The sequence below is a fragment of the Cydia pomonella genome, chromosome 22 (genome assembly GCF_033807575.1).
Source record: "Cydia pomonella isolate Wapato2018A chromosome 22, ilCydPomo1, whole genome shotgun sequence".
Classification (NCBI taxonomy): Eukaryota; Metazoa; Arthropoda; class Insecta; order Lepidoptera; family Tortricidae; genus Cydia; species Cydia pomonella.
In genome coordinates, this window is record NC_084724.1 from 6,289,701 (window position 1) to 6,535,070 (window position 245,370).

The following is a 245,370-nucleotide window of genomic DNA, read 5'->3' on the forward strand; positions in this document are numbered from 1 at the left end:
CCTTAAATTGTACGAGTAAGGGCGGTATGTTGCTAAAAATATATCGCAAGAATTCCATTCAACAAGGTATTCAGTGTCAACAATATTTCTCCGATTTAATATCAGATTTAACCAATTTCTCCGATTTAATTCTCGACGATTGGAGTATCAGGAATGAAAAGATAATCAAGCATTGCTACGTCTTGTAGTAAAGAGCATTTATAATATTCACTAATCATTAAGAGCATCAACGGTGTACATTATTATAGTCTTGTTGACTGGGGTAAATGAATCAATACAACCTATTGATAGAATCGTAACTTGTCTCTCAACATTGCCATCGGTTGTAACTTTGCCCAGAAAAGTTAATGGCCAATTATTTTTTTGTTGGGAAAGTTACCACAGAAAGCCCGAATTGGAGATTTACATAATACTATAAAATGTTAAGCTCGACACAAAATATGGATTTTTACGTTTAAATAAAAATATAATTCATCTAATTAAAGATTTCTATGACCCTAAGAATTCATAACTGCTTTAAATATTACGAGGTCGACTCTAAATGCTATAGATTTAGTTCAGCCGTGTTTTTGAAAACATGTATCTTTGCCCAAAATGTACATTTTTATTCAAATTTTTAATTCCGTATATTGGGACCATGGTCATTGTAAGTAAGCAATCGTCTTTCGTGAACCTTACTGCTTGGACATAAGGATTACAAATGATTGAACTGTACCCAGCAGTGCAAAAATAATTTAAACTTCTTCCTGCAAACGTATAACTTTTTGAGCCCCTGAATACTAATATTATTCCTAATATCTACTATTCATGAAAAAAATGTTATTGGGCAAAGATGAAATGTTTCGCAGTTACCCCCAAAGACTTTACAAAAGCACGTTTACGAAGCAATATACGCTTTATTACCTGAACGCTAAACACTTTTTCGACTGTCTCGTTTTATTTACAATTTGTAGACATTAAAAAACCAAAACATCATTCGTAAATTATCTAAACAGACGTCAAATCACGAAGATTCGTACAAAATGTTTGTTCAGCGAACCATACTTACCATTTGCGAAATATACATAATGAATATCTATTAGCCAATATTGCCTCACTTTGACAGTATGTTTCGTTATAAAGCTGTTCACGGATGCCTTGTCATTTGATATTGAATTCAATATAGATACGCAGAAAGTCTTTGTTTAAAGTTTGGCTTAAAATATTAATAGTTTAGGGACATAAAATATAACGACATATATATAGGGACATATAACGTGCTACTTCTTATTGTATGTATAAATTATCACATTGGCTTAAATCAACAATACTTTCAATATTCTAATGAGAACATAAAAAGTCGCAATTTTCCTTCTCTTGATCGAAAATCAGTTGATTTTGTTATTGACAAGTTACACTGGGCAAAGTTAAAACATTAGTAAAAAAACGCGCAGGCAAAGCAACAGTGAACAGCGCTTCACGGTTTGATCCGACTAAAAGACAGACTGCGGGACATAAGACCTGTCTAATTTATTCATATTTGTTACTCTTGCCTTCTTTATGCGATACTCTAGGACTTACTTAAATAGCTACCAAATAGTTTTATTTTTAATTTTAAAGATACATATACAATAAGTTTAAGATGCCATGTTTTTTTACACGATGGCGCTAAGGTGGTTGATTTGTGCGGAAGGAAGGTCGCCCGTTCTGCCGTGATCCCGAAAGCGCATCTTTTAAATTACGGACACGTCTTTTCAGTCCAGCAGGAGCGTTTTTGCGAGTTTAACTACTTATGACACAAGACTAAGTCTAGTGGGACGCGAGCTTAGTTGCTAAACGAAAAACGCCACTGAAACTTCAGATAAAGAGGTAGGTTTTTCTAAAAATCGGTAGAAAATATGGACGACCCCTGGCGCGGCATAAAACCGATCCTACTCCCAAGAAAATAAATGAGAAAAAGAAAAAAAATACAATTTCGGAAGTTATATATTTAAAAAAAAAATAACGATAAGTGTTTAGAAAAGCAAAATAGCATTGTTACTTTACACGACAGAGGAAGTTTAGCTTGCTTTTTATGACTCGATTTTTTTAAATATGGTAACATTTGATGGTATTCCGTTAACCGGGTATGGCACATTGATCAATCCTCGCCCGAAACATTTTTATATTAAGGACCATATTGAATCGGCTAAACAATTAATATACAACGATATCAACAACAGACGCAGTTTTTCGTTAAACTTAACAAGTATAGGTAAGTTTAACGGAAAACAACGACAAATAAAATTTTAGATTTTATAGATTCACGAGTGAAATAACATTAAGAATAGATTTGTTTACGTAAATTTACTACAGTAGCTTAAAGGGTAAGTACATGAACCAATTATTATTTTTTTCATATAAATAAAGATAATGCTATTAATTAATAGTTGTTAGGGCAAAATTGTTAGTAACATTTTGTACTTACGGCTAAACGTGTCCATCTTAAAAACAACGAAAAAACGTTTACAACTATACCGAATAATATGAAATATTGTTTTAAATCAAATACTGCTAATAATAAGAATTATTTCCTTCCACATCACATGCGGGGTGTATCTTTGGACCTTACTAGTCTAAAAGCTCAATAGGTATATTAAAAAATATATTAAGCTAACGTAAAACTAAGCCAAGCTCATGCTAGTGTTACGATTTAGTCAAACAATTGTGCTACAGGTAAACGTATATTCTAAAGATGCTAGTGGGCTCAGGTACTCATATGGCATTCTCACGTACTACAACTCCCACGCCGTACTCTATAATGCCGGTTTACACATTGATTAGTGTTTAGTGGGAGTTCATACATTACCCAATCTAACGCTAATCAATGCGTAATCAGACCCTGGGGCCACTAGCGCCAGCCGCAATAAGCTGACTGATCAACGTCACGTCTTTAACGATGACAAATGGTTCAGTGCAACCGACCCCTAATATTTTCATCCGCGCTGAAAACTTTTCCCATTGGTATTCTTAGATGACCTTCGAAAAATTGACTTAAGTGTTGTGACTAACATACAGGATGAGAGACGTCCATTTTCTTGTGTATGTACTTAACTTTTTGAACGCTTTATGCCATAACCATAAACATCAGTCAAAGGCCAAGGTTCCGGGCGCAAGGGAGCTAATGTAAACCTTACTCGAAAGTGTGAAGGTTACTTTGACAGCGTCCGTCGTAACACCTATAGTTGGCCTTGGCGCTGTGGGCACGACTAGAAACGACGACTATAGGTGTTCTTGGCGTTTAAAAGGTTAAATAATGTGGGAATTAGTTGTGATAAGGAATATTTATCATCATCATCATAATTTTTTGGTATTTCGTTTTGTGAAATGTAGCACATGAGAGTGACATTTAGAATACCCGAAAATTACCACGCGTTAAACAATAGTTAAGAGAAAACTATACGATAATATTGGAAGACGTACAATTCATAAAAACTTAAAAAATAATTTGTAATCCTAACGAAAACTTCGTTAAACAGAAAATAATATTAATATAATCGAAAATAAAACAATAACGAATAATTATTGAGAAATAATAAACTAGGTATATACCGAAAAATATCTTTGTAGACAAAAATATACAGACATAACAATTCATTTGTTTATAATAGAAATTATATTTACGTAAAGGTTCATCGTGCTAAAAAAAATCTATACACTTGTATATATTTGACTATAATTACCATCTGATATACTCATAGATGCCGGAAAAAGAAAACATTTGCATACAATATAAGTTATTGCAATATTCCCAAATTGTATAAATAACTAAATCATTTAATAATATCCTAAAATAATAGCAATTAGATAAATAATTTCACTATAAACCAAGCTTGGATATGTATTTTAAGACACATTTATTTCAGTAAACATTTCTAAAGCTTATTGCATTGATAAAACCCTAAATAATAATAATATAATGTGCCATTTGATTTATATTTGTCGACAACCTCACACAAAAGTATACCAAGAATTAAACGTACGTATAAGTCGTACGAAGCGTATAAATATGCAAATATTTTCTTTTACCAGTCTCACCATACTGATCTTTGACCGCCGTTACGTGTGCAAAGCAATCTGAACGTATTGCGTACAAGATTCGAATTCAGACGTTACAAGCGGTCCTAGAGTTAACTATTTTATAGCCGTTTCGCTTACTAAAGACTTTTTAAATGTATATGTACCATCAGGTTCAAATTTGCGTGGACAATTTATGAAAGCTTCCTACTCTATCTAGTCAGTTTTGCTTGATGGACAATTCAAATAATAAACTAAGTATAATATATGGAGTTCAAAGACGTGATAACATATTTTTGAGTACAAGCGCGCAGTATCAAATAGGTAATAAATGGGCAAAGTTAGAAAAAATGTTTGGTCTAACTTTGCCCATTGAAAAAGAACCGTATTTGCCTGAATTAAAAGTATACAAGGCAAAATGGGCAATAAAAGAGTTAACATCAGGTAATACCAGTGTTAGAACCATTCGGTTCAAAAGTAATGTGCGATGCATAATGCTCTCATAAGATCGGGTATATTTCATTAAAAACCGTCTAAACAAATATGTATTGGCCTAACATTGAGCATACAGCGTGTACGCTTAACATCGACAATAATTCACCATAATATAATCATTTGCTCAGTAAAAGGAATTCTAGCCTCGAGAAAACACCACTTTACATTGATGATCCTTAATATAAATAATGGTTTTAACAGACAGTCGTAGAGAACGTGCAGACGTTTGACTCTATATAAGCGTTTTAAATTGACTAATAGGGTAAATTGTCAATTACTGGCCATCTTATACTAAAAATTAATTTTATTCACCTATAAACATAATTTTAGAATAAGATGGCTAGTTACTGAAGGGTGGCCAGTAATTGACGAGTTACCCTAATAGTTTTTTTTTTATTTTTATAATCTTGAACATTGAAAAATTCTTCAACGTTTTTAATGTCAAAAAACTATATATTTTTTAAATGGGCAATCTTGTAAATATATTTTTGTGCGGGTTCCAACTTGTATGTAGTCAAACGTCTAACATTTTCTGTGACCTTATAGATACCACGCTTTGGCTCTGAAGCCCAAACAACATTCTAAATATTCATTATGTACGCATTTTACCAGAATAGCGTAGAATATTCACGAACATGGCCATTTTTCATCGCCATACATAATCGTTTCTATAATTTTCAAGACTTATTAAATCTGTTTAATTAATATGGCGACTAAATTAAGCCAAAAACTCACATTCAACCGTTTAGACATATGTCAAAAAATTATAAATTTACGTATCCATGAAATTACACTCGATGGTGTATTTGACATGTGCCTTTCAGTTGCTAGCGATAGACAGGTCGCGTTTGGCACTCGAAATACCGGTTAAGGAAACGGAAACGCCACAATCTCAATAAATAGAGGACTCTTAACATCTTTATCGCACGCGTGTGATTATACATATTGCTGTCTCACCCATGATGCCGAATGCCAGTCACTGTGCGAGCGAGACAGCTCGTGTGATAGAGATGACAACGGGCGGGTTATTGTAAGAAATTCCTTGTGGTAAACGTTTCTTTAGAAAACGTATTATACTTGCTTCAAAAGTAAGTAGTCCGTCAGGTCGTCATGGGAACCATAGCCTATTATAGCAACAGTAGTGCAGGTAGTATTACACATTTTTCTTTTCTTTAGGTAATAAATGTAATTATGCATGTTTTCTTTTCTTTACGCTCTCAAATGTTTAGTTTTGGGTAACATTTAAAATTGTAATCTTAAAGAAAAAAAAAAAAAAAACAGACTGATTTTATGTAAAAAATGAAACTCTAGGTCTAAACTTAAGCAATTTTGTATATGTACTGTTTGTAAACGACTGTATGTTTCTAAAATATAATAAATAAATATAAATATACACATAAAAGGTACGGTACCTGACTTTTATTGATCGACTCGCCACTTGGTACTGCGGCAAGTATAATTGAATATCTCACTACCGTGCTGCAATTTTTTTTTTTATCCTGGCACAATGGAACTGAAGCCTAACAATTCTTTTGCTATTTCGTATATTTGTCACTCTATCGCTCGAATATGCAAGTGATAGAAAAACAGATAATGAAATTCGACGTTCAGGGTGTTATTTTTAAATTTTTTTTTTAACTTGGCTTCTGAACGCACCCAATAAAGATCTAATAATTCTTGTTGTCTGATATTAAAAAAATTGTGACGTTTCGTTTCACATCAAATAAAGCGTTAGGAAACACCACGTGAACGACTTGTCTGAAAGCACTAGCATACGGTAAACTATAGCATTTTATTATAAAATATAATTATTTAAGTATATTTTAAGATTAATACGACCTTTGCATTTCTTTAATTTACCGCGTTGATCAGGCCTGTCTTTGGAACTTTTTTTTAAAGCACATGCACTGACATATTTGTGTTTCGTTCAAAGTGCAGTCGTTTTTATGTACGCCAAAACTTCAGATCTATAAGAAAAAATAAAATTCGAGAATTTTGGACATTTTTTTCGACAATAAACTGCTATAGTTTGACAAATGGTTAGGTCAGAGGGAAATCACAGTGACACAGGTCGACGACCTCACATCTACACCGCGGTCCGAATTGAACTACTGTTATACTTTACACTGTGGCAGAAACAAAAATCTGCAAAGGTTTTTTATTAGTGCATCAACCCAATGTACCAGTAAAAAGTGAAAGTTAAATAGAAAAATATATTGGTAGTCACTTTCATACATGTTTAAAACTATATAAAAAAACGTTATCAAACGTTAGTTAATTACGAAAAATAAATATTTAAAAAAAGATGTTGCATTTTCACTTATATTACATATTCTTCTTACGAGGCAGAATCTAACTCGATTTTAAATAGGTAGAAAGAAACAGCGTTATTCTAACGTGAATTTTAAGCTACTAAATAATCAAATATAAAAGAAGTGTGTGATTGTTTATGCAATTTACTTTTCATTTTGTGCGAACTTGATCACGTTTTGTCGTCTTTTACTAGAAATGTTATTCCAAATAATACACGACTAATGTTTGTGTCACTTTACGTATTAAACGTGTTTTTACTTGTGCTTGTTTGGTATTTGCTGTAACGAAATTTCATTAATAAAAAAAGACATCACATTATTGGTTTTGAATCAGTACGAGTGACCCCTTTAAGCACATTTAAAAGTGAATTTGGGAGATATTGAGATATTTAAAATGCCGTCCGTCGTATCATTTGGGTCCATTACGCGGTAATATTTAGACTTTAATAAACCAATTTAAATATTTCAATATGTCGGAGTTTCACGGGAGTTCTAAAGTGGGTAGTTCAATAGGGACTTGGGTAATAATACGTGTATACAATAGTAATACAAATGTAAATATTGCTGTGCCCGACGGCATTGGTGTCATACGGTCCGCGCTTCACTGCCACGCAGCATGGTTTTGTCTGAAATTAAAATAAATAAATATTTAGAATAATTTGGTTTCTGAGAACGCTACGGCTATGAAATGAGCTCCCTGCCTAGTTTTTTTAAAGTTCCTTATATAGTGTACTTGTATTTTGTTCGGGTTTTGTGACAAGTCATCTCAGAATAATTTGATGAGTAAAATTGTAACAGAGTGAGTAACCGAACCTTTAAAAGCTGAAAACATCTTACATACAGTATGGGCTTATTCCAAAAATTTATCCGTAGTCCAATCTAACGGTCGTCAGCATGAAACCTAACGGTGACAAACGGATATATACAACTCTTCTTTCTTTCTCAAGTTTCTCTATTGACACTCGCCTGTGTGATGTATCAGTTAGAGCAGCTCGTTCTGTCACAGGTGCATGCGCTGGATGATGACGCGGCAGAACTGTGCTTCATGATTCACGTGGCAAATACACTATGAGTAACTCCAATCTAACGGTGCCAAGAATAAAACCTAACGGGGACAAATGGGTATGTATAAAACTCTTCTGTCTTTCTCTATTGACACTCGCCTGTGTGATGTATCAGTTAGAGCAGCTCGTACTGCGCGGGGTCATGCGCTGAATGATGTCGCGGCAGCCATTGCACACGCGCTTGATGTTCTCGGTGTCGACGGCGCACGTTAAGTGCGGAGCAGCAGTAGTCTTCGTTTGTACCCTAACGGTGACAAATGGATGTATACAAGAGTTCCTCTATTGACACTCGCCTGTGTAATGTATCAGTTAGAGCAGCTCGTACTGCCGCAGGTGCATGCGCTGGATGATGTCGCGGCAGTCGTTAAACACGCGCTTGATGTTCTCGGTGTCGGCGGCGCACGTTAAGTGCGGAGCAGCAGTAGTCTTCTTTTGTAACCTAACGGTGACAAATGGATGTATACAAGAGTTCCTCTATTGACACTCGCCTGTGTAATGTATCAGTTAGAGCAGCTCGTACTGCCGCAGGTGCATGCGCTGGATGATGTCGCGGCAGTCGTTAAACACGCGCTTGATGTTCTCGGTGTCGACGGCGCACGTGAAGTGCGGGTAGCAGTAGTGCTTGCCGTCGCCTGACGCCGTGCTGATGCGCTGCGAAATCATATCATCACTATTAAAAAATGCAGGCGTCTATAACTCTATAGTCCGCGGTAAATAAATAACGGAATCCTTGGCAGGGTCACCATATAAGGAGACGATATACGAGAAATGGGACAGCAGTATAATAAGTGAATAGTGATTTTTTGAAATAGTCTATATTTTGAAATCTATAATTTGAAATGCTGGTGGCCTAGCGGTAAGAGTGTGCAACTTGCAATCCGGAGGTCACGGGTTCAAACCCCGGCTCGTACCAATTAGTTTTTCGTAACTTATGAAATATCATTTGATATTTAATAGTTGCTTTTTAGTGAAGGAAAACATCGTGAGGAAACCGGATTAATCCCAATAAGGACTAGTTTACCCTCTGGGTAAATCTCTCCTATTCCAGATCACATGGCAGTCGCTTTCTTAAGAACTAGAACCTACGCCAATTCTTGGGATTAGTTGCCAAGCGAACCCCAGGCTCCCATGAGCAAAAATGCCGGGACAACACGAGGAAGATGATGATTTTGATATCTTATTATTACAACAACGATCCGTTGTTTTTGCGTTCACGCATTCCTGTCCACTATTCGTCTTTCTTTATCTAGAGCGGGATTATGCCAAGTTTTCATGTCAAGTATGAAGAAGGATATTCATGCATTGTTACTGCCATGTTAGCGTGGTCAAAGTTTGTTTATTACCCTTTTCGGATGAAAACATATAGTAAAGTCATACTCACAAGGAACTCGTCCCGTATGAAGTACTTGGCTCGCGCTACTTCCGGGTGCTCGCGCGAGTCCGGCGACGCGTCCGGGGGAACCTGAGATAAGAATATCATATTAAATATTATGTATCATATTAAAAATACATCTCATATAAATACCAAGGTCGTTATTGGTTTTGCTAATAAAAGAAGTGATCTATCTGGAAACCAGGATCTTACAAAACTCCTTATACCACAACTTCCGTCGTGCATAATGTTCTTCAATTACTTAAAACGATTTGTTGTGATTTGCTACTCAATAATGCCAAGTTATTACCTACTGATTTTACCTAAGCAAAGGAATTTGAAATAAAAAGAGAAACCTTCCCAAGTCACACTTAGATATTATACGATAAAAATCCTGCCAAACTGCAAATTTTTTGGAGTTTGATGAGGCGATGAGATGTTCGTTAAAAGGTTTAGCGTAAGCGTCATTCCAGACCTGATAACGCGTGAACTCCGAGAAGTAATCCTCAATCCTCGACTTGCCGGCGAGAACCTTCTCTGCCAGGAGATCCTGCTTGTTCAGGAACAGGATAACGGATATCGTGCGCAGCCATCTGTCGACAAACATTTTTGTTAATACATTTATCCACCCGATTTTTTTTTGTCACCGTTAGGGTAAATGTGTTCAGTAGGTTGGCCATGCAACCTGAACCAAACCAAACGTACCTATTGTTCCATATGCTCTTAAAGAGATCGAGGGACTCCCTCAGGCGGTTCTGCGTGGGGTCCTCGCGCAGCACCATGTTGTAGGAGGAGCAGGCGGTGACGAAGATGATGGCCGTCACGTCGTTGAAGCACTGGATCCACTTGCGCCGCTCGTCGCGCTGCCCGCCCACGTCGAACATACTGGAATTCAAATTCAAGTGTTACCCGACTGTCATCTTGGGCCGGGGAAAAAATGTAAAATAAATCCTAAACGTAGTCAACCCTAACGTTGTTTCGCCGGCGTATGCGGTCAATTGTAATGATCAGGGTTCGTGCAATGTATACCAAGGAAACTATTGACAGCGTTGCTAGTAACATATAATTGAAGTTCACAAAACAAATAAGTATGAGTAAAATTAAAACTAAGTAAACAAAGGTTGGACCGAAGTAAGGAAAAACTTAAAAATAAAGCGTAAAAATAAATTTATGCTAATCGGAAAAATTTATCTAAATAAATATACTAGCAGAGGAAACAAAACACTTTAAATGAAAGAAAATAAAATAAAAAGTATTAACAATAAAAACAAAAAAATAAATAAAAGAGAAACAGTATATTGGTCCTGCCGGGGATCGAACTTGCAACCTCTTGCACCGTTCTCCACCAACGTTGCCGCTGGGCCAAGTTAGCGATGATTTTAACGGCGAATTATACACCCGTATCCTTCAACGGTTGAGTGTCAATTTGTTATTATCTAACATTTATTTCGTATGGCCCAATTCCGTACATCAAAAAAAGGGCGTTCCCATATGCCCGTGACTTGTACACACCAACGAACTTCACATATTCATGTTTCGGAACTATGCGCACACAATGACCGTATAATGTCTTAAAATATTAATTTATTGCGTCTGCCATTGCAGTAACAAACGCCTGCAGCGACTCTCACCGCGTTTATTTCTTCGTAGGGTCGGCCCGTTTTCTACCGCTACCCTAAACTTCCCAATCGTAAACTCATCTTAGAGATGTACCCTAGTGACGATTGCTTCTCATAATTAGTCATAGATGGCGTTAGAATGTACTTGTGTATGTTCTGAACGGAGTAAGAACATTACACAATGTCGGAGAAAATTATATAAATTACACTTACCGACCTAGCCCCAAACTATAACTCTGTATCTTTAGGTAGGTAAATAAATGTAAACAATGTGTTTTTACATTTTTGGGTACTTCAACATTTCAGTTAACCAACTACATAAATAGAAAGCTGCCTGGATCTGCTCCTTCTTCATCGTTCTGGCTTTAACCTATTTCACTTACTCGTGTAAATATTCGATCTCGTTTTAGGTTCTTTACTGGGGTGAAATAATAGGGAGCGTGCATGAACTGTAGGAGGCAGCACAGGAGCCGTCAGATTTTTGGCGCGAGGTGTAAATGTGATGTTTATTGTTCCGATGTAGCCCACAAGATGGCAGAACCTACTATTCACAAGAAAACACGTGACGTGTAAATGTACATGTTTATGGTTCCGATTCAGGCCACAAGATGGCAGACCCTCCAACGCGCCTATAGCTAATATTACAACACGAAATTACTATTGATTAATCAAATCATCCCGATATATTCCTCTTAACAAAGTAGCACGATTACAGCAGCTTCGTTGAGTAAGTAATGTATTGTAGTAAAACTTCTGTAAGTTTTGGCACATGGGGTAAATTTAATTGACTTAAAGAATTTTCTTGCCCAATAGAATACCTAATTGTGGTTTGTTTACATTCTTTTAAATACCTGAAGATACATACAATACAATACAAATACACTTTATTGCACACCTCAATACAGAAACAGTACAAATAATACAACACATAAAGAATAGGTAAACAACAGGCGGTCTAGTCGCTAACAAAAAAAAGCGCGGTTTAAGCAAAGCTTCTACTATGAGCACTAAGCAACTCCACCTTTATTGGGTGAATAGTGTATAATACTCGGCCAAGTGTGATTAATATGGACTCACTGGAAATTGACTTTGTCGACGACAAACTGCGTCTCGAAGATGCCCGAGGTGAGCACTCGGCAGCGCAGGATGTCCTGCTCCGAGGGCGTGTACGAGGGCTGCTTTATTGTGTGCACCTGGTCCAGGAAGCTGGAACAAGGGTCATGTTGAGTCAACCGAAAATCGTTTATGAGTAATGTAATAGTACATTACAATAGAGGCCGGGAAACGAAAGGTTGCGTTTCTCGCCGAGATTTGTAACGTGCTTTTCTCAAACTTGTAATGGAATAAAAGTTGTAGTCCATTTGTTTCGTAGGTTTACACAGCTAAAAACAAATGACGAATCTACTACTATTTGATGGTTGAATGCCAAGACGTCATGTGTCACAATTTGACGTTTAAAAACAAAAGAAGGTTGTTTTACAGACCTAGGTGTGTAAGGCTGTTTGTAATTCCTTTGCATACCATCTTCATTCATCGCACCTGATACGTAGTATTTCCGGACCTAATTTGAAGTCATGTCAACATTTCATTTCAAGTTTGAGAAAATTGTATTTATGGTGAATATTCAGAGTAAAGTTAGGAGGGTCGTGGCCGAACGCTTCGCTATACAAACAATAAATAAATTGATTTGAGTACCATATAAGTATCGAAAATATCTTTGATTACAAAAAAGTCAAAAAAAAAAGTTAATTTTTGAAAGCTTTTCTAAAATGATGTAATATTTCCACCTATTTTACCTTCAAATGAACCTTTTATATGGAATTCGTTTTTTGCTTCTAACTTATGTAATAATAAAAAAAACAATCGAAAAATGTCGTACAGAGAAACACAGGGACATAGCTATGCTTAACATGCATAAATGTGTAAAATATTTGCCAGAAAAATAGGGACTACGTTTGTATGGAGGAAGCGGTCTTTCACTATCCTCCAGTAAACTAAATATAATCTTAGTATGAAACTCACTACTTAACGCAGTCGATAAGCTGGTACTCCTGATGAGCCGCTCTCATCCATCGGCTCCCCGCGGTTTACATCGATTTTTGACTAGTTTTGAGTCGTTACTCCTACATTTGCACTATAGATAGAATTATAAGACAAAAGGCTATCGGTTCTTTAATCTTTTATCTCCATTCTGTTCTGCCAGATTTTGAAAGCAACAAACACTTATTTTTTCATATATTTTTTAAACGTTGTCTAAAAAAACACATTGTTCGTTACTCGATTGCTGTTAAGGATTTTACATGTACAAAACCTACACATTTGGATTCGTCTTCGACGTCTCTAAAAATTGGTCAGAGATTTTAATTTTAAACTAATTAATACAAAAGTTATGGCCAGGAAACCAGTTTTTTGGCCTAATTGTTCAACTTTGATGCCAAATATCTTGAAGACAGTGAACTTTGAAGTAAATATGTGACTCTTGGCGCAGTCGAAGAGCTGGTGTTGCTGTAGAACTGCATCGGGCAGTCGAAGTCTGGCTGGGGCCACAGTAAAGCTAAATAAGCATAGAAACAGTTTTAAGGTCACTCACTACTTGGCGCAGTCGATGAGCTGGTACTCGTTGCTGCGCTCGTACGTGCGCTGCACGCCCTGGTCCTTCCACAGAGCCTCCGTGTGCTCGTAGAACTCCATCGGGTAGTCGAAGTCTGGCTGGGAGGCTACATCCTGGAAACGAGAATAACCAGTTTGCATTATGTCAACAGATATAAATATGAGTTCAAATAAGTTTTCTGTCAATTTCTGTCAAATGATTCTCTGTGGCGTGAAGTAATTTTTCCATCAACGGCATGAAATGTACGGGCCCTGTATATCAGTAAAAGATCATGCATCAAATAGCCTATGCCATTCTAAGAGTTTTAGTCCTGTGTCGAGAGATGGCAGTAAATTTAGTTGACTACAAAATTTACTTCAACAAGACGCCTCTATACTCAATTCTTTTTGGTATAACGATGTCTTCGACTTGCCTGTATATAGTCGACGCGATGCTTATTCTCAGGTTTCTCCAGCGGTATTGGCGGCGTCAGGGTGCTCATAGCACCCGTGATTGTCTGCAAGGAAAACATGCCAAATTAGAGGTAATATTAACAAGATTCTTTGTTATTCCTATTTTATAGTGTATTTGTTTTCTAATTCTTCTTCTATACACGGAACAGTATTATCCCGTGGGTGTTCGCCTTCTAAATTACTGCGGACATTTAGAAGGCGAGCGCCGCGTAGAGAACCTTTCCATAAAATAATGAAATGAAAGGTACACCAAGCGATGTCTAGAGCATCGCTCATTGCGTGCGAGGAGTATAACGCTATGAAAAGTAAATGGATCGAATATTATTTTTTTAAATGAACAACTCTCATCGCATATTTGTTGGAATGTAATGAATGGATCTAAAAGAACGGTTATAACACATTCACACATGCTTTCATGGTACCTAGATCGTATTTTTCAGGGAATACTATTTATATATTTACAGAACTATTTACATACAAGTATCGCATCACGTATATTTTTATTGATGTCCTCTGACTTCTCGTGCCGCTCTTCGTCCGAGAAGCTAATTACGTGGAGGATGCCCAGATGCTTCACCATCAGGGACTCGCTATAATGATGGCAGGACGACCAAACTGACGATGGCGAGGTCGCCATGTGATGCCCAGAATACTTTTCTTACAAGTATCGCATCACGTATATTTATTTGTTTGATGTCCTCGATCTTCTTTGGATAATTATAAGTGCAGTCAGAGCCGAACGAGGTCACGATGTGTGATCGCCATGTGATAATAGAACGTTTTCGTTTATTTCCTGATAGTGATATAATGTTTTACTTACAAGTATCGCATCACGTATATTTTTCTTGATGTCCTCGATCTTCTCGCGCCGCTCCTTGTCCGAGAAGCCGTTGACGTGGAGGATGCGCATTTGCTTCACTATCGTGGACTTGCCGGACTCGCCGGCGCCTAATAGCAGTAACCGGTGTGTGGCGCGGTAAAGCTGAAAAAGATAATGAAACAGCTTTAAGTCTGCACGATAATATAGTCACTGTCATCTGAGGGACTAGCAATAAGATCAATTGTAAATATGAAGGGAGGATCAAGTTTAAACCTTGATGCCCTGTTATAAGGTCGAGGTTTACATGGGTCTGCAGATGTTCTTCCCTGATACGGCAAAACAGAGTAAGATGCGCTGTTTACCGTAACAGGACAGGTTGTGTCTTGACTCGTGACTCCGCTCCGCATTGCTATAAGCTAACCTGCAATTTTCGTGTAATGACAATGACATAGCTCCTCTTTCTGCGTCCTGCCTCTCTTACATATGTGCGAAATAACGTAAAACTTTACCACGATGTAATAGAATCCATAATTAACTGATTTATCCGCGCATGGCGACCCTGCCATCGCACAGCGGATTAGACTGGGCTTTAATTCGGTGTTATAAGATCGATGATATCCTTCTGTCGTGTGATGGCATCGCTGCGACGGTTCTCTCTCTGGGCTCAGCTTTTGCCGCCGGAAAACCTTAAGCACCCCGCAAGTTAACGGCTCAGAAAAGATCAATATGTACTTCGTCAGACCTAAACAAAAAGGGGCAAAACTGAAAACCAGCGCTGGACGCTAGTCTAGCATATGCTGAGCTTAGTACCCACGGCCAACATGTCTTGCTAAATTTGATTAAATTTGAAATTTGAAAGTCAACATCACCTGCTTATCTTTCTGCAGTTGTATGATAGCATCGCTCTTCCAGTCACTTTACATGGCGATCCAGCCATGTCACGACGCCGTCGTGACGACGGACTAAGTTTGAACCTTAACTCGTTGTCATAAGATGGATAATCACCTGCTTATCCTTCTGCAGTTGTCGTGTGATGGCATCGCTGCGCCGTTTCTGCTCTCTAGGGTCGCCGCCGTCGGCTCCGCTTTTGCCGCTGGGCGACCCGAAGCACCCCATGGCAGACCAAGCTGCCCACCTGAAGGCAAAGAGAGGACGTTCTTAAGAAACATGGTTACGTTTTGATTATATTGTATGTTAAATATTGCAACACACCTTTGCTAGCATAGCTAGATATATTTGACGCTGATTGTAATATTAAATAATTTAATTAGTTCCTTAAGTTGTAAATTAAATTCCATGTCTTTTCAATAAAGCAATATCGCCGAAATAGTTAGGGCTAGCTAGTTACATAGCCTGTACGAGTATTTGTTCAGAGTAATGCAACGAATATGCTAATCAGGCATTATGCCGACGGCCTTTGTCGCCGTGAACACATGCTAAACGATCTTTAACTAATTTGATCTCACATGTTTCGGTTCTAGAATTTTTATTTATCCTAAATTAAGGCTTGTGGAAGAAATTGACAAAGTATATGGTGCTCAAAATAAGGTTACAAATTGTCGAAAATTTAAATGCTTCATCATGAAACTTGAATAAATATGTACCAGTTAAAGTTTTGAGACTTATACGTTTTATTTGGAAAACATTAGTGATTAAAAAAAGACTAACAAATTAATAATAATGAAAAAAAAAGTTCTTTTTTTAAATCTTAATGGCAAACTTTGAGATTTTAATATCGTGGCGATAAGCACGTAAACAATAAAAAAAAACAGAAACATTCCAGGCTCACTCTTAGAAAAAATACAAATATTGGAACTAAAATAAGTACCGGCTTTAAATATTTTTGAAATTTTTCATAAATAATTCAATTTTCCTGTATTTATTTTAAAAATTATTTCTATAAGCATTAATATATGATCATTTAAATTTGAAATTTGATTAATTAAAATAAAATAAAAAATCCCAACAACTCAAAAACGACGAATGCCACTTGGAGAGATAATGATAAAATGTCGTAAACCACGATTTACCTAAATTACAAACCAAAAGCAAATAAATGTATTGCCGGATGCCAACCCTTAACTAGAATAGAAGAGATTACCCACAACATTTCTAGGAACTTCGTAAGTATTTGAGTAGGATTGTAATCTCTATTTGATAAATGCGTTAAGCAATTGCTACGCGATTTTCCCAGAATATTGTGCTCTCATGATAGTCATGATTATAACTGATTAGCGAAAATGTTTATAGAGAAAATTGGTGAAACATGTCCGGGAAACATTAAGGTACAAGTTGGAACCCAGCGACGTGAGGCGACCGTAAACGACACGTCGCCGCGTCACAACTGGGGTCTATGGATTTCTATGAAACCCCATTCGAACTCAGCGACACGTAGCCGAGCCCGACCGCAGATCAGTAGTGCCGCTGACGTCAGAGCGAAGTAAGTGGTAAGGTTTTAAACTAAGACAGCGAGATAACTCGGCAACGCGTCGCACCAATACGAAGTCTGCGGTGGTACGTTTAATGTTTCCCCTGTAGGCCAAATATTATATAATAAAATTTACTAATTAATAGTTTTCAGATACAGTCCCATTTTTATTTGTTTGAAGAGTAGTGAGATTTATCATCCAAGACAAAAATGGACGATTTGACATGGACCGCCACAAGCCCTTGCCACTTATTGAATCCACCCCGAAGAGGAACGATGGGAACATGCTTTTTTTCTGTAGGCATGATTCCCGTAACTTCGTTGGAGCCGGGTCGCATCTTGCCAGAGTCATTAGAAGCTTCTAATATGTTAAATTAAACTAAAAATATATTTGGCATTACAGGAGAAGCAGTACATTGATCCCCACACTAGGCTCAGCCTGTAACGGGGGTATCTCAGAGAAGTATCCAAATTGCGCGGTTCTTATTTTAACAGAATATATTATTGTTAAAGCTACTAAATGTAGAAGTCAAATATGAGTAGCAGCGCAATAGACGCGAAAAGCCGCGGATGCGTTACTGCCGCTAATATAAAATTTAACAACTGTACAGAAGGTTCACGATCCGTTGACGCTAGTAAGGTGCGCTCCGGCACCTGTCTGTCGATGTGAATCGTAAGATTATTCTATTGAACAGATTGATTGGCAAAAACAATACAATGGCGTGGGATTCTATTGCCTCAAGAGATCTATATATAGCTCTAATTATTATGTAGGTAATTATACCAGCTGTTATACATCTATGCTAGGTACCTAATTTTATCTTTAATCGAAGATGGATTCTTCGATCAAAATACTCAATCAGTGATTCTTAACCGCTGGTCTGCGGACTAACTGGTAGTCTCTGGGAGCAACGCGAATTTATAAACAGAACATAATAATATACCTATACGGTGTAACATGAGGAATCCGAAAGATTTTAACAGTGTATTCCTGATGGAATTTAAATACTAAAATGTCATATATTTTTTTCTGGAATTCGCCTAGTTTCAGAGTTAATACGAATAAAAAAAACATTTTTTGTATTGTTACTTAGTGCAAAACGCCTTTTTGATGGCGATGATGCCATTATGGGGCTTAGTCCAAATAACCTCATAGATAGATGTCAAAAAGTGACAAGCTCTTTGCAACAACTAGGTGTTACGAAAAAAACCATAAATTCATTTTACAGTACATATGGGGCTACTTTATAGCACTAGTGCGAGAAGTAGCATATTACGTTACTGTGTCGAACATTTAAAGGGCCATATGTACTGTAAAACGTTGTACGATACATGTGCGAATAGGTAATTCGCAACTCGTGTCGATTTAAAACACTCCCTTCGGTCGTGTTTTAATTTATCGCCACTCGTTTCCAATTTCCTATTTTTCGCACTTGTATCGTAATGTACTATTAAGTGCCAGTTTTACCAATAACATTTACTTTTTACGTACAAATACATTCAATAATTGAAAATAAAAACATTTTTTTTTTTTATTAAATTTACATAAACTCATTAAACTCATATTATATAACATTATTTCCTTCTTTTGGCTTCAGAAATGCATGGTTAAAATCTTTCGGGTTCCTTGTGTGTATTTCTTGAATTTATTGGATATATATTATGTACGTATTAACTTCCAAACTGTTGATGAAAACCTGGCAAAAATATGTTTGTCGACTAGTCAATTTATCATATTCTCTCCTTTGTTGCATTTTAAAACGATATTTCTTCACATTAGAAACACGACTAAATCAAGGGTTTCTGAGACTCGTGCCTACAATTTCAAAGAGTGCCCGTGTTACGCATAATGTATTTCGTTACGCTTTCGAGAAAATTCGTTAATAAAAGAATACATATTCTGTATTTTTTTTTTAGGAAAGGAAAGTCCCGACTCATTTGCCGAGTCCGCATCGCAAAGATGTTCGTACAAATATCGTTAATGCAATATCTATTTATAGAGATATATTATGTATATCAGCCACAAGTATTGTATGTGCAAGGCTGTGGTCTGTCAAGGTCTAAACCTTGCACTCACGGGCTTACATGAGCAGGAGGTAGCTACCCGGTAGAATGAGAAAGTTATATAGGTATGTTACCCCAAGGCTTGGAACCGATTTATTTCGGTTTTACTCCGAACTTTTATAAGAACGCGAACTGTACGGTAGCCCCTTCACTTTAAAAAATATTTTCTTGTTTTTATTAGGATTCTGTACCCAAAACTACTTACTTAGACCCTCAGCACACGGCGCATAAGCGAAAAGGACGCGTAAGCGTATTGTAATACGCGCGTAGAACGAGAGCGCTGCGAGCACGTATAAGTTCAAAAAGTCCGCACACGAAGCGTCGTCGCGTAGCGTAGCGTATGAGATTTCTGTCGTCATTACGACAGGCGTAGCGTAATACACGCGTAAAAAACAAAACATCTGTCATAATCAAACAATAAAAAAAATCTTCATCTGACAAGAAAGTAACATCGTTGATACATCTGCCGAAGACATCTGACGTCGCGACTACATGATATCAACTAATAACTAATTAGATTTCACTTAACAAAAGCTACGCTTACGCTCCGTGTGCTGAGGGCCTAAGACTGCTGTCCGTCCGTCCGTCTGTCACCAGGCTGTATCTCATGAACCGTGATACTTAGACAGTTGAAAGTTTCACAGATGATGTATTTTTGTTGCCGCTATAACAAATACTAAACAGTACGGAACCCTCGGTGAACGAATCCGACTCGTACTTGGGCGGTTTTTAGTATTTGTTGTTATAGCGGCAACAGAAATACATCATTTGTAAAAATTTCAACTGTCTAAAATTTTAGCTATCACGGTTCGTGAGATAAAGCCTGGTGACAGACAGACAGACGGACAGTGGAGTCTTAGGTCTTAGTAATAGGGTCCCGTTTTTACCCTTTGCGTACGGAACCCTAAAGTGGTTTACAAACCCAGTTCTATTATCAGAAGCATAACGATTCTAACTTCCTATCGTGATTCATTTTTGGTTTTCCCAGTGTTGTTGATAATTTAAATATGTTTTATGATGGTGAAATCGCATTCAGCAATTGTAAGTGAAATTCTGGATACGAGGGAATTAAAGCCCCGAGTTTGCAATAATTCTTACCCCCGGAGTTACACACAATATTTTTCATCACACTTAAGAAAAAAAAAATTAAGCGAAATAATTCTTAATTACGGTGACATATGAAACATTCGTCCGCCATATTGTAATTTCTTGACAGGTTAGGTATCAAAGGCACAGACCTATTCGGCATTCAGCCATGATTGAAAATTATGTAAAAATATTTTAAACGTCTATTAAATTAATCATTAAACATAAGCAAAAATATTAAATTGAAAACGTCAGTATTTTAAAAGTAAAATTCATTTCCGCTACTTGGATTTGTATGAATTAGTGACATAATAAAAAAAAGAAAAAGCTATAATTCCCTACAGTTTTTTTTTTTAAATTAACTCCCGCGGAAACAATATAGATCTTTGTTCTTCAGTACACCTGCATGAAATAAGATTTTTTTCGAGCAAGTGTGATGAAAATGACTTAAAATATTACGACTTTATAAAACTATACAAACTTCGTAAAATTTTGTCCCTTTCTATCAAACGCAAATGTCAAAATGACGGTTAGACAAACGATTATCAACGGCTCGTTACATTTGACAGACGTTTAGGAATAATACGAATAACATCATTAGTATAACAGGTGTAGTAAACCAACAACTGAACGTCTATATACACCGTGTTTTTATTTAATTCCGTTAACTTCGGGGAATGGATAACTACGTTTAAGGAAACAAAATTGGCATAATTAAAAAAAATATTGCCAAAATACAGAAAAAATAAAGTATTTACTGGGAAAAAATAGGACACCGATTTGAGGCGAATTGCAGCGTTTGAAAATCCAAATCGTACGATGGTATGTCGGTGACATATGTATTCCCATTTCTTTAGTGATAAAAATATAGTATTTATCATACTATATTGTTTTTGTGTAATATATAGTACAATTTACTAAATTATAGTACGATACTATATATTATAGTATGGGTGGGAACCCTAATTATCAACGACTATATATCGTTGTTGTAACACGGGCATTATTATTTGAACATGACATACCAGTGTCATTTCGAAGTGTTTCGAACATCGTTCGTGCGAGATAATACTTACGTTTAGTAGCAAATGTATAAACTCCTACTGAATACTAATTAATATTTAATATGTAAAGGCAAGTGTACACGCTCGTAGGGGCTTCATCAGATAAAAATACATTATTCATTATCTCCGAAATGGAGTTAATTAGAAAACCAATGATTTTGAGAAAGTAACTTAATTTAAGCTCAGGAATGCACCCTTAAAATTAAGGAAAAAAAAACACGGTGTATATTTATTTATTTAAATGAACATGGTACAACTGACTTTTTTCCTGGGGCCTAGCCAAGGTGAGATGACAACGTTGATAGAAAACGCCAATTGTAAATATCGTAATGTAAATAATGCACCTATGGAAACGTCACGTGACTTTTGGTAGCATCCGTCAACCTAAAGCCCGTTATAGACGGAGCGATAATATACTAAAAGATATCTTATATCAAGGCATCTTACGATATATTTTGCGTATCATTTGACAGAGTCCACACACGAAGCTATAATATATATTTTGGTATCTTACGATATCTTATAGCAAGGCCTCTTACGATATATTTTGCGTATCATTTGACAGAGTCCACACACGAAGCTATAATATATATTTTGGTATCTTACGATATCTTATAGCAAGGCCTCTTACGATATATTTTGCGTATCATTTGACAGAGTCCACACACGAAGCTATAATATATATTTTGGTATCTTACGATATCTTATAGCAAGGCATCTTACGATATATTTTGCGTATCATTTGACAGAGTCCACACACGAAGCTATAATATATATTTTGGTATCTTACGATATCTTATAGCAAGGCATCTTACGATATATTTTGCGTATCATTTGACAGAGTCGACACACGAAGCTATAATATATATTTTGGTATCTTACGATATCTTATAGCAAGGCACCTTAAGATACCTTGCGATATATAGGTCGGTATATTACGATATATTTTGGTATATTTCGTTTCTCTCGCAATGTAGGTGCTAGACAGACAGCGATATATATTTTGGTATTGTTGGCGTGTGTGGTGCTTAGCTATACTATATATCTGTCGGTATATTAATATATATTATCGCTCCGTCTGTGACGGGCTTAATGCATTTTTTTCTTTTCATTTGACGTTTGTCGATACACAGATGTCGATGCCAGTACACAGGTAATCAATATACGGCAGAAATGTAAATATTTTTTAGTTTTTTTATTGTGGAACGTACCGCATTACAATCTATAAATTGTATAGGTATACAGATGACAATCACAATTTAAAAAAATAACGATGATCAACTCTGGCCAACTGGACTCGAAAGTCTCGAAACCACATCTTTGGATTGCCGGTGCAACGCGTTACCAATTGCGCCAGCTGACCAACCGTCATTCAACGCGAATTCAGCAATTGCAACTGTGACGTCACTAGCGACATCCGCACTTTAAGGTTTACAACCTTAACCAAATAAACGGTTAATTAATATACGGCAGTCGTAATCAGGGAAATGAACTGTGATTTGTAATGTTTGTCTTCTGAATGAGTGGGTAAATGTATGTTAATTTTAAAACTAGTCATTTATTTATTTATTTATTTAATCTTTATTGCACAAAAGAAAACAATCTTATAGTACAAAACATTATCATTACATTTACATTATCATGAGTCAGAGGTTTTTTTTATTAATTCATAAAAACACTTGATTCATATCGCAGTTTTGTTTGTAAACAACACGCACGTATTTATGTCACTATTTACATGTCACGCCGGCTACACACATGGCCGTATTTGCCCGCCGTGTTGCATGTCATTCTTTCAGAAAATAAACGAGGTATTATCGATATCCATGATACATATCCGTACTTTTATATTTCATTAATTAAAATATATGAATTAATATAAAATCCTTTAAAATTTTATTTTTCATAAAAAATATTGATGACAAATTTTGTTCCCCATATTATGTCTCCTACCCTAGCCATATTTTAAATTTAAAAATACTGTGTTTTTGTTTTTTATTATTGCTATTTTAATCCTAAAAACAATGCCCGCCTAATAGATTATTTTTCGTCGATTCAGTTTTCAGAAATTTTTAAAAATGGCGGAGCCTTGGGAATCGCCACAGGTCTAAAGCTCACAGAGCCACTAGGCAGGTAGTTAAATTAGTTATTTACAATCTTACGCATAAAACTTTAAGGCCTCAATTAGTTTATTTATGTTTTATCCTTTCATACAGGATAAGCGACAAGCCACTTATCTGACGAATAAAGTCATCGTTGGCGTTTCACAATCTTCAAATAAGTTTAACTGGTAGATAAATATATTTACAACTTAAGGTAGGTTTTATCTGGCAGTTAATTTATTTGTTAATTAGCTATCCAATACTTGGACATTGTGAAACAGGGCTTAGTATATTAGTTTTATCAAACAGGGTGGCCCATTTGGTGAGATCTCGCATTACTTATGGGGGTGAAATGGACTTGAACATTTTTATGTATGCTTGTTGTGTGTCTTCTAAGGTTCTTTACAACCTAACCGCTTTTTGTAATTCTAACGACTTTATTAATAAGGAAAACTAGGCCCAGCCCTACGTCATTAAAACGTCATACGTATAGGTTATCGTAAAGGTTTTTTCATTGACCATTTTCCCGATACGTCATTAATACACTACGAGTATCATCGTAAATTACCAGATGTCATGTCATAGCTGATAGTAACGTGGGGGTGTAGACATAAAAGATACGATTTTTATTTGCATTGATAACAAATTCGAATTTGTTGCGTCCAAAAAATATTGGCGCCATTTTGATGTGTAATTTCGGATGATTTTTGGTTGAATCAACATGTAATTTCTTTCCGTGTGGTAGTTGGTAGTCGTCTACTATCATATTTCGTACAATGAAGCTAGTTGGACATACATGGAAACTCATTACTTTTCCGTATTTTACGTCTTGGTGAGCTTCCAAGTGGGAGAGGGTCAAGCTCAAGCCTTACATATATCACCAAATATCACTTGGATAAGGGGGTCTCGGCAAATATCACGTTATTATTTTTCTGGCAAATAATAGTGTTAAAATTCGAGAAAATATGATAAAAAAAAACAATTAAATTAATTAATCCATAGCATTAATACTCAATACACAAACTTTAAAAGATCTCAAGTGATATTAGGGGTGAGGGGAGGGGAGCGAGGCAAATCTTACGACATTTCACCAGAAGGGGAGGATGATCAATCCTCAAAAACACCTCACGCAATGGACGTCCACTTATTTTGCGACTAGTTGGGCCGTATTCTATAAGAATTTCATTAAATTAGGCCAGAGAAAAAAGATTTTTTAAATGTAATTGGCCAACTGCAGTGCAGTGGAATGAAAAATTTAGATATAAATAAAATACATTTTTGGGACCAATCTTACACAGATCGACTCTAGCCCCAAACCAAAAACAATTTAAAATAGAGATGGATTGTCAAAGAAAATGTTGTAGCCACAGCGATGCGGCCATACCTTTGGCCTTTGATCTATTACATGGCGTCACTTTTAGATATTTAACAAATTTAACACATATTAGTGAAAGAATAAGGAGCGTCAAATGGCGTTCTAAAAGTTTTACGGTGGCTACAAAATTTTCTTTGACAATCCACCTCTATTTTTTCCTAATTCTCTTTGCCCCAGGGAAAGCTTTGTACTATGGGTACTACGTGATATTGTTTAATCTGTAGCACTAGCGTTGTATGCCGTTAATTTTTAGCAACAATGATAACAATAAAGATATAAAAGCGGTTTACGAAAACGGACTGTTCTTAAATATAGACATACTCGTAATGATAAGACTGGGTCTAGACTCCGTTCTTAGCACGGCGCTCCGGTGTGTGACCGGGAGAGAGCATTAAGGTACGAGTTGGAACTCGGCGACGTGTCGCGACTGCAGACGACACATCTATCGACTGGTTTCTGTGTATTTCTATGAAATATCATTCGTAGCCAGCGACGCGTCGCCGAGTGACGTGTCGCCCGACCGCAGATCATTATTGCCCTCTCACTCTCACTCGGAACCTGGCGCTACCGTTCTGCAGTCGGGGTCGAAAATGTCGAAATGATATACAGCTACACGTCGCCGGGTTCCAACTCGTATACCTTTATGCATCTACACACGGTGCTCACGAGGAACCCGAAAGATTTTAACCAACCTAAATGTGACAGTGATGAAACAACGCGCCAAGTGTCTGATACTTCGGATAACTTCTTCAAATATAGATAGATCTCTTGAATTCACGTTCAAAAGTATATCTTTTACAGTCTTAGCTGTTCTACATATAGAACTATCACTTATTGTTAAGCTATTACAGAATGGTGGATACTTATGATGCATTGTTTGATCCGCTACTTTTGATGCTGACTGTACATGTTAAAGATATAGGAAAAAGCGTAACAAGGTAGGGGGGTTCCAAAAACTCAAAATTTAATGTGACATAATGGATGACGCCTTATCACGTCGACAACTGTGACCATCATAATCATAGGTATACTATTATTTTCCGATTATCTACATAAATATACTCGTAGCCATGTTGTATATGGCAGTGGTTCTGAGATCTGTAGATCTCGTGAAAACCCCTGGACTCCGCCATTTGAAACGACATCTATTGTCAAGTAGCAGTACTGATAAAATCCACTACTTGACGCTAGATGTCGACTACGAAAATAATAAGTATTTTGGTAAGAAAACTGATGGATGGAGTGAGCACTCTACGCTTACTTATTTCTCTATGGTTGTGATCATCATCTGCAAGGCTCGGAAAAACGCCCGTCGTTTTGAAAACATGACCATAATTTAATCAAATTAAATCAAAAACAATTTATTTCGAACAGTGTCCGTATCGTGTTAGTAACATACAAATACTTAAATCTAGGATTAGTATGACATGACATTAATACAAATTCCTACATAAAGGGGCATGTAGCTGCACCCAGTGCTTTGCCACGGTGAGTCCCACCAGTCGGCCAACGTGCACAAGATTTATTATTTTTTAGGATTTATTTGTACAGGAGGATGGATTTAGGACCCAGTTAGTTATGCTGAGCATTTTCCGCAAATCGACAACCATTGTGCCTATTTTGCGTGAAAACGAGGTAGCACTACTCTAGCCACCCCAGCGCCTCCACGAAACCTAGCAGTGTCTTCAGGTTGCTAACTGCCTCCTTGAGGGTGCACGGAGTCTCTAGGTATTTGTTCCTGTATACATCTACCTGTTTACAATCTAGGAGAATGTTTCGCTGTTTCCTCTTCTTCCATGCACGCTCTGCACATGGGGCTGTTCGTTTTACCCATATTATGTAGGTGTTTGTTTAATGTGTTATGTCCAGTAATTAATCCTACTACTTTTCGTAGTTTGTGTCTGGGTATTTCCAGTCGTATTTTGGTGAGCTTGTGGTTTTATTCCGGTAGAATTTCTTTGGTCTGCTTACATGTGTTCATTTCAGCCCAGTACTTATTGTGCAGTTGTTTGTGATGTTGGTCTAGCTGGTTTTGTATGTAGGATACGGCTTCGGGTCCATGTACCGGCGTTTCTGAAACTTTTCTGGCCAGTTCATCTTATCATTCAGGACCCAATTATGAGTCGAAAATGTTTTCAGTCTACGGACGTCATTGGAGCATATTTAATCGTTGACATCGGTAAAAGGAAGTCTCTGTTGTACGGAACAGGGTTGTTTTCAAAATGACGGGCGTTTTTCCGAGCCTTGATCATCAGTCAAGAACAGAACGTAATAGAAGATGTTTTGAGTTAACCCTTTGACCGTCAAAGACGTTAACTATCTCGCTCGGCTATTCTAATATGTAATATCAACCTACGTACGTTCCAGCAAGGTTCACGATAGACGTGGCGATGATAGGCGTCGCGTACAATGGGTTAATAAAGTTTAACTGGACAATGATGCAATATTTAGTCTAAATTTATTATTAGGTTTGGCTATCTTATCAATGATAAAAAAATATATTTTAAAGGAAATTGACTCATTTATTATATGACATGTAGGTATGTAAAAGCAAAATTGATTGTAATAGAGAGGCAGTCTAAGAAAAAACGTGCCCCTTAGTTTGACATTCAAAACAGATGGCGCCGTCAACTTTTGACGATCAAGAGTTATCGCAAAATGTATGGAGCTGTATAACACCATCTCGTTTAACTGTCAAATTATATTTTAAAAAACTGGACAAGTGCGAGTCGGATTCGCCCACCGAGGGTTCCGTGCTTTTTAGTATTTGTTGTTATAGCGGCAACAGAAATACATCACCTATGAAAATTTAAACTGTCTTAACACGGTTCAGAATCAGAATCAGAATCAGAATTAATTTATTTGCCAGAATACTTAAAAAACAACATACAGTACAGGGTGTTAAGGTACATTAGGTAATAGAGTATTCAGTCGGTGAACGACATGCAAAAATTATACAAACTAATATGAAAATGTTATCAATGAGGTAACATTTTCTTAACTATAATACTTAAATTAAAATTAATACAATAATCACGAATAAATTACAATGCAAATAAAATAAATTCAAATCAGTCAATAATTATGTAAATAGTAATGTTAGTTATTAGCTAGTTGTACAATTGAAAGTTCATAAATTCTTGGATACTATAAAAACAATTTTCATTTAGCCATTTAGTGATCACTAATGCAAATTTTTTATATTCCATTTGCCTCATGTCTTGAGGAAGGTTGTTGTACAGTACAATGCACATATTATATGCATTTTTACGATAGATCGCAGTACGACAAGGAGGTTGGTACAATAGTCCCATGTATTGAGCTCTTTGGTTACCTGCAAAAACATCAGACCTACATCTAAAGAGTTCAGGATGTTTTTTGACAAACAGGCATGCTTTTTTTATGTACATACATGTTAGCGGTAAAATATTTAGTTTTTTAAAGATGGAGCGCTCTCGGTGATTGAAATATTAGCTATAGCACGAATGCATTTTTTTTGTCTAATAAAAGCCCTAATTCATGAGATACAGCCTGGTGACAGACGGTCGGACGGACGGACGGCGGAGTCTTAGTAATAGGGTTTTACCCTTTGGGTACGGAACCCTAAAAACGATGATATATTATATATACGTGTTAAAAAGTGGCAGTTAAGTAGTAAAAGTAGTAGTTTGTTCATTTGTATGAACCTACTTTATAAGAGCGTAATTTCGTCACCTGCATTTAGTTCTCTTATATACAAGAGTGACAAGTCTGTACATCAGCAACCAAAAAGTACTATAATATATAGGACAGCTAATACCCGGAATTTGGACCCGGGTATGTCCTTAAACTACGTCCAATAGAGAAGTATGGGCATTGTGAATGTCATCTCGCTTTCTGTGGTAGGGCACAGCACAGCTGATGTTATTCCAGATCTAGAACAGAGCCTAACTGGGGAAGTACCTCCATCTTACAGAAAATCGCAGCCAAATAACACTAGACCCTACTCATAGTGTTATGTTCCTGTCGATGAGTAAGGGTGCCAGAGCTGAACGCCAGCAACGCGCATGTAACTCCTCTGCAGTTGCAAACGTCCATAAGCTGCGGAGACTGCTTACCATCAGGCGGGCCGTATGTTTGTTTGCCACCGAAGTAGTATTAAAAAAAACCTTCAAACCGGTAGGGAACCGATCTCCTAATACAGTAAGTAACACTGTGTAGGTACTGAACAGTGATGTCAGATTAAGAAATTGGCTTCCTACCCTCATTTTCTTGGATAAACAATGAAGTGTGGGATTACTGGTTACCTGTTGGTCACAGGTGCAACTATATTAAGTAATTCAGCATTAAATAAGCTTTCAAACCATATTGTCGACCGGTCTGGCCTCCTGGCCTCGTGGGTAGTGACCCTGCCTATGAAGCTGATGGTCCCGGGTTCAAATCCTGGTAAGGGCATTTATTCGTGTGATGAACATGGATATTTGTTCCTGAGTCATGGGTGTTTTCTATGTATTTAAGTATTTATAAATATTTATATATTATATATATCGTTGTCTAAGTACCCTCAACACAAGCCTTACGAGCTTACTGTGGGACTTAGTCAATTTGTGTAATAATGTCCTATAATATTTATTATTTTATTTATTTATATTATATGAATAATAAGGAATCTGTACCTGTAACTTCTTTATGAGTAAAAATATTTGTGACAGAACTCTTCTTCAGAACTTCTTGACTAAGTAGAGTTGTCAGTTGAGTGATGTGTCAGTTTTTTTAGTTTTATTATTGCAGTTTCTACAAGCTAGTCAATGTTTGGGATGGTAGAGTCAGACCAAGATAAGTTGGCAGCGGTTTTAGCAGCCCAGGCAGTGGAAGTGTTATTTTAAACATAAAACTTCAAGAAATTATGATGTTTACTTAACACTTGCACAGGCTGGGCTATCAAAATTGCTGCCAACTTAGCTTGGTCTGACTCAAGACAATGTTGAGCAACTTAACGGTAGGTACTGCACTTGTTTTTAATATGGCTTAATTATTGACTAGTGACTTATAACTGACTCAGTTTTTATTGACACTCCTTCCATGTTTTCCTTCATAGACCATGACTAGTCATTTTGTGCATAATATGATATTGCTAGGTATCTTAAAAATACCTGGTCAAAATATTGGTAACTTAATTGAATAGTAATTGGTTGAAAGTGTGTTTTTGACATTGTTACTATTGTTCCTGATAAGTTTTTTTTTATCAAAAATTTCACTTTTGAGACAAGCTTTTATTGCTGACTGTACTTTTCTTTCAACAGGCGACTAGTACTCGTTGAGACAATTTGTCTGTTAGATTAGTTTTTTATTTATTTTATTTCATATTTAACTTGTATGTTTTGTGTATATGGACAGTTGTGTCTGAAATAAACATATTGAATTGAATTCTAATAAACCCAGGTTGCATTTTTTAATTACAGAGTACATATGGCCACATCCTATGTCCATCATCAGATCATGAAGTTTCAGCTCAATCAAATAATACATACATAAGTTTTTAATTATGATTTGAAGTGGTATTATTCTCATATTAAGTTTGTTTATTATTACAACATAAATTGGCCCCAGTTTTTCTTTTATTTGTTAGAAGAAAAAAATATATATGAAAGTGGACAGAAACAAAGTTGATGTGAATATAGAATAATTGTAGACTGAGAATGTTTTATTCAAGTTAAATATGTCATTAGAAAATCGAAAAAGACAGACGACAGGACAATTACTGATTTAAGCTCATGATTTTTACTCATTATTTTTCACTACGACTAAAACTTAATTTTACGCAGGTAAGTCCCAACTAGGGAAAGTTTCTTAAAATTGTGGCATTATGAAAGGTTAATTTATGCAATTACTTTTTTTACAAGACTTTTTATATATACATGGTGTTCATGAGGAACCCGATTTTTTTTAATACAGTATAATCTCACTAATCCGGCACTTCGATAGATCGGCACGTCCAATAATCCGGCACCCTCCGCCCACGCCTCCCTCGCCCCTCTACACCTGTGCGCTTTGGTTGCTGAATGCTTTATTTTATTCATTACCTATGACTATGTAATCCGAACATTCCAATAATCCGGCACCCTCCGGTTTTTAATAGTGCTGATTAGTGAGATTACACTGTAATGACTTGTATTCCTGATCATATTTAAAGACTAAAATGTCCTATAATCTTTTCTGGAATTCACCTAGTTTCAGAGTTCAATTTAATACCAATTGAAAAAAAAGTGACAAATAGTTTTAATGAGTTATATTAAGAGTAATGCTGTTTCGAATTTAACAACCATTGCATTTTAAGTTAAGTGTGTAAAGATTTGTTTTTATAAATATAGTTTATTATTCAAGTTGGCATATTACAATGCACTTATGAACATCAAATAAAGCCACCCACTCTATTCCTACCTCTGCCTTGAGAAGATTAAAATAGTAATGTAAACTATTGAATTTGATAACAATCAAAAATCTAACATCACTCTCAAATATTTTGATTCTCTGTATTCTGATCTCTCTGATCTCAAATATTCTGATCTCAGCGATTTTGATAGCCCAGCCTGTGCAAGTGTTAAGTAAACATCATAATTACATAGAAGTTTGACATTTAAAATAACACCTGCACTGTCTGGGATGTCAAAATTGCTGCCGACTTATCTTGGTCTGACTCAAGTCTTTCTTCCAACCATGACAGTTACATTTACATCATACAGGTCTCTGAACTACACTCTGGCCCCACAGAAAGGAAAAAGGAGCCACTAGGGTAAAACCTAGTTTCGGCCTTAATTAATGTATCTTAACTTCCTAATCTCCTTATTAAAGGACAAAATCAAACCGAATTTTGATCTGTAATGGAATAAAAGAATGTATAGCATGTCCGATTTCTAAGATCAAGTTCACTATACATTTACTATGGCATACTTGAACCTAGAAAAACCGACAGATCATACCAAGTTGGGTGATTTTGAGGTGGTGATCTTGAATATTAAAAATGTATTAAGAAAGTCATACCGAACAAGGTTTTCCATGGGACCAATATGAAAATCGTGAAAAAATATACCCCTGGGCTTATGTCTTTCGTCTAGTTTGGGCCCATAAGGTGTCCAGATTTTGGTTAATTTATAAATTGGACCCCTGAAGAAACTAATTGGTGACCTCTGTTTTAGGGAGTGAAATGTCAAGTGACATTATATGGAGTATACACTGTGTTATTAGCTGGGTGCACACTGACCGAGCATATTTGCGAGGCAATTTCCTCATGCACAATATGGCCAGTGAAGACGTGCCTTTGCCGAGGCGGTGCACTGGCCGTATTGTGCTTGAGGAAATTGCCTTGTGAATATGCTTGGTCAGTGTGGACCCGTCTAGTATTTAACAACCAACACGCTGGTCAGGTTAATTTACCAAAGCTGATGTAAATTGAATCATTTATCAATGTATCAGTTGACTATTGGATTAACCTGTACATATAATCATTAGGTGGTCTAAAAATATAAAGTTATGAAAATTCCTTTTCCAATTTTTGATCCCAATTTATGTAAAAAGTATCCATAGCAAAATTTTGAACAATAAAACATCATTTAGCGGCCGCTATAAATGAAACAATTCTGCCATACAAAATTGTGTGCAATAAAATTGACCCATCAATAATTCTGCTTTAGAAATATCTTTAAGGGCTCTTTATACGATTTATCTATTAGTTATAAGTATGTTAAAAATATGGCAGTCAATTTTTTTACATTTAGGTTATTATGCATTTGTTTTATTTGTATGAGGATATTGCAAATCACAAAATCATAGCAACCACTAAATCATTAGCAAATGAGTTCAAATTTGGCACACAGATTACTATTCCATAATATAATAAAGGGAGCCTTGTGATGATAAACTATTCCACTTTTTTTTTCTCCATATGAAATTGGACCACCCTAACATTATAGGACAATCTTACAGAAGATAACCCAGTCCCACCATATGCTCAATAAGGCTTGTGCTACTTTAATACTAGATAACTATATATGCAGGTATAACAAATTGATAAATTCTTCATTACATGGAACAGAAATCACACAAATGCATGTCCCTGTTCCATGATACTGGGATTTGAACCCTGGTTCACCAGTTTCATAGGCAATTTTACAACCAACAAGGCTAAAGAGGTTGATAAAATGCAATTAGATATAGTCTTAATACTTTCTGTCATTTAGTTCATTGACATCAGGTTTGATGAATGACTAGGCACCTGCACCAGGCTAACAGAAACATGTAAGAGCACTCACCAGCAGGTGGGGGTGGCGTTATCCACGGTGTCTTGGTTGGCCTGCGAAGGAGACTCCGCTCCCCGCGCTCCGCCCGTCACTGACGAAGCCGTGGTGTCGTGCCCGCTCAGTGGGCCATCTTCACACGCACAACCACACAGATATTACCTCCACAAATACGATACTACTCGCATCGCTACCTGAAACCACCATTTATCACATCAGACCACTCAAAAACTTAGGTAAACTTTTCGTGCACTTTCAGGACGGTCTCGCGATGTTTCCACTCTAGGGAAACCACTGGCTTGACACTTCCGACAACCGAGCGTGAAAACGCGCTATAGCGTGCTCCTGAGCTTCTCCGCGCGACCGCGAGCTCCAAGAGACATGATCACGCCCAATAACACTGATCTACAATATCTACCACGAAAAAATGGCAACCTTCATAAATTTTGTACGGACACATCACACACTTGCACTGTGTTAAACTTCAATATTTAAACTTTCACAGGTTAATTATAGACCAGACGTTACTATTAACGCTTGAACATAAGTAAAAGCTGAGAAAATAATATTTATAAATAGCTTCAGATTATTTTGATACAAATCTAATTCGGTCTAGTCTAGCATCACTGCATACACACCCTCGATTCGGGCGGAGTGGATCCTCTTCTTTCTTTTTACAATACGTTCAACATATGAAAATTAGCACGGATTAGTTAATAAGAATACAATTAAATGACCTACACCCTGATAACTACAAAGACATTTTGTAGCAATGACAGCAATCCGTATCGGCTTCACAGAACCTGTGAAAAAATCAACATGTCGCCAAAAGGTGTTTTATCGTTGATATTTCAGTGCAATCGAGATAAAGGGGCGTGGTCAAATACAATCGAGATAATTTATTTCTGTCAAAAAGTTTCAATGACTTTAATCTCTAGATTATATTTATAATATAAGTAAGGATCATAAAAACAAAAAATAATAACTTTTCTAACCGACATAGGGGACTTAAAAGCCTATATAAAAATTATTAATCCTATTTTAATGAACAATACATTAAAAAATAAAATTATAAGGTTTAAATGTCTTAAGTAAAGTAAACACAAATTCAGAACGATCATTTTTTGGAATTCTGCAAATATATATACGAAATTTTGTTAAACAAGTTTACTTGGAGCTTGGCTCATATATGTGATGCTTGGCAAAGTCATTTTGATGAATGGTAAGCCTTAAGCCATAGACAATAGACTAAAAGCTGTCAAAAATATTTTACTGGCAACACAGAAAATAACCGTCAACTGAATGTCAATGTCAAAATTGTCAAACCATACGCCGCGCAGCGCGCGTTTTTTGTTATCTTAATTATTTTTATTTTTAAGTAATTTAGGTAGGAAAATCTGTAATATACTTAAACAATGGCTTCTTATAACAAGACTTTACAATTACTAGCTTCTAAATTGGGTTTAAGTGAGCAGGAAAAGGTTTTGAGGTAAGTTTAGCATGTATCGTATTTTAAAAGTATATTTAGCCATAACTGAATTAATATCTGCTTAAATTCATTTTTTTCTCTTTAATAATACTCTGAAACCAGATTTATTTCAATAACAGAGTCTGAATAAAGGCATAAATATAGATAAAACACGTGTTAACCTTAGTAGTGTTGAGCTAACGTTGCATTTTGTTTTCCGCGATGCCAGCAAAGCGGCGGAGTTTGAACGGCTACTGCAGACCAAAACCGTCGCCGGGACCAACTTGACCGACACCAGCAAGCTTGTGATCTGCCTGGATCTGGCTGCAAGCATCTGTGGAGCAGATCTGGATGTGGTGAGCGTTATTCATTTAAATTTGAACACCAGGAGTAACTTACAGGGATATTTAGGCAGGTTCTGTTTAAGTGGGATTTATTGTTTGCTAAAAGATCTTTACTCTTACATATTTTTTTTTAAACTCTTTATAAGTTTATTATTTAATATTTTTAATTTAACCTTGTTAGGTCCATGTGAGCATTACAATATACACTTTGTTTCAATCTAATTAGAACTTTTAATAAACCTTATAAAGTAGCATATTTTTCATCTGGTATTTAACTGATTACCAGATAGATAAATGTAACATCAAAAAAACCATTTTTATTGCCAAAAATAGTAAAAGATCACTTAAATTAAAACTGCTATTTGTTTTTATTTCAAAATTAAAAAGATAATCAAATTTCTTACATTTTGCTATCTTATTAAAGCAAATGACACCAAATTAATCATTGTTAACCCAAAAATAGTAAATAATCACTAAAATTAAAACTCCATTTTAATGTAAAATTATAACCAAAATGTTTTACACCTTGCTATCATATTGAAGCAAATAACTCCAAACCATTGTTAACCCAAAATAAAGGCCGCGCCGTAAAGGCGGGGTTTCCAGCACATAGCTGAGACTGTCCAATTGTCACATAGGCAGATGTAATTGGATCTTAATTTTATACATATAATTTCTAGGTCAAGGATAAGTAACTTAAGTGTGTAAAAATAATTGTAATTTAACCATGTTGTGGCATTAAATTATTTATCTATCTAAAATAGAATAGAATAATTTTTATTCGTAAACACAAACAAGACACATTAAATTACATGATATAAGACCATAGAAAATAGTCTGTGACTGGGCCCTACCAAAAACCAGTGCTGGCTTCATCATTATGCTGACTTGGGTCCATTTCGTAATTAATATTCTGTTCTTCTGTTTTTGTTGCCTGTACATGTGACTGTCACATATAAATGTCTTTCACTTTATCTTTATCAATTCTCATGTCACTTTTTTATTTACAGAAAACTGCAATAAAATACTCCGGCCTGAAGCCTATAGCATACTCAAGTAACCGGAAGACGGTAGAGAACCTTCTAGAAATAAACAGCAGTAAGCTAACAGTGGCTCAAATGTGTGTGACATTGCAGTGCACTGGTATACAGGAGGTGGCTGAGAAGATTCTAGAGGAGTACCAGAGACATTCTAAAGTGGTGTGTTTTATTTTCGGCTAGCTATTGCCTGCTTCTTTGTTGACACAGAATTTGTTAATCTTACCAGGGGGGCGAAACTGATCCTTTCGGGCATTCTCGGCTCCGTTCGGCTATTGATCTGAACAATTATTAGGGTTGGCACAACTTGACGTCCCTTTGCATGCACAACCACAGATAAATCTTGAATTTTGACAACCCTAAATAGCCGAAACGGATAGTGCCATGCATAACAAAGGAACAACATGATTTGTCCCTGAATTGCTGTTAAACTTCGGTTTTGTAGGAAGTTTATTTTCACCACACCAACTGGTAAAGGCCCTCTTGATTGTTCAAAAACTAATGAGAAAGTTGCATTTTATCCACATGTGGGGCAAAGTAATCAGATGCAAATTTTGAATCGTTTCCTTATGTTAGCTGGTAGAATTGACTTTTCAATGATGATTTTGGATGGTACATTTTTAATTAACTTCATTTGGATTTGATTTGGTTTGATTTTTTTTGGTATTTCATAGCTAGTATTTTCCTCACGTTGGTGTGGTGAAAAATGTTGTGTTTCACTCGGAGGCAAAGTTTATTTAACCCTCGTGCCTTGAAACCCTCGCAACGCTCAAGATTCCACTTCTCGAATCAATTTTGGAATCTTTCGCTTGCTTGGGTATCAATATTAGCACGAGCGGTTAAACAACAACTTTGCCCCCTTGTAAAACAAATAACTTTTTCTGTACGATAGTACTATTATTTACTCTGTGATCTTATTCTCATTTTGACGGACTCCTCACATTGGGGAAAAAGGCCATAAATACAGGATGGTTTTGCAACTCTTCGGGCCCTGGCACACCGCGTCAAACGCGCCGTCGACACGCGTTCTCTAAACGGCGCGTTTTTCATTCGTAGCAGTTTGTTTGCGTTTGTCGCGAGTTTGAATTCATCGATGCACGCGCCGTCGACGCGCGCTTGAATCTTATAGCATTTAGACAGAATCTCCTTTAAGAGCTTATCCCACTGCCAAAAACCTTGCACAATTGTGCATAATTTTGTATTGACTGACGATTATCTGACATTGCTATTTTTATGTTACGTACCTCCCCCGCAAAAATCGGCAGATATGGCGTCTCCAGTTAAAATGTTCTAAGGCTTGTATCGATATAAACGCGCGTTGACAGCGCATGTTGTTTTGACTGCTGGGGTTTCCTAGAGTCTCTACTGAAAAAAACGTATTTGGCTAGCGCGTATGTGTCGATACAAACGAGCGTTACAAGCGCGTTAGCATCGCGTTTTAGCTACAAACGCGCGTCGATGTAGGTGTGCAAAGGTCTACAAGCTGCGTCTGACTTGCGTGCGAATGCGAATCGCGTTGATGACGCGTTAAAAACGCGGTGTGTATTCAATAGTATAATATAAATAAATTGTGTATAATAGTAATTATTTGTGGTCTGATTTCTAATTATGATTTTTAATTTAATTTTATTTTATTTTATTGGTGGTTTTAATTTTAAGATGTATACTGTATATGGACTCTGTCTGAAATAAAAGAATTTTATTTATTTATTTTTATTAAAGGCTTATAGGCCTTTAGCCATATTTTGTAAGATAATCGTCCATACAAAAAGAGAAAACGTTTTTCCACTTCTAAATATTTTCCATTCTCCATGATTTTTAGGATGCTATTGAAATGATGAAAAACTAGGCGTATAGGTTTCCTTTTTTTTCAAAATTTGCAAAACAAAAATATTTCAAAAACGCGAAACTTATAAACTTAGAATATATTATGCTGAAGCGATCGACATCAAAATCGAAGTGATTTGTTAAGATTGAGTTAGTGGAAACTGTTTTTTCCCCGAAATGGAATTACATACAAAAATTACTGTAACTTCGGTAGATTCAAAAAGCCATTCTTCCCTCTTAAAGGGTTGTGTGTTGTATTTTATTTATTTATGATTAAACAATTACCGTTTTCATTCTAGGAGTTGGATATGAGTCTACCACAGTATGTCTGCATGGCTGTCTATCAAGCTGGAAGGTAAGTTCTTATAATAGTTTTTTATAATATAATAGTACATTACGATACAAGTGCGAAAAATAGGAAATTCGAAACGAGTGGCGATAAATTAAAACACGACCGAAGGGAGTGTTTTAAATCGACACGAGTTGCGAATTACCTATTCGCACATGTATCGTACAACGTTTTACAGTACATATGGCCCTTTAAATGTTCGACACAGTAACGTAATATGCTACTTCTCGCACTAGTGCTATAAAGTAGCCCCATATGTACTGTAAAATATATGATATACTTCTCCAGAAGATGACACCTGGAAAAAATACCTATCTTATATTCTAATTCAGTTTTTAATCTATTTCAACCATTGACATATATCTAAGGACGGGCCTTACGGGCACTAAGAATGATGCTAGTTCAACGGTGTCACTCATGAACGACCAATCGCGCGCGTGACGCGAACTCGTCAACCAATCGCGTTATGGAGCAAGCTATGATCTCAACATAAAATTTTACCCAAATCTGCTTTTTGGCAAACTAATCCCAAGAACGGACTGGTTTTTATGAGAGCCATCGCCATCTGACCTTCCATTCCTAAGGGAAAACTAGACTATTTGTAAAAATAGGTCTGCTTCAATGAAAATATTGTACATACGTTACAGGAAACTGATTTGTATGTGTCAGGAATCGAATCTGCGCGTCTTGGAAGATCCGGGGGTCCTTCCGGGTTGGAAGAGAGACAGATGCTCAACCCTAAACTTAATATTTCGTATATGTGTGGTGGTCTAAACATGATTTTAGTTTTAAGCTTAAACCGTTGCGTTTGTTGTTCCATCTGAAGCCGAAAACATCGCATTAAAAAAAACCAACGGGTTGCACTCCGGGAGACCCGGGAGTGCCGGCAGAAGTGAAAACTTGAATATTAACGTTATGCATTTTTGATATTTTGGAATGGTTAGGGAATAATTTTGCACGAATTGCTTTAATTATCAGTATAAAAGTACTATCATTTATGTGGTAAAATACAATATTCATTTATTGCGCTATCGTACACAAACATGACAATTTATTAAAAAACTAACGCTTCAAAACGATTAATTATTTAACATTAAAAAGTTTATCTCTCAGAAAAATCAACTTCCATCCATAATTTCAACGACTCTTACACTGAGTCATGGAGTTTTCCGATCAGGTCACGTGTCCGTCTTACGAATTTTCAATCTGTCGGTCACGTGACCTGTCGCGAGTTTAACATTTTATCCCCATCACAAAAAGTGCACAGCGCCGCTAAAGAAGTTTTCACTTCAAAAAAGACAAATGGAATTTTTGCCTAAAACGTTTATAGGTTATTAAAAAAGTTTTTGGCCTGTCTCCGTCATCAGATCAGCTCCATGTCATCATGATATTGCATTGTCACCCGATATACATATGCGTGCAACATTTCAGCTAATCGTAAGCCGGAATTTCACTTATAAAACGATTATACTTCCGCGACGCTTGGTGTCCTGAACTCTACGCGTCTCGTACTCGTAATGTTTTTACGATACGCTTACTCGACGCTTACGTTTTGTGTGCTTGTAAAATTCGGCCAAGACTGTCATTCAACCTGTCTTTCAATTCCAGAATAAACAAAGTGAAAGTGTCCAAAGTGAAGATAAACGAGAAGTGTCGCCTAAAACCCGCCCAGTGGGCGATGCTCGAAGCGCACTGGACGAAATTCGTGAACGAGAAATTTGCGAGTGCCCCTAAGAAGAGAGGACGGCCTGCCAAATCTGCAGTGATAGCTGGTATGAATGTTTGTTCAAACTTTTTTTAAACAAAGATTAATAGTTATCTGCGTTCTAGCGCTTTCCTAGTTGCATAATGCACTTTTACAACTGAATCGTAAGAATTTGCGCAAGCACTGGTTTTTGCGAAATTATTTGACTTTCCCACCCACACAGGAAATTAGGATTTGGTCAAGCCGGCTTCCTCAAATAATCACTTCCTACACAAATAAAATAATATTGCTTCACAAGTTCCTAGAAAAAAATTACAATACAAATCCTCTTTATTGCACAACCTCTGAAAAAAAAGTACATGGAAACACATAAAAAACATGAAGATAGAGGTAAACAACAGGCGGCCTTATCGCTACAGAGCGATCTCTTCCAGACAACCTCTAGGTAGTGGAGAACTGAAACTTAAATTAACTAATTAGGAGGTGCAAAAAAACTAAATAGCAAACTAAATTACCCTTAAAATTTACTAAAATATTTAAATATCACGGTTACACTCACTTGACTTTTTTCGACGCTATTTCTATTAAGCTACACTATTAGTATGTTTAGGTAGGTTAAAAATTTAGCTTTATGTAATTTTCAGATGAAAACCAAGAAATGGAAATTGACACGAAAGAAGAAACATCAACAGAGACAGATACAGAGCCATACGAAGACTGGAGACGGCGAATGCTAGAATCCGCCTACAAAGAACTAGAAATGAGAGAGAAAGAAAATAAGAAATCACCCAAAAAGACTCCTTTAAAAGAGTTACGTATCGTTTTACAAAAAGAATTTTACCCGCAAATGGAAAGCGATACACCTCAGAGAGAATTACGCGGTACCCCTAGAAAAGATAATGGTACCCAAAAAGATGGTACCCCGAAAAAAGACACAGGTACCTTGGCAAAAGGCGGTAGTGTACAGAAAGAAAGTGTACCAGAAGAAATAACTCCTAGAAAGTCGCCAAGGAAGACCCCAATGAAATACACCCCTTATAAGACCCCCACTAAAGGAGGTGGGGTTAGACTGCTGTTCCCTAATTATATGTGATGTAGTGTTACCAAAGATAGGATAAACAGCATTTTTAAGGTCTAATACTAAATTCAGACTGGTAGAAAGTTATTGCGGTTGACTATGTTTCCTTCTACGAAAAAACGCATAACCCCTGTTTAAGTACTCTTGAGTTAAGTCAAAGAGAATTTGAAATATAGGTGGATTATCAAAGAAAATTTTGTAGCCACAGTAAATTTACTGCCATCTAGCGACACATTTTTAAAACGCCATTTGACTTTGATCCTTATTCTTTCACTGATATGTGCTAAATTTGTTAAATATAAAAAAAATGGCGCCATCTTAGCGGGCATCGGCTAAAGGTTGTGGCGCCATCGCTCGAAACGATGCCGCTATACCTTTGGATTTGATCTATTAGACGGCGCCACTATTTGATATTTAACAAATTTAACACATATCAGTGAAAGAATAAGGACCAAAGTCAAATGGCGTTCTAAAATTAATCATGTGTCGAAAGATGGCAGTAAATTTACTGTGGCTACAAAGTTGTCTTTGACAATCCAACTCAATTTCAAATTCTCTTTGGTTAAGTGTAAAGACATGTACGCGAGGTATAAATACTACTCATGAAATTCCTAATTTATTTTCTTGAATGAGATAAAATTTGATAATACTTGTTTGTCACTTTGACGTTTTGTGTTTATTAGAAAGGGAAGTATGTATTTTTTAGTTAGTTGTTTAAATAAAAAGAGGTTGATTTTTTAAAATGTGAGTCTATTGGTTGTGGATGGGCGCACCTTGGTATCTAATCTGTGGCGCTGGGACCTCTATTCATGCATTTTGACATTTCGGGTTTCTGATACGTATTTTGACATTGAATTTTAATACTACACTGATATTTACGTCTGTTTTATAGTCAGACCATCTGCGTCGATTTTGATAGCACAGACAAGCAAGTGGTATTTCAATTATTTTTTCAATTTATTTTTGCGCAAGATTTATTATAAATGTCATAATTTCATAAAACTTTTTAGATTCATCTAAATTTTATCATAGAAATTGACTTTTAAAATAATAGTAAGTAGTATAATTAGCTTGGACTGACTACTATATTTTAATATAATGATAATATTGACTGATAATTTGTAAACATTTTAAATAAGTAATTAAAAAAAAGTAAGGTACAACGTATTATTTTTGATTTTATTTTTAGTTGTAATGTAATTAATTGTTAATTTATTATAATTATAGTTACTGAATGCCTAAAAACTATGCTTTTGATTATTTTATCCCTATAGTTTTTAATCGAGTAAATTTCAAAGATTGACATAGATTAGTCGCGAGTTAGAATCTCAATCGATGAATTATGTTTTTCCATAGGTAATATCCCCTTCATTAACTTCGCCTTTTGTACAATTTTGTGCATGAAATTAAATATATAAATAACAATAATATTTTTAGCATCAACCATTTTAAAGACTTTATAAACCATTAATTTGCCCTAAATATACCTGTCAATAATCTAGTTGGCCTCAACAAAATGGCACTAACACTATTTTTTATAATTCTAATACAATTATGTGACGCGCAAGAAAATATAACCCAAAATGTGACAATTCTAAGCGAACCGCCGTCAGCCTACCCCATTGCTACATCCTTCTTATTCATCTTCGTGATTCTGCTTTTCGGCGTCGTAGTAAGAGCGCTCATGTTATGGACAAGCATGTGTTTACCTTATAGGGTCGTCATGTTTGCTATTGGCGCTATACTCGGCTATTTAGCACATCGATACCCCAACTTTAAACCTATAGTATCTGTCTGTTTCATAGATGTTGACTATATACTATTAACTTTCTTACCCATTATACTTTTTAACATATCTTATTCTGTCGACGCGCATTCTTTCTGGAAAAGCTTTCCGCAGATAGTTCTAGTGTCTGTCCCGGGTGTGTTGTTAACTAGCACAATGGCCGCTTTCATGGCGTTTTATGTTATTGAAGTGAATTGGTCTTTCGGTACAGCTATGCTTTTTGGAGTTATATGTTCTCCTATATATCCAATGGAGGTAGTGAGGCTTTTGAAAGAGGCGTCTAGATGCAAATTTATAAGTGTTTTGCTACTTGGGGAAGGAGTTTTAGGCGATGCTACAGTAATGATTTTGTACACTGTTATATTTGGCTATTTAGCTCAAGCTGTGAGTAATCCAGCTCAAATATCGCTTATGCTACTTCGTTTCGCTGGGGGCGGTATTTTACTAGGCATAGTGATGGGAAACGTCGTCGGTACTCTAGTATCTTTGACGTATTACGATTTGCTCTGCGCTGTGACCGTTACTTGCGCTGGCGCGTATTTAACTTACTATCTTGGTGAGAAATTTCTATATGTCTCTGGGTTACTGGGTACTGTCATAGCTGGGGTGCTAATAAGTAATCGCAAAGCGACGATAGCTGGCGATGTCGAGTCGATAGTGACGAATTTCTGGATTATTCTGTCGCACGCAGCGAATACATTAATTTTTACGATGATTGGTGTCGTTATATTTGAAGCTATGGCTGCTTCTTTGACTTTACGCGAGATTTCGCTAGTGTTTGTGACTTACACGACCGTGTATGTGTCGAGGATGTTGGCGTACGCGATTATGACGCCTGTTCTGAGGTGTTTAGGGTTTGTTATAACCTGGCAGCAGAGCCTGGCGTGTGTGTGGGGCGGGCTGAGGGGTCCGTTGTCGCTGTGCCTCGCCCTGCTTGTGAGAGAGACTCCTGAGGTTGCTGAAGTTGGAAATGTAAGTAAACATTAATATTTTATCATGTAATTGACAGAGATAAGATTGGCTGTTTCCCGTTTCAAAATTAATTGCACCAAAGTGATGATGATGTCCGTGTTATTGACAACGGGACCTACACATAGGCGTACTCTCTGGGATCTAGGGGCTATTGAGACTATAAGGAGGGTTATTAGGGTCATTATTATATTATCCCGTTCGGACTACATATTTTTTTGCTTTTTTCACTTTAATACGTTTAAAACATCTAAGGTTTCACATTTTAGTAGAACTCCTTCCACCCCTACATCTGAGCGCCACACAGTTGCATCCAAAAGGACTCTGGATCCGATTTTTGTCAACCTAATACCAAGAATTTGCGCAGGCATTAGGTTTTACGAGAGCGAATTTCACCTAACCTTCCTACCCAGAGAGTAAGGTCTTGGGATTAGTCTAGTTCAGTGGTGAGAAAACTTTCTTCATGGGGGCCAAAAAGTTTAAGAGATTTAAGAGGAGGGCCAGAATTGCAGCAAAAATGTATTTTGATTTGAGATTACTAACTTTTTTATTGGACTGGCGATGGGCCGGATAAAATCCTTTCGCGGGCCGAACGTTGCCCACCACTGGTCTAGTTCATTCACGATGTTTTTTTCTTACTGAGTAATTGACACAAGAGGCTGTGCGTGTTCGAGTCTGCCATGATCTGAATCGAAAGCGGAGACAATATACGCCTCTAAGCAGGCCCCCTACACTAAACCCTGGCTCTATAGTAGGATCTGCCATCTAGTGTCTTAAATCTAAAAATATAAACTCGACATAATGCTTTGCGCCAATGAATAGGCGACTTCTGTCTTCTGTGCAGCCATCTACAAGTTCATGCACGCTCCCTATTTATTTATTTCTCCAGGTTATGATCATCCAAACCACGGGCCTGGTCATACTATCCCTGATCATCAACGCCACAACCATGCAAAAGGTCCTAAAAGTCCTGGGTCTGTCCCAGATATCCTTGGCCAAGAAAGCTAATATGACGAACTGCGTCAAGCGAATCATGATGACGAGGGATCGGTGCATTTCGATGCTGAAAATGGATAAGTTTTTAGCTGACGCTAATTGGGATTTGGTACAAGATAGTAAGTTCAATTAACCTTTTTATTTTGACATTTCAAATACATGTTGACTTACACCACCCACTGAAAAGCTTGCCTAGAAAACTTTAATGGCGTTACTCATAAAAGTATGTTAAACCTTAACCGTTAATAATTGTTTGTCCTTGTCCTTATCCGGTAAATTAACATTACACACATTTTTTTTTTAAAGAAGAAAATTTACACATGTTTGCTAAGTTGTATGAATAAGCCCCCTTTTGCCCTATTATTTTGAGAGATCGAACGAAGAATAAGCCACACATGTTGAAGTAGTTATTTCTATGCCTATGGGGATTTAAAAAACTATGTGTTTTTGATTATAATAATACTTATATACATTGTAAATCTACGGGAAACCTTAGATAGTGCGATGCAGCACCATGCACAAGAAATCTAGCGGTAAATGTTTAAGCTGAATTAATGTACAAAATCGTACGCTAGATGGCACTGACGCGTGTGTACCACAATTCAGAACACAATATTACTATTTTTCTTGCAATTAAAAGCCTTTATAATAATTGACTTCATACCATGTATGAAATAAAGCACCAGAACATTAATTGAGAAACAAAGACTGAAATTATTTATAGACACAATTTTTATTTTATAAATCGTGTAGAACTTTATAGAGTAACTTACCGTCATTGTTCATTGTGTAATGTTTCGTATAAATTTCATAATGGCAAATCGTTTTAAAAGTTCGAAAGACAAATCAGTATTAGTAGGGTATTTAACTACATATGTTATAGGGTATTTGACTATTGTATCCAGTTTGAGTTTTAACCTCGTTGTTTATTACAAATTTATTATACAGGCACGACAATAAAGCATCCATACCAGACCCAGATTGTCTCTGGCCGCGAAGAAGAGAGCGATGATGACACGTACATGGGCTATCGGTACACCACGTGCCCAGACTGTGAGAGGGAGATACCTAATGAGCCTACGAAGAAAGAATTCGCCGAGATGATGAGGTATCTAGTGTACCTATCTACAATCACGGTTTACAGTAGGTATAAAAATAGTTTATCTTTCAAGCACACATATTACAATGCGCTAATATACCAAAAAAATATCTTATAGGAAGGCATCTTTAGGATATATTTTTGTACCATTTGACAGAGTTCATACACCCAATGGAGTAAAATGCTCTCCCTCTGCCTATCAGATAAGCTCAGAGCAAGCTTACATTCAAAAGCAAGTTGCATAAGCACTTATTTGAAAACATTCGTGACTAAATGTTTGCGTGATACCTCACACTAATAGGTACATAATTATTATATATATGTATGTTTATTTATATATATTGAATATGTATATATGTAGATATATTTAAAGTATATATTTGCGTAAGTATAATATCATAGTAGTCTTGAGTTGTGTCTATTTCCATATCAACTCTTTACAATCCTGCACCAAACTAACTATTTTATTCAACAATTACAGTCGTCGAGTAGAAAAGAAGTATTGTATACAATAGTGATATAATCAAGCTTTTCAATTCGTTACCTTACTTAGGCAACTCAGCAAGCTTCGTTGCCTAAACATGGTAGTGGCAAGCTTACGGCCCGTGAGACAATCTACACCATATTTAAAAGATTTGTAGTTGGGCCACAGAAATACTAAATTCTACTCTATTGATAATAGGCCACCTCTAATGTAGTTTTAGCCTGTAGGTATACAGGTCGTAAGCAATTGTTTATTTACATTCGAGAACAGAAAAATGGGAAAATATATTTCGTATCATCCACGACGACGCGCTGATTTGTCAAATCTAACCTTTATTGACATGGCAATACGAGTCCAGGCATGCGTCGTCGTGAATGACACGATCTATTCAAATTACACGCAAATACATTCTCTATTACAGAGAAGCTAACCAGCGGGTGCTAAAGTCTCTAAAGATATCGTTCTGGCGTCAGTATGAATACGGGAAGATCAGTAAAGACAGCGTAAGAATATTGGTGCAAGCGGTCGAAGTGGCAGCAGATTCTGATGATGGGTGGATCAACCTCGACCAGCTCGGGACGCTGTGGAAACCAAAGGTAAGATGTAATCCCATTTATACCCCGCCCACGTGACCGCCGCCATTCATGAGGGACAGATGCCTGGAGATATTCCTATCTAAGACCGCCGAAGACTGAAAGTAAGTGCTATCGGCGCCACAGAATGGAAAACAGCATTAAGTACAGAATTCTCACGCAGGACTTCGTTCGACATTGGGGCACCGTAGGCGTCCAGTATAGAAATGCGTGTAGCGCAATTTTATGAAGATATCGAACTGATCTGATGAAGGAACCAATTTGCCATAGGACTGCGATTATACAACGCACCCTCTTTGAGTTTGGGTTTGTTACAATCGTCTATACTAGTGGATCTATGAGCTGTAGAGCTAACGAACCTTTACGTTACCTGGGTGCCAATAGGAACCCTTATAGTTTCGCTATGTCCGTCCGTCTGTCCTTCCGCGGGGAGCCAACATTAGAGAACATCCGTACATTCCGTACAGACATACGAAAGGATTTTTGTTTAACCTGAAACAGATACCTTAGTTTCGCTCGGTTAATTATAGATGACTGATGAAAGAGTAGTAATAAAAGCTTGTAGATGTCTGTCTAAAATGAAATGTTTTAAACGGGTTACTCATAGTCACGTACTGTTAAGTCGAATAAACGTTTGATATGTTTCGATCCAATTTTACACAGGGTATTTAAATGTAATTTAATTTTAAATTTAGATTATACACGTTTGGCGCTCGGTCACTCGGTGCTCCTAGAAGAAAATCTTCGAAAATTGAAGCGATGTATCGCACGTTTATTCGACTTAACTAGCGGCCCGCCCCGGCCTCGCACGGATTTACACAAAACCTTAACAAGTAATACACCTAAACCTTTCTCAATTCATAGGTGAAAAACGGAAAAACCGTTCTGTCGTTTTTGAGTTTATCTCGAACATACAGACGCGGCGGGGGACTTTGTTTTAATATAAGTTGTAGTTGAGTAACCCGTTTATGTTCGAGTGTTACTCAGTCATAAAATAGTTAGAATTTAGAATCTAAATTGAAAAATTAAAAAATCATCTTTCAAGGCCCACGCAGTATGGCTCCGTCGCCGGCTAGTTCACATGATAACGCCCGAAGTCGCCAACGCACGCATTCCGCGCGCGTCGTGGCGCCAGCGCTGCTACCGCTTCGTTAGCAACATCCGCTTCGATATTTTCATTTATATAATGATTCTTTGCAACACGCCCGTTATACTTACCGAGGTTGCGATGACGGAACCGCCAATTGTAGCCATCAACGTGATCAAGGGGCTTAATGTGTAAGTACTATTATCACGTTTTATACAATTTACAGACCGTGCGCCAGGAACAGAGGGCCTACCGCGAACCACGCTCTCTGTCGCACTTGTAAATTCGTACGTGACAGGGAGGGAACGTGGTTCGCGGTAGGCCCTCAGTTTTTCATGACCAATCGCCTCCCGGGCGAAAACTCGTATAGTGGTTAACGGCTATGTATGATGAACCTTTGTGGACGTCAGCTGCTGCCCCGTTTTCTAAGGGGACCTAGCATTTTTGAGACAAAGCAAACCGCTTGGAACAAGTGTTCCTGGGGGTGATCTGAGCTGATTTAGGTTCCCCCCCGCAGGTGGGCAGGAGGGGGGGGGGGCGCCTCACTCTTATATATCTGCATACATCTAGCAACTATATCATATCAAGCTTATCTCAGTAGACATAAATGTAGTACAAAAGACATAAACGTTTAGTATTTTCTATGGGAGCGCGAAGGCACGTAATTGGTAATTTTTTTATAGTTAACTACAGCATATCGGAATTAATCTTATAGTTGAGTTGGGAGCCCATACAGGAAAAGTACGCAATTATAGTTTGGTATTAAAAATCTTTATTTAACCATTACAGTCGACGAGTAGAAAAATGTTATTACATGTTGTTGAAATAATTCGTCTCGTTCCAGGTTTTTCTTTGCTATCTACTTCTTCGAGATGGTGATTAAGATGTGCGCCCTCGGAGTGCGCGGCTACTTCTCCTCGCACTGGAACAAGCTAGACTTCTTCATAGTTGTCATGGCAACAGGAGGTTCGTAACATTTATTATCACACTGGAAAAACTACGGACGAACTGCGCAAAAAACAATGAAAAGTCGGTGGAGTTAGAACATGTTAAAAGGTCCCACCCATTACCAGCCCGCCTGCAGTCTCTGGTCCTATCGGGCGATCTGCCGTACCAAGCCAATAATGTCTACAGCTATTACAACCTTAAGGGATTAATGCCTGCCGGCAATGGCGTGCATCCTGCCAGGGCCGGCTTTCCGCCTAGACCCACAAGGCCCGGGCCTATTATGTGCTCAGGAAACCTAGCAATGTTTTGAGATGGAGAAGGAAATAGTGCCTAGGGGCTCTAGGTGTCTAAATACGGGCCTGCCCCCTGCCCCCTCTTGGCGACGTCCATGTTAGGCCTGTTCCTATTAGGTGTGGTTAATTCTAAAGTTAAAACCTTAGTGGTAAGAGGTAGTAGAAGGTGTTGCGTAACTTCTATCATCTCACACCTCCGTTTTAGATTTCATCCTGGACATGTTGGACACCATCATAAAGGACTTTAATAAGTACACGTCAAAGTCCAGTATCCTGACCGCGACTAAGCTGCTACGAATGCTCCGATTCCTGCGGCTATGCAAGTTAGCCAGGTACATACAGTCGAGTTCATAAATATGTATATGTCGGCGGCCGATCATAATATCCGCCAGATCATGAAATTCCTAGGCTTATCGTGAAACGTGACCATCAATGTCTTGTTGCGGGGCTCCTATTTCTGGACAGTTTGCCCTTCGGGCATCTGAAGCAACCTAATTAACCTATTCTACCTATTTGTTTTAATGTAACTACCGTCAAAATATTACACAGAAACTTTACGATATGCCGCTGACATATATTTCTTCACCTTAATCTATTGCAATAAGGCAAAAAATTGTATACATATTTATGATCTCGACTGTACTTTTCTTGTAACTGACTCACTTATCGATCATCAAAATTTTAGAGTACTTCTAGTAGACATAAAAGCTTCAAATTTTGAATATAATTAGTGTACAACCTATAAAGCAAAGAAAAATGTAAATTTACCGTATTTTTGGTTCAATCATAGAGAAAGAAGGAGTAAGCATAGAGTGCTCACTCCTTATAGGGTGCGTGCATGAATTGTAGGAGGCAGCACAGGAGCCGTCAAATTTTTGACGCCAGGCGTAAAGGTGATGTTTATTGTTCCGATGTAGCCCACAAGATGGCAGAACCTCCAACGCGCATGGTCCTTAAATCAGTTTAGGTACCAATACGCTTTTTATTTTCGTAGTCGACATCTAGCATCGAGTAGCGGAATTATCAGTACTGCTACTTGACAATATATGTTGCGACGAACGAAAACCGGAACTCTATTTTCAACTCCTGCTCATAATATTAGTTTTAAATTGTTGAGAAATACTTTTTTTTTTATGTATATCGTTGTCTGGGTACCCACAACACAAGCTTCCTTGAGCTTACTGTGGGGCTTAGTGAATTTGTGAAAGAATGTCCAACATTTATTTATTTAAATAGAAATGCCCAGAAATCAGTTCTAACGAGCTTACCTTTCCAGAGTGACTGTCCCGAAAATCATGGGGTACATGGATCGTATGATCGATAAACAGCTGGCGTTCGGTTATGACGTTGGGAAGGTACGTTATATTCAGCGTATGGGTAAAAGCGTGTCGAGGAGGCAAAAATGTAAGTTCATTATTTGTCTCGTCATGGAATGATAATTCCAACTAGGTAAACTGTTATCCCCTTATTCATAAAACTTTACGGGCCTGATTTAGTTATGTTTTATCCCTTTCTTACAAATATATAAGTCGAAATGACAGATAAAGCTATATCAGGCCAGTAACGCGTTTATGAATAACGCCATTAGTAACTATCCTCGCACCATAATTTTTAGGCTTCCGTCAACTAGGAACCCTAAAGGTCTTAGCACACTATTACAACTCAACAGCCACTCGACTCAAAATTAAATATTGAAATTAAAGCCTTATCTTGTATGTCCTACAGTACAATTTTAACATTTAGGTAACTGTCGGGTGGTCTACGCGTCGTCCACTCGTCGACCACTAAGCTGAACCAAAAGTGAGTTGAGTTGGTGTGGAATTGATATAGTGTGCGAAGACCTTTATAGTTTTGCCATGTCCGTCTGTCTGTCCGTCCGTTTTGCACCGTGATCGTTAGTGCTAGAAAGCTGCACTTTGGTATGGATATATAAGTCAAAAATGCCGACAAAGTAGTAAAATAAAAACTAGAAAAAAAAACTGGTACCTTCCCTAGACGTAAAGTTGAGATGAATAATTTTTTTCACTTTACCCATATTGTGTGGGGTGTCGTTGGATAGACATTTCAAAAGGAATAGGGGTTGTTAGAAAATCATTTTTGATAAAGTGAATATTTTCGTGTGTTTTCGTTGTGCACAATAAAGAATATTATTATTATTATTATGTCTGTCTTTTACAAATTCTCGGGACCATGGGGTCCCGGACATTTGGAAGGCGTGCGTGGGGCCGAAGTCAACACGTAGAGTCCCCTTGTAATAAGACAATTTACTCTAAATGTATATTATTATATTCGCTAATAATCGTTGCGAAAAAAATGTGTTTCCCTTTTCTAACTTTTGAACCGTGGTGAGTCCAAAAAATATGAAAGTAAAGCGTACTAAATATTTGCAACGAAAATTATAGCGATTGTGTTATGGCATAAAGTTTTCTCTTCCCATTAAAAAAGCGTTGCCAAGGTACTCCCTTATGCCTGTAATATACGAGTACATGATACTCATTAATAGCCCCCGTCCAGCCTATTGTGTTGTGACAGAAGGGTAAGTACGGAATCCCACACTGAGCATGGCCCGACATGTTCTTGGACGGTTTTTATTTTTGCATTTTGGCGTCGCCCTGGCGGGTATGGGACAAAAGTTGTGTTGTGTGTGTTGAAGACGTTATACCCCACAAAGGGTTATCGCTTGTATTTCCCTACCACCTACTTTGCACATAGGAAGCCAATAACAAAAGTTACTAATATAATATTGTGACAAAATATTAACAGTACACAAAAACGCAGGGTTTCGTGACAGCGGAGCAAGAGGTATGTAACCTGCTACCACAGTTGGTTGACAACAAGATAATTCAAGAAGCTCTTACCGCCAGGCTAGAGGAAGATAGGTAAATTAGATACCTTTCTTTCATCGACTATAAAGAGAAAGCGTATAAATTATAAAGCATCAGAATTCGCTCTGAAGATCCTTGGAAGTATACCTACCCTTTGTAGTCGAGGGAAATCTTCAAATTTTACATGCACACAGTAATTTGTGAAGTGGAACTGCTGATGGAGACGGTAAAATTGACCCTGCCCTCCCTGCCTGTGAAGCCGATGGTCCTGGGCTCGAATCCCGGTAAAGGCATTTATTTGTGTGATGAGCACAGATATTTGTTTCTGAGTCATGGATGTTTTTATGTATTTCAGTATTTATAGATATCGTTGTCTGGGTACCTACAACACAAGCCTTCTTGAGCTTACTTATTCAATGTGTGTAAGAATCTCCAATATTTATTTATTATTATTGTTTATTATAAAATGACTATTTATATTTTTTTATTTTTAACTGTTTTGAGGGTACGAGGTACGACACATGGGTACATGATAAAGTGGTACGGTACGGGACGTTCAATATTAAGGTACAGTTCGATTTAGGTCAAAATGTCACCTTCCAAACACACAATCCCTATAAAGCAGTCAAAAGCAAGTCACAGCTAATACCAATGGCGGATTTGCAGTGTTGGCTGCCCTAGGCCCCGGGCCCTGTCGTAACTACCAGCCGGCCCTTTCTCAGCACCCATCATATAAACTGCGGCCTTGCTGTCACCCCTAATGCCTACTTGGCCTTAGGACAAATCCACCACTGACTCATACCGGATAATCTCCAATATTATTCCTCTTACTGTTGATATTTCTAGGTTGAAAGTGACCCGACAGCTCGGGTTGCTGCAGCGCGACAGACCCTGGACAGCCATCACCGTGAAAACTCGACAGGCCACGACTTCCACCCTCAATAACATGCTTATCGATGCTGCACAATTGAAGGAAGAAGGTTTTGTACTTTAGTCTAGTTTATTCTGCAGTCAAACAAGCATACGGGCCGCCTGATGGTAAGCAGTCCCCGTAGCCTATGGACGCCTGCAACTCCAGAGGTGTTACGTGCGCATCGTTCTGGCAACCTTTCTCACCGGCAGCAAGACAACACTATGAGTAGGGTCTAATGTTAGTGTTGGATGACCGAGGTGCCAAGCCTTTCAAGATTGCATATTCTTAAAAAAATTGATAAGGGTGCTGCCGTATCCTGGTAGCCTAGAAGCTATGGTGTTAACCATAGCCGTGAATGCTGAAATGTTGGTTCAAATCCGGCTTAAGAAGGAAGGTATTCAGTACATTCGTTGTAGGCCGTTGACAATGTTAGACGTGACACTGCCAGGCGCGATAGGATGCGATTTCGCTAATTTAGCATATGACTTTAATAATATTATGACAAAAAAAAACTTTGCATAACGATTTAAATTAAACTATACCATTTTATAGTCTTCATCAGAAGTTACACTTTACCAAAATTTGCACGAGTTATTATTAAAATTACCCAAAACTCTAGTCAACGTGCCAATCGTTTACGCTCCGTATCAATTGAAACGCAACTGACGCACTAGAAGAGTGATAGAGAGATAAAGATACTTTATTTTCCAATTTGTCATATTACAATGCGCTTATGAACGTCAAATCAAGCTACGCCGCTTCTAACCCTACATCTCTGAACCGAGAAGATTTAAATCCCCTCTCAATTGTACAGAGATGACTACCTACGCTACGCTACAGAGCGTTAACGATTGGCACGTTAGTGAAGCACCCTGGTATGCCTGGCCTGGAGTAATTGAGAGCCATCCTAAGTATTTTGTTTAATCCATTTGTTTATATATTTGTATTCCAGGATTTTTGGATGAAGTGGAATACCGTTTGCTAGTGATGGCCATACAGGAGAAAGTGCAATATGTCCGCCACAAAGCCAGCCTTGTCGCCCCATCGTCCCCAGAGGTAATTTTCTTGAAGACTTAGGAATAGTTGACGCCCATTTTATTGGAACGATTGGTCTGGCCTAGTGGGTAGTGACCCAGCCTATGAAGACGATAGTTCCGGGTTTGAATCCCGGTAAGGGCATTTATTTGTGTGATGAACACAGATATTTGTTCCCGAGTCATTGGTGTTTTATATATATAGATCTATATCGTCGCCTAGTTACCGATATTACAAGCTTTGCATTGTTTGGGGCTAGGTCGATTCGAGTAAGATTGTCCCCAAATCTTTATTTATTATTTATTGAAAGTTTATCGAAAAGTACCTTATTGTTGTACCTATGTATTATTTTTCAGACCCAGTTGCGAGCCATTTCCTGGCTGCAAGGAAATGAGAGAGTTGCCGATTATTTTATAGAAAACTCCGAAATAATCAACTACAATATTAATGAGATTCTTATTTCTAGAGGTTAGTATACATCATTTTTAGGGTTGCGTACCATGCAGGTACAAAAGGAACCCTTATTTAGTACTGTGTTGACTCTCTGTCTTTATAAATAGATCTCTGAGGTCGTTGTTTAACTATTCGTGAAAACGTGATACTTCGTTAGCTAGGTTGCAACTGGTTTGGCGCCGCGTTTGCGAAGAAACTTACAAAGCGCTTTTTACAAGCTGCCCTATTACTATGTAATGTACAGTGAGCTGCGAAATTACATGGAGAAATTATTAATGAATTCATTGTTAATGCCATGCACTTTTACGGCTGATGGTACTTATCAGTAGCAGCGTGTCAAAAATGTTCATTATGTAATCCGAAGTTTATTTTGCTATGAGAACTTTATTCAATCAATCCCAAAATATTTCTTTGGGATTTATTGAATAAAGTTCTCACATGTCTCTTAATGCGTAAGCCAGTGGGAATCGAGTTCTATAGACGCTCCGCCACTGGTACCCATATATGTTAGTTAGTGTGGGTGAAATTTTGAAGCTAAATTTGACCCACTTCCCGATCGAGCTGAAATTTAGCATACATATGTAAATCCAGTGACAATGTAATGATAACATGGAGCTGATCTGATCATGGAGACAGGAGGTGGCTATCGGGACTCTGTGATCAAACAACGCATTCTTTTTGTATTTGGGGTTATAATTGTCTCGATGAGTATTAGTTGGAAAGAAAAGTACAGTTAGCGTTAAAACTTGTAACAATTTTTTTTGCCAACAAATTATTAACTCTTAACTTTACACAAAAAAGGGGAAGTCTTTAGTTCAATATTCCTTGGCGCTCAGTAGTCATAATGATTCTGAGGGTAAAAGATTATGTCTAGTATTTGGAACTTCGAATTAAGGACTTAGATAAGGAGGAGAGATTAATTTTGTTTTTCATAGGCGACGAGCCCAAAGGCCTCTACATCCTGGTCTCCGGCCTTCTGGAGGCCTCTTACATACCTCCGGACGATGACATCGACGAGGCCATACCCAACTACGAGTTTCTGACTGATTTGAAGTTTGGGGAGCCGAGCAAGGACTATATCGTTTCTGGGAATGCTGTTGGAGTTCTTGGGGTGAGCATAAATATAAAGATAGTTTATTATTCAAGTAGGCATATTACAATGCGCTTATGAACGTCAAATAAAGCTACACCGGCTCTAACCCGAGAAGATTCAATTCCCCCCTCAATTGGAGGAGTGTCCCAATATGGACCGGCAATAAACTCCGACACGGCGGGACACATCTTTTCTTTTCAAAACATTATATACATATTTAATACTAGTGGCTCTTGGAGCTGTAGAGCTCGCGTTAAGCTTAGAACATGTAAAAGTGAAAAATACTTAGTTCGTTAAATCGTTATCACAGTGAACTCACATAAACCCTTTTGATGCTTAGTCCTTTATGCCAATTTCCGCATTTTGAAAAAATCAAAGAAATTAATCATAGTAACTGGTCACAAAATTTCACAAGAATCTGTCAAGAATTGCGACCTGTAGAGGAGAACATCCGGACATACGAAAGCAAATTGCCCGAGTTACAACGGAGACCTTCACTATCGCTTCGGTCAATTATGAAAGTATCTCTGTCGTTAAACTTTTATCCTTATATCTTGATGACCGGTCTGGCCTAGTGGGTAGGGACCCTGCCTATGAAGCCGATGGTCCCGGGTTCAAATCCTGGTAAGGGCATTTATTCGTGTGATGAGCACAGATATTTGTTCCTGAGTCATGGGTGTTTTCTATATATTTATTTAAACTTTATTGCACTAAGGCATTCTCCATCCAGTCAACCATGAGCCAAACCGAGAGATCTTAGTTGGTGCCGGGTCAGAATACAGAGTAAAATGACAAAAAAATATCACAAAATTATACATACATAAATATGTATACATACATAAATATATACCCATTGTGAAACATCATGAGGACGACCTTTGAACCTTGTCAAACAGATGCTTGCGCAACATGCGCTTGAAGGAGAATTTGTTCTGGGCTTGTCTCATAGAAGAGAAGAAGATCATTACACAGCCGGATTGCCTGAATGGTGAAGGAATTCGACATATTATATATATCGTTGTCTAAGTAATCCACAACACAAGCTATATTGAGCTTACTGAGGGTCTTTAGTCAATTTGTGTAATAATGTCCTATTATATTTCTTTATTTATTTATCTAACTTACAGGTTCTGACCAACCGGCCATACAGCTACACGGTGCGTTGCGACTCTGCCGTACAAGCGTACTACATCACGCTGTCCGTCGTCCGAGAGGCCTTTAATCTCGCACCCAATCCTATTATAGGGTAACCATTATACCTACTTTTTTATAGTACGTCGGCATACGGCCCGGCTGATGGTAAGCAGCCTCCGTAAGCAATGAACGCCTGCAGCTCGGTGTTACATGCGCGTTGCTGACGCTAACACTCTGCACCCTCGTTGAGTTCTGGCAACCTTAACCCTTATGACGATGCACCGCGAGTTCGCCGTACAAGCGTACTTAATGTCAGTCTAATTCTACTAAATTGCTCAGATGGCACGGTGATTTTTGTAATTGAAAATTTAGTAAGTTATTTTTATAGTACGCCGTTGGTAAACAAGCATACGGCCCGCCTGATGGTAAGCAGTCTCCGTAGCCTATGTACGCCTGTAACTCCGGAGGAGTTACATGCGCGTTGCCGACCCTAATACTTCGCACCCTCGTAGAGCTCCGGCAACCTTATGAGTAGGGTCTAGTGTTAAGGTGGAGGTACTTCCCCAGTTGGCTCTGCTCTAGATCTGGAGTGACATCCACTTGCTGTGCCCTACCACACAAAGCGAAGCGAGACGACTTTCACAATGCCCATACCTCTATTTTGGACGTAGTTTCAGGATGTACCCGGGTCCGGGTAAAATTTCAACAACGATCTTAATAATTTCTCACCATCCGAGATAAATGGTAGACCTAACTGTATTGCATTTACTGCTTATTCTCTAGTTTAGAAGCAGCGATGTGGCGTGAGATCGGCATAAAACTCTCCATGATGGTACTGCCGACGGTTCCCGCGTACCACAACTGGTCTGTGGAGAAGATCAGCATGAGACTGGAGCACGCTTTTGTACCCTGTCTCAAGGTCATCAAAGTAAGTATGAGTTACTGTTCTAATCTAGTCTACAGGTAAATTGGTGGACATACTGGACATGTTGGGACGACTAAATCCGTTATTTCGTACCAAAAGGGGATTCAAAGATCTAAAGATTTTATTTGCACAGAATACACGTATATACATGCAGAGGTACAAAAAAAAACAAAAGTCCAGTGTATTCAGTCTGTATGCAGACATGCAGAGCTTCATCTATCAAAATTAAATAATGAAAGCATGTTATTTATATAGAGTTTACCATAAAGAATACTAAATTAATACTATATTGTTCTAAAAACATGAGATTATTTTTTTATTTCAAAATGAAAATTCTAGTTTGTATATCACGTGACCGAAATCCATTTATTTCTCGTGAGTGACGTCACTATAACAGAAACTAGTGTTAAATTTAAATTATGTTTAAATTTGTAACAACGGCGATAAATTTGCACCGTTTATTTGTTACTGCACTCCTAGTATGACGTCACAAAAATGCCGGCTGCCTTTTTGGTGCAAATATTTTTCGTTTAAGTTTTAAATAATTTTTCTTAGCATATAGCGGTATTATTTTCAGGAAATAAAAATACCAGTTGGCTATCGAAGCTATACGAACGTTTATGAATATGTTACAAAAAAAAAGAAAAATGGACTATTGTCTACCATCCCATAGCCAGTTTACAATTAGTCTCTATATCGGCATCAATCTCTATTACTACAACTAGTCGGGGTTCCACAAAAACTACCCACATCAAAATATACTTTTATAATTATATTAAAATATTTAATATTTGTTGAGAGATTAGGGCCACGTTGTATGTCAGTCAGTTTGTTTTATAGGTGTTCGTGGTGAACGAGCTGATGGAGGACATAGTGCTGCTCGACGGTATCTGCCAGGACGCGGCCACCAGGGAGGTGTTCCAACCGCCTTGCTACATACCGAGGTAATATACTGTTATTTACTGTTTCAATATTCACTCCCTAAATAGGCGCTTGGTACGCGAAGGAGCTTGGTCGGTGGAGACGTGCTTCGCCCGAGGCAATGCGGCCGTGAGTGCGTTTACTTAGCCCGAGGCACGTCTACATAAACCGAGCTATTTCGCGCGGCAATTTCTTCGCCAGGCCTACAAACGAACTCGTCATTTTCAAAAGTTTTTATTTAGTTTCATCTGTCCCGTTGTCTATAATCAAATATGGCAAGCTTAATTAGACCCATTTTCCATTATGCCATTGAGTTGAAATTGATGTAAGTTCGACTATTCAGTATTATGGTACCATTGAGATGATCTGATGATGGAGACAGGAGGTGGCCATAGGAAGTGTGATAACACAATGCGACCTCATTGTGTTTATTAAAATTGTCTTGATGAGTATAAGCTGACTGAAAGAAAAAGTACAATCAGTGATGAAAGCTTTTATCAAAAATTAAGTTATTGGCAAAAGGCTTATTTCAACTTTCCTTTGCAAATAATGGTTGTCTGAAGTTACCCTAAATCTGAATTTCACAGGACGGTCCATCGTCTGATATTTCCGAAGTCGTCCCAGCTGGTGGTGACCAGCGCATGTCCAGAAACCAAGCTGCTGCTAGTGCCAGCTAAGGACACAGACGAGTTAGAGATCATGGAGGACGAACTGGACGATTTGCAGTGCGAGTTGGTCAGTACCAATTTGTTAAATCTGCTTAATTAACCATTTTTTTAGTTCAAGACTGAATACATTGAAAGTAGCACCATTGTCTGTAGTTCCCAACAAGCTTATAAACAAACAGAAGGTCATTTTAGCTCTTCGAAAGTTTAACATGTGTGCAAAGTCCATGAGTATCTAAGTTTCACGTCGGTGCCTCAACGCATAGGTTCAGTAAGTATAAGTACTATATTTCTCATCGTTTTATAATCGCTCGCGATTTTGTACTTTATTACAAAGTAATGGGGCTAAATTTTGCATAATTCCTGACACCCTTATGCCTTATTAAGAGGTTAATAACTAGCTATTGCGCTAGTGGTGAGAAAGCTAGGTGTGTTTGAAGAACAGGCTGATGATGGTGCCAGCTAAGGTCACAGACGAGTCCGAGATCATTTAGGATGAACTAGACGACTGGTCAGTACCATCAACTTCACAGGCGGTTCATCGGCTAACAATGTTTATATTATCGCTAAAACGCCAATATTTAGTCAGCAACGTCAACAAGTACTATATCTCTCATCATTGCGTTTTGAACCTTAAAAGCATAACGACGAAGATTCGCGTCGTTTTTGATGCTTCAGCTAAAGATGCAAATTCCAAAATGGTTAACGTTTTGCTAATTGCTAATGGGCTGGTGATGAACACCGTGTGTCGGGAGTTCAAGTTGCCGCAAGTGCCCACGCTAAGGACACGCTTGAGCTGGAAAACATGAAGATAAACTAGACAACATGCAAAGCGAGTTGATCTGTCTGTGTCAGTTCAATCTAATAGTTCTTATAGTTGGAATTTTCTGAGGTGATTTCTTGAGCTCAACCCCCTAATCTGTTAAACAAAAGATATTGTTTCCTTTACACAGTGAGTACTTCTGCTACTACTAATTTCAAATTCAAGAAACAGCCCATTCCAAAAAAAATTCCTGCCGTTTTTGCCACCCGCTTGGCTGATTGTTCTCCGAATAAGCTGTTAATCACATAAATTAGAAACTTAATACTATCACGATATTGTCTATTTAACGGCATTGTTGCTTTTACACACGCCGAAAATTGATCTGCAATCTGTATAAAAGAAAGAAAGGCTTTTGTTTAACAGATTAAGGCCGGAGCCGGAAAAAAAATCTCTTAAAATTCATACTAGGTATATCATAGATTTTGAAGCGTCCACGAATACTGGACCGCTGTCTGCTACAATAGCTAGTATTTACGCCTATAACTAGATCAATTGGTAAACCAGACAACAAAAATGAGTGCACGCGATTCAATATATCGTGGCCGTTATCGTAGTCTTATATATTTTTTATCTAGTTTATTTTCCTAAAGTAAATATTATTGATTTTAGATATCAAACGCATCCTCCCGCTGCCTGTACCACAAGTCTGTCAGGAAACTGTCGAACAACGACAGCCGGCAGAAAATCGGTGCGAGGCGGAAACGCAAGCGCGGCGGTGGCGTGCGACGCGTCAACATCAGAGAGTCAGTATGGAGCCGGCCGTGTGAGTTGATGTGACATTTTTTGCTCCTATTTATTAATTTTTATTTGCACAAAGTACCTGAAAACTATTTACGGACTTAAGGCAAGACTTTGTGATTTATCGTGGATAGACATCCGTGTTACGTTAAGTTATTGCCGTCACGATATAAACTGGACAGTAGGAGACTTAAATGTATAAAATAGGACACAGCTTTTATTTTTCGATAGATGTTGACGTATTCCTCTTTTTTTGTTACCGTCCACGGTGCCTAAACAACACGTCCGAAAAGTTGGTCTAACGAATCTAACAATATTTCAGCGTATGTTTCAAAAAAAGTGTAATAAAGTAGGTGTCTACTACTACAATAATGTCTATTAAAGTTTGAGTTGTGTTGTTTCTTTTACAGATGCATCTACGCATAATACAAATGAAAAGGAACTTAAAGAAATCAGTTCTAAATACTTCAGGCCTGGCATGGACAGTGTAAGCATATTGAAAAACTACATACTTACTTGTTACTAATACGATCTACCTCATTCATTCATAAATTAACTTATATTATTTCCAGGTTCAGCCGGATAAACGCGAGATGTCCAGAGTTAAAATGTGTAAGTTTCTTCGTACACTCTCACTTATCTTAACACATTGGTACTTATTTACAACCAGGTCTATCGTGAATTTATTTTGATACCTTTCGCTGGTAGTTGTCGCGGATAAATGATGTCCCAGCGAAATGTCGAAGCAGAGATTTGTGATTTAAATGTTATACGTCTCACTCAGTTAACTGTACGCTAGTTACGTGTAGAGAGTATAATGTGTCTGCGTTTTCAGATGATCCCTTGGAAAAAGCTCGTGAACGGGAAGACACCGATGTTGAGCTTGAAGTTAAGAGCACAGGTCTGTCAGATATTTTAACTAGTTTTTACTCTTTTACCCTCTACCGCTATGTATCTAGTTGAGCTAATATGCATGATAAAGGGGCGCCCAATTTAAAAATGGTAGGTATGACTTGAAACTACATTCTACTCTCTTTTTCAGATATTTAACAAAAACTGGACGTAAAAAGTCGGTAAAGGATGTCAGCTTTCGTCGGATCGGCGACGCGACTTGAAGCCAAACATCGCAGAAGAATTCCTAGTCCATAGGCGTACGATCTACCCCTTTATTTATAAAACTTACCTACCTTTTTTAAATGTTGTCTCTTTCTATCAAACACAAATGTCAAAATGACAGATAGGGACAGACAATTAACAGTTGATAGTCAACGTTAACGATTAACGCGGTTTGATCAGACGGCTAGTGAGAATAAGTTACCTATTATGGTTAACTACAGGTTTTCAGCTATGCGCAACTGTTTTTTCATGTCCAGTAAGTAAAATTCCATAATTAGAATTAGTCTTAGGGCCTGTTTCATAATTTCCAAGTTAAGTATTAGTTAGCTAATTAACAAATAAATTAACTGCCAGATAAAACTTAACACTTTTATCTACCAGTTAAGCTTATTTGAAGATTGTGAAACGCCAACGATGACTTTATTCGTCAGATAAGTAGCAAGTAGCTTGTGCAGGACTTCACTTGGACATTGTGAAACAGACCCTAAAACTACGTTACTTCCTACTAGAAAACCTTCGCGCAACAACCTAATCTACCGTCTGAGTGAAGTATTAGCTGTTTGAAATAGATTATTTCCCCAAAAAAGGACGCCCTAGCAGGCAAGAAGAGGTGACGTGAGCATAATACTATCGATAGCGCGAGCATTTAATTTTGATGTCATCCATTGCCCTATTTACTGTGTCAGATTCATACAATTTGGCAGATGTTAACTGTCAACATGTACACGGCCATTAAGTGAATCATAGAACGACGCGCAGTGCAGGGTATTTACGTTGTATGATTTTTGTAAGTTATAAAAAATGACAGAACTATAAACTTTGATGTCCAAGTCTTGATTTCTGGCCATCTCTTTTTACCTGGTAGTAAATATTAATGTTGATTATTATTTTGCTCTGTTCTGTTAAGTAAAAATGAGCTTTTTCAGGCCACACCAATGTACCGAGTACCTATTACATTTAAGTTTTGATCATGTAATCAGTCACTTTATGCAAAAGTCCGTTCCAATTTGAACTTTAAATCAGAATGCTAACGTTGAATTTCTATTGACACGTGGTCGGGATATCGTAGGTACTATGCCTAGAAAAGAGCTAATGTTGTTTTTTACTGCTATTTACTTGTCATAGGAGAATTTTGTATACGTACATTTATTGTAACTGTTTATTGATCTAAAATCTGAATGATATTAAATTATTTTAAAAAGCCATTGTTTTTTTTTTCAAAAATTTCCTAGAATTATACATGCAAAATTTATAGGTACACAAATAAGAGCAGATTTTTTTCATAGTTAAGTTTATTAATAACTAGGAAGAAATATAAAGTATAAAGACAAAATAATGGTCCCAAATACGAAGAAGCAAACTATAAGCACCTTTACTTTTAAATAACAATTAAATAAAGAATATATTTAAGAATGTTTATAAAATGCAACATGTGAAGTGCATAACTACATATGCATCGAAAAACCTAAATATAAAAGTATAAACTCTTAAATATAAATATTAAAACATGTAATAATTTAATTTAAATAAGCGAATAGAAATTTTGAAATTAATCAATCCAAACCCTGTAAGCATTATCCGCAAATAGTTAAATAAAAAAATATTATGTATATAAATACATTAAAATGTAGTAACAAAAATAATGTAAAGTAGAAAGATGTGTCGTCGTCAGGAAAGGAAACTTAGTGTGGTATACCACACTAGGCCCTTTTTCTGAAAAAACAACATAAAATTACAATTATGAATTATGATTTTTTATTATTCTTTTTAAATATTTATAACTTTTTTTTATGACTTATCATGTTTATGTACATGTATGTACTGTAAGTCTTAATTTTATTTCTATTCTAAACACATTGCTTATTTGTAATTATGGTACCATTTACTTGGATCTATATATAAACATTCATAATAGTAGACTTGTTGTTTTGTAATTATCTATATAGTTAGATAACAGCAAACATAGTTATGATATTTATTTAATTTTCTTAGTGAGCACACAGTTTTTCATACAAATTTAAAAATAGCCTTGCAATGATTAGGTTGTTATAGGATAGTAACAATAATATTAAAATTGATTTCAACAGAGATTTCAAATTGGCTGTTTTTTTTAATATTAATTAATAACACGTGTGACAGGGATCACATAAAAAACACTACCAATACTATCATATTCAGTGATACAAGTTTTTGTGGCACAAACGACTGTTTGACAAAATGAAACATCGATAAATCTGTTATCGATAAGTCAGTTATATATTAAAATTAAAAGGTAACTTTTACTTGCTGTAAATTACCGAGAAATATCAAGAATGAAAATCAATTACAAATCGGTACATAATTTCTTTATTAACTACATATATTTAGCACTTAAAAATAAAAACGTAAACTGTAGTATACAATGCCAAAAATAAATATATATATATATATATATATATATATATATATATAAGAAGATGAATACGTGTTGTGTATTTCGCGGTTGCTATCTTCTCATACAATGTTAAAAATATCTATAACATTAAGGTAACATCGATAATGGTCATGTCGATATTTCATTTTGTCAATCACTTTCATTCTGCCACCAAAACTTCTGTCTGAATTCATGTTATATAACAGCCAATGTGGGAGCATCATTCAAAACATATGCGTATATAGCTGATTTATTATTTTTGGAAGAAACAAACGGACATAAAACCTGGATTATTTAGGGCTTATGCACACCGCGTTTTTCATTCCATCAATCAGTTTGCGTTTGTCGCGCTATAAACGCGCGTCGACGACGCATAGTGCGCGGTGTGAATAGGCCCTTAAGTGAAATAATACCGTGTAAAATATATAGTACTATATCTACCAGAGCAGGTCAAGCAATGTTCAACTATACCAATCTAATCACTAGGCTAGTGAGGCAGACAGTTCACATTAGGTGTTCAAATTACAGACCGTTTGGCCGCCAAAGACGTACTGACGGGCGCAGCCCAATATCAACCTTTGTGCATTCCGACAAGGTTCATAATGACACACCGCACACGACAGGCATGGCGTTCAAAGAGATCTTGACATTATTGATTTATAATAAGGCTCTATGATTTTCAACACACTTAATAATTTTATTAGCATGTCTATGATATTCAGGATAAAAAAAAATAACCCAGGTACTATTTTGTTTTTGTACATAGATCGTGTCAATAGGCGGGTCCACACAGAGCAAGCATACGCGCGAGGCAATTTCCTAAAACGGCCAGTGTAGATGTGCCTCGGCTAATGCTCGCTCTGTGTGGGCCTATTCACGAATACGCGTGCCTTGAATCGTAGTGATCTTACGATTTGACAAATCTGCACGGCATCGTGTATGACACGAGCTATAATAGTTTATGCCACAAGATCTATGTATATTTGTCACAATGAAAAAGTAACTACTGTTTGTACAGATGTTTCAGTCCAAAATATTTTCCCTACTCAGTTTTATAGAGCACCTAATGGTAAACTGATAGATGGTGATATGCCCGTTACATAGAATATCTATGTGTCTACTTCCTTGGTTGTTGGATGTTGGGTTTTGGCGCTACATTAATGTGAGCGGGAGGCTTCGGACTGTGAGCCACCTGTGCTGCTACCGGAGTGAAGTCAGCGTTCCCTCGGTTTGGTGCCCCGGAGATAGACACTGGGTTGGACGGAACTGGAGATGGTCCGGACAGGCCGGTCAAGTCTTCGTTCGCTGGTTCTTTAGGGTTGGCGTGAGGAGTCTTGTGCTGTGTGATTCTCATGCCACCAGCCTTAACTGTAAACGAAATATTTGTAATTAATCACTAGATTAATTACATTAGGTTAGTTTGGGGCCTTGGGGCTAGGTTGATATGTGTAATGTCCCCAAATATTTATTTATTTTATTATTATTTAGATATCCCTGCTAATACCAACATTGAGGATTTCACCCTGTACAAATTGGTAGGAATAAAAGCGAGAAAGCTAAATACAAAACTAACTATGTCTGTCTGTCTGTTACCTCTTCATACTTAAACCAATCACAATATATTGAAATTTGGTACAGAGATTTTTTGAGTTCCGAGGAAGGACATAGGAAAGTATTTATCAATCATCATCATCATCAATTCGGATAGACAAAGTTGCAGGCAGAAGCTAGTTATATATAATTCAACACATTCATTTAGTACTGGAAGTGGGGTGCCCGGCACCAAAAGTGTTAAGGAAGTAATTTGTTTCCAATTTTCCTGGTTGCATTTTAACAGAGTCAACAATTGATATATATATTATACTAATAAACTTCAGATCTTCATTAACAAGTCCTTCAGGTCGATCCTTCGCGTTTTCCGGCCAAAAACCATTCGAAATAAAGACCTATGGAGTATATGCCGGCAAACACCCATTGACGAAGAAATCGCGACACGGAAATGGAGATGGAAAGGGGAAATTAATAATGCTACCATAGCTTTAGCTGGGAAACCGCCAGACGAAAGCCGTGGCTCCAGGCGTCCTGTACACTCTTGGCAACAGTCCATCCTAAGAGAGCTACAAGCAGTCGGCTTGAGCGAGGCCAGAAGGCGAGCTGAAGATAGGAAGGCGTGGCGCGAGCTTGTGAAGGCCCTTTGCACCTCTGGGGTGCTTAAGGACAACAACAACAACAAGAGTCAAGACTTCTGCTTAGCTATGTAAATTCTATAATTTCCATAAGTCTGATACTAAATAATGATGTCTAATTCTAAAGTAGAATAATATAAAATAAATAAATAAATATTATAGGACATTCTTACACAGATTGACTAAGCCCCACAGTAAACTCGAGCAGGCTTGTGTTGTGGGTACTCAGAAAATGATATATATATATTATACAAATACTTAAATACATAGAAAACATCCAAGGCTCAGGAACAAATATCTGTGCTCATCACAATAAGAATAAAATTAATGTTTTGATTTTTTTTGCAATTTTTTTAGGTAAAAGATTTTTGAGGTAGAAGATATAAAAAAGGAGTATGATGCAACTGTATTACATTGAAACCCGAGTAAAATTATAAAAAAAATTGTACAGTTGCCATCAGATATATCGGACTATTAGGACTGACCCAGGTCCTCAAAAGCATCTGAACTTGCTTCTATTGTTCAAATATAGCACCTTGACTGCTCTGATATATCTGATAGCAACTGTAATAATTTAATTACATACAAATATTTAACACACAATAAAAACATTCTTATCTTAATTCAAGGTTGTAATAATGATGCGTCTATTACGCCATAATGGCAACAGATCAGTAACATGTCCAGCCTTAGGACAGTCAGGGTTACTTTGCTTAGAAAAGCAATTAATAAATACCGGTGACCACTCATTGACCTTGAAAGTATGCTTTGTTTATAACCTTTCGTGTATATTAGTCGTACAAAGCAGGTATTTTAATTACGTCATTAAATTCTACTCCAAGTATTACAAACAAATCATACGACCACACATAGATGTGATAACTTTATTAAAGTAACATAGAACAACATGACCCCCATTTTGAATAACACCATATGCTTCCTGCGTGCAATGGATATGAAATAAACACGTTTCGAAAGGAAATACATGTAAAGATTACATGTAAACAAAGAACTTTTTAATCGGGTGAACTCACCTGCAGGAGGGTGTCCTGCCTTCAGTTGAGTAGTTTCATCGGGGGAAGACATTGTTAATTACTTAAAATGTATCACAAAATGCACTGGAAAGGTAGAAATCTGATAAGATTATAGCGTAAATACGAGAAATTTGTCAACGTGTAAGTAGACAGAATGACACGGGCGCGGTGAAACGTCAAACATATTTTCAACTGGCAATATAAAGTGCTTAAGTTTACTATCCAATAATATTTGTTGAAAACATTGTATAAAAATATTTGTAAATGTAACTTACAATTTTAAATGCTATATGAATTTTATTCTGACCAAATTATATTAATGTAACTGTAATTATTCCCAGATATGGTAATTATGTAATATGGTAACTCTTGCGTTATGCCGGGCTCAGATAAATTTTGTTAGTTTGATTTGTTTAACGTAGTTAGTGATTATATGCTCTTTGGTTTGTTTGTGTCTCGTTGCGAATGTTGCGATACATATCATTATAAGTAGCATTATCTTCAATTACGATAAAAATGCACTATAGTAAGCTAAGAATAGAATTAGAAGAAACCGAGAGACAGAGTCGCACCATAATGGGCTAATGGCACTTTTATACTTTATCGTTAACGACGCAAGAAAGCAGGGGGCCAAAACGTATAAGATTAAGATTGTATGCATTCGTTTTTATATTACTGTTGATGACGTCGACCACGATTTACCGTTACCAGTATAAAAGCAACTGTAAACATCGAGTAAAAATAAAAAAAGCAGAATATATACCTAATTTTTAGGTATAAATATCGATATCGAGGACATCCTCGGCTTATCTCATACGATACGAGTCCACACCAACTGGCGACTAGGATTTATCAAGTCACTGGATGTGATGCGAATGGATGTATGCTTTCTAGTTTCGACAGAATAAATTTTGTCTATTAAAAATGGTGTCGTTCACGAAGACGCGGGTTCTCATAATGTCGTGTTATTAAAGGTTAGATTTGACAAATCTACGCGTCATCGTGGATGACACGAACTATAAACAGTCATGTCATAGAAAAGTTAAATGCCTATTTTTACCTACTGATTGTGGGAATAGGAATCATCGTAAAATAAGTGGGAATTCCACATTACATACCTACCTAAGCTGGAGTCCATTATGTTGAATGATTAGGAGTCAGAAGTAAAACCGTAGCACTTCGTAGTAAGTATAGGTAAATAGGGTTGTTTCCATCTACAAATCTTAGGGCAGAATTGTATCCCAATAAATTCTTTTGGATTATAAGAACATGTTAAACTACTTTTAGGGGACCTGTAATGATCATATTTTTGTAAATATTGAATTTAAAATATCTTTTGGCACACGTCACGTGACCAAACTCGAAACGTTTTTGAAGATTCTGATGACGTCACAACTCTCGGATTGACAGTGTTGACAGTTAGGCGATAAACAACAAATGTCAAATGTCCGTTGACAGCTCGTATCTTCTACGCGTGTATGTAGTTATCTGTCAAACCGTAAACTGTGACGTCACACAATTTTCAAAGAGCGTTTTGGGCGCGAAAGCATCCGTCAAAATATATTTTGTTAATTTAACATATTTAAAGCCGTTTTTAGTAAAAAAGTTGAATTTTAGGGCAACTTTTAGTTAATATAGAATGTAATACAAGCGTTACAAAAAATTGGAAACAACCCTATTGTCATGAAATTTGTATGAAATGGGATTATGACAAATGTACTCTTAAACATTTGCAGCCAACTCTGCCGAATTTCACCTTGCCATAAACAGGAAGTTTAGTTCTCATTTAAAAAAACCGGTCAAGTGCGAGTTCGTTTTACTTGCGCACCGAGGGTTCCGTACAAACTTTAATCATCTCGTCCGTTGATTATAGGCCTCCATATGTGATGATAAGTTTGGCCTTTGGATGTCCTGTAAAATATACAAAAAGTTGAAGTATAATATTTTTTAAATGTTAGCAGCTATTGCAAAGAACGCAAAACAGTAAACATGGAACGCAGAACTATAATCAAAATAGGGAAGAAATTGGTGTCAGAGAGACAACTAAGCTTTATTGCATTAGAAAGGACGCTTAGCACAAGGAATTTCAGACATTGACCTGCCTGTTCCTATTAGATATAGGACGCACGTGTATAATTATATTTCTGTCCCGCTCGCACAGTGTCATTGACTGCCAGCATCATGAGCCGGGTCAATTGACGAAATTCCTCGTGCTCGTCCTATCTTTGAATTGCGTCCGGTTAACCTACAATTCTTACTTTTACAAGAAACGACCAGAGCCCCTAGTGTAAATTTATTCGATAGCGTGACGTGACGTACGCGTTTGCGTTAAGTCTTATTTTGTATAGGATTTAGAAACAGCGCGCCAAGCGGGATGTTTTGGAAAGTCAAAATCCTATACAAAATGAGACTCGACACGCGTACACACAGTACGTCACGTCTCGCTATCGAATAAATTTACACTAGGGGTACAGAAAATAAACGTAAATTTTTTCGTTTATGGAATCAGAATCGCCAATAAATATTATTTCGTTTATGGAATCGGAATCAATTTACCAAATTGTTTTGAATCAATTCATCCAAACAAATGACCACTACTTTACATAACACATCCGGGAGAAACCAGAGAAAGGCACATTATATACGAGATGAGCTGATTTTTAGGGTTCCGTAGTCAATAAGTAGATATAAGGGGTTCCTACCCTTATAATAGTCTGTGAAGACATTTCTGTCAGTAGAAACAAGCGGCAAATTTAAAAAATTTAGGCACGAAGGGGTTATCGTCCCACAGAAAAATTTAATTTTCCGCCCTTTTCTACTGACAGTGACAATGTTGTTTGACCGGCTAATGGGTGCCTGGGCTCTTTAGCAACTAATCCCAAGAATTGGCGTAGGCACAATTTTTTACAAAATTATACTACTTATAGTAAACACCCCTATAATGGACGTGGCACCAGTAATGGGATGGTATAGACAAATCCTGTAAAAAGTATTTATCTTTGTTTCTTGTGAAAATTAGGAGGGAAAAACAGATTTCATACAAATTTTTAAATGCTCCTAATAATAGTTAAAAATTCGAAAAAATCAAACTTAGACTGTGCTGTGGTTGATATACAATAAATAGTGTCAAAATATTTTCGTTAATGTTTATATCCCGAGGGGAAATGAGGACTACGTTTGTATGAAAAGGTGATTTCGCGCGGGTCCTCCTCCTTCGCCTTATCTTTCATGGTGGTCATGGTTTTATTAGAAAGCGTGTATACGTTTGTTTCAGGCTAAATTACTCAACGGTGACTGGAATAACCCCATAAACCAACTAAAAATCGCATTCCCTACACAATAACGCATTCCTCTAGATTAACTTGATACCTATTTCAGTGCTTATGAGTCAGCTATAGTATTTAAACGGCGGATGTTAACCTAACTGCCAGTGGCCTGTCGGCTTTAAGAAGGGGTGGAGGTGTCTACGTTGTACGACATGGGTAAATATTTATTTAGCTGTTACAATACTTACATTTAGAAACAGCGCGCCAAGCGGGATGTTTTGGAAAGTCAAAATCCTATACAAAATGAGACTCGACACGCGTACACACAGTACGTCACGTCTCGCTATCGAATAAATTTACACTAGGGGTACAGAAAATAAACGTAAATTTTTTCGTTTATGGAATCAGAATCGCCAATAAATATTATTTCGTTTATGGAATCGGAATCAATTTACCAAATTGTTTTGAATCAATTCATCCAAACAAATGACCACTACTTTACATAACACATCCGGGAGAAACCAGAGAAAGGCACATTATATACGAGATGAGCTGATTTTTAGGGTTCCGTAGTCAATAAGTAGATATAAGGGGTTCCTACCCTTATAATAGTCTGTGAAGACATTTCTGTCAGTAGAAACAAGCGGCAAATTTAAAAAATTTAGGCACGAAGGGGTTATCGTCCCACAGAAAAATTTAATTTTCCGCCCTTTTCTACTGACAGTGACAATGTTGTTTGACCGGCTAATGGGTGCCTGGGCTCTTTAGCAACTAATCCCAAGAATTGGCGTAGGCACAATTTTTTACAAAATTATACTACTTATAGTAAACACCCCTATAATGGACGTGGCACCAGTAATGGGATGGTATAGACAAATCCTGTAAAAAGTATTTATCTTTGTTTCTTGTGAAAATTAGGAGGGAAAAACAGATTTCATACAAATTTTTAAATGCTCCTAATAATAGTTAAAAATTCGAAAAAATCAAACTTAGACTGTGCTGTGGTTGATATACAATAAATAGTGTCAAAATATTTTCGTTAATGTTTATATCCCGAGGGGAAATGAGGACTACGTTTGTATGAAAAGGTGATTTCGCGCGGGTCCTCCTCCTTCGCCTTATCTTTCATGGTGGTCATGGTTTTATTAGAAAGCGTGTATACGTTTGTTTCAGGCTAAATTACTCAACGGTGACTGGAATAACCCCATAAACCAACTAAAAATCGCATTCCCTACACAATAACGCATTCCTCTAGATTAACTTGATACCTATTTCAGTGCTTATGAGTCAGCTATAGTATTTAAACGGCGGATGTTAACCTAACTGCCAGTGGCCTGTCGGCTTTAAGAAGGGGTGGAGGTGTCTACGTTGTACGACATGGGTAAATATTTATTTAGCTGTTACAATACTTACAATTACAGTTTATTAGAAGAAATGTAAAGAATAATTTTATTTCTATAATCTACTTGAACTATGAACATTTTTATTTTAACGTTACTAAACTACGCAGCGTGCGTAAAACATCATACCCACAAGGAATCATACTACATTCGTTTCAAGCTGGATATACCTAATCTCTTTGTCTTCCCCATAGGTACATTAGAACATAACTTGACCGAATCATTAACCAGATTTAATCTAAGTTCGCATGACATTTGTTGCAAAGTCTGTAGAAGACTTTGGAAATCAGAAATCGTTTATTGCGAACCATGGTGCATAGACGTTACAAGTACAATTCAATAATAGGAACACAGCATCCTAGGGTATTGCAACGTACCTTATTGCTACATACATACTAGGACCAAAGTTGTATTTATAATAATAAGTAGGTACACGATATTAAATATCACTACAATCGACACATTTTGTTATGTGGGTGAATCAACTTTTTTTGTTTTGTTATCCTGTCCCGTTGTCCAAGGGACAACAGTGGCACAGTTTGTTTGAAGTGACGGTGTATGCCGTTCTATTAACAAGCTTAGTAGGGGGCCCAATATGGACATTGGTTATAACGACCACAAAACGCAAGTTTGATACATTTAAGTACCATAAAAACAGTATTTCAAAGAACTTTTGGGTATCACGCGCATGCGAATCTGCATGAAGATTGATGTGGAAATAACCAGTTAATTAATTATTTACACACATCATAAAACCGCTTTGATACGTTAGGTTAGGTTAGGATAAAGATAAACCATTTTGTTACAGTAAATTTCTTAAGGGGCCCACTGATTACCAGTTCGCCGGACGATATCGGCCTGCCAGTTATTCGCGATTGTCAGCTTTTGCAAATAACTGACAGGCCGATATCGTCCGGCGAACTGGTAATCAGTGGGCCCCCAATACAGATGTAGTGAATAATCCTTTACCATCGTATTTTCATTGAATCCACGAACGGGTTATGCCATTTCAGTCAGCTCAGTAAAAAACGTATTTTGAAGTGAAGTAGCATGACAAATACGAACATTTCCGAGGAAAATATTGTTGGCCAAGGATTGTTTACTACATCTGTATGTGTAAAATTTTTGTTAGTGTGTAATAATAACGTTGGTATCGATAATTAGGACATTCAAATTTCGAACATCTCTAAAAAATAAAGGAATTTGATTTGACCTCATTTCTAATAGTAATATCAGTCGAGATAACATTTTAGTGAGCGTGTGATCAAATGCAGCAATGGCGGTCGTAACATGCGGTTCCTGAACACATCATAGAAAGTTTTTAATACATGGACAATGAGAAATTTTAATTGGTTTATTTTTTAGGATACCTAACTTTGGTGTTTTCTGCTTTCGCGCTGTTGCTGGTCGTCGCCTACACGGACGCAGGTAAGGCACAAATGGGTGTTTTTAGTGAGTTATATTTTTTTTATTGGTAGATTATTGAGACGCAGTTACGTCCAATTCAATATAGGTATTTTGCAAAAAATCTTAATGTTTTATTACTTATACTCAAATTCGCCGATGACGCGCTCCGCACGATAATAGGCGTGGTGTCCAAAGGGTTAAACAATTTCATTTACTGTACCATGTAGTTCAGTTTCAGGCCAATTCGAGTTTTAGTTATTCGATCTGTTTCCAATACGATACTGATCTGTTAGTGTCAAAAGTGACATTTCTTCAAGCAAAAACATAAAATTTGGACACTGACAGATCAGTATCATATTTTGTTTTCTGATTTGAACCCCTTTCTAGACCGCCAGTGCCCCCCACCTTCCAAGGTGTACAGTCGCACCCCTAAATGTAAGGACAACTACGACTGCAAAGGTGGCAAGCTTTGCTGCCTGAACCAGAGCAACGAGAAGTCCTGCTTCGAGCCCGTCAGCCATGGCGGCGTTGGAAAATACGGATGTAAGTTCATTCAGCAAAATAGTTTGAAATACTTTTAAGTACGGGCGTACGTAAAAAATGTCGTAGAGTCAGACCAAGATAAGTGGGCTGCGATTTTGATAGCCCAGACGATGCAAGTGTCAAGTAAACGTCATATTTTCATAGAAGTTTGAAGTTTAAAATAACCCGTGCACCGTCTGGGCTTCGAGCCCGTCAGCCATGGCGGCGTTGGAAAATACGGATGTAAGTTCATTCAGCAAAATAGTTTGAAATACTTTTAAGTACGGGCGTACGTAAAAAATGTCGTAGAGTCAGACCAAGATAAGTGGGCTGCGATTTTGATAGCCCAGACGATGCAAGTGTCAAGTAAACGTCATATTTTCATAGAAGTTTGAAGTTTAAAATAACCCGTGCACCGTCTGGGTTATCAAAACCGCTACCAACTTATCTTGGTTTGACTCTACATTGTTAATGGCATTGTGCGATTGAGATAGCAGCGATAGAAATAGAAGATGGCGGGTCAATGAACGAAATTTTTCTTTGGCTCAGTGCGCAATCTATTACGTTAATGTGAACTAAAAATAATATGGCGTGTATTTTAATACAACCGCAAATTAAAACGAGGCGTAGGTTTTAAGGGGCCCACTCATTACTGGTTCGCCGGACGATATCGGCCTGTCAGTTATTCGCGATTGCAAAAAAATGGTTTTCTACAGACAGATGGGAGACAGAAACTTTAAAGAGCCACCCTACACTAGCGTCTTCTGAACGTCGGCGGTTAGTCAACTATATCGCTGCTGCTCGACGCAACATTGGCGTAACTGCGACGCCATTTTCCATAGCGCTGACTAGACGCCGACGCACGAAAGACGCTAGCAAGGGCCCTAAGGGTAAAGGGAAACCCTAAAAATGTTATCAGTTGAGATGGCTTTCACCTATTTTTTTGTAAATGTTTCGAAGTCTTTTAAATTGTTTATAATTTTTTCAGCGGGTAACAACGAAGGTGTTCGCTGTGAAGGCCTGATTTGCCAAAAAGGGGAGGTCTGCGAGCTCGATCCGAAAACCAAGAGGAAGAGATGCGTCCGAAAATAAGTTGCAGTACTAACATTAAACTACTAACGCTATAAGTACAGAGATCGTATCATTCACGAAGACGCGTGCCTTGACTCTTAATTTCATGTCATTAATGGTTAGATTTGACAAATCTGCGCGTCATCGTGGATGACACGAACTATAAAGATACTTATAAGTAAACGCTCTAGACGCTTTTGAAATGTAGGTGTACAGAAGAATACTGAAAATCTCATGGACGGATAGAGTATCCAATGACAGCGTGCTGCAGAGAGTACAAAAGCGAAGAGAAATTTAGACACTATAAAACCCTGGAAACTGCAGTACATTGGTTATGTATTGCGAAACGATAGATACCACCTGCTCCAGCTGATAATACAGGGGAAAATGTTGGCAAGGAGACCAGGGTGCATAGACAAGATAAAGACCGTTATCGCTCCATGTCGAACGAAACGCAACTATCTCTGACGCACTAACTAATATGGAAGAGTGATAGAGAGATATTACTACGCTACGCAACAGAGCGTGATAGCGTGAAGGATTGGCATCTTGTCTACGCACCCTGAGGGCCTAGCGCGAACATCGTAAATTTCGAGCTACTTACTTCCTTTTACTTCAATTATGACGTATTAAGGGGCCCACTGATTACCAGTTCGCCGGATGATATCAGCCTGTCAGCGATTTGCGATTGTTAGCTTTTGGAGAGATTTTTAAAGGGTCGGCAACGCGCATGAAACATCTCTGGAGTTGCAGGTGTCCATAGGCTACGGTGACTGCTTGCCATCAGGTGAGCCGTATGCTTGTTTTCCACCGACGTGCTATAAAAATAGAGTGACAGGGATAGTTGCTCGAAATATTAGATTTTCCCGGTTATGCCCTTATGCCGAATTGCTGCCGACGAACGGACGGAAACAAATTTCAAATCTCAGTAACGTTATAGGTATAATATTATTACATTAAGAAACAAGTGCGTAAAATAGGAAATTCGCAACGTATGGGGATAGACGGCCGAAGGGTCTGTTTTAAATCAGCACGAGTTGCGAATTATCTATTCCCATTTATTTACTTATGATTTTTTAATTCGGTATTCTCGCATTCACGTTTTATAATTCTTTCAATCTTAATAATGCCAAATATTAATAAAGCATTTATATTTTTTTCACGCGTTTTATTTTTTCCTTCTAGCTAATTATGTAGGCTCTGTTTCACCCAAATACTCCTTGTTATCTTAAAAGTCGGTTTAAATTTGTACCGTTTTGCGCCTTAAAAGTACAGGGGCTCACTGATTATCAGTTCGCCGGACGATATCGGCCGGTCTGTTATTAGCGATAGACAGATTTTACGAATAACTGACAGGCCGATATTGTCCGGCGAACCGATAATCAGTGGGCCCCTTTAAATGTCTCCTTTTCGTGAATTATGTTTTATACATGTTTAATGCATTTGGTTTTCACATAATTAACAAAATATAGCTTTGTTTTTTCTCCAGTAAGTATCGCGCCATTTATTTTAAAAGAAATAAAATGATCTCAATGTTAAATATAAGCAGCTGTTTCTTTGAGTAATAATATAATGGTCACGCGGTTTTTATCAGTAAAACTACTTATTAAGTATTTAACCTACTTTAAAATTATACTTTCCATTACGAATCTGGCTAGTTAGGGCACATTCATTTATTACGTAAGAAAATTTAGGGAGGGAGGATGATGATGCTAATATTTTATGAAATTATGCCTTTAAAAATAATATGTTATCAAACACGGTGCAGAGTTAGCGTAGACGGGCTTCAGTACCTTTGTAGGAACAAATAAACGTTCCAAAAAGGTTTTTTTTTTAAATAAACAATATAACATACCAAACTTGTATTCATTTTTCCTTTAGATACGTGGGAGTGGGTCGGCCTATTCTTATATTTTCTTACATAGAGGTGGGAGGGGCTAAAAAACAGACAATAATCGTCTTACGTAATAAATGAATGGTGCCTCAGGTAGGCTAGAATAGTATCAGTGTATAATTGATTTGATGTCCTAGATATACATTAGTTTCTGATCGCGACTTGATGGCGATGATTTTAAAAACTCCTACGTCCTTCTTTGGTTCTAAAAATTATCTCCATACTTCATCTAATTCTTTTTTTTATATACTTCGCCGGTGTAAAACAAGCATACGGCCCGCCTGATGGTAAGCAGTCTCCAGCCTATGTACGCCGACCCTAACAGTCCCTCCGCACACTCGTTGAGCTCTGGCAACCTTACTCACCGGCAGGAACACACTATGGAACACACTATGAGTCTAGTGTACGTTATTATTAGGGTGCGGTTTTCTGTAAGGTGGAGGTACTTCCCCCGTTGGGCTCTGCTCTAGATCTGGAATGACATCCGCTGTGCTGTGCCCGACCCGACCACACAAAGCGAGATGACATTCACAATGCCCATATCTCTCCTAAACAGTTCAGTAGATTAAGCTTGAAGAGATAAGAGACAGAAGGACAGCTATTTTATGATCTGGCGGATATTACAGTATTTACCGATATTTACCGATATTACCTTAAGTATGAAATGTCATACACAAGTATAAGGAAAATTTGATGCGGCGTTTATGTTCATACCTATATGTCGATAGCTTCGCAGTGTTGGTAATTTTGCAATTTGCCGATAAGTATTCTTGGCATGAGAAGCAAAATGAGGAATAATATAACATCAGACGTGCCAATCTTTTTATATTTGAACACAATAAGAGTTTGTTCATAAATATTACAATATCTAGGGGCACGGCAGTGCCCCCGCCAAGTCGAGCAAAAAAACGGCACGGGCGTACCGTCGCATCCTTTTCTCGAAGCAGTTCAGGCCATTTTTGGCCTGAATTTTCAGTAACAAACAGGTATTCTATAAACACAGTATGTTTCAAATTTCATTTAATTTAAACCAGAAGTTGAAGAATAATAACTCGTCAAAGTTTCTTAATTTTGTCACTCACTCACTGACTGACCGATCATCAAAACTCTAAGGCACTTCTAGCAGACATACAAGCATCAAATTTAGAATACAATTACCCCCTTATTCATAAACGTCTACTAAGAATCGTTTGTCCCTTTCCATCATACCAATACGTCGGAAAGGGACAAACGATTATTAGCGGCTTGTCAACTTTAGTTTAACAACGTTTATGAATAAAGGGGTAGTATTTAGTGTATAGATCAAGGAAAGTCTCAAATATTTTGAAATTTCGGTCGTTTTCTAGATACACCAATCAATCAATGTAATCCCTTATAAATGTATAAGATTACAAATTTGCACATATAAATGTATAGGAATATATTTGCAGCGAATGAATCAGTGTACCTATACACCTGTGTGTTTAGTGTATTCATACTATAATCAATAATGGAATTCAAGGAGTAGAAGGTACCGGAGGGATTATGTAGATTGTATAAAAAAGATGACCACAATATTGCTAATTTATAATATGAATATCAACGCCATGATAAATGAACAAAACCTATATGCCATTTGTATATGTACATAAAAACGTTATAGGTTAGACAATTGCCATTAATATGTTTTATGGCATTATTACTTATTTATTAATTAATTAGCCAAACTTAGTTTTTTTAATGCTACGAATTCACTTAGTAGTTTGTTTTACCAAGGCATGGCTACTTTATATGGCAAAGAAAAGAGATGCAGTACATATTAGTGTGGAAATATATTTTATTCATTAAATGAACTGACTAGAGACAGACCAAGCTAACTTGGCAGCGATTTTGACAGAACATACTGTCAAAATCGTCACGTCAAACTTCTATTAAATTGTGATGTTTAAAATAACACTTCAATAGTCTGTGCTATAAAAATCGCTGCCGAGCTAGCTTGGCCTGACTTTATTTTTCTGCCCAAACATTTGAACCATCTCTGAGGCATTGAACGATTCGGTATAAAACAAAGTAAAACCCACAAACGCTGTTAACAGTCTACCATGACAAATCTTTGACACACAGCGTCGTTATTACAATTCGATCTTCTTGCTCAGACTATAAGGTCGACAATTGAACGAATTGTTTACATCTCGTCCATCTTTTTATTGAAAGTACATAGGCTCGTCTAACCAGTCTCATACTTGCTGTGACTTTTATTAGTTGTGGACCTGTGGAAAATTCTTGAAATAAAATGGGTGCGTATATTATTTGTTTACATCACAGATTATATGCAAAATTAATATTGTATTAGATACTTTTGAGCCAGGTACGATGCAGGGTTTATTTTACTTATTACTTTAAATCATATTTTACTTTTTAACCGACTTCAAAAAGGAGGAGGTTCTCAATTCGACTGTTTTTTTTTGTATGTATGTTACTCGATATCTCCGAGAATCGTGAACCGATTTTCAATTTTTTTTTTAATCGAACCAGTATAATCCCGATATGGTCCCGTTGGCACCAAGTCGGGGTCTGATGATGGGATCTTGGAGAAATCGAGGGAACTCTTCAAATGTTATAAGTATATTTAGCTCCTTGCACTACCTGTTGACTTTTGTATGAGTTCTAAATTTCCTGCTACCTAAAGGTTGTCTGGAAGAGATCGCTTTTTAGCGATAAGACCGCTTGTTGTTACCTGGTTCTATTTTCCTTTAAAATTCATTTGTAGTTTTACATGTATGTAAAATGTATAATTGTTGGTGCAATAAAGAATATTTACTTACTTACTTACATGTATGGCGCTTTTGGTAATTTTTGAAGTCGGTTTTATTTTTTATTAATTTAATTTGTCATTCTATTTATTATTAGTATTCTAGTTATTAGTTCGGTTATCTTAGTATTTTGTATTTGTACGCGTAAAAAAGTATTAAGTACGCCCGAAAGCGATATTTCATTAATAATAAAAACATATATACAAGTTCATAGAACATAATATTAAAAGTACATAAAGTACTTATAGTTTACGTACCTGGTCTACATATTAATTTTATATTCATCTGAGGTGCCTTTTTTCAAGTTCAGAATCTCAATTAATATGAATGCAAGGATATATTGATATATTTTTAAACAGTAACGAGGTATAGGTACAGTCAGCGTCAAAAGTAGCGGATGACAAACGTGCCAAATGTATCTGCCACCCTTGAATAGGTACGTTTCCATAGTGACATATCTCTACTAGACCGCGGGCCAGGAGCATGTATAGTCAGTCATCGCCTTCCGGCTGATACTTTGCCAGATGACAGTTTAGATGGTATTATGAATTAAAAAAATAGTCAGCCGGTATCGCGGTGGAAAGACCGTCAGTTGATGACAAAACCTTTATTTTTCAGTCATCGGCTCCCGTTTGATATTGTGTCAGAATTGTCAGATGGTGGTTTAGATGCTATTTTAAATAAAAAAACCGTCAGTCGGTTGTATCGCGGTGGAAAGACCGTCAGCTGGTCACATGAACACGTAAAAAATACGCGCCTTACCAATTATGTCCGCAAAGTAAGCGTAATTTATCCGTTTATTTGAAACGCCTGATGGAATGTTACATGCAAAATTTCATGATTTTGTTATTACTATCATAAAAAGGTAAAGCGCTTATTTTAACATGTTTATGCGACCAGCTGACGTTCTTTCCACCACGATAAAACTGGCTGACGATTTTTTAAATTAACAATAGCATCTTAAACTCAAAGTATCAAACGGGAGGCGATGACATAATGATTTTTTTCATTTTTCTTTTTTCTCAACCCACCAACGGAGCGGCAGCTGACGTCCACGAGGGTCCATCACACATAGCCGTTAACCACTATACGAGTAATCGCTCGGGAGGCGATTGGTAGTAGAAATCTGTTCCTGGCTCGCGGTCTATGCAGTTTGCGCTCAAAAGTATTTGCCACAAAGTATATATTGTTTATTTGTTTATTTAATTTTTAACCGCTATAATAACGAATTAAATCAGTTTGTGTTACCTTTACACGGATAAGCTATTGAACCGATCTCGAGGAAATTCGGCGTGTAGAAAGGCATGTAGGCATACAAAATTTATATTTATATTAATTGTAATGGAATCAAATTGAAAGGCAGATAATATAAAAGGTGAACTTAACAACCAACAACCAAAATGACTATAAGTAAGCCTCTGTTGGTCCCCGTCTGCGATACTTACCATCAACAAAATTATTCTTGTGGGGCTTGTTTTCCTCTTTTTAGTGTGTAGTCGGGTTTTTTGTGTTTTTTATGATGATGAATTTTTTTATTTATAACTTTTAGTTATCCAAAAAAACTATGACACTCCCGTGATCAAGACCAATCTAACGATACCTCATACATCAAAATCCATCAAGCCGTTTAGGCTACAGGAGGCCACAAAGAAATAGACATACATACATACACTCGAAAAACATTACCCTCCTCCCTTTGGCAGTCGGGTAAAAAAACATTACCCTCCTCCCTTTGGCAGTCGGGTCCTCCCTTTGGCAGTCAGGTAAAAAGAGGAAAAGTTTTTCCACTTCGAAATATTTTCCATTCTCTATATTTTTTAAATATGTTATTGACACAATGCAAAACTAGGTTTATAGGTTTTCCTTTTTTTTCAAAATTTGCAAAACAAAAGATTTTGTTTCAAAAATCGGTACCTATAAACCTTGAATATATTATGCTAAAGCGATCGACATCAAAATCAAAGTGATTTGTTAAGATTTAGTTACTGAAAATCGTTTTCTCCCGAAATTGAATTTCATAGAAAAATTACCGTTATTTCGTTAGTTTCGAATAGCTATTCTTTCCTCTTAAGTATTAAAAATCCAGTCGATTCATAAAACGAAATCATTAGGTAAATTTTGTATACATATTTATAAATATACAAGTCGGAATGAATTCATGCCATTCTAGAACATATTTCTTGAATAACAAGGTCAAATTTGCATGTATCTAAGAAGTTATACTTGTCTGACAAGGAGGTATATTTTATTATCTGTCTCGACTGTTTCTGAGACTGTCTCGCACCTTGACCTCTTGCCATTTGTGATGCAAAACTGAAGTGATAAATAGCCTATGGATATATTATGCAACATTTTCGCTGGCGACCAATAAATAATATAGACTACGTCCAATATCTGTAATAATATTGACTTTAGCTATATGTAAAATATAATAGTAGTTTATGTGGCTGCTACATAATGAAAGGTATTATAATACGAGTGTGAGTTTATGAAACGAATGAAATGAGTTTCATAAAATGATCACACGAGTATTTTAATCCCTAATTATGTACAGTTACATACACTACTTTATCTACATCAATATCATAAGCTTCAGCAAAACAAAGTAATCTTATACTTACAAACTAATTAAACGTCAAATGGTGGTAATGCATATCACGCCTGCGTTTTTTTTTTTAATTCGGAGACAAACGAGATTCGGGGGGCTGACTGCCATATCGTTCGAAATCAAGTAACATGCAGAATTTGTCCAAATGGTTACAACTGACACTTCATATCAAATAATACGTCATCGTCGTCATCGATATTGGAATGAGGCCACATCAAATTTCTTTGTTTCTCAGAGATGTTCTAAATTTGAACGTAATTAAGGTATCGGTATTGATAATGTCAAGTTTAAATTACGATGCACCCACAGATACAGGTTTTAATATAGGCCGTTAGCTTATCGTTTCTGAATATATTATAGGGAGGTTATAATATGGATGCAATGTAAGGATGTAGATAAACAACATTACATATTTACTCCCGCTGCTGCCAGGAAGGAATATCGGCTCGTCTGCTGATTTCCGCTGCGGGACAATGTGTAGGACAAGTTGAGTGCCAAAAACTAGTTATGTACTGCTGACATATAACAATGCTAGAGAGAGCATTCAACACTCAACAGACAAGTATAGGCTACGTTGGTCGGTATCGTCAACAAACTTTTAGGCGTATAGAAACTTCGTTATTCCGTGGTTAACTGGGCGATGGTGTGTTGGCCCGCCCAACGCCCGGCAGGTGTGGAAAATGTGCAAAATGGAGCCCGGCAGACGAAGCTATTTTTCCTCCCGCTGCGGGAATTCGGCACACGAAGGGATACTGGAGGTAGATTCCAATTTAACAATTTGTTATGGTTTCGAACCGGTTTTGATATGACCTTGGTGATTGGTGCGCATCTCACGCACGACTTTCGCTTGCACCAATCGGCGTGAGCGATCTTCAAGGACGGGATCAAATCGTAATAACTTCTTAAATCCAATCTGGCATCAGGTGCGATCGTAAGGCCGCGGACTGGATGCAAGTGGCGAGCGGCAAATCTATGTCACTCTATGTTGTTCATATATTTGGTCGAGTGCAATGAATTGCCTTGATTTGCCGCTCGCCGCTTGCGTCCAGTCGGTCCAGTCCGTGGCTTAAGCAAGTTATACACGACGAGTTTTTGTCACATCCCCTTTTTGTTAGAGCTTCGCGTGTATTCAGGTTTATGAATAGATTTATAGCCGTGTAAAACACGTCATAGTAAAGTCAAATACAATGGTCATGTATTTGGCAGTCTGTTTGCCTATAGGTAGGTATATTTAAAGAATCATGCTGAATATTAAAATGCATCATCACTACATTACGTCGGAAAGTTTCCGAAATTTCCATATGAAAAAAATCGAAATATACGTATGTTTTAATAGGGATTGAAAATATTGAAATTTTGCATTTCCAAATAGAAGGTTTCCTTTATTCCCTGTGATGTTTTCCTGAAATTTCCAATAACCTTTCCATCTTTTTTTATACTTCTCGCAACTTGCACATCTGTAATCACTAATCATATATGTAGTCTGTCAAACAAGTTTTTTCACTAGAAAAAGGCGCGAAATTAAAATTTTCTTTGATATTTCGTACATAATACGTTCCGAAAAACTCATTGGTACGAGCCGGGGTTTGAACCCGCGACCAGTGTTTTTTCCTACCCTTCGCGCCTACATTTTTTTAAATTTCTCGGTCTATTCTACTGACGAAAATGGCTTGAGAGCTTGACAGACTACATTATATCATATCATATGAGCCGGAAGACGTACACTGTTGCATATCTTAATATGTTAATAGGAGGCATACCTCTTTTGAAGATCTCATAACGACGGGTCCTGCCCATCCAACGGTTCTCTGACCAGATCGTCGGCCAATCTTTCTGTTGTTTTTTTTGTGTATCTAACAAAATATTTGAGTTTAGGTTAGAAGCATACTGTTATAATTTTCAGTGGGGGTTGATTAATTAAGTTAGATTTATTAATAGTGTACATTTTGTTTCAGGTTCTTTCACAATAGCTTTGTCTGTTTTTGCGGTTCTGTTGGCCATTGGCTACTCAGAAGCAAGTAAGTTTTACAAACTGTCTTATCAACTACGGAACCTAGTAGCTGAGTTTGCAGACGACATAAAAGTCTTCTACGGCTTTCTCTAAACAAAAGGTTTGCTTTGGCAGAATTAATCTTTGTGTTCCTAAGACGTATTTAAAAAAAGAAGTGGAAACACCCAGGACCCAAACCCAGATTCCTATATAACCTGTATAAATTTGTATTACTTACATACCGTTAAGTTAAAATAAAACGTTATCATGCCAAATATCGGCTTCTTACGTTTATCAGTCACCGAATATCAGAGGACACAGATGGAAATTACCCGGGAGAACTTTTTTAAACTGTCGTTTTCATCCAGGTGGCAGCTGTCCTCTCCCATCAAAAGTGTACAGCTGCAGCCCAAAGTGCAAGGATAACTATGAGTGCAGTAACGGCAAGCTGTGCTGTAGGAACGGCTGCAATGAGAAGTCCTGCGCCGAGCCCGTTGGCGGCTCGCAGGGGACTGGCGGCAACAAGTATGGAGGTAAGTCACGACGGCAGCAGCGTAACTACGAGGGCAGCAACGTCAAGCTGGGCTGCAGGAACGGCTGTAATGAGAAGTCCTGCGCTGAGCCCATTGGCGGCTCGCAGGGGACTGGCGGCAACAAGGATGGAGGTAAGTAACGACGGCAGCAGTGTCACTACGAAGGCAGCAACTGCAAGCTGTGCTGCAGGAACGGCTGCAATGAGAAGTCCTGCGCCGAGCCCGTTGGCGGCTCGCAGGGGACTGGCGGCAACATTTACGGGGGTAAGTAACCTTCGAAAGAGAGGATTGTATAGTCCTCTTAAGAATTCCGTTGGGTGTTGTTCAAAATATGTAGTATCCTTGCAATATTGCGCAAAGGAGGCTGAGCATAATCCATTTACAAAGTAGGTACCTATATTAAGAGATATAAGGTGTTACCACCGTATGTGCTATAGAAATAAATAGCAATACTTATAGAAATTTTACAGAAACTTTAGGAGTGTCGCTCGTCGTATATTATATGCTTAAAACGATCTTTAGAAAAGTGGTTTTGAATAAATTTAGATCTGAATTGATTCAAACTAATCAACACGCATTTACTTAGATCTGAATTTATTGTTTGTGCGACCCTAATTCAGATGCGTTTAGGTGGTTGTCCAAAGGTTTTTCCCTGGATTTCTCTGCGTTTTTATATTTGCATAAATAGGCAGTAATAATATAATAAAATAATATACATTTTTCAAATCATTCAAAGATACACTACACGCTATTACAGATAATTCCATAGATGGTAGGATCCTATAGATGTGCGCCCGGATAGAACATACGCAATGCGACAAAATTAAAAACACGTTTTTACATTCCTGACAACATACCTAAAACAACCTTCGTAATTTGGTCGGGTTATTTGTTGCCCACCATATTAATTTACGGTGGGAAATAAAAAAAAAACGAGACTGTGACAAGGACAAACAGCGCGCTAACGCGCTCTGCTACTCCTACTGAAAGTTCCATAAGTGCATCTCGTTCGGTCATCTGGCCCCTCCCCCATTTCATCTATATTATTATATATTATCGTACCTCTATGGATAATTCATAATACACCTATTGTTGTTGCAGCGGGCACGAACAGCGGCATCTACTGTAACAACCAAAAGTGCAGCCCGCAGGAGGTCTGTAAGATGGACCCGTCCACGAAACGCATGAGATGCGTGCGTTCTTAAATATACATTTTAAAGATACTTAGGCTATTTTACTATAGATAAAATTGAATAGTTTTTCAGCAGTTATGGTATTTCCACGGTATTACAAGGTCAATCTTTTTGGGCTTTCAATGATTTATATCGACATTTTACACGATACAGGACTTACGCTAGGACGGCCCGGGTGCAGGGCGAGGCAATCGACGCTTCGTTTTATATAACAGGCGACCGATGATCACGTGCATTTTATAGAAATAAAGTGTCGGATGCCTCGGTCCAGACCCGGGAGGCTGTCAATACCTAAAGCGCGCACACTGTCTACTTGTATCGGAGTAAATGAGATAGCACTGTCGCATGTTACTGGGCCTGGGCAAGGGAATAGTAAGAAAAATATTTAAATAAAAAAAAGTGGATTATTAGTGTAATATTTTACTCAACAGCGGTTTAGATATAAATGTTTTGTAATTGTGATTTTAATTGGAGACCCATAAGTCAAAACAATAAAGACATAGAACCGTTTAATTGTGATTTTAAGACCAATCTTTGCAATTATTTTCTATCGAGCCGATTTCGTTCAATCATGTATCGAGTACAACCATGGTCTTTGAAATATAATTAATATGAACATATATTTTTCTTACTTGACTAAAACAAATAGTCTTTCTTAAAAAACTGTTTAAGTAACATCAATTTCAAGGACATTGGGTGTTGACAGCCTCTTAAGTTTCACTATAACTCCAATTTTTTTTCTTTGGTTACTTACATAATAGATAATACTAGCTTACTTACTTACTTTTTTATTTTATTTTGTTGACATTTGGTACAGTACCCCTAGTGTAAATATTTTCGACAGCGAAATGTGACGTACGCGTTTGCGTTAAGTGTCATTATGTATGAGATTTTTGACTTTCCAAAACGTCCCGCTTGGCGCGCTGTTCAAAATCCCATACAAAATGAGACTTAACCTAAACGCGACAGTTACGTCACGCTATCGAATGGAAGTTACACTAGAGGTACAGAACTGCTGATTTTCCTTTTTAGTAAAATAGCCTAGTGTTCATTCTCATTTTATGTGTTGTAAGTCTCAAATGGTTAATTTACTTTGATTTTTGTAACTTTAATAAGTAATAAACTTGTTTTTTTTATCCTGTTAGGTGTTTCAATTTTACGTTCTAGTCGATTTATAAACCACGCATTTAAGGTTACGTAAATATATGGGTTGGGATTGCCTTTTGGAAAAAAATATTACTGGGTGGACGAAAAACAGCAACATTTATAAATGTTACAATTCATTGAAAATAAGGGTTCGTAAAATGTTTACCCAAAAATCGCTTTTACTTGGGCGAAGTTAGGCACCATCGGTGAAGTTAGGGTTCCATACGGTAGATAGTTTTTCCAACCCTTAGTTAAATCATCATCATCATCTCAGCCGAAAGACGTCCACTGCTGGACAAAGGCCTCCCCCAAGAATCTCCACTACGAACGATCATTCGCTGACGTTCATTTTCAATCAATTAAATTAATAACGTGGTTTAGAGAAAATTCGTAAAATGGTTTTCACATACTTCATATATTTCACATACGTAACGTACAAATAGCCATACGTTTGACGTGCCCCTCCCCCGCAAAAATCGGTGATCTGTTTAGTACAGAAAATTACAGACAAGGCGTTTAAATTCCCCAAGGCATGGAATGAAAAAAAAAACAAATGTCACCCTACTCTTCCCCTTAAAAAAGACTATAGTTTAATATTTAAGTGGAATCGAACAAGTCTACAGAAAGACTAAGAATCAGGGGTATATTTAACCTCTTGTCTGCGTAGAGTCAGACCAAGCAGGTTGGCAGCGATTTTGATAGCCCAGCCTGTGCAAGTGTTAAGTAAACGTCATAATTTCACCGAATGTTGACGTTTAAAATAACACTTGTATTGTCTGGGATATCATAATTGCTGCCAACTTATCTTGGTCCCACTCTGATATTTTTTTTTCGAGAACTATCTCTCGATCTCTTCACAGCATCGATGTTTGAACACACGATGTTCGATCAGCACAAACATATGATAGGTTTTGTATAGTTCGTTCGTGTCATCCACGATGACGCGCAGATTTGTCAAATCTAACCTTTAATAACATGATAATACGAGTCAAGGCACGCGTCTTCGTGAATGACACGTTCTATAGTTTGTGGACAAAAAACACTTTTTTTGAAAAAAAAAATTAAATTTCATCTCAGAAGATATCACGAGCTCTCTCAATCCTAATAGGAGAAAAATGACATTAGATTTCTATACTTACCATGTTTTATAGACTTTTTGAATTAACAAAAATTATAGTTCACGTAAAATAATACATTCGATTAAATTAAGTTGCTAAATTGTATTATGTACTTTGTAAGTGAAAATTAATTTACATGAACAATGTTTGCCATATATCTCGCCTGAAACACAGGGAATCCTAGTTCAAGCACATGTAAACACTATTTTTAAGTCTGTGTTTTATATGAAAGTTACCATGGAATGCGTGTTTTGAAATAAATTATGTTTATGTTATGTTATGATAGTGTAATTTGGGAATAATAATTGGTAACTTGACAGAGACATAAGCTTGTGTCACGCCCTCGCGCCCGTAGTTGTTTGACCAAGGGGTCTATAATGACGGTTCAATTCAATTCAATTAAAATCAAATCGTTTAATACAGTATAAACATATAATGCACAATGTCGCACAAATTCCATAATGAACATTTCAATGTGCATAGTGCGGTATGGTCGCACTTTTATCGTCTATCATCGTGTCCTTCAACTTCACCTATAACAAGCGTGTAAGTACATGATATTCGATAAAAGCGCAACCATCATATCTCTAGTGGTTTTCTTGGATCATGATCACAAGCTCTATAGGTACTATCCAAAATAGGGTCACTAATCAACTCGTTATGGTAATGGGGCATTGGGGCAATTTTCCACTTGCCTTTCTGGACTTTAGCCTCAACTAGTTTCGGTTGGACGGAAGATGATACCTTGGAGAACTAGTTATTGTTAAGGCAAATTTATTACTCTAGTACTTCGACGAATTTAAGTACGAGGTTACTTATATATTAAATATATAACGGGGTGTTGTGATTTGTCATGTGGCCAAGATACGCGACCAAAATAAGCGGGTGCAGATCCTAACATTACCTACTGTTAGTTTTTACAGAACGACGCTTTCTGTGTTACCACCTAATTTAGTCCCGGGATTTCGTCGTCGTTATGCTGCTACTGCAAACATAGCTAGCTCTGAAAATAATAACAAACAGGCTAATTCGAACGTTTCTTTGTGTTAGTATTTCGTTCTCCCTTAAATATATACGGTACGTAACTGAACGAAAACAATTACTCAAACCCGTTAACATTCAGGTCATACTGAGCAAGTTTTGGTGTTGCAGGTGTCCATGGGCGGCGGTAATCGTTTACCATCAGGTGATCCGTCTGCTCGTTTGCCTCTTGTATCATAAAAAAAGTTTTACGTTGGGAAAACCCCGAAATCGCGAAAAAAAATTAACTCTCCCATAGGAAATTTCAACATCTGACCAGAAAAATGTATGAAGCAATGAAGAGGAAACATTTTTTTCGCGGTTTTGCGGTTAGTCCCTTAGTAAAAGTTGCTCAGTTTGACCTAAACATTAACGGGTTTGAGTAATTGCTTTACGTTCAGTTACATACTATGTATATCTCCACTACTCGCAATTTCTATTGCTCGTATTTCAAAAATATCAATTCACAGTTTTCTACAGATTTTCGAGTGCAGAAATCGAGTGCTCGAATTTCAAACTCGGCCCCGTACACTGTCATGAGAATATTTGAATCATGTTATTTAGTTATCGTGCATCTCGCCCGCGTCGATTCATGTACGGACATGTACGAGCGAAATGCACGATAACTAATTAACATGATTTAATGATTTAAACACCATTGTCGGTACGTATGAATCGGCCTGAAAGTCATAATCAGAGAGTTTTCTTGTAGATTGTATGCCACCCTTAACAGCTAACCCTCCATCTAAGGTTGTATAGTCGATACAACGCAGTCGTCTCTCGGCATTCAACCACGTCGCAAGGAAATTCCTTTGCCAAGTCGCGGGCTTTTCGCGAAGTTACGCTCGGTATCGAATTCTGTACGAAAGTGATTTTAAATTTCCATCCGCCCGCGAAAACGTGAGCGTAAAGACGTTAAAACTAACCAACATACCATTATACAATAACAAATAGTCTAGAGTCAAACCAAGATATGTTGACAGCGATTTTGATAGCCCAGACGGTGGTGCACGGGCTTAATAAACACGTTAAACTTCTATGAAATTATGACGTTTACTTGACACTTGCACTGTCTGGACTATTAAAATCGCTGCAAACTTATCTTGGTCTGACCCTATAAATTGAATATTCAGTTGTCTATCGCAATGAAAAAATGAACTGTGATCAACTCTGGCTAACGTGGGATTCGAACCCACACCTTTGGATTGCCGGTCCAACGCGCTATTAATTCCTATATGTCCCGCAATAAAAAAGGGAAATTCAATATATTTATTAAAATTTATTGACATATTAACATAACATGATAGTCAACCAACATAACGTTGATATAATGTTGGTCAACCTACGTCATTTTCAAAATACAAGGTGGCTGCGTAAAGCAACCAAAATTAAAAGCGGTAAATTATAAGGGCAAAATTTAATTTACATGTGGGTTTAACACCTAAACAGTCCAGTACCCCGTAAGTATATAGGTCACGACGAATTATCTCCACAAGTCCGTGCTCCACATATGGGTCACTAAGATACGACAAACACGCCTAAACAAACCTAAATAAAGAAGATATTTTTGATATTTTTTACTTGGCCTTTCTTTTGAATTATAGTCTTAAAACAGTTAGACAGAAGCATTCAGAAAGATATTGTACTAATCCGAGTGCGTACGTGGTGAGTGGTGATGGTGACCCATACGTGGAGCATGGACGTGTGATTGAAGTAATTTATTTGGTCTTACAATGAAATTAAAATATTTCGTATGGGGATGTTAAAAAAATTAGCAAATTATTATTCTTTTTAAATTCTATTTATTCTTACTTCAGTATAAAAAAAATGTTATAGTATAAATACAGTTTAAAATAAACTAAATACGCGAAAACAAGTGCTGCTATGCTATCATTAGCATTAGTGTTACTTAAGATTTTCATAATTATACACAAATGTACCTCAAATGTAGATATATAAAACATATAGGCACATACATATAAACATATTTCTAGGAGTTATCAGTTTGGATATTTGCTCTGGTTATAGGCTTCACTCTATTTCTTAGCATTCCATATGTACTTGAATTTTAACGCAATTAGGTATATATAAAAAACCAGCGATAAAAAACTTATTGGGTGTGCGACAGTGGCGGTCGCTTGGTGGCCAAAGAACTTCAATGACTTATTTGACAGTCGACAGATACTTATAATAATTAATAATAAATACTTTATTTCACACTACAAAAAAATGGTACAAAGTATGAAAAGGTATAAATATGTAGGTAAAAACAGGCGGACTTATCGCTACACAGCGATCTCTTCCAGACACAGCGTTTGATAATAAACATAATGTTTTTTTCGTTCGCTGTCCAGACAACCTTCAGATAGTGAAATGGCAAAGTTAACGGGTGGTGCTTGATAAAAATAAATAAATAAATACGACAATATACAAGATGTCTATAGAAGGTGTAACAAAAATAGTGGGGATCCGTTTAAGGCCATACGGTATAGTGTTAATTAGAAGAAAAACATTGTTTATGACGCCAAACATTGTTGGCCTTTGTATGGAGGGTTGGCCGACTTGGACGACCTGTCCCACAGAAAAAAAAAATTCGCATCCTAATCAGAACGATACTGACCTTAAACGGATCCCTACTACTTTGGTTACACCTTGTATATACATATTACTTATAGCATGTGTCACGCACTTTGCTTACTTTGCTTTGCGTGCGCGCCAGCTCCAACAGCGTCCTGGCAATGATCGCGGACAAGTTTTGCCCGTACATGTAATTTTGCTGTGGACTCCATGTGCCCCGCAGCACTGTGGTTAACACATTGAGAAATAGGTGATAACTGTCAATGTGTTACCACTGATCTTTTAAAAAAGGTTTATATTATTGTATTAATGCGTGTGTATTATAGTATTACAGTATTTAAGTCTACTGTTCCATATTAATATGTATGAGTATGTTACTCGAAATAAACGAATTTTAATTTAATTTATACTTGTTAGATTTTAACCTTGCTTTTCGAACTTTAAAAACCCCCTTACCCATATTCACATGTGGTGGAGAACGCAAAACATGCAATTTTACTCAGTATCTAATTCTAGTTTAAAATTGTCTATCGAGCCCTAAGCTTGACGACAATAAGACTCATTTCACGTTGGCAAGGTTAATCGTTAATTATTATAACTGTAGCCATCGCGTTACGATCAATATCTGATCTTTTATTCACAATTGCACCGCACTTGTACTGGGTAATGAAGGAAGCAACTATTTATAGACCTCGTTCACACTTACGCCGTTTTTCTTTAAGGGTCTGAAGTACAATTCGATTTAGTAAGAAAGAGTGTATCGCGGCGAGTGTACGATACATATTTATAGCAAGCAATATGGGTAAGAAGTTAGTAAAAAGCTTTTAGAAGTTTCTCGCTTCTGCATACACGGTGTCGTGTCGTGTACATACATCAGGAATCATACGAAGGCCACTACTTAAGAGCCCTTAATCCTTGGAGCGTTCTCCGATTTCACGAAATAACGCTCGATAGATGGCGTTGGCGCTCGGTACGCGAGCGCCGGCAACGCGACGCGCGTTTCAATGCAGACTAGAATAATCTTGATAGTTTTCAATATAATTTCAAGCAACATTAATTTTAGTGTCATATGATATCATATGGGCACTCTTTATTTTATTGTATATGCACAGTAGTTTTTTTTTTATGTACACTACTACTAAGTGTACAGACTACAGAGTGTACTATAACCCTTGCTCTTTATTCTGTCTCTTTCACACCAATGGAAAATGAAGAAGTTACTAAATGACTGCAGGTATAAATAAAGTATATTAGTGCGATAGAGAGACAGATAGTGTTTCGTTGTCGTATCGTAAACGATTGGCATGTTGGCCACACACTTGCTTAGTGCCTAGCCAAAATACCAATCGTTTGCGTATATTAGTGCGATAGAGAGAGAGTAGTGTTTCGTTGTCGTATCGTAAACGATTGGCATGTTGGCTACGCACCCATGATACCTAGCCAAGAAGCCAATCGATTGCGCATATTAGTGCGATAGAGAGACAGATAGTGTTTCCTTGTCGTATCGTAAACGTTTGGCATGTTGGCTACGCACCCATGCTGCCCAGCCAAGATGCCAATCGTTTGTGCATATTAGTACGAGAGAGAGACAGATAATGTTTCGTTGTCGTATCGATTGGCATGGTGGCTACGCACCCATGCTGCGTAGTCAAGATGCCAATCGTTTGCGCACATTAGTGCTATAGAGTTTCAGTGTTATTTGAAATCACGTTAGGGTTTGTATTATTATTTTTGACCCGAATGAAGTCCATCCAGGTTCTTATGATGGAGTCAGGAGTTGGTCACCAGAACTCCTAATCTACTCATTATAATTCCATCGTGCTTGGGCTCAAAAGATTTGCCCTGACGAACACCATCGATCTAGGTGAGGTCCAGGGTCTCATGACGGAGTCAGGAGTTGGTCACCAGAACTCCCCAGAACTCCTAATCTACTCATCATAACTCCATCGAGTTTGGGCTCAATAGATTTACCCTGATGAGCACCATCAATCTAGATGAAGTCCAGGGTCTCATGATGGAGTCAGGAGTAGGTCACTAGAACTCCTAATCTACTCATTATAATTCCATCGTATTCGAGCTCAATAGATTTGCCCTGACGAGTACCATCGATCTAAATGAAGTCCAGGGTCTCATGATGGAGTCAGGAGTTGGTCACCAGAACTCCTAATCTACTCATTATAATTCCATCGTGTTTGGGCTCAAAAGATTTGCCCTGACGAGTACCATCGATCTAGATGAAGTCCAGGGTCTCATGATGGAGTCAGGAGTTGGTCACCATAATTCCTAATCTACTCATCATAACTCCATCGTGTTTGGGCTCAAAAGATTTGCCCTGACGAGTACCATCGATCTAGATGAAGTCCAGGGTCTCATGATGGAGTCAGGAGTTGGTCACCAGAACTCCTAATCTACTCATTATAATTCCATCGTGTTTGGGCTCAAAAGATTTGCCCTGACGAGCACCATCGATCTAGATGAAGTCCAGGGTCTCATGATGGAGTCAGGAGTTGGTCACCATAATTCCTAATCTACTCATCATAACTCCATCGTGTTTGGGCTCAATAGATTTGCCCTCACGAGCACCATCAATCTAGATGATGTTCAGGGTCTCATGATGGAGTCAGGAGTTGGTCACTAGAACTCCTAATCTACTCATTATAATTCCATCGTGTTTGGGCTCAAAAGATTTGCCCTGACGAGTACCATCGATCTAGATGAAGTCCAGGGTCTCATGATGGAGTCAGGAGTTGGTCACCAGAACTCGTAATCTCTTTATCATAACTCCATCGTGTTTGGGCTCAATAGATTTACTCCGACAAGCACCATCAAATTACCATTATGATGAATAGATTAGGAGTTCTGGTGACCAACTACTGAGTCCATCATGAGACCCTCGACTTAATCTAGATCGATGGTACTCGTCAGGGCAAATCTTTTGAGCCCAAACACGATGGAGTTATGATGAATAGACTAGGAGTTCTGGTGATCAACTCCTGAGTCCATCATGAGACCCTGGACCTGATCTAGATTGATGGTGCTCGTCAGGGCAACTCTATTGAGCCCATACACGATGGAGTTATGATGAGTAGATTAGGAGTTCTGGTGACCAACTCCTGACTCCATCATGAGACCCTGGACCTCATCTAGATCGATGGTGCTCGTCAGGGCAAATCTTTTGAGCTCAAACACGTTGGAATTATAATGAGTAGATTAGGAGTTCTAGTGACCAACTTCTGACTCCATCATGAGACCCTGGACTTTATCTAGATTGATGATGCTCGTCAGGGCAAATCTATTGAGCCCAAACACGATGAGGTTATGATGAGTAGTTTAGGAGTTCTGGTGACCAACTCCTGACTCCATCATGAGACCCTGGACCTCATCTAGATCGATGGTGTTCATCAGGGCAAATCTATTGAGCCCAAACACGATGGAGTTATGATGAGTAGATTAGGAGTTCTGGTGACCAACTCCTGACTCCATCATGAGACCCTGGACCTCATCTAGATCGATGGTGCTCATCAGGGCAAATCTTTTGAGCCCAAACACGTTGGAATTATAATGAGTAGATCAGGAGTTCTAGTGACCAACTCCTGACTCCATCATGAGACCCTGGACTTTATCTAGATTGATGATGCTCGTCAGGGCAAATCTATTGAGCCCGAACACGATGAGGTTATGATGAGTAGATTAGGAGTTCTGGTGACCAACTCCTGACTCCATCATGAGACCCTGGGCCTCATCTAGATCGATGGTGTTCATCAGGGCAAATCTATTGAGCCCAAACACGATGGAGTTATGATGAGTAGATTAGGAGTTCTGGTAACCAGCTCCTGACTCCATCATGAGACCCTGGACCTCATCTAGATTGATGGTGCTCGTCAGGGCAACTCTATTGAACCCAAACACGATGGAGTTATGATGAGTAGATTAGGAGTTCAGGTGACCAGCTCCTGACTCCATCATGAGACCCTGGACCTCATCTAGATTGAAGGTGCTCGTCAGAGCAACTCTATTGAGCCCAAACACGATGTAGTTATGATGAGTAGAGTAGGAGTTCTGGTGACCAACTCCTGACTCCATCATGAGACCCTGGACCTCATCTAGATCGATGGTGCTCATCAGGGCAAATCTTTTGAGCCCAAACACGTTGGAATTATAATGAGTAGATTAGGAGTTCTAGTGACCAACTCCTGACTCCATCATGAGACCCTGGACTTTATCTAGATTGATGATGCTCGTCAGGGCAAATCTATTGAGCCCGAACACGATGAGGTTATGATGAGTAGTTTAGGAGTTCTGGTGACCAACTCCTGACTCCATCATGAGACCCTGGGCCTCATCTAGATCGATGGTGTTCATCAGGGCAAATCTATTGAGCCCAAACACGATGGAGTTATGATGAGTAGATTAGGAGTTCTGGTGACCAGCTCCTGACTCCATCATGAGACCCTGGACCTCATCTAGATTGATGGTGCTCGTCAGGGCAACTCTATTGAACCCAAACACGATGGAGTTATGATGAGTAGATTAGGAGTTCTGGTGACCAGCTCCTGACTCCATCGTGAGACCCTGGACCTCATCTAGATTGAAGGTGCTCATCAGGGCAACTCTGTTGAGCCCAAACACGATGGAATTATAATGAGTAGATTAGGAGTTCTAGTGACCAACTCCTGACTCCATCATGAGACCCTGGACCTCATCTAGATCGATGGTGTTCGTCAGGGCAAATCTTTTGAGCCCAAACACGATGGGATTATAATAAGTAGATTAGGAGTTCTGGTGACCAACTCCTGACTCCATCATGAGAACTTGGACTTCATCCGGGTCAAAAATAATAATGCAAACCCTAACGTAATTTCAAGTGAAAATGCGTTTTTCAGAAAATCGCAGCCAAATAACACTAGACCTTACTCATAGTGTTGTGTTCCTGCCGGTGAGTAAGGTTGCCAGAGCTCAACGAGGGGTGGGAGGGGGTTAGGGTCGGCAACGCGTATGTAACTCCTCTGGAGTTGCAGGCGTACATATGCGGGCCGTATCCTTGTTTGCCACCGACTTAGTATTAAAAAAAAAGTAACACTGAAAATCCATCAATAAGCGAGTCTGTTAGGCATACTGTAAAAAATGAACTTTTATTAAGATTTTCTAATCGCAGTATATAGCACTTCTCGGAACTCTGTAGCTGATTACGATCGCAACGAATGCCTGACAATCGAGCACAGGTCCGTCCTCTAAGCGCGCTCCGCGCGGACTGAGAGCGGGGCGTCGCTGCTGGGTGATTTATACGTGTTTTAAAAAAATATAAATTTACGGCAATGTAGGTCCCATAGTTACGATTTTTTTTTTATAGGTTAACATAAAGTTACAGTTTGCTATAATATTATTTTTAAAGCAAAATATGCGTACAATTTGCGGAAATAAAATATAATAAAACCCTGTTTTCGCCAAAAAAATGAAGAAAACTCGGAAGGTATTTTATCAGTTTTTTCAAATGAATCTTCGATTGTTAATCATTCCAGCCCCTCGTACGAGATATGTTGAATCAAATTGTAGTCATTCATGTACCAAATGATTCTTGTTTATAGCAAAATTGAGAACCGAAACGCCACATCTCACTGCAAAATTTGGAAAAGACTCCCAAAAAACCTTATTAAAAAAGAGGTTTAAAAGAGAAAATGAAAATTTGAACTGTTGGAGCCCCTAGTTTAGGAAACGATTATTTAAGTACGTTATCAGTTTTTGAATAAATACTAATAGTTACGTCGTAATCTTGAATGAAAAAGGAAGCATTTTACAAAATACGCTCGTCTGTAGGAATAAGGACTCTTAAGCAAACGATTTGACCGCCATGTAGTCAATAAAAATAAATGGTTTCGGAGAAATAGGGGTCAAATCGGTAGCTATTACTATTAAGGTCCTCTATGAATGGTTTTCGTTTGATCTCTACGTCCGCACTCATGGTGTCGAGTAAAAAATACCTATGTAGGTTATAGACAATAGTATTCTATAGGTGATCCATTTAACAGGACTCAATAGGTCAGCAACATTGAGTAACATCACATGTTGTTCGTTGGAAATGTACCTTAATTATTGCCTATGCTATGCCCTATGCGTCACAGAAGATTTAGGCTTCCAGTTATATCTAGGATAAAGTTATGGGGGTCTTAAAACGCCCTGAATTGCTTCAAAGAATTTGTTTTACTCGACTTGACAGGCACCACCGTGTTAGCTCCCCCTCCCAGATAAAAAATGCACGCACCACAGGCACGTGTAAGAACAAGAACATTAATTATTTCTAGAAATAAGTAACTAGGTATCATTTGTAGAAAACTTTTTCTAATGAAATCTTGAAGCTGATGTCAACAAACGTCATTAAAGGCAAAGAAACGGTATCCAGTTCAAAAGTAACATGATGTTACTTTTGAACTGGAAGACCAGGGTATGGTAAGGCATTCTCCATACAAACCAATTTTATTCGTTAGTTTTGGCACTATAGCATTTAATTTCATTTTTTGCTTGTATATATTGGATATACGCAGAACTTGATGTATATTTTTTTCTTTATTAAAAACAAAAAAATACAAAAAAAAAGAAAATAAAAAAAAAAAAAATACGTCAAGCCCTAGCTAACAGAAAAATAAGCATAATAACTGTAGCGCAAACACAAACGAAGAAAAACGCGCACAAAGTTTGTATGGAAAGAGCTTGCCCTACCCTTGGCCTTATGGACGACTCACGCCAGACCGGGCCGGGCCCGGGGAGAGGCGTCCGACACGTCATTTTCTATGACGGCTGATCGGTGATTACGTGGTGCTTTCCATAGAAAACGAAGCGCTGGAAGCCCCGGCCTGGGCCGGTGGGCCCGGCCTAACGCGAGTTACGCGTGCTAGTGTTAGCCAACTAACTCGGAGTTAACCGTTTAACCTTATATACATGGTTAACTTCATGACTAACCCTGGAACGCGCAAGTGGTCCTAAAACTTCCACAAAACTTCTAAACCTAGCGACTTCTTAAAGGAGACTTAAGTATTATTAGTGTAACGAAAATTAGGTACAATGTGAATGGTGGATGAAGAAAACTCAATCCAGACTGTGTCGTGTAAAACCCATTTAAAAGAAAAACATTTTAGAAAATGACTATTTTTGAAAGTGTCCAACGAAACCATATTATAACACTACATGGACGTATAAGTATAGGAGAAGTGGATGATCCAATGAAGTAAAAAAATGGAAGACAGTTCGTGCTGCGGGCTGTGGAGAAGGGTGCGCGGGCGCCTGTGTCACCGGCGGCGTCGAGTGGCGCCGGAGAGGACCAATGGCAAAACTAGTAGGTCAGTAATGTAATTAACGAATCAATATAACTTTATAACACTACATGGATGTATAAGTTATGTACCTAGTTGATGGTGCAATCGAGTGACCAAAGATATTCAAATTACAATATGCACCTTACAGCTATTGCCAAAGTGGCACAAATTTGAACATATTAAACAATACACATAGCTATTTTAGTATTTTCATCAACAAACTAAGCATGTTCATGCAAAACAGTGCCTTTGACAAAGTGGAACTGCTGATGATGACCAGAACGGAACTTTTGACGACCGGTCTGGCCTAGTGGGTAGTGACCCTGCCTACGAAGCTGATGGTTCCGGGTTCAAATCCTGGTAAGGGCATTTATTCGTGTGATGAGCATGGATATTTGTTCCTGAGTCATGGGTGTTTTCTATGTATTTAAGTAATAATAAATATATATTATATATATCGTTGTCTAAGTACCCTCAACACAAGCCTTATTGAGCTTACTGTGGGACTTAGTCAATTTGTGTAATAATGTCCTATAATATTAAAAAAAAAAAAGCAGATTTCACTTATGGCGATCTGTACTCTTCGTTATGTTTGTTAAGCAAGTAAGTTCTGAAGGAACATTTGTGTTAGGGATTAATTCTGATGTTGGATTCCATGAGGTTCAATTCCTCAAAACTTGATGGCTTCAGATCCTGACCTCGAAACTTGAAACGTACCCAAAGCGCAACATGTTTGACATGACAGTTTAGCCAGACAGGAACGAGTCTTGCAGAATGATGCATCAACCAGAAAAACTAAAAATGGCAAAATATAATGAATCTGTAAAAAAACCGACTTCAAAAAGGATAAAATAAAATATTATTCCGTTTTATATGCACTAGCAAAAAATACGTTTGAAGTCGGCGCCAAGCTAATAGTGACAGCACTGGTTATTTATTTTTTATCGAACTAAACCAGGGTTCGCATTCGGTTTGACGGCGTGTTGACGCTTTTAAGATTTGGCTTGGCACCGACATCAAATGTTAGTGCACATAAAAAGTGATAATATTTTATTTCATCCTATTTGATGTCGGTTTTACATTTTTTTACATTAACAGTAGGTTTTTTTTGTTGATTACGACCTTTAAAGGAAACTAACGTTAACACTCATCAATAAGTAGTCATGAATTGGAACAAGTGGAACAGTAAAAAGCACTAGTTCGCGAAATCCAACTTTCCGCACGCTAAACAGCTACGTAAAGTAGCACTTTTTGAGCAACTGTATTAAAAATACTTTTTTATGTTAATTCGAGTAACTTTCCTACAGTCAAACCGATCAGTATCAGTACCCCTAGTGTAAATAATTTCGATTTCGAAACGTGACGTACGCGTTTGCGTTAAGTCTCATTTTGTATGGGTTTTTGAACAGCGCGCCAAGCGGGACGTTTTGGAAAGTCAAAAATCTCATACAAAATGACACTTAACGCAAACGCGTACGTCACGTTTCGCTTTCGAAAATATTTACACTAGGGGTACTGAACAGCACTTTTAGGATGTATCTACTCGGTCTCTGTAGCATTTCCAGGTTCAAGTGTAAGGTCGGTTAAAAAGGTAGGTAAACGCCTGTAAACGCTCTTCTTTAATTGGTTAAACAAAGACTTACAATCAAAGAGAATTTGAAATAGAAGTGAAAACGATGTCGCCATACCTTTGGCCTATGAGAATTGATATTCGATGGCGCCACTTTTTGATATTTAACAAATGTAACACATGTTTGTGTGAAAAAATAAGGATCATAATCAAATGGCGTTCTAAAAGTGTTAATAATGTGTCGAAAGATAGGAGTAAATTTACTGTGGATACATAGTTTTCTTGGACAATCCACCCCTATTTTAAATTCTCTTTCCTACAACTACGTACTTAACTACTTACATATAGTATATAATAATATGTTGTTATTGTTTTATCCTAAGCTTGCGTGTTTATTATGGGTAATGAAAGTTAATAACGTGCGGTTTTCCTTAACCTATGATTACTGCGACTCACCTGCGACTATAATTAATAACAGTTCGGTCAAATGGGTCCGGACGTAATATTGTGCAATATTTTCATTTAAATGCAGCTCTTTGTTTCCAAGATTATAATTAATTTCACTATCTATTGGTCTGTCTGTAGATTTTTTTATTTGTGTAAATATAAGGAGCGAAAAGCGGATTTCATACAAATATTTAAATATTCCTAACTCTTATAATAATGAAAGTTTCTAAAAAAATCAAACATAGGGGCATATCTGATGTGGTGAGTATAATATACTACATTTGTATGAAAAAGCGATTTCGCGCGGCCGTGCGCGGTGCATCGTAGAGTTAGACCAAGATAAGTCTGCAGCGATTTTGATAGCCTACATTGTGCAAGTGCTATTTTAAACGTCGAACTTCTATGAAATGATGTCGTATAAATAACACAGTCTAAGCTATCAAAATCGTTGCAGAGTTATCTTGGTCTAACTCGAGATCACTTTGTGAACCTCACCTACTGATCTGATTCCCTAAGAAAAAATTGAATTACCTTCTATAATATATCTATTTTAATATTTTTAATTTGTGTTTTTTACAAGTTGTGGAATCAAACCAGCGTCCTCCTTTATGCGACAGATGCCTGAACCGTTCGGCCACCGTGGGCTTGGTGGCAAGGGTCGATATTTCCAGATATATAACAATTTCCAAAGCCTTATGTGGCGCCCCCTTCCCTTGTGGGGTTTATTCCTTTTTTATACGACATTTATTTCGTATTATCTACTTGTCCTGCTAACTGTCCAAGTAGGTATCCAAAAAACCAAAGCCCTTTTTCCTCCATAAATCGCGTAAAAACAACCATAACTACAACCTACAAGTAATTGCACAGTGGGTTAATTTCGTGACCGAGTTCGTTGAAAAACTTCTAATTCTCCTAGGAAGCGAGCTGAGCCGAGCTTTGCTCGATCTTGATACGCTGCACAGGGGGGCGGTGAGTGTTGTTGCCTGGACAATATTACATACAAATAAAGTTTTTTATTACAGTGAATGCTCATAATTTTATCATATTTTGAGTTCTTATTATTTGTAAGCCTGTTAAACCTAAAAATAATTGTATCTCAGCACAGCATATGTGACCGCAGCCGGCATAAGGTCCCACTTTGTCGTTTGCCATAAGGACGAGATTTGCTTGTATCTTTATACGAATAATCTGTCAAGGCGGCATAAGTATAACATCAATACATATCCATTTTATAATTATATTAAAATTTGTAATAAATTTGTAAAAAAAAGCAATTTGATTTAACCTCTATTTTGACGTTCATCCGAAATGAAGTGTCAAATTACTTGATAACCAACGATAGCTTGTCTCTGAATAAATAAAAACTACGGTTACGTGACAAGTATGATAACAGTTTTCATTTACCGCCATTTGACTTTCAGATTATCTTATAAACTAACATTAGTATGTACCAGTTGCGTGTAAAATGAGCGATCAAGATATTTTCAATGATACCAACTGATATCCGCGGCAGAGCAGTGATGCCGCAATGGTTGTAGTAACACGTGGTTTGTGAACATGACATAGTGAGCTTAAAATATGTGTAGTAGATAAAACGTCTATGTAACTGTACATAAATAGGTGTTAAAGGACTTACGTGACTTTCGGGACTATTATGAGTCTGTCTGGTCATAATTAGTCTAAAATAGGTACCTACTGCATTTCGTCCAGGTATTATTTGTGTTAGACTCACTGTGTCACTAAAAATAAGGACACATTGACTTGACAAACACGCACCGTTGAAACAAATATGCGTAAGCTTACCGTCAAGAGAGCTGTTCGCTTGCATGTTGTTGTCACAGTAGGTAAGTATTTTATTTTATAAAAAATAGGTGTCACAAATTACCACATTTGTGAAAATACCTTCTGCTTCAAAACGATATACTTTGTCCACGTGACCATCGTACTGTGCCCACTGTGCCGCTAATAAGGCCACGTTCGCGTGACACCTGCCTACCTCTGCCATTACACTACACACATAACACACACAATAAACCAGCCACGCACCGCTGAAAGCAATATGGCGTTATTTTTAGATGATTTCATTAATAAGTACCGTCATTACATAATAATTGCTTTGTTATGAAAAGGTTTGGTCCTTAATTTTTTTACCAGGCTACGTGCACAATTGTGGCGTAAGCTTGGTGGTTATAGGACGTATTATACGAAGTGTGCTTTATACAGAGTTATAGAGGTTCGTTAGTTAATAACTTCGAGATATAGAGGTGGTAAACAATACGCCTATTTTTTTAAGTTGTAGTTATAACAAAGTAAAATTATATAAAATATACATAAACAGGATCACTAGGAACTTAAAAAATAAAACGACTAAAACTAAACCTAATTAAAAATAAATTAATTAATTTACTAAAAAAATGTATTATGTTGTATTGTATATTGTAATTACATAAATAAATATATTAAAAATACCTAAAACCTACCTTTTAAACCATGGTTCAGCAAGGTGACCATCATGCAGGCAGCGTTCCCACTTTTTTATATATCGAAATCATCGTTGTTAGATCTAAAACCACACATTTTATACCTAGCCAATACATTCGACGTCACGAGGCCGTGGACCCGCCAAATGCTATACTTCCTGCCCCCTGTGTCACCATTGTCAAATCGGTGCAACCTGACAATGACAATTCGCCGTACATTGCTGGTTCGACAAGTAATTATTATCTTCCCGGTAATGTACAGAAAATTGACAAAGGTGTTTGATTTCGGTGTGGTGAAACAGGTGTCCCTTGACTTAAAGTATTCATCCTTGTCCTAAACAAACACTTCTCGAAGACATTATCACACTTTTCTTTGGAATCACACAATAATAATTACTTAAATTGTTGTTTTATACTAAAAGAAACTCACAAAGTATTGAAATCAATCAAATAACCACTGAAAAATATCATTTCTAATAAGATTTTCATGAATAATCGCATTAACGAACGGATCATCTGACATTACGTCATGTTTGTTTACTATACGGCATACGGATAAGGGCGGCCACACATTGTAAGAATTTTTCTTTCAGAAAATTTCGGACGGCCGACGGACGCACTCTGTGTATATATTTTGTTGTAGACCCCGCATACTATCAGAATTCAGTACCCCTAGTGTAAATAAATTCGATTTCGAAACGTGACGTACGCGTTTGCGTTTAGTCTCATTTTGTATGTGATTTAGAAAGAGCGCGCCAAGCGGGACGTTTTGGAAACTCAAAATCCTATACAAAATGACACTTAACGCAAACGCGTTCGTCACGTTATGATGTCGATAAAACTTACACTAGGGGTGCTGACGTGTCTGACGTCCGATTCTGATGAGTCCCGGATGCAAACGATCGATCGGCAGATTTTTTCTGATCAGAACTTCGGAGGGCGCACTCTCTATACATTTTGTACTAGATGCCGCACACCTATCAGAAATTCCCATCAGATGCCGCGAACTACTCGCCGGAAGGAAGTTTCTGATAGGTGTGCGGTGTGGTATCGACGGGCGCCATAAGTGTGGCGGTCTGTCACATTGGGCCTGTTTACACATTCATTAGTGTTTATTGCGAGTTCATACATTGTACAGTCACGTTCAATAAACACTAATGAATGTGTAAACAGGCCAAATGTGACGGTCAGCCACACTTACCCATGTAACACGCATGTACCCCCCCCGGGAGTTGCAGTAATCCATAGGCTACGGTGACCACTTGTTGGTAATCCTTACGGGGCGTATCCTTGTTTACCACTGACGTGTTATTAAAAATAGGTGTGTTGAATTTTAAGCTGAAGAAATCGTATTATAAATCTATAGATATTTAAATGGAAGTAGATACAATAGTAACAAATACCTCTAAATTAAGGAAACAGACGGGTGTAGTATTGTGTCGCGACATATATGTGCATGTACAAAACAAATACTTATGATTATGAAAGTGGATGATAGCGTGCACGACTTATTGACTATTCTGTCGCGTGGAGCAAAAAGGTTTTATATTGTATAGGCTGGTTGTATATTCTTTTTGCTTACGCGAGCGTGGGTGAATACAGTTTTGATATGAACTTCTGAACTGTATGTGAAAGAAATGGCTCAGGATTTAGGCATCCAGATCCACACACTCATTGATAGAGGATCAACTCTGGATTTTACTATAGAAACTAATCAGCTGCTCCCCATTTATACAGCAGAAAAATTTATTTATATATTTATTTATATTTATATTTATTTATTCCTTAAATTAACAGTTACAGTCAAGCTACACATGTTAAAAGGAGTGACATTATATACGCATTGATACTAACAATTTACTTACTGCTAACTATACATTGATTGAGCTGGTCGTCGTTATTGACTCTAGGTATCGGCTACTAACTGCCAAAAAACTAGCTTCAGTGCATTGGAATATATCTAGTTTGCTGTCGCTGTCCAATATATCATTCAAGAGAGACAATGCGCGGTGCAGCGGTGAGTGAGATAATGCCCGGGTCCGCGCCGCCGGGACTGCGAACAGTGCGCGGCGACGAGGGCGCAGTTGAATACTGCTGTGGACAGGTACTCGAAGCGGAACCAATGCTAGCAACTGAGGGTTATGTATTTGGCCACGAATCAGGAGATAAAAATATTTTACTAGTGCCACATTTCTTCTGGTCTCAAGAGTGGTGTAGTTAACCATTCCGAGAATATACAGACTAGGGTACATGTGAGGATAGTAACCATAAAGTTTATTGTATAGATGACGGATGAATGATTTTTGGACCCTCTCCAACATAAGTGTGTACTGTTGTTCATGGGGACTCCAAATTATCGCATTCGTCTCAAGTCGGCTTCGTACATACCTACGCGTTGTACAGCATTCTGAGTGCACTCTGACTCTGAGCATTGAAAGATTTTGACTGGCGGATTACAAACCCTAAGCATTTTCTTGCAGCCTTACATGCGCTGACAATGTGGTCATTGAATGTGAGCTGTTGATCGAATATTGTGCCAAGATCACGAACAGATGTTACTTGCTGCAGATTATTATTTTCAATTACGTAATTAAATTGATGAGGATGGCGAGCATTTTACGTTTAGAGACAATTTGTTTTCGACACTCCAAGCACAGACGCTGTCAATGTCTTCTTGCAACTTTACACAATCCTTCTGGTCACCAACCTGTTTGACTAATTTTAGGTCGTCAGCAAACATTAAGCAAGTGGAGCTCCTTATATTTGCTGGCAGATCATTAACTAAGACCAGAAAAAGGAGAGGACCCAAGTTACTACCTTGACCTATTCCTAATAGTACTGGGTACAGATTAGACCTACATTGGCCATATTGGACGTACTGCTGCCTCTTTGATAAGTAAGAGGCTAAGAATGATAAGAGTTGATAGGAAAATCCAGCTAAAGCCATTTTTCCAAGTAGTATGTCGATATTAACTGTGTCAAAGGCTTTTCGATAATCTAAATAGACAACATCGACCTGTTTTCCATCATCTAGGCTATTGGCAATTATGGTTGTTGAGTTTATAAGATTTGATGAGGTCGAGCGCTTTGATACAAACCCATGCTGTGAAAATGCGGGAAGCCATTGAAATCAAAAAGCATTGCAATTCCAATCAGGACGAGGGTTTTAGATTCTCATCCACATGGAATCCAGTCATCAGCAAATGTAAGCGGAAACGAATATCGACAGTCAAAAAATCGAAAATCGTTAGTGTTGTGTGTCGACAGAGTAACATCCCTAGTGCGAAAAACGATCAAGTTGATAAACAAGACCAAGTGCGGGTAGTTCGAAAAACTCGCGTGGCTAGATGTTGATATCAACTTTAGCAAGTCTTCTCGGAGACCACGGGGACAACGCCGTCCTCGAAACGTCGGAGGTAAATTTAAAACTTAATTCCCGTTTAAGTCCCATTCTATAAAGATCATTCAAGATTATTACTATTATCTTCGTAAGACTCAATATGCATTACAATGGACATTCTTATTCATTCAAGCTAATTAAAACCTAAACTATTTATAATGAGAACCAAATAGAGTAGCATTTCACTTGTTTCATTGCTTTCTCAAACAAACGAAATTCATTCCAAGACGAGACGACTAGGTTTAAATTAAAAATAGGAAAATTTTCTATAGTTGGTCGTAAGAGGCTAAATATTTATTCAAGTTTAAAGTAAAGGGACGTATATGTTCCGGCGTTATAGTGTTCAATTTACCTCCTCTATGATAAGCTGATTTAAAATCACTAAAAGTGCAAAAATATTCTTGACTTTTCGTGATTGTTAGCAAAACTGATTTCATGACAGTTGTAATACGATGGAAGCCACTGGCTACTACCAAAAATCCCAGTTGTAAAAAAGAATCGCCCCCTTTATTACGCCTGATTGCGCCTGATGGATATTACGAGTTCAAACGAATGCCATCGGAACTCAAAACTGTTTCAACGATGTTTACAACGAATGACAACAAATTTTAGGCTGGCAAGCGTTTTGAGACGATAGTAGACGATGCTTCTCTATACAAACGTAGTCCCCGTTTAACCCGGTTTTCTCCCTGGATCTGAATATTATGAAAAATGCTTACCACAATTTATTGCACATTAACCATAGCTATGAGGCGTGAAGGGATCGTTTGGCTTTTTTGATTATTATAAGAGTTAGAAGTGAAAAACAAATTCCATTTACATTTTTAAAAGCACCTGATTGTGGACTACGTTTACGGTCACTTGACTTCGCCCCGTTTCCTCTTAATTCTGTGTTGTTTGCACGAGCTTGCGACTTCCAAACCTGAAGTCGCTTGACCTCGCCAAGCTATTGGTATAATCTGTGAGCACTTGCTGCGTTTTGGCTCTAGACGTGTTGCGCCTTGGTCACTCATCTAATTGTTGTCACTGTTGTAACGTCAGTATAAAAACTTTCTATATTTTCAATTTTACGGTCTGGTACACACAACACTAACGATATTCGATTTTTCAACTGGCGATCTTCGTTGCCGTTTACATATACTAATGACTGAATTCCATGTGGATGAGATCCCTAAACCCTTGTCTCGATTGAAATTGCAATGTTTTTTTTATTTCAATGGCTTTCCGCACTTTCCTGCTATAGAAATGGCAAATGAATATAGAAATGTGTGTTGGAATGGAGGTAAATTTAAAACTTTATACGCGATTATGTCCGTCCCGTTTCTATAATTAAATAATGTGTATAAATCGTGAAAATTTTAATCAGCATTTTGCCATCTTCACTGTTTGCCGTGGCATACATTCTTCAATGTCGTATTTTTCATGTAGGTACCTATAAGTATACGAGCAGAGTCTAGTACTTAAATAGAAAAGATTGACAGTCAGTGTTGTAGATATGACAAGTAATACAATATTATGATATCATTTTAGTCATTAGCGTAGGTAAACGGCCATCCTACAGCTATTTATAATTTTAAACGAAAAATTGGACTTAAATTAGTCACAAAAGTATGTTGAAAGCATAAATAAAGCATTTATAAGGCCTCAGGTAAGGCCCAAAATCTTAAAACTAGATGGCGCCATTAGGTAAACAAGAATATGCCTAACATATTTATTAATAAATAAATATTATAGGGACTTTCTTACAAATACTTAAATACATAGAAAACACCCATGACTCAGGAATAAATATTTGCCGGATATTTATTCCTATTATTAGCCGGATTTTACGTTTAAAATAAAAGCAGTAGCTGACAGATTGTATGAAAGTTTTTCGTCTTGAATATTTATTTACTAGTTTCTATTACGATATTCACAAGACTTACTAAAATAGGTTTCTATTTTTATTACTATGCTTACCGTACACCCACTGATGTCCCTAATGTGTTATTGTTGATTTTTACCCCATTACCTACTCATGTAGGGGACACGACAGTATAGAAGGTGCCCTTGCATGTGACAGTCATTTTTAAAACCTAACACGAAACCGTATTTAAACGTTTTTGCTCAACGATTCCTTAGAAAAAGAACGTTACACTTCAACGTAAAGCTCAAAGCGTAAACTACACGCTAGTGTTGGTTGACCATATTGAAAATAATTTTAGAAATAAATAAGTTAAAACTCTAGAAGGTTCGAAAAATGACGAATGTGAACAAAGACAGAAGGAAGTCGAGCATAAACTTCCTCAACTTTCATCGTTTTCATTTTTTGGACAGGTTTGTATTTTTGCAGGCTAGTTTTTACTAATAGGACCTCATTACTTATTTGCTTGTTTTTATTTAGCGCAGTTAGTATAGGTGTAACACACGATAGTCGTTGGCTCGATGTCATGAAAGCATATATGAGTGTAAACGGGCCCACGCGAGAGGACGCCCAGGATCATGCAAAGCGGAGAAAAGCGTAGGGATAGAAGAGAAGAAGGTATTCAGTGGAGACGCACCAACGAATTTCACGACTTTGTATTTATAGTGACCATTTCCGAGAATGTCTTGGTTTTATTCCAGAAGGCGTTCTTATGTAGCGAATTCCTTAAAATTAAAAAAGTACTGGTTTACAATGTTCCATTGAGGGGGGATTTAAAATCCATTATCTCCCTTGGATCTGATCGCACTAAGCTGGCTTAACTACAGCCACTTGGTAACTTCCGATACTATTAAAAAGAGCAGCTCTCTCTGCGCAATTTTCTTACCCTCCATATTTTGACAACTTGTAGAACAGTTGTGAAAATGAGTCGTTAAGTTTGAGTTTACGCGTGGGGTGAAGAATTCTCTAGTTCGATCCATTTTCAGTATAATAGAATTAGTATTTTGAATATCGTGTGTTACATATAAACTAACCACGCTAAATACAGACAATTATTAAGTTTTATGCAAAATTTCATCCCCATTTTTATCTCTGTGGTTGATTTAATTGCAGTTTGATCAGTTATATTTTAATTTTAATGTAAGGTTTACATTTAAATTAGTTTATTTTGTTGTCAGGAGCCGAGAATCTCGTCGTCGAATCAACCATCCTCCGCCAGCGCACTACAGTGCCCTCAGCGAAAAGGTGAGTGGATTTGCAAGTAACACCCGTTTCAGTGAAAGTTCAGTCATAGTATTCATTATGGCCATAGTGTTTTAAGATCGGTCGTGCATCATACTGGGTGTGCAGTATTAAATCAATCTAAGAGGGTCTAACAAATTGTTAAAAAACTATTAATGTCGATAATAATGAATTCTGTAAGAGAGATCTAAAATCTCTCTCTCTCTCTCTTGCTCGCATTCTTACAGGATATACCTACAACACTTACCTGTTCCGATTAAATTATCACATTATGGATGATCTTGTTTTTTTTTTGTATGGTTTATATTTTATAATGAATTATTGTATGGTTCTTTGTGACTTTGTACTAATCACAAATCGTTTTGCACAGTATCAAGTGGCCAGTGAACGGAAATAACAAGTGGCTCCTTCCGCTTGTTGTGAGGTTTGACATAAAATAAATTGGAAACCTGAAACACAAAAGGAAGATAGAGTGCCATTACCGAATAGCCTATTCAAATTTTCCACTCACAAATTATTCTTAAAATTCAATCAAATCAAATGATAATAAATCAAAATGATATATGTAGTAGCATATACTTGACGACCGGTCTGGCTTAGTAGTGACCCTGCCTATGAAGACGATGGTGCCGTCCCGTGTTCAAATCCTGGTAAGGGCATTTATTCCTGAGCATGGATATTTGTTCCTGAGCCATAGGTGTTTTCTGTTTTTTTTTTAATTTTTAGTATTTATCTATTTAAGTATTTATAAATGTATATGTATTATATATATCGTTATCTAAGTACCCTTAACACAAGGCTTATTGTGCTTACTGCGGGACTATAGTCAATTTGTGTAACAATGTCCTATAATATTTATTAATTTATATACGTAATACTAGTTATGTTTGTGTCATAGGTGCGTGTAAGCACGCCCGCGGGGCTCCAATGTGCACTGTTTTGCGGGGGCGCTCGCTGTCCCTACGAGCGGCCCGCGCCTCAGTCTGCCCTGCAGGGACTGTACTCCGATTGGTAAGTTCTTGTAGTATATGCACGTATCGAAAGTATATCTTTAATCGACCTGTTTATTCTTAGACATGTAAATATAGGTATAAATCAAACACAACCGGACCGATACGACCTTCAAACCTTTAAGAAAAGAGCGTACTTCTATCGTCAAGGCCCGCAACGTACTTGCAACCCCTTTGGTGTTGCAGGTGTCCATGGGCGACGGTAATTGCTTACCAGGCGATTCTTCTGCTCGATTGGCTCCTATATTATTAAAAAATGTACAAAAAACCCCTCCAATTCACATGGAGGTACGTCACATGGCGACCTTGTCATTGCAGTGCTGGATTTTTTATATTGAAATTCGAAATGAGAGCCGAATAAGGACGATATGTTTAAGGAAAGTAGGCAAAATAAGTAATATTTTACTGTTCAAAGAGCTTTATTCAATAGTAGCTCTTCTTTTCTGTAGTATAAGTACAGTTTGCAGCGGAAGAATTGAAGCAGGTGAAGTGTTCAAAAAGATCTAAACACGGCTCATTGTAAAGATAATAAAAGCGTTTGAAGATCATTCTAGAAACATCGTCCGCTTAGTTCATTAAACAGTTGCTGTACCTACTACCTAATGAGATTTGCTATGTGCCGTGGATATTTAAATTCTATTTCATCGTGTTTTCTCGCGCAGATTGGGTATTGTGTGCAAATATTGCTGGGATAAACTCAGACCTTTAAGCTTAATAGGTATACTTAGTCGGCAGCTTACAATAATGACTCCGTCCATTTTATATTTAAAAAAAATATTATAGCGTGATACAAGAACGGCCTTTTCATTGTCAACAACTTTACATATCGTGCGTGCACCACTCATTATTTCTAAAACTAAACAGTGACATGTAAAAAAACCCCCTTATTATTTTGAACTTTAGCGAGTTGTGTTAAGATTGAAACTTAGATGGCATTTTGTTGACATAGTCCCTATTGTGATCGAGAGTAACTTGTTTTACATACGCTAAGGACTATTTATTTTACGATATAAAGCTTGTGACCCGGTTTTTCTGACAGCGCTGTAAATTAGTTCGATTATAATTAACCCTTTTTATAATAGGTACAGTTGGCCTCGAAAATAGTTGTAGGTACACAGTATTTTGAAACAGTCCTTACTAGATCGTGTCATTCACGAAGACGCGTGTCTTGACTCATATTGTTATGTTTTTAAAGGTTATATTCGACAAATCTGCACGAATCACAATTTCCGAGAATTTCTGCAAACTTTCATGAGAAAATTCTCATGACCCGAACTACTAGGTACGCATAATAAATGCGAAAGTAACTCTGTCAAGAGGAAAGTGGCCGGCTGCTTCTCCATACAAACGTAGTCCTCATTTCCTCTCTGCATATTGACATTATGGAAAATTATTTGTACATAATATTATGTATATTAACAATAGCTATGTCCCTACGTTTGACTTTTCGATTTTTTTATTATTGTAAAAATTAGGAGCGAAAAACAGATTTCATACCAATTTTTTATTGCTCCTAACTCTTATAATAATTAAAAATTCGAAAAAATCAAACGTAGGGACATAGCTGTTGTTAATATACCTACAACTAATTGTGTCAAAATATTTTCAATAATGTTAATATCCAGAGAGCAAAATGAGGACTACGTTTGTATGAAAGGCGATTTCGCGCGGGTCCTCCACTTTCCTCTTAAACCACTGAACCGATATACATAGATTAGACGACCAGTTTGGCCTAGTGGGTAGTGACCCTGCCTACGAAGCCGATGGTCCCGGGTTCAAATCCTGGTATGGGCATTTATTCGTGTGATGAGCATGGATATTTGTTCCTGAGTCATGGGTGTTTTCTATGTATTTAAGTATTTATAAATATTTATATATAATATATATCGTTGTCTAAGTACCCTCAACACAAGCCTTATTGAGCTTACTGTGGGACTTATTTATTATGTGGGTCAATTTGTGTAATAATGTCCTATAATATAAAAAATAAAAACATATATTAAACTTGGTATGGAAATATTTTGACGCCCGGGAATTATTATGATTCGACGCAGATAAAGTCGCCATTTTCGGCGTTTGACGTATGTCACTAAGCTAAAGAATAAGGATAGCTGTGTAGCTAGCCAGAGGCGAAACTGTTAGGACAACTGTTCATTTTCTGCCTACATATGCACTGTAAAGAATCTAGATAAAATGTATTATATTTTCTTGTATTTCCTTACAAGTGTATTGAAATTATTTTACGCATGTGATACGGACGACATTAAAATTTATAAAAATATAGTCATAAAACTTTTAACTTTTTATTTGACTCTCGTACTCGTAGCAATTTTGATCAAATCGCGCTTATAGCATAATATACTCTTTAAATATGAGAAGAGAAGAAACACTACAAAAAATTACGAGATAAAGAGTAATATAATTATCATTATTGTGTAGATATATATTTAGCAAAAAAATAAGGTAGGTAATCATTAGTACCTATGTGTTACATCTGCGAGATGTAATCTATGCGCCAAAGAAAATGGCGTACCACCGCGAGTGTTTAAAGTGACGTTTGAAAATAATCTAAATGAGCTTAAAACAAGAGTTTACCGCATTGAATTTTTATAATATTGCTTTTATTACGTTTCTTGATATTATTAGAATGCATTTTCATAACGCACAAAGGCATTTTCAGTTTTTTTTATTTAATTTTTATCTTTTTTGTCACATGCATGGCATCACGCCTGTAGTCGGAGCCGTACTAAACCCAATGAAGTGCCGTCACTTCATTGAGGTGTGGAAACATTTTGTTAGAGATGCCGACTCTAGTACTATAGCTTAATGATGAACGCTGACATTAGTGTGTTTGACGTTGCTTTATGATTATGACGTTGCTTTGTCTTTGTTTAAACGTAACAAAATTCACAATACATTGCGTCTTAGAATTAACTTCAATGTTTATTTTTAGATTTAGATTTTAAGTTTTATATGTATTATGTTGTTGTGTTTTTAGGGTTCCGTAGCCAAATGGCATAAAACGTAACCCTTATAGTTTCGCCATGTCCGTCTGTCTGTCTGTCTGTCTGTCTGTCTGTCCGAGGCTTTGCTCCGTGGTCGTTAGTGCTAGAAAGCTGAAATTTGGCATGGATATATGAATCAAAAAAGCCGACAAAGTCGTACAATAAAATCTAAAAATTTAATTTTTTTAAGGTACCTCCCCTACACGTAAAGTGGGGGTGAATTTTTTTTTTCGCTTCAACCCTAGAGTGTGGGGTATCGTTGGAAAGGTCTTTCAAAACTAATACGGGTTTTCAAGAAACATTTTTTGATAAAGTGAATATATTCGGAGATAATCCCTCCGAAAGAAAAATAAATGTGTCCCCCCCCTCTAACTTTTGAACCATAGGTCCAAAAAATATGAAAAAAATCGTGGAAGTAGAGCTTAAGAAAGACATTAAATGAAAACTATAGCGGACATGATCAGTTTAGCTGTTTTTGAGTTATCGCAAAAAGTTTTCCCTTCATAGTAAAAAGACTTACTTTAATTAGGTACTGATTGTGCAAATTTGCCTATTTGTTTAACTCGGGTGAAAGGTACCGTTTCATCCCTTGGTTAACAATTTACTATACTTTAAGCTCCAGTTTAGCTTATTGTGACGGAAGAGTAACTACGGAACCCTACACTGAGCGTGGCCCGACATGCTCTTGGCCGGTTTTTAATACTTGATTTGTTAAAAAATTTAATAGTAACCATTATTTGAATTTACTAATGATATCATATGTATATGTATACTCAATGTCAACAAATCTTACATGTTTTATAAGTAATTATAAGACAATTTTAAAATGTGATAGTACATATCTTTGTCCCTTTGATATTAAATTTTCAGGAATAAAATAATACATTACAATAGTTATTTTAAAAGTTGCTAAACAAATGTTGGTGAGTTTGAGGAGTACAGCCTACAGTTTAATTTATTGCCCCTGTTACAGGAAACACCCGGTATTAATGTCACAGAGATGAGATATGTTCAAATCCTTTCGAATCCTTTTATCCAGGACTTACTTTCTTCTTAATAAAAGTCAATAGCACTTGCAGCCAGGACATAAACTTTTTTATGCACACATTGGAAAAAAATATAATTAAAACATGTTTAGTATAATAGCAGCAATAAAAATAAATGTAAGCAAATTAGTTACAATTAAGTGTCAGCCATTCAAGTCAACACGCCATTCGTGACACCGCCTGCCGGTCAAGTACTAGAACCTTAGGGCTCCTCTACACGATGGCCCAGCGTAGGCCAGTCTAAGGGACGCAAGTATGAGGTGGAATGAGATAGCAATATCACTTACTCCCTCTAACGCATAAATGCGTCCCTTGGACTGGCCTACGCTGGGCCATCGGGTAGAGGAGCCATTACATCGTTACAACAACGCACTTTGAGGGGCCGATTCAACTTGACGTAATGGCATTGTGACCACGTTGCTGCCATTTTTGATTTTAAAATGTTAGGTTAGGAGCAAAACTGTCCCAATCCCAATAGTAATCTTAGTAGAATATGAAAAAGTTGATGTCGATCAAAGGTATTTGACGACCGGTCTGGCCTAGTGGGTAGTGACCCTGCCTACGAAGCTGATGGTCCCGGGTTCAAATCCTGGTAAGGGCATGTATTCGTGTGATGAGCATGGATATTTGTTCCTGAGTCATGGGTGTTTTCTATGTAATTAAGTATTTATCAATATTTATATATTATATATATCGTTGTCTAAGTACCCTCAACACAAGCCTTATTGAGCTTACTGTGGGACTTAATCAATTTGTGTAATAATGTCCTATAATATTTATATTTATATTTATTTATATATTATGTAAATGATTTAATTGATCAATACATAACAATACTACTTGAAATTTGCTATAAATACTTAGTACCTGGGCGACCGAGCTTTGCTCGGTTATAACTATTTATTGTAATATGGTGGTGTATAGGAGATAATCTTAACTACATTTTTTTACTAAATTAAATTTGTCTAAAACAATAAAAATTAAAAAAATTATATATAAACTTGAACATATAAAAAAAAAGTTAGTCACCGGGCGAGATTCGAACCCGTCACACTCGTTTCTAGCTGTCCGCGTCTTAACCCGCTGGACCAGACGGACAATGGCTGGCAACACGAAATTAGCGACCATATTCTGCGTCGAGAGAAAAACGCATGAAAACTCGAAAACACGCGTTTTCCCAAACATAAGACTAATCTAGATCGATTGTATACCCCCAAAAACCCCCATATACCAAATTTCAGCGAAATCGTTAGAGCCGTTTCTGAGATCACAGAAATATATGTACATATATATATACAAGAATTGCTCGTTTAAAGGTATAAGATATGTATTTGGCATTTACCGTGTTTTTGTAATTTAGGATCAAAAACTGGAAGATTATTTCCCCTATGACAACTCTAAATAAAAAATAATTATTTTATTCGCTAGGCGGAATTGTAGGAAATTTCATGGAGTACTGTTATGTATTATCTATCATATAAGTACATAATATCTGGAGACCGAGCTTTGCTCGGAAAACATAAAAACTCAAAAATGCGCGTTTTCCCGGAGATAAGACCTAGCTAGATCGATTTTTCGCCTCCGGAAACCCCCATATAGCAAATATAAGTACATACTCGTATATCATTAGCTAGGCGGATTTATAGCACAAGTAGTATTGTTTTATTCATCAATTTAATCATTTACGTAGCAAGGGGGCCAGCTAGTTGATATCGACGGAGGCCTGGGGGGAGGGGGACACAGAGGCTTCAGAGGAGCATACATTGTATGTAAAATTTGAGCTACAGGGGGGCAGCCGCCCCCTGCCTGTACCTGCCTACGCATATGTCGAAACTGTCATTGTCACTTATATGGAAGAGTGATAGAGAGATATGACTACGCTACGCTAAGGAGCGATAATGATTGGCATGTTGGCTACGTGGGCTGATGGCTGTTGGTGGAAATTCTTGTGTGGATTCAGCAAGCGAAGATCCCCAATATGGTGTACAAATGATCTGGTTAAAATCGCAGGGAATCGTTGGCACACGATCAATCGTTGTGGAAGTCTTTTGGTTGATATCAAGATTAAACCATAACCATAATAACTAATAAGTATACCGCGTAGGAAGCTATCAACGCCGAGAACTTATATGTACTTGCATATAAGTAAATAGGTATGTATATAAATTTCTCCCCAAACGAATTTAACAAATGAATCCTTGAGAATAAAAATGTAGTAATAATTTTATTTAGCGTGACTTTTCAACCATTCCACTTATTATGTTAATACGCCGGACTGTTAGGCCCTTATCTCTATAAATTCCCATTCGACTATGAACTTAAATATATGGTTCATAAGGTAGTTTTTAGTGTGTACTTCGTTGATGGATTCAGACTTGGGACAATAATGTTCATACGTTAATGCCGCTGTGTCGTGTGGTGATGGCATTTAACGCCAGTGCAGGCATTTTTATAAGTGCTGTTTTTATTTGGTGCAGGAAAAATGTTCATTATGCTGGTGTTTTCATTTAAATTAGTACATGAGTGCAATTTTGATAACAGATTAAATTGTCTTCGGTTAAAATATATAAAATCTTTAGGCGATAGTTATTCATGGAATCAATATTAAGTCTATAAACGTATTATATCGCATATAACATGCGTATAATGAATTTAAAATACATCCCGACTTTTCGAACCCTTTACAACGTTCGTGGTCAGTGCCCGGTGGTCGCGGGTCAGGTCGGGGAAACGTCAGGAAGTATTTTGAATTAATTATACGCGATGTAATCCGTTTAAATAGTTTTATAACAGAGTAAATGCTTTTTTTTCTTTTTTATATTACGTCGGTGGCAAACAAGCTTACGGCCCGCCTGATGGTACGCAGCCTCCGTAACCTATGTATGTACGCCTGCCGTTGCCGACCCTAACACTACGCACCCTCGTTGAGCTCTCTGGCAACCTTACTCACCGGCAGGAACACAACACTATGAGTAGGGTCTAGTGTTATTTGGCTGCGGTTTTCTGTAAGGTGGAGGTACTTCCCCAGTTGGGCTCTGCTCTAGATCTGGAATGACATCCGCTGTGCTGTGCCCTACGACACAAAGCGAGATGACATTCACAATGCCCATACCTCTCTTTTGGACGTAGTTTAAGGACGTACCCGGGTCCAAGCTTAAATCAAGTCCAGCTTTACGGTTACGGTTACGGCACGGCACGTAATAGGTAATGTTCAGACATCGATATTTTGTGAGACAAAATTTATTGACAGGTATGGTATTTTGCAAAATCAATGGGTAGGGTGACATGTGTCATATCCGTATAATTTATAACTTAAACACGCCAAATCACGCAAGATTGTATTGGAATGACACCTGTCAGCGTACCCACCTATTGGGAGATCCTTGCTCTTCCATTCCATACTGTCTTTTTCTTATGCTAGTACCTAATACAGTATAGTTCTATTATTCTACTGCTAGAGTCAGACCAAGCTAAGTTGGCAGCGATTTTGATAGCCCAGCCGGTGCTAAATAAACATCATCATTTCATAGAAGATTGACATTTAAAATAAAACTTGCACTGTCTGACTATACTGACAAAATTAGTTTGCCAGATTAATTTTATCACCAGACGGGTCGCGCTCGTTTCCACCGAAATTTACCATAATAATAAAAAAACTCCTACTTGGCCATCCTGACTGTCGACACGTCACGCTAAATCTATCTGTTGTTATAGGATTACCGACGACATTTTGGCGATGGCGCGCCCCAGCACCGCCGGTATCGCCGCGAGGAATATCATACAGCAATTCCACAGGTAACCATTGTTTTAGAACTACAATAAAACCATCTTGCTTTTTATAGAGAATATAACTTTCATCTTTATTCCACGACGACTGCTTTGAAAATGGGGTTGAATATTTTTATACTTCTACGCGGATGAAGAAACGGGTGGAAGCTAGTTAGTACCTAAATAAAGTTTGTATATTATATGAATAGTTTTATGCAAACAAATAAAGTAGAACCCAGAACCAAAGATTCATTCATTGTTATAAGTTGTGTTGTATCTAAAACAATTTCGTGCTTCAAATTTGACAGTCTAATGAGATGGCGCTGTTCAGCTCAGTACATTAAGCGGTAACCTTGGTTGTCAAAACGTTGACCACAAAACAAATGGGTCAGTACAGCGCCATCTGCTTTGACTGACAAACTAGCGGGCGCGTTTGTTAGGGTTCCGTACCCAAAGGGTAAAACGGGACCCTATTACTAGAACTCTGCTGTCTATCTGTCTTTCCGTCTGTCACCAGGCTGTATCTCATGAACCGTGATAGCTAGACAGTTAACATTTTCACAGATGATGTATTTTTGTTGCCGCTATAACAACAAATACTAAAAAGTAGGGAACACTCGGTGGGCGAATCCGACTCTTCTTTTTTTCAAAGAATTTACCTTTATATTAAAAAATAACTTTAGCGGCTTAAGAGTGGCATGTCTTTTTTTTTTCATACTACGTCGGTCTTAAAATAAAAAATAATTTCTCAAGTGTATGAGTCCTATGACGCTTTATAAGATTAGATTTTGGTGTGTGTGTAGTTGGGGTATCCGGACGGTGATAAATCTACAGACACCCGGCGAACACGCCAGCTGCGGCCCGCCCCTCACCAGCTCTGGGTTCACATATGACCCTAACATCTTCATGGCCAACGACAGTAAGTTTATTTATTATAGAGGAACCCTAATCGGGTAGGGGGGGGGGGTAATTCTACGGATCCTGGTTAAAACGCAAGCTGCGGGCCGTCTCTCACGAGTTTTTAGGTTTTCAATATGATAAACATCTTCTTGGCGAACGATAATAATAAAGCCTCCTTTATAAAGCTTCGCTTAATAGTAAGCCTCGAATTATCTGTGCTCTTCACACAGATAAACGCTCTTGAAAATTCTTGAAAAATCCGGGGATTCAAATTTCGAAACCAGGACACTACACACTACCCATTAGGTCAGACCGGTTATCTGGTTGCTTCGGTGAAGTAAATTTAACCAACCATTGTCTAGTCTAGTCTCGGATCTAGTAATGAAGACAGTATTGCAAATTAACTCTGAAGGAATTAATTTCTCTATATAGGTATCTTTTCTGAGGATTTTCCCCTGACATAAATTTTTCCTCAGTTTACTACTACAATTTTGCCTGGCCAGACTACGGGGAAGCCAGCCTTAGCGGGCTGCTGGACATGGCCAAGGTGCTCTCATTCGCGCTGCAGGAGGGCAGGGTGGCCATACATTGCCATGCAGGTGAGGTTACTATTATTTAACCAAAAAATTTACTATTCCTGTGCTACACGCCTACACGGTACGGTACCCGCGAGGAACTCGAAAGGTCTAACCTTCGAGCACCACCGAGAAGGAAGTCAGCATTCGCACTATTTCCCCTCTGCTGAAGCACATGCCCAACTGGGCATAGCGCGGTGCGTGTTGTGACTCGTCCGTACACAAAACAGATCGAGGCCGAGGCGTGCAAAATTTGTCTTTGACGTGTGTCATTTTTCTATTTACTTGTGTCGTCATTCATTACAGATGTTTATTTTAATTAATCTTTTACATAATGGATATATACAGATGATTACTATAACTAGCTTATATCTAAATTAGGCCCTTGAGGCATTGTACCAAGGATGCTCGCGGCATTTCCTCGTTGTATCGCAATACTGATACGTTGTGCGAGGAAGCCGCCAGCTCTTCGGTCACCAGTTACGTCAACCAGACGTTTCGCGATTTCTCCAAAAAACTTGTGCGCGCTGGGACCTAGAGTTTCAACGCCAAAACATTACAGATTAGATTTTGTGTGTAGTGAGTGAGTAGTGCGACTGTGTGCACGTTTCCCCCCGCAAAAAATAGCAGAACGATTTGTACGGTAAGATATAGCTTGGGCTCATCTCTTCCGACGTGTCGGAAGCAGGTGTTGCTCGAAGGTCTTAACAGCGTGTTCCTGATCATATATGATAAAATTCAAAATGTTACATAAGTTACAGTGAATTCAGCTTGATTTTTGAGATATTTCCATTTTTGTTTCATTAAGTTGAATTGAAATCTGCAGTACAACACACATTTAAGATTGTGACGTTGCAAGACACACATCTAATAAGTTGACTGCGAAGTCCAATCCAGTTCTGTCACTATCATTGCTGAAATGTCAAAGTTAGATTAATTTCTCTTTAAACATATTGATCAGTTGCTAGCGCATATAATAGAGAGAATATTTAATATTACGAGTATTCTTTTTGGAGACGGTTTTTCTTTTATTAACGGTTATTCTTATACTATAATTAGTTACACTTAACCCCAAAAAGAGGTATAAACTTTTTTATTCTACCGTTAGTGATACAATACATTTGCCAGACTATATGTACTTTTTATTTCCCAAGCCGGCCTTTTATTTGCATTCTTAAACAAATACAATTAAGTATGTAAACAAGTCTGGAATTTAGAATCAATACGGCGACCCGATGAAGGTTAATGTCAATCTACTTAATTAAGTAGATAATTCATTATGCAAAACAACAGTGTACTATCGGTTAGACAATATTTTTAACATTCCATTACTTAATTAAGGTAACTTAGGTAACTTTGAAAACGGGAAAATAACACATATCTACAGAACTAGACGCAAGTTCTGCTATAGCAGTAAAGCGCCAATTACATCCACCCTTCAAGATATCAGGCTCAAAATCAGTCCCGTCGGGCCTGATAATCGTTGCCATGTGGGGCCTGAGGGCCTACCGCGAACACATACTTCCACACTCAAATTTATTTACGTAGGTATAATAGAAAATTATCTATTTTTATAAAACTGCTACTCAATTTCTCCAAAATATCAAAAATGCACAACGTTAATAATCAAGTTTTCACTTCTGTCGGCACTCGGAGTACAACCCGATGTTTTTTTAATGGCGGAGCTATAGGGGTTCCACCAATATTAAGATTACATAAGTTCTATTATCTGATGACTTTATATTAGATCTTGCCAATAATTCAGTACCTACAGTGTATGTACTCGCAATAATTAAAAACGCTCTAAATAATTTACTTTAAGACTTTTCGGCATAACTGTATTAAATAACAAAAGGGAAGTTACTATTCACCCATTGATGTGCACACAAGTGACACGTAAACATGTTATTTTACTTACTTTTCCTCTTTCTTCTCAAGTTTGTTTTCTATTTCACCATATGTTTTATCGTTTTCGTCCTCGGTCTGAAACTATGGCTAGACCCTATCAAAGGAGTTTGCAAATGTAAGACGAAGCTTCACGGGAAAACCGCCCTTGTGACTGGAGGAAATGCTGGAATTGGACTTGAGACGGCCCGAGATCTAGCCAGGAGAGGAGCAAGGGTCATTATCGCAAGCAGAGACAACAAGAAATCAGCAGCTGCCGTTGAAGATATTATAGCCACGACGAAGAACACCAACGTCGAATATAGACACTTAGATCTTTCAAAATTTAAAAGCATTAGAAGATTTTGCGAAGAATTCAACGATAATGAAGAAAGATTAAACATTTTGGTCAACAACGCTGGATGTGGTGGGCTCAAAAAGAAAACTACAGAAGATGGGATCGAGTTAGTGACTCAAATTAACTATCTAGGCCCATTTCTACTAACTAACTTACTGCTCAAAAAGCTGACGGATTCAAAACCAAGTCGTATAGTGATTGTGTCTTCTTACGCCTGGGTTACGTCTAAATTCGATCCTGAAGTCGTAGCTGGCTTGAACACTAAAGGAAAATGGACTAGGTATTGTAATACCAAACTTTGCAATGTGCTTTGGGCAAAGGCATTAGCCAAGAAGCTTCCTCAAGGAATAACAGCAAATTCTTTATATCCTGGGGTAGTGAAAACTGATATCTTTGACCGTTTGCCTGCGATACCAAGAAAAATAATATTAGCAGTGATCAAGGTTCTTTTTAAGACGCCTAAAGAAGGTGCTCAGACATCGATTCATTTGAGTGTTGCTCCTGAATTAGTGGATACAAGTGGAAAATATTACGCTGATTGTAGGCCTAGTGCAGTTCCGAAAGAAGCTAAGGATGATGAACTTATTGAAAAGGTTTGGAGAGAGAGTGTTCGGCTTACAAGAAGCTAGGAACATCATAATTTTATTCACGTGTGTTTATGTTTATTTAAGTATAAGTACTGTGGATCTACTCCTTCTTCTTCCTCGCGTTGTCCCGGCATTTGCCACGGCTCATGGGAGCCTGGGGTCCGCTTGACAACTAATCCCAAGATTTGGCGTAGGCACTAGTTTTTACGAAAGCGACTGCCATCAGACCTTCCAACCCAGAGGATAAACTAGGCCTTGTTGGGATTAGTCCGGTTTCCTCACGATGTTTTCCTTCACCGAAAAGCGACTGGTAAATATCAAATGATATTTCGTACATAAGTTCCGAAAAACTCATTGGTACGAGCCGGGGTTCGGGGTTACGGGGGGGGGGGGGGGGGGGGGGGGGGGGGGGGGGGGGGCGGTACTGTGTACGCCTCAGTCAAGCGGTACGGTATCTAGATCTGTATTCAATTGGAAGCTAATAAATAGGTACAGAAGAAGTCTCGCAGATTCGAATGTCTAGGTATAGTGTTGGACCAAATACTTCGCAATGGCAAAGTGTGAAAATGTCAGCCAAAACGGTAAACTTGTATGAAAGTAGGACGTTTGTTACGTGCATTATGGCACTTCACACTTTTTCACCTCAAAGTCTTAGGTACGTGTATAGCGGTAATAAATGACTTTTACACAAATTATTTGGTTTCATTTTATTATTTCCATAACGTAAACGTTCATTAACACTTTCGCGCGAGCACCCCACTTCACCAATAGTACTTGGAGTGCACAGTATTTTCCCATACAAAATAAACCAACGTTAATATACGTACTGCTTTTAACTTGTGAAACGATCTTTTGAAACGTGACACAAACGTTCAATGACGTCTACGGCTAGAAACGTTCAGCCATATGTCACCAATTTCTGCTTATAAACAAGGAAACAACGTCTGATCACGTCAACGTCTATTAACGTTCCACCTTATGCCATCGATGTATGTTTATATATAAGTACTCAACGTTATATGACGTTAACGTTTATAAACGTTGCGTCGTATAAGAGCATGTCAACGTTTATATTTGTGTGACCAACGTGTAACGTCGTTAACGTTTAAAAACGTTCCGTCACATATTACTAAGGTATTTGTTTGCACAGGGTTACAACGTCTTATGACTTAGACGTTTATGTACGTTCCTGCCCATCATATTCATGTTTCAAAAGTACATTCAACAAACGTTATTATACGGCAATTATAACGAAGACATTTGACAACTGTAGCCCTCTGCAAACATCTAAATATTCGTAGGAAAAAAAGGAAATAATCAACATTATACTCTTGTGTTATTTTTAATATTTATTATAGTAAATCAATGTCCAATAACACTTTTTGCCACATACAAACATCAGTCGCATGACAATTTTTTCAGTCTTTTATCCCTTTTTCTACTTCTTCATCACTTCCTGTATACATGAAAATATTACGTATGAAACCATCAGAAGTAGTCAACTCGTAGAATTTTATCCCATAACGCGCTTTCTTAGACTTGATATACTGCCAAAATGATAAACGCCTGTGAAACAAAAGTAACGATTCATCCAAAAAGGGTTCTTTAGTAGGCTTGTAGTAATCACGGAATTTCTTAGCAATAGCATCTCTGAACCTTACAATTTATTCTTTTCTTGGTGCGTTTAACTCAGATACACACAGGCATCACAATATTTGTTCGAATCTGCGCCCAGACGTGATGGTAATTGATATACCCAAAAATCTGATGATAATAACGGGGAACAGTGTAGGTAAAAAGTTTTCGTTTTTAGGGACATCAATATGTCCCATAAAAATACATAAACCCAAAAATTCCTGTATTTCTTTGCAGTCGGTATCTTTATCTATAACGACGCGAGTTTCTAGTAGAAGGCCTGTTTGTAGCGCAGAGAGCTCTTCCGTTTTCATTTATTCTTGCTACTACAATGAAGAAGTACTGAAGTCAATAATGTGCGTAGGAAATAAATTATCAAAAACGTCTTTAACTGAAGCGTTTGGTCCTAAATCAGATTGAACACCTGCAGAAATAGTGTCGAAATCAAAAGTAGGTAATTTGGCAGTTGTTTTTTCCCAAACATCATCTCTAGGAGGAGTCCTGCACCTTGGGCCTCATCTACTTGTTGAAGGATTGCTTAGAGTACGGTTGCGAGAGACATATGTTGATAACGGAGGAGTAGAAGGTTCATCAGGTCATGGATCACTCCTTACTCCCCTGGAATCAGGAAGCGTTGACGTGCCTGGTGAGTTGCCCTCATTGCCCATGACATTAGGAAGCGGTGTTGGGTTTTCTTCTATCTCCACGCGCTCAGGAGTTGGCGGCCCATAAGATGAAATATAACCATTTATTCCTTCAAGATTAAGAGGAAGCGATGCGATAGAGGACGGGTTAATCTCTATCTCCGCGGGACTGGGAGGTGGTGAGAGGGTCGATGATAGACGCCTCTCTATTTCCTAGAGATCAGGAGCTGGTGAGGCGTTCGGCGACAAATTGCCCTCTATATGCTCGCGAACTTGAGGGAGTGCGGCGTTCGGGTGATCGGGAGAGGGCGGAGCATGCATCTCAACTAAATCAGAGGTTGTAATTCGTGCGGTGATGGGTCTCTCTCCAACTTCACGGGGTCTGGAGTTGGCATCGCTGATGGACATTAGCGTTTATCGCTACTGGAGACGGCGAAGCGTGCGGTGTTAAGTTGTCCTCCATTTCCAGAGGATTAGGAGACAGCGTCGCGTGCTGGACGGCGTTAGCCTCTATTTCAGGACCGGGTTGCGGCGAGGCATGAGGATTGTCCTCCATAGCCACAGGGTCGGGAAGTGGCGATGTCTCAAGTGTGCCCAATCGAATCTATTGAGATCGTATCAGCAGTATCCATATCTACGCTTGAATTGTGTCTCAGTGGTTGTACTGTTTCAGCAAAAGCACTTATGGAACTATCGCTACTGTTATGTTGCTCATCGACTGGATCGTAGTCCTTATCAGACCAAAACTCTCCATCGTCCTCATATGGGTCTGCTGATGACTACCGTGACGAAGATCATTCAAACACCTGCAGAAATTTCTTGTGGTTTGTCTTATCCATCTACGTATAAGACGATTAAATTACTTTGATATACGTAGAAGATAACACTTGCTGCCCGTAACATAACTTTTGATTACAATCTTACACTCAAAATCGATAAAAAATGTACTTACATTGACACAGAACGGCCGTTGCGAATATAAAATCTCGGCCGCTACATAACCGCATGCGCGTTACCCTTTTCGCGTGCGCAGGCGAACCGAATGTACCGCGCGTATAGGAACGGACGGCGTCCATTGACGTTGTGTGTGTGTGTGGGAACACTTGCATATGTGTGAGTGAGCCCTACAGAAAATAAAAAATATCGACTTAGCGTGGCGCTAGGGATTTAAAATTGAGCCGTGTTGTGGCGCAATGACGTAGCTATAGGAGTAAAGTAAGGCCAGCCGACGTTTACAAACGTTGTACCCTTAAAATGCATTGTTGTAAAGACGTGTTTAGACGTTGTGTCTCGATACATTGGTCAATTTTTGACGTCAAATGACGGTGCTCGCGCGAAAGTGTTAATTGTAGGTACGTTGAAATTTTGTAACAAATGGTCCCCGGAATAACTAGCTTAAATTATTCATGACCTTTAAGTAAAAATAATTAATGCCTGGTGCTTTCATGCTTAATTACTAAACACAAAACTAGTTTTTGTAGAGTTGGCAACATACTTGCTTAGAACCGCATCATGTGGCATGCCTAAAGAAACATTTTAGTAAAAGGGGCATAGCATTACAAGGAAAAGCGATACGAATCTATTATACGAGTACTTGCTGTCAATTTTATTTTGATTCGAACCCACAAAGCCAACATATCTGATTTGATTTGGTCAACGATTTTAAAAGTCTCATGGCATTTAATAGTCTGCAACGATTTGGATAGCATACGCAGTGCAAGTGTTATTTTAAACATCAAACTTCTATGAAATTAGGTATGACGTATATAACAAAATACGTTGCAGACTTGTCTCGGTCTATGATTATAAAATACTATTTAATTTTTAGCCCAGTTATTTGGCTTAAAAATCTATTATTCTTTACAAAGCAACTGTCTATCAGTGGCGGATCGTTCAAAGAACTCTATTCCCACCGGCTTGTATAATTTCAGCCCGTTGAGTACTTTCACGATCGGTTTAAGGAGAAAAAGAAAGCATAATTAGCTCCGGGCTCCCTATGAATATTTGTGTCGCGCCGTCACTGAGTGTCTAAGTGTACATATCTAATAAGTATATAATAACTAACTAATTAGGCATGGTAGGTAATGTTGAGGAAGTTACCGGTGCCTAAAAATAAACAAATCTGCTTTTATATTTTATCGTGGCTATCCACGGTATCGTTACGACTGTCGCCAAGACAAAGCCGGGAATGCAGGGAACGTGATGAATTATAAAAGCGCCTATTGGAGGATGATTGTTATGTAAAATCGATTTGAATTCTAGTTTACGTTGGGGAGATCGCGGGAAAGGCGCTAGTTTAGACCTGGGGGCCTAGTTAAGATGACAGTCATTCGCAGAAAAATGAAACGAAACGCTATCTGTCTCTATCGCACTGGAAGAGTTATATAGAGACAATTAGCATTTGGCTAGCCCCCCTGACGTAGACGTAAGTTAACTAACGCAAGGCTCAATGAATGGCGTCCTCTGCTTGCACTAGCCCAGTTATTTTAGTTACTTCTTAATGGGCTGATTTAAATTTTGTTTTACGTTAGATTTGGATAGAATAAGGTTTTGGGTGGTTTGAAGAGCTCCTTATTCTAGGAGGGATAAATACGAAATCACAACTTGGTCGATTTTTTTTTTTCTAATGAGTTCAAAAATACGATACATTTTCGTAACTCAGTGAAACATTTTAAAGTGATATTTATCCACCAAATTTTCACGAAATCAGACGAAAAAAATTCGACACCAAAATATTAACGGCCTATCGGACTACTAAACAATATTTTATAGGAAAAAAGTCGTCGCATTGCAACCTTTAAACATTATAGTTGTTGTTTGTGTAGTTGTTCTAACTGATTCAAAAGCATTGGTGTGTCATTTGATTACCAGGTCTCGGTCGCACCGGCGTGCTGATAGCATGCTACCTCGTGTACTCACTGCGCGTGCGCGCCAACGACGCCATTCGACTCGTGCGCAAGAAACGACCTCGGTCCGTGCAGACTTCGGGACAGATACTGTGTGTACAGCAGTTTGAGCATTATCTACTACCACAGACGGTAGTCTTTAGCTCCAAGTGAGTTTATATTAATAAAGTTTCTTAACATAACCTTCTCTTATCTTTCATCCCACCTCCTCCACCATCTCGGTGGCAGAATGTGTCATGGACGCTAAAGACGCCATTAGACTCGTGCGCAAGAAACGACCGCGTTCTGTGCAGACTTCGGGACAGACACTGTATGTACAGCAATTTGAGCATTATCTACTACCCCAGACGGTTGTGATTAGCTCCAAGAAAATTTATATTAATCAAGTTCTTAACATAATAACCTTCTCTCATCTTTCATCCCAACTCCTCCACCATCTCGATGGTAGTATGTGTCGTGGACGCCAACGACGATACTGTGTGTACAGCAGTTTGAGCATTATCTACTACATCAGACGGTGGTCTTTAGCTCTAAGTGAGTTTATATTAATCAAATTCTTAACATAACCTTCTTTCATCCCAACTCCTCCACCATCTCGATAGTAGAATGTATCGTGGACGCCCACGTCGCCTTTTGCTCTAAGTAAGTGTCTCATGCCAATTCTTAATTTAACTTTATTCAATTTACATTTATAATCATCATCAAGAAGATTTCGGGCTCCCTAAAGACGTCTGGAAAGATCCTGGAGCCCAGCCAAGATCACAATCATTGATAGAAAATATCAATCGAAACTTAAATAATGTATGGAAATAGTCTCGTGACTTTTCGTAGCATCTGTCATCGCCACACATATTTTCTATTCGTTTGGTGTTTGTTGTACGATGGTCATTCTGGCTAGGCCCCTCTGTGTGTGCAGCAGTTTGAGCACTATCTTCTGCCATAGACGTGATAGCTCGAAGTGAGCCTAAGTGCAAAGCGCTTTGTCATCTTGCTCAAATCTAGAGCTGTTGAGTGAGAAGCCATATATCAAATCAAACATACCTTACTAAAGAACAACTATACATGCTCCTTGCATTCCATGAAATTGTCTGCCGTTTTCCCATACAAACGTGAATTTTCTGAAGATTTGCAGGTATAAGTAGGAGTTTCTTATTCTGTGACAAATGGTCAAAAACATGCAAAGAAAAATAATCGCCGGCTTCAAACGCCGAAAAAATTGCAATACACGAAATAAAATGCGTTTGTATGGGACAGGCCGTGGAATGCTCCAGAACCAACAGTTACTTGCTCCGTTAGTAATACTAGGTACGTCTCATCATTCACCTGATTGTAAGTTTCTATAGCTTCCGATTCCTCCAAAGAAGCACCCGGGTACGTCCTTAAACTGCTTCCAAAAGAGAGGTATGGGCATTGTGAATGTCATCTCGCTTTGTGTAGGGCACAGCACAGCGTATGTCATTCCAGATCTAGAGCAGAGCCCAATTGGGGAAGTACCTTCACCTTACAGAAAACCGCAGCCAAATAACACTAGACTAGACCCTACTCATAGTGTTGTGTTCCTGCCGGTGAGTAAGGTTGCAGTGCAGGAGCTCAACGAGGGTGTGGAGTGTTAGGGTCGGCAACTCCTCTGGAGTTGCAGGTGTAAATAGGCTACGGACACTGCTCACCATCAGGCGGGCCATATGCTTGTTTGCCACCGACGTAGTATAAAAAAGCACTGTGTTGACGTTGAGGGACTGCATTTGTCTGTAAACCTATTAGCATGTTTACCGCTCGGCATCAGTCTTCAACGTCACTGAGGTTGCCAACGTTCATACGGTTGCGTTGTCCACGTACCATTGGATGACCCTTTCGCTTGTTTTCCACCCTCGTGGTATAGAGTGTTTTTCTTTGCAGGGAGCCGGTAATGTTAACAAAAGATAAGAAGACGGCAGAATTTACAATACGACAGTACCTGTACCGGCAGCGAGCAACCCTCCACGGTCTTGACGAAAGAGCTTTCAAAGAACTTCCAAAGGTAAAGGTGAAGGTTCATTCACTTTAAACTTAGGGAGTCATTGATAAATATATCACACAGATATAATTATTAGCAAGAAGAAACAATGAAATCCCACAAATATGGGTGTCTAGTAGGTCCATATGATTTCGCGCAATTAATGATTTTTAAATTGACACTGACATATGGACACGGCTGATTTGTACTATCCTCTTTCGTGACATTTACTGTGAAGAGGGACAGAGATATATGCTGTTTAGGGCAGAAAACAAATGTATAGGGCAGAAAGTGACTGATGTAAGGATAGATGCGTACCTAACCTAATAACCCCTAGACTGATATCTATACTCTGGAAAACCCAATTTGTCAGTAGAAAAAGATGCGAATTTCAAATTTTCTTTGGAAGGTCATCCCTTTGCGCCTACATTTACTTGCCAAACTATATCTATGCTGGCATATTCAAACGATAAAGAGACAAATAGAAAAACAAACGCGAAGAAGTTCCGGAGCAATCAGGGCATCTAAATTCTTTTTACTTAAAATAATTAAATAAAATTTATATTACTTAAGTTTTTTTTCTGATAGATAGGATGTATACTGTCTCTGTATTAGATAATATACTGTCTCTGCGAGCGCCTCCTCAAGCTGAGCGGCTGCCATCAAAGCGTGGGTCTGGACTTCCGCGTCAAGAACCGACCATTCTACAAGTCCTTCCTGTCTTACCGGCTTCGGCAGGTGCGGGCCCCGGATCCCACCACTCCCGATGAACTCCCAACAGGTTGGCAGTGAATGACATGATAGTGTTTATTTCAATATCACAACTTGTGTGTCAGAAACTAAAATTTGAATCATACTCTTCAAAAACGTCGGACTGTGATCCTATGAAATTTTACGTCTTTTGTTAAGATTTTTTGTCCTTCGTAAGGGTTACGTGATGGGGAGTTCGTGAGAGAACCATGGATTTTGAGAAACCTCAACTAACAAAAATTTGGAGTTGTAGCCACCGAATACGGTGGCTTGTATTAGATATAGCAGATTTAAAAAAAAAACTTCGAGATAAAAACCCCAAATCCTTGCCTAATTTGATATGAGAGTGGTGTTTGTCGAAATGATCCTCCAAAAAAATTCAGGATTTTTAGGGTGATATCCGAATTCTTCTCAGGATATTCCATTTTCATTTCATTTATTTATTTGCACACATGGACAAAATATTAAGTATTTACATCAATTTATGTGAACATGTACCCTGAAAGTTTTTAGGCTAAATAAATGAAATATCTGTCGAATTTCAGATCAAGTGCCAACGTTACCCATGATAGAATGGAGGGATCCCGTGGAAGAGGACATCGAGAGGAACTTGGAGACGGTCAGCAGAATCACGGGAGCCACTAGCGGGACCATACCGGCCTTACACGTTTATGAGGTAAAGACAGTCTGTCTCTTTCATTGAATTTAAATTGTCGTGAGTAATACTAACATTCAGCTGATTGTACGATTGATTTTATGTATTTTTAGTCACTCCTGCGACTCGGAAAGCCTAGGTTTACATTTTCAAGCATTAACAGTGATGAGTAACGTATATCACGTATAATAGACGTGCGATGAGATAACCGGTTGAGGGTGGGGGTTTACTTTCAACTTTTCTTCGGACACTTTCTGCTGAGAGAGACACAGAAACAATACTTATAAGTTATCTAAAGTATTAAATAAGTAGAAGTACTTATTTAACAATTCAGATTTACCTATCCAAATAATCGTGGGTTACGTGGACTCTCCTACGTTTTCTACGTTTCCAACTTGTATTAACCTGTGTTTTTCTGCAGGCATTTGTAGTGGACCATCACAGTCTTCCAGAAGAACGACAGAAGTATTTGAAGCAGATGCGTATAGATATCAACCAGAGGAGAGAAGGCATCGAAAAAATAGATGAAGAGGTAGGTGCTTATCCCTTAAAAACTGCTTTGTATTACACTTACACTATATATACACTTTAGGTATTTATGATTTAGAGTTCGTGTAGAGTCTGTGCGGAAAGAGAAGAGTCGTGGAATGTATGGGGCCCAATACATTGCACTAATCTTCTCTTTCCGAACAGACTGTAGTATAAGTAACTTTAGAAATGTTGATTGTAGTACCTACCTAATATAGATCATTTAACGTCTGTCCTGGGCTTGGGGGCCTAGCCAAGTGACAATACGAGGGTCATGCCAAAAGAAATTAGATACTCAAAAGTTACCGACTTTATTCTTTATTACAGCTATCTATTTTTTCGAAGTAGTCACCGTGAACACGTATACACTTTTCCATCCGTCTAAACCACTTAGAAAATACCGATGACCACTCTTCTTTAGATACCTCAGAAATTTCATAATTATACGCAGCCAGGGCATCTTCTTTGTTCTCAAATCGCCTTCCTTTTAATTTTTCTTTAATTTTGGGAAATAAGTAAAAATCGCAAGGGGCTAGGTCGGGGGAATATGGCGGGTGGGGCAAGATAGTCACGTTTTTTGAGCTGAAATAGTCAAGTGTTCTAGCAGAAGTGTGAGGGGCAGCGTTGTCATGGTGCCAGAGCAGGTGCTGAGTTCCCGATTTCGGCCGCTTGTCACACCAAGCTGACAGTACTCTGGGGGCACAAACTGTCACATACCATTCAGAGTTGACTGTCCTTTGATCTTCTAGCACTATCGTAGCAATATGTCCCGTCTTGCAGAAAAATGAGGCAATCATTTGTTTTTGTGTACTTCGGGTTCGGCGACATTTTGTTGGCGTCGGCTCATCTTCAAAACACCATACTGTGGACTGCCGCTTTGTTTCGGGGTCGTAGTTATATAGCCATGTTTCGTCACCTGTAAGTATATCATATACATTTTTTTTCTCGCCAGCGTCGAATTTATCTATCATAAATTTGCACCAATCTACGCGGCGGTCTTTTTGCAAATCGGTGAGTTTGTGCGGCACCCATCTTGAACAACGCTTATGAAGGGCCAGATGATAATGAATTATAGTTTGCAATGCTGCTGATCCAATACCCAGCTCACGCTCGAGCTCTGCATATGTAATTCGTCGGTTCGCACGAACATTTTTTTCCACAGCCTGTACGTTTTCTTGAGTGACTGCGGTTGGCGGCCGTCCGGTCTTCGCCTCATCTTCAAAGGTCTCTCGTCCCCTTTTAAATTCAGCAAACCAATTAAAAACAGTTGCACGTGAACAAGCAGACTCGCCAAAAGTTGAAACTAAAAGTTCAAAACACTCTTGAGGTTTTAAACCTTTTTTAAAATCATAATAAATCATAACACGAAAATCACGTCGAGTGAGCTCCATTGTTGCGAAAATTTCCCTCCAAAATTACCCAGAAAAAAAATAATTAAAAAAGGAATCCTAACATTTTCCGAGTGTTCCATATTTGAATTTATTAGCAAATAACCTACCTTTACAATGGTGTATAACTGGCCAGTATCGATCAAATGACCATAGAGTATCTAACTTCTTTTGGCATGACCCTCGTAGTTGATAGAAAACGCCAACCGAAAATTTAATTAATGTATGGGAATAATAACGTTTCTTAGGCAGTGTCTTACGTGAGCGAACAACTCGCGAACCTATGGAAGTGTCCTACGTGGGCGATCTCCGAATGCCGTTGGGCCGTCGCGCCGCGCCGCATCGCATTCGCGAGTCATCGCTCACATAATCCGCTGCGTTAGTGTACAGCGCCATCTATTTCGAATAAGTAGTTACAATACAGATATACAAGATTTACTAAATATATTCCTGTATACCTTACTGTTGATTTTTTTGGTTCGGCAGGAGGATCCAGCAGTGCTAAGCGGACTACTCTTCGAATGGCTAGAAGGGTTGAAGCAGCCCATACTGGACCGAGAGGATGTGACGCTAATCGTAGGACGAGGACAGGACGTCGAAGCTTGCATAGTGGCTATGCATAATGTAAGTGCTAGTAGCGACATCTAGTGTGGAGTAGAATGTCACTATGATTTGACATAGAGGCATTCTACTAGACGTAGAGGCATGGCATAGGGGCATTTTTGCTAATGTGATAATCATTAATCACACTGCTGCGGATCCCCATGCAGCTCCGTTCCGGTGTGTGAGGGAGATACCGCTTTGCACGTATATTGCTATGGCTCGCTTGCACAGTATATAGCGCATTCAATGTGAAGACTACCCTACAGCAAACGAAAAAAGTTAGTGGCGCTATCTCGTAGAGTAGCAGTACTTTCAACTTTGAATGTTTAAAACATGAAGGAGCATAGAGCCAATCGAGGCAGTGTTTCGACTATTGTTGCTGTTACATTGTTCTGGGCAATCTCAGGTATGCACTAAATTACATACAGAGAGGCAACTATTAAACGCTATAACTAGAATAACAAAATACAGTCATCAAACTAAAAATCTATTGCAACTCTAAATAATCATTTACAAGGTTATCACACTTATACGGATCCGCTCGATACTCGAGTGTGTGATCGTGATCGCGCATTGCACATCCATGCGGATCCACATCCAATATTAAAACCACCGTACATCAAATTAAATTACTTTCCAGGAAGACGCCATTCTTCTCGAGTACCTCCTCCGCTTCGTGACCCGCCTACGCCCTCTAGCGGCCAACAAGAAAGTGGACATCATAAAGCGCCTCATCGCCTCGCTCACACACCAAACTGTGGCCGTCAACGGCCGTTGTCTTCCCTCCAAACGCGACTTCCCGCGGCTGCGCGACGGCACGACGAGTCAGATCGTGAATTTTATGTTAAGATTTGTTGTGGAGTTGCAAAAAGATATGGTTAAGCCTGGGAAAGATGATAGGGATGTTGTTGTACCTGTGCGGCGCCCAATAAAAGCGTGGAAATAATGTTTGTTTTATTTCATTAAGTACCTACATGTTTAAACTCAGGAAAAAGGGTATACAATCTTGATGTCTTTTTATTGGAAAACACTGTTTAAAAAAATGAAAATGATCACATATGCTATATAATTGTTACATATTAGCTGCAACTTATTTTTAAATAAAAAGAGACGTCACGATCGTTTACCCTTTTTACAGTATATATAGAACTACTTTACTGCACAAAGTGCGGTTATTAGCACTTTACCTGCATGTCGAAAATTTTAAGCGCCATAATATGTACTGTAAAACATTGTAAAATACATGTGAGAATGGATAATTCGCAAATCCTGTCAATTTAAAAAAACTCCTTTTGGTCGCGGTTTAATTTATCGCCACTTGTTGCGACTTTCCTACTTTTCGCAATTGTATCGTAATGCACTATTCTAATGCTAAAAATAAAAATAACGAAGTTATAGCTAGAAAATTGCTGCAGCCCCCAGTGTGTTTATATTTTCTTCTATTAGACGAAATATGGAATTTTAATCGTATTAGCGCAATAAATAATATTTTATTGTAGGTATCGTATTACGTATTAAAGACGGAAAGTATTCAATTTAATTTTCTATCTCGTAGATATAGAGGTGCTGTGTTTGGACGTGCATGATCATGGTCGTGCACTATGATTTTTTTAAATACTGGCAACCCTTTTATCCAAAGGTATTTTATGGTGTCACCAACTATAATCGTTGTTTATTTCCATTTTATTTTATTTCTATTATGTTATTTTCTATCTGAAAATATTTGTAGTTGAGTGTTTATTACAAGTTAAAAATAAAAATCTGGCAAAGTCTCATAAAACTACATAATAATATTGTGTTCGATACGTTTGTCACTTTATTTTTGACACCATTTCTGAACGAAGCGTAGCAGTCACGCTTGCGCGCTACCTACCGGATCAGCCGCAAAACGTTTCCATTCAAATATTTCGGTTTGTAGTGTCAAATCAAACGCTCAACGGGGAAAGCTTTATTTAATTTGATTTAAAAACTAATTTAATTGATTTCTACTGCTGTAAAACAATATACAAAAAGCGTTAATTATGTTATTTGTGACCCTAAGTGTTTGAATTTAAAGAAGGTTTACAAGTTTGTATAAAACTTATCATGGATCCCTTTACTCAGGTAAGTTTCGTTGTATCGGGCGTAGATCTGTGAAGGTCAAGTGATTTTATTTAAAAGTGGCTTATTTGCAGCGCATGTTAGAGCGAGCACGAGCCAGACAGGAGAAAATCGACCAGAAACTCGCAAGTTCCGGTCAAACACCAAGACGTAAGCCGTTAAGCGAGAACGTTTCTATTCTGAAAAAGGACGTTACGCCTACGAAATCTCCTAGCAAAGGTACCAGAGATTCTATCTCGTCGCCGAGGAAATCTTCAAGAGAGTCATTGAAATCAGAATCTCCTATTAGATCGCCTAGAAGCAGCAAGACAGATGCAGTAGTGTCAAAGCCTCGCAATGACTTTGTAGTGACGAAAAAAGAGTTTGTTACACCTAAACGCGGTAGTCTCAACAGACGAAACTCGGACGTGTCCGTGGAGATTAACATTATGCACAGAAATGATATACAGATTGAAGTACAAGTGGAAGAAAGAGATGCTCCTATTGATGTTGTTTACAATAAAGAGAGTGGAGTGATTGTGAAAGAAATTGAAGGTGAGTTTATTTGGATTTATTGTTACTTTTTCTTATTCCTCATTTCCTTGTGGTGACCAAATGAGGTCATAAATTTGTGTACTACTCCATTTTGCATGCTTTCCTCGTCTATTGTGTAAGATATCACTTAATAGCTGATGCTGGACATAGTTCAAAAACCTTAACATTTGTCATTGAGGTCACTGTTTTCTCTGAACATCTTTAGATATATTTTTGTTTTAAAAATAAAATTTTAGGAATTGCCGTGACGGTAAAGTATGGCTGCTAAAATCACTTTTCCAGTCCTGTGGTGGGTACACTTTTATTAATTATCATTTTATTTCATTCTACATGCACTTTGGTCTGTTCATCCTCAGAATTTTAATCTTAATTAATATGTACATAAAATTAGCTTACATTATATATTATATCCTTGCCCTGTTAGTTGGTGTGGGTCAAATCTTGGAAGCTAAATTTGACCCACTTCCCAATTTTCGACTGAGCTGATATTTTGCATACATATGTAAATCAGACACAACAATATGTAAGAATATGTAACAATATGTAAGAATTGTCTCGATGCATATTAGTTGCCTATGGAAAGAAAAGTACAGTCAACGATAAATGCTTGTACTAAAAATTAAATTTTTGCCAGAAACTTAACTTTAACATACTGAAGCTTGGTATGTCCACCTCTCATCCGAGAGTCTCGTGCCATAGCTAGCCCATTTAAGTACATGTCTGGTTTAGCCATAATCATGTCAAACTTTTACAGATACAAAGCACAATATCCAGACCGCCTGTTGTTTACCTCTGCTTGTTGTTTACTGTTTTATTTTATTGAGGTGTGCAATAAAGAGTATTTGTATCCAAAATCAGTTCAGTAGATTAGATATGAAAAGGTTGAAGATGGATACACCAAAGGTATAATTTTCATTTCGTGTAGTCTCTAAAAATATTTTTTCTAGGAATCTTTTTATAACTATTTTACTATATTCCCTTTTCCTGCCTAACATCAAACATTAGCAAAAACTTGTCCTCAATATAGGAACAATAGTCAAGTACGAAACTTCCTTTAACAGACAATGAAAACATCGCAAAATCAAACAATACTAATTTCCATGAAATTTACAACATTGATTCCCACACTGTCAAAATAACTTTTAAACGAATTTAGCTCTTTAGGAACATGACATAAAGTCCAGTCTTAGTTACCGATAGGTAAGGTCTATCAATTTTATGTCAATGCTTTTTTTTGTCTTCAAAAGGCAGCTGCCAGACAACAATAACTTTTATGCTATAAGGAATATGGTATACGGAATTACATTACTCATTTACTTGATAAGTAATTCTAGAGAACAATTAGCAAATGTTCAGTTTAATGAAAAGGCCTAGTTTGTTTGTGTAAACATAATTAATAATTGCTTAAAGAGTTTGTGTTAAAGTAATTTGCAGTTGGTTGTTTGTGTTGGCTTAGTTAACGGTTTAGTGAAAAATGGATCCCAAAGGTCAGTTTTCCTACCATAAAACAATGATTTGATATGGGTTGTGGGCTGTGTATGTTACATAAGTTTATATTTATGTGTTCATTTCATATTCTCTATTTTTATCGATCATTGTTATAGGTGACTTATGGTATGATAAATCTAATATCAGGTGAGCTTTTTGACTTGGGGAATGAAAAAAGTTCACCATATATTAGATTAACAGGAATATTAAATAAAAAAAAAAAAAAACAAAACAAAACACGATTACTGTCAATAAATTAAATATTTTAAAACTTTAATTACTTTTTTTTTGACTTGGCATTCAAGAGGTATTCAGACATTTCATAATTTACATACCAGTTTTTAGCCATCAACTTTAGACTTAGTTTAATGCTTTGATTGCCATATACATATGTCATATTATAACTTGACACTCACAGACCATCATAGGCGAAAGCGAATAATTTTTGGCGTCCAAAGGGTTAATTTACGAAGAGTGCACGTTTTTAAAGGGTCTGCATCTCGTATACACCGTGTTTTTTTTGATTTGCGTTAATTTCGAGGGTGCATTCCTGAGCTTAAATTAAGTAACTTTCTCAAAGATACCGATATTCTAACTAACTCCATTTCGGAGATAATCAATCATAAATTTTTATATTATAAGGCCCTTACGAGCGTGTACACTTGCTTTAGAACCTGTTTACTTATTAGTTAGTGTTTAGTGCGAGTTCATACATTTGCTACTAAACGTACGTACTATCTCGGACGATCGATGTTAGAAATGACATTGATATGTCACAGTTTTCAATTGTTTGGTTGAGTTAAATGTAATGCCCGTGTTACAACAACGCTATATGCAACATTTAGTTACTTTTTATAAAAATAAAAATAGTAAAAAAAAAACAAAAAAAAAATTTTTTTTTGAAAATTAACTATGCCATTTAGTTTCCTTAAACGTACTTACCGAAACCCCGGAGTTAACGCAATTCAATAAAAACACGGTGTATAGCACCCCTTGAGTTGCAGGCGTCCGTAGGCTATGGTGACCACTTACCATCAGGCTGACCATATGCTTGTTTGCCACCGATGTAGTAATAAAAATTGTGAATATTTATGTAAGTTTGATATTTTTATAAGAAAATATATTTCAGATGACACATCTAAACGTCATTTGGAGACGAACCTTGACGAAGTGGAACACAAGACTGAAAAGACTGGCTTGAAGAACAACCTGAGGAACAAATCTAGATTGGACAGACTCGGGAATCTATATTCAGGTGAGATTAGAGGCAACTGGGCTAGTCATTTAGGTAAAGAAGAGACACTTTCCATTGAATTTTCGTACATCGCCTGTTGACATGTCTATCGCACTTGCATTATTATATTGCTGTCAAGCTCGCACAGAGACATTGACACAGGCATCATGCGTAGGACAGGAATATAATTATGCGAGTGCAATAGGGATGTCAACAGGCTGGTCAATGTACGAAAACATATATGGAAAGGGTCTCTGCTTTAGCTGAGCGACTAACGGTAATCAACGAGTAGCGTTGAACGAATTTTCATTCACGGATGGGTGTTGTCGATTAATATCTCCCGCGTCCAATAATGGTCCGTATGTCAGATCTTTTTTTTAATATTCCGGGCAGCGTCGCGGAAAGAATGCCGCAAGCAATCCCATGACGCTCCTCTAAGGCATAGCGGGTGACGCTGCAGAGGATGTTAATGGGTATTCTCTTCCCCTCCCTCTGGCTAGCAGAGGGAGTTACGGGAGGAGCGAGTCCCTCATACCACCACCAATGGGCTTCCCCAGCCCGGGGGTGAGATGCGTAAATGCATTCAGCCCTGCGTCAAAAAAAAATATGGGGTTGTTTAATGTTTGTAGACTTTTAGAAGTTTAGCACTGTTTAGAAATGTAATATATAAGCAACAAAATCTTGGAGGATTTAACAACTGGAGACGCTTTTAAGAGCTTACCCCTCTGTCCAAAAGCTCGGCCAATGGTCATATTTATTGTATGGACTGACGTTTATCTGACATGGCTATTGGACGTTACGTAGAAATAGCCATACATTTGTGCCCCTCCCCCGCAAAAATCGGCAGACTGTTGTACAGAAAATTACAGTCAAGGCGTCTCCAGTTTCTAAATCCTCCAAGAACAAAAATGCGGTAAAAACATAGTTGAACAATTATTTTTATATTGAGCATATCTATTCATTTACACCAAAGAGAATTAGAAATAAAGGAGGTTTTGTAGCCACAGCAAATTTACTGCCATCTTTAGACACATGATTAAAACTTTTAGAATGCCATTTGACTTTGATCCTTATTCTTTCACTGATATGTGTTAGATTTGTTTAATATCAAAAAGTGGAGCCTCTTTGATTTACACTAAGTCACCACTCACCACATAGAAACTTGCTCAAGAAGAGCACAGATATTTAGCAAGCTTTTGTTTGAATACATAGTATTTTTGGATACATAAATCGAGATATTTCAATACATATAAGCTTAATAATGCTTCTGCGGGGGGTACTAGACGATGATATATGTACTACAATACATAAATGAATACATATAAAAACATCCATAACTCAAACCCCAATACCCTCCTCCAATTGAGGGGGGATTTCAATCTTCTCGGGTCAGAGGTGTAGGGTTAGAGCCGGTCTAGCTTTATTTGACGTTCATAAGCGCATTGTAATATCCCTACTTGAACAATAAACTATCTTTATCTTTTATTAAAAAGAAATATCTGTGACAAATCTCAACCCAGGACCACCAGCAAGCGAATAAATGTTTGTTTCGTAAAATTCGTGTTATACTGATGTCATTGGCATTTGTGACGATGATAACACTATCAATTCCAATACGCTAGGATCATCAAAATTCAAAAGGATGTGATAAGGACTGATAGGGAATATATCATAGTCACTGCGCTATGAAAACGATTTATTCTTTATACTTTATTTCATTGTAGTCATGTTCATAATACAGTAAGGTGTTACAAGCATAAACGGTAGGTACATGACACCCTGTAAGGGCACACAATATTATTGTCCTTAAGACTAAAATTATATACATTACCTTAACTTATTTTTATTTTATATTACTGGGAATATTGCGAGCAAAATTTATTTATTAAGTCAATATCAGCATATATATTAAAATGGAATATATTTTTATTTTATTAAAAAAAAATCGGACAGGTGCGAGTCGGACTCGCCCACCGAGGGTTCCGTACTTTTTAGTATTTGTTGTTATAGCAGCAACAGAAATACATCATCTGTGAATATTTCAACTGTCTAGCTATCACGGTTCATGAGATATAGCCCGGTGACAGACGGACGGACGGATGGACAGACGGACAGCGGAGTCTTAGTAATAGGGTCCCGTTTTACCCTTTGGGTACGGAACCCTAATATTATTATTTAAATGTTTAATATATTTTGAACGCGAAACGCGTTCATTTGAAATGGTCTAGTATTTAAACCCTGACATTCTATATTATGAGTTTAATGTGTGTATATAAAATAAAATAAAATAAAATATTTTTATTTCAGAACTACTAGAATTCCATAATAAATTGTTAGTACCATCGTTATAGCTAGGGGTTAGTAAGTACATTAAAATCAAATAATAAGAATAATAAATAATTAATAATCTTGACATAATAACAATGAAATCATGATTCATAGTAAAATAAAAATTAGTTGAAATAATAAATACAAAAATAATTAATATATTAACATGTCAAATTCAAAATAAAATAGACTAGAATAATAATTACAACGTCAAAATTTACTACTTTTATTCATATTCCCATAAATAATGATTTCATGTCAAAAGAGCAATAGGTACAAGTATAAAAATGTCGTAATATTTTAATTAATAATTTTGACCCATGTATACAGGATGGAACTGTCTGGTCTGTCGGCAATTACCTTCAGTATCCTGTTGTCGCTGCCTCGGATGCGGTTTAGAATAGATGCGACCCGCTTTCGCCTGATCGCATAAAAGTCGTCAGTACGCGCCTCGGCAAACATTCCTGAAGCGCTACAGAACCGTGGCAACCTCAACAGGATTCTGAAGGCATCATTATACTGGATACGAAGAGCATTATAGGCTTTCAGCGTGTAGTTGACCCATAGGCTACCCGTGTAAAATACTTGGCAGAACGCCTTAAAAAGGGTGATTTTAACTTGTTTTGAACAACGGGCAAACCTACGAGCCAACATATTGCTTCTGACCGCTAATGCTCTTCGTTCCCTCTCCAAATCGAGATCATCTTTGAGGTCTTCCGTCACATAGTGCCCGAGGTATTTAAACTGTGACACTCTCTGTAGGTCAATACCATTTAAAGCTATAGAAGGCACATGCTGAGGGTTCATTTTCTTTGACCTGAAGACTAAGACTTCACTCTTTTTGGAGTTGTATACAAGACCGTGTCTTACCGCGTAGGCCTCACAGACACTCAGCATTTTCCTAAGTGCACTGACAGAGGGGGACAGCAGCACCATATCGTCGGCGTAGCTTATGTTGTTCACACTAACGCCGTCGATATAACACCCCACCGGCATTCTGCTGAGCTCCTCTATCAGTCCGTTAACATATAAGTTGAAAAGCTTTGGTGAGCTTAAACCCCCCTGCCTTACTCCGCATTCCAACCTATATGCTTCCGATTGTGCTGCCCCCCACTTAACCGTATTGGTTTGGTTGCCATACCAATATTTAAAAATATCTATTATTTCACGCGGGACCCTACTCGATGCTAGTTTATCCCACAGGACACCATATGACACCATGTCAAAGGCTTTAGACAGGTCGAGGAAACACGCATATACAGGCGTGCTCCTCTCTGTGTAATACTTGACGGTGTGTTTTAGACTTAAAATTGCGGTCTCGGTAGATAATCCTGCTCTAAAACCAAATTGCCCATCATGTAAATTTAGATATCTACCAAGTCGCAAGTCCAGCACACCGTCAAGTACTTTAGCTGTTATTGTAGCCAATGAGATGGGCCTATAGTTCCCTGCGTCTGACAGGTCCCCGGTTTTATTTTTAACTATTGGTACGACAATTGTCCTCAACATTTCATCTGGCAAATAGGAATGACCAATACATAGCGAAAACAGCACAGTTAACACTCTGGGTAAGTGTACGCCAGCGGCCTGCAGATGCTCGATACTGAGCCCATCGTGCCCCGGTGATTTTCCTCGCGTCATGTGACGAATCACCTCAGACACTTCCTTACATGTGAACACGGTAAACTCAGCACCAAACTCAGCATTACATGACTGTACTGTGGCACCCAGAGGTGATTCTACCTTGAATTTATCTTTAAATAACTGCGCTATCTCCGCTGGCTCATTACATCCATTTACACTCACTGGTAGGCTAGGTCTTACATTAAGGGCGTTAGTGTGCTTCCAGAAAGTCCTAAAATCACCCTTTGAGCGATGGGAGGCCAACACATCCATTTTAATTTGGTCCTGGTGGTTTTGGCACCACTTTAACCTACACTTAAACCTGCGCCTACTATCACACATGTCATGGTATACACTTCCAGACTTAGGTTTACCCCTAGCTACCCACTCCAGGAATTTCAGTCTCGCCTCCCTGTGCACCGCACTCACATGTTTGTTCCATCCTGTGATATATCCTCCTTTCCGCTTTACAGACTTTTTACATGTTAATACAGACGCCTCAGCTAAAATACCTACTATTTTACTATACAGGTGGTTAATAAACACATGATGTCCGACATTGTCACAATTCCTATCACAACACTCTCTGAGCTCCTCAGGAAGGTCAATATCACGCAACCTGTTGTTGCAGGCGTCGTGATACTCACTCACCTGTTCTGAACTCCTCTCACCCCATATTACATAATTTCGCGGTCTACTTATATTTACTTTACATCTTACAATGTTTACGTTAATTTCTAATTCCATCGGAAAATGATCGGACCAAAATACATCATTATTTATTTTAATATTAACAACAGATTTCAACACTAACTCTGATACTAAACAGTGATCTAACCAACGCCTAGAACCGTGCGCCTCACTAATATAAGTATAACTATCAGAGTGCAAACCTAACTTAACAATATCAGCACAAGTTAAACCGTTCTCTACACAAAAATCTAAAAGTTCCTTACCAAAGTTCTCGCTAGGATGTGCATTAAAGTCACCCAAAATTATCACAGATTCTACGTCAGCTGTTTCCACTATGGCACAAATTTCTCCAAGACACTGTGTAAATTCGAGTAAATTGTCACTTATGTCTACAGGCATATATACACTCATAATCAATAACTGCCGACCACCGGTGGTCACTTTAATACACACTAACCGCGGACTATCGCACTCGATTATCGACACTGATTGACAAATATCCTTCCGCCACAAAAGAGCGACACCACCGTGGGGGCGCCCGCGCAGGATCCCCGCTGCAGTGTCCACCGCTGACGTGCCTGCGTGCCCAAATCCTTTATGTATGCTCCCCAAGTATGGTAGGTCGTGGGGTAGGAGCCACGTCTCTTGCAAGGCGATGATATCACATGTCTCACAACACTCCTTAACAAAGTCGACAGACCTCTTTATGGACTTACAATTGAAGGACAAAAGTCTACATATATTATCACCTTGCAGTGTACTAGGCATAAGTTGCGGTGGGACTTCTCACTTTACTATCGCGAGCAGTCTCCCGGTTATTCGGGTTACTGCTTTTGAAATAAACATATTTACGGAATTTTATTCCGTCCGGCCACAGAGTATCATTCAAAAACACGTCTAACTTAGGTTTGTTTACAAACAACTTGTAGGCATCATACCCTTTATCACGCTTCATTGCCACCTTTTCAAGTTTTACGACTTCGTTAGTTTTGTTTCTAATGTATTCCGCTATATCTGTATATGTCTGCCTTTCTAATGTAATCATTACGCCCAAACTGAAAAATGTATATTATCGAAAAGGTGGCTGGATTGAGAGTCGCCTTAATTATGTTCAGTGGTGGAAATGACTTAAGGAGTAAGGACGTAATTTGGCGAAAAATATGTTATTTTTGGAACATTTCAATTTTAACAGCAATTTTTAATTAACTATGTCCGTTATTTTTATTTTGGCAGTTTTATTTAGATAGCAAGCCTAAACTTAACAGAAGTAGGTAGATGAGTGAGTGAATTTTTCTGTATACACATGTTCTTAATCTATTAACCATTTGAACGCCTCGTCTATCGTCTTTGGCGGTCAAATGGTTAACGATAAAGTTGTCTTAAAACCATTTGGACATCTTGATCGCCTAACAAATTTTACTTTTGACCATACTATCGCGTTTTTTTTGGCTAGCCCGTTATCCTGTTTTTGTTGGCTAGCCCATTATCCCGTTTTTTTGGCTAGCCCGTTATCCCGTTTTTTTGGCTAGCCCGTTATCCTGTTTTTGTTGGCTAGCCCGTCATCCCGTTTTTTATTGGCTAGCCAGTTATCCCGTTTTTTTGGCTAGCCCGTTATCCCGTTTTTGTTGGCTAGCCCGTTATCCCATTTTTTTGGCTAGCCAGTTATCCCGTTTTTTTGGCTAGCCCGTTATCCCGTTTGAGGAGTTGTGTGCCCCTTATAGATGAACACATCTTAATTAAATATCCTAAACTACACTTACAGACACCCCAACCCTCTCATCGCCTATCCACCGCACCGAACAGGACTTCCACTCGGCCACGCCTCCCAAAGTCCAGGAAACTAAGACCAGACCTAGAGACGGGAAGAAGTTCGGCAGACTCGCTGCTTTGGCTGACCAGATCAACAATTGGGAGGATGATCTGACGCATCATAATATTGTAAGTATCTTCTTTATACTTATTTTGTACGTATCTAAAAAGTCCATCTGCCAGAACGAGGGTGAACGGGTTGGCGAGAAATAGTATGAGCCACGTTGACCGGCGCGGATGCGTACGACGGACGCCCTTAGGCCTGGTCAGGAGCGGTGCGACAGTATCTCGTCCGCGACATACCCGTCTCTCTCTAATTAATATGGTTAGAAAATGACAGGTAGTCTATCTCGCGGGCGAGATACTGTCGCGCCGCTCTTGTGCTAGGCCGACAGTGCAAACACATTCCTCTAAGTCTTCCACATACGTCATAAAGTTTCCCACCAGTCCTAGTCAAAGGCCCTGTCCCTTCATATCTGACGAGGTGACGCTTAAAAATTTGTGGCACACAACAGTGGGCTGTCTTGGCCCAGGAGTTAACCAGTACGGCAGACATGCCGTGTATTGTCCAGTCCCACTACTTTACACTTATAAAAAAAACTTAACTGATACTTTGCATGGCTTGACGAAGCCTAATGTCATCTCTTGAATCTTCACATCGCCCAAGGTCTTGGCGATAACGATCAATTCTCAGTCAATTAGACTCAAGTCAAGCATCAATTGCCTCAATTAGTTCATTTATGTTTTAAGATATAAAATGCATTCCTTCAAAATGACAGATTAAGACACACGATTATTACCTCATTGAGGCTTGTAACGCGTATATGATTAAGAGGGTTAAACTATGCCAGAGTAATACCCGGATTAGTTTTTCGGAACTTATGTACGAATACGAATGGTCATTTGATATTTACCACTCTCTTTTTGGTGGAAGAAAACATCTCGAGGGAAACCGAAATAATCCCAAAAATACCTTCTTGGTCTCTGCTGAAAGATCATAAGGCAGTAACTTTACAATTAGTGCCTGTGATAATTTTTTGAAATCAAGTTGCAAACCCGAGGCTCCCTTAGGTTCCAACCAGGAAAGCGCTAAGTTAAGCCAGGGATAGACTAGACGACAAATATCTCACGTCACTGTCGCTAGCGACGTCGGGTGATGTGGCGCGATGTTGTCGGACTTCGTGAGACTTGTCGGGCGACATCGCCTTACATACGATGTCGCCCGTGTCGTGAGACAGTTGTCTCCTAGTCTATCCCTGGCGTAAAGATGAGTGTTTTAACATAACATCTTTTCTCATATTAAAAGGCATTATCTACCTGACTTTTTACTGATTTCTAGCATCCCGAACCCAGAAAAGAAAAGAAGAATCCAATAAAATCCAAATTAAAGGAAGAACAAGACGCATCCACCCTTGACATCTCCATACACTCCATCAACGACATCAATAAGGCACTGCACACTGTCAAATCTGACAAGGTACGTCTTATAAATAATAAATAAATATTATAGGGTCATTCTTACACAAATTGACTAAGTCCCACGGTAAGCCAAGAAGGCTTGTGTTGTGGGTACTCAGACAACGACATGGAAAACATCTATGACTCAGGAACAAATATCTGCTCATCACACAAATAAATGCCCTTACTGGGATTTGACCCTAGGACCATCGGCTACCGACTAGGCCAGACCGGTTGTCAATTATAACTACTGTCAGATATGAATAGTTCAACGGGCCTAAGATGGTCACTCTTATAGGGGCAGTGCGCGTTTGAGAGTCTGCCATCTTTTGGCTTGAATCAGAAACATAAACATGTACATTGACACTTCACGCCAAAGCAAGTGCTGCCATCTACCGTTCCCGTACGGTTTCTTGTGCATAGTAGGCTCTGCCATCTCGTGGGCTACATTGGATAAACTTGACATTTACACCTCGCGCCAAAAACCTGACGTCTCCTGTGTTGTCCCCTACAGTTAATGCACGCTCCCTTAAAGTCTGACATCGTGGCCATCACTTTTTAACAAGTATATCTGCAAACGCGAGATAACAGTGCAACGCGAGAGAACACTCGGTTGGTACGAAGTTAAGAAAGGAAGTTGATACATACTGCTTTCATCACATATGAGGGAATCAAACATCAAACATCAAACATTTTTTCAGCAAATAGGCCACAGGGGCACTTTTACATGTCCATTAAACAATAATCAATCAAACAATAAATTAAAAAAAAACAATTACAAATATCGAATCTATGAAATAATAAATACTTTATTAGAGATGTATACTGTCTCTAAATGTCAAATTACACAAAAAAAAACTATGATAAAAAAATAAAACCATAAAATACTAAAATTATTTAGAGATGTATAAGTCTCTACGTGTCAGAGATAAAATATAAAAATATATATTAAATTATCCTTAGAGATGTAGAGGGTCGCCAAGGCTTGAATTCTTATATAAATAATTAAAAGACAAAAAAATTAAAACAGACAGAATCATTTTCATTCTCACTCTATTCTATTCTTATCTTCTATTCGTATTCTTTTCTATAATTGTGAGGTAGAAGCAAGGCAAGCCAACTTCGTCAGTAGAAAAAGGCGCAAAATTCAGGATTTTTCAAATTTGCCTCCTTTTTCTACTTACAAGGCTGGTTTGTCTAAGTATAATAATCTCTTATGTTTATAAAACTAACATTTTTTAGATATTATGGATTGAACGGCAAAATCGGCTTCTTAAAGATGTCCTACTTTACACTCATGCTTGATTATTTGTGTCTAAATTATATTGCTATAGTTCATGTCATCCACGATGACGCACAGATTTGTCAAATCTAACCTTTGATTACACGACAATACGAGTTAAGGCTCGCGTCTTCGTGAAAGGAAATTTTTAAGCAAGGATAGTAAATTTACGCATTCGCATTTACGTTATGTGCATAGTTTTTTTTTATGGCTTACGCTACGCTTAAGCCCTGCTAAACGATTTAATGTCTAAAACCTATGTGGGTAATACGTAGATATTCCATTGAAAATCATTTACTGTAAATATAAGCACAAAATCATTGTTACAGACGTCAAAATCATCAACATCGAAACCGCATACGTTCACAAAGCCGGGCACGCCGCTTGACAAAAAAATCGTTGCGGAACTGGTAAGTACATAGACAGTAAGAATTACTGATTTTTTGGATACTGTGTTTTATTTACAGGATTTTTTAGTGTTCAATTATAAAAACAAATACTGCAAGATTTTTCTCAGCAATAGATTTTTACCGAAATACTGAAATAATACCCAATTACATGATTTTTTTTAAAGGTAAGTTTGGTTTTTTGATAATTTTATCTGTTAATTAATATATTACTGTTTCTTTTCTTTACTTGTTACCTTTTTTATTTCAGTTTTTGTGATAACTTAATAAACTATAAAATGGTGCAGGTTTTTAAAAATTTTCTTGCTTCATAATTTCAATTTAACTAAATAACGCAATTTTGAAGGTAGTGCGATCAGCAGCAAAATAAATTACGCCAAGTAAATGCTCAGAATGGTTTGCACATAAATATCTGTCCTAGTAAAAAGTAGTATTTTTACGACCTGTTTCACAAAGTCTGGAAAGTATTGGATAGCTAATTAAAAAATAAATTAACTGCCACATAAATTTTCCTGCAAAATTAGCAATGTTTCTACCAGTGAAGCTGAGTGTGAGGAATGTGAAACGCCAACGCAGGGCCGGATTTAGGGGAGGGCAACCACAGCCCCGGGGCCTCCACAATAGAGACTTCGGAAAATTTACCATTTTATTTGGAAAATAATTTGGGGCCGGGGGCCTCCACTAGTTTATTGCCCGAGACCTACTGACCTCTAAATCCGGCATTGCGCCAACCATGACTTTATTCGTCAAATAAGTGGCAAGTAGCTTATTCAGGACTTTACCTGGACATTGTGAAACAGGCCCTCAGTAAGTAGAATATAAATAGAAATTGTGGTTATTATAAACAAACAGTAAAACGGGCAAGGAGAGACATAATAACACAAAAATAAATGAAATTAAACTTCACCGACAGAACGTGCTTCCACTATGTGTAGATCATTTTGGGCACTTCGACAGTGAAATTATTTCTGCTGCTGACGATTATGCGTTTTCCATCTTTAATTCTAACGGATCTTCTTATAATTATCACCCTTGGTTAGATTCATAAAATGGGAACAAATCTTAGAGCATTTAACCAACCAGAGTCGCCTTTAAGAGCTTACCCCTCTGTTGAAAACCTAGGCCAATGGTCATACTCACGTCATACTTATTGTATGGATTGACGTTTATCTGACATGACATACATTTGACGTGCCCCTCCCTGGCAAAAATCGGCAGACTGTTTTGTACAGAAAATTACAGACAAGGCGTCTCCAGTTGGTTAAATGCTCTAAGGAACAAATGCGCCTTATGTGTTGTTAGGGTTTTTTGAAGAACTTTGTCTACGTTCAATATATCAAGGTTTTTATATGGAATTACTTCTACAGAAGATTTTGTTAAAATTACGTTTAAGGTTTCAGCCTCCATGATGCTGCAAACCGGGTAAAAAATTAAAAATAATATTAATCTTACTTGACGTTGAATTGTTTACGAACGCCTGATAAAATGAAATAGCAAAATTATTTTACACCTAAGGTTTTGCAGCCTGTTATGCAGGCGCTCAGAATATACACGAAAATACAACTGTACTCAGGAATATAATAAGAAAGCGGTGCTCGCTGTACTCTATTTTCTCTTTAGTGGGTCTTCTAATTGGGTGAGGATCTATATGCCACTTCGGTGTCCGAGCAGTACATCTCTATAGGTGGATAGCGCTGTCTCATTCTCACATCGGAGCGGCGTGGGGACCTGTGAACCCGCATAAAAATAACCGCTTAATTTGTTATCATTTTAATTAACCTCACATCTTGTCTGGTCGTAGGTAGCAGAAGGTATCTATTCTTCCAATGAACTATTATTGCTACGAAACCAGCACAGAGAAACAGTATTTTGCGCCATGAGTTGTTGTCGGGCAATAAGAAACTATGGAAGCGGGGCGTGTATCTCGTGACGTACACGCTTAAGCGCCATGTATTTCACGGCGCCTACGACGTTTTGGTCGCCTGGTGCAAGTTGCAATTGCGACAATTTCATTGTGCGGTATGGCTTCCCTGTAGTAATTATAACTCAATGTATTCTTCATGGTTTCTTACCAAGGGTGATAATTCTAATTAAGATCAGACCACTAACCCTTCTTCCTATGATTGGTACGGTGTGGGTGATACATTTATTTAAGCTAATTTTTGTTATAATTTATATCAAAAGTTACTTTTCAGCGCGATTATAATTTAGGAATTTGGCGTAGTTGCATATAATATTTGCGTGCGGTAAAAATTAAATATGAAAAAAATATATATATTCGGTACTTATATTAGTTATATTCGGTGTTAATATTTAGATTATGAAATATTTAGTTGGCGGAGGACCGGTTAACGCTGAATATAGCGGAGTTCATGATCTACCTACCACTAACATCAAAATTTCGTTTATCTTCCTCTCTGTCGCTCTTGCTTATTTGAGCGATAGAGATAAATAGAAACCCTCTGTCATCCCATAGAGGTACCATCACCTACATCGTCATTCATTCTACAGCTGGAATTAAATAATAACACATACGGTTTTAAAACATACATATTTAAAACCAGGTCTATCGCGAATTCATTTTGCTACCTCTATTTCCGACGTTTCGTTTCGACGCAGGCTTCACTGGTCATGGCCGCGAAATATATTTTTAAATGTTTTAAAACGCGAAATTTTGAAATGTTAGAACACATACGATTACGCTTTCTAGTTGTAGGAGTTCATAGGCTAAAACTGCTGCTTACCAGACTGGGATTACGAATGTTTGCCACCATTGCGATATAAAACGAGAGTTCACAGATAAATACTATAAGAGAAATTAGTAATTATTTACTTTGATATGGCCCCAAATCATTACCCCTTACTTCAAACTCTTGAGTAAGCAACTATAATAAGACACTTATGTTTTTAGTTATTTTCCTTGTATTACGTCAAAAAATATAAATAATCTCGTACAAAAAAACCGTTTAACATAAAACCCCCGTATCGTGCATACGATTATCCGACTGACCCACAGGCCTTCTAACTTTCTCAACCTCCTATATTATTAATCACATCAACGCACAAGCTACCTTACACGTGCCACTTAAAGTTGAAAATTCAAAGAATGAATGCTAAGATGTGATGTGTGGGAAAGTATAAGAGGAGCCTTGGACAAGTGATTTGCGTATCGCGCTTGGTACCCGCGTCGCGCCTGTCCTTTGGTAGTACTGCGATTTGTGAGAACATAGAAATGAATAGAATGGAGTAGGAGAATATTTTTCTACTTTACACATATTGATTAAATGAAACAATCTGGCAATGCTAAACTTTTACTAAAAACCTTAAAAAAACAGTCGTCCATATATTTTTATGGAACAGATTTCATTCGTAAGTTTTCTGATGGACAGAATCCGTTGTCAGATTGGTGCCGTATAAAAGGCTTAAAAGAACAAAAACTTTATTTATGTGTTATCCCGTGTCCTTGGAATGTCCAGATTCTTTGGGCAATAATTGAAATAGCTGCAAAAATGGAAGTGGGTATGCACTTTTGCAGCTGTGTGTAGTCCGTCTACGTTGAGTTAGCACGGTAAGAGCTACTGTGTCAAATATGGCTCTTCATTATTTTGTCATAAGTCCCTTCTAACTTATACTTGCTGCAAAACTAAAAGGCTAGTTTATGACCTAACTAGCCACTTAGTTTTGCGGCCATCTCTTTCACTCTTGGTTGGTCTTAACAAGGGTACAGGAGATAGCATTATGATCTCAGTCGCCAGTTAGTTTTGCGGCAAGTATAGCGTCATCATCATCATCATCATCTCAGCCATAAGACGTCCACTGCTGAACATAGGCCTCATAATTATAGCGTAGACGGCCTTTATAGATGCAATGCGTGCCGCTCAAGGTAAGCATTTGTCTTGACCATTGAATTTAATCAAAAACCCACGGAGGTCTCAGGTTCTTCTCTCACTCTCACTGAGCGTAAACGTGAGCGAGACGGATTTGCGTGCGTGCTGATATCATGTTTTATTTTATTTTTAGTAAGTTTTAACAAAAAAAAAGTAAGCGATCAGTTCGATCAAAAATAAAATTGCGTATTATTAGAAGCAATTTTCATATTTTTAGCTTTTGTGCAAAATTTTTAACAAATGTTTAAAGTGCATTTTAGACATATGTTCGTGTTTTTTTTTTCTATTAAGCGAAAGTCGAGAAATCAGGTTTCGAATCGATGAAGTTACTAGAGAAATGCCTCAATATTGCTAATTAAATTTTAGGGTATTGTAATCTAATAATGCTGTACGAATTTATAAAACTTTGCTGCCTGGTTCAGTCCTGGTGGCACTGCACTTAAAAACGTCTTTTGACTCCACGTATTTCTGTATGCTCCAAAACCCGTATCGATACCAGCTAACGACAATTTGAGATGTTGCCCGCATTGAATACTAAACTAACTATTGTATATTTTATTTTGTGAGTTGGAAAAATACTTCGTTTTGTTATTCATATCGAAGAGATCTTTCGTCAATTATAGAACCGACTAACTTAATTGATGCTATCAATTAAGTTAGTCGGTTATTGAGTTAATACGAATAGAAAACACAGTTGTTCTTCCTGCATTCGAAACTTCGGTGTCCCTAACTGAAACCTAATTTTTGGTTATTACTCACATCGCCCAAAACTGGTCCCGACATGGTTTTCGCGAGCATCAAAATTATGGGTAGTTGTGTGTAGTTGTCTGTGGGCTATGTTCTTGACTTTTGGGTAGAGAAAGACATAATTAAAGTGTATTTGGGGTAACTTCGAAAACAGGTTAATTTTGAAATAACACATCTAATATAACTTATATTAACAATAGTAGGGTGCTACCGCGCTAATCGATCGGTAATCGATCGATGGTAGAATGGAACAGTCGACGTCGATCGATCAATTGGTCTAGGTACAAACTATCGATAGACGTCGACTGTTCCATTCTACCATCGATCGGTTATCGATCAATTGGTGTGGTAACACCCTAAGCAAGATGCCTTAGTAAGCGTTGCAGTAGCGTAAGTGTTGCCAAAGTTTAGTGATTTTGGTATTTTTGGTTTAGTAAATATTATTGATTTTCAAAATCATTCGTTTTCAAAGCTACCCCAGTGCACCTTATGTGAACACTAAATCTATCTATGACCCAAACTGAATTTGGGATGGTGTTTTGGATGTGATGATACAATTTTAACCACTTCTATTAGGTTCTCTAGCTACCTATATCCGAAATCATAATTTTAACACTTGTTTATCATACTCACTTATCATTAAGCGGAATAAATTTAGTCTGCCAAAAAGAAGATGAAGACGAATCTCTAAACAAAGTTTGAACTCTTGATTGATTAAAATGCCCTGTTTTTATTGTTCCTACGCTTATTATTTATGGTTTTCTATCACTTGAAAAATATGACGTCATTAAATATTTTAGTAATTTCCAAGAACTGTGTGTTTATTTTAAAAGATTTCCTTGACTCGTTTCGTTTCTGGAGCGGTTTTCCTTAAGTTTTACGAAGTATTCATTTTATACAAATTTTGTTGGTATTTTTTGTTATTTTCTCATGTTCAGCACCAGTTTGTCAAATATTTTTTTATTTAATTATCTCCTCTTATGTGTGTGGCTGTCAAAACTCGTGGCTAAACCTGTGCAGTATATAGCAGAAAAATCGTTCTAGAAAAAATTGTAATATGTAAAAGATTAAAAATTCGGCCAGACTTAGCTCAGGCGTCACATTTTCAGTGTTGTCTTATTTTATCCTGAATACATATTTTTTCACCGACTTCAAGATTTCAAAAGGAGGTTATCAATTCGGTTGTATGTTTTTTTTCTATGTTTGTTACTCCATAACTCCGTCATATCTGAACCGATATATATACATATATACAGATTGGTCCCGTTTTTGTCAAAACTCAGTTCTGACGATAGGATCCATGAGGAATCCAGGGAACTCTTCAAATGTGAAAGGCATACATATAGTGGTTTTTGTATTTTCTTTGACAAATCAAGCATTTACATTTAAAAAAGTGACATTTGATGAAGTGGAACTGCTGATGATGATCAGAATGGAACTCTTCAACGACGCGTAGTACATGTTTGGCGATTTGTCCTCTTCGCTGTGTTTGTTAAGTAAATTCGATTTTCAAGACATTTTTTTGTCAAGTTCGAGTTCTGACGATGGGGTCCATGAGGAATCGAGGGAACTCCTCAAATGTTAAAGGCATATATATAGTGATCTTAGTATTTTCATCAACAAATCAAGTATTTACATTTGTAGAAGTGACATTTGATGAAGTGGAACTGCTGATGATGAACAGAACGGAACTCTTCAACGATGCATAGTTCACGTTTGGCAATTTGTTCTCTTTGCATGTTTGTCAAGCAGTTAGGTTTTCAAGGCACATTTTAGTATTTCTATCCTATTTAGTTTTTTTTAATAATTATCTGGTCCTTTATTTCATGCATGTTGTCAAATAATTTATCTTAACTACAGTCGAATACCCTATTGCGGGTATCTTACCAGTCAACCATAGGGCAAATCTGAAATGTGTCAAGGTGGGTGCAGTGACAAAACAAACATGTTACCTCCTTTTCTACATAATTAGGCGTAGGACGCTGTCTTTTTAATTTCATTGTATGAAATCCAAAATCAACAATAATCGTTCTTTCACCGGTCTCCCTCATTGAGAACGGTTTTTTTTTCTTAAAAATTATTATAAATTAACAAACGTACCAACAGAACAAAAATGAGCAGTCTTTAAAATAGTTGATGACTTGAAACATAAAACCCGAATAAATTAATTTGAAATTGTTTAGTAGATATTGTGTAGGTACTGAGATACCTATTGCGTAACCAGTGCTGCGTATCTTTTATGAAGTTTTTTGTGACTCTTTTTTTAGTCCTTTCGACATTTTCTACATAAAACATTTGTTTAGAAACAGATATAGATGATTTTAGTTATACGTTAGTTTAAAGTACCTGCTCTAAAGGCCAACAAACAAATTCCTTCAAGTCTGACTAGTATTCACTATTCCTAACAACTCGCCAAGACCACCATTTCCCAACCTCCGCTATCGTATAGTTTAATATGTCATTCGAGGTCAAGTTATACGAAAGAGTACATATATGTGAACGTGTTTGAGAATGGTCCTGGCAGTGAACTAACCAGTTGGTGCAGTTCATCATATTGTGACCGCTTGTCTGTCTGACCTTTGCTATACAAACGGACTATGCGGAGATTTATGGGAATCAACTTTTTTTTGTCGCCGTGGTTACGTTCTCCTGGCTCACTCTTTAAACTGATGTTTTATAAGATTAAAATTCCTAAAATGTATTTTTCTGGTATAATAGTAATTATCCTTTCAATCCATACTAATAATATTAAATAAGAAAGTAACTCTCTCTGTCTGTCTGTTACCTCTTCATGCTTAAACCGCTGAACCATTTTATATGAAATTTGGTCATGGGATAGTATGGGGCACGAGAGAGGACATAGGATAGCTTTTATTAATCTTGATTGTCATCATCCCTCGCAGGCAAACTCGCGGGCAGAAGCTAGTCAGTTAATAAGCCCTTTCCATAAGGGTCTCCCGACTTCGCTTCGCTGTTATTGTGAAGACGTAAAGCTTTTTTCTATCGGCTTTTGCCGATTCCGCGTCGATAGGTGTGAGGAGAACTTATTAGGTCGCCTGTTGAGTATTTTAGTAGAACGCGTTCGAGTTAGACCAAGTTGGCAGCGATTTTCATAGGCCAGACTGTTCAAGGGTCATTTTAAACGTCAAACTTGTATCACATTTTGACGTTTAAATAACACTTTCACAGTCTGTGGTATCAAAATCGCTGCCAACTTAGCTTGGTCTAATTCTAGAATACAACATGTCTCCTAACAAACTCTGCTATGGTTGTCACCTGGCTGACAGGACAAAAAGTATGTATTCGGGTTTTCATTGCACTTTTTGGTATGGAAAAAGCAACTGAAATGCAGAGTCATACTCGTGCAGATACGGCGTAGTGTATTGAAATTACGGAAATTACAGCATGAGAAATTAAGGAAAACCTATCAAAATTTGTTTTGCAGATTTCAAGCAGAAAGATTCTTCGGGGTTTTCCGTTGACGTGTCCGTGATTCATTTTTTTACGACCTTTCTTTTACGATTGTCGACAAAGTGCATCCTTGTATACGTATAAAAATGGGAAAAGTACGTACTCCGTAGTACGTTTGCCACCGTTGTTATAATGTAAAACTTACGAGGATGCGTCTAACAAATTTATTCGTAAGTCCCCTCAGATTTGTATCAACACCAACGTTTAGTTTACAAAAAAAAAAAACAAAAACTGGTATTGTGCCACACATAAAGGTCCCACCGCAGACTTTACGGGCAGTTTTGAAAGTTTTATGGCTATATTTAAAACCGAGGTTTACGGTCCATGGGTGGCCGAAACAATAGCTAATCTTAGTTTGACAGGAAATAAGAAACTGGGCCAAGTTTGGTAGGCAAATCCAGCGAGAAAACATTGTTGGGCTTGTAGTTTTATCGAAGAAGATTTTAATGTATAAGATAAGAAACTGATAGTTCATTAAAAACTATGACATCAATGGTTAAATATCAAATTAATTTGACACGTCGCAACGCTAGGGTTGCCGACGCTTAGAAATTATTTTACAAATAAGTACCTACTTAAACTATATAATAATACCTAAACCTACTTAAGTAGGTACAAATAAAAGTTTTAATGGTCAAACTAGCATTAGAACTTGCCATTAGCTGTATGAAAGGGTAGCGTAAAATAACTATGAGCAAGATAAGTAAGTAAGTAGGTAAGTAAATATTCTTTATTGTGCACCATACAGTTAAAAAATATACCGAAAGCGAAATACAAGCTTAAGACCTACTCTTACCTAAGAACAGGTGGTCTTATCGCTAAAAGCGATCTCTTCCAGACAACCAAGACAAGAGATAAGTTGCAATAACTAATTACAATATTCCGTTTATGCGTTTCATTCCAACGAGTGACTGCGAAACATTTTAAAAGGGTCATATATCCGTGCAATAACCGCAGTGTTTACGCCGTTTTATAAACCGCACAATGAACCCGGCAAAAATTAATTGTAAAACTTCGTTTAAAGTTTAAAACTTGATAGATATTTATGTTACATAATAAAGATAAATATTATAGAAATCATAAAAAGACATACATCGTATAATATCTGTTATTCGGACGTAAACTGAGGTGTAGCCTGGATTTGCTCAAACCTGCCGTCTTATCGCCTTCCGACCCAACACTCGATAAAGTAGTCAAAGAAAAACAGTGTTTGCAGCGTGAATACTACTCTGGTAACCGTCACGTAGAATTCGAATTAGAAGAGTCATTAAATAGCTACGATACTATCCATACGTGTGTTTGACTCAATCCTCCCGCTATACCGTTTACAGCAATATCCTAATTAAAAATAATAACAGTAGGTAGGTGTACTTATATTGAGAATGTCTACTTACTTTTCCTATCTATCGGAAGAGCAAAAACGATATTTTTTATTAGTTTTGTTGTTTTTGTATCCATCCACACAACAAGCTGTGATATTAGTTCGTGACGAAGATATTTCTTTCGCACACATTTTGGCATATTCGAGTGCGCGGCGACGCTGTGACAACCAACTGGCTTGCTTTTGTACCGCGAACGGGACGAGATTCGTAGGTATATATCCGAGCTCGGGCGGAGAGTTCCATAGGCCTGATAAAAATCAGTTTTTTTTTTTCATCCTTGCCCATCGCTCTACCGCGCCCCTCCATTCAACTTTCGAGTTTCGACTGAATTCGTGCGCCAAGGCCGAATCGTAAAATCAACCTCTTCACACCCCTACCGGTTCCATAAAAAGGGCCAATTGACAAAAGAACATAAGTACTCTTTGCCCATTAAAAAAAAAGATATTAAAAAGAATACGGCCCTTTTTTTAAATAAGGTTTAAACGACTTCGTTGTATGCGCGTGAGTGTTTCCATTGTGCGTTTTTAGGTATTTTTTCCTCCTGCAAAATGAGTTTTGAGTAAGTGGCTTTGTGTACCCTTGTTTGTTATAAAAGCTTTAAATAACAGGAGTTAAATAAGACAGGTTTAATTCAATATAAAATATATTCGTTTGAAGGTAAATTGATATCGGGACCGTTGTGCTCGTGACCCTTTTCTATTCAAGTGTTACTTCAATATCCTCTAGCCGCGCAGAGGCAATATTGGCACGAGCGGTTAACTAGTAGGAGAATACCCTATTTGTAAACCTTTATTTAAAGCCATAAGATGGTCAGTGTGAGCTTCTGTTAGTACCCGACTGTGAACTCCAACATTATTTGATCTATAGCTATATACATTCATAACGACCATTTTGTTGGGGGTTCGATATATACTGGTCTCAGTTAGGGAACTTGCACCATCTTTCACACTGTTAAGAAGGAGCTAAAGCAAAATTATAGTGTTTATATTTTAATTATAGTGTTTAGTTTTTACACGTTTTCGAAATAATTCACACGGAAACCATTTAAACTATATTTTTAAGGTCAGAAACCAACTAAAATCATAAGAGCTCTTAGCTTGGCTCGATAGAAAAAAATCACGAAAACATGTCTAATATTCATTTATTTTCTGTCGTATAACGATATACCCTGCATATGATAGCAGTATTTTTTAGTATAAAGTAGCTAGTGATATAGTCGGGGGATTTGCTGAACAAAATTTTAAAGGAGTCCCATTTATGCTGTGGTGGCAGCATGGTTGCATTTTTATCGCCTGTCACTACGCCTGTCACTTTCGCACTTACATACTTGTTAGAACGTGACAGGCGACAAAATTGGGACCGCGCTACCGCCACCAGTCTCTAAAAAATACAGGATGGATTTGAATGGAACGGCCATAAAATCTTCATACAATGACGGAATGCAACGGCGCACCCAGCATTCTGGGACCATACACGTAGGTACTTACATATAGGTTTCGAAAGATACATATCTCTGTGCTTTACTCTAACGAAAAAGCTTCTATTATCAGTGTATTCAATGTTAGGGTGCGCCTTTTAATATTGTTACCCATTTGTCATGTTTAGGAAACTGTTATTACTCCCTTATCTAAAAAGTAATTGTGACCGTGGCCGGCAAAACGTCCCAATTTGGCGCTTGCCATAAGAACGCCTTGACAGGTTATTCGTATAAAGATACAAGCAAATCTCGTCCTTACGACAAGCGACAAAGTTGGACCGTAGATCGATGATCGATGGTAGAATGGAACAGTCGACGTCGATCGATCGATTGGTCTAAGTCTGAGATACACGTCATACTCGTGAACGGGTGCTGTTTGTGGAGACCGGTCTGTTTAAGCTTACACGGGGTACAGGTTATGTTAAAGTATGTAACTTTACTTTTGAGTGACATTAACGTGAGACACTTCATTCGGTTCTTGTCTGTTTTAATTTTTTTGTCTTTTAATTATTTATATAAGAATTCAAGCCTTGGCGACCCTCTACATCTCTAAGGATAATTTAATATATATTTTTATATTTTATCTCTGACACTTAGAGACTTATACATCTCTAAAGAATTTTAGTATTTTATGGTTTTATTTTTTTATCATAGTTTTTTTTGTGTAATTTGACATTTAGAGACAGTATACATCTCTAATAAAGTATTTATTATTTCATAGATTCGATATTTGTAATTGTTTTTTTTTTTAATTTATTGTTTGTAAAAATGGACATGTAAAAGTGCCCCTGTTGCCTATTTGCTGAATAAATGTTTGATATTGATATTGATATAAGTAGAAACTATCGATTGACGACGACTGATCCATTCTACCATCTATCGATTGGTGTGGTAGCACCCTAAGATACACTGCCGGTACCTAAATAAAATAAATATCAGTTCATGATCAGATATTTATTGTTCGATCGCCACAACGCCTAAACCTAATTTAACTTATATCAAATGACGAAACTGAAAGCAATTACAATGAAATGAAAGTTACGTAACACAGTGTCAGTGTAATAGACCCTCGCTTTCAGACTAACCACCGGAACCGGCAAGGCTTCAAATTAAAATACATATCAGATTACGTAGGCCACGTGTGTTTACTACGTGTGACTTAGTTTTTGATGATGATTACGGTTTCCATAATTTTTTTGTCCATTATTATGATTGGTCTAACCTGCCAACAAAGTTTTTCGAGAGGCGGAGGGACGACTAGTATACAAAATAAGTTTATGGCAGAAATTACATTTTTGGTACAAGCTTTTATCGCTGAGTGTACTTTTTTTCCACAGGCAACTAATACTCATCGCGACAATTCTAAAAACCTCAAATACAATTAGGTTGCGTTGTTTTATCACTGAGTTCCTATGGCTACCTCCTGTCGCCTGTCTATCAGATCAGCTTGATTGCATCGTTTATCGGAAACCGGGAATTAATTTAACTTGTAAGATTTGTCCCATACATACATACTAACAGGGCAAGTTAAATAAAAGCTTGTAAAAATGCGACATAAAGATGAAACCGTTGGTGGCCTAGCCAAGATGGCAATTGTTGATAAAAAACGCCAATCTTAAATAATTTATGGAAATAGTATGTAATAATGTATGTTTTATTGTACCTAAAAATAAAAATACGCGAAACACAGTTGCAGAGTAAATAAAATACAACAAAGGCGAACCTTTACCTGTATGGGATTTTTGACAGTCGCGTTTTGCCTAAACTTCAATCTCCAGTGGCATTATGACTACAATGGATATTTAAGTAGCGCACGTAATGCATAATTATCTTACTGATTACAAAGCGTTTTACCTAAACTTTAAAAATATGAAGCTTATTATCCTGATAGGTTTTCTAACCATTCACATCGCAAGTTATCCAACTTATTTTAATGTAATGTAAATCAATATCGTACAATAAAATATGCCGGTTCTGACACAGCTAGGCCGGCGGCTGCCGCGACACGCTCGCTCGGCTTCGCGCGCTGTTTTGGTCACAGTTCCATCGATTTGAACACAGTTCACCTAACACACATTCCTTCTCGCTTCGCTCGTCGTCGCACCTATCTAAAATCTGTCTAATGACAATCTTCGGTAGTCTAAATGCGCAAGTGTTATAATACTGCAAACTCGGGCCTTTAATTCCCTCATTTCCAATATCTCACTTACACCCCTCGTTGCACAATGAACTATAATAGAACAGCGGCATTCTTTACACTTTCATTCATAAATAGAATGTTCTATTAATAGGATGCAGCTATACACAAATCATCACCAATATTCTACCCTGCATCTACAAATATAGAACTCACGGAAATTGTAAAACGACTCCAAACAGTCTGTCGACATGTTAAGCGGTCGACACAGGAATGGGGAATGAGAAGCATCAAGCTGCTGAAATTTTAATGGCTCGTAGTGGTTTGATTAAGCGTATCTCTATTCTAATAGATTAATGCGATACTAACTCTGTCTGCGTGTCTGTTACCTCTTCATACATTCGTATCATCCACGATGAAAATCGAAAAAAGTCAAACATAGAAGCATACTATGGTTAATATACATAAAATTATGTAAAAATGTTTTCTATAATGTCATCATCCAGAGAGGAAAATGAGGATTACGTTTGAATGGAGAAGCGGCCGTCTCCTTTCCTCTTAACGTCTTAACTATTCCTTATTTTAACGCCGATTGACGAGCACTGTCATGTATACATTTTTGATACTTAGTTACCAGTTTTCTTTCTTCTCGTGTCTTTTGACTAGTAGATGAAAAAAGAAAACTATGATTTTATGCAAAGTTGTTGTTCACGAATAGAGAATTGGCACAAAACACTCCTATGGGCGCAAAATAGTAGTTATTTTAAACTCAAATGTTCATGACATGGACTCAAAATGTAGCTTCAACCAGATATAAAGCACAGCTGCAATTGAAACGCGATACCTGTTGATACTGTCGAATCATCCAAACGTTTCATCGGACGAGTGTTCCATCGCGATACAATCGGCCTTTCATTGGATAAATACTCTTTCTTTTTTTTGGTCACTGTCTTGGTCGCCGAGTGATTAGAAGTATGTTTGTGCAGAGTTGCAGACCAGACACTGTTAGTAAGAATGTTATCAAATATATGATGATTTTGTTCGTTACACACCGATTCTCTAATTTTTAATTTCATGCAGTTGACGGAAAAATGACGTCACGCTACATAAAGTATGATATGATATTTTCGTAATAATTAATCATTTGTCAACCTCTTTAGTTAACTGATATAGATACTTGACAATCAGTACAGAAACGTCTAACTGACTTTTATCTTATTGTGACTCAACTAAATAGGGACCGTGCGCGTTGGAGGGTCTGCCATCTTGTGGCCTGAATCGGAACCATAAACATGCACATTTACACGTCACGTGTTTTCTTGTGCGTAGTAGGTTCTGCCAGCTTGTGGGCTACATCGGAACAATAAACATCACATTTACGCCTCGCGCCAAAAATCTGACGGCCCCTGTGCTGCCTCCTACAGTTCATGCACGCTCCCTATAATAGATTATTAGTTTATCAAATAATACCTCTTCGTTTTTATGTTCTTTTTGTTTATATAACAGTGTATTTTATGTAACAAGTATTTATTTTACGCGTCAATAAGTAAGTTATCTAAAATTGTAGTGTTGTAAAAAAACTCACTGTATGTTAAATTACGTTATTTTCGCGTCAACGGCATGAAAAGTACGGGCCCTGGTTATTGGAAATGGTTTGGTCTGTATTTTCAAACTTTGTATGTGTGTTCTTCATATAAGTAATAGTTATTCATATTGTTAATACATGAGACATGCAGGGTGTTTATTTTGTCACCTGCAATCATTTACGGGGTGACTATATTACTCCAACCACCAACCCCGAAATCGCTATAAGCTTTTTCATTCACTCGGTTTGGTGGTAACTTCTGGGATTTTTTTTCCAATTAGTTACCAGTGGTAAAAGGTGGGAAAAAAATCCCAATAGTTACCACTGGTAACAACTTGGTGGTAACTATTGGGAATAACCCAAAAAATGACAATGTTTTCCATGAAACAGTAGATTTTTTTTTCATATTTAATGATTAACCCCATAGTAAAAGTTGTTCAGTATGACCTACATATTCACCCCTATAAGTATAGCCAGGCATAACAAAATCACTGTGTATATTCTTTTGCAAGATGGCAGGAAACTCACCGGCAGGTGTAAGTAGCCATAGCTACCTTCGACAGTTATTTGACCATTCGTATATCTTATTGCAAGCGGACAAGGCGTACATTTGATTGACAGTTGGGTGTGTTGCTGTTAGTACGTAAGTACATAAGGCGTTGGTAGAGATAAGGCACGTTACAATTTAGAATCGTAGCAATTTGTACCCACTATTAACAGGTTCGTTTTTCTTGGAATTTTAATGAATAATAAATATAATATTTACACAATAAATATACCACCTTCTACCTTACTTACTGCTGTGGCACAGCGACCCGAAGTCTCTTTTTCTTTATTTTATTTTCTTCTTTATTTTATGCGTATGTGCTTAGTGGGTTTCAAGTTATGCCAAAATGTTTTTCCCGAATCCGGGAGGAAAGTTGTGATCGAAAAGTCCGAGGTAGTTTATTATTTATATTTTGGAAATGTAGACAATTAGAGCAATTTAAGTTAATAAATACGTGTAAGAATCGAGAAAATCTAAACAATATAAGGTCCATATACAGGTAATTGACTAGCGGTCACATTGCTGCCTGTTTACACATTGATTAGTGTTTCTTGCCACTAAACGCAAGTAAAAACAAAATTTTAAGCGAAATAATTCTTAAACACAGTGACATTTTAAACATTCGTCTGCCATATTGTCATTCTTTGACAGGGCTAGGTATCGAAGGCACAGACCTATCCGTATGGAAGGTGGAGGTAAGGAATGGAATCTCCATGTACCAAAAAGTGTCATCAATAAACCTTAAATAGGTGTCGCTACAATACCTAGAATACTTGAAAAAAAAATCAAATCATAAACAGCGCACTTCACTCCGTCAATAACGCCTAGGTTCTTAGCTACTCTAGCGCTACTCTGGAGAGATTTGGAACTATTATTTATAGCTGACAGCTGGATAATTTGCAACAGTTCTACATAAGAGATTTCACTCCTTTTAATTCCACACTACATACCTATCCGGCATTTAGCCACGATTCAAAATTCTGTAAAAAGATTTTAAACGGCTATTAAATTAATCAAATTAGATATTTTTACCATAAACAATAAAATTAAATTATAAACGTTCGTTTGTATGATTAATGACATTAAAACTTCCCTCGTGAGTTATAACCTTATTTTTTCACAATCCATAACTCTCGCGGAAACATTTCATGCCTTTCTCCTTCAATAAACCTGCATGAAATAAATTAAGAAATAAGATCTTTTTCGAGCAAGAATGATTAAAACGTATGAACTCGCAATAAACACTTAATCAATGTGTAAACAGGCCCCAGTGTGAGGACCAGCCACACTTGCCCATATTGGCATTAAACAAAACGCGAAGTACCCACCAGAGTTGAACGTTTCTAGCGTGTCGGTCATTTGCTTTGTCGACAAAACAAACACGTCCATGCTTATTTTAGCCTCACAAATGAGTTTGCGAAATGATTTAACATTTCCCTGTTTATAAATATAGTTCTATGTAAGGCGGCGTCTATTTGACTTGCGCACAAAGTCATAGCACAGATTATATAATGACGACCTGTCTGGCCTAGTGGGTAGTGGCCCTGCCTATCAAGCCGAAGGTTCCGGGTTCAAATCCTGGTAAGGGCATTTATTTGTGTGATGAGCATGGACATTGAGTGAGTCATGGGTGTTTTCTGTGTGTTATAAATATTTATATATTATATATATCGTTGTCTAAGTACCCTCAACACAAGCCTTCTGGAGCTTACTGTGGGAATTAGTCAACTTAAATTGGAAATTTGCATTGAAAAAATGAGTAATTTTTATATATAGGTAGCTGATCTTATGAAGAACTTAATTTTTTATACAAATAAAAATACAAATTATTTATTGTTTGAATGTGAGTGGTTATAAATGGTGGTAGGGTTAGTATTTTGTTACATCACATTCAGCCAGAATTTGGCGTACAATACTTGGACTCTCAAAATGCATGTCATTAAAACCAATTAAGAATAAAAGTATAACAATGTCATAATAAAAAAAAATTAATTATAAAAAAAAGTCAATAATAATTATAAAAAGAATAATAATAATAATAGGTAAATGTCATGTATATAGAAAAGTATCAAACACATTTTTTTAGTAATAATTCATAATATTTAAATGTCCATAGCACTCAATAGTAATAAAATGGAATAACATTTTGTTTAAGCATTGGTGGATACGAAGTGTTCATTGACTGTGTAGAACATTTTTTGTAAACACCACTTAAATAATTTGCTTTTAAATCCTTGACAATCCAGGGATTTTAGGTCATTTGGCAAGTGGTTAAAGATTTTGACAGACATGAAAAGAACAGATTTTTCGAAATGAGCAGAGTTATGACATGGGTAACTAATATTGAGTCCATGGAATTTAGAAGTTGACCTAGGGTTAGACTTCATAATTTTGTACTGACTAATATGAGTTTTCACAAAGAGACATGTTTCGTAAATGTACAACGTTGGCAACGGAAGGACTTTTAATTTTTTGAACAACGGTCTACATGAATCCATCGTTTAAACTTTGTACCTTGTGGATTTATGGATTTAGTGACTGGATCGTGTGTAGCTTATTTTTGTGAAAAACAGTCAAAGTAATTTTAAGTTAAAATTTTTAACATAAGCACAATTTGCATAAAATCATCGTCGCGAAATATGTATGTTCTGCCAAGAAGTCGCGAAAAGAAACCATGAAAAAGATTCAAAACCTGATTTACATCAGAGTTATTTTTTAAAATTGTAGGTGCTAGTCGTATGGTAATTTTATTATTGACCGAGTGAAGTAAAGGTCTCTGTTTCAGCTTCGCCAATGCTTTCGTATGTCCGGGTGTTCTCCTCTGCAGGTCGCATTTCTCAACCGATTCTCGTAAAATTTTGTGAGAAGGTTCAATAATTAAATATAATATTTTAGTCGATTCAGTTTCTGGAATTTTTCCAAAAATAGCTGAGCCATTGGGTTTTTCGAGATCTACAGCTCACAGAGCAATGATTAGCATTTAATTTCAGGGATCACTGCCGTGGTTGCATGAATGCTCAGGTCAAATTCCTGCAATGGCCGCCGTACGATGTATTCTATTGATTCATGTGCGCGCGGTCGTTGCTATTCCTAGATGTTTACTCGGTGCACCCTTTATTTAGAATGCGCGCTTGAACTGGGTTGAAATGAGTGAATGCATTTGCGTTTAGAGAATACCTATATGTTTCAGTGCAGTAAAACATCGTGTGGAAACCGGAGTAATCCCAATAAGGCTTAGTTTCCCCTCTGGGTTGAAAGGTCAGACGGCAGTCGCTTTCGTAAAAACTAGTGCCTTTGCCAAATCTTGGGATTAGCTGCGAAGCGGACCCCAGGTTCTCATGAGTCGTGGCAAAAAGTCGAGACAGCGCAGATGATAATATCTGTTGAGTTTCAATCGATTGGAAATGTTTAATTGTTATAAGTTCATGTTACATAATTATTGATTTTGACTGTGATACGGGTCTAAAAACAATTCACCCTGTATAGAAAGAACGACATCGACATTTTTTAATTTTAATTTATGCGGTTATAGTGGGCAACAAAATCAATTTTGTTCTTTGTTGTCATTTTCGTAGTTTAAAGTTTAACCTTTCGCTTTGCTCAGAATTCAACGCATTCCTCGACGAAATATTCCATTTTTCATCCTATTTACTTAAAATTACTTCCATACTTTTAAAGTATGGAAACAACGTTGTTATCTGTAATATCTCATGTTTCTATTATGGTTGTATTGGTAACCAAAAATTACATTCGGCAACTCCAAAAAATTAAAAATATATTGTTAAAAAGATTACAAAAATTGACATTTGGAAAAAGTTATCGCCCTTTTTAATTGTTGAACAAAGTGTTGAACTGGCAATTATTGGAATCCGAATTTTAGTTATTTACTTTTAAAATGTTCTATTATCATTTTTACTATTTTTAACCCCCGACGCAAAAAGGGGCGTTATATGTTTGACGCCAATGTCTGTCTGCCTGTGGCATCGTAGCTCTCCAACGGATGGACCGATTTCGATACGGTCTTTTTTATATGAAATCGATCGAGCAGTTTGGAGAGTATCAGCCCTTTTCCAAAATGATGTAAGGCATTTTTGGCGTAAAATCGTTTTTTTTGCTTATTGCGTAGTGTTATAATAGTTATGTTTTTAGTAGTACAGTCCGCATCAAAAGTAAAGGATCAAATAACACTGCATAAGTATCTACCAATCTGTAACAGCTTAACAAAATGTGATGTCTTTAATATAGAACAACTAAGACTGTAAAATATATACTTTTGAAAGTGAATTTTAAAGATTTATCTATTTTTGGAAAAGTAATCTGGGATGTCAGATACTTTTGGCGCGTTGTTTCATCCGCTACCATTGATACTGACTGTACTAGTTCATATTTATAGTAACCACATTAATCACATACCACCGTAGTATCAGTAATGGTACCTATATCAATTCTCTGTCCCCATCCAACTGGCATACCAAAGCCCTCCCAGGCGACACACAGACATAAAAGGAGATCGTTAAATCTTAACAGCCCATTTTATCTCCTATTCCATGGAGTTTTTATCTAATTGCATCATTGTTATAATACACATTTACTATTATAATCCGACTAGAAAGATGAGACGTTTAAACCGTTATATCGTTTAGCGTTAGGAGGTTTTTTTAACTTGCCCGGTTATAGTTTGGTCATAGATTACTTCCCATAGACGTATGAAATATTCAACAAACTCGCTGTCGCTCTTGCACTTGTATACAACGTGTCACACCAGCCACTGAAAGTGGGGTACCCACACGTTGTATGGGATAGTCTATTTTTTTAACGCGATTTCGGGGTTGCTCCCATAACTCCCATAGTAAAAGTTGCTGAGTATGACCTATACAACGTGTATTTACCCACACCACTTTCAGTGGCTGGTGTAAATGGCTGGTGTATATGGATTACTATGTCATTAGGCGTAACTCGCCTAATAACTTGGTGACTAAATTCTATACAATTTTATACCTTCTGCTACCATGGCAGGTTGGAGAAGATTTAGCCCTATCTGAATAACAACAGTTTGTAACAAAAATGGTTACAAGTAGCGTTTTTATTTATGACACTAATAAGATTCTGAATTTTGAATAAGATTCTGAAATTTGACAAACGTCATCATTGCCGAACATTTTCTAACAAATTGTCAAAAAGTGCCAATGATTAATACGGTATGTTTGTGTCTTTTTGTTGTCGATTATTGGAAATAACTTTTGTATGTTTTTTTTTATCTTTTGTTCTAATTGAAAAAAATATTTACGTTTGAGCATTCTTGAGAAATAACCTTACGTGGGATTTCAGGGTTTGTCCAAGGGCTAAGGCCGCTAGGGCAGACTGTATAATTAGGTATTTTTTATTATATATATATCGTTGCCTAAGTACATAAGCCTTATTGAGTTTGCTGTGGGGCTTAGTAAATTTGTGTAATAAAGTAATAATGTCCCATAATATTTATTTATAACACACTATCTAGTGGATGTGTATTCTGTGAGTTTGTTGAACCAAGTTTTTTCGCAGCGCGTACCGGTTGATTCCGTTTTTATTCGATCATGCTTTGTGCTAGCGCAACGAACTATAGGCAAAACGTCGGAGGCGCTATTACATTTTGTTTTTTGATAGTTGGTGGCACCAGTGGGTGACACTCCTTTCGGACATTCTCGGCTCCGTTCGGCTCAGCATTGCTCCGAGCAATTATTAGGGTTGGCACAACTTGACGTCCTTTTGCATGCACGATCACAGATAATACGAGTATAATTGCTTGAATTTTGACAACCCTAAATAGCCGAAAGGGATAGTGTCATACATTAGAAAGGGACAGCATGATTCGTCCCTGAATCGCTGTCAAACTTCGGTTTTGTAGGAAGTGTAATTTCTGTACGGGTGTACTATTATTTATTCTGTGGTGGCACGACACGTCTTGCGACATAGCTGGTATATCACAAATCACAATACCTACTGTACACGGTTATACAAGTTCTTTATGACCGATCTTGATGTCTTTCTGCTATGATTTTTTTTTAATTGGGATACTACAAACTTTAGTTTTTATTATTTTGATACTTAAAATTTAGTTGCCTCCTAATGTAAATATGTGACACTAACAGCCATATGTCTACAGCCATTTAAAACAAGTCGAATCGGGCCCTTTGTAGACGGCTCGTTATGCCATCTAGATGACAGGACTGCTTGACTTAAATGGATAGAGATATATTGATTTAATTGCTTTGTAGGAACCTTTCATGCGTTTGAAAAAAAAAGTTACTATAACATGTCACTAGTTTTTACCAACGACGAATTTTACAAGCCAGAAGGGTGTATTCCCATTTGTAATCGCCGATGGCGATCACAGATGGGTATAGGCGTCTTTTTTTCTCCCCGGGGCCACCGATGGGAATACGCGCCATTTGTACCGCAGTCACAGATGGGAACTGGCGCATCTTATAAATCATTCCCATTTATTTGTTCCCGCCTCATGTATGGCGGTGGTACTTGGGGTACAAATGGGATTACACCGAAATTTTTAACCAGTAATAAATATTTATTATAAGCCTTTCTGAAAGCACCAGTCTGTCTAAAAAAGAACCTCACGCACGGAAAGTTCCATACCATCGCACATTTTTTTACGTAGGTAAAAGTTGTTTGAAAAACCCGGTACGTATTGTAGTTTTTTTAAAAAAACCTCAGTTCCTTCCACATCATCTTTCCGCAGCATTCACAGAGCATTCCTCTGAAACCACACAGTAACCAGGGGCTGTACCGCGAAAACCGAAATTCGCAAATTGCGGGGATCTTTCTCTTTTACTCTCACTAAAACGTAGTTAGTCCCTGATTACTGTACCCCAGAGGGCCTACCGCGAACTACGTTCGACGTGTTCCCTCCCTGTCACACTTACGTACGAATTTACAAGTGCGACAGAGAGGCAACACGTCGAACATGGTTCGCGGTAGGCCCTCTGTACCTTAATACCCAGTGTTGCCAGTACTCTTGAGTCATAAGTTACGTTTCATTTGACGAACAGTCATATTTTTATTACATAAAGTCACATATTTGTTCTTGCATTATAAAAGAAAACCGGCCAAGTGCGACCAAGTCGTAAGTCACGCAGATTGTCGCATATGTCACAGACAAGGGCCGGAAATCAAGAAAAATGTGACTTCTTACCATCTGGCAACACTGTAGATACCTTTCTTTATTGCCTCTTCAATAATTGTTGTGATGTGACGCGCCAGCCATCGATCATTTTTGAAGGCGTCTGTTCATTCTTAGACGCATACCATCACGCCCATCGCAATTGCATCTTCTTTTTAAGATAAATTGGGCATTGTTAGAATTCAAGATCACCTTTATAACATACACAAGATCGAATTCAATTCAGATGTAAACTTGGAGGTTTTAACAACTGGAGGTGCCTTGTTTGTAATTTTTTGTACAAATCAGTCTGCAGATTATTGCGGGGGAGGGGCAAGTCAAATGTATGGCTATTAAACGACAAAAAAACGACAATAAATATGAATGAAGTCCATACAATAAATATGACAATTACGCGAGATTAAGCTCTTAAAGGCGACTCCGGTTGTTAAATCCTCCAAGGTTGTAAGAGTGCAGTCTTAAATTAAGTCTGAAGATTTTACTTTACTTTTGAGAAAATATTGAATTACACTTTAAAATGTTAACGTGTGCGACAATTTCATGAGGTTACATCAACCATAAATTATTGCACATAGACTGTACTGAGTTAAACATGTTTATAAAATGTATCACTATAATTTGGGTAGTGTCTGTACTGTTTTGTAAATTTTTGAAATCTTTTAAATCTGAAGTCTTCGTTGACCTCACCGAACGTTGCAAAATTAATCGCTGTGACAGCTTCTTCAAGGTAGCTGATTTTTAACAACTAAAAAGCTTGTTAAATTACGATTTAAAGAACCGCACAAACTCAAACCGTAATTCTCCCTTTAAAAATCTTTTTTAACTTGCTCTTTCTTACTACACGTCGCGCTCATATATTGGTGCGAGCGAGCTGGGGCCCATTTTTCGAACGATATTAGACCAATATTATTGTGTGTTGTCATGGTAACCCATACGACTTGACAGTTTTCGTGGAGTAATAATATTAGTCTAATACGTTCGAGAAATGGGCCCCTGTTCGTGGACTAATAATATTAGTCTAATATTTACCGTACGAGAAATGGGCCCCAGAGTAAAGTCCGATCGATGTAAGATTTTCAAACTTCGAATGCCGAACCTAGTGCAATGTAACGGATCGACAAAATGTCAATGACTGGAGGGACCCGAAATTTAAGTGGCTGCAATTGGTTGATGGGGCTAATTCTAAAACATGGTAAATTGTCGGCTTGACGTCTTTATATGGGCTTGGGGTTAGATAAACTGGTTGTTTTAGGTTAACGGTTGTCTATTAGGGCTATGTTCATAAAATGATTAGGTTGTCTTTCCACTGAGGTGCAGATGAGAAGAGACGTTCGGTAATCAACCAATACCAAAGACTTTACTTTCCAAAGATCCTTTCTTGGTAGAGCTTTATCCTCGCCAGAACGCTAGGTTTCCAGAGCTCAACGAGGATGCGGAGTGTTAGGGTCGGCAACGACGAACTTCAGATGTGAAGTTTAGACTGGGTGTTGTCTATCAGAGGGCCTATCGCAAACCACTTCGCTTGTTAGTTCTTTTTCACATATTCGAGCGATAGAGAGGCAAATAGTGAGATTTTTTATGTTTGCGGTCGGCCCCATGTATCTATACGTTATATTATTATAACTGGAGCTTTGCCGTGGTCCAGGAAAACATGTTGTTTCTGTATTTGATTTTGCCATTGTTTGGTTTTGTTATTTAGGTAGTTTTAGGTTTTAACACCTCCCTAAATTTAGGGTAGGTATTTTGTGTTAGCGATATTATGAAATAAGCAGGTAAATTCTATGACCTACCTATGAGTTAAGTAACAAAGAATAGCAATTGTTCTACTCATTCACAAGCCTATCCATACGTGAGAGTATCGCGACGTAACTCCATTCAAAGGTTCCCGCGATTATAGTATTTACGCCAATTGAAATCAGAACTATAATCACGTATAACTCAAATCGATCTTACGTCATATTGAATGTGAAGTATGTTTTTTTATTTGAGCTAAATACAATGTTCAACGTGGGTCAATTATCACCGTTGACGGTGTACTCATTAAGTACACTTCCTTTTTTACTGGCAATACAGCGTACAGTCGACATCAAATATATGTAAGATATGTTTACACTTTTGCACCCTACTCCTTCAAAATTCAAATTCAAAAATATATTCTGCAAGTAAGCCTCAAGGGCTCTTTTACAACCTTTGTAATAAGGCTAAAAATGTAAACAACATACCTTTGACGTCGACTGTACTAACAAGAAAAACACTTAACTGACCATCATTAGACCTTATGCCTTTGCAATAAGGGCTACCCCGCACTAGCGTCTCCCGAGCGTCGGCTTCTAGTCAACTCTATGGCTGCTGCTCGACACAACGTTGGCGCAACTGCGCAGCGACGTCATTTGCCATAGCGCTGACTAGACGCCGACGCTCAAAAGACGCTAGTGTGAGGTGGCACTGTTACCAAATGTCAATTCACAGTAACCACTAACAACGTTTTAAAAATATACTGACACGACCTTATCGTCAGTGTCTTAGACGCGTGAACATATATTTTTGGAACATTGGCTTAAAAAGATGTTGGTCAACTCGACTGTACTTGTAGGTACATGTGCATACACTTAGCGATGTATCATACGCATCAATTCATGCTCGGTCGACCTTGATTCTCACGTTAAATATGAAGCGTAGCTAGTGGTTTATGTGAAGGTTTAGGTTCTGTATATCGTAACAAATAGTTATACAACTTTGGTTTGGTGTCATTTGCATTTTTTAATATGGTAGGAAAATAATCTGAGCGAAACATCCAAATAAGTACCTATCACCAAAAAAAATGAAAATAAGACATAATTTTGCCTATCGTTTAAGATACGAAGACGGTAAAAATATAATCGCGGTCGTTTTATATAGCAATCCCTGTTAGTTTAATAGTGGTGATAGTATGGTGTTTTTAAAAGGGGAATTATGATTCTTAAATTAAGACAATTAGGTACCAGCGTATGGTTACATAATCAATTGCCATCGTCTCAATCTGCAAAGCCGAAACGCGATGTTTCGTGATTTCTAATTATCAGTGATCATGAACATAAAATTACTAAAACAATAAACAATTTCTTCTTGTCCACAATCCGTGAACAAATATATCACAGTTTATGATCCATGAATAAAATTAATTACGTTAGCTTGTTAAAATATCTATTAAATGTAATCATAACGTAACATTTTTTTTTAGTTCCTTCGACCATTTCCGGGCCGTTATCCCGGCAAGCGACCTTGGATTTAATATTGTAATATGAATATGATGAACTTGGCTTTGTAAGTGTATTACAACAAGATGTTTAGAAGGGTGTTGTGGTTGCGATGCACAAACGAAATCCTTTAGAATTTTGAACTTCTTCAATCTCGATTTTTACGTTTTTTAGTTAGGAATCTTCTTTACATTCGTACGAAATGGGTCAGCAGTAAAAATTCAAACGTAGGGCTCAGATTGTTGCTAGAAGCCTATGGATATGGATGGCTCTCCTGTCCTTACATCGACAAAGTCTAATTAAACAGACAAAACCTACCGGGATAATAAATGCTCCGAAAACTCACGTAATTAATTCCGTACCATGAATTGTCATTTTGGCTAGGCCCCCTGGTTATAAGCGGACACCAGTCTGGACTATGGGCGCTTGTAACAGTAGTAACTCCAGCAGTCGACCCATTTAGAACAAGTGACAAGCGGGCTCCTTGCAGCCAACACATTGTATCCTCAGGAGCTCTGGTACTTGACACCAGTACAAAACGCCACATTCCTGCAGTCATGTACTTAGAGGAATTTAATAACCGGAGTCGCCTTTAAGAGCTTATCCCTCTGTCGGAAACCTCGGCCAATGGTCATATGTATTGTATGGACTGACGTTTATCTGACGTGCCCTCCCCAGCAAAAATCGGCAGACTGTTTTGTACAGAAAATTACAGACAAGGCGTCTCCAGTTGTTAAATCCTCCAAAGTTAAGTATGTTATGCTTCAAAGATTCAAAACATGTTCATTCGTCGTGGGGAGTCCCACTTTTGTCTGGGGAACCCCGAAAAAACTTCTGTATGTACGCAGGAATCCCAGTTTAATATCGAAAGAATGCATTATAACATCAGCTTAATGAAATTCTTATAGGTACATACAAAAGCCATTCATAAGGTATAACTAATATACCTATTACTTTTTACATTAAAAGTGAACACAAATATACATAGCGAGGGTAGAAAGTATCGAATGACGTTTTAATCTGAAATCGATAGAAAACAGACGTTGTACAGTCAGATACGGTTACAGTCAGGATGTGTAAAATAGTGTGGCTGAATGCAATTTCATTTTATTTAAGGACCAATATGGCAAAGTAGCTTGTACAGAAAGTTTGACAGGTTGATGAGAGATGATTATGGGATGACAGCGCTATTTTTAACGTTATACCCCTCAAATTGGCAACGGGACACAGAGGAAGTACATTACCTTTGATCTTCTTTTTTCGAAACAGAGTCATAGCTCTATTGAATGCTGGAATTCACTACTATCCACGTTTTGTGCTTAATGAGCCGTTAATTTTTTACATGTTCATGTGACCAGCTGATGTTCTTTCCACTGCGATAAAACCGGCTGACGATTTTATTACTCAACAATAGCATCTAAACTATCATCTGACAATGTATGAAACGCGAGGCGATGACAAAACATTTTTTTGGTGTTTCGGTGGCTGCCATTCCTCAACCCAACGGAGGGGCAGCTGACGTCCACGAGGGTTCATCATACATAGCCGTTAACCACTATACGAGTTATCGCCCGAAAGGCAATTGGTCATGAAAATCTGTTAATGGCTCGCGGTGTAAAAGGTTCCATTGTGTTTACGGTATTCTGAAAGTCGGGTGCTACTGTCAAAGTGGCTTAGCAGCTCTGTTACGCTTCGTAGTTACGTGTTTTTACGTGTCAGCGGTTACGTCTGCTCAGTTCTATTTACAGTTTAACTTTTTACCTTGCCCATAACGAAAAGTAATGTCGCGACTGTACATTAATTTTCGTTATAGGCAAAGTAAAAAGTTAAATTAATTATTAACAATTAAAGTCCGTGATTGTACCTACCTACTGTGGCAACTTTTTAGGTAGTAGCAGGCAATTAGTGGAAGAAGATAGATTACCTTTATTAGTTATAATTGTGAAAATATTATAAAGTAAATTAAAAAGTCGTTACATTATTTATTAAATACATATAACTAACGATGCTCTAAAAATAATTCAATTATGAATGAGTTATCTAGTAATCACTGACTCTTTGATACTTCTTTTTATCCTGTTACCCCCTGCTGGGTTTTATTCCACTGACTCCGGTCCTGGGCAGCTTGAATAACCTCATCCCATCCAATCCCTAATACACCCAACTCTTGCTCCGCGGAACGGCGCCAAGTAAATACGAAATACTGTCCTACTATAGGAGCGGAATTAGCATAAGTACCCATAAAGGGTTATGTCGAAAACGTTAAGCAATAACAAACCATCGTCAGTTCACTGCCAATGACACATGTTGTAGCTAAACATGTCAAAAATATTATAATTAGTACGCATCCCGCACATGTGTACGCGAATCTAACTCTTAATCGCTTAACATAAGTTCAAATTAAACTTCTGCTTCCCGACTTCGCTCCGTCAAGCGTCAGTTGCCCGTCCGACTCTGCGCGCGTCTCACGCATCTAACCTCAATAGTCGTATAACGGTCCTAACACGCAACGATCAATTAAAACATAAGACCTTTACAATGCAACTACGCCAAAGCACGTGTTCACCCGTCCAATCATAGGAACACGAGGGCTACCGTCGCGTCTCGGCCAGCCAATCGCGGCTCGTATACGATTTCACCACGGAAACCGCCGATCGCACCCGACAGGAGCCGAAGCGGACATCGACAACCCCCAGTGCAGCTGCAACCCCCAACATGGCTGCCGCCGTGGCCCACAAGCCGGCGATAACAAAAAAACCTTCAATTAAAAAATATAAAGCGCCCACGCCGCCTGTGGAGGAAAATTGTGACAGTGATAAAGACAAGGAAAATAATGTGGTGGTTGCTGAAGAAAATCATAATAGTGAAACTAATTGTGTACAAACAAAAGACGCTTCTCCTATTATCAAACGCTTCGCGCCAAAAACGAATAATGATAGAAGTTCAGTTCTATCCCGGGCAGCTATGTTCGAAGCTGGGAGCCCGAAGGCCAAAGACCCAGCAGAGATGTCCCTTAGGGAGCGTAAAGCCCTATTTGAGAAGAATAAAGGGGCTGCTATCGTGCCTAAAGCACCGTTCGGCCAGGCACCCTCCGCTAAAACCCTCATGGGGGATAAAGGTAAGTCACTCATATTTTTCTTTAACAGCCTATTGCACTTACACCCTTTCTATAAATACAGTACTTTGTTTACATCTTCGTTTCTAACGTCTGTCAAAGAAAGGTCGTAAGTGCATTTAGATATATGGTATATATTTGTGTTTTTAGACGACGTTTGGTGCTAATAATAGGGCAACACAATCGTTTTGTCATGCCTGTAGGCCTTTTTGATGAATGGGAATACCTGTTTACCTTCTATTTTGTTTATTTATCCACATTTTTCAACACTTTGAGGTCATCATTTGAGTTGTTAATACTCGACGAGATCGATTTTGGCTAAAGTGTTATTATTCTGGTATTTATGGTACCATCATTATAAACACCATAATAGTAAACATAACTCTTACGTCTTAGGATAGTGTGAATAAAAACTCAATATTACAATGGAGTAAAGTAAAACAAAGAATAACGCGTACTTAATGTGGGTTACTTTGTTTTTGTGTCGCGCTAATGTTATTTTGGTATTTTAATTATGCATTGTCATTTCTTCACACGATTGCCAAACATAAAATCTTCACGCCTTGCAATTCAGTATTTTTGTCATAAAATACAATACAGATTTAGGTAAACCATGTAGCTCGTGGCATATACTAAATTACAAATGATTTCGAAACTAATGACAAAGGTGTAAATTTCACAATAACTATGACTCAGGCATGAATATTTCCGTGTCACATGCAATTATACACGAATTATAAAAGACGGAATAAGGTAAAACCATTCTGAAGAGAGTTCAGTTCATTCAATATTGGTAATATATGTATTAAGTAGTATTTTTTTTTTCTGGTTCTTAAGTATTCAGGGTAGCTTCAAGCTAGTCATACTTGACAATCGTGTACATGTAGGTCACACTTGTTTGATTTTGCATATTTAGAAACGCAAATATCATAATAGACAAGATACAAAGTTACAATTATAGTACACAATTGTGTTTTTTTTTCCGTAGGGTTTTACGTTTATATAAGAATTTAGGAGAGTTAGTAAAAAGCTGGTTGTCACAATTTTTTTTTTTACTTGCAATATTATTTAAGTAGAGGTTACAGTTAATTTTGAAACTATGCAGAATATATATCAACTAATGCAGAATAATTATAAACAAGATCCAATATAATTGATCCAAAATTATAGTTTTCCCCTCATTTTTATTTTCTTGTGTACTGCTATTATAATGCACACAATTGTATGTAAGTCGGGTGACAATGCAATATTATGGCACCATTGAGCTGATCTGATGATGGAGACAGGAGGTGGCCATAGGAACTCTGTGAGGAAACAACGGAACCTAATTGTGTGGGGTTTTTAGAATTGTCTCGATGAGTATTAGTTGCCTGCGGTAAGAAAAGTACAGTCAGCGACAAAAGCTTGTACTATAAATGAAATTTATGCCAATAACTTATTATGTTTGGGCCAACAATGAAAGCAGATTTTTAAGATGTCATTCAAAAATGCCGGGACAACGCTAGAAGGATGATGATGATGATCAATTGCCATTTAATATGAATCAATGACAATTTTTTAACCGACTTCGAAAAAGGAGGTTAGAATTTTCCACCGTTTTATTGTTTTTATGCCTCAGAACTCCGTCATTTCTAAATCGATTTGGATTTTTTTTTTGTGTAAAAGTATATTTTTTTATATTTTACTTTACACAAATAGCACAAAAAGGCCATATCACAAAAAATATAAAGAGATGTCCGTGAAATGAATAATAGTTTCATAGAAGTTCTACCTCGGCCAATGGCTGATTCTAAACTGCTTCTTGCCATTTTGGGATTAAATGCGGCCCATACTACCGCCTGTCTTCCTTCCTAGCCATTCCACATTTCTTATTGGCGAGGCAAATACAAAATAAAAACACTTTTGCAATTATAATAAGGTGGTTTGTCGTAATTACGAAAATCGTATATAAACATGCTATGCATTCATTTGATATGCGAAATGTTATATAGATAGATTGTCTGTGAGTACTTCTACGTAGGTATATTTATGTTACTTTAGATATACTGTTTGTTAAAAATAATTAGTATTTTAATCTTAAACAAGAACAAACGTTAAACGACTGTTTCAAAACCCTTCCAAATTAGTTGAAAATACCCAAATAAAAAATGCCTATAACTCAATAAAAAAACATATTTCTAAATGCAAATAATATACATCTCTATTTCATCTCTAATGACTAGGTGATGAAATATTAAACAACATAATTTACTCTACTACGACTAATCTACAAATAGTTTTGAATTACCCCAAAGCACCTTACTATACTAGTAAGGACTCGAAATGGTTGTGCAAGAAACCTGCTCAAGCCACGTAATACACCCCTGCGTAGACAAAAGGCCTAAGTCATTATGACCACCATTATCTTCTGTCTCTTTTTTACCAAGGTCAACATATGGCCTGTGAATTCCCTACCAAAACGGGACTGACGCAAAAACTCAAAATGTTTATGTCACAACGTTAATTTATCTCATGGCTAGTCTAGACTTAGTTATAAATTACAAACAAATGTGCTCAAAATCTAGTTACGTTTCCATTTTTTGTTTGAAAACGACGAATCTTATTTTTTTATTCAGTAACTAGAGTCAATTACAAGCAAATATAAACTTTAATGTCCGTTAGCGCTTAGCAATTTGTTACAGTCAATGCTCTTTTTTATCACCAATCGGTATCTTATTAATTTTATGTACAGTCGCCATCAGATATATCGAAGCGGCCGAGGTGCTCAAAAATATCTGAACACGCACTCTAACGCCTAGGCAATAGAAGCGTGTTCGAATATATTTGAGAGCACTATGGCCGCTCCGATGTATCTGATAGCGACGGTAGAAGTATCAAATTCATAATAATTTGGCCTTAGCTTTTTACGTAATTTTTTGCACTAGTTTGGGCGCTAACTTTAAGTACTATATTATCACGTTATGAGTTACATTAGAGCTATTATCTTATAAGAATGTAACGGTTTTTGCAGTTGAAAGTAATTTGATCTTAGTCTTGCGCCAGATTGGTAACAGTTAATTGCATTGAATTGTATGATAATAAGCGGTGTTAGATTTTTTGTGGGGTACCGTATTGAATTGTAATGGATAATATAATTGTGTATTCCTAGGAATAAATAGTGAAAACTTAGCCATTTTAATTTGTATGCTTATTACAAGTTATGTGGAATAAATTCTAATAAAAATGTGCTCTGACTGAACGTAAGCTTGACAGATTTAGAATCAGACCAAGATAAGTTGGCAGCTATTTTGATATCCCAGACCGCGCAAGTGTTATTTTAAACGTCAAACATTAACAAAATTATGACGTTTACTTAACTTTTAAACATTGAAAACTACTTCAAAGATATTTTTATATGAAAGCAATATTAGATTTTTTTGTGTTCTTGAATCACCCCAAGGCACCTTTTTCATATACCGTACTTTTAGGTAAACGCATCAAATATTTCACTTGATATTTTACGTATAATAATTATGTTGATTTTCTGAGACAAAGACGTTATAATGAAGAAACGATGACAATGGCGCTTACGTATTAGGGCCAAAGCACAAACAAACGTCTTTGTTTTGCGTTAACCAGTTACTTGGGTTTATTATTATTAATAATAAATAATATAATTGGGTGGGGTATAAACTAAACTAAAACAGAATCGTTATTAAACTCAGCTACTTAGTTTCTAAATTTAGCAAAATTATACATAAACCAATCCTAGGGCCTCCAACATCGCAAGTAGGGTGAACTCAGTATCGACTAGTATTTATTGCTTGTAGGGGCCCATTTCTCGAACGGTATTAGTCTGATATTATTATTGTGTTGCCATGGTAACCCATACGACTTGACAGTTCGTGAACTAATATTAGTAGGCTAATACCGTTCGAGAAATGGGTCCTAGATGTATCTGTTTGATAAATATTCATTTGGGCGGCCAATGAGATCAATTTTTGATATTCGGAGTGTACCAAAGAGGGTATTCATTAACAGACCGTCTTTGTATTCTCGTGGCCCACTTTAAATTACGAAATGCTTCCCTCGGACTAACAAGGAAGGGTACCCAACTGTCCGACTTCGATTTGATTCTCAACTCAAGTTTTCTTAAAAAAACACCCGTCTTTATGTGTAACTTTAGCGATAAGATATTATAAAACTTCGAATGTCGATTTTTTTTAGGAAAAAATGAGTTTTAGCCGATATAACAAAACACGTGCTCATTATTTTTTGCTGCTTTCAAACATATACTCAAACCAGCCATTAACTAGCAAGTTTGAGCATCACTTTCTATAGGAGTTAGAAGATTTAGTAACTTTGGAGGACAATTTCTCCCAATAGGTTGAGTTTGGGCAGCTAAAAAAAAAATACGTGTCCGTTATTTTAGACTACTCTATAACATATATCAAAATGAATCAAATCGGAGTCGGACAGTTGGGTACCCTTCCCTGTAAGTTGTATGTTATGTTTATAACTTACGGCTATCTTTTATAAAACAGTACCCCTAGTGTAAATAAATTCGATTTCGAAACGTGACGTACGCGTTTGCGTTAAGTCTCATTTTGTATGGGTTTTTGAACAGCGCGCCAAGCGGGACGTTTTGGAAAGTCAAAAATCTCATACAAAATGACACTTAACGCAAACGCGTACGTCACGTTTCGCTGTCGAAAATATTTACACTTGGGGTACAGAACAGTAAATGTATGAGAAATAGACTTATGAGTAAAATAAAGGAGTTGCAAAAAAAGGCGCTGCCGGCTTAAAAATGCTACTGGAAAATTGATTATCTGAAATAATTTAGCGATTGTAATCCAATAAAAATGCAACAGAAAAGTTATCTTTATTGACAACCTCCAAAATACTTATTAGCACCTTTTGTTTTAACTCGTCACTGAAATAAGAAACCTAAGCATCGACACCATTTCTAGAAATCAAACAATTAATAGTGATATTAGACACGCGAAGTAAACAATGAATTTCGCTCCGATCATTTCTCAGAACCTCATAATTGCTTAAAACTGCAAGAAAATTTCCATTGAATGAAATCGATCTAATGCAAAAACGAAAAGCATAGGTATTGTATTAAGTAATATGAGGTTTGACAATTTCTTTACCTACCTATAAGTACCTATGACTCACATTAAGAATAACTTAGATCCTTAGCGGCAATAATATTGAAACTGCTGATTTAAACTTTCACGATATTTACTCATTATTATTAACTAAAACGGGACTAAATCGCGTAAAATTAAGTTTTAAATTTACCCACGGTGTTTCGAGGACGGCGTTGACCCCGTGGTCTCGGTGAAGACTCTCTTACGTTTCTTTGTGTCTTTCCGATTTTTAGGGCTCCGTACTCAAAGGGTAAAACGGGACCCTATCACTACTCCGCTGTCCGTCCGTCCGTCCGTCTGTCACCGTGATAGCTAGACAGTTGAAATTTTCACAGATGATGTATTTCTGTTGCCGCTATAATAACAAATATTAAAAAGTACGGAACCCTCGGAGGGCGAGTCCGACTCGTACTTGTCCGATTTTTTAAGTTACCATTACTCTATTTTCGATACTTAATACCTTGTTATTTGTATCTACAATACCTACTTACTTTCTTGCATACACTTATTTAGTTCATTGTCTAACAAAACGTAAAGAAAAGAGTAATATTGTTGACATGTCGCTTAAAAATAACCTCGTTCAAATATTTGCATTGGAACAGTTCAAAATAAGGGACATCATTAGTGTATGCTAAATTCAACCTTACGTGTTAACAGTTAGGTCTCTATTGATATCTAAAAATTTTATGTGACAACTTAGCACATCCTAAAAAGGACATGTGTGACAAACGGCACGAAATGTTACAATTTGTTTAGAGACAGGAAGTGTGTCGAGTTTTGGCGAAAGTGTCACTAATAAGCATAACACACAATATTGTTAGCCTAAATTCAATGAGATATTGTTGGGATAAGTAATTTATAAATGTATGTTATTTTATAAATGCTGGAGTGGGGGTGGCCGAGTGGATATGGATATGATAAGACGTAGTGATTATATGCTCTTTAGATATGACGTCGTACTTTAAATCCGGAAGTCGCGTGTTCAAATCCTGGTTATCATTTGATATTTACCACTTGCTTTTCGGTGAAGGAAAACGTGAGGAAACCTGCACACATCGGCGAAACAATTCAAAGGTTTATGTGAAGTCCCCAATCCCCAACCCGCATAGGGCCAGCCTTGGGACTATAGCCTAAACCCTCTCGCGCATGAGAGGAGGCCTGTGTCCTGCAGTGGGACGTATATAGGCTGAATTATTATTATATTATTATAAATGCTGATGATATTTGTACTTGTAAAGTGGGATATTGGATATTGATAACTATTACTCTGGTGAAATACACCTCATAATTATCTGAACCCCTAGTGTCAATTTATTCGATAGCGTGAAGTGACGTACGCGTATGCGTTAAGTCTCATTTTGTATGGGATTTAGAAACAGCGCGCCAAGCGGGACGTTTTGGAAACTCAAAATCCCATACAAAATGAGACTTAACGCGAACGCGTACGTCACGTTACGATATCGAATAAATTTACACTAGGGGTACAGGACATCAATTTATTGTCAAAATAATACGTATCTGTATAGATAGTGTCATTCACAACGACGCGTGCCTTGATTCATATTGTCATGTTATTAAAGGTTAGATTTGACAAATCTTCGCGTCATCGTGAATCTCTCTCTCACAAACTAGAGATTACTTTGTACTTACATGTATTCTGCCAAGATATTTTTTGTCCTGCAATGTGGCTTAAGTAGGTATCAAAATTAATATCAAACTATAAGACAGCATCAAACCATTATTTCTGTGCCTAGGAATAAAGATGGGTTCCGGTATTTTACATAATTAAACATTATACCGGGTGTGGCTTGTAACAGGAGCAAAAAAATAACTAGGCTTTACTCCTCAAACTGACCAACATTTGTTTAGCGACGTTTAAAAATAACTAGTTTTTGATTTTGTTATGTTTATAGCGTGCCAAGCAACGTCAATTACAATGATGATAGCGTATAATGAAGGTAATATTTAATTTGTATGAAAAATAGGAAGTCTAAACACTTCATAATTTTAAAAGTTATTGAATGAAATTGTCACCCTTTGATGTATATTTGGTTTAATAATTTGCTTGTGTTACAGGCCACATCCGATATAGATATCTGTAGTAACCAAATCCCTGAATTTGAAAATAACAGTCTAGTAAAACGATAACGACGACGATAGCGAAACGAACGTATGCTTTAATAGAAAGAGTACAAATTCAAAACCTGCCATCTCACGGCTGAAACAACAAGTTCTTTTGTGTGACTCCAAGGGCTCAGACACTTCCATTCAAGGCCAGCAACACGATAATTATGTTAATCATTTCCAAATGCAAATCCTAACCGTTGTTCCTTACTTGCACAATGTCCATTCAACAACTACAATTGTCCGAAATTGCTGGTGACGGAACGAATCTGCTGCTACACCTCAATAGGCTTAGCTCGAGAAAGTTGTTGACGAAATGGCCTGACCTAGTCAATTTCTAAACTGATTTTGTACAGTCCTCATCAGTAGCGGATGACACTAAGCCCCAAATGTCTTTACCATTTCCTAATAGGTTTGCAAAAAGAGATGAACAGTGAGAAATTGAGAATGGAGCAATTAGTGTAGAAGATATTTTTTTATGCGATCTGTAGAGATATATCCTTATTTGTGTTTGGTATGAACTTCCGCAGTCCTAGTAAGTAAAGTAGATAGCTTAGTTTAACAAATAGTTGAATTTGTCGATAGCCAAACAGTCCTTGATTCATTCATTATATTCTAGCATTGAGTATTTTTCACAAACCAAGGTATAGATTTCAAGCGACTAACACTTAAAGTAACTGTTGAATGTTATGGTTTTGTACCTAATGTTTGCGTAGATGTTCTGCTGTTTTTTTTTTTGGCAAAAATACTAATAAAATAAAAAATCCAAAATTGTTAACGTACGTTACTATTACGTTAATTTACAGTTGTAGCAAATTCAAAAAAGTATAGTGTCCGAAATTGGGCTCAGAACGAATCAATAGGCGAGTACGAGAAAGTTGTTGACGAAATGGCCTGACCTGCTGAATACTCTTGAAATTCACCAAATCACTATTGTGCTAATTTTGTGCTAGTTTACTGGACCTGTTTGTGTTCTCGATAGAATTTGTCAAACGATATTTGCAAGTAAGTGCGTCAGAGATCTGTTGACTATGTAAGCAGAATATCAGGTCGTTTCGTGGCTACCGCATTTCCATTTTAGTGGTAATCCATACCTACTAATGTTATAGAGGTAAATGCGAAACTTGTTCGCTGTCTGTCCGTTGTCTCTTCACGCTTAAACTAGTGAACGGATTTAAATTATTTTTGGTCAGTATTATTCCACGCGAAGTCGTGGTAAGAAGCTAGTTTATGATAAACAAGTTCATTAATTATTACACATATGAGTATTTACAACTTTTGACATCGTTACATTCTTAAGAAGACATGTGCCGACGTAGATTTTAAATAAGATATCTTTGATATCGTTATACCTACCGTAGGTACTGTCATTTAATCCCAACACTTTTTTTTTTAAAAAGGGTAGCATTTGACCACAATCTTACCTGATGGTAAGTGCCGATGCAGTCTAGGATGGAACATGCTTGGGTATCTAAAAGATATCTATTCACTCTCGATTTAAAAAGATCCAAGTTATAGTGGATAAGGAATAGATTTGCAGGAAGTGAATTCCACTCCTTGGCCGTTTGCATGTTAAAGCTGGACGCATAGCGTTTATTCTGTTTATTTATTTATCTCAATAAGCATAAAAGAAGATCGTACTAATTGGCAAAGTCCGTCTTTACAAGTCCCTGAAATGAAAACAAAAGTGAGCCAACAAAGAGACTAAAGAAGTCCCTGTAAGGGCCTCGATCCAGTTAACCTCGGAATGGAAGACAAAAAAGTTTATATATGGAACCTGGCAAATTTAAACCGCATTCGTGATTTCCTTATATAAGTTATTATAATTTATCTACATGAAATGAATACAAATACTAAACTGAACCTAAACCCTAGTCTCTGCCCAGCTTAGTAGAATCCGAAAGAGTGGACATGCCATGCCAATAGAAACATCGTAAATACGATGTTAACTGATAATGATAATTCGTAAGCCGTATTGCCAAGACTAATAGCATTATTCATAAACGCGTAACTGGCCTGAATTAGCTATGAATAGTTTGTCTTTATCTGTCATTTTGACTTATGTATTTGTAAGAAAGGGATAAAACATAATTTAACTAAATCAGGCCCGTAAAGTTCTATGAATAAGGGGGTTAAGGTCCACCAATAGTCGGTTAAAGTGATGCAGTTAGTACAAACATAAAAAAATACATCACCACTTTCTACGTTAATCTGGTAAAAATCTGATGATGAATAAAGTATAAGATTTGACGTCCTGGATTTTCCACTTTCTCTATCTCATGACTCATGTCATGAGTCAAATGTGACTCCTTGTAAGTGGGACACATACGGTTTTGTGTAAATTGAAAAAAAGCCAAGAGTGTGTTAGACACATTGATTTACAACCATTATATATTTGACCCTTTAGTATTGTATATTATACGACGGCTGTACGCCTTAAAAATCGGCAATTAAATTGCAAACGTAGTCGTATTACGTACATTAACATTTCCCCAAATTATCACCTCCCACTCAAACTTCTTTTGAAAGTAACCATAATAAGGCACTCTCTTGCTCGTTACTGCATTACAATTATTTTTACAAAACATTGTATGTCAAGGGAAAACTATAGTTTTTGTCTTTCTCATTTTTACAGGATAAACCATTGTTCTCATTTCTTTAGAACTTATTAGTTTAGTGTGTTTAGTTTGATCCTTAGATCCGTTACAACTACGTATAACCGGTAATCAAATATAAAATGATTAGTTTTGAAGCCAATGGAAGGAGGTCTATAGCCACCCACTTGCTTCACATTTTTTAGTGACTTCTATTATTATAATAAAATAAGGGTGACACCTGGTAACCACAGTTACCAAAAGCAAGTGAGTGGTTAATTAATACAATTATTAATATTGCAAGGAAATAAGGTCTACTAACGCTCAATTAAGTGTAGAAACCTAGCACACAGTTTGTCGTATGTTCCATATGAGTGAACTATCATTACTTGGCGTTTTCACCTGCTGCAGTGTGTCATTACAAGGGTTTCATGATCATTACTGTAATGTTATAGCCGTTCTTATAGAACGTATTGTGTGCTTAGAAATATAATGCACATAATAAGGGGTGTATCATATCCAATGAGCGTATACAGCTGTTATTCAGGCAATTCTCATAAGACTCACTTTACAATTACTTAAGCTTGCTAATATACTTAATATTTTAAACAAACATGTGCAATCCGATTAACTTTAACCTTAGATTTCAATGCCTATGCAAAAGTTATATAACCTAACGCAAAGAACGCCTGGTTTACAAGATATTTCATATTTTTCATTTTCAATCTGATTCTAATCAAATACCATGCGCCGCTGCCTGTTGTTAATTAAATAATGGGGTCTGCTCTTGACCTTAGGTCCTAAAAGTACCACAACTTCTAAATTAAATTCAATTATTATATTCAATTGAAGTCAACGTCGTTTTATTGTTGCGCGTGCGAAGTTGTTAAGGTTTCCCCGTGCGAAGTTGTAGCGACCCGCCACAACTTCGCACGGGGAAACCTTAACAAATTATACACCTAAAGCTTCTTCAAGAATCACTCTATATAGGTGAAAACCGTATGAAAATCCGTTCCGTAGTTTTTCCGTTTATCGCTAACATACAGACGGACCGATGCGGCGGGGTGGTTTTATAAGATATAGTGATAATACCATCATATAAAAAATAATTGGGTGAAGTTTTTTGGGTTATTGCGGCTAACGTATAAAAAAATATTGCGGTTTCTAGTAGAAAAGGTCAACTAGGGTAAAACTTGAAGTACCCGTTGTATCCAATTAGCTGCAACTTGAATTATATGTTGCCACGGTCATTTTGTCATATGTTACAATTGCCTTACTCCACTATTATTTCCGTTTCACCTTTGCTGTGCTGTCATTACACTACAAAGTCTCATGATCATTACTGTTATATCGCAGTGAAATTGGCTGTAAAAAAAACGATTTAAGAAAATAAATTGACATTCATTTTTTTTTTCTAGTTTATACTTAAGATATTCCCTTCCAAACATTGCATATTTCTCAGTTTCGCTTGAAAACATATAGATTTAGACAATTGTGCAGGAGGCGGTCTTAGAAAACTCTAGAATATGTATTTAATCAAAGAAACCCACGTAAACTATATACTTAAAGATGAATAATAAAGCTATCGAACTGTGCAAGGCATCCTTACAATACATCCTTAATATGATTAGAAATGAGTAGCATTTAAAAACGACATGAACAGGGAACGTACTTTTGACGTGTTTTTTACGCAATTTTGCCGAGTACAATAAGTAATTCTGCAAAACCAGAACAACAATGTTTATTAGGTTGTATTGTAAGCTTATAACTTGTAAATAAGCTTTACAACTGCATACATTAATAGTTAAAAATCGCTACCTATTTCCTTTTATTCCGTGAAAACTGGTAACAGAACTTAGTAACCAACTAGGTAAAGCTCGATCAATGAGGAAGATTGAGAATTTTTATACTCGACGAGTCTGACGTTGTCGATGATTTTTTGGATTTCCCTACGTGATTTCTTAAAAGAGTCACCTGTGCGTTGACTAGCTGTGAATTCGCACGTCGCACGACATTTGTCTCTTTTGCACAGTATTAATAAGAGGTGAGATGTCCCACAGCGTCTGGAACAGTCATAACAGCGGTTTACCTGGCTTAGGTAGTATATAACTTACCATTTTTTATTGCTACTAGTATATCGTCGAACATAAGAAAAGTATAGTTTGGTACAAGTTGTTTTAAAAGTGAGTGTTTAACGTGTTTTATTCTTTTTATTTATTTTACATTATTATTTTACTTAACAATATTATGAGAAACATGCAAATGCATATTATGGCTTAGAAACTAGCACGAGATCCAAAACAAGTAAGCGCAAAAGTTACAAATTAATTTAAACCATATTATAGCTACAGTGAAAATTATCAAAGAACAAATCTTCTTCCTCGCGTTGTCCCGGCATTTTGCCATGGCTCATGGGAGCCTGGGGTCCGCTTGACAACTAATCCCAAGATTTGGCGTAGGCACTAATTTTTACGAAAGCGACTGCCATCTGCCCTTCCAACCCAGAGGGTAAACTAGGCCTTGTTGGGATTAGTCCGGTTTCCTCACGATGTTTCCCTTCACCGAAAAGCGGCTGGTAAATATCAAATGATATTTCGTACATAAGTTCCGAAAAACTCATTGGTACGAGCCGGGGTTTGAACCCGCGACCTCCGGATTGCAAGTCGCACGCTCTTACCGCTAGGCCACCAGCGCTTATCAAAGAACAAATACGAGTAACTATCTAAACATTACAATATAAGAGAGTTTGTTCTTTATAATGTAAAGTTTATTACTTTACATTATAAAGATTAAACCTCGCAAATGAGACAAACTTAGAGAGTCAAAGCAGATGTCATCGGTCAGTGAGAGAGGCGGAGAAGCACAAGCCTTCTTGAGCTTACTGTGGGGCTTACAAGGAAAGGTACCCAACTGTCCGGTTTCGATTTGATTTATATTTATATATGTTATAGAGTAGTCTAAAATAACTCAACTCTGTACTACGACGAGTATATGTTTGAGAGCAAAAAAAAATTAGCACGTGTTTTGTTATATCAGCTGACACTCATTTTTTCCTAAAAAAATCTACATTCGAAGTTTTATAATATCTTATCGCTAAAGATACACATAAAGACAGGTGTTTTTTTAGGAAAATTTGAGTTTAAGCAGATATAACAAAACACGTGCTCATTAATTTTTCCCGCTCTCAAACATATACTCAAACCAGCCATTAACTAGCAAGTTGCTTGAGATCACTTTCTATAGGAGTTAGAAGATTTAGTAATTTTTTAGTACTTTGGAGGACAATTTTTCCCAATAGGTTGGTTTTGGGCAGCTAAAAAAAAATACGTGTCCGTTATTTTAGAGTACTCTATAACATATATAAATCAAATCGGAACCGGACCGTTTCCTTGTTAGTCAATTTGTGTAAGAATGTCCTATTATATTGGTTTATTTACATAAACGGTCAGCAGTTTCACGTTTTTCTTTTTAATTACAAAATTAAAAATTGCAAGTAAAATTTCTACATAACTACTAATATCGATATAAAAAGTAATATAGTCAGAAGATGATCTAATAAATGAAAATTATACTAAAAAGTATTTGATCATGACCCGGTCAAAAACACTTAATTGGTTAGAGGCTACCGTGTCGTCGATTTTTTCAAATAAATGACATCAGTAAATAGCCAAGTCATCAAGGTTGATATCACCAGATGTCGGCAACATTTGTTGGTGACATGTTCATGTTTTATTATAAACCTTTACTATTATGCATGTAAACAGTCCCGCCATTATGTCTGACCTACACCATCAATCAGTCATTGTGTACGACACAATCGCAATAAACGCCCAGTGAGGCGTAGCGAAATGTTGACGATCCCTGCGTGGGATTCGGAAGTAAGGTACTATTATAAAACCTGTACCGTGAAACAATGAAATCAGGTTACTGGATAATGAGTTTTCCGATAAGAAAGTTAGGTTTACGCCGATAACGTGCCTGCAGTTATTGTATTCTCAGAGAAAATTGCAGGTGACTTAAAGGACTCTATTACCGTGCCCTCAGGTTTAATGCATCTTGTAATATGCTAAAGTTCTTTTTGTGATGTATTTAACATGAATAGTATTTAGTGCATAATGCATATAGCTTAGCTCCCTTGCATACTTATTTGTAAACTATGCTGAGTTTTTAGTTATTGTCAGTTAGATCTATAAAGACATCGTCCAATCATAAGGTCGCGCAAGTAATGCAGTTAAAGAGATAGCGGCTTTTTATGTTGGAGGACTAAGTGATTTCCCTGCCTATTTCGAAATTAAAAGAATTGTGGACTATAATTCTGAATACTTCAGAGAAACCTTACCAATAGACTTGTATAATGGCTCATTACGCATAGACAAAAAATCCTATCAATACAATCACAAATACCGCAATGTTCTCGACCCCTGCACCGCGTGGGATTCGGAAGTTATCCGCGAGCACCGATTGCTCACACCTAGCCATTCCACTCGCGAACGCTTACCGCGAAAGATCTATGCCGCTGAGAAGAAATACCGGCCAGTGATCGTGAACGATTTTTTTAAAGTTTTTTTTTTTACAGTGACTAGTGACTTTTTTGTGGTGGATCTAGTTTGTGTAAGTCGTGTTTTTGTGTTTTGATACAAGTTTTATTTTTGGATGAAGTTCGTGTTTAAAATGCTAAAATTGATAAAAATACGTCATCTTTCAAATTGTGCAATACAATCGTTGAGGCTGAAACCAAATTTCAGAATTATTTAGTTATATGTACAATATATATTTATTTATTTATCAATATCTTAATATTTTACTTTAGGTTTCATTCTCAATAAGCTTAATAGCTAGGAAAAATAGGTTTAGGTATTTGGGTTGGTCAACTATTTATTATTATTTTGTCCCGTCAGCCAGGAGACATCAGCAGAAGAATGTTGCAGCACATTGGAATAGAACGTGTCATTCACGAAGATGTGTGCCTTGACTTGTATTGCCATATTATTAAAGATTAGATTTGATAAGTCTGTGCGTCATCGTGAATGACACGAACTGTAAAAGAGTAATTTGTACCACAAAAATGATTGTTTATTCAGTTTAAATAGTATAAAATCAGTTTTATAAAATGACCCAGGATATAACCATGGCAACGAGTGAGTCCATTAGCTTGAATGTATGCTAGGTGCAATGCGTGTTAGTTTACTCATTTAAATGTCCCAACGTTATTAATATCAAGAAAACATTTCAAAAGCCTGTAGTTAACTTGTTCACTAACCCTCTTGTTCATAAACGTGTACTAAAGTTACGATGCCGCTGATCATCGTTTGTCCCTTTCCATCATACCAATACGTCGGAAAGGGACAAACGATGATCAGCGGCATCGTAACTTTAGTACACGTCTATGAATAAGAGGGTAAATAATTGCGGAACACTATTAGATCCCTATCTTTATGATCACACGAGAATTGTGCAACACAGGATAATATTGTCATTTTGTCGCTTAAAACTACCTTAAGTTTCGTACTCAGAATAGCCGTTTCAGGCACTTTTTTGGTAAGAAGTAAATTATAAGTATTGACCATGCTACATTAGATAATTCCATTACTATTAACAATTAAAGAACCTGATAAAAAATGCCCGCTTACATCTATGGAGTTCTTTCTAATGCTAAAAAAAAAGTATAGAAAATCTAAATGTATGAAATGAAGGTACTTCTACTATAAAAAAAATGCCGCTTTTGGGTAATTACCGAACTCGCGGCTTTACACCGCCCCCTACCATCTGAGATATCGTAGGCTACCCAAAGAACTTATCTTTTAATTTAATTTCAAAACTATTTTTATTCTCGAGTATAAAAAATAATGGTTAACATTTTAAACACCAAGAAAACGTTTCATAAGTCTAGAACATAATTGTGGTTCATAAAAACACTGAATAGCTGCCAACCGCCATTAGATCCATATCTTTATCACACGAAAATTACACAATATACGGATAAAGCTGACATGCGTCGGTTAAAACTGCTGTTGTGCACGTATATACTATATTTCATAGAATTTCAACGTGCTTACGTTTAGAAAAAATACGACACAGTAGTGGGCTAATTCCAATACTTTCGATATATAAAAATCAATGGGAGGAAACTAACATTTTCACGGTCCGATTTTCTCTTTCACTACTCGCTGACTCACTCACTGTAAATATTTTCATTTCGTAGGCTTCTAAATTTAAGGGATTATGGAGGTCATCTTATGAACCTATCTAATCATACTGATTTGGTATCTCATTGAAATACCACTTTAGGGATAACATTACGAGAACTTTTGTTAAAATAACGTTGATTACTCCATTGTTTTTACTATGATATTACGGTATACACGGAGTTTCACGACCCCGACACCCGAAAGATTTTAATAGTGTAGTCCTGATCATTTTTAAAGGCTAAAATGTCCTTTAACTTTACTGGAATTCGCCTGGTTTCAGAGTTAATTCCGGTTGAAAAAAAAAACATTTTTATTGTTACTTTAGCACTAAACGCCTTTTTGATGCCGTGTTGCTACTATGAGACGGAGTCTGATACTCCTAATTGATAGATGTAAGAAAGTGACAAATAACACCTGGCAAAAACTAGGTTATTTAAAAAAATTACAGGTTTACTAATAACATTTGATTTTTATGTACAAATACATTCAAAGAAACGAAAAAAAAATTGGCGAAATTGACCTTACTCATATAATACTTTTTCCTTCTTTTGGCCTCAGAAATGCGTGGTTAAAATCTTTCGGGTTCCTTCGTGTTACACTTATATACTAAACAAATTTATAAACATTTGTTTTAACAAATTTCAAGAAAACCTGTATCATTAGTCATTAGAGACCTTATCTTAACTACATAATGTACAAAAGTGTCAAGGATCCGCCAACCTGGACCAGTGACCCACTGGCTATAATGGAAACACCTACGAACACGTCCAATTATATCCAAGTATAGTTGTATGTGATCGATTGTGGCCATTATTTCTTTTGTATGTTTAATCTCATTATAAATACGTATACTTGTTAACTAGTTAAATACATTCACATTTAACACAAGTCCAAAAAATACCATAACTAAATACCTTCAAACTACCTACTTAACTATTACAAAAATCTTAAATTAGTTAAAACGTAAAAAAAGGTTTTTTGCCCGAGAGTAGCGTAGGTCCCCGTTTCACCTTGGACACAAATGCTTTCGTATGTCCGGATTACTCCGGATGTTCTCCTCTACAGGTCGCAATTCTCAACCGATTCTCGTGAAATTTAGTTCAACACGTTCTATGATTAAATAAATACATATTTTTTGTCTATTAAGTTTTTGGATTTTTTCAAAATGGCGGAGCTATACCTTTATTGTGTTGTAAGCTACGCTCGCGAGGTCTACAGCTTACAGAGTCATATTTTTAAACAGTGTTTGCAAAAAGCGTAGACTAATAGGTATACCCAATTTCAGAAAAATAATATCAATGAGGAATACTTCATAGAGTGCGTCTTTCGAGTCCAAACACGAACGTACTCTCCACTCTCCCAATAAAATTGACTATAGCCCCGCTAGACGCGTCATCGTTATAAGTATTGCTTAAAAGGATATTTGTGACGTGCTTGCCTCGTCATGGGCAGTTACGTGGAGCCAAACAGTCATGGGTAAACCTCAGATCTAGTCAAAGGTCAGATGGAGAGGGAAAAGTCCATGCTACTGATCTTAAGATCGTGATAATCTTGTGCCCAGTTAGGTTGTCTAGTAAAACACACAATCATATCGGGGACCGATGAACTAGAAAGCTATGCATAAATAAATCCAACTATAAACGGAATAACATTCCTTCAAGTGTGATTGCGGTTCATCAATTCAACCAGAAGTTTAAGTTATTGATTCAACTACTCAAAAATTAGATAAATGCTACGTGGTGTGGTAACTAATAACGTCGTACCAACCAACTAGGTACATGTCTAACGTACGTATATTATGCAAAATCAATCCACAGCGCGGGCTTCGTCTTCATAGTACGAAGACACACTTCAAATACTTCTTTTGATTTAATGTGAGATAGACTAGTATAAGAAATGCTTCCAAATATAATTAAAGGTTTTTATATACAGAGTTCCGCTCACATTTAAATCTCGACTAATAATAAATTATACTTAAGCAAAAAATTGGCACCAAACGTCGTCCATACAAATGTTGCATGTCGACCTCGACCTTACGAATTTGCATATAATTATGTGTATATTTGTTTAAACGAACGCGTTGAGAATTTATTCTATAGTTGGCTCCAGATCACGTTAAGTCATAAGTTATAAAGTAGTTTGTTTTATGGACTGTTAGGAAAATATTTGTTAGAGTGCGGTTTCGTAAAAAATTGTTTCGTATTAATTATGTCCAAGGGTCATTTCTCGGTTCCAGCCGATTCTCTAAGTATGAGGTTTTATAAATAGTCTATTAGAGAGCGTCCAGATCTAGCGAATATCCTGCAGCGTTGACTACACAATGTTCGCAAGCGGCGCAGTCGCTGGATCTGGACGCATCTTTAAATGTCAAATATTGAACACGGAACCGAGATTTTTTTGTAAAGTATCAATACAAAAGATTTACAAAGTACAGTCGGCAGCCGAAATAGCTAAGTTGGGGAGGAATTGAAAAACTTTACACATTTTTATTGCTAGGAGACTAATAGCGTGTGCAGATCAATGTGAGCAGCTAGCCCGCAAAGATGACTGTTATTACAAGGCATAACTTTTAACCTTGTAATTCATATGTACAACTGTGACGCCTACCGTGATATATTTGCAGCTATTTATATATCCTATCAGAAACAAAAGACCCAATCAAAAATTAACAACACATTCACCTTTACAGACAAAAAACCAGCAGTACCAACCACACCGACAAAAACTAGGCGTAACTCCCAAGACGAAGACAGTATTAGTGTGACCTCAGTCGGCGGGATCAAAGGCAAACTGGCCGCGCTGTTCAATAAGGAGCAGACGATAAGCGAGTCGACCATAGCCAACAAGTTCAAGCAGGAAAGGGAGAGGGAGATGGAGTTGTTGCAGAATAGATTTCATTATAAGGTGAGTTTTTTGGTGATTTTTACGCATTGCCGTTTGATATTCCTTGAGTCTTTCGTTCACCCTTCTAGTTAGGACTTGCAGTTCGTAGTGCCGCGCGATGTCTATATAGTCGTGCTTAAGGGCCAGAACACACTGGTGCGTTGCCTTGCGTTGCGTCGCGTCGTCGCAACGCATGTAATGTGGCATGTTATAATAAATAAATGTAAAACGACGCAGCGTCGACGCTGCGAGGACGCTTGCGACGGAAACGCGACGCAACGCAACGCACCAGTGTGGCCTCACACTAATATGCAGTAGCGCCAGTTTGCGGCAAAAAGTCTTACATGTGCACACTCGGCAGACCATACCAGAAGTTGTAGTTGTTGCATCTTTTCCATACTATAGCAGAGTAAACTGTGCATAAAATACGCTCAACAGCAATGAAATCGAGTCAGTTCGTATAAAGAAATATCATTGCAGTGTATTAAAAACAGTCTTGTATCGTTGCAAAAAATCGCTGCGCGTTTTTAGAATTTAAGACCACACGATTTACGTATCAATATCTTAAAGTAAAGGACTGTCAAATTAGTAAAATATAAAAAAGACGGGTAACGCAAGAGAGGAAATACCGCCATCTGTGCGCTTCTGATCAGATCACGACTGCCGACCTAAATAGCACCATGTGAAATAACTTGGTATACTTACTTGGTAAAAAACACAAACAGGTTCCTCGTGCGATCTGATAGTAGCTACGTTGTGTTTTGTAGTGCGTCGTTTTAACCGAAAATGCATGGTCAAATTAAAATGTAACTTATGACGAAATAATTTCTAATCAATTTACATGTTACTAATAATTATATGATTATCAGCAAAAAAATTTATGTCATGCTATATCAAACATATTAAGTTTACCAAAACAAACTATCTTACAATAAAAGTGTTGGTAGTACCGGCCCATATCTATTATATGTAAGTAAAAGTAAGTCTCTATCTCTATCTATTATAAGCAAGGTAAAGTTTGTAACAAAACAATATCTACATTTTTGCAATAAACTTTTTTTCCGTCTGAACTTTTCGATGCGCAAATCACCTATTAAGGTATAAAACACAGAAATTCTCATACATGACACCAAGATAGTTTCCACAGTTTTCAATATATTTTGTACATATTAACCCTTTTTGAATTTTACCCAATGCACTTTTTCGTCTACAAAATTTGTTCGAACACCTCATATCATAACAATAAACATACAAATCTAACTTGTAAGATTGGATATGTGTATTCCAAAACGAATATTTGATGTACCAGCTGACCCAATAATATGATTAATATTAAATTGTTGATTATTATGATGATACTAAGCATTATTTTCAACATTTATGAGTATGGGTAAGGTGAATTTAAATAATAACATGTAAAAAAATATGTCCTTTTATATATATTTTGTAATTGCTCTAGGTACGGTTCGTGACAGTATTGCGTTATACAACATGCCCCCATTTCCTTCGTGTTTAAAACTATTTAACAAGGTTTTTCCTTCGCTCCTTACATGGAAATTATTGTGCATTTACATATTTATGTTAATTTTAGTCTTCATGTATCTTTTAAACATATAGTTTATCCAATATTGACATTTACGGGTCATTTCCCGACAGAAGTCAAATGTAGGTACACTAATACCATGCATTTTTCCTTAATTATTGGGTTTCTCAAGTTGTACCAATCGTGCGAAAACCAGTTTTCCTTATGTCTTCTAGTTAATAAGCTGGTAAATCGCGATGGAAAGCAATGATCGTTACACGGTAATAGTCTGTTCTGTGTTGACTCTTGTAATCATTATGGCCTGCCGTGTTTTGACCTGGTTTAGTCTGTCACGAATATTGAGCCATTGCAATTAACCTTTTACTAGTTAAAAAATTGTCAAGTTTAGAGTTTTTTTTTTTTTGTTTTCTGAAGCATTACGATAATCTGACAGTGTAAAAGAGGATGGAGGTCGTAGCTAAGATAACGATTGTTTATCGTCAGATGACAATCAAACAATTAATAAGTTTTTAGCAAATATTACGTCGCTCAGTGTACTTTTCTTACCACGAGCAAACTCATCGAGACAATTCTAAAAACCCCTAACACAATTAGGTTGCGTTGTTTCATCACAGAGTTCCTATGGCCACCTCCTGTCTCCATTATTAGATTAGCTCGATGGTACCATAATATTGCATTGTCACCCGACTTAAATTTAGCTTCCAAAATTTGACACTATAAAAATAACATACATACTAACAGGGCAAGTTAAAAAAAAGATTGTAAAAATGTATCGCGATGACAAATCCGATGAAAAATCACATGATCATAGGATGCGGGTTAGCAAAAGTCAACCTACATTTATTTTACAATAATATGTCAACTTTAAAGGGGTTAAGTATATCGGCCTGTCAGTTATTCGCAATAGCTGACAATCGCGAACAACTGACAGGCCGACATCTTATTGCAAAATAAATGTATTATGTTGATACATTTACCTGTCGCGTCGAATGATGACCCCTATGACCAATTGGACATATACATAACTCGAGGAAAGGGAATTTGCGGACACGTCACTCAGTTTTGCAAATATTTCAATAAATTTTCGAGTTGTCAGAAATAAGGTTTCCTTTCTGTGGAATTATAACTATATTTTTAGCACAAGGCATTAAGTACAAAATACAGTAAAATGAAATGTAAATAAAATAGGAGCTGAGAGAAAGCGGAGCCAAGTCTGTGATTTAACTACAGTGCATCTTATTGTGCAACAACTCACTGTCATTGCATCCGCATAATGGCGAGTGTACCGTTTATAAAACAAACATTAAAAAAAATGCACTTGTAGTCTTGCTTATTCCAATGCAGTTATATGAATGTATAAAAGCTATAGTGGACTTGACAGTCATGAATGGACCCTTATATGTATTTATGAAGCTAAATCCTACCGTTTAACCGATAGCGTTAGTGTCATATCCGTCATGTCAGATCGGTCGGGTACGGTCGTGTGTGTAGCCTAGTGGCTTCTGACCTAGTGGGTAGAGACCCTGCCTATGAAGCCGATGGTTCTGGGTTCAAATTCCGGTAAGTGTATTTATTTGTGTGATGAGCACGGATATTTGTTCCTGAGTCATGGATGTTTTCTATGTATTTAGCTATTTATATATATCGTTGTGTGAATACCCATAACACAAGCCTTCTTGAGCTTACTGTGGGGCTTAGTGAATGTGTGTTATAACGTCCTATAATATTTATTTATTTATATAAGGGTTAATTCGTAACTGTCAGGATTGACTTCTTTACTGCGTTTCACTATAGCTCGATATAATTTTGAAAAAACCGAAGCCAGGATTAGGAAAATAATAAAGTGTTAAATAAACGAGGAAAAGTAAAATCACGCTCTTTCGTGTAGCTTCAAGGGGAAACCTATGTTTTCCTTATAAATTACCGTATCTTACAATGTTACTTACAACTTGCATCATGCTTTCTACACTACTGATTAACAATACTGTACGAAATGTGAAATTACTAGCGTAGCGTAGGCTTAGATAAATATTACAAATATTTACAACGATGATCGGTCTTGCCTATGAAGCCGATAGTTCCGGGTTCGATTCCCGGTAGGGCATTTCTTTGTGTGAATAACACAGATTTTTGTTCTTGAGTCATGGGTGTTTGCTATGTATATAAGCATACAAGTGATATTAAAATATCAAATATTTTATTATTATTATTTTATTTTTAATTTATATTCCTGATGTTCTGAAATTTGAACATACCTAAATAACTTCGGGAACAATACAATATATAGAGTCGGACAAAGCTAACCACTGCATGGTCTTTCCAATGACAAAGTTTGTCAATGTCATCAATCATGTAATTTTTTTTTAATGAAAATATAACGACACTCCCACACTTTGTTCTCTAATACTGACAAGCTGTTCTGATAAGCTACTGGAGCTATTAGTGTGTTCCCATTTGTCCCCGACGCCATACATGAGGAGGGGACTAATCGGAATGATGTATATAAAGGATATAGGTAGATAAATTAAGTAGGTATGAAAATAATAATTGTAAATTAAACTTGGCACTGACACATGTTGTTGTGCGTGGCCTCCAAGTCCTTATTTGCTTACATTCTATTTCTATACCTACCTGGGGTCTCCATATTTTAGGACCCGAGCGCCGCAGCCTCTATGGCCTCCGCTTCCTTTACGAGGGACCGGATTGTATGACATTTGTTTTTCTTTTCGGGCCAGATTCGACCGTAAGCTGTAGTTTGAAGACCTCTGCTATATACCTACGGATAACAGACGAACCATATAGGTACCGACCCGAATGTCGCAATTTGTACTAAGAAAAACCGAAAAACCCTTTTTGTGAAACCAACACGCCCATTATGGTATACGTAACTTACTAGGTCTCACATTTTCCACTATAGAAATATAAACCTTAACTCTATGACTTATGGTCGCTTTTCATGATTCGGATAGGATGTTGTGAAGATTCTAGGTTATGTGTAAAAATTAACACCATTCCAAGCAGTCTTACAAAATATACCCTCAATGTTATTTAACAATCGTGAACCTTAATGCTAAGACATTAAGGTAGGTACTCCGACAGTCAGTTCTATTGTTAAAACTATGAGCATAAGTCTTGAAGTGTGGCGCGTTAGTTTTTAATAATCTAGTATGGTGTTAGCCCATTGTATGAATTGTGGTCTTTACTTGACCTGGATACCGTTTCAGTTATATATGGTTGCGCACATGTCATGTTTGCGATTTTTGTTAAGATTATGGCTACATGACATAAGAGTGTTAATGGACATGGTGTAATACAAAAATAACTTGGCAAAAGGAGCTAATTTAACTAACTTTTAAGTAACTGATCTCTAGTTTAAGTCCGCTGTTTAAATTTTTTAAGATTATGTAATTGTAGAGCGATAGACAGGCTCCCTAATATGACTACGCCTCAGTTTTTTTCTTCTTCTTGCTAGGTGTTTGAGTAATTTATGTGTCAAGTCTTTAAAAACATGTGAAAATCGAACAATCGATCGAGCTTTGCTGACATTTTATTTTGAAGTTCATCTCCAATTAAACATACTGACCCAAAGTGAATATAGTAAAGGTTAGGTCATTATCTTTCCATTTTGGGCATTATGGATATCTTTAAAAACTTATATTTTTCGCGTGCCTTACTACAGTAATCAAAAAGTAGGTACGTTATAGCGCGATAAGGCAAAAACGCTCAATATTATGCAATACAATATGTTTTTATACAATTTCAATTCCGAAGGTGTGAGTAGATTTGCAAAGGTATAAAAAAGGGCATAAAATAGACGACCTTGTAGTTCAAATGAGGAAATACTTAGGTACGTACTTCGTACTTTATGTTAGGTAACACGATGTGTACCAAGACAATTCTATGATCATATTAGTTGAAAATAACAATTTAGTTCTAAATAACAGTTCATATTAACCCATCCAGCGCTAATCACGACACTTTATTGTTAACCCTTTACGGCGCATGTTCGCTACATACCGGTAAAACTGTGCTACAGGCTACGACATAGCACTACGCTATGCACTACTTTAAATTTCTGATTCAAATATGAGTTACATACAGTTTTTTTTTTATACTACGTCGGTTGCAAACAAGCATACGGCCCGCCTGATGGTAAGCAGTTTCCGTAGCCTATGTACGCCTGCAACTCGAGAGGAGTTACATGCGCGTAAGTAAATAGATGATATACATTGACGACTTCTAAAAATGTGATTCCTTAATAACACACATTCACATTTTTATCCCTTTTCTATAATTCGTTTTTTTTTAGCATTAGAAAGAAGATCGATCTTGACGTGTGTTTTTTTTAATTAAAAAACTAATTTTTTCCTTTCATAAGTCATATAAACTATTTTTTTTAAAGCGTTATTCGATAATTTTCTATAAAAAGACACGTCTAGTTTGTTTACCTTTTTTCTAATGTTAAAAAAATGAACTATAGGATGACAATCAAAAATGATAATCGATTAATCTTACTCTTTTAAAATAGAACACATGTTTGAAATGCCGCAAGTCGTCGCTAAATGCATTCTTTTGGATAAGATCTGTTTAAGGTACTTATCTACCCTTCGCAAAATAATAACCATATTCTTCAATTTCAGCCAAAACCTGAGCCAGAACAGCCCAACGACTCAGACGAGGATCAAAACGACAATGAACCCTCGGAAAAAGCCCCGCTCATGGGCAGCACCACCAGCCTGACCCCTAAGAAGCCGGAGGTCATCGCTAACATACCTAAAGTGGCGTTTGATGAGGCCAGGAAAGCGGAGGAGAGGCGGGAAAAGATTGATGAGAAGATTGCTGGCGCGCAGCCTGTTAAAAGACGAAGTGAGTATTTTTTATATACATACAACGAAACGTTAGCGAAATATAGTATGAGGAACTGAATGACGGACGCGTGCTGCGAATTTTACCAGCTAGCACCAGCTAGCGGACGCCCTTTAAGTGGTTATAGTTCACAGTAGCGATCTATACCATTTAACTTTTTCGACGCCGTGTCAAACACAATAGCTGTCACTCGGACCCCACGTCACCGAAGTATCAAAACTAAAATTGAACTGTATGCATATTATGCACGTAGGTCTAGATTGCTCTGTGGTCCGTGACGGATTAATACGTCTTCAGCGTTGGCCATACGGTACAGATATATCCGTCAATGGCGTCAAAACGGTTAATTCATTTTGCATGTTCATATTGTGAATTTCCCTTTATCCAAAGTTAAATAATCAACAAAAACTCAATTTATTTACGAGTATACAACATCCATACCATGTCGACTAATTCAATTTTGATAGCCGGACACTAAGCTTAATGATGATGATACTTCATCTACGTCAATACATGTTAATGTTAAACTATGCAAAACCGGTTTTCGTAACATTTCCTTAAGAAAATTAGCATACAAGTATTCCACTATGCAGTTTATTATAAAGGTCAAGTGTCTTTGAATATAAAAATAGCAATATAATAGTTTATTACCACACTTTGGCATGAAATGTAAAATAAAAACTTATAGAATAGTTAGTACAGAGAATAATACAATTAAATTATTAGAAGTCATTTCTGCGGTGCCCGGCGCTGGTTTTAAGATCGGCTCCAGATTAAAGTATAAAACGGACAAATATACGGGTATCAACCGCGTCAGGCTCCATGTTAGAGCGTTTTGGTACTCCTAATTTCTTTGGACATATTTATTTTGACATTTTTATGGTATTTTATTGGTTGCCTGCGGTCTGGTAGGTACCAGATATATCATCAAAATCTATAAACACTTCGTCAAAAATCTTCGTTTGTAACGTCCGTTAATTGACCCAACCACGGTCCATAGTGAACAGTGTTAAAGTTTAATTAGAAACGTTTATAATGTTGTTGTATAATAAGGCCCTTGTCACCTGTCCGCACATCCTTCATATTCTTCTGATGCTTAATCTTGTGATGGGGCTGTAGGTATATGCATTACGGCCAGGAAGAGCTATAATTATGTGCATGTTGCCCTTCCGGCAATTGCACCTGCTGTTTGCTCTCCAGTTTCTCAACGTTAAATATATGTTTTACAAAATGGTATTTCTCAAATGATAATCGTAGTCATACATCGCAAAAGGCGAAGCATGTTTGCGAGTATGTCATTTTGTAGGTAAACTGTCCAAAAAAAAAATCTTAAGTACGCAACACCCCTTTGAAAATAACCCAATCTCCTTTGAACGTTAAAAATACTTTAGGCCTCTAAAGGTGCTGATAGACATGAGCACTCACTCGAGAAGAACATCGAGCAGTTTTTAAGCAGATTCGGTGAATTATTCTACGAACCCTAGTGCATTCTTCGGTTCGTGTGAATGCTCATTACAAGTGAATACTCAAGTCTATTCGTACTTATTTCAAATCATAATTATAATTTCGAAACTATCACTCATAGTGCGCATAAATTAAACTATTCTCATTTCCATTCCAGATTCCCAAGACTCTCCGGTAGTCCTATCCGTACTAGAAGACGTAAAAAGAATAAAAGTGAACAACAAGAAGGAACCAAACGGCACGGTCACCAGCCAACCGGCCAGCATATACCCGCATCTATCCGACATAGAGACCGACAACTCCAATACCCAGGACGAATACTCCGACTGCGGAGGCTCAAGGTGCGGATACTACGCACTGGAGTGCGTCTTCCTGTTCCTATGCATTTGATTCTTTTACAGGTCGTATTTGTGTTCGAATTCGAATGTTCTCGATCGTCAGTTCGGCGATTACAAGCAGTTGTGGAAGATTCGCGAGGGTCTGGAAGGATTTTGACGGATATGGAATGTCATGGAGAAGCGAAGCGTTGTAAGAAGAAAATTGGCAGAATGGCGATGGCATTTGTTTGACTACTGCAGGCGATTTTCATTTGTTTTATATTGATGCTTTAGCAAAAGTTGGGGTGGACGGTGTTCTATAAAATATATGGAAATTCCATTGGACATTAATGGAGATAGAGTCCTATTGAAATAGGAAATGTATGATCTCAAGAGACATCTGTGATCCATTTGCTATCGCCATTGGGTTGTTTATAAGTTAAGTGTAGACTGATTATTCTAACATGTGAAAAGATAACAGTGCTGTTTGTAGTAGGTATTCAGAGAGTTTTGCTTGAAAACTCCTTTATCTTAGAATTGTTAACGTTTCCGATCCTGATAAAAAATGTGCCAGATATTTTTCTCTAAATTAAAATTGTATCTATATCACGCACATATATATAAATAAGTTCAAACTAAAACAATTACACATTTTCTGTCTTGTATCGGAACCGTTACATCTTGTAACGTAACTAATATCATCAAACAAGAAAAACCTTATAAATACTAGCGTCTTCCGAGCGTCGGCGTCTAGTCAATTTTAAGGCTGCTTCTCGACGCAACGTTGGCGCAATTGCGCAGCGACATCATTTGCCATAGCGTTGACTAGAAGCAGACGCTCAAAAGACGCGGGGATGGGCTGTGTGGGGTCTCTCCTATCACGTAGGGTTATCAAGAAAAAACTTTGTGAAGCCCTGTAACTACGCGTAGCTTTTCTTGAAAGTATAATGACAAAGACTGCTTCAATATATCAAGTTGGATTAGTGGAACAACGATTAAAGTAAAGACTGTACTTCTTTGATTATATACTATTAAATGAAGTTTTATGAATCCATTACGCGCTTATAGTATGTCAATAATGACCTAACGATCACGTTGACATTGACATTAGAATGTCAGACAACTGACTAAGTTATGCGCATAACATCAGACATAAGGCTGGGAAACTTGAATTATAAGCTTTTGCTACAGCAGGTTTTAGACTGCTAATTTATAAATATAAATAAATGCACAATATAAACAGACTAATAATATATGTCAATAATTCGTATGAATTTCATTTGATATACTTATATACTCATACTTATAGTATACTTATACTTTAAAATTGAATCACATTTTTACGCAAACTTTAGAAATATGTTCTAAATATAGCACTGGCCTTATGAGAAACTTGAAATGACAATATGATTTTTTGCCGCGGATGTTAGACTGCTTAAAGTCTCTAACCATAAATGCACATTACGAACAATCTCATATTTGTCAATACATCGTTTTAGTTCGAATTGATAGTGACATCGAAATTCTTGGAGGATTTAGGGAGACGCCTTGTCTGCAATTTTCTGTACAAAACAGTCTGCCGATTTTTGCGGGGGAGGGGCACGTCAAATGTATGACTGTACGTAACGTACAAATAGCCATGTCAGATAAACGTCAGTCCATACAATACATATGACCATTGGCCGAGGTTTTCGACAGAGGGGGGGGTAAGCTCTTAAAGGCCACTCCAGTTGTTAAATCCTCCAAGTCGAAATTAAAGCACATTTTCTCAAATACTGTAGGAACTTTAATTATCAATGAGCTTTTATAGCATTTTTAGGTAGACTGCTAATGTCTAAATATGAATGGACATTACGAACAGTCTGATTTGTCAATAAATCGTTTAAGTTCGATTTCATAGTATTATACTTTGACGTTAAAGGCACATTTTGACTCACACTTTTTAGAAGCAATACTTTATAGATTAGATCGGACTTTTTGAAGGATATTGCTTAACGTTTTCGCTTTAGATTGCTAAGGATTGTAAAAAGACAGCTCTATTGGCTACTATATCAAATTGTAGTAGTATAGAATTTTGTCTGTAATTCATATCTATCTAGTTATATGACTAGGGATTATTATCAGAACGATATAAATATGTTCATGATTTTTTTAAATTTAAAATGGGACAGGCTGGGAAAACTTAACCTTACGGGAGACTTGATCTCCTGATATTTTAAATTACAGTTACACGGAAATCTGTCGTTAATGTGTTTGCATATTTACAGTCAGACAAACGAATATGTCAAATTCTAAATATTAAATTTGATCTGTGCCAGATCAGTCGCCATCAGATATATCGGAGCGGCCAAGGTGCTCAGAAATATCTGAACACGCCTCTATTGTCAAGGCGTTAAAGCGTGTGTTCAGATATTTTTGAGCACCTCTCCTGCTCGATATATATCTGATGGCGACTGTACCTATAACAATTCAATACTTATAAAGAATAATAATAACAACAACAACAACAACAATAAATTGCTCTGATAATTAGCTTAAGATGATATACTTGTATAAGACTATTCAAAAGTGCTTGTTTCTAGGGCTACTTGAATATAGACTACATATTTTGAATGTTTGCCAGTGGAAATATTTGAGCGAAGGATCGCTCTTGCATAAAAAAAACATATATCTCACATTGTCTATTGACAACTTGGTTTGTCGGACTGTATTTGTAAACTTTTAGTTAAAAAACAACGCATCACCTTATCATTCACCTTTATCTAAATGTATACGGCGCGGGAACCTTGGCAATAACACGGATTTTACTAGGCCGCTAGCAAATGGCAACCGGTTTACTAGTATTACGTGTACTTCTACTTAAACATTGCGTTTCTTAAATAGGTAGATTAATCGTAAAACGTGCCTAAGTATATAATTATATGTATAAGATTTACTATGTTACTTGCATTAGGGTGCCATTTTGTGACAGAAATAGTTTATTTGGTCTTGAATATTCGGGTTTGAAAACGCACTTGAATCAGCGTTTTGAATTTTGGATCGTCTCACATGAATATATGAAAATTACTAGATTTTCCCCCCTCAGCTTTGACCGTTCTTCGGATTCCATTTATCATTTATTTTACTGCATTAGAATTTAAAATATAGGGAGCGTGCATGAACTGTAGGAGGCAGCACAGGAGCCGTCAGATTTTTGGCGCGAGCGTAAATGTGATGTTTATTGTTCCGATGTAGCCCACAAGATGGCAGCACTTACTATGCACAAGAAAACACGTGACCTGTAAATGTACATGTATATGGTTCCGATTCAGGTCACAAAATGGCAGACCCTCCAACGCGCACGGTCTCTATAGGCTAAACCTAACACGCCATATCAGGTAAAATCTACTTAGTCTCAAGAAATTTGATACATTATGAAGAAAGCCCGTGCCACGTAAATTTTCGCAAGCGGCTGTTACAGATGAGTTCTTTTACTAGTGTGTCGATTGGTAATAAATTATTATTTAGAATTATATACTATGTACTTTAGTAGAACCCCATGTGGATGTGTGGAGATAAAGTTGCAAAAAACGTTTCAGAACCATAATAAAGTGACGAATTGTCGAAAATTTCACCCAATTGGTTCGAGTGGAGAAAAAGACGGCAGGCTTTTTGCCCAGCTGTTGGACACTCACTAAGTAGGATCACAAAAGGCGTCTACATAATACTACATTATAGGTCTTATCTTTTCTTATGATTTTCGGGGGCCTTGCTTCGACCCATATAGATCTATTGTGTAGTTGCCCCCTTAGGAAAGATCCGTCAGCTAGTCACGAGCTTTTTTGACCATCTCCATGTGCCGGATGATGGAGCTTATTAGTAGCCTTTTGAATTCCTTTGGTTCCAGATAGCCTGCTCCAAAGCCCTTCATTATTTGTCTGGCGAGGGCGTGACATTCACACATTAGGTGTATTACTGTCTCTTCCTCTTCGGTGTTGTAGGAGTGTCCCATCCTGTCCAAAACTCCTTTGACCCCGTAACGGCCCGTAAACACCCCTGTTATAATTTGGAGTTGTCTCTTGCTAAGTTTCCATAGGTTTTTGCTCCAACCGGAGTCTACTCCTTGTACATTATAGGTACTCTAAAGTCTAAATAATTTGCATTCGCCCGCTGCAACAAGCCATAAATCATCACCAAAAACGTCAGCATGTCGCAATTGCCAGCTCAATAGTGTATGCCAAGTAAATACGGTATCGGGGGCACGGACATTAGCATGGCGCCGAGCCCGCTATGGCGCGTTACGAATGTTACGACAGAGGAAAACTCATCCTTGGTGTCATTTGCGAGTTGCGAGATGTTAGGGCCTTCTCGGAATTACCTAAAGACGGTTACTGGAGGTCAATTCCTGAGACAGTCCACTAAGACAATTCTATTGATCATATTCAATGAATTTGAAGGCATAATGTCTTGGCTCTTTCGATGTGCGAATCGAATGCAGTGTGCTAAGCGCCTAAGTGATTTTACGTACATCATAATTTGACATATTATATTAGAATCGTCTCAATGAGGAGTGATGGACTATGTAGAGAAACGTACAGTCTACATATAAGAATTGTCGTTGTAATTCAAACCTTCTAGCTTCGGTAATAAAAAAAATATTCGAGGCGAGTATACAGATATTTCCAAATGGGTCAGAAAAAACTCAAAAATACAAATGAGAATCTCACCAGTTTTTAACTATATTTAAGCCTAGGCTTTTCCAGGTATCTTAGGTTGTCTACACGCTATAGAAGTCAGCTATACCTACTTATAATTCCAGTTTAGGATATATCATTTACTTTAAAGACTGTAATGTTGCCTATTATTAGTTGTAGGTACTTTTATAGCATTTACGAATGTACATATGTATTTATTAAAGTAGGATTAATATAAGCATTGCATAATTATTAAGTAAGTACATACAAATATGTATCATTGCAACAACATCCAGCCAGGAATAACAGTAAACTAACTAAACTTTTACTAAGATTTCGCTTACATAACTCTACTTATTTCTTACGTAACACTTCTGAAAATGCTAGAAAGTCCAATAATACTTCATGTCTATATTATATAGGTACATATGTAGCAGTACAGTTTGTTACGCTTTCAATGCTACGGGTTACGTATGCGACATTTCAAAAGAAATGCAGCCAAATCCGTCTTCGGGAAATTCCGTACACGAGCGTATTTTATGCTGTAACTAAAAGCAATCGCTGCTTTCTCGATGAAGATAACAATCGATTAATATTGTTTGTAAAAGCGTACATCATGTACGGAATTTCCCGCAGAAGAATTTGGCGGCATTGTCTTTAAGTAATAGACTAATTTATTCCAGTAATTTAATCTTGTGACATTTGTTTAATTTTTGCCATATTATTAAAAATGAAATTGTCATAGTGTGCTGTTAGAATATCAAAAGTAATATATTATGAATTTTTAACATATGGATAAAGGCACTCTATAAAATTTTGGGTCAATTTGAATGACTATAAAATAATAATACTAATAGTCGATTTCAGAATTAATAACAGATGGTTTTAAATACATTTGATTTCTACTTCGTACATAATAGTCATAAAAATCATAATTATTAAACAAAATAATCATAGACTTCATACATGAACCATACTAATGGTGAACATGTTTTAAATATCGACTGCATTCTTACTGTCTTAAGGTAGAAAATGGAATGCATATACTCTAGTTGGTACATTACTTGAGTTGTTAACTTAAGGTTATATGGGGTAAGATAAACTCTTGTAAGAAATCCTCATATTGTCTCTCTTGGCCCACATGACCTACATATTTCGTACAAGCTTTTATTTATATACCTAACCTTGCAATGTCTGCATTTCGGGCCAAATCTTGCAAGCTAAATTAGACCCACTTCATATTATTCGATTGAGCTGAAACTTCACATACATATATGTAAGTTGGGTGACATTGCAATATTATGGTACCATCGAGCTGATCTGATGATGGAGACAGGAGGTGACCATAAGAACTCTGTTATTAAACAATGCAACCTAGTTGTGTTAGGGGTTGTTAAAATTGTCTCGATGAGTATTAGTAGTCAGCGATAAAAGCTTGTATGAAATACGAATTTTTTGTCAATAAACTTATCGTTACATGAAATTGTGTTTCATATTTTATGTGCGTATTTTATTATAAGTGTAATTTTGTTGTCTGTGATAATAGGAAGTGTTTTCTATCAGATGTTTGTAAAATAAATAATTTGGAGATGTGATTTGGTTTTTTTCATTTTCCTTGTCTATGCTGTTTTCAGGTTTGTCTTGGTATGCTATAGAAATAATTCATCAAAGTAAAATAACCTGAGTTCATAGTAAGAATTTTAATTAGAATAATTCGATTCTATTTGACGATACTCTTCATTTAAATAGTGCTTTTCGAGTACAAATTCACGTGTTGATAAAAAAATACCAGAAAACAGGCACATATATCTTATGAAAATATTTTAATTTGTGTTTCATACATGTAGTCACAGTACTATTTAAACTATAATTGAAATAAATATCATATACAAAGGAAAAAAACTGAACCTGAGCGGTTCAATCATCTGTCGCGTAAGCGGAGGACGCTGGTTCGACTCCAGCCCCGGGCACTCCTCGGTCAGGCCTCGGTCATTTTTTCCTTTTTATATGACATTTTTTTCGTCCATATCAGTAGTGCCTAGGTATGTATTATTCAAAGAGCCGCAGTTATGAATTTTTATTTAATTTCAATTTAGTTTAATCATATGAAGTGGATTTTAATTTTTCCTAGATGTCTGTTCTGTAGAAAACTGATAAGCAAACCCCGTTCATTGATAATATTGGTTGGCAAAACTATCTACCGTAGGGAACCCTAACTTCACCGTTGGTGCCCAAATATTCAATTAAATTAATTTAGTATCAAGCAGAAACGTCTGTGAACGATGCTTAACCCTTTGAACGCTTTATGTCATAAACACAAACATCAATCAAACGCCAAGTTCCCGGGCGCAAGGGAGCTAATGTAAACCTTACCTGAAAGTGTGAAAGTTACTTTGACAGCGCCCGCCATAACACCTATATTTGTCCTTGGCGTTGAGGGCTCGACTAGTAACGACGACTTTAGGTGTTCTTGGCGTTCAAAAGGTTAATAGCCTTAGAATAAATTAAAAAGTGGAAAAATGTATTGTCTTGAGTGAGACTTGAACTCACGACACTGGATCGCTAGCCCATTGCTCTGCCATCTGAGCTGCCAAGACCTGACCCAAGGACAGCAAATATTTCCACCATATGGGCCTTTAGGAAGGCACCCTAGCGACATCTACCGTAAGAGCGTTACACTTCTCAAACGGCTACCGGAGTTCCAAGTCATATTGGAGATTCACCAGTAACGATGCTGGTGCGACGTACAGCGACATCTCGTACAGCTGTCAAAACTAAACCTACAACATATTGGTCTATAGGCTTTGGGAAGTGCCGTTTTAGTCCTGATGTCGGTCGTGCAAAGCTAGCTTTAATATAGAAACTGCGTTTAAAAACAAATAGCTCTTACACATATTAGCCCAACGTTGGCCAGTCTAAGGGAAGCCCCTATACGTCGGAATGACATAGAAATATCGCTTGCTTCCCTTAAATTGGTCTACGTTGGTCAAATATGCTATAAGCCACAAATTTCGCTACGCGCCAGGCGCAAATTTCGTCGGTCTTTATATCCCGGGGGCGGTAACTAGTAAAATTGTTAACCCTCGCGGACGTCAGCTGCCGCTCCGTAGGTTGACGAACAGCAGCCATCCAAACACTGAAAAAAAAATGTCATAACATCCCCATGATATTCATTAATACGGGAGTAAGAGTTTATTGTTTATTCATTCGTTTACAATTGTACCTTAACAGCTAGAACCACAAATTGGGAGACAGAAATACTTATTCATTAGGTTATACATAAAGTACAAAAATATTTGTACATAACTACATCGTATAATACTTTAACGCATCTCACGGTCTATCACTCTCTTACACTCAGTCATCAGTCGTCCGTTGGTACTCACAAACAAATCAACTAAAAATATCTTAAAGCCCTTGCTATAAGATATCTTTAGCCCTTGCTATAAGATATCTTTATACCAATGTAGCCGCCGTGCAGTCGGGATCACGAAGACTCAAATAAAAGGCTTCGATTTATAGTATAAACTGATATAATCCAAAGATACTATTTTACTAGGGTTCATTGCTAAAACGGTTAAGTGCAGAAAGTTGTGTTGATAGTATGGAGGATGATGAGAGATCACGAAATATATCGTAAGATTCCTTCATCTTACAATATATTTTACGTATCATTTGGCAGAGTCCACACACGAAGCTATAATATATAGGGGGGGGGGGGGATGCTAGGGTTGGCAACGCGCATGTGACTCCTCTGGAGTTGCAGGCGTACATAGGCTACGGAGACTGCTTACCATCAGGCGGGCCGTATGCTTGTTTGCCACCGACGTAGTATTAAAAAAAGCTAATTAACAAATAAATTAACTGCCAGATAAAAATTCTTGCAAACTGAGCACTTAGACTACCAGCTATGCTTATTTGAGGATTATGAAACGCCAACGATGGCTTTATTCATCAGATAAGTGGCAAGTAGCTTATTCTTTACTTGGACATTGTGGAAAAGACCCTTTACAGTACATATGGGGCTACTTTATAGCACTAGTGCGAGAAGTAGCATATTACGTTACTGTGTCGAACATTTAAAGGGCCATATGTACTGTAAAACGTTGTACGATACATGTGCGATAATTCGCAACTCGTGTCGATTTAAAACACTCCCTTCGGTCGTGTTTTAATTTATCGCCACTCGTTTCGAATTTCCTATTTTTCGCACTTGTATCGTAATGTACTATTGTATTATCTTGGCTATAAAATAAGTTAATTATCGATGTATATGATAATGGTTAATTAAGTTTACGTACCTACTTCTCTGTAGCATACCAAGACAGACAGCATTGGCACGAAAGGATGATGAAAATTCCAAGCACTATATTTTTGTTGTTTTGATTACATTTATACCCCATTTAATTTACCATGACGGGACGGTCATTAGGCGTAAACAATGCAAGTAATGACAACAAAAGATACCCGACAAACGTTTTTTGCGGCGTCGTGTCTTAGAAGTAACTGTCCAGTATTGATCCTTATGTGTTATTATTTGACCACACGCTGGCTTTCAAGAGCAGAGCTCATAAAGAAATTGTTAAATAATAGATCAACGTTATGGTTCTCTTTGTGCAGTTTCAAATGGAATCCCGCCATGGTAAATTATATGGGGTATACAAATGTATGATTTACAAGCTGCATAAATTGTTGTGTCAAAAAAGTTGGGAAAGTTCTCGAAAATCGGTGGAAAATTTAACAGGAATTAAGTAATTTTAGGTCAAGCATTTCCCGAGATCTTTCCCTGTAGATTCTTTTAAATTTTAGAAACTTTCCGTCGCCACCTTATAGGTAATAAATGTAATAATCGTATTAACTTCGTTCCTTTTTATTTCAGCCAAGAGAACATAAATGACAATTTGAATAAATCTGACAACTGGGCAGATACATCTTTCGGACGAGAAGTTATGAATGTAAGTATAGGTACCTATTCACAAAACTAGAGAGAGAAATACATAGTATGTATACATACAACAAACTCGTGTACCTCAGAATTTGTATATTTAAAATGAAAATGACACCGTTGCCAGAGCTCAACGAGGGTGCGGAGTGTTAGGGTCGGCAACGCGCATGTAACACCTCTGGAGTTACAGGTGTCCATAGGCTACGGAGACGGCTTACCATCAGGCGGGCCGTACACTTGTTTGCCACTGACGTAGTATTAAAAAAAATTCCCCAACTTGTCCAACCAATCTGTGATTTCAGTGTAAAATTGATACTAAAGCAGAATTATAAGGGCCTCCGCTAGCTGACGCGAACGCCCGCCACGTGCGCACGCTCGCGGGTCCTGCTCCCAGACCAAATCCGTCGCACGCGCCCGCGCCAGTTAGCGCTGTTCATACAATTTCTTAATAGACGGAGCGTCCGTTCCGGATAATCCGCGTCAGCTAGCGGAGGCCCTTAGGGCCTACGCTAGCTGACGCGGGTGCACGGGCGGACGAGCGGGTTAACGAAAAATAGTATGAGCAACGCTAACTGAAGCGGACGCGTGCGGCGGATTTCACCTACAAATAGCACCCGCGTGCGTGCGCACGCGGCGGGCGTCCGCGTCAGCTAGCGTAGGCCCTTAGGCAGTGAACTCGCCAATTAAACTGTAATTTTAGTATTTGTGATATTAAAACAGCTTAGTTAAACATGTTCAGTGTCGTGTTCATGGTCGTGGCGCCTGTATAAATACTTACAGCAATCATACAAATAATAAACTCTCTAGGAAATAGCCCGCGGCCGGCAAAACGTCCCACATAGTCGCTTGCCATAACGACGTCTTGACAGGTTATTCGTATGAAGATACAAACAAATCTCGTCCTTATGGTAAGCGAAAAAGTGGGACCTTTGACTACACATATGTAGACTCATACTTTGTTTGTCATATTATATTGTTATAAATGTATTGTGTGATAGTGAGTCGTTTTATAAATACGCCTCTTTATAAGAAAGTCATATATAAAAATAATCATGATTTACGAAGCTCGCGCCTCTCCTACCATTGTGTTACAGAAATTAGTAGGATGCGGCAAACACAAGTAGAACTTCCCTATGATCTTTGTTTCTATGTAAATCAATAATGTAATGACATTTACAGTACATATGGTGCTACTTTACCGCACTAGTGCACAAATTAGCATATTACGTTCCTGTGTCAAACATTTAAAGGGCCATATGTACTGTAAAACGTTGTACGATACATGTGCGAATAGATAATTCGCAACTCGTGTCGATTTAAAACACTCTCTTCGGTCGTGTTTTAATTTATCGCCACTAGTTTCGAATTTCCTATTTTTCGCACATGTATCGTAATATACTATTACAAAACACATCTGACATATAATTATAACAACAAAACAAACAGAACCTATTAAAAATCCATTTTATAAGTAAAGCACTACATTGTTAGATGCAACTAAGTGTAGAAAAAGTCATACCTACAAACAATAAACACAAATAAATCTATAACTTTTTCATACTATACAGGTGGTAAAGAAAAACAACTCAAGCTACAAAAAAGCAGTAAAAGAATCAGACTCCGAGGATTCCCAGAGCGAATGCAACAGTGAGCTGGACGACTTGCTGGACGAGGCACTGGAAGACGAGAGCGATGGACCCACTCCGCCTAAACTTAACAAGGTGAGCGAGAGAGATAGGGAGAGAAGGTCACTTGTTGTCTTATTTATGGTTATAATTTTTCCAAAATATTTATTTAATAGTAGTTTATGTGACTGCTACATAATGAAAGGCATTAAAACACAAGTGTGGATTTAAAAAAGGACCACACGAGTGTTTTTATGCCTAATTATGTAGACATACACTATTTTATCTACACGCATTATAAACTTTCTATGATATATTCACTAACCCAAATTACAGCCAACATTGGGGCATCGTTGCTCTTTTGGCGAAACTCGCGGATATGTGGTGGCGTCGCTGAAATATCTTTGTCGATCATTTTAAACGAAACTTTTGCTATAGTTACTTTAAAAACAACAAAACAAACTCATTTTATACTTAAAACTAATTAAAAGATAAAGTGTACTGTACGTCAAATGGCGGTAAACGAAAACTTTTTTCACGCATGTCACGCATTCGTAGTTTTTAGGGTTCCGTAGCCAAATGCCAAAAAACGGAACCCTTATAGATTCGTCATGTCCGTCTGTCTGTCCGATTATGTCACAGCCACTTTTTTTATTCAGAGACAAACTAGAGTCGGGCCTGTTTCCGTATTCAAAATTTTATGCAATTTACATTTCATGGCGAACAAAAAGGCATCTCGACTGATATTAGAATAGAGGTAGAATTGTTTTATTTTCAGAGATGTTCGAAATTTGAATGTCATTACCAAATCGATTTTGATGTAGTAATGAAGCAATTACAACATTTTCACAGATAAGAAATTTGTTGTAACAAAAGAGTTCATCTTAATGTTGGCCATTATTAACGTATTTTTAAGGCATCATAGAAGGTTTATGATATTATGTGTGTAGAAATTTTTTTTATTATTAAAGGAAGAGTTACAAGTTACTATAGGTAATACAATTACGTCACAATGTATGTGTTCTTGTTATTTTTTCGTACAACTTCACAAAACAAGAATTTGATATTGTGACGCCTGATATTAGTACTAGTAGTTCAAAAACTAAAGAAATGCCTATGGTTTTTAAAGACAAATTATTCGTAATTGATTCATAACATTAATTAAAATTACCGTTTTTAAAGTCGGACCAAGTGGTAGTCTCACAATAATTGTCAAGTTTCTATAAAAACTAGACATATTGTGTTCCTTCCACACTTTGTAATGTCAAAGTCTACTTAACTCTTTATTAAATTAAATCAGTGGGCATTTCTTAAGTTTTTACGCTGGGTTGCAGAACGGCAGCCTGTCCTCAACCAGTTTCGTCTACCAGGACAAGGAGAAGCAGTTCAAGTCGCCGCTGAAGACGCAGCCGGCCACGCCGCGCGTCGACAAAGGCTCGGAGCTTGTCCACAGTGTGAGCTTCTACAGAAGGATGCAGCATGCGGTGAGGGGTTATGAAGTTTTTTTAAGCGAAAGGGCCATGGTAGTGCACTGACGCCTGGCCGGAAACAGGCGGGCTGTCAATCGCTTGTTGCCTTAATTCAGCCCGATTTCCTGGGCTTGTATCTGCAAGTTACTGCCCCGGCGGCATTCCGGTCTATTCTCCTCAAATATTCTTGTTTTCCTGTCGAACAGAAGGAAATCTGAAGCTGCATTCACACGGGTTATATTGTATAGCAATACTATACATATCTATGATTATACCTCAAAATGTCTCACTTTATAGCGAACGGACTGTTGTTTCCAGGTGCCGAATGAAAAATATTGTAATGCCACCAACTCCTATTTCAACAGCACATAAATAAATTCAAAAATAAAGCTTGATATCAAACAGAATCTAATATGCATGTCAAAAATAACTTTCTTTCTTGTACAGTCGTCAACGCCATCAACGCCAATGCGCGTCATCCGGCACACGTCTCCCGAGCGGGAAATCCCGGCAACGCCCGACGAGCCTACCGTGAACGTCACAACCGTGCGACAGCGGATTAAAGAGTTGCAGGCAGAGGTCGCTAAACAGCAGACGGTCATATCACAGGTACAGTATCATGCATATGACGTACCGAGCGGGAAATCCCGGCCACACCTGATGAGCCTGCCGTGAACGTCACAACAGTGCTACAGCGGATTAAAGAGTTGCAGGCAGAGGTCGCTAAACAGCAGACGGTCATATCACAGGTACAGTATCATGCATATGACGTACCGAGCGGGAAATCCCGGCCACACCCGATGAGCCTGCCGTGAACGTCACAACAGTGCTACAGCGGATTAAAGAGTTGCAGGCAGAGGTCGCTAAACAGCAGACGGTCATGGCATAGGTACATTAACATAGTCATTTATTTATCTGTGACAACAGACAACACATCTGAACGCCACAAAATGGCTGGCCTATTGACAGCACTGATCTTCTATTGAAGCAATTTTGTATATAGCACACAAAAAGAAACGCATCAAGGAGCTGCCTGCGAGTGTCTTAAACCAACCATCATCGTGGATTTTGTGTCCGCCAAACGCCAGTTTGCGCCACTTGTCTCGGTCCTCAGCAAGCTCCTTCCATTTGCGAACCGCAGATGCTCGTCCCCTCCTTTCAGTGAGAAAGTGTCAGATTCGTCTACGAGTATATTATTCATTCCGTGGCTGATTAGAATTTACTATATTATTTACTGTTTCAGGCCAGCCAAGCCCTAAACCTGTGCGCATCTACCATAGAGTTCAGTGGATCTACAGAGCAAGCAGAAGGAGAACGTTTGCTCCTACTTGCAAGTACGTCTTACCTACATTTTTTTACACCGCATAGCGATTATTTATAGTTCGTGTCATCGATGACGCGCAGATTTGTCAAATCTAACCTTTAATGATATGACAATACGAGTCAAAGCTCGTGTCTTCATGAATCACACGATCTATACACGCATTATTTTTGGTAAATTATGCTTGTTATGACTTTTCTTATTCGCTTAATATAACCCATTGAACGTCACGCCTATCGTGCGCAGCGCGTCATCGTGAGCGTTGTCGGTTTTTTTTTTTATACAACGTCGGTGGCAAACAATCATACGGCCTGCCTGATGGTAAGCAGTCTCCGTAGCCTATGTACGCCTGCAACTCCAGAGGACCTTAACATCCCCCCCTCCCCCTCGTTGAGCTCTGGCTACCCTACTCACCGGCAGGAACACAACACTATGTAGGGTCTAGTGTTATTTGGCTGCGGTTTTCTGTAAGGTGGAGGTACTTCCCCAGTTAGGCTCCGCTCTAGATCTGTCAATCTGAAATGTACTATGTATGTGTATGTATGTAATGTCTGTAATGTGTGTGAATGTAATGTCTGTATGTAATGGAATGTGCGAAGGTTGATATTGGGTTAAAGTTGAAGTCTCTGGCTGTCATGCAATATTTATTTTACAACACGCAATCACTGTATCGAACAAACGACCTCAACCCGCCTCGTGACACCTGTTACTGCACTATTCTGCGCAATTAACTCGTAGAAAAAGTATACAAAATATAATTCGCTTTTTAAATATTCCTTAGGTCTCAGCAAGTTTCGTAGCCTCAATGCGGTACTTATGCCACGATTGTTTAAAAGTTCTGGTTTGTTCCCAGAGCTGCATATAGATGGCAGCACCAATCTCAGAATAAATTTAACAAACGGTTCATACGATAGATATCGCTAGGGGACTAGACCCATATGGAGGGAAAATTTTCTGGCTATGGATGAGGTCTTGGTGGCTCAGTGGGCATAGCGCTGGAGTATCGAGCCAGAGGCCGTAGTTCAAGTCTCAACCAAGGCAGTAATTTTTCCACTTTTAAATTTATTCTTAACTTAATAGCATCGTTCGCAGACGTTTCGGCTTGTTAAAAAATAACCACGAATTTCTTTCGCTATATCGTAATTCCGTAAGGAATTCGTATAGGAGGTGCAAGCATATTTCCTCAAAGACGCCTAGTCTTACTACGATGGCGTATAGTGGAGAAATTGGGACCGGTTCCGCCGTGACGGGGTGGCCTAGGGTTTCATGGTGTTGCCCGGTTAACTAAAAACCCCAGTTCGAATCCGTCCTTCGCCGCAGGAGGGCTTCGTCACTTTTCTTTAATATATAACATCTATTTCAGTTTATGAGTTGTTTCCTCATTTCCCACAGCCCACCGCCGCCAAGCGTGCCTGCACGAGATCCAGCGCTTACAAGTGGAAGGTGCCGGCGCGGGCGCCGCGCCAGGCATGGCCGCCATACACATCGACAGTCTCAGCGTGCCATTGCGCAGGGAATACGTGCGACAACTCAACGCAGGTACATAATACACGACTAGTCGTAAAACGATGCACGGCAGGGAGACCGCGTGAACAGATCATAGGTATGCCGAAGGTACGAGGACCAGCGCTTACAAGTGGAAGGTGCCGGCGCGGGCGCCGCTCCTGGCATGGCGGCCATACACATTAACAGTCTCAGCGTGCCATTACGGAGGGAATACGTGCGACAACGTATTCCCTCCGTACTGGCACGTATAAATGCACATTGAACAAAAAATCGCTGCTGGAATACACGTTTTCCATAAGATGGCATAAAAAAAACTAATTCTTTGTTGTCTCGGTGATCTCCTTTCTCAGGTACATTCACGGAACTCTTTTGTTTTTGTCTGTTCGGCTCAAAACTTGCACAAAAGTTTTGGATTTAAGTTTTTTTGTTCAACGAAGAAACTAAAATACCGAACATTTAACCAAAATATGCCTAAGCTTTATAGGCCCAGCGTGATACAAATCACGCTGTCACCTTACTTATAATCTTCTTAATACAAAACACCTTACTTTCAGATTCTTGATAATTCTTTTTTTTTCTACCCAGATGGTGCCGTTGGTCACCACGCCGTATGCCTGCTAAAATGCCGAGATCGAGTGCTAGCCACCAGCATGCAGCTCACACAGCCGACCAGTCATATATTACACTTCCCCGATGAAATCCGTATGGAAGGACTCGCCAGCGACTTTAAAGTACGTACAACACACTCTGCTCAGCTGATAATAAAGTTTACTCGATCGATTTTGCAGGTATCAAAGCAAATGTTAGTTTTGTTTCATTTAAACATTGTTTTTCAGGTGACCGTGGAAGTTTACTTACTGCAAGCTTCTAAAGAAATACTACCACACGAGGTTAAATACCATATCTCGAATAAAAAGGTAAGAAGTAGCAAAGAGAATTTGAAATAGAGGTGGATTGTCAAAGGAATTAATAGCCACAGTAAATTTACTGCCATCTTTCGACACATTATTAAAACTCGCCACCATTTGACTTTGATCCTCATTCTTTCACTGATATGTATTAAATTTGTTAAATAACAATAAGTGGCGCCATTGATTAATCAAATCATCCCGATATATTCCTATTAGTAAAATAGCACGATTATAGCAGCTTTGTTGTTCCGTGGAGTAAGTAATATATCGTAGTAAAACACATTGAGTTCATTTTATTGACTTGAAGAATTTTCTTGCACCTAATTGTAGTTTTGTTTACATTCTTTTAAATACCTAAAGATGCACACTATAGCTGCTAAGAGCGACAGGGAAATAACAATCCTTTATTAGTTTTATTAGCCATCGCAACAGGAAGAAAGGATAGATGTAATATACTATATCATGTTACCCCTAAGTTGATATGGGCGTCCACCCGTGCGTATGACGGGGATGCGTGCGTATGACGCGCGTGCAGGCGTATGACGAGCAGTTTCTCAAAAACAACTAGATTTGTTATGAACAAAATTTAGGTTATTCCCACTAGTTACCACCAAGTTGTTACCAGTGGTAACTACTGGGATTTTTTTCCCACGTTTTACTACTGGTAACTACTGGGAATAAATCCACTAGTTACCACCAGCTCGGTTTGGCAAACACTAATCGACTTAAATTATTTATTAAAGCACTCTATATTTTATACTATACTATTTCTATTGTTTTTATTAGTACTGAACGCAAACCAAATTAATTAAATCAGTTGTAACCAAGTTGGTGGTAACTAGTGGGTTTTTTCCCAGTGGTGAAAAGTGAAAAAAACCCAGTAGTTACCACTGGTAACAACTTGGTGGCAACTAGTAGTAAGAACCCCATTTATTTTTATTTTATACTACGTGGTGGCAAACAAGCATACGACCCGCCTGATGGTAAGCAGTCTCCGTAGCCTATGTACGCATGAAACTTCAGAGGAGTGACATCAGCAGGGTCTAGTGTTATCTGGCTGTGGTTTTCTGTAAGGTACTTCCCCAGTTGGGCTCCACTCTAGATCCGGAATGACATCCGCTGTGCTGTGCCCTACCACACAAAGGGAGATGAAACCCCTCTTGAAACCCCCAAATTGAAACTATAATAATATGTTTCCAGTGTAACAACAAGCTGCTGACGCCCAAGTCCAAGGTGTCGTCGCTGAAGACGCCGTGCGTGCAGAGCCCGGGCGGGCCGCTGTCGGTGCGCAGCCCGCAGCTGCAGCTGCACGGCTACTGCATCTTCGCGCTGCAGCAGGCCAGCCGCAAGAGCTTCACCCTCAACAAGGTATGAAACGGTTATGTTTATCTTTTTAGAATAAACCGACGCACTGTGCCGACGGCAAAGCCGTTGTAAGCAAAGTTTCAGCCTTTATAAAGCAAAGGAAATATATTTTCATTTCTAATGCTCCGTAAGTGGGTCGTTGTTCTGATACGTTTCTGCTCTAGAGCACTGTATTTTCTAAGTACGTTTTTTCTCTTTTACTACAATAAGCAATAAAAAAAAATTTCAAATAGATTTTGTACCTACAATTTCCATTCCGATAATTATCTCCCCATTTTACTTTTAATTGTTAATTGAAAATCCTCCTCAAGAAATACTAGTGAAGTTAATACTTAGCCGTGTTTTTTAAATGCACATGTACTCGTATTTTACTTTCCTCGTATTCGAAACTAGGGGTCATCCGTTAATTTCATCACACGTTAAGGGGGAGGGAGAGGGTCAAGAAAATATGACATGTTGTGACAAGAGAGAGGGGAGTCACAAACTTTGTGACGTCACTTTAATTTCATTAGCCACCGAAAATTTATTATATTTTTTTTCATTCGCTGTACAGTTAAATAACAATTTTTTTGGAATGATAATCATTTTTATGCCTTTAATTTTCGATCCTAATCAGTTATGGGTTATAAAATTATTAATATTTCTTTTATCAAAAATATTTTGATAATATTAATAATACCTAATTCGATTTGCCGATTTCGTTCAAAACAAAATTGCCAATAATATGACGTCACACCAGGGAGGAGGGGTTTGTCAAATGTATGACAAGAAGGGGGGGGGGGGGGGTCAAAAAACTCAGAAATTCATGTGACGTAATTAATGGATGTCCCCTTACAAGTAGAATGTTTAACTCGGGTGAAAGGCACCATTTCAGTCTCTGACTGTTGTGTTGTTGTTGTTGTCCTAAAGCACCCCAGAGGTGCAAAGGGCCTTCACAAGCTCGCGCCACTCCTTCCTATCTTCAGCTCGTCCTCTGGCCTCGCTCCAGCTCAACCCGACCGCTCGTAACTCTCTTTGGACGGACCGTTGCCAAGAGTGTACAGGACGCCCGGAGCCACGGCTTCCGTCCGGCGGTTTCCACGCGAAAGCTATGGTAGCATTATTCGTTTCCCCTCTTCGAATAGTATGTCCTATCCATCTCCATTTCCGTGTCGCAATTTCTTCGTCAATGGGTGTTTGCCGGCATATACTCCATAGGTCTTCATTTCGAATGGTTTTTGGCCAGAAAACGCGAAGGATCGACCTGAGGGACTTGTTGACGAAGACCTGAAGTTTATTAGTTAGGCCTTTAGTCACTCTCCACGTTTCGCAGCCAAAAAGCAGCACAGATTTCACAGTGGATTCGAAGAGGGAAAGACTGACTGTTGGCCTAACTAAACTACCTCCACAGAAATGGGTGTCTTACATCCCTTGCTCAACAATCTACTATTACACTTCTCGTTCTCGTAAAGTTGGTGTTTAAGTCGCGTGTAAGCGGCATAAAGTATATTTACAGTACATATGGGGCTACTTTATAGCACTAGTGCGAGAAGTAGCATATTACGTTACTGTGTCGAACATTTAAAGGGCCATATGTACTGTAAAACGTTGTACGATACATGTGCGAATAGGTAATTCGCAACTCGTGTCGATTTAAAACACTCCCTTCGGTCGTGTTTTAATTTATCGCCACTCGTTTCGAATTTCCTATTTTTCGCACTTGTATCGTAATGTACTATTTTATGCTCTTGAGCATAAAGTAAAATCATTTATTATGACCCTTGTTGACTGAGCAATAAAGTCCTGCATCTGCCATACACACTGCCAGCCCTACCGGCACGCATGCGGTAAAATAACCTAAGGCATTGGATATTTTTGTGTATAATACTCTTAATAAATCGAAATGTAAATTATATTGTAAATTAATAAAAAATAATGTAATCAACGTATATCGATAAATGGTCTCGGATGTGGGGTTGCTGTATGTCGTAGTGGTATGTAAGTACAACGTTGCCGGCAGGTCCCCGGCGGCAGCCCCCTGGAGGGCTGCGTGAACGTGGGCATCACGGCGCGCCTGCGCGTGGCCACGCCGGCGCCGCACGCCGCCTTCCTCACGGCCTTCGACGACGTGTCCGGCCTCGGCGCCTGGCACCGCCGCTGGTTCCGGCTGCAGCCGCCCCGCCTCGCCTACTGGAAGTACCCTGATGATGTGCAGAAAAAGGTACAGCCTCCTTCGTATCATTTGTAGGGTATATGATCCTTGACATCACTGGTTGTCTACGAAATGGTTGTCTTTTGTGAGATGAGGACGACCGAGTGGTATATACTAAATTGTACTTAGTGTGGGACACGTGCTTCCTATAATCCTCAAGGCCGTCCCCTATTTGCATGAACTCGCGCGTTGCAACCCCTTCCTCGTTTTTCACCTTGACAACTTGAATATGCACAAGCCATCAAATTATTGTGTCCGTTTAAATTAAATAGCATCCTATCCCTCAAAATTCTCAAAAGTCAAAATGGCCAGATAAATTTACAGATAATGATTGGGCGCGTGTCGCGTCCAGTTACTAGGTTAGTCCAGTATTAGTCACAGGCCCCCCGTCCGACGGCCAAGTGGCGACTGCCTCTCGTCGCCCGCGTCCGAAAAGTATCGATTTTTCAAAAACTATTTATATAATTGAAGTGTACATCATTAATCACTATTGGTTAAAGTTTCATGTCCAAGCGTTGCATAATAAGGGAGTTTATACGAATTTTAACTCGAGAAAAGGGGTCACGGAAAAATTATTTACTTGTGATACGGTATGTTTTTGAAATATTAGTAGACATAATTAAAGGATAATTATCAAGCTAAAATATTGTGTCTTATTTGTTTATACAACGTTCAAGCGTGCTATAGCGACGTAAAAACCGCGAATTTGGCCTGGGAGCCCCTTAAGTTAAGATAAATCACGATAGCTTTTTACAAGCTTTTATTTAGTTTCACCTGTCCCGTTGTCTGTAATCAAATCTTGCAAGTTAAATTTGATCCACTTCCCGGTTTCCGATGAAGCTGAAAATTTGCATACATATGTAAGTCGGGTGACAATGCAACCAATGGTACCATCGAGTTGATCCGATGATGAAGACAGGAGGTGGCCATAGGAACTCTGTGATAAAACAAAGCTACCTAATTCGTTTGGGGTTTTTAGAATTAGCTCGATGAGTATTAGTTTCCTGTGGAAAGAAAAGTACAATCGGCGATAAAAGCTTGTAATAAAAATATTTTTTTTGCCAAAAACTTATTTTCAGATGCCGATCGGCGACATCGACCTTACCTCTGTGACGTCGGAGCGGGTCGTGCGCGCGCCGCGCGACCTGTGCGCGCGGCCGCACACGCTGCTGCTGGAGACGCGCGTGCCCGCCGGCCTGCTCGTGCCCGACGCCGGCTCCCTCGTGTACTTCAGGCGCCCCGACGGCGCCGTGCTCCGGAGGCACCTGCTGGCGGCCGACACTGCTAAGGATAGAGATGAGTGGTTGGACTGTCTCAATAAAGCGCTCGAGTATGTCAGGTGCTGTCCTGATGATGAATAGATATAACCTCTAGTTTAACATCTGTATAGTTTTAGTAGCAGATTGGTACTCTAGTGTATTTCAAACGTTCTGATAATACCGTAGTTGAGACATGCTAGCGGTTGATAGGACGAAATATAGAGATGAGTACTTGGAGTGTCTTAATAAGACGCTTGAGTACGTCAGATGCTGTGTCGATGAATAGACTGTATAACCTCTATACTCTATATCTTTAGGTATTTAAATAAAAGTAAACAAAGAATTTGTAAATTTTCGGGTAGTTATAGCATTTATTAGTTATACCAACGAAATATAAAGCCGCCTAGATCTATCATTGCACGACCTGACTTTAACATACATTATTTGATCATGTAATGTTTTCATCTACCCTCAACTGGCTTAAGGAGCCATTTGAAGGTAGATTTTATTTAGTTTTATTTAAATACCTAAAGATATCGAGTATAGATTATGCTCTGTAAACTTATGGTACCAGATTCTAGGTAGAATGTACTGTAACCGATCCGATGGTACCGTGGTCAGGAGGCATTTGCAAGCGGCTGGTACGACGAAAAATAGGGATGAGTGGCTGAAGTGTCCTAATAAAGCACTTGAGCATGTTAGATGCTGTCCTGATGATGAATATGGAGTTTATATAGTTTTTATCTTAGTTTAAGCTTTGTATGTTCATGGTACCAGATTAAAGCTCTCTATACTTCAAAAGGCCTGAAGTACCATAGTCAGGAGACATGAACTAGCTTTTATATCAACGTGTAGCTTAAGCTTTGCATCATTACTCTCCTTACGTGATTCACACAACACACATTCTGATGATCCGTTAAGACTGTTGTACAGTCGAGTTCATAAATATATATACATTTCTTCACCTTAATCCAATAAGGTGAAAAATGTATACATATTTATGAACTCGACTGTACCAAGCGTATTTTTGTTATATCGGGTGTGTGCATTGCATTGCTTATATTACTTTATATATCGTTTTAACATAATAATATAATGACGAGGCCTTGGTGCCTGACAGCATGGCAATCTACAATCTACTTATACACAAACATAATATACCAACGAACATAATACACATACACACACACACACACACACGCTCAACTGGATTCGCTACATTTTAGTAAGCTTAAACAATAGTATATAAAATATTTCACTTAATAGCATCACAGGTTAGATCAATTTTTTTTTGTAAATTATTTAAATAAGTCTCTTTTCAATAATTATTGACTAAAATAATCTATAAAGTGTCTGATTGTGTTAACTATGCGCGCGTCCAGCCGTTTGAATACTCGTAACTGTGTTGGCTACCTACAGGACAGGCTTTGCCTAGTGTAGGAACCATGTAGAATTTAGTCCTTGTTTATGTTATTCGAGTACCTGCTTATCTCTTATGCCTAATATTTATGCCCATTATCAATCCATGTACTGAAATAAATAAATACTTTACTTTACTTTACTTTACAATATTGATCAAAATATTAAAAGACATTAAACTCTCTTATTGCTACTACAAAATATTTAACACATTCTCCAATATCTTCATTCCCCTAACACTATTAGTTTTAATATTTCTCTAAAGTGTACTTGAAATAGCTAAAGTTAGCTATAGTGAAGTTTTGACGATTTTGTTCTCTGCCGACTGTATCAATATACTGTAAAATACAACTAACAACTTTATAAGTAACATTTAAAATATATAATGAATGTTTAATTTTTAATATGATATTAATTTATGTTTTTTACTTTCACGCCTATGAAATATTCATAATGTTAATCATTTTAAATTAATGTATTACAATTCATACTTTACGCTAGTACCTAATCTTATGTCTAGGGGTCAAATATAATTATTTAGACTGATATATAAAAATAGTACAATATCCATAGAAATAAATTAATGGATTCAATGTTGGTCCTTGGCAATAGTATGTTGACTTACACAATTGTTAAATAATATTACTTAAAAATAATTTTGCAGAAATTCTCAAATAATTATTTTAGTGCATATTCATGTTTTAACGAAACGTTTCAAGATACCATAAATTATAATTTAATATCCTATACGTGACATCACTTACCTGACATGGTTCCGTACTTAAGGTCAGCACACAGTACCTTTGGGACTTAGATTTTATTATGGTAAAGTATTATCTATAGGGACCATAATATTCAACATTAGGTTAGTGGTATTTGATGCTTTTAAAAAGGTTCTTAAGGGGTTATTTTATTATCTTATATAACAAATATCTATAAACCATGTAACTTTATCACGAGCGCAAATATGTTTGGCCAAAACTGTACATAAACAGATTTTTTATTAATTTCGTCGAGGAAGACCGCGACTTGCAAATTACACATCTTAAATATATTTTTAATTTGTCATACTCTGAAAGAGGGTCATTGTTGTTCTAAAAACTGTGCAGAAAGTGATACGGTTCTGCACTAGAGCATTTCAATTTCCAAATACGATTTTCTCATCAAAATATACTGAGACATGTTTAAAATATGTACGTATTCGAGATGAAATATAGAGTGTTTAACTCGGGCGAACGGCATAATTTCAGCCTCGAACTATTGGCGCACTGATTCGAGCGCCAAATGACCTCGGCAGAAATGAGTGCCTTTCATCCCTTGGTTAACAATCTACTATTAATTCAGTTTTAAACAAGAAAAACCTAATTATTAATAAGGTCGATTCGGGTGTATGTGTCTGCGGGGTAAGTGTGGCTGACCTTCACATTGGGGCCTGTTTACACATTGATTCGTTTTTATTGCGAATACTAAACGCAAATAGCAAATGTATGAACTCGAAATATGCATTTACACGTATGCCACACTTACCCTTTTTGTCCTTACATATTTTTTTATTAACATCTGCCCACAACGTCATTCGCTTTGAATTTATTTAATTGCACTCCCATTCCTCGTTTGTTTTTTCTGTACCAAATTTTACCCTATTTCACCCCTTTAAGGAATAATGTTTGATAGGAGAAGTATCTAATATGTTAAATCAATTTGAGGTTATGTTTATACAAAGAAATACATCCATAGTTATTTATAGTTCTGACCAAACATATTACTTTATATTTATATTTGATATAATGTATAATTTGCTAGTTATTATAATTTCTTATTTAACCCACAATTTAAACCACCTATTAACAATTTTATTAATAGTATTTTTTTTAGGATTAGTTATGTTATAGACGTGCACAACCGTGTGTTTAATATAATGCATTATATTCACGAGTGTAATATATAACGATATACGCATTTGTATATAAAATCAATTTATGCAATAAAATGTATTTAAGTTTTAAATTGTGTCTTATTAATTTGGTAATATACCATTGGAGGATTTAACAACTGGAGACGCCTTGTCTGTAATTTTCTGTACAAAACAGTCTGCCGATTATTGCGGGGGAGGGCACGTCATATGTATGGCTAATTGTACGTAACGTACAAATAGCCATACATATGAGTAGCAATGTCAGATAAACGTCAGTTCATACAATACATATGAGCATTAGTCGAGGTTTTCGAGAGAGGGGTAAGCTCTGAAAGGCGACCCCAGTTGTTAAATCTTCCAAGATATACCCCATACCCATTGTACAGGGTGTCCATGTCCAGTGGCAGATTTCGGATTTCAAATCCAAACTAATTTTCGAACGCGTAGTGCCTGGGAGACACGGGGGATTTTTTAAATTGTGAGTTTTGCGTATTGATTTGTGACAATGGATCGCTGGCCAGCAGAGCATCGTGCACATCGAGGCGTATCTGAAAAATGAATAGTTTAATAAACACTAGAAAAACACGCTTTCGTGTTCAAAGTCCATTTCGTGACCTTTCTCACAAGTGCAAACACGACTATGATACGATATTCCTTCATGGAATGCCAGTGCCTATCTTCCGGCTTCATTATCAGAGCTTGAACCCTAATCGTGGTCAAAGTTCATTACAAGACTTTTCTAACAAATCCAAACACAGCTATGATACGATGTTCCATCATGAGTTCCAGTTCATATCTTCTAGCTCCATCATCAGATTAGTTCGAAAGTACCATATTATTGAATTGTCATCAGAACTACAAACAGCTACCAATTTTCATGACGCTACGATCCTTGGAATATGATTAAATTAATTACCTTAGATTCCATTACATAGTTAGTTACCTATACATACAGGTCGACCTAATAAAAGTTACAATGATTCTTTTTTAAGTACCTACTGCAAACTGCAAGATCCCGTCTTTGATATTATTACGGATTTGATCTGTCACTGTCTGTCAAATCCGTAATAGCGTAGTATTGCGTCCAGTATAATAAATTAAAATCAGAATAGGGCTCCAAGGCGTAAGTTGTCATATTAAGAGGGAAGAATAGCTTTTTGAATCTATGATATAACGGTACTTTTTTTATGAAATTCCATTTCGAGAGAAAACGTTTCCCACTAAGTCTTGACAAACGACTTTGATTTTGATGTCGATCGCTTCAGCGTAATATATTCTAGGTATATAGGGTAGGCTTTTTTATTTAAAAAAATCTTTTGTATTGGAAATTTTGAAAATAAAGGAACACCTACCTACCACCTAGTTAACCTAGTTTTTCATTGTGTCAAAGAGCTTTTTATAAAATTTTATTGAAAATAAAATCTTCCTAACTTGGCTAGTTCCTTTAAGCTTAACTAAAACAGGCCAAAACATCATTTATTTGGTAATTCCTTATTTCAGAATCTTGCCAAAAATATTTATTTAATACAAATAATTTGGCTAATTTTATATGTAAATGTAACTTTTATATTTACTCATTAGTTATGCCGACGATGATGTAAGCTAGACTACGTAGAACTTACGTAGTAAATATACTGAAAACACTATATTTTCTTATAAATACTCTATGAAAGGATTTTCAACATCAGTAACACCTCGAGCTACGAGCGGTGCGCCACCGTACCAGTATAAACAACGCGATAATCCAAAATTATGACTTTACGACGTTTATTATCATTGTCTGCTTTTATATCGTTTCATTACTTTTATATCACGTCAGAACGTGGGTTTAACCGTATACACTACCGTCAAAAAGTTTAAGTCCAACGGAATGTGCACATAATCAACATTTTAATTATTATTTTTTACCAAAATACTACTTTGCAGTAGATACCTACAATCCGAAAAATAAAGCGTTGAACAATTTAGCAATCAGAATTTATTAAAAAAAGGCATATATAGATCATTATAAATAGTTATTTGTGAAACAAGAGAGGAAAGTTAGTTATTCTTGCGAGTGTTGATTTTGAGTTCTGAGTAAGCGAAAGATTCTATAATTAAATTAATTAAAGTTAGAAACTTGCGCGTAGCGAGGGACTCAAAAACACGAGATGTAAAATAACTTTGTTCTCGTGTGACACATACAACTTTTCACCTCAGTAGTGAGAACATATAAAAGTTTATTTTTTTTTAACATCAAGTAAAGTTTTAATTCCTGTATTCATGGCCTTCACTAAATTAAAAAGCTCTATATTGTCTCACTCTAGCTTGTTCGAGCTGCTGAGGTGAAATAGTTATTTGTTTTACAAGGGGGCAAAGTTGTTTAACCGCTCGTGCTAATATTTATACCCGAGACAGCGAAAGATTCCAAAATTGAACCACGAGCGCGAGCGTAGCGAGAGAGAAAATTGTTTGATAGGTATGCAGTTATGCACCTTTTCTCTAGCTTGCAATGGAATGTTGACATGATTTACTTCAAATTATGTCCGGAAAAACTACTTACGTATCCGGTGCAATGAGTGAAGATGATATGTAAAGGAATTTCATACAGCTTTACACATATAGGCCTGTAAAGCAACATTCTTTTGTGTTTAAACTTCAAATTATGACACAACCTCTTGGCATTCAACCATCAAATAGAAGTAGATTCGTAATTTGTTTTTAGCTGTGTAAACCTACAAAAACAAATTTACTACAATTTTTGTTAATTTCATTGCAACTTTGAGAAAAGCATTAAGTATACAAATATCGGCGATAAACGGGGTTACGCTCGGCCGTCTATATCTACTTGGCCTGGAAACCTTCGTTTCCCGGCCTCTATAGTAATGTAGTAATCATACATTTTTTTTTTTTTTTTTTTTTTTTTTTTTTATTATTAACTATTAATTTTGAAACAAGATTTAACACAAAAAGCCACTATTGAAAACCTCTAGGGTTTATGTAATAGTTGGCGAGATCGCGCGGACCGATCCGCGTATGCTTAATACCATTATTACATACTTAGTTATATTTTCCTGTCGAAGCTGTTATTGTATCTATCGTTTAAATATCGGCCTTATGTACGAGACAGTAGAATCAATTTACAACGACAGCTCTTACAGGTGATCAGTAAACTTAATTTATCTTTAAACATTATCTCTGTACTTATATCTAATATACATTACTCTGGGCTTAGGTAGTATTTTTTTAGTAATGACATACATTTGACATGGTTTCCTTCAGTGTTAATGAGATTATACAGTAAGTTCTTAGGTAAGGTGTTTAGTATATGTGGGAGTAGAAAGTCGGTTACTCTTTTACCATATACATTGTTACTTTTTGGTATTGGATATGAAGGTAAATAATCTAAAGTACGTAACTTACTGGAGCGAGTTTTTTTATCTAATGAGGGTAAAATTTCACACTCCTCTAATACTAAGGACAGGCAAAACCTATTAAAGACGTTAATAACATTGCAGTGTTTAAATAGACCCTTTTATAAGCGGGGGTGCTAAGTTAATAGCTTTGTAGAAATGTAAGTGTATAGGATTTATAATACCTACGACGCCGATGGTCCCGGGTTCAAATCCTGGTAAGGGCATTTATTCGTGTGATGAGCATGGATATTTGTTCCTGAGTCATGGGTGTTTTCTATGTATTTAAGTATTTATAAATATTTATATATTATATATATCGTTGTCTAAGTACCCTCAACACAAGCCTTATTGAGCTTACTGTGGGACTTAGTCAATTTGTGTAATAATGTCCATTAATATTTATTTATTTATTTATAATACTTATGTGCTAGCTTAGTTTATAGTACTAAGGATGTTTTCTTGACCACAAAATCAAAGCACGTTTGTTACATATTTTTAAGGTATTGCTTGGCGCCGACTACAATCATATCAGTACCTTAGCGCATATAAAACAGGATAATATTTTATTGTACCCCTTTTCGGTTTTATTTTATGGGTTTTTACTTTTCCATTTTTTTTTTGTTTTCTGGCCGTAATCCAATATATCCAGGCAATAAATGCTCAAAAAAGGTATAGATATTTAGTTTAGACTGCATCCCTTAGTGGCAATGGGAACATAGCTTAGCGGGTTTTGCACAAAGATGTTTTGTTTTTTAATTGGTGACTAAACTAAACTAGGCGAATTCCAGAAAAGTTTATAGGACATTTTAGTCTAAATATGACCACAAATACCTACACTGTTAAAATCTTTCGGGTTCCTCGAGAGTACCGTAAATAATATTGAAGGAAATTTAATGCAAAACTACAGACTTTCATAAGCGGATATATCGCAAACTATAAAAGTTATAGAAAACTTGACTGAGTAAAACTGGTAGCAAATTTAATTAGCTTTCATTTTGTACGATGAACATGTCGCTATGAGGCATGGTTTCCGAAATATAAGCCAAAAACCAAAAAAATCTACTTTTTCAGTTCAGTTGTCACTGACAGCGATATGCTGGCAACATTCTTGGTGCCCGTAAGTCTTTACGAAGTAATGTGACGTTTTGAACCTAAAGGTACCACATTGTTAGTGGTCGATAAGGTTAATTACAAATTGAAGCTATATTAATTATTAATTGAAGCCTCCAATTGAGGGGGGGATTTAAATTCTCGGGTCAGAGGTGTAGGGTTAGAGCCGGTGTAGCTTTATTTGACGTTCATAAGCGCATTGTAATATGCCTACTTGAATAATAAACTATCTTTATCTTATATGCAAATAGCGCCTTATTGACAACCGACAATAATTATCCTTTTGGTTGAGATTGGCATAATATATAAGTCAATAGGGTTGTTTCCAATTTTTTTAAACGCTTGTATTACGTTCTATATTAATTAAAAGTTGAAAATTGTGTGACGTCACAGTTTACGGTTTGACACATAACTACATACACACGTAGAACATACGAACTGTCAACTGACATTTGTCATTTGTTGTTTATCGCCTAACTGTCAACAGTGTCAATCCGAGAGTTGTGACGTCATCAGAATCTTCAATGACGTTTCGAGTTTGGTCACGCGACGTGTGCCAAAAGATATTTTAAATTCAATATTTACAAAAATATGGTCATTACAGGTCCCGTAAAAGTAGTTTAACATGTTCTTATAACCCAAAAGAATTTATTGGGATACAATTCTGCCCTAAGATTTGTAGATGGAAACAACCCTATTGCTGTCATGGGGACGATCATTGGATGCGCGGGGTATATAGGTAGGTGTAGGTAGTCGATTAACAAAAGAAACACAACATAGTCGAATGTGCTTTATTTGGGGCTGCATTCTCGAGATTGTCGCTCACTTAATAACGATATAATATGTTATATAACATGTAACACTAACTTTAGAATATATGTATATTACTTATCTTTACATACATACAATACCTTACTTAAATCTAGAATTATGAAAATCTTAAATAAAATTTAAGTTTATAGTATACCAAAAATAATGATTTACTAAAAATACAAAGGCTAAGTAATATCACAAAAACAGGAAGCATAAAATGACGTGGAAATCAAAATGAGTCATAAAATGCCGCCTGCACCTAAAGAAACATGATTTTTTCATCTCGCGGCCTCTTGGGAACAAGTGGCATTTTAGGTGTCCGTAGTAAGATAGTTTACATGTAAAGTAAAAGGGTTATCCAGCCTTTAAAAATAGGAAGACAAGTATAGAAACTTACAAATAAATAATATTGATAGGTACATATAAACCACAAATACTTAACTAAAATCACAAAATGACTAGAAAAAATTGCAAAATAGCCTTCCATTTTGGCGTAGTAAGTCATTATACAGCAAAAGTCATTAAGTGTTTATAATAATTTATAGTTAAGAGACAGAAGCAATCAAACGAAGGTCTCAAAATTATCTACACACAGCTTTATTGCTAATAAGCCTGTGCAGATCTTTTGAGTGTTGTACCTAATTTTGCTACTGTTTATAAATTACGATCCGCAAACCTAAACTTAGTATTTTCCGCAAACCTAAACTTACTAAGGCATTGTGCATGTGAAAGCTGCCACTTCGGTACAGTCAGCAAAATGTTTACCTTAGCACCCCTGTATGTATATGCAGGGTTTCCATCAAGCTAATTAATAGTTTTGCTCAAGGGCGTAGCCAGCCAGTAAACTAGGGGGGGGGGGGGGGGGGGGCAAGTTTATATCGCCAGAGGCCTAGGGTAGGGGGCCGACGCCGCAGAGGGGTATAATTTGTACGTGAAATTTGAGGTCCAGGGAGGGCAGCTGCCCCCCCCCCCCCCCCCCCCCGCCTACACCCATGGCTTTGCTGACTACATTATTAACGTCAAAAATAGGCATCTGCGCAATTCTTCGCCGAAAATACTGTATACGTAGAATACCTAAGAAACAAAAAATGTTCTTATAAAAAGGGGTTCTAAAATCAGACTAGGCATTTCTCAAAAATTATACAATGTTAATATTTATGTTGTGTTAATGTGTGTGTGTTTCTATAAATCGCTTAATGACTCCAGCTTCAGACTGCAGCAGTGGTCTTATTTGTCTTCGTCATAGTTGGGGTCCTCGGAGTCAGGCCGTCGGTGCTTGTCCAAGCCGGAGACGGTCATCGAGGTCTTCAGGTCGTGCTGCCGACAGATGATACACATACTAATAGTAGTTGAAGAAGGTAGCTTTATTTAAAATAGGAGAATATGAGAATTGTTAGGGCGAATCTCCGAGCGTTTTAATCGCTCTGCGACTGTAGCACGGTCGCATTTTTATCGCCTGCCACCATGCCTGTCATGTTCAAACAAGCATGTAAGTGCGAAAGTACCAGGCACAGTGACAAGAGATTAAAATGCAATCAAGCTGCCGTCGCAGGTAAAAAAAAAGTCATTGAGGTCTATTCTGTTTTAATAATTTGATAAGATTTTGATAAATTGATAAGGTTTTGATCTTATATTGATACGATCTTAAGTTATTACTTATCACTTATTGGTGCATGTGAGATGCTTTATGTGGTACGCAGGGGCGTATTTATTTACCCTGGAGGGGTAAGGGGGGGGGGGGGGTTTACAAAGGGCGGTAGGTTAGGTTTCCAGAAGATGCCGAAAAAATGCATTTGTGCTTATTATAAGGCCCACTGGCCCAGGGGCCAACTCAGCATAAATACTGTCTTATACTTGTAAGAATATTATTTTTACAAGTATTATACACATTGAACGTAAGATGGAATAAACGTCTTCTATTCCCGAAAGCTAAGGAAACTGGAGTCTAATTTCTAGTTACATTAATAACGGCCAGCACCACCGCCGCCGAGTATTTTTGGCCTGTATAATTGTTAGCATAATGTTTCTTTACTTTTAGGAACGGAAAAGACAAAGTAAAACCGCCAAATTGCGGCTACAGTGTGTTAGCTCGCTACGAACTGCCGACGTAGTTCCGTGAACTGGGCACAGTACAGTCGATTTATTTAATCAAGATGTCAATCTTTGAGAAAAAACACCAATTGAAAGTGAAATAGTGTATGGAAATTATCACGTGACTTTTCGTTGCATCTGTCGTCCTGATACTTACATTTTTAGGGTTCCGTACAAAAAAAGTACATAAGGTGCGACTCTATCCGTCTGTCCGTATGTCTGTCTGTCTGTCACATCGCTAAATACTTAGAGAATCACTTAAGCTATCGATTTTAAATTTGGAATAGTTATGAACAACGCTAACCCAGACACATTGGAAGAATATTTTTTTTATTAACTATGGAAAATGCCTAATATTAAGAGGGGGCAAAATTGCAAATTCTAGTGACTAGTTTAAGGGGGGTATCATTTAAAAAAACTCAAATTGTACATTCCAAAACATTTTTTCCTTTTTTTTATAGTAAAATAAATTGATTTATGAAGGAAAATGTGAAAAAATATACCATCGGTGCGCAAGTAAAACGAACTCGCACTTGACCGGTTTTATTTTTACGATCGGAGTTTGTCAATGTACGATTGTCAATTAGGCCGCCTGTACCTGTGTACAGGGCTATAACCGCAAAAATCAAAGTTCGTCAATTGCGGGCATTTTTCTCTCACTCTAATTACGTAAATGAGAAAGATTCCCGCAATTTGCTAATTTCGGTTTTCGCGGTAGGCCCCCAGGTCACCAAATGACCAGACTGTAATACAATGTGTAAACTCACTACGAACTGCCGGCATAGCCGTGTGAACTGAGCACAGTCGAGTGGAGCCGGGGCGCGTTTCCCGCCCGTCCAGTCGCGACTGAATGTGATCTGAGCTGTCACCAGGCTGGCTATCAGCGCCCAGACCACCAGTGTCACGCTTCTGGGGACAAGAAAAAACGTCACGTATTATAAGTAGGTATAGAGGCATTGGTAGAAGAGTTGAGACTTGAGATGCATAATTGTAATTACATAGAGTATACTAATGGCAAAAGCGGTAGTGAATTAACAAATAAGAGCACGTTATATAACCCAAATACCTTGAAGAAACTCAGTTCAACTTGCTATTAGTACAAGAAAAGAATAGAAGAAGACGTGTACGTGAACTCGTAGATGCGTGCGCACCAACGCTGGCCCAGTACCATTGATGTGAGGACGAAAAACCGACACCGTGCACCGTGGCCATCCCAGCACCAGATTAAGCCATCCGAAACCACTACCCTCTCTACACGCTGGCCCATCTTAGTGGACCAGTATAATGGCCCATCGTGTAGAGGAGCTATAAGAGAGTGAATGTTCAAACTTACGATTAGTACAATACAAATGGACAGCGCCAATACAGACAATGCCCATATTTTTATTATTTGCTATCCTATAGCTTGTACTTAGTTATTTGTAAACACCCCTATAATGGAACATGCACCAATGGTATGGTACAGACAAATCCTGTAAAACAAGTATTTATCATCAGTTTTTAATTGCTGGCAACATTTTACCACATACAAGAGCCAAAGAGCTGGTTGGCAGTCAAGCAAGTTGTTTACCACTTTTCGACTGACTGGCTCACTTTCTTGGCTGACTGTATAATGTAGGTAAGCCTTCGTCCGAGTTTATCCCATTTTCATTGCATCTCATGCGTTGGATTTCAAAGAAATAAATAATAGAAATATATATAGGTGCTCGAAAATATTTAAATAATAATTTTATGTCTTACGATGCATCCTACCATCAACGGCGTAGGATGCGCTATGTCTGCATGAGCAGAGCGAGGTTAAATATCGTTGAACCTTTTAAGATTTTATAATAAGAACACCTGTCACGTTTTTGATATTTGCTTTTTATATTTACATGTTTCATAAGTCGCTTTCCTTTCTGTGCATTTTATTAATAAAGTTTATATTCATATATTCTCTGATTTTACTCATAATTTACATATGTGGTTATATGCCCAGGGATAAATCATGACACATTAAGATATAAAAGCGGCCAAGTGCGAGTAGGACTCGCCCATGAAGGGTTCCGTACCATTTATGACGTATTAAAAAAAACTACTTACTAGATCTGGTTCAAACCAATTTTCGGTGGAAGTTTGCATGGTAATGTATATCATCTATTTTTTTTAGATTTTTCATTCTGTTATTTTAGAAGTTACGGGGGGGGGACACCCTTTTTACCACTTTGAAAGTGTCTCTCGCGCAAACTATTCAGTTTAGAAAAAAATGATATTAGAAACCTAAATATCATATTTGAAGACCTATCCCTAGATACCCCACACGTATGCTTTGATAATTTTTTTTTTTTTAATTTTTAGGACGTATTAAAAAAAAACTACTTACTAGATCTCGTTGGAACCAATTTTCGGTGGAAGTTTGCATGGGAATGTATATCATATATTTTTTTTAGATTTTTCATTCTGTTATTTTAGAAGTTACGGGGGGGGGGACACCCTTTTTACCACTTTGAAAGTGTCTCTCGCGCAAACTATTCAGTTTAGAAAAAAATGATATTAGAAACCTCAATATCATTTTTAAAGACCTATCCATAGATACCCCACACGTATGGGTTTGATGAAAAAGTTTTTTTGAGTTTCAGTTCTAAGTATGGGGAACCCCCAAAATTTATTGTTTTTTTTCTATTTTTGTGTAAACATCATAATGCGGTTCATATAATACATCTACTTACCAAGTTTGAACAGTATAGCTTTTATAGTTTCGGAAAAAAGTGGCTGTGACAGAATCGGACAGACAGACGGACATGACGAATCTATAAGGGTTCCGTTTTTTGCCATTTGGCTACGGAACCCTAAAAAGGGGTAAAATGCATTTACACATACTGAACAGACATAACGCATGGGGCTCGAGTGCAAGTCAGAAATCTGTTGAAAAAACTATTGCAGGTCGATGACTTTGGCTTAAGTACGGCAAACACATTGTTATTATTATATATTATTTTATTTGGCCGAAACCCACTGACTTGAATTGGCTATTTGACAGTTTTTTTGTAAATAATGTCAATCGATCTTAATGTATTTATAGGACTCACGGCATTTAAGCAACACAAAGGTCAGAAATGAGAGTTAAAATCTGACGCTCGGCGCAGTCGACAAATCAATCGCCTTTAACAAAATGATAAATTGTTGTAATGTGACGTTACATTACATTAGTTTGTTCTAAATGTATGGAAGATCAATAAAATTGCTATTTAGACCCTGAAATATTTCGTTTATGTATATAGTTGTCATACAATTTATTTTTCACCTCAACAGCTCGAACAGGCCTACTTTCGTCACTCCAGGGAGTGAGACAAAGTAGCTTTTTAATTTAGTGAAGGCCATGAATACAGGAATATTTCTAGAAGCTTTCATCATAATGATGATGCCTTTCATTCATGAATGTAAATAAATGTGGTTACCTTTACTTGATGTTGAATTTTTTTAACCTTTAATTTGTTCTCACTACTGAGGTGAAAAGTTGTATGTGTCACACGAGAGCAAAGTTATTTTACACCTCGTGTTTTTGAGTCCCTCGCAAGAAAAACCAACTTTCCTCTCCTGTTGCACAAATAACTATTTCAATAAAATGTAAGGAATCTAATGGTACCTAACCATTTTTTTTGAGAAAGTTTAAAAAATATTTTTTTAGGCTTTGGAGCCTTATAATCTCAACATGTCTTTTTAAATTCCACTTTTTATAATGGATGGCTCATTTTCTATCCATTTAGCTAAATTTTATTATAATATTCAATATGTGTCAAGTACCCAATTATCAAAATTAGGCACTCTTAAAGTATCAAGACGTCGGCACTCTTGAACTAATAGGCTACGAGCCAGAAATTATAGCCAGTTTTGAAGCCATCCCGCAACCATTCGGCTATCGCAACTTCCTTATATATAATTTTAATTTGAGTAGTATAAATATAAGTGTAAATATAATTTTAATTTAAGTAGTTACGAATATTGTTGTTATACCTTAACCTATTTTTTCTTTACGAACCGCACCTTTTAAATCCGGGCTTACGGATGATTTACCTACGTCTACCTAGATTGCCGAGGGCCGTCAGTTTACATACTGGTAATTAAGTTAATTTAATAGAGGTGTAAATGTCACCAATATTAGTATGGCTATGATGTTGTGGCAAAAATATGTACATAAAATATTTTCTTTATTAAGTAATGACCTCATGGGTTTCGGGGAAAAAACGTAAAAACCTAAAGAGAGCGAAGGTTTTTGTTTAAGCTTGGGCAAACATTCTGTCGTATGTATGTCTGTCTGTATTCTAATAGAATCTTTATCGCATTTTTATGCGATTATCGTAAAATGTATACTAACAAATCGAACCTATTCAGGTTCGATATTACAATAGATTTTTTCATTATTCAGTTTTTGTGTTTGTTTTTTCAAAATCTCGAAGCTATGAGGATTTGCGAGGTCTACTAGGCCTATACCTCACGTAACGTACGCTCAGCAGTTACCTAATTATAATTAGATTCAAGGAAATCTAATACCTTTAAACGAGCAATTCTTGTATATTTATATATTTCGATGAAATTTGCTATATGAGGGTTATTGGGAGTGATCAAATAGACCTCGCTAGGTCTTATCTCTGGGAAAACGCGCATTTTTTTATAGGTGTCATTCTTTGTTTCATTTAGATATATATTTTTTTCATTTTTTAAGATAATTAGCTTATTTTCTATCCTATTCACTTGAATAAGTATTCATTCGAAATCAAAAATGTGTTAATATTTTTATTCATTATCGGTTTAAACATCCATGTTAAACTTAAGTGGCAAGCTCAGCCACTAAATATTTTTAGTTTAGGTATCTTTCTTTCGTTTTTAATATTTATTGAAAATATTTAAGAGTTGAAAGTTTTGTTTTTCAGGAAAGATAAACGTAACGTAGGTACTAATTACACAATCTAGCATTGCGGCGCCCGATTAATATATTTTTCACAAAAAAAAATTAAATTTCTACTATTAATTTTCACTTTTTTTGTTTAAAATGTCATCACGCACTAAAACGTTCACACTAAGAGTTGAACTCACCGAACCTTCACGACAGCCATGTTCAAAGACAGTCCACAGTTGTCTTCCGAATGGCCAGTACCACCCGCTATCCTCCTTATATACCCGGTCCAGCCAAATTATTCCCATACTTATAACAGTAGGCGAGTCGTTCGCTCCATGTACCTAACCAGTATAAAAAACCTTGCTCATTAGACTATAAGCCGAGGCAGACTACGCTAAGTTTTCACGCCAAGGGCTACGTCGGTGACGAGTACGTAGCTTATAAAGATATCTATGCATTCTTATTGCCAAGTTAGCGTGGCTATATCATAAATAAGATAACTTTAAGTCTAAAAATAAGTATGATCTTCAGTTACTTTAGCTTAGTTGGTAAATAACACCTTCATTACGTATGTGGAGCTCCCTATTTTAAATCTCGGTAAAATAAAAGCCAATCTAAATAGTTTTATGCTATTTTTAAAATTTGAACACAGAGAGATATACGTAGAAATAGGTAGAGCTCTCCCTTGAATTCATATATCATTCAAATTTATAACTAAATAAATATTATAGGAAATTATTACACAAATTGACTAATTCCCACAGTAAGACAATAAAGCTTGTGCTGTGGGTACTTAGACAACGACATATATAATGTATAAATACTTAAATACATAGAAAACACCTAAGACTTAGGAATAATATAAAAATATCCGTGCTCATCACACAAATAAATTCCTTTACCAGGATTTGAACCCGGGACCATCGACCTTCATAGGCAGGGTCACTACCCAATAGGCTATACAGGTCGTCAGGTACATTATTATCTGGATTTAGACCTGGAACCACCTTTCAAGCAATTCGTATATTAAATGGTACAAACAACATTCTCCTTTATGGATTCGAACTCAATACTATTAAATTCGTGGGCATGGTCACCAAAAGACAAAATGGTTGTTAAAGAAGTGCATCTTATATCGGTCCGTTAGCCACGATGTGCTGGGTAAGCGTTATGAATACCGTCAAGTTCGTAGGTGTTTAGAGATCCTTTAGGAGTTGTAATCGGGTATGGATTATGGGTAGGAACAACCCAAAACTTTCTTATCTTTGAAAAAGGAGGTACACATTTTTCTAAAAATGCTCAAGTTACCTTCGGATACTACACCCGGTAACGATTTACAAAAAGATATTTAATCTTTTAGTCTTAATTCACAGTTACACTGTGTTTCATTAATCAGTCCGTCGATTGTGGTTAATGCAACCTAAATAAAAGAGTTTTTTCGGAATTCAGATAGGATTGGAATCCTTAAAAATTATATATTACTTGTCCCTTATGTAAAAGCCTTAATGCATTCTAGGATAAGATAAGAAGAATTTATTAGCAAGAAAAAGAACATACACACAAATTAATATATATTTAACAGAAAATTGTACTAAATCGGTCTTGATTCAACACTACGACGCAGTGTCCGTAGGAGGAGGAGGAAATATATTTATTTCTTGCTACTTTAATTAGTACTTATATTTAAGACACGAAACAAAAGAACCCTTTTAGAATACCATTGTAATAATTTAATTTACCTGTTTATTACATAGCATAATATTTACACAGAGCTGCTAAACCACAGCGAAAACGGTTATGGGCGTTGAATCAAACGAAGAGTTTAACTCTTGTTTACTACCGTAATTATCGTTTTAATAAAAACTCACGAAACACATGAGACTTTTACTGGTGAAAATATACTGAAAAGATAATTATTCAGTTTATGTTAAGGTTGCTGAGATATAAACTCCAGTCGTTTGAGTCCCCTTTATAAGACTCGACTTCGTTTTTCAGACTCATTACATCATTACGAGTAAGTCGAGTCAAAACGAAACTGGAGTTCTTTTCCATTTGTTAGCTAGAGACCATTGTCTTTTGTAGTGGCTTGACACCGTTTCAGAGAACTCAGGATTAATCCTTGCCCATTTTTCCGCCACGCCATCGCTCTACGCGATAGCACTGCCATCTTCACCACTTAGATGGTTGACATTGGCAGTCCTCAACTATGCGTTTCTCCAGAAACTTCCAGCTTCGCACAGCTAAACTATGGAATGATCTGTCGCCTGCGGTATTTCCGGACCGAAACGACCTTCAAATCTTCAAGAAAAGAGCGTACTCTTATCTTAAATACTGGCAACGCACTTCCCCACGCACGGCAAACCCTTCTTGTGTTTCGGGTGTCCATGGACGACGGTAATCGCTTACCACCAAGCAGTTCGTCTGCTGGTTTTCTTCCTATATCATAAAAAAACTCTTTGTTTTAACAAAAACAAAATGCATTGACTTCATGTAAAATTCATGGGTTAGGTACAGTCGAGTTCATAATATATAGTGATATGTTCATAATTATGTATACATTTTCTATTCTTATTGCAATGGATTAAGGTGAAATGTATATATTTTGACGACCATTCTGGCCTAATGTGTAGTGACCCTGCCTATGAAGCCGATGGTCCCGGGTTCAAAACCTGGTAAGGGCATTTATTCGTGTGATGAGCATGGATATTTGTTCCTGAGTCATGGGTGTTTTCTATGTACATAATTATTATCACAAATCACTTGAGACACTTTTCAAATGCGCCCTCTATGGTTTTGACTCCTTTTTAACCGACTTCAAAAAAGGAGGAGTTTTTGTTGTACCTATATTTGTTACCTCAGTTCAAAATTCCGTCTTCAGATTTTTTATTGTTTGAATTTATATAGGTAACTAGTTGGTCCCGTTTTTGTCAAAACCCAGTTCTGATGATGGGGTCCATGAGGATTCCAAGGACTCCTCAAATCTTATAAGTCATAGATATGTAGTTTTAGTATTTTAATTAAA

At 37.4% G+C, this 245,370-nt stretch overlaps 10 protein-coding genes across 20 annotated transcripts; 7 read left to right on the top strand and 3 right to left on the bottom strand.

Moving 5' to 3' along the window:
* Positions 1-8,199: 8,199 nt before the first annotated feature.
* LOC133530082 (guanine nucleotide-binding protein G(s) subunit alpha) lies at positions 8,200-34,199 on the bottom strand. Of its 2 annotated transcripts, none has more exons than XM_061867912.1 (11): positions 33,910-34,199; positions 33,188-33,362; positions 15,786-15,915; positions 14,781-14,942; positions 13,921-14,004; positions 13,488-13,621; positions 11,975-12,103; positions 9,984-10,163; positions 9,754-9,871; positions 9,288-9,368; positions 8,200-8,557 (listed from the first exon to the last, which is right to left on the bottom strand). In XM_061867912.1, the coding sequence occupies exons 3-11, from the start codon at positions 15,894-15,896 to the stop codon at positions 8,411-8,413; spliced, it is 1,146 nt and encodes a 381-aa protein (XP_061723896.1). In that variant the 5' UTR covers positions 15,897-15,915; positions 33,188-33,362; positions 33,910-34,199; the 3' UTR covers positions 8,200-8,410. The 2 variants fall into 2 exon arrangements, with proteins under 2 accessions (XP_061723896.1, XP_061723895.1); XM_061867911.1 differs by having other exon boundaries at positions 33,188-33,366; positions 33,811-34,199.
* Positions 34,200-34,412: 213 nt separating this feature from the next.
* On the top strand, positions 34,413-41,373 carry LOC133530083 (origin recognition complex subunit 6). Its single transcript, XM_061867913.1, has 6 exons — positions 34,413-34,661; positions 34,870-34,996; positions 35,995-36,183; positions 38,148-38,203; positions 39,806-39,969; positions 40,547-41,373. Exons 1-6 carry the CDS (start codon positions 34,588-34,590, stop codon positions 40,993-40,995), a joined length of 1,059 nt encoding a protein of 352 aa, XP_061723897.1. The 5' UTR covers positions 34,413-34,587; the 3' UTR covers positions 40,996-41,373.
* A 134-nt stretch (positions 41,374-41,507) lies between these two features.
* LOC133530072 (sodium/hydrogen exchanger 10-like) lies at positions 41,508-63,079 on the top strand. 3 transcript variants are annotated; one of them, XM_061867892.1, is made up of 22 exons: positions 41,508-43,738; positions 44,625-44,850; positions 45,680-45,839; positions 46,736-46,910; positions 47,953-48,185; positions 48,839-48,960; positions 49,441-49,567; positions 50,512-50,590; positions 52,014-52,114; positions 52,907-53,040; positions 53,926-54,029; positions 54,365-54,476; positions 55,397-55,572; positions 56,682-56,800; positions 57,472-57,616; positions 58,454-58,557; positions 59,122-59,269; positions 60,632-60,785; positions 61,171-61,247; positions 61,333-61,372; positions 61,596-61,661; positions 61,803-63,079. In XM_061867892.1, the coding sequence occupies exons 1-22, from the start codon at positions 42,497-42,499 to the stop codon at positions 61,808-61,810; spliced, it is 3,852 nt and encodes a 1,283-aa protein (XP_061723876.1). In that variant the 5' UTR covers positions 41,508-42,496; the 3' UTR covers positions 61,811-63,079. The 3 variants fall into 3 exon arrangements, with proteins under 3 accessions (XP_061723876.1, XP_061723877.1, XP_061723878.1); XM_061867893.1 differs by having other exon boundaries at positions 49,441-49,558; XM_061867894.1 differs by lacking the exons at positions 59,122-59,269; positions 60,632-60,785; positions 61,171-61,247; ... (1 more) ...; positions 61,596-61,661; positions 61,803-63,079 and having other exon boundaries at positions 58,442-58,543.
* Positions 63,080-63,474: 395 nt separating this feature from the next.
* On the bottom strand, positions 63,475-67,689 carry LOC133530092 (death-associated protein 1). The gene is made up of 2 exons (XM_061867925.1): positions 67,510-67,689; positions 63,475-65,657 (listed from the first exon to the last, which is right to left on the bottom strand). The coding sequence occupies exons 1-2, from the start codon at positions 67,559-67,561 to the stop codon at positions 65,407-65,409; spliced, it is 303 nt and encodes a 100-aa protein (XP_061723909.1). The 5' UTR covers positions 67,562-67,689; the 3' UTR covers positions 63,475-65,406.
* Positions 67,690-72,025: 4,336 nt separating this feature from the next.
* LOC133530091 (waprin-like protein) lies at positions 72,026-76,333 on the top strand. The gene is made up of 4 exons (XM_061867924.1): positions 72,026-72,156; positions 73,541-73,603; positions 73,970-74,125; positions 75,093-76,333. The coding sequence occupies exons 1-4, from the start codon at positions 72,153-72,155 to the stop codon at positions 75,194-75,196; spliced, it is 327 nt and encodes a 108-aa protein (XP_061723908.1). The 5' UTR covers positions 72,026-72,152; the 3' UTR covers positions 75,197-76,333.
* A 2,871-nt stretch (positions 76,334-79,204) lies between these two features.
* On the top strand, positions 79,205-87,324 carry LOC133530089 (waprin-like protein). Its single transcript, XM_061867922.1, has 5 exons — positions 79,205-79,345; positions 84,425-84,487; positions 84,828-84,992; positions 86,094-86,996; positions 87,190-87,324. The coding sequence occupies exons 1-4, from the start codon at positions 79,342-79,344 to the stop codon at positions 86,195-86,197; spliced, it is 336 nt and encodes a 111-aa protein (XP_061723906.1). The 5' UTR covers positions 79,205-79,341; the 3' UTR covers positions 86,198-86,996; positions 87,190-87,324.
* Positions 87,325-89,001: 1,677 nt separating this feature from the next.
* LOC133530078 (protein tyrosine phosphatase domain-containing protein 1-like) lies at positions 89,002-135,657 on the top strand. 5 transcript variants are annotated; one of them, XM_061867904.1, is made up of 14 exons: positions 89,002-90,369; positions 99,083-99,377; positions 110,332-110,398; positions 111,294-111,406; positions 119,171-119,251; positions 120,028-120,143; positions 120,601-120,723; positions 128,679-128,862; positions 130,610-130,730; positions 131,322-131,487; positions 132,002-132,132; positions 132,533-132,643; positions 134,514-134,651; positions 135,271-135,657. In XM_061867904.1, exons 2-14 carry the CDS (start codon positions 99,274-99,276, stop codon positions 135,574-135,576), a joined length of 1,761 nt encoding a protein of 586 aa, XP_061723888.1. In that variant the 5' UTR covers positions 89,002-90,369; positions 99,083-99,273; the 3' UTR covers positions 135,577-135,657. The 5 variants fall into 5 exon arrangements, with proteins under 5 accessions (XP_061723888.1, XP_061723889.1, XP_061723890.1 ...); XM_061867905.1 differs by having other exon boundaries at positions 99,098-99,377; XM_061867906.1 differs by having other exon boundaries at positions 89,002-90,329; positions 99,098-99,377.
* Positions 121,762-123,866, top strand: LOC133530084 (retinol dehydrogenase 13-like). Its single transcript, XM_061867914.1, has one exon. It carries the CDS (start codon positions 122,602-122,604, stop codon positions 123,568-123,570), a length of 969 nt encoding a protein of 322 aa, XP_061723898.1. The 5' UTR covers positions 121,762-122,601; the 3' UTR covers positions 123,571-123,866.
* A 718-nt stretch (positions 135,658-136,375) lies between the features above and the next one.
* On the top strand, positions 136,376-230,155 carry LOC133530073 (anillin). Of its 4 annotated transcripts, none has more exons than XM_061867895.1 (21): positions 136,376-136,733; positions 136,805-137,264; positions 139,882-140,007; positions 146,393-146,568; positions 147,779-147,916; positions 149,509-149,589; positions 177,813-178,350; positions 197,081-197,295; positions 203,458-203,683; positions 205,305-205,488; positions 215,017-215,092; positions 216,651-216,803; positions 218,042-218,191; positions 218,624-218,785; positions 219,420-219,510; positions 220,890-221,036; positions 221,589-221,734; positions 221,840-221,920; positions 223,115-223,282; positions 225,279-225,479; positions 226,550-230,155. In XM_061867895.1, exons 1-21 carry the CDS (start codon positions 136,716-136,718, stop codon positions 226,829-226,831), a joined length of 3,819 nt encoding a protein of 1,272 aa, XP_061723879.1. In that variant the 5' UTR covers positions 136,376-136,715; the 3' UTR covers positions 226,832-230,155. The 4 variants fall into 4 exon arrangements, with proteins under 4 accessions (XP_061723879.1, XP_061723880.1, XP_061723881.1 ...); XM_061867896.1 differs by having other exon boundaries at positions 136,377-136,733; positions 218,078-218,191; XM_061867897.1 differs by having other exon boundaries at positions 136,379-136,733; positions 177,900-178,350.
* A 5,190-nt stretch (positions 230,156-235,345) lies between these two features.
* LOC133530119 (uncharacterized) lies at positions 235,346-243,820 on the bottom strand. Its single transcript, XM_061867959.1, has 3 exons — positions 242,546-243,820; positions 238,240-238,381; positions 235,346-236,698 (listed from the first exon to the last, which is right to left on the bottom strand). Exons 1-3 carry the CDS (start codon positions 242,563-242,565, stop codon positions 236,609-236,611), a joined length of 252 nt encoding a protein of 83 aa, XP_061723943.1. The 5' UTR covers positions 242,566-243,820; the 3' UTR covers positions 235,346-236,608.
* Positions 243,821-245,370: the final 1,550 nt, after the last annotated feature.

What these genes read in the sequence shown, in the direction of transcription:
- LOC133530082 (XM_061867912.1), bottom strand. Translation starts at nt 15,896, where the DNA reads ATGGGGTGCTTCGGGTCGCCCAGCGGCAAAAGCGGAGCCGACGGCGGC. An exon ending in ATCGCGTCGACTATATACAG is followed by an intron (nt 13,622 to 13,920) that starts GCAAGTCGAAGA and finishes TCTCGTTTCCAG; the next exon opens with GATGTAGCCTCCCAGCCAGA. An exon ending in GTCGACAAAGTCAATTTCCA is followed by an intron (nt 10,164 to 11,974) that starts GTGAGTCCATAT and finishes TTTGAATTCCAG; the next exon opens with TATGTTCGACGTGGGCGGGC.
- LOC133530083 (XM_061867913.1), top strand. Translation starts at nt 34,588, where the DNA reads ATGGCTTCTTATAACAAGACTTTACAATTACTAGCTTCTAAATTGGGT. An exon ending in GTGGAGCAGATCTGGATGTG is followed by an intron (nt 34,997 to 35,994) that starts GTGAGCGTTATT and finishes TTTTATTTACAG; the next exon opens with AAAACTGCAATAAAATACTC. An exon ending in ACCAGAGACATTCTAAAGTG is followed by an intron (nt 36,184 to 38,147) that starts GTGTGTTTTATT and finishes TTTTCATTCTAG; the next exon opens with GAGTTGGATATGAGTCTACC.
- LOC133530072 (XM_061867892.1), top strand. Translation starts at nt 42,497, where the DNA reads ATGGCACTAACACTATTTTTTATAATTCTAATACAATTATGTGACGCG. An exon ending in AGTTGTCATGGCAACAGGAG is followed by an intron (nt 48,961 to 49,440) that starts GTTCGTAACATT and finishes CCTCCGTTTTAG; the next exon opens with ATTTCATCCTGGACATGTTG. An exon ending in TCGGTTATGACGTTGGGAAG is followed by an intron (nt 50,591 to 52,013) that starts GTACGTTATATT and finishes ACAAAAACGCAG; the next exon opens with GGTTTCGTGACAGCGGAGCA.
- LOC133530092 (XM_061867925.1), bottom strand. Translation starts at nt 67,561, where the DNA reads ATGTCTTCCCCCGATGAAACTACTCAACTGAAGGCAGGACACCCTCCT. An exon ending in GGCAGGACACCCTCCTGCAG is followed by an intron (nt 65,658 to 67,509) that starts GTGAGTTCACCC and finishes TTTCGTTTACAG; the next exon opens with TTAAGGCTGGTGGCATGAGA.
- LOC133530091 (XM_061867924.1), top strand. An exon ending in CGTCGCCTACACGGACGCAG is followed by an intron (nt 73,604 to 73,969) that starts GTAAGGCACAAA and finishes ACCCCTTTCTAG; the next exon opens with ACCGCCAGTGCCCCCCACCT. An exon ending in CGGCGTTGGAAAATACGGAT is followed by an intron (nt 74,126 to 75,092) that starts GTAAGTTCATTC and finishes TAATTTTTTCAG; the next exon opens with CGGGTAACAACGAAGGTGTT.
- LOC133530089 (XM_061867922.1), top strand. An exon ending in CATTGGCTACTCAGAAGCAA is followed by an intron (nt 84,488 to 84,827) that starts GTAAGTTTTACA and finishes GTTTTCATCCAG; the next exon opens with GTGGCAGCTGTCCTCTCCCA. An exon ending in TGGCGGCAACAAGTATGGAG is followed by an intron (nt 84,993 to 86,093) that starts GTAAGTCACGAC and finishes TTGTTGTTGCAG; the next exon opens with CGGGCACGAACAGCGGCATC.
- LOC133530078 (XM_061867904.1), top strand. Translation starts at nt 99,274, where the DNA reads ATGGAAGACAGTTCGTGCTGCGGGCTGTGGAGAAGGGTGCGCGGGCGC. An exon ending in GGCCATACATTGCCATGCAG is followed by an intron (nt 120,724 to 128,678) that starts GTGAGGTTACTA and finishes TTTGATTACCAG; the next exon opens with GTCTCGGTCGCACCGGCGTG. An exon ending in ACGGTAGTCTTTAGCTCCAA is followed by an intron (nt 128,863 to 130,609) that starts GTGAGTTTATAT and finishes TTTTCTTTGCAG; the next exon opens with GGAGCCGGTAATGTTAACAA.
- LOC133530084 (XM_061867914.1), top strand. Translation starts at nt 122,602, where the DNA reads ATGTTATTTTACTTACTTTTCCTCTTTCTTCTCAAGTTTGTTTTCTAT.
- LOC133530073 (XM_061867895.1), top strand. An exon ending in AGCAGACGGTCATATCACAG is followed by an intron (nt 218,786 to 219,419) that starts GTACAGTATCAT and finishes TTACTGTTTCAG; the next exon opens with GCCAGCCAAGCCCTAAACCT. An exon ending in CTGATGATGTGCAGAAAAAG is followed by an intron (nt 225,480 to 226,549) that starts GTACAGCCTCCT and finishes ACTTATTTTCAG; the next exon opens with ATGCCGATCGGCGACATCGA.
- LOC133530119 (XM_061867959.1), bottom strand. Translation starts at nt 242,565, where the DNA reads ATGGCTGTCGTGAAGGTTCG. An exon ending in ATGGCTGTCGTGAAGGTTCG is followed by an intron (nt 238,382 to 242,545) that starts GTGAGTTCAACT and finishes TCTTGTCCCCAG; the next exon opens with AAGCGTGACACTGGTGGTCT. An exon ending in GGCTATGCCGGCAGTTCGTA is followed by an intron (nt 236,699 to 238,239) that starts GTGAGTTTACAC and finishes ATCTGTCGGCAG; the next exon opens with CACGACCTGAAGACCTCGAT.